The 236137-nt window shown below is 39.0% G+C and overlaps 17 protein-coding genes across 44 annotated transcripts in view; 13 read left to right on the top strand and 4 right to left on the bottom strand.

Annotated features, from left to right (window-relative positions):
• The window catches only part of LOC127450469 (nitric oxide synthase-interacting protein-like), an 11443-nt gene extending 3739 nt beyond the window's left edge, over window positions 1–7704 (top strand). For 2 of the 3 annotated variants that reach the window (XM_051714597.1, XM_051714596.1), the window contains exons 6-10: window positions 6099–6238; window positions 6464–6580; window positions 7027–7097; window positions 7228–7336; window positions 7430–7704. In XM_051714597.1, the coding sequence (XP_051570557.1) occupies window positions 6099–6238; window positions 6464–6580; window positions 7027–7097; window positions 7228–7336; window positions 7430–7501 (509 nt within the window). In that variant the 3' untranslated portion in view covers window positions 7502–7704. Of the gene's footprint in view, window positions 1–6098; window positions 6239–6463; window positions 6581–7026; window positions 7098–7195; window positions 7337–7429 lie in introns of those variants that run through there. The other variant, XM_051714598.1, reaches the window with a different exon arrangement.
• A 35-nt stretch (window positions 7705–7739) lies between these two features.
• Window positions 7740–12487, bottom strand: LOC127450467 (reticulocalbin-1-like). Of its 2 annotated transcripts, none has more exons than XM_051714594.1 (8): window positions 12105–12209; window positions 11473–11694; window positions 11180–11373; window positions 10729–10907; window positions 9466–9526; window positions 9267–9358; window positions 9065–9172; window positions 7740–7903 (listed from the first exon to the last, which is right to left on the bottom strand). In XM_051714594.1, exons 2-8 carry the CDS (start codon window positions 11685–11687, stop codon window positions 7796–7798), a joined length of 957 nt encoding a protein of 318 aa, XP_051570554.1. In that variant the 5' UTR covers window positions 11688–11694; window positions 12105–12209; the 3' UTR covers window positions 7740–7795. The 2 variants fall into 2 exon arrangements, with proteins under 2 accessions (XP_051570554.1, XP_051570555.1); XM_051714595.1 differs by lacking the exon at window positions 7740–7903 and adding an exon at window positions 7923–8876 and having other exon boundaries at window positions 12105–12487.
• Window positions 12488–25942: 13455 nt separating this feature from the next.
• On the top strand, window positions 25943–36362 carry LOC127450470 (paired box protein Pax-6-like). The gene is made up of 8 exons (XM_051714600.1): window positions 25943–26181; window positions 27932–28097; window positions 28893–29045; window positions 30782–30864; window positions 31003–31153; window positions 31407–31477; window positions 33489–33630; window positions 33753–36362. The coding sequence occupies exons 2-8, from the start codon at window positions 27992–27994 to the stop codon at window positions 33851–33853; spliced, it is 807 nt and encodes a 268-aa protein (XP_051570560.1). The 5' UTR covers window positions 25943–26181; window positions 27932–27991; the 3' UTR covers window positions 33854–36362.
• A 3813-nt stretch (window positions 36363–40175) lies between these two features.
• On the top strand, window positions 40176–50602 carry LOC127450464 (bcl-2-like protein 12). Of its 5 annotated transcripts, none has more exons than XM_051714589.1 (8): window positions 40176–40335; window positions 46336–46510; window positions 47511–47775; window positions 48006–48219; window positions 48442–48558; window positions 49646–49719; window positions 49977–50234; window positions 50401–50602. In XM_051714589.1, exons 2-8 carry the CDS (start codon window positions 46338–46340, stop codon window positions 50440–50442), a joined length of 1143 nt encoding a protein of 380 aa, XP_051570549.1. In that variant the 5' UTR covers window positions 40176–40335; window positions 46336–46337; the 3' UTR covers window positions 50443–50602. The 5 variants fall into 5 exon arrangements, with proteins under 5 accessions (XP_051570549.1, XP_051570551.1, XP_051570548.1 ...); XM_051714591.1 differs by lacking the exon at window positions 40176–40335 and adding an exon at window positions 40356–40626; XM_051714588.1 differs by lacking the exon at window positions 40176–40335 and adding an exon at window positions 41382–41743 and having other exon boundaries at window positions 46317–46510.
• Window positions 50603–50738: 136 nt separating this feature from the next.
• On the bottom strand, window positions 50739–60322 carry LOC127450461 (tetraspanin-4-like). 4 transcript variants are annotated; one of them, XM_051714576.1, is made up of 9 exons: window positions 60174–60322; window positions 59579–59690; window positions 55404–55473; window positions 54459–54650; window positions 53881–53955; window positions 53667–53762; window positions 53473–53586; window positions 51251–51334; window positions 50739–51151 (listed from the first exon to the last, which is right to left on the bottom strand). In XM_051714576.1, the coding sequence occupies exons 1-9, from the start codon at window positions 60253–60255 to the stop codon at window positions 51083–51085; spliced, it is 894 nt and encodes a 297-aa protein (XP_051570536.1). In that variant the 5' UTR covers window positions 60256–60322; the 3' UTR covers window positions 50739–51082. The 4 variants fall into 4 exon arrangements, with proteins under 4 accessions (XP_051570536.1, XP_051570538.1, XP_051570537.1 ...); XM_051714578.1 differs by lacking the exon at window positions 59579–59690 and having other exon boundaries at window positions 60174–60310; XM_051714577.1 differs by lacking the exons at window positions 59579–59690; window positions 60174–60322 and adding an exon at window positions 56399–56982.
• An 8221-nt stretch (window positions 60323–68543) lies between these two features.
• On the bottom strand, window positions 68544–72573 carry si:ch73-248e21.5 (mucin-4). Its single transcript, XM_051714567.1, has 2 exons — window positions 72420–72573; window positions 68544–70683 (listed from the first exon to the last, which is right to left on the bottom strand). The coding sequence occupies exon 2, from the start codon at window positions 70673–70675 to the stop codon at window positions 69023–69025; it is 1653 nt and encodes a 550-aa protein (XP_051570527.1). The 5' UTR covers window positions 70676–70683; window positions 72420–72573; the 3' UTR covers window positions 68544–69022.
• Window positions 72574–76130: 3557 nt separating this feature from the next.
• unc119.2 (unc-119 lipid binding chaperone B homolog 2) lies at window positions 76131–81017 on the top strand. Its single transcript, XM_051714601.1, has 5 exons — window positions 76131–76716; window positions 76977–77090; window positions 78834–78924; window positions 79469–79641; window positions 80728–81017. The coding sequence occupies exons 1-5, from the start codon at window positions 76428–76430 to the stop codon at window positions 80859–80861; spliced, it is 801 nt and encodes a 266-aa protein (XP_051570561.1). The 5' UTR covers window positions 76131–76427; the 3' UTR covers window positions 80862–81017.
• A 140-nt stretch (window positions 81018–81157) lies between these two features.
• mmp25a (matrix metallopeptidase 25a) lies at window positions 81158–88653 on the top strand. The gene is given in 8 exon segments (XM_051715451.1): window positions 81158–83623; window positions 83843–83960; window positions 83963–84140; window positions 84250–84403; window positions 84405–84427; window positions 86626–86880; window positions 87442–87720; window positions 87792–88653. Coding segments are annotated over 8 exon segments (1545 nt in total). The 5' UTR covers window positions 81158–83342; the 3' UTR covers window positions 88049–88653.
• Window positions 88654–90288: 1635 nt separating this feature from the next.
• On the top strand, window positions 90289–114906 carry srrm2 (serine/arginine repetitive matrix 2). 4 transcript variants are annotated; one of them, XM_051714560.1, is made up of 15 exons: window positions 90289–90470; window positions 95383–95441; window positions 101024–101273; window positions 101395–101490; window positions 101600–101788; window positions 103296–103382; window positions 103485–103547; window positions 103683–103712; window positions 103797–103910; window positions 104189–104318; window positions 107020–109145; window positions 110200–110850; window positions 110942–111043; window positions 114158–114268; window positions 114364–114906. In XM_051714560.1, exons 3-15 carry the CDS (start codon window positions 101026–101028, stop codon window positions 114416–114418), a joined length of 4002 nt encoding a protein of 1333 aa, XP_051570520.1. In that variant the 5' UTR covers window positions 90289–90470; window positions 95383–95441; window positions 101024–101025; the 3' UTR covers window positions 114419–114906. The 4 variants fall into 4 exon arrangements, with proteins under 4 accessions (XP_051570520.1, XP_051570519.1, XP_051570517.1 ...); XM_051714559.1 differs by lacking the exon at window positions 95383–95441; XM_051714557.1 differs by lacking the exons at window positions 90289–90470; window positions 95383–95441 and adding an exon at window positions 90503–93031.
• A 173-nt stretch (window positions 114907–115079) lies between these two features.
• On the bottom strand, window positions 115080–116960 carry LOC127450465 (protein SGT1 homolog). Its single transcript, XM_051714592.1, has one exon. The coding sequence runs from the start codon at window positions 116820–116822 to the stop codon at window positions 115848–115850; it is 975 nt and encodes a 324-aa protein (XP_051570552.1). The 5' UTR covers window positions 116823–116960; the 3' UTR covers window positions 115080–115847.
• An 83-nt stretch (window positions 116961–117043) lies between these two features.
• On the top strand, window positions 117044–124388 carry thoc6 (THO complex 6). Its single transcript, XM_051714593.1, has 13 exons — window positions 117044–117272; window positions 117492–117583; window positions 118376–118440; window positions 118658–118761; window positions 119874–119911; window positions 120466–120514; window positions 120652–120723; window positions 121014–121116; window positions 121235–121284; window positions 121413–121475; window positions 121719–121829; window positions 121967–122095; window positions 124189–124388. The coding sequence occupies exons 1-13, from the start codon at window positions 117258–117260 to the stop codon at window positions 124267–124269; spliced, it is 972 nt and encodes a 323-aa protein (XP_051570553.1). The 5' UTR covers window positions 117044–117257; the 3' UTR covers window positions 124270–124388.
• Window positions 124389–124515: 127 nt separating this feature from the next.
• Window positions 124516–130073, top strand: si:dkey-16l2.16 (ras-related protein Rab-35). Of its 4 annotated transcripts, none has more exons than XM_051714603.1 (7): window positions 124516–124924; window positions 125967–126816; window positions 128171–128221; window positions 128399–128522; window positions 128645–128769; window positions 128986–129110; window positions 129377–130073. In XM_051714603.1, exons 2-7 carry the CDS (start codon window positions 126753–126755, stop codon window positions 129524–129526), a joined length of 639 nt encoding a protein of 212 aa, XP_051570563.1. In that variant the 5' UTR covers window positions 124516–124924; window positions 125967–126752; the 3' UTR covers window positions 129527–130073. The 4 variants fall into 4 exon arrangements, with proteins under 4 accessions (XP_051570563.1, XP_051570565.1, XP_051570564.1 ...); XM_051714605.1 differs by lacking the exon at window positions 124516–124924 and adding an exon at window positions 124967–125115; XM_051714604.1 differs by lacking the exon at window positions 124516–124924 and adding an exon at window positions 124988–125133.
• Window positions 130074–131129: 1056 nt separating this feature from the next.
• On the top strand, window positions 131130–138327 carry rnf25 (ring finger protein 25). Of its 2 annotated transcripts, none has more exons than XM_051714571.1 (10): window positions 131130–131189; window positions 131659–131730; window positions 131831–131927; window positions 132129–132196; window positions 132307–132376; window positions 132485–132556; window positions 132737–132883; window positions 134377–134466; window positions 134790–134924; window positions 137435–138327. In XM_051714571.1, exons 1-10 carry the CDS (start codon window positions 131170–131172, stop codon window positions 138182–138184), a joined length of 1521 nt encoding a protein of 506 aa, XP_051570531.1. In that variant the 5' UTR covers window positions 131130–131169; the 3' UTR covers window positions 138185–138327. The 2 variants fall into 2 exon arrangements, with proteins under 2 accessions (XP_051570531.1, XP_051570530.1); XM_051714570.1 differs by having other exon boundaries at window positions 131131–131189; window positions 134787–134924.
• Window positions 138328–138927: 600 nt separating this feature from the next.
• Window positions 138928–144314, top strand: kat8 (K(lysine) acetyltransferase 8). The gene is made up of 11 exons (XM_051714572.1): window positions 138928–139411; window positions 139637–139711; window positions 139854–140032; window positions 140260–140313; window positions 141542–141706; window positions 142007–142096; window positions 142258–142398; window positions 143159–143252; window positions 143361–143511; window positions 143738–143892; window positions 144071–144314. Exons 1-11 carry the CDS (start codon window positions 139072–139074, stop codon window positions 144133–144135), a joined length of 1509 nt encoding a protein of 502 aa, XP_051570532.1. The 5' UTR covers window positions 138928–139071; the 3' UTR covers window positions 144136–144314.
• Window positions 144315–151312: 6998 nt separating this feature from the next.
• On the top strand, window positions 151313–175522 carry fus (FUS RNA binding protein). 2 transcript variants are annotated; one of them, XM_051714569.1, is made up of 15 exons: window positions 151313–151453; window positions 162802–162826; window positions 162912–163075; window positions 163255–163417; window positions 163614–163852; window positions 164061–164247; window positions 167399–167433; window positions 171114–171146; window positions 171263–171372; window positions 171452–171581; window positions 172060–172161; window positions 172257–172371; window positions 173841–173929; window positions 174030–174162; window positions 175133–175522. In XM_051714569.1, the coding sequence occupies exons 1-15, from the start codon at window positions 151441–151443 to the stop codon at window positions 175170–175172; spliced, it is 1578 nt and encodes a 525-aa protein (XP_051570529.1). In that variant the 5' UTR covers window positions 151313–151440; the 3' UTR covers window positions 175173–175522. The 2 variants fall into 2 exon arrangements, with proteins under 2 accessions (XP_051570529.1, XP_051570528.1); XM_051714568.1 differs by having other exon boundaries at window positions 171452–171632.
• Window positions 175523–176044: 522 nt separating this feature from the next.
• Window positions 176045–207042, top strand: setd1a (SET domain containing 1A, histone lysine methyltransferase). 4 transcript variants are annotated; one of them, XM_051714554.1, is made up of 21 exons: window positions 176045–176059; window positions 178870–179014; window positions 179191–179289; window positions 182227–182497; window positions 182625–182749; window positions 184309–184559; window positions 185634–187347; window positions 189293–190285; window positions 190745–190915; window positions 191040–191127; window positions 191303–191466; window positions 196662–196701; window positions 196871–197066; window positions 197154–197206; window positions 197316–198637; window positions 200419–200809; window positions 201040–201218; window positions 201758–201868; window positions 204249–204368; window positions 204830–204967; window positions 205981–207042. In XM_051714554.1, exons 2-21 carry the CDS (start codon window positions 178877–178879, stop codon window positions 206152–206154), a joined length of 6738 nt encoding a protein of 2245 aa, XP_051570514.1. In that variant the 5' UTR covers window positions 176045–176059; window positions 178870–178876; the 3' UTR covers window positions 206155–207042. The 4 variants fall into 4 exon arrangements, with proteins under 4 accessions (XP_051570514.1, XP_051570512.1, XP_051570515.1 ...); XM_051714552.1 differs by lacking the exon at window positions 176045–176059 and adding an exon at window positions 177786–177886; XM_051714553.1 differs by lacking the exon at window positions 176045–176059 and adding an exon at window positions 177914–178146.
• Window positions 207043–211129: 4087 nt separating this feature from the next.
• Window positions 211130–230829, top strand: LOC127450462 (3 beta-hydroxysteroid dehydrogenase type 7-like). 7 transcript variants are annotated; one of them, XM_051714579.1, is made up of 9 exons: window positions 211136–211257; window positions 211430–211742; window positions 215055–215314; window positions 220871–220936; window positions 224404–224559; window positions 226342–226450; window positions 227760–227859; window positions 229371–229533; window positions 229779–230829. In XM_051714579.1, exons 3-9 carry the CDS (start codon window positions 215155–215157, stop codon window positions 230192–230194), a joined length of 1170 nt encoding a protein of 389 aa, XP_051570539.1. In that variant the 5' UTR covers window positions 211136–211257; window positions 211430–211742; window positions 215055–215154; the 3' UTR covers window positions 230195–230829. The 7 variants fall into 7 exon arrangements, with proteins under 7 accessions (XP_051570540.1, XP_051570539.1, XP_051570541.1 ...); XM_051714580.1 differs by lacking the exon at window positions 211430–211742 and having other exon boundaries at window positions 211130–211257; XM_051714581.1 differs by lacking the exons at window positions 211136–211257; window positions 211430–211742 and adding an exon at window positions 213592–213606.
• The last annotated feature ends 5308 nt before the right edge of the window (window positions 230830–236137 follow it).

Genomic DNA, 236137 nt, shown 5'->3' with positions numbered 1-236137 from the left:
CAAAGAGCTGATCAGACAGTCTGAACTGGTGGGTGTGCTCAACGAATGCATGTAGCGCCCGCACAGGGCATAACAAATGCATGGATTGTTGCCACATAAACTGAGCATTGATGGAGTGAGTTCTGCAAGATTGCTCTTGAAGAAATATTAGAATTTCATGTATGAGGCAGTTTACTTTGCCATGTGAAAGACACCAATCAATGAACACATTCCATTTTAGCGTGTAGAAGTGTCTCGTGGACGGTGCTCTGGCCTGTAAAATGGTGTTCATGACTGAATGCGTCAGTTCTGGTGTGTTTAGCGTGCTCTGTTCAAAGGCCACACATGTAGGCTTTGCAACTCTGGCTGGGGATTCCAAACCGTGCTTTGTGTCTGAGAGAGAAGATCTTTCTTCAGTGGTATTTCCCATGGAGGCCCATCCAGTTTCCCATGGAGGCCCATCCATCTGGACCATCTCCAGAAACCAGGACTGATTGGGCCATTTCGGCACAATTAACAGAACTGTTTCTATGTCCACTCAGACTTTGCTGATGACAGAATGAAGGAGGCACACTGGGGGAAGCGCATACTTGCGTTTCGCCAGCCATAAGTGGGCCAGAGCAACATGTCGATATATATATATGCCACTACTGTTGTGTTGTCGTAACGAATCAGAATGTGGTGATTCACAATATCAGAATAAAAAAAGCTCTCAAAGCTAGAAAGACAGCCTGTAGCTCTAGGCGGTTGACATGTCACTGCTGTTTTGCACTTGTTTCCATGTGTCGAAAGTCAGGTGTCTATTACACACTGTGCCCCAACCTGTGTTGGATGCATTTGTGGTCAGCACTTTCTTTCTGAAACTTGACCCAACATAATACCGTGTTGGTAGAAGAATAGCGCTGTCCATGGTGCTAGATCAGCCAGACAGTGGCGTGTTATTGCGATTACACATGAAAATGAAATGACTTCAGTGGTAATGTTTTTTCAGTTTGAACTGAAACAGACACCGAAGAATAGTCTGTACACGCTCGTTCATGAGGTGTGCATGCATGAACTCCTAAAAAGGAGATTTACTGGCTGGGGAAAAGTGTGCTTTTCACCCAGTTGACATTAGACCAGATTTCCCATATGGCAAAGCAGCAAGTCTCTGTGTTCGCTCAGTAGTACCTCTGATTGGCTAGTAATAACCAATCGCTGAGGTAATTCAAAACACACACACACAACGATAATTTTCAATGGGGCGAGCACCACATCGATACATTTCTTGAACGTGCGGGGAGCCAGAGACAGACTGAAATGAAGGACTTTAAATTGATACGCAGTTCCCTCAAACGCGAATCTAAAAAGCCACCTGTAATGCAGTGCAATTGGTACATGAAGTACGCGTCTTTCAGATCTATTGATGCAAATCAGTCCCGAGGACGGATGTGCAATAAGATCCGTTTCTGAGTTAACATTTTGAATGGGCGCGTCACGAGCACGCGATTCAAGCGTCTCGGAACTAGAATGGGCCAAAGCCCGCCGTCCTTCTCCAGAATGAAGAAATAACGGCTGTAAATCTCGCTGTGTGTGTCGCAGTCTATGCACGCAACACCAGCATATCGTGTGGTCGGATCACAGATTGTGCTCGATCGTTGTAAACACCAGCTCTGACACATATTTGCGCTGCGGGACAGCAGGCTTATTAATTCATATGAAACAACCTCTATCGCATTCTTTGTGAGAAGATTGTGTACTCACCATTGGGAAGTGGTTGCGCATAATGTGAGGCTTTGAAGAGAGAAAGCTCTTTATTGAAAAGGTGTGAGCATCTCGTGCATGTGCAACGAGCACTGTAATCTTTTTGCAATCTTTGTAATCCATTACAAGCTATAATGTGCCGCCCACCATTGGGAAGCGGTTGTGCTAAATATTTGGATGAGGGAAAGTCCTTTATTGAAAAAATGTGACGTCTCGTGCGAGCGCTGTACTCTTTTTACAATCTTTGTATGTTCATACATGATATAATGCATCGCTCACGGGAAGCAGTTGTGCATAATGTGCAAACTTGCGCTGAGGTGGCTGACTTTGTTTGGGCCACGGCTTGCATGGCTTTACTAGCAGCTCGGCAGCGAAATTTGGCGGTGCTGAGGCAGCTGATGTGGGGTTTTTAGCCGGGCACTGGACCGAGACAGAGCAGGAGCGAGCCGGTTATGAAGTACTGCTCCGTTTTGGCATAAAATGTGTCATAGCCTGTGAGTGTTGCTGAGTCGTGACGTAACGCTCAGCAATTCTATTCACAGAGCCTCCGAAAAGGCTGGCTGGAGACACCGGAGCATCAAATAGAGTGGCTTTTCCTGCGTCACGCATTTCCATGAGGGTCAGCCAGGTTTCTCATTGACTTGCCAATGGCTTGTGAGGTGACTTTTGTGGCTTGCAGCGCTAAGTCAGTAGCGGTGCGGAGCTCTTTGAACTTCTCTGGATCGTAGCCTTGCTCATCCATTTGTTTGAGGAGCTTAGCTTGGAAAACTTGGAGCACTGTCATCGCGTGGAGTGCTGAAACAGTATGGTCCGCCGCTGAGTGTGCTCTTCCAGCCAGTGCAGATGTTAGTCGGCACGGCTTAGAAAGATGAATGGGGTGTGAATTCCACACCCTGCTACTCGCCGGGCAGAGATGTGCCGCTACCGCCTCTTTCAGGGGGGGTGGTTGGGCATAACTGTTTTCTTTCCCGTTATCTACATTAGAGAGGATGTAATCGCTTCGCCGGTGAGCTAAATAGGGCGCGCACCAGGATTTTGACAGTTCGTTATGAACTTCAGGGAAGAACGGGGCAGATCTACGGGACGTGGTCGCTTGACGGCGTCTGGACTGCAGGAACCATTCATCAAGGCGAGATTGTGTAGGTTCCTCTGAAGGAGACCACTCTATATTGAGCTCTTCGACCACCCTTGAAAGGACTTGAAGCATCTCCTTGTCAGTGGCACGTACACGCTCCTTGCTCTCGCTGGGGGAAGGGGTTGTAGCGTCATCCACTGACCACTCGCCTGATGCAGCAAGAGACATAGCATCGTCATCATCCCCAGCGTCAGAACCGCCGAACGAGACAAGGCCGTGCGGGGCATGCGCCAGTACGAGGACCACCTCAAATTCATTCTGCTCGACCTCGTGGCCCCGCCGTGCCTTCTCGTGTGATCCCTTGGGTGGAAGGGCGTGGGAGGCTGAATAGTCCCTCAGAACGAAGGCGATTCACGAGCGAAGCATCTTGAGACTCATGCCCTCACAGTGAGGGCAGTCTGTCTCCATGAGAGCTGACTCTGCGTGGGCGCGGCCCAGACAGTGAATGCAGCTCTCATGCTGATCTGACGGCGGGATGTGCCTCTCGCACAAGGAACATTTACGGAACATGTAAGCAACTCTTATATATATATATATATATATATATATATATACACTATATTGCCAAAAGTATTCGCTCATCTGCCTTTAGACGCATATGAACTTAAGTGACATCCCATTCCTAATCCATAGGGTTTAATATGACGTCGGCCCACCCTTTGCAGCTATAACAGCTTCAACTCTTCTGGGAAGGCTTTCCACAAGGTTTAGGAGTGTGTTTATGGGAATGTTTGACCATTCTTCCAGAAGCGCATTTGTGAGGTCAGACACTGATGTTGGACGAGAAGGCCTGGCTCGCAGTCTTCGCTCTAATTCATCCCAAAGGTGCTCTATCGGGTTGAGGTTAGGACTCTGTGCAGGCCAGTCAAGTTCTTCCACACCAAACTCGCTCATCCATGTCTTTATGGACCTTGCTTTGTGCACTGGTGCGCAGTCATGTTGGAACAGGAAGGGGCCATCCCCAAACTGTTCCCACAAAGTTGGGAGCATGGAATTGTCCAAAATCTCTTGGTATGCTGAAGCATTCAGAAAACAACCCCACACCATAATCCCCCCTCCACCAAACTTCACAGTTGGCACAATGCAGTCAGACAAGTACCGTTCTCCTGGCAACCGCCAAACCCAGACTCGTCCATCAGATTGCCAGATGGAGAAGCGTGATTCGTCACTCCAGAGAACATGTCTCCACTGCTCTTGAATCCAGTGGCGGCGTGCTTTACACCATTGCATCCGACGCTTTGCATTGCACTTGGTGATGTATGGCTTGGATGCAGCTGCTCGGCCATGGAAACCCATTCCATGAAGCTCTCTACGCACTGTTCTTGAGCTAATCTGAAGGCCACATGAACTTTGGAGGTCTGTAGCGATTGACTCTGCAGAAAGTTGGCGACCTCTGCGCACTATGCGCCTCAGCATCCGCTGACCCCGCTCTGTCATTTTACGTGGCCTACCACTTCATGGCTGAGTTGCTGTCATTCCCAATCGCTTCCACTTTGTTATAATACCACTGACAGTTGACTGTGGAATATTTATTAGCGAGGAAATTTCACGACTGGACTTGTTGCACAGGTGGCATCCTATCACAGTACCACGCTGGAATTCACTGAGCTCCTGAGAGCGGCCCATTCTTTCACAAATGTTTGTAGAAGCAGTTTGCATGCCTAGGTGCTTCATTTTATAGACCTGTGGCCATGGAAGTGATTGGAACACCTGAATTCAATTATTTGGATGGGTGAGCGAATACTTTTGGCAATATAGTGTATATATAGTACAGTTGTGCTCAAAAGTTTGCATACCCTGGCAGAAATTGTGAAATTTTGGCATTGATCAGATAATATGACTGATCATGCAAAAAAACTATATGAAGCCATTTATTATCACATAGATGTTTGGCTCCTTTTTAAATCATAATGATAACAGAAATCACCCAAATGGCCCTGATCAAAAGTTTACATACCCTTGAATGTTTGGCCTTGTTACAGACACACAAGGTGACACACACAGGTTTAAATGGCAATAAAAGGTTAATTTCCCACATCTGTGGCTTTTTAAATTGCAATTAGTGTCTGTGTATAAATAGTCAATGAGTTTGTTAGCTCTCACGTGGATGCACTGAGCAGGCTAGATACTTAGCCATGGGGAGCAGAAAAGAACTGTCAAAAGACCTGCGTAACAAGGTAATGGAACTTTATAAAGATGGAAAAGGATATAAAAAGATATCCAAAGCCTTGAAAATGCCAGTCAGTACTGTTCAATCACTTATTAAGAAGTGGAAAATTTGGGGATTTCTTTATACCAAGCCAAGGTCAGGTAGACCAAGAAAGATTTCAGCCAAAACTGCCAGAAGAATTGTTCGGGATACAAAGAAAAACCCACAGGTAACCTCAGGACAAATACAGGCTGCTCTGGAAAAAGACGGTGTGGTTGTTTCAAGGAGCAGTTTTTTTTTTGCATGATCAGTCATATTTTCAAAATCATTGCCAAAATTTCACAATTTCTGCCAGGGTATGCAAACTTTTGAGCACAACTGTATGTGTGTATATATATATATATATATATATATGTATGTGTGTGTGTGTGTGTGTGTGTGTGTGTGTACTTGCTTATAAGGATACACAACTCCTGCTGAAGCGCTACAGAGAATCAGGATGCTGAAGTGGCCCGTTCACCAGCGAAGTGTCAAGCGGCAAGGCGGAGTGATGTTCCCCGGAACACTGCAGGGGAGCGGAGAGTCTTGTTGCCGTGAAGATCCCGCCCGCTGACTCGTGTTGTTGACGGCGAAGCAGTAAAGGGCTTCTCGAGGAGAGATTAATCGCTGTCTTGAAGGAAGAAAATTTTCGCACCTGCTTTTATAGCTTTTAACAGCTTGCCTAAAAGGGTGGGGCTCAAACACCATAGCTAATATTAGAATATTGCCGTTATTGTAGAGAGGTTTCAGCTAGGTCGTGTGGAAGGACACTCCCCATATGCATTAGCAAACGAAAGGTCAAGTGTACTGAGTTGTAAGGGAACTTTGTTTGTGTTCCGCAGAAGAAAAAGTCATACGACTTTGAGACTGAATTAGGGTGAGCAAATGATGAGAGAATTATCTAATACTGGCAGATGAGAACTCAATAAATTTTAAACCAAATCACAATAATGTGACATTATGGACATGATTCATGACTTATACTGGGAATGTATTGTAATGAATGCCCATGGTTAAGTGTATTACCTGATGTCTTTGTTTGTAAACTTAAAGACGATGGAACCCCAAAGAGCTCAGCCAGTTCCTTCACTTCTGAGGCTTCAGCGGGGGAGTCCAGTTCTTCTTCATCACTGCCCAGCTTCTGGATCCCCAGCCTCACACCAGAGGCCAAGCCCACCTTGCTTAAAAAACCTGTAAGTCTCTTATTTATCCCACTTCCCTCTCTCTCTGCCAGCCACATGTCCCTAAAATGTGGCTCTTTTGTAGTCTCTCGTCACTCATAGAAGAGTATTACACAATAGATTTTGCTTACTCTGAAATCAGTTTTCACACTACTGCCAAGTGTTCTTTTGGTCGGTCATAATGCCCTTGATAGGTTTGTTTGTCCAACTGTTTGTCCTCCTCTTCTGTTTTCTCAGTCAAAGACAGTGTTATGCCCCATGTCAGGGCGTCCTTTGAAGATGAGTGATTTGATTTCTGTGCACTTCACTCCTCTGGACCCCAGTCTGGACAGAGTAGCCCTCCTCACACGGCAGGTAAGTAGTGGACCAAGTCCTCGGCCACCTTTACTTTCTGATCTTTTGACTTCTACGTTGTTTTCATAACCTGCACTCCCCATTTAGAAATAACAGGGATACAAACTACTCACCTTTTGGCTAAAGTCAAATTTTTTTAAGATAATTTGCACAATTTGTTTAGGGAAAATGTTCTTTAAGCTTAAAAACTTTAAAAAAAAAAAAAGCTTTAAATATAAAAAACAAAACAACTAAATAATACAACCCTGGAACACATGCTATGACTTGCTCACCTTTTTCACTTCTCAAGACATGAGTTTGCATTTCTGATATAAGGAAATATAATACTGCATAAGGCCAAGTTTTATTGAGATTATTTTTCACCTTTGTAATCAATGTCATCAATGAGCAACTAAATGCAATGTTGTTTTTTGAATTGTTCATAAAGTATTTGATGTTGTTTTCAGGACAGATATGTGTGTGCAGTAACCAAAGACACTCTTGGGAACTCTGTGCCCTGTGCGGTTCTCAGGCCCTCGTGAGTTTGACTTTTTTTACACCGCCTTTTCAACAAGAATTAATTTTACAACTTACTCGTAGTGACATTATACTCATAGTCCTTCCTCTCACTTTTAGTTTTGTTTGTTTCTTACTGTCATTCCCTCAAGTGGAGCGGTAGTCACTATGGAATGTGTAGAGAAGCTCATAAGAAAAGACATGACTGATCCAGTGACAGGAGACAAACTGAAAGAGAAGGACATCATACCATTTCAAAGGGTACGTAAAAGAGAAAGAGTGCTATCACAATATTCTACAAATATATGAAGTCATAATAAAATGGTTAAATATAAATAACTCTCTTTATGCCAGGGTGGGACTGGCTTTGCAGGCTCAGGTGTGGATCTCAAAGCTAAAGAGGCCAGACCCGTCATGCAAGCATAAAGGAGAGGATTGCAGAAAGGAATGGACATCGCTCGGACCCTGTAAATATATTGACATTAATTCTGTTGGGCTTTTAGTCACTCTTTTGGCGAAAGGAAACTGAATGAATCTTGAAGTTATTTAGGTTTTTCTTGCCCCTAAAAATACTGTCATGTTTACATATTAATACACAGATGTTATCTTTTTTTTGTTGTTGTTTTTTTTTTTTTTTTTTTAATAAAGCAGTCAATATACACACTTCAAGAATAATTTGTCTTTTTAATATTTTTGTGAGATTTTGTGACTATTATGGTGTTAAAGCTCATCATGATCTGCCACTACCATGGTCCCAAAGTCAGTTATGGTGCTGACCTTAATGAAATCCATTTTATCCATGATCTCACTGATAGAGAGACGGCCATCCTGAGAATGATAGCAAGGACACAGACACAGTTTAGGAAATGCAGAGAGCAATGGTTGATTTAGTTTTCAATGAGATAGTGATGGTTGAGAATAGGTTTTAAGTAGGCATTTTGCTTAAAATGTGATTTGAAAAGTTTGTAATTCTAACTTATCTTAAAAAAAGAGATGCATTAGTCATTGAAATGAAATCCCACTCCAAAATTAATTAAAAAAACCAACATGGCTTTATTTAGAATTCACAGAGAGAAAAATGTTCCACCAATACAGTGTCAATCACTTCTGTCTCCTTTTTTCTCCCAGCTTACCCTGGCTTAATTTCTCCTTTGTCCCCATCTATGCTTATAATCATAAGCGTGGTACATTAAATGAGAAATCACAGACCACTGGTGTAATATCAAGTTGTTTGTAACAGTCAAAACAGGCCTGTTACAGTAACTCTATCTGCAACTGGCCCTGTAGTCAGTGCGGTATTCCTGAGCATCTCTGAGCTCTAACAAGTGAAGACTATGTCTATTGCCTCATGCAACTTGAGTGAGGTGGAGTGTCTATTCACACGGAATCTGAGTGTTCTTGATTCTTACGTATTTTGTTTGTTTCCCCTGGAAACTGCAATGGATGAAATGTCTGACAATAAATTAAATTATATGTCTCGGTAAGATTCTTACCTTCATGCACCCAGAAACCCAAATCCTGTAACCGTAAAGCCTTACCCCTGACCTTTGACTTTGGAAATGTAAACCTACCCAACAGGTTAAGGAGAATTTACTGTAATTTTCTTATTAAATGTCCTCCTCAATATCTCACAAACACCAAAAATGTATTCCCTGCCTTTTCGTCCCATAAACCCATACAGTATATGATTGCATTAAAGCTCATCATGTCTTTTGGTGAGATCCTCTCCGTAATTTGTCACCTGGCTCCCAACAAACATGTTCCAGTTTGCCAGAATCTCCTTCTTGGTGATTTTGTCGTCCTGGTTAGTCAATTACACAAAGCAGTTGCAAGTCCATTGTGATTCATTGGAAGTGAATTAAAGGGAAGAGGACAGACAGAGAAAAATTAAGATTGATGCAGTTAACTAAAATTAATTATCATTTATGAATGCTTGTAAATTAATGTGAATGACAGCACCCAAGCACAGCTACAGTGAATGTCACTTACGTTATCTTGATCAGTTTCATGAATGAGATGCCTGGCCTCATTATCAGCTTGGTCAACCTCTCCTGGGAGAATCCACTGAGCTACTTCACTGGCATCAATGAAACCGTCCTATCAAAATTTTAAAACAAAACATGAACCATAAAATAATGGCAGAAGGGGATTGCATTTCTCTCCCATTGCTTGATTTGTTCCTGTTGCATACCTTGTTAATGTCTCTGATCTCTGAAAAGTGTTTCTTTTCCGTTGTGACCCAGTCTGGTTCACTCTCTCCATCTTCAGGGGTGAACATGTCCCCTAGGGGTAGAAGGAACAGAAGCAAAAATTGATCAATTATGTGACCATGAAGTATCAGTTCTGATTAAGTTTTCTTTCCCTCCCAGGAAGAGAGTGTAGACACTTACCAATGTATTCCTGCAGATTAATTTGACCATCACCATCCTTGTCAATGTCCTCAATTGTTTCCTTTAAAAATGAAGCAAAAAGCAGAGAAGGGTTTTAATATACAGTCATCAGAGTTTACAGTGATCTATTCTATGAAAATGATCTTTCCATCCTATAAAATTGTCTGCCTGACTGCTGTTGATTGGACAAAGGGAAAACTCATGCCATTGGTTGAGCTAATGTTGCTATGTCAGGCTGGTCGGGATGCTCAAACAACCAGAGTAATGTTTCGATAGCGCCACAGAGCCATAGTGTTTGTTTTTTGGGGTAATCAACTTTCAAATGGCTCTGCATATTAAGCTGGGAAGTATTTTAAAAGGATAATTCACCCAAAATGAAAATTCTTAATTTTTAATTTTCTCACCATCATGCCATCCCAGATGTGTCTTAATTTTGTTTTGCTGAACACAAACAAAGATTTTTAGAAGAATATTTCAGCTCTGTTGGTCCATTCAGTGCACATGAATGGTGACCAGAACTGTGAAGCTCCAAAAACCACATAAAGGCAGCATTAAAGTAATCCATATGACTCCAGTGGCTAAATCCATATCTTCAGAAGTGATGTGATAGGTTTGGGTGTGAAACAGATCAATATTTAAGTACTTTTTTTTTTTTTTTACTATAAATCTACTTTTAAACAGCCCTCCTATGCATGTTCAGGAGAGTTCTTCTGTTTTTTTTTTTTTTTTTTTTTTTTGCGATTCACATTCTTCGTGCAAGTCACCACCTACTGGGAAGGGAGAAGAAAGAAAAAAGGGAGGAATAAAGCAAAGGAAAAGAATAAATAAATCATATTTTCACAACAGCCCATTAGGAGGCAAAAAAAGAACTCTTGTGAACGTGCTTAGGAGGGCTGTTGAAAAGTAGATTTATAGTAAAAAGAAAACGGACTTAAATATTCATCTTTTTTTAAATTTTTCTAATGATATATTGATCTATTATATTGCTTCTGAAGACATGGATTAAACCACTGGAGGTGTATGGATTACTTTTATGCTGCCTTTGTGTGCTTTTTGGAGCTTCAAACTTCTGTCCACCATTCACTTGCATTGAATGGACCAACAGAACAAATATTCTTCTATAAATCTTTGTTTGTGTTCTGCAGAAGAAAGTAAGTCATAAACATCTTAGATTTTCATTTTTGGGTTACACACTTCAGCTTTAAACCTGTCCCTCTCTCTTATCTTTCTATGATTATATTTATCCCCCCATCACCACCTTACCTGTATGACAATGCCTTTCATATGGTCGAACTCCTCTGGATGGAGGAAGGCTGTAAACTCTTCCCTTGTAGCAATACCATCCCCGTCCCGGTCTGCTGACTTAAACCGCCTCTCATCTCTAGTGAGCATGGCTTTGTAACTCACTTTATCATCAACATCAACATCATCAAACTCTTCAGCTGGAATTCAGAAACAAGTCACTGATTAATGTTTTTTTTAGTTCTGCAGTATGTGTTGGAGTTTAAGGGCTAAAATTATTAATAATGTTTTCTATTTTTATTGGTTGTTTCATATTGTACCTGAAATTCTGATTTATCTGTATGTACTTTTTGCACAGATGGTGGCACTGTTATTGTGAACAAAAAAGATATACAACCCCAGAACAGCTGTCTCCTATTAACCATAAAATAATTAGGTACCATGCCCAAATTCAAATGCATGCCTCAATTACCTATGTAATAACCATAGGTAGTGTTCTTGTACTCGGTCCATGCAATCTTCCCATCCTTGTTCTGGTCGTATTCTTTCCAGTGCTTGTCCACATTTTCCTCGATGTACTTCCTCTGCCTGTGTTTAATCCAGTTCTGTAGCTCTGCGTGGCTGATGAAGCCATCCTTATCTGTGTCTATCCGATCAACAATCTTTCTGCATGGAGAATACACAAACAACAGAAAAGCTAAACCACAGAGTTTAAGAGATGTGATATGATTATTTCTCTCAGCATTCTGGCTTTTTTATTTTTACCCAAGTCTCTCTTTGCTCTCCTCTGGGCTTAGCTGGTCAAAGGTCTTGGCTTCCTCTTTGCCCAGGAAGGCCTCGTGGTCATACTGGTAACCATGGGCATCATCGTGAACATGGTCACTGAGGTCAGGCTGCCGATGCACACGCTTCTCCTGTGCGGGCACAGCAAATGTGACCCTGACAAGCAGGGCAAGCATCCCCAAAAAGAGCAGCTGCATGTTTTCTCTTGTGTGTGTGTGATAGAGTGTGTGTGTGAGAGAGAGAGACATATTAGAGAAATTCTAGACTCAGTGTTTGATATTAAAGATTAACCTGGAAAGTATGCTGCAACCTAACACAAAAATTAATTGTGATTGACAATGAAAAATACATATTTTTCAATAGTCTCATTCAAATTTAAATAAAATGTAAGAGAATAGACATTTTCATTAATAATTATTCATCTCTAAAAAATAAGCATCAAATACTGTATCTAAAAGCATGTGATTTACAGCAGGCAATAATAACTATTGAATGCATGCCTCCAACTTTCCCAATTGATTAACAGTTCACATTTATAACAATATAATGTGCAGTTTAAGTTCTGGTGCAAATATTTCAAATCTTAAACTGTAAACAAAAAAAAAAATGCTTACCAAGCCCGCAGTGATTTCTGTTTGAATACACCCGTTTATCCTAAATTGAGCAGTACGCGTTGGCACTGTTCTTCTTTAAAGTGCACGCAAAAGTGGGCGGAGGGATCAGCGTTACATGCGCTCAAAAATGTTATACTGACATGGAAAGCAGCCAATCACACAACGAAGCTGGGCGGAACCGGGCAAAATTCTCAAATCTACTGGCTATGAAACGCCACGTTGACACGCGAACGCGCAACGACCAGCCAGGCGCCTCTTGGCAAACTTGGAAAACGTTTTGACAATATTAATCTTTGACAGAAATGTTACGTAGAATATGCATGGACTGATACATTTATTATACTAAGTCATGTCTGCATGTCAAATTAAACTTAATCTAACATGAATGCTGAGTTTTATGTAGCCTTTTAAGAGTTTCTTATTTTGGGCAATGGTCATTTAAATGACTTCATATAAATTAATATAAATAAAAATATTCATATTATTTTAAAATGGGCATTTGAATGAAGGCATTCAGAAGTGATCATCCCTGTGCTCTATTCCCTTCGAGACTTTACCATCCACTGTGAGAGCTTTGGGAAGCTAAAAATGTGTGGGACTCAAAAATAGGGTCATTCTCTTTTTAAGTTATTTTTATTGGAAATGTTTTATTAGTAATCTATTTGAAGCGAGTTAACAGCATGACCAACGCCGTTGAAAAGAGTTGCGACACTATCTGAACACGCCACCACGCGGTCACGTGGTTCACGTAGCTCTCAATAGTTCCAAACAAATCCGCGCTGTCAAAATGTTTGAATGGGTTTAAGCGGGACAGACAGCATCAGCGACTATATTTGTAGCAATTTTCGTTAAATATTAACGTATAATGTGCAATGATTACTACATTGACTTCATTTATAGTAGCATGTTTTCTGGGGAGCGATGGAGAGGCAGCATCAATCAGTTTTTCTGTGTTTAATTTTGGAGGGAAGGGGGATTGCTCCCATAACGTAAATACATGTATGTATTAATATTTTTCTCGTGTTTTCTCGTGTTTCTGTGGTCATAATTACTCACATCCTAATGTTATCTTATGTAAAGACATTCACATAAGCATGCACATCGAGTGATTATCAATGAATGCAAGCAACTGCTCAATTTAACCCAAAAAAGAAGTTTGGTCAATAGTGCAAAATAAACAAGGCAACCAAATGCATTCAACAAAACATTTTATTATATAATATATCCAGGGAGAGGGTACATACGTTTTTCCTTGAATGGGCAGTCTTCATAGAAACTTATTCGACCTATATATATGGTGCAATGCTCAAATATTTAGTAGTTCGTAAATTGTGACTTAGTGCCCATTTATGCCACAACTAGGCTAAGTTTTAACTTTTCTGCTGGTGCAACAGGCCCTGGGTCTTAAGTCAAGTCAAGCCTGTTGCTGCTGGAGAGAACTGGGAGTAGTAAAGAAAGATGAAACTGTGTTAAGGTTAATACATTGAAGGACATAGATTAAATACACATCGAAAGCCAATGTTTCCCAAAGCTTTTAATGAGGTAGAGATTACAAAAGTGAGAGTACACACCTACAGTTAGGTCCATATGTATTTGGACATTGGCATGATTTCTGTCCAGTACATTGAATCTGAAATAATATAATGACTATGGACATCAAGTGCAAACTCTCAGCTTAAACTTGTGGGTATTTTCAGATGCATCAAGTGAACCATGTAGTAATTATAGCCATTTGACAGACTGACAATTTTAGAGGACCAAAAGTTATTGCACACATTCCTATAAACCTAAATAAAATGATCATATTTAGTACTTGGTTGCAGATTATTTTAATTTGATGACCAAAAATACCCTCATACTAGAGCTGGAAGTCTGCATTTTAAACTCCTAATCATCATTTAATTTCAAATCCAATGTGCTGAAGGACAGAGCCAAAATAACCAAAAATTGTGTCTTTGTCCAAATACATTGACCAATCTGTATAAATCCCAAACCAACCTTACAACTGTAGGCTAGCCCAACACCTAAACTTCTTCCTACAATTACAAGGGTTCGGACATTGTGGACATGGGGTGTGATCCTCACCATCAGGAATCAGGGGTTAATCCCTGGCAACATTTCAGCAGTTCCCTCTACTCGTGACCACTGCTAGGCAACACCATGCGGATGTGCCTGGTGACAAGCAATCTACCTAATAACAAAAGTAACAACACAGAAACAATTCATTATCAGGGTGCAAACTCATCAGGGGTCTGGGGGCATGCCCCCGGGAAGAAACTTTTTTAAATATCAGCTTTAAAATGTTTTACAGACAAATTTAACATGAGGATATAGGGAAAAACTCACCCTAGAATTAGGCAGGGAGGGGTTAACTGGCACCACTTATCTGGAAACTGAAGTAGTATTCATAACATCTAACTTTTATAGATCAATCTGCCTTGCTTTGGAGAAATTAACCTATGTGGTCAGAGGGAAATTAAATAAATTCAGTCAAATATGGGACACTTTTATGCAATTCTTGGAGGTGATTAGGCTGAAAATAATGAGTGAAATTGATAAATAAAACAACAGCACCTATTAAAAAAATACTTTACCTCTTACTATTATATATTATTATTTATTTATTTATTTCCCCCTGAATGTTCAATGTTGAGGGTGGGGTGGGGGAGAGGAGTGTTTATAAATGTTATTGTATGTATGACTATGTTCTATTTGCACTCCACTACTCTTACAATATACAATTTTGGTATTTCTGTGTAGCCTAAGCATATAAACAGCTGCCAGTTTATTAGGTACACCAAGCTAAAGCTAATAGAGTCTAACATTCCTGAAATAAATCCTACCTGCAGTTAGAATCTAAATAGCTACTGTCTAACGATAAACATTAACTAGAGCTGGCTTCATAAAATACCATAATTGACTAGATTCATGAGGAGTCAGCTAATGCGTTAATGTAAAAAAAAACAAAAAAAAAAACAAAAAAAAAATGCAGTCATTTCATCAAGTTACTGACGAGTTTGCTTGAGAAACACTGAAATAAATGGGGTTCAGTGCTGGAACTATTCAGTGTTTGGAACTATGGGGTGCCCCACGACACGCGTCACTTACGCATTCTCCAGTTACAACAGAAGTCTATGGCAGTGTCGCAACTCTCTGTTTCAACGGCGCTGAGCATGACTATCATGATTGTTGTCTCTTCAAAGTGCCCTTCAGAGGGTGATTTATCCCGTTTGGAACGCAGGTCAGATTTCAGCAGAATGGACCTTGTTCACAGCAGTGCCATACAGTATTTGATTCTTGACAGAAATGAAAACGAGGCTGTGAGGCATAGATTTGCTCCGTCTCTTCAATGAGTTACATTTGTTTACACTTTAAAGTGTTTTGAATCATTCCATGAACCGATTAAGAAACGGTAGATAAAAAAAACTACAGAAAACATGAGTTGTGCAAAGTTAGATGTGATTTAGGAGATTTTTACAGTGCATTCCATTGAAGAGACTGTAAGCCTATTACTAACAGCCTCGTTTTTATACCTGTCAAAACTCAAATATGGTACTGCTGTGAACCAGGTCTATGGCAATTAAGTACTTTGGCTGATATGACGATGGTTTCAGCTACCAATAAGAGTATAAAACTCTCCGCTCCATTTAAAACATGTACCATTACACAGATTTTCAGCACAGAAAATGTGAAAAAAGTCAGAAGATTCCACCTGGGCCTGCACACTACTTTTCACCATGATTGTTATCCAGAAAAGTAATTTGTTTGTGGTCGGTTGGAATTCAACAATAACACATTATTGAAAAATACAAAAGGATATCCCAACAAAACAAATGAAAAAGAGTAACTGGCAAGAATAAACTGCTACAGTGTGTACACAAATCATCTGCCAGCGGGAGGTCGTTAATCACTTAACCGTTGGGACTCCCTGCTGAGTTAATGGCTTCAAAAACTGAAAAAGCACATCAGGCTTACTTGAAAAAATTGTTCTGTCGCTGTCAAGACGTCAAGCTGATCTGAACATTTTCATCGCACTCAGCTGCATATCATCATAAACGCTGATTGTAATTCAAAGTTTTTCTGTCACCAAGTGTTTTTTCTGTCCTTTTCTCCTACACTAAAATGACTAAAGAAATCAGAAAGTGGAGGCATTACAGTTTGTTTTAATTAAACATAATTATTTTACTCACTTGATTGCTGCATATGGATATACGTGTTCTACGGCAAGCCTCCAGGTGATAAATACACAATCACACACTTTCACAAGGTAAAATTACTTCATGAATTGCTTCCTAAATCACACTATTACAATGACAAAAATCAGAGTTCATGGCAAATTTACCGCAAACTTGCCGATAATTTGCTACTCATTATTTTCACATGCAAAGCTTGTGATTTACCACAAATGTTTGACAGAAGTTTGCAGCTCTTCACCGGTAGTGGTGAACCTGCAGGAAACCTTTGGCAAAAATGTATAATTTGCCGCAATATTGCCACAAAGCTCCTTTGCATGTGAAAATAATCAGTGGCGAAACTGCAGCAAGTTTGCAGCAAATTTGCCATGAACTCTCGATTTTTGTAAGGGTGTTTATGCTCACGCGGTACTCCTGTTGTTACTTCGGCAAGCTCCACATGACAGGGAATCAGAGAGAGAGAGAGAGAGAGAAAATTGCAGTGAGTTGGTATGTTTGTTACCACTCCACCATTTTGTATCTGCAAGTTTATCATACCTCTGACTGAAGAGAGCAAGATCTCAGCAAAAAAGTCTGCATGTGTGACATTCTCAGCCAAAATCAAGTTGTTTGGAGTCAGTTAGTGTGGCGCCAGGTAACCTAATAACTTGATAAAGAGACACTGAAATATTTGCACCTATTGGTGCATCAGTTTTTCCATCATCTATCAGCGCTTCTATTGTTTTGTTATTTTTGTTTGTTTGTCATGTGTTTAGTAATCTTTTTTCAGTCAGTTTCACCAGAGACGAACTGCTGAACATTCGACAGCATATACCAGTCAATCTTTTACCGGATTTTGAATATTCAGACGTTTTGTTTGACATTTTAGTCGGAGGCGCAGCTGTGTTGTTTAAACGCGCTATGAGACGCAGGCGAGGGAGACGAGCCGGTGCGCTAGTCAAGCTCCATCGGTGGGGCTTGCGAACAACACTGCCGAGCATTCATCTTGCGAATCTCCACTCTCTCCTAAGAAAACGGACGAACTACATCTCCTCACCCGCACAAACAAGGACTTTTCAACCTCTGCTGCCTTGTGCTTCACAGAAACCTGGCTGAGTGAAGCCATTCCGGACAGCGCGTTACATCTGCCGGGCTTTCAGCTGTTCAGAGTGGATTGCATTGCGGAGTTAACTGGGAAAACGAGAGGCGGTGGAACATGCTTTTACATCAATGAAAGTTGGTGTACAGATGTAACAACGTTAAGGAGGATGTGCTGTCCTAATTTGGAAGTGCTCTTTATTAACTGTAAGCCTTTCTACTTGCCACAGGAGTTTTCCTCGTTTATTTTGGTGAGTGTGTATATCGTGCCAAACGCGTGTTTGAACACAGTGCTGCAACAGCTGGCTGATCAAATCACAGACATGGAACAACAATACCCGTACTAAGTTATTATTATTCTTGGGGATTTTAACAAAGCAAATCTCACACGTGAACTGCCCAAATACAAACAGCACATCACATGCCCCACCAGAGATAGGAACATACTGGATCATTGTTACAGAACAATAAAGGATGCATATCACTCTGTCCCTAGAGCAACGCTGGGACTCTCTGATCACTGTCTGGTTCATCTTCTTCCAACCTACAGACAGAAATTAAAATCTGCTAAGCCTGTATTAAGGACTGTTAAGAGATGGACCAACGAAGCAGAGCTGGAACTACAAATCTGCTTTGACTGCACTGATTGGAGTGTTTTTGAGGCTGCAGACACCAATCTGGACGAGCTCACAGATGCTGTTACATCATATATCAGTTTCTGTGAGGATATGTGCATTCCTACTAGGATTTATTTAACATTTAACAACGACAAACCATGGTTTACAGTAGAACGTCAGGCCAAAGAGGATGCTTACAGAGTTGGGGATAAAGTCTTGTACAATCCAGCCAGGAACACACTGAATAAGGGAATCAGAGTGGCTAAAAGAAGATACTCTGAGAAGCTGAAAAACAAGTTTTCAGCTAACGACCCTGCATCAGTGTGGGGTGGCATGAAACAACTTACGAATTACAGGACTCCAACCCCCAACCCTGTAGGGAACCAACAACTGGCTGACGACCTGAATGTGTTCTACTGCAGATTTGAAAGGCCCAATCTCACACCCCACACCTGCTCTGACCTTCACTTCACACAAACACCAACATCTCCTGCATCCCCCCTCCTCCCCCCTCCCGCTACTCAACCTGCACTTAAAATCCTTTTTGTGGACTTCAGTTCGGCTTTCAACACCATCATCCCAGCTATTCTCCGGACAAAATTACACCAACTCTCTGTTCCCACGTCTATCTGTCAGTGGATTACCAGCTTTCTGACAGACAGGCAGCAGCTTGTGATACAGGGGAAATTCACTTCCAGCACCTGTACAATCAGCACTGTGCCCCCCAGGGATGTGTGCTCTCCCCACTACTCTTCTCCCTTTACACCAATGACTGCATTGCCAAGGACCCCTCTGTCAAGCTCCTGAAGTTTGCAGATGACACCACTGTCATTGGCCTCATCCGAGATGACGATGAGTCTGCATACAGAAGGGAGGTTAAACAGCTGGCTGTCTGGTGCAGTCAAAACAACCTGGAGCTGAACACGCTCAAAACAGTGGAGATGATTGTGGACTTTAGGAGGAACACCCCAACACTGACCCCCCTCACCATTCTAAACAGCACTGTGGCAGCAGTGGAGTCATTCAGGTTCATGGGCACTACCATCTCACAGGACCTGAAGTGGGAGACCCACACTGACTCCATTGCGAAAAAGGCCCAGCAGAGGTTGTACTTCCTTCACCAGTTGAGGAAGTTCAACCTGCCACAGGCGCTGCTGATACAGTTCTACTCAGCGTTCATTGAGTCTGTCTTCTGGACTTCAATAACTGTCTGGTTTGGTTCAGCTACGAAATCAGACATCAGAAGACTACAAAGGACAGTTCGGACTGCTGAGAGGATTATTGGTTGCCCCCTACCCCCCTTCAAGAACTATACACTTCCAGAGTGAGGAAAAAGAATGGAAAAATCACTCTTGACCCCACTCACCCTGCCCACTACCTTTTTGAACTGTTGCCTTCTGGCCGACGCTTCAGAGCTCTGAGCACCAGAACCGTTAGGCACAGGAACAGTTTTTTCCGCCAGGCTATCCATCTCATGAACAGTTAAAACTGCCCCTTTGAGCAATAATTTATGTGCAATACACAGCTTAGTCTTTTTATATTATCCAACACATCCTACCTCTTCTGCCATTATGTTCCCTTACACTCTACATAACCGATTTGTATTTAGATTTGCACTACGTATGTGTATGTGTGTGTGTATGTATGTATGTATATGTATGTATATACTGTATATATATATATATATATATATATATATATATATATATATATATATATATATATATATATCATATATGTGTATATGTATATGTGTGTGTGTGTATGTGTGTGTGTATGTATATGTATGTATGCGTGTATGTATGTATGTATATATATATATATATATATATATATATATATATATATATATATATGTATGTGTATGTGTATATGTATGTATATGTGTATGTGTATGTATGTGTGTATGTGTGTGTGTGTATGTATGTATGTATGTGTATGTAGGGCTTTACTGTTTGTTTAGATCAGTGTTACTATCAGAAATAATTAATAATTATTTCTGTAGTTATTAATTAATATTTAAATTAATTAATTGCATCTAACTCATTAAAACCTCATATGGGGCTCCAGTAAATGTAGTGTGCTACGTTTAGGAGCAAGTTTGGTTATTAGCAATAATTAATAATTATCAAAGATAATTACTAATTATTAAAATCAATAGAACATTGATGAGAATCTATGTTAGCTTTTTTAATCCTTTAAAATCAACAATTATCAAAGATAATTGTTAATTGTTAACATCAATAAAACATTAATTAAAATTAACACTAGCTTATTGATCATTCAAATTCAACAATCATCAAAGATAATTATCAATTATCAAAAATCAATAGAATATTAATAAGGATTAACATTGATGGGGCACCACCCTGGAATCAGGGACTAATAACCAAATAGTAAAACAGTCTCAATATTAGATTGTTTTCTTAGGAAAATCGACATCTGAAGAATATTGATTTTCGGGAAAAAAAACAATGAATGAAGGTTTGAATCCGAGCACTGACATCCCATCAGCATGACACAGGTGTATGCAAAACAAACCAAAACACTTCTCTTTGTAATATAAACAAAGTTTATTTATGCAGTAATATCAATTAATAATTAATACAATGCAGTCAATAAACTTCCGACTTACAACTACAGACTAAACAGTGATATGATTAGATATGGAAATAAAAATAATTCTATAACACATAGGGTGTGTGTGTGTGACAGTGTGTGTGTGACAGTGTGTGTGTAAGGAGGGACGCGCACAAAATAGCGGACGTGACTCTCGTGGAGAGTATGTCACACGAGACTTCCGGCCAGGGAATACGACCGCGAATGGGGTGGAGATGGCGTCTACCAGTTACCGCGCATATCTGCTTGTACGATAGCTTAGGGACAAAGCTGGGCTTTCTATGAGCCAAAATGTGTGCCAGAAAGTTTGTGAGGGGTTGCGTGCCTGCGTGTGTGTGTGTGTGTGTGTAATTAGTACGAGAGAGAGAGAAGTGACGGCCCTAAAGCTGATTTCGCGATCGTGGGAGAGAAAGCAGCTGTTTAGTTCATCGCTCAGAGACGCAGTGGACAGCTCGTAAACAGTCCCGCGTTATTTGACTCTTTAATGGATGAACTCAGTTGCAGTGTCACCCGCGATGGTGAAATTGCACAACAATCCAATTTGGTTGGACCACAATACAGCAAAACAAAATCGTGATAATTACTACCCTGAGTATTAATAATGAGTGGACATGGCGATCCATAAACTGTACAAGCAAAAACCTTGAAACACAAGAATAACACACTATAATATTCTATCTCTGCCCAGACGTAAACCTCTTACTTGAATCGCATGAGGACACAGGTAGAATGTGTTTTCCTCCGTCCTTTAACTCTGACCCGGTTCCTTGAGGCTCGGGTGATGACGGGAGGCCGTTTCCTCGCTCTGTCGGCGGGCGGTACGGCTGTTGATTGTTGGCTGGCGGTACGGCTGTTGATTCTCGGCGGGCTGGCGGAGAACTCAGAAATGTCGACTTGATTGAAGATGGAAGAGAAATCTTTAATCTCTTCACTTCTGTAGGCAAACGGATGAAGATGTGAATTGCTCGGCGGTCTCCTTCGGATCCGTTAGAGTGTTCGGTTGAACAGAGTAATCTCAACTCATCCAGCGAGATGGAGATTGTATGGCTACAGTTTCAAGTCGGACATTACTTCCTTGTGCTACAAGGTTGCATCTGAGAGCAGCAAAAAAAGCTACGTCTATATTCGGTGAACAAAGTCGCTGGAAGCAAATTCTGGAAGCATTTCAGAGGTATTTCAACTCCTGATGATGTCATGTTTGAGGGACGTTCTGTTGTGTGCCTCATCCAATAGGAGTTGAGAGTTCGATCCTTTAGTGAGCAAGGCTTCATGGGATTTGTAGTCTGTTTTGGACTCCCTTTGTTTGATTTTGGCGCGATTTTTATCAGGAAGATTTACGACTTGGTGTGTGGGGCTGAGTTAGGTTTTACGACTTGTGTTAGGCCTGCCTTTGTCTTCTATCTGAATACATGAGGCCCAACATGTATGTGTATGTATGTATTTATATAGTCTATTGCGTATTCTATATATACTTTTTTCTTTTCAATATTTATCTATTTTTATTCAATTTTAATTATTTTTTAAATGTCTTGTTGCTGTTTTTGTATTGTTGTGTACTGGAATCTCCTGTCACCAAGACAAATTCCTTGTATGTGTAAGCATACTTGGCAATAAAGCTCATTCTGATTCTGATTCTGATTCTGATCCTGATCAGTTGTCTCTCTAGACCTCCTTCAACTTTCTCTCCTCGTTAACCTCTCCTCTGTATTCCTTGCGCCTTCATCCTCCTCACATCTTTCCGCACAACTTTTCACACCTGCCCTCTTTCTTTACCTCTTTGTCTCCAAACATATACAGCGCTTCCTCCCTCAGTCATCACCCCTCTTTCTCTCTCTCTGGTGTATGTGTGTGTCCCCTCTCTTCTCTCTCTTTGCCTGTGGCTGTGTGTCTAGTACCATGGAGCAATTGAAGGTGACAGGGCCAGAGAGAGAGGAAGGGAGAGGGAGGAATGGAGAGAGGACGTGGCACTCTGTAGCCTGGGGGCACACAACAACACACAGGGACAGAAAGAGAGAGAGATGGTAAAGGAAATAGGAGGGCAGGAACGACAAAATAAGGAGGAAGACAAGTGCTCAGGACCCAAACAAATGACACAGAGTGATGGAGAGACTGCGGGCCTAATGAATTATTTGTAATTGGTGCATTAACATCAATGCCTCTGCTGGATTTGGTGTCACGAACATGATGAGAAGAACAATGCTTATACCTTCAGCACATATACATGCACTCTCATACATGTACACATATTTTTTTAAGGACTTGATGTTAATTTGTTCCGGCATTGTTGCTATGGTGACCTCTCTTCCCCCTCCCCCCCAGCAGAGAGAGCGAGGGTGACAGGGATGAACTAACAAGACACTGAAAAATGTGCCCTGAAGGAGCATACACTCACACACCAGCACACATAATAAACACGCACACAACGTCACATGTGTGGAACACACTAAAACTAAATATTAACAACATTTAATTAAGATCTTGTTTCTTGTTTTTGTCGTTGTTCTCATTTTGTAACATTTTAAAATGGTAATCCCGAATCACGCAGTTACACAAAGAAAGATGCTCTTCATCTTCCATTGTTTCTCTGTTTAAATCTTCATTCTATTTTCTATGCCATTATCTTTTTCCTTAAATTCCCTGAACAAGTGACAAAGAGAGAGACGTAGGTATGGGGGGAGGCGGGGATCGGATGAGAGAGTAAGCAAGTGGAGGGGTTTTGTCAACCGGAAATAAATAAAGCTGGCACCCTCCTTCTCCTCCGCCTCCTCTGTCTCCCTTTCTTGTGCCCTCCATGTCCCCCTACCTTCGCTTTTTTCTACAAAGATACATCCATGGCCTTGTTATGTCTTCCTTTTTTCTCTTTCTGTTTCAGTTCCTTCCCTATCATGTGTTACCATATGGAACACCTTACATTTTCGTCTGTGCCATAAAAGTTTCTGTAAATCTGATGTAACTTGACACATTAAGATGAGTGTAAGTCGATTCTTCAAATGGGCCCCCATCAGTAAATTAAATTTACTGGGCACAATACGCTTTAATATTCTTTGTATAATGTTCATACTAGAATCAATAGCAAAAATTTAATACATAATAAAGTTAATCACTTTATTGCTACTCCAACATATACACAAATGCCATTGTAATTGTATACATACAGAAGATTGTTGTATATATATATAAAAAAATGTATAACATAGCATATAATGTAAAGTACAATTAACAGTTTGCATATATGCAAAGGATACAACATATAATACACAATATACATGATATACACAAAATACACAGATTTACAAAATGTTAAAAGTACACATAATACAATATGGGCAAACTACTTGAATACAGTTATGGCAGTTTTACAAATATGCAATGTACTTAAAGGAATATTCCGGGTTCTATACAAGTTAAGCTCAATTGACAGCATTTGTAGCATAATGTTGATTCCCCCCCAAAAATTATTTTGACTCGTCCCTTCTTTATTAAAAAAAAAGCTGAGCCCACAATAAAAGTTGGTTACAGTCTGTAAACATTATAAATGCACTCTGTTTCAAAAAGTATAGTCACAAGACGTAAGCATTATCCATGTTGACATGATTTTCGTGTGATAAAATCAGTTACATTTTCTGTGTAAAGTATATCCATTGCTACATCTAATATTAAAATTTAAAACAATCTGCAATCCCTGTAATCCCGGTACTGAATGTAATTTTACACAGATAAGGTTAGCATGCAATTTTATCACACTAAAATTATGTTAAGCTGTATAATGTTTAGTGGTTATACTTCTGAAACAGTGAAAATTTTAAGGATTATTGATTGGCCCCATTCACTTCCATTGTGTGTGTCTTCCTATAACTATAGCTTTTTTCTTCTTCTTCTTCTTCTTCTTCTTCTTCTTCTTCTTCTTCTTCTTCTTCTTTCTTTCTTTAAATAAAGGAGGGATGAGTCGAAATGATTTTTTGGGTAATCAACATTATACCACAAATGCTGTCAACTGATCTTAACTTGTAGTGATCCCGGAACATTCCTTTTAAAAGTTACGTTTTTAAGTCCGGAGATGTTTAGAAAATGTCTGAACATTAAATGCATGATATCAGAAAGCATATCAATTGACAACAAAATGGTTAATGATCACACATTCACTGTCTTACACCATAAAGAAGAAACAAAAAAATCCCTTTGGTCCTTCTTCCTACTTCATTAGAAGTATCATTCATATTCATATTTATATGACTTTTGCCCAAACTGAACCTTGTATTTTGCCTAGCTTTAAAGTTTTTATACTTATATGTATTGTTGGCTGAGTCTCCTTTATAAGAATCCTCTCTCTCTTGATAATTCTCTCTCTCCCCCCTTTCCGTTTTTCTCTCGTATTTTAACATGTCACAAGCTCTTTGGTTTTTAAAGTTAATCCAATAAAATATGCAAATATTGCATTGGGATTGTGACAAAGTGCAGTGGAGGGTAAACATGTTGTATACACTGTGACGTGGGTGTTTGGAGCAGAAGAGAGACCCTTACACGCAAGTCTGCGAGTATCTACTCAAATGTTCACATGTGAAATCGTACTTGTGAGTAGCGTAGAGAGCTGAGTAATGTGTAAAGTTTTTCTTCTCATGAGAACTCCACCGACTGTTTTTATGTACAGGTATATTAAAGGCCTGTTACTGTAATTGAAGTATGTTTTACTGAAATATTTATATCAGTTCCTCCTCCTCCATAGCCACTTTTAGAGGCCCATTTTTATTCCTTTTATTCTGCGATGCTGCTTGAGATATACTGAATGTTTCTATTTTAAGATGATGGTCATTCTTTTTCTTATCTATTTTACTATTATTTAGTATTTTACATACTAAAATATATCATAATTGTCATAATAATTATTGTGTTGTATATGTTTTATTAAAAAAAAAATAATATGGTTTTTAAATTGCTTTCTGAACTGTACAGCACTTTAGCTCAACTTCTGTTATTTTTTTAAGTGTGCTTTACAAATAAACATGACTTGACTCGATTCAAGCTACAGTATCGCTGACCGCCATCGGTGCATTATTTGTAGCTCTCTGACACAGCACTTGGTTAGTCATTTTTGGAAATGAGTGTCTACAAAAAGCAAATTATTTCCTTGTGAGTCTTTAGAAATAGCTTTATGTCTCTTTTTTCCTGTCTTTTTTATGCCTCCACCTCTCTCTCTCTCTCTCTCTCTCTCTCTCTCTCTCTCTCTCACTTCATCACCCCCTTTCCTGGCATTAAGTCCAGACCTGACACTGACACTGACTCTGTGTGTCATCCCTCTCTCTCTCTGTCTCTCTCTCCCTCATTGCTTCAAGGACCAGAGTGCCTGCAGATGCATTTCTCTCTAGCCCACTACCCCTCCCTCTCCTCCTCTCTTTCGCCCTGTCTAACTCTCTCCATCTTTCTTTCCCTTTCCTCTCCTCCCTTGCGCACTCTCTCAAACACAGTCTAACATTAACAAAGCAAGAGAGCAGAGAAAAGAAGAGAGGGATGAACAGAAAGTGATAGAGCCACTGGGCAAGTGTGGACCACTTTTACGATTCATTCATCCACCTGGTGAGTTTTCATACCTTAAGTGCAGTGAGAACAAGTATGAGAATAACAGATTGATAACACTTTTATTGGAAAAACTGATTAAGGAAAATGAATCAGAAATGGTTGTGTAGCTAAATGTGGAAAGCTTCCTATAGTGCTCACTACAATGTTTTGCAGACTTGACCTTTGACATTGTCTACAGCATTTAATGTGATACCATTATCGGCAGGATTTAAAGAAGTTAAATATGTGCTTTGTGTTCATTTTGGAATGAGAGTTCTAAAAAGTCATTTTTTAGTGAATATGCACCAAACTTTTTCTATAATTCTGCATGCATGACAGCATTATTTTAGTATGCAATTGTGCCTTGATCATGGACAAATAAGTCATTGAATATTTCTTCCTATTTCATAAGTATGTCTTCTACATGTTGTATGAAAAGGTACCTCTATGCATAGATAATATAAATATTAACTTGACTGGGCATGTTTGAGTAATATTCTTACTGGGTGCATTTGTCATTTGTTGTGCAGGAAGTCATTTTGGAATCATTAATTTAAAATGTATATGCAATTTAAGTATAGTGTAAAGCACTATTCTCTTGCATCCTCTGCTGTGTTCACCCTGTTTCCCAAAATGTCAGTGTTTCTCCATCTGTATATTTCTATATTTTTCCTTCTGTTTACCAGTTCTGAACATCTATCATCCTCTGCTGTTGAGGGCCATATCTTACTCTCAAAGCACATGCAAATATAATCATATAGCCTCTCTGCCTCTTTATGTCATCTTTAATGAATAGATCTATAGTATCTTTACTTCATTTATTATTTTTTGCAAGCAGACCTGTGATTGTCAAAATCAGAAAGTCCATCCATATCAAAAAGTACTTCAAATAGTTGTCATATAACACTTAGTTATTATATTAGTTATAATATAGAGGATAATCTATATTATTCATAATAACAACATCCTTTCTATGTCTGTTAGTAGTTTTACATTCAAAACTACCTACCTAAGTGGATTTCTTTTTAATTAGACTCAAAAATAATTATTTATTTAGCTGAACTGTGCTCTATAAATGATGTGTAGGTGCTGGGTATTTTTGTGACGTGAATACACTTGCATTTCAGTTGGCGCCTCCATTTTCATATTGTGTTTTGCTTCTTAGTCAGAATTTGCGGTTGAAAACATAGATTGTGTGCCATATCTCTCTTGTTGTGCAGTGCATCTATAATTATCTCTTTGTTTTGTAGGAGTGTGATCCGCTCTGTGTTGTGTAGTGTGTGTGAGTCTCTCTGTTTGTATTATTGTTAACATTAGTTGACAGTATTACTCTCTCCAGTCATGCATGCAGTGTGTACAACGATGTCAGACTAGATGTTCTGTACTTCTTAATCACTCGCTGTGTGTGTTTGTGTGTCTGTGGGGGGTTAATGTGTGTGTGTACATGTGAAAGAGATACAAAGAGATAGAGTGGAATATTAAAATACAAAAGTCATCAATACTTTAAAGACATCAGAGACTGTTTCCCTTGTAGCCAATAAATTCTCATCAACACAATCAGATTAACAATAGTTTGGTAAAACTGTCTTCTTACTAAGCTTTATTAAGCTCTGTTATACATCATACAGTCATGATAATGCATCACTGAGTAGGAGACACAAAATAAGCCAAAAGAATGTGAGATCCATTTAAATAAATAGGCTGCTGAACTTAAATTTTTGGCACACTTCGTCCTTTTTGTAATCTCTAGTTCTTTTCCTTCATTCAGGGTTGTAGACGTCTGGATGATAGAAGGAGAGGGTCAGTGTCTTCTCACAGGTGATATTTGATGTATGAGAATCTGACCATGCTTAATCTACAAAACAGCTCCAACTGGACTGGCCCAAACAACTGGTATCATCCACCTGACACCATCACCCCACAACATGGAACAGGTGTGTGAGTGTGTGTGAATTCTCTCTATATCTGTTGGACATGACTTGGAAGTGATCATTTTTTAAGCATGTTATAATTCATTGAAAACTATTTTAACCAACCTTTCTCCAACTCTTCTATAATTATTATACATGCATTAATTATGACCTCATATAATTTGAGAGACTATATGGAATATTTGTACTTTCAATATGTAATTTGTCACACTGCAGAACTATGGTGACCAGTCACAGGACCTAAAATTTAAAAACAATTAAATTCCTCCATACATTCACATAATTTTGAACTTAAAATGTTGATGTTGAAAAAAGTTAATAGACATGTTATCAAAAAACTACCCACATGCACCCCTGTGTTTACTCTTTGTGTGTGTATATGTGTGTTCTTGTGCTTAAGTTGTGAAATCAGCTTTGGGGTGAACCAGCAATTCTTATAGTCAAATGAGCACAAGCAGAGGGTGCCATTAGCTACACCAACAGCCACACGTGGACACCCACCTACAAACAGCAGTTTCTGGCCTTTACATCCTCCATTTCATTACAGGAAGGCAGAGCTAAAATGAGTAGACATTAGATGCAGAATTACACAGTTGCTGCTTATTCACACATACACAAATAAGGTCAAACTGTCAAACAGAAGATGCTGCAGTACACTAGACAAATACAGTCTTCAAAGAGACAGCTCTGTCTATGTAATAATTCACACATATGCACACATGAATGCAGACACTTGCAAGTGCCTGTAAAGTTTATTTGTGTTTTTCTTTCTTTGCCTCTCAAATGGGTGTGTGGAAGATCTGAACGTGCAGATGGCCAGGGCAGGGGAAGGAGTGGTGCAGGGAGAGAGGGATGAGGTGGATGAGTCTCAGCTACACCTGCAGCTGAAGAGGAAACTGCAAAGGAACCGCACCAGCTTCACCCAGGAGCAGATAGATGCCCTGGAGAAAGGTGTGACACAGAGCTCTGGCTCAAACGGAGGTTTAATTCAAAATGGTCACATCAAGAGAGCCAGTAATGTTGTAATGGTAACACTCTACAATAAGGTTCTATTTTTGAGTTCACTCATATAATCCTGGAGCGCATTAAGATAAACAGATCTGGCGTGCTGTCCATAATGGAGGGGCTCGAGCACAGGACTGGGCTTGAGCTCTTATATCCCCCCTGGACAATTTGACTAAAGGGGCGGTCACACTACACTTCGTGCTCCATTCACTCCCATTCAAATGCATCCGAATGCGGGTGGCCAGAAACACAACCAAATGTGAAGAAATTTTGTACTATGTAAATTTAGTAAGTTTGGTGAATTGTGAATCCATATGACGTGAGGATGCATAACCAATAGATGATCAAAACATCACACACTGACCTCTCAGCTCAATACGAAAAATACATACTTCAAAGTTGTGTTTTATTGTTGCAGGAAAGTGAATAGACAAAATATTTTACAATTATTATTAAATATGTAACATAATATATTTGTTATTTGTGATGAGTAATTAACTTACACCGAAGCACTCCTGCGTGACGACATATCCTGGTCGGTTGCATTGCCTGGAAAAATGTGCATGCTCAAAGGGTAGTATGACCACACCCAAAGCAAGAAATAGAGACAATTTTGAAAGAATAATTGGCATAGGTGTAATGAAATGTAAAGTTGGGGATGAACAAGCTCCTCCCAAACTTACGTTTGGGACTTGATGTGTTAAAATTAGTTAATGCATTAAGTATCAGGAACAAATAATGAACAATATTTTTTACAGCATTTATTCATCTTGGCTAATGTTAATTTATATATATAAATCATTGTTAGATGATATTTCACCCAGAAATAAAACTTCTGTCATCGTTTACTCACCCCCAAGACTGTCTTTCTTCTGTGGAACAGAAAAGGAGATGTTAGGCAGACAGCTAGGGAGGAACAGCCTCAGTCAACATTCACTTTCATTATATGGAAGAAAAAACAGCATTCTTCAGAATATCTCCTCTTGTTCTCCACGTAAGAAAGAACATCATACAGGTTTAGAACAACATGAGGTTGAGTAAATGACTCCTGCATTTGTATTTTTGGGTGTTGTATTTAAATTATTGCTATTGATTAACTAATGTGAATACATATACAATGTTATCGTAATTATTTGTATATGTATTATTATTAATTTTTTTTATTGAATGCAATTGTTTCTGCCTTTTTTTTAATTTATTTTTATGCCAGGTCTTTCTCATTAATGTGCAACTGCATCCCACACCATCCATATTTTATCCTCTTTTCCTTTAAATTGTCCTTAATTTTTGTCCACTTTAAAATGTGTAACTTAAAAAAAAATAATATTTCAGCCTGTTATTAAGATTTGCGCATTTCAGTTGTCAATTTCCATCAAATTGAATTAAGTAATCTGTACGAAGTGGTGTACATACAAATTAAGATTAAATGTGAAGTATTTGATAAACATTAATCAGGAGTGTGCACTTTTAAAACGTAATAACATAATTAATCAGTTTTAAACAATATGTCAATGGCAGAACAACTACATTTGCTTTGGCATTAATTGAACTAATTTGATTGGCAATTAAAGCATATTTAAATAAATCAAACTTAAACTTTTTGTTTAAATCTCACTTTTGCCAGGCATCATTTTTTAGTGTAAATGTTTGGTCTTCTAACAAGTCCCTCATCTATTTTCCAGAGTTTGAAAGGACACATTACCCAGATGTCTTTGCTAGAGAGAGACTTGCAGCAAAGATTGACCTTCCAGAGGCTAGAATTCAGGTAATGGTTTGCTTGTGAAGGATTGTAATTCTTTTCTTTTAGATTTTGAATGTGTTAAAGTTGCAGTGCCTTTAAACAATAAATTAAGAGACTGTCCATTATGCACTGACCCATAATGCAACGCTGGGTGATTGACAGGTATGGTTCTCCAATCGGAGAGCTAAGTGGAGGAGGGAGGAAAAGCTGAGGAACCAGAAGAGATCAGGGGCCACGAGCTCCTGTCCTCAGACACACACTCCCCTGAGTACATCCTTTAACTCCCCTGTATATCATCATAGCAACAGCTCAGGTACATTTCTGATAATTTACTTCAAACTCTTAAAACAGTTGCTTTACTCAACAAAAAAAAAAAAAAAAAGAAAAAAAAAGAAAAGAGAATTTTTTTTTTTTTTTTTTGAATTCAGTAAAATTCAGAATTTACTGAAACCACTGCAGAATTCCAATAGTGTGGTGTAAAATGCTGTTTGTTTGACCTTGTACTGTCACCTCTCTTTCTTCACATACCTCTTTTTCTATCCTATTTTGTTCTCTCTTGATGAAAGGCTCAATGCACAGTCGGAGTGATTCCTCTCTCTCAGGCTATGGCTCTCTGTCTGTCTTCTCCAGTATGCAGGTAAATCACACCAACCACCTTGCTTTGTCTTAATATATCAAAAACTACAGCAATAGAAAAGATATATGACTCAATCCAAATGTTTGTAATCTTACATCTGTGCTTAATACATGCAAAGCTCAATATGGCGAGGAGCAATGTGTGAGTGGTTGGCTTGGGATCAATGCCTTTTTCATGCATGGATAATCAGAAATTTTTTCAGATGATTATCGAGCTATATCAGCATGTTTTCCATATATAAATATGGCTGCTCGTTGCACAATAGTCTGTCTTTTCATACATATTTTTCAACACAACTTTGAAAAAGTGTGAGTGGCAGGGAAACAGTTATATCACCCATTTGTGGTCTCCTAAAGCTATTAACCAGACTCCATTAAACGGAAGGCCAACTGACTGTGAATTGGAAAGCACACAAATGAGGCTTCTAATTTAAATGTGGGCTAATAATGTTAATATGTCGAGTCATCAAAAATTACTAATCAATGTATCAATATTTTATGACATTCCTAGTGATTGGGGAAAATTTTTGTGAAAAATATAAAAAAGGGGTCCCTGCAAATACTGAGGTCATGTGACTTTTTACTAAAATCCAGTATCAACTTGCAATTTTTATCTAAAAGTAACACATAAAAATTTTTTTTTAAAAAGTACGGTTATTTTTAAGATTTACGCATTTCCTTTTCATAACAAAATTCCATCAAATTCAACGGTGAAATGTTTAACAAAATTATATTAATTAAATTATATTAATTATTTTTTAATTTAATTAAATATTACTCAATTGAATTTGATGGAATCTTGTTATGAAATTGAAATGCATAAATCTTAAAATTATTTTTTTAGTGCATTTTTTGGCAGCTGACCTTGAGTCACATCTTTTCAATGTCATTGTCTCAATTTATACAAGCTGGAAAATAAAAGGCAGTATTTTGAAGAAAAACATGAAAAAACATTATTGGGGCCCTAAAGTGTTTGAAAATAGCAATGAATTCTTTTTTTCTGAGGTTTATTTATGCTCTTGACCTTTAAGGGGTAAGTACAGTCAAAGTCTTTTTAGCAATTAGCAACTGTGCCTTAAATGCACAAAATATCATCCGTCTATTATAATTAGCCTATAGTTCTTTTTCATGATAAGAATCTGCACATGACAATGTTTCTATGTTCATTAAAAAGTAATGCTTTTAAACAGAACAGCACTTGCATTTTTGTTTCTTTAAACATTGAAAAACAGAGTGCCTTAAAAATTATAAATAATGCAGACAAAAATGCAAGCAGCACACGCACTAACTGAATGGAAAAACAGTGCAATGTTTCGAGGCCCTCAGACATTCTCTGACGAGCTAAATTCTTCTTCTTTTGGCTGCTCCCATCAGGGATCGCCACAGCAGACCATCTGTGATACGCATATATGACTTTTAAAAAATCCAGTTTTATGCTGGATGCCCTTCCTGATGCAACCCCCAGTGGCACATCTATGGGGCAATTTACAGTCTCCAATTCACTTAACCTGCATGTTTTTGAACTAGTGGGGGAAACTGGAGTACTTGGAGGAAACCCACACAAACATGCAAACTCCACACAGAAAGGCCCAGAATTCAAATCTGGGACCTTCTTGCTATGAGGCAACAGTGCTAACCACTGAGTCACTGTGCTGCCTCCTTTAAAGAGCTGAATTATAATAGCTTAATAGCTTCCTCTAGTGGCTGTTGTTGGAACAGATTCCAATTGCTGATGAGCTAATGCCCTCTTATCTGTGACGTCTTTAAGACTCAATAACTGTAAGTGTGAGTTGGTGAGATTGGACTGTGGCACATTGCTCTGAGACAACATCATAAAAACCACAGAGTAATCTTTTACACTTGTGTAGTGTTATTTGTGCCTTATAAGGGAACTGAAAGAAACAAAGACAAAAGCTGACAGTTCATGAAGTTTTTTAAGTTTGATACTATATGTAATGAAGTTAATCATTTATCATTATTTTTCCCCTTTCTGCTCTACTCCTCTCCTCTAGTCTTTGCCCTCTCAGTCTACTCCAACTTACTCCTGCATGTTGCCTCCTTCTCCCTCTGCCCTGCCCCCTCTTTCTCGTAAATTTGACTCATCCTACACCTCTCCCCATCTCCCGCCACCTCCCACAGCCAGCGCAAACACAGGTGAGTGCAGTTACATCACATACTCCACCCTCACACCGCTCATCAATAATGTTAGGCCCAAAAACAGTTGTGGTTTCCTTTTGTGTTACAAGTTTTTTGTGGTTTGTTTGTGTGCCTTTCAGGATTCTTTCCTGGTGTGTCTGCAGCGGGGCAGACTGCAGTCCAGGGCAGCGATCAGGAGTTGGGGCAAGGTCTGAGTCAGTACTGGACGAGACTGCAGTAAACAGTACATCTTATAATTATCAGAAAACCAGCAGAGCTTCTAACAGCACAATTCAACCATCAATCAGCAACTGGCCAACACACCAAACAACCATATTTTATTTAGACAATTTACACATCACGGAAGTAGTCTATGTAAGCCATAATCCTGTATATAAAAAAAGACAGCTGTGGACCTCACAAACCTGCACAAAAGGAAGAGAAAATGACAGAAGACCATTAGAATTTTTAAAGAATATTATATTATATATTATATTATAATATAATATATTATATTATATTATAATATTATAAAGAACACTTTATAATAACTACACGTTATAAAGTATTTGTAAAGCATTAGTTTATAGTCAGTTGATCATTTATAAACTATTGTTCCAACATTAATAAGCTACATACAAATAGTTTGTTATTTGTTTATATTCACTGCAGCAAACGATTTATTATTGTTTAAAAAGTTAATTTATAGCCAGTTTGATCATGTTTTTTAACATGAACAAGGCATGAATTTTTTTACATTTACATGTAAACGTAATTAATGTATTTGTTACTGTTTTAGTAACACTTACTATTAAAGTAATTATTACTTCATATATAGGTTGTAATAAAGCATTTGCGTGACCTAATCTAAAGTGAGAACTGTATATGCCTAAATAAACATTTATTAATGATCCATTACTCTGGAAATAACCATCTCCACAGCATCTCAATCACAAAGGCTCAAAACAGACATTAAAAAAACAAAATAAAAAACAAAACACAGACAACACAAAGGAACAGGAATAATAGTGAGAGAGGAAAATCCACAGTTTATTAAAAGAGATCCTCTAATTGCTCAAATGCCACTTTAGAATCTTCCATTCTATTCAACTTTATGAGCAGACTTGTGCTCATTATTGACCATTAAAATTACTGTTTAATTCAGTTTCACCAGTGGACTTGCTATAAATATTTCATTAAATTTAATCCGATTCCAGAAAGAAAGTCCAAAAATCCTGCTACAGCCGTCACCACGGTCACATGGCAGTGATTAAATGGCAAAAAATAAATAAAAACAGAAACAGGAAAGAGCATGTAACGTTATATTATTGACTTTAATTTATATTTTGCCAATTCAGTGCCTATTAAACTTCATTAGTGAAAATGTCTTTACTATGCTGCGTTTGAAGGCTGCAGTATACGGAATGCGCAACCTCTTAAATGAGACACAGCCAGTTTGTGGTTACTGAATAGGGCATTTTATGTAAAATAGTATTTTATGTACAAATGTCCTATGATTTGAATGCTGATCAACGAAGAATTCCGCTTTCAGGATTCAGGCCGGGAGGTGCCCCCTTCAGGAAGACACATTTGTCTCTCATAGAAAACCATTTTTAGCCAAATCACCACTTTGATGACAAGTTTCAATGAGCAAAATTAGATATTCAATACATCAACAACTTTTATTACTTCAAAGAAAATGTAAATGTTTAAGTTTGCAAGGTATTAAAAAATAGGACCCGATGAAATATTTTTTCCATGTTTAAAAGATTACTTTTTTAAATCATAAATATGACTAATCAAATGAATTCATAAAGAGTTCATCAAATGAAATTATTTGATCAAATAAAGTGCTTCAATAGACCTTTTCACAGACTGTGATGATTTAGCAGCGTAAACCTTGCAAACATTTTTATATGATAATTTCTTATAAATACTGAGTGTATATTTCTAACATTATGCTTTGTATTATATTACCCTGGAATTAGTTTTAAAAAATGAATTACCACAGCTGCGAGGGGGTTTCTATTACTGAGAGGGTGACCGTAAATTTAAGTCTTAATCCACTGCTCTCTGTTTTTTCCTCTTCTGGAAAGTCATTCAAACGAAATAGTAGATTTTTTTTTCTTTTGCTCTTGGAGCAAATGGGTAAGTAAAAATAATATTTGCTGTGATCTCCCATTCACTCCCATTCACCGCTGTTGAAGTTGACCCTGCAAACTCTTACATCCGTGCTCCAAAACTGAGTGTGAAGAAGGTGGATAACATCTTCACAGCTGAATCTGAAACCGTGGTTTAATAATCAGGCTAGGACACATGTACAACACATTTACAAGATCAAAGGAAGATTTAGTGACAACGCAGTACTGGCCCTGGGCCAGCTGGCCATCACTTACTGTTGAACCATGTTAATAAATGTTTAATTAGGCATATATAGTTCTCACTTTAGATTAGGTCACACAATATGCTTAGCTAGTCATTAGTAAGTGCTTTATTACGACCTTTATTAAGCATAAATTGATTAATAGTAAGTGTTCCTAAAACATTAATATACACATTAATTAAGCAGAAATGTGTATCCAGTTCATTACATATTTTATATATTTATTACCTATGAATTTATGCTTTCTTAATGTTCTCATAAACACTTCTTTACCACTGATTTGCATCAACTAAAATACATCAGTTAGGTATGATTAACAAGTTGTTTACTAAGGATAAAAAATAAAAAAACATTATCAAACTGCCTATATAAGAACTTATTAAACAATAATATATAATTTGCTAAAGTGAATAGAAACAAATAACATACTATTTATATGTAGCTTATTAATCTATTAATAATATAGGAACATTAATTTATAAATGATCAATTAACTACAAACTAATGCTTTTCAAATACTTTATACCATGTAGTTATTATAAAGTGTTACCGAATTTTGCCCTGCACATTTAAAGAGGCATAGTCAGCAGCACCATGCCTGAGGACAGCACAAACTTGTCTGGTTATCTTTCTCAGCTATTGGTGGTGAAAGAGTGCTTTAGGTTTGTGCAGAGTTTGTTAAAGGGATAGTTCACCCCAAAATGAAAATTCTCTCACCCTTTAATAATAATAATAATAATAATAATAATAATAACAATAATAATTTACTCACCCTCATGCCATTCCAAATGTGTATATTTTTCTTTCTTTAGCAGAACACAAACAAAGATTTTTAGAAGAATATCTTAACAATATTGTGAAAAGAACAATATTTAAGTCATTTTTTACTCTTATTCTCCACTTTAACTTTCACTTTCAGATGTGAAATTGAAACTAAACATGCACCACATTTGACTTTCAGATGTAAAAGTGAAAGTAGAGATTTAGAGTTAAAAAAAAATACTTTTTGAATTTTTATCTGTTTCTCACCCATACTTATTATATATTCTATGAAGATATGGATTTAACCACTGGAGTCATATGGATTACTTTTATGTTTCCTTTATGTGACTTATGGAGCTACAAAGTTCTGATCACCATTCACTTGTATTCAGTGGATCTACAGAGCTGGAATATTCTCCTAAAAATCTTTGTCTGTGTTCTGCTGAAGAAAGAAAGTCATACACATCTGGGATTGCATGAGGGTGAGTAAATGATGAGAGAATTGTGAACTATCCCTTTAAAGTAAAGGCCAACACCCTCCCCCATGTAGCTAAAAAGTAGTTGTATAATTGATGTGCAGCTAAAATCAGTGTGGATATCTACATGTGACCAGCATGAGGGTGTTTTAAAACTACATATATAGATATTGGACAGTGATGGCATGGAACATTTTGGGTGTCTAGTATGAATATATTTCAATTGTTCAAGGACATAAACAGTGATAATATAGCACTGACATGGAACAAACAGAGACAATCAAGCTTAAACTTGAGCAAAGCAGCGACAATCAATCAAGTGCACAACATAGCTAATAATGATCAAACTGAACATTAATTTAATTTTAGCCATGGACAATCAAACTATGTTATTGAAAAAGGCTGCTAAGACAATCAAACATACGACCAATCAAGTGTAATATACTGATGTTAAGCTACTGTAAATTGTTAAATGGACATACTGTGATTTTGATTATGGCTTTATTTCACCACTGTAACATTCTTAGTTTTTTTCTTTTTCTTTCTGTCAGATCCCATGACCCTGAATTTTACAGTAGTTGTGTTTGAATGTGTGTGTGTGTGTGTGTGTGTGTGCATATGAAAGAGTTATGAATGTTATTGTATTTATCATTAGAATTGTGAACATTTTAGTGCAAACCCTTTTGTGGAATAACTCAACATTGAAATAAAAATATTACGGTGAAAAGGAACAACATGCATCAGCATGTGTGTGTGTATGTGTGTGTGTGTGTTTTCCCTCCTCACTCAGTCATGCATAGTTGGTATTTATTCCCAATCTTACCTTCACTGTAAAAGTGGAAACCTGCCACTTTAAGGAGCTATTTACAGTATACCTGATATTTCCCTTAAAACTATTTTTGTTGGTGTAACCTAATGTATTCAGGTTGATTCAGACATGTTAAATCTTATTTTTGACTTGAATCAAACTAATTAATTTACCAGTATATTACAACATGAAACACATTCTTAGGTTGACTTTTTTTTTTTTTGCAGTGTTAGAGCACCTCCCAAAGCCTACTTCTATCATTCTCTGTATCTCTACTTCCCAGTATCATATATTATTTTTTTCTTGAGTAATGGTGGATTGGTTCACTAGCTGCCGTTTGGGCCGTGTTTACTTATTACTGTCACTGAACAGTGGCATTTCCTGCCTGTGTGCTGGTGGATTTCCTGTTTTTGTTAGTCACATTACCACACCCATTGAAAAGAATCCTCTGACACAGTTATAATCACAGGGGCTCAAATACAGACAGAGTACAGGAGTTACACAGCACAGGAGCTAAAAATAACATCTCTCATATATCAGAAGACACAAATAAGAAATATACTGTATACATTAGGTCTACATAGTGCAGTGTCAGAAACTGACTTTTCTTTTAAGGAGCAACAGTTGCCCTCCATGCATTTTTTTAACCTTTATTGGGAAATAATTTTCATAAATCATCATAAAAAATATGTCATGCTTTTATGTCAAGTTTAATCAATTCATTAACATACATTCTCAATCTGCATATTTAGATGTCACATTTTATGCAACAGTATATCTACACTGTTTTTTTTACCTTGAGGATATAGTGTTTATAACTGACCTAACCTTTAAAAATGTGTTTTGTTGGAGTTTCCTAATGTATTCAGATTGATTCAATGATGTTGAATCATATTTTTGTCTTGAATCAAATCAGTTAAATTAGTTGCATATGTAGCATATTTTTTGGGTTGACTTTCTTTTTCAGTGTAGGTCCCAAATAAAATATTAAGAAATATATCCACTGTAACAAATGAAACACAGAGGAATTTATTACGGGGGCAGATTTTTGGTGTGACTTTCAATGTCATTTTTGCCCCCGCATCCCCTTTAATTTCTGACCTTAATATGGCCATCCATTTGAATGATAACCAAGAACGGGATTAATCAGACCTTGTGGAACACCACCAAATTTGTTTGTCCCTGCATTGTTTGTCCTTGAAACTGGAACGGATACACTGAAAGGCCCGAGTGAGTTAGGTCTGCCCATATGTGGGATTTCTGGAGCAGTACACTTGATGAGTTTGATTAAGGCCGTTGTTAACGAGCTGTGAAGACAGAGAGGGCACAAGCACGCAATATGATCTGTTATGAACAGAGGTCACTGTAATAGTCACGTCTCCCCTATTCCCACAGGCCTCCAGTCCCTAATCACAGCATGCTTTATCTAGTCTCTGTGAATATGGGGTCCCCTCCCTCAGACTCATCGCTCCATCTCTACCCCTCCCTCTATCTGTTCATCTCTTGCCCTTTTTCCACACAGTCTTGGCCTCTGGATCTCAAGTGGATAAACACATACTAAGTTTCTCATGCAATGTTCCTTGGAACAATGTGTAACAGACACAAATTCCCATATGTTTTTATTATTGTTGATACATTAGCAACTTCAAATTTTATTCAGAAATTTGTAAGGTTGAGCAGAACAATACAAGTACACGTGTCTGGATCCAATTTTACCACAAAGATAAAGTCACAGGGGGTCTTATCCACTGTGTTTTAAAAAAAAATTTAATGACAATAATGCAGAGAAAATAAACTATAGTTTATCCTATAACTCAGTATACCCAATGTCATCCTTACATTTAGAACAATTCACAGCCATTTAATTAAAAAATACCAGCTTATTGACCACCAGATTTGTCATACAAGTTTCAGAGAATGGTGGCTCTGCATTTTGAACTCTGCACAACATTTAGAGTCCACCAAACCTCTGTATGTGTGTGTGTTTGTAAGTGTGCGTCTCTCTGAGAGTTGTTTGCTGGTTTCCTGTCACAGAGGAAGTGCCTCACCCAGCTGTGTTGCTCCCCATTGGCTCACGGTCAGGAGAACAGTGATTTCAGGCAGATAGGGTGGCCGAGCGAGGGATAGATAGAGGGAGTGCAGAGTGAGGAGAGGGACATGCAGTCAGGACAGGTCAGAGGGTACCAGGCAGTAAGAAGAGAGCGCACAGCTAAATAAAGACTGACAAGATGAAGAGAGCAAGTGAAGGAGGGTGCAGAGCATATCATCTCTGCTAAAGAGGAAATAACTCTGAGGTAAGACATGAGAGAGCAGAAGGAGCTTCACAGAAGAACAAAAGATAGCTACTTGCACTGTCAGAAGTGCAATCGCAGGACTATAAAGTGAGGGCTTGAGAGTTTGCCAACATCGGATTACATGGATGTTGTTGCTGCTTTTTTTTTTTTTTTTTTGGTAACTACAGGTTTCATTTAAATTTCTTTCTGTAAGAGAGATAATTCTGACATTCTGTATACCTACAATTTCTTAATGTTGCAAAAACATCATTATATTTGGAAACTGCGTGAAGAAGTGAAGAACTTCCACTGGTACGTCATGCAGAATACGAATTGATATGCTCTGCAATCTCTCATTGTATTTTCTGTTCTAGGCTCTCTCATTAATTCCTCAGTTGTCTGTCTTCTCACTTGGTCTCTATTATTTTAATAACAAATATTAAGCCCATGTCAGCTTTCTTTTCAGCATACTTTGAATTATTTTATTTTTTTTTTTTAGGTTTTGTCTAATGACATACCTAACTACCAATGTTCATTCAAACTACTCCAACACACACTTTTGATTTCAGAATATGTTCCTATTCTATGCTTCCTTGTGTCCCAGACTGTCTCTCTCTGTCTCTCCCAATCCTTGTACCAGTGTTTGATTTACAGATGACGCTGGACGGGGTTTGGGGGTGGCTGAGTGGGGACAAATGTTTTCCACGTGAAGAACCTTTCTCTCTACATCAGTATTGACATTATTATTTTTTATACTATTATTAAAAGTAGCAACCATTACCAGTATGACTTATAAATGTTGTATTGTTATTTATTTCTGTAAATAAACCTTCTTTGGTGAAATACATATTTTGGGTGATTTTTTATTTTTATTTTTATTTTTTTTTATTATTTTTTTTAGTATTTATCTGTCTCGTATAATGTACAGAAATGCAAAACACTCCACTGATTTGCATTTAAGTCACACAATAATATATTTAATGCGCTGTAACTAGTTTGTTATATCTCCCATTAGGGCATATTGGGACACTCGATACTTTCCTTAAGAAAATGGCTTCGTGTTTGACTCCTCAGTGACATGCGCACAACGTCATTCGATCATTCCACAGGTTGGACTATTTTGAAGTAGTGAAACCGGTACTAGGGAAGCTTTATCGGTATCGAGAGTTGTAGTATCTACTCCACCGCTATGAATGATCTCTATAGAGTCAGACTTGATTTGATTCGCTGCCAACTTCGGTGGTCTGACGCTGTTGAGCGAGTGAAGTTCGGCACAGACTAGTCGCTTGTGGAGGTATCCGCTGTTTTGTTCGTGTTTGTTTTTGAATAAGTGTGACTTTGTCGATGCGTTTTTGTTGCGTTTTGTTTACACGTATCGCGACGATCAGCTGCTGATTTATTGGACGGACGTCGAGGTGACGCTGAACAGGTATGAAAAAGTACTTTGCGAGAGAAAATTTTTAAGACAGATGTTGTCAAAGTAAATAATAGTGATGTTTTATTTAATCAAAGATCCCAGGCTGTAGTTTATTTGGGAATATTACCTTCATGTCTGAACTTTATTCTTCAATGAATGGAGGGAGAGAGTGATGCTGGAAATTCAGGTGTTGTTCTTGAACCGAACCTTGTATCAAAGCTCAATCAAAAGTATTTGTGGCATAATGTTGATTACTACAGAAAATAATTAATAATAAATCTTTATTTAAAAAAAAAAAAAAAAAAAAAAAAAAGCAAATATTACACTGTTACTGTAGCAGCTTGCAATTGAAGTCAATGGGGCCAGGCCATAAACGTTTAATACACACTTGCAAAAGTGTAGCCACAAGATGTAAACATTATATATGTTAACATGATTTTAGTTTGATAAATTAACCCAGGATTACAGGGTTACAGGTTATGTTGTCATGACAACGAAGTTGTAGGCATTTTATTTTCTTACACATATATGGTTGGGTAAGCATTTTATCACACTAAATTTATGTTAACACGTTTTGTTTACGCCTTCTGGCTATACTTTTAAAACAGTGTGTATTTTATGAACTGGCCCCATTTACTTCCACTTCCAAGTGATTATTGTAACCACAGTTTTTGCTTATATATAGACAGGGTTGGGATGGTTACTTTTGAAATGTATTCCACTACAGATTACAGAATACATGCTGTAAAATGTAATTTGTAACATATTCCGTTAAATTACTCAAGGTCAGTAATGTATTCTAAATACTTTGGATTACTTCTTCAGCACTGGTAGATTTTGTTTCACTTGTTTTGACTATAAAAACTCTGCCAGTACAGTAAGACAAAATACACATGTTAAAAATACATTCTCTGAAAAACCTAAATATCTTATGCAGTGTTGTTTCTAAAACAAGATAAATCTAATTGATCTTGTTTTAAGGATTTTTAGATATTTTTACAGGAAAACAATAAAAAAATTATTATCAAGAATATGATTTTTGCCCTAATATCAAAGGTCTTACTAGAAAAGAAGAAATTATGATCCGACATGAATTTTCCTGATAAAAAATATGATCGTGTCTGGTAACGTGCATGTAAAATGGCTAGAAATAGCATTTTAGCTTAGTCTAAAGCTGACAATTTACACAAGGTTTATTTCTATTTCTTCTGCTCCAAACTTACTTCAAACTTACTTCTCTGTCTGCTCGTATGAATATAACACATCATAAGAAAGTGTTTCACTGCTGTTCAAAATGCACTTTGGATCAAATCAGATGTTTTCCATCTGAAAGGACTAAATATTAAATGAAACAAATGACAATAAAATCCAAAGTAATCTCTTCAGTAATTAAAATACTTTTTGAATGCAACTGTATTCTAAATACCAATGATTTAAATTGTAACTGTAGTGGAATACAGTTACTTATATGTAATCCCGCTACATGTATTCATTACTCCCCAAACCTGTATGTATATATGTGTATGTATATATGTGTGTATATATATATATATATATATATATATATATATATATATATATATATATATGCAGTAGGCTATATATACTGTATATAAAAGGGAGTGACGAGCTGAAATGTTTTTGGTAATCAACCTTTTACCACAAATGCTTTTGACTGAGCTTAACTTGTATTGAGCCTTTAAAGCTAGTTTGCCTACATGTTTCTGATCAAAAATACTTTTTTCAGTTTACACAATGGTGTGTCCATGGGCACCCATATAGCATAATTCTCTAACCATACCATGGCCTGTTTAGCTTAGTTCTGTAAAGTTACTTAAATCTAGAAACCCACAGACAAGCTAGATTAACCACAAAGATCTGGACAGAGGAACAATATAAGAGTTGCATCCATGTGTGGTTAGTGATTCAAAACAGAACTGGGTGCCACAGTCTCCTGATAGTGTAAAATATAGTTTCTCCTTGTATGACTGTGCAAAATGAAAAGAAAAATAAGCATAGCATAGAATAAAATGTAATCTCATATTACATAATCATACACAGAAATATGCCAAGATTTGTCATCTAAATCCCAGTCAAATCTGGACAAAAATCTGTCATAAATCTGACATGATTTTGAAATGCAGAAAATTCCTCTCTTGTACTGGACTAGTGTAAGTCAAGCATGCCACAATGAACAGAAGCGGAGTGAGGGTGATTTTACACTTGTGAAATCCAGGCTTAAATGTCGCTGTTGGAGGCAGTTTGGAATTTTATTTGAGTCTTATAACGTCTTAACATAAGGGATTGGATAACTGTGTACTTTTGGACCAGTAATGGGTGGCAATGGAGTAATTAAAATGGCAGCGCCCAATTTAAGTATGGATTCCCCCGAAGAACAAGCTGCAGCTTAAAAAAACTCGCCTACGGTCATCTAAAGCGTGGGAGTATTTTAGCCAGAGACCCAACAATGTGGTGCTGTGTAAGCTATGCAAATTGGAAATGGCTTATCACAGCAGTACAACTGCCATGAACGAACACTTGAAGCAAAAGCATCCCAGAGCACTTTGTCAAGACGGCATCAAGGCAGCACCGTAAGTCCTGTTTACTTTTTGTCCCCACCCAAGCATGACATATTAGTATTACAACACGTGTTTCTGTAAGTAGTAGTCACTTTAAATTGATTTTCTAAATGTTTCCTCATCGCCCCCATGTTAAAAGTAATTTCTGCACCGCTGCTAACATAGGGTGACCATACGTCCTCTTTTTCGGACCTTAAAAAAGGGTCTGGCAGGGATTTCTAAATTTGCGAAAATGTCCAGGATTCGGCTATAGTTACATTATGATGTGCATCATATTTGCATTGCTTTAACCCCTCTTTGTAAGTCAATTATAAGACGTTTGCAGCAACTATTGGCCAAACTCCTGCCTGTCAATCTCTCCGCGAACGCATGAAGCACTGTTGTGTTCGGCATCAAACAGTTGCTTGACAGTAGCAGCAAATGACAGCTGAGTGGAAACAATGCCCAAACGAAAGTGCAAATTTATAGATTTGCACATAAAATTCCCATGCTTTTGTTCCGGTCGAGATCCGTGGGAAGCAGAATGTATGACATGTAAAGCTGGCACTTATGTGTCAGTTGCTAATAAAGGTGCAAGTGATTTAGAAGCACACATTAGAAGAAGCATAAAGGGTCAGCAGCAGATGAAAGTTCATCAGGTAAATTAACAGACTACTTTTTGCGACCAGGTAAAATTGTTATCACATTGCTTCATTTTCCATGGCCATTCAAAATAATAGTAATAGTAAATGAAGGTACACTCATGGCATCAAATATTTTATTTTAGTACATGGACATTCAAAAGAATGTTATAAATAAATAAAAATGTCAACAAATGTCTGTTATGCTAATAGAGTGTCTCTTTCACTGTATTAAAGTTTGCATTCATAGTTGCTGTTTTGAACCCTATTATATATATATATATATATTAAATATGATGGATTGTTTGTTTTTATATAAATAAGATTGTTCAAAAGCTGAGCTTGTAATCATTTTTGAGATGTCTGCTTTTGTGTTATTTCTTTATTCATGACTTTTGTAAAAGTACTAAGATGTCAACTGACTGGAACTTCCACCTCTTAATTTGTGTCTGTGTGTGTGTATGAGAGAGAAATGGCTTGTCTGCGTCACTGTAGATAAACTTTCATTTCCTTGCAAAACTCAATTACCTCTGTTAAAATTACCCTTTTTTCTGGATGGATAGATTTGATTTTTATGGCTGACTTTTCCACTGAAGACCAAACATAAGAAGTGCACCTTGAACTGCAATTAATCATCTGTACTGATAAAGATTTAAAGGAATATTTCATCCAAATATAAAAATCTTTATCATTTACTTACCCTCTTGCCATCCCAGATATGAATGAATTTTTTTCTTCTGCAGAACAAAAACGAAGATTTTTAGAAACATTTTTCAGCTCTGTTGGTCCTCACAATGCAAGTGAATGGTGACCAGAACTTTGAAGCTCCAAAAAGCACAAGACAGCATAAAAGTAACCCATACGACTCATGGAACCATCTAGCACTCTGCTCATGTGTCAAGCAATAGGAAGTGTAATCGAGCTTGAAATCATGATTGTCAAGGAGTCTGTTGATGTCAAGGTCTATAATGAAAAAGGAGTTACATTTTGGTCTGTTTTCACCCAATCGCCGATTAGATAGCTTCAGAAGACATGGACTAAACCACTGGAGTCGGTATGGATTACTTTTATGCTACCTTGTGCTTTTTGGAGCTTTAAAGTGCTGATCACCATTCACTTTCATTATATGGACTACAGAGCTGAGATAATCTTCTAAAAATCTTGATTTGTGTTCAGCAAAAGAAAGAAAGTCATACACATCTGGGATAGCATGACGGTTGGTAAATGATGAAAGCATTTTCATTTTGGGGTGAACTATTCCTTTAAGACCCTACTGGTTAGCTGATTAAACTGTGGAATTTGTAAAAGCAGAACAATGGAATTGTGGAGTGGTATTTTGTAGTGTTGTGTAATATGGAGCTCTCCGCACATTTTGAAAAGTTTTAGTTCTCTCTCTCTGTCTTAGCGATGGCAAACGTGGGGGTGAGGCCTGCTTCCCCCACTCCCTCCATCTCTCTCCTAGAAATAAAAACAGAGACACGGTTGGTACTGAAGTCTTTCCTGCGTCACTCTCTCTCTATACCTCCTGGAGAACGGCCTGGAAGGATAGGAGGAGAATACAAGGACCCAAACAAATACAGGTGACACAAATAATTAACTGATGCTGATAGAATAAAACACTTGTATGAGATGACAATACTAAAATGATGCCATATCAAAGTAATCATGCAAATATTACAGAACCTCAAAAGCATAAACAAGACAGCACCTAAACAAAGAGACAAGTGTTAAAGCAAGTGCATGTTTTAGATGTTGATTAACAACCTAAACCAGAGATGTTGGTTTAAAGCAGTTTAAAAATTTGATCTAGACCAGTGGTTCTCATCTGGTTTTGCTTCAGGACCCAGATATTACATTGGACCTCACGTGGTGACCCAACACATTACCAAAATAAATTTTTGGTATCCATTTTCTCAAAATGTATCGCAACAATAGTATACAAAAATGTCCACCCAAGGAAAAATCCACTAAAAAATGAAAATTTTGTCACAATTTACTCACCCTCACGTCGCTCCAAACAAGTATGACTTTCTTTCTCTTGCGAAACACAAAAGAAAACAAATAGATTAATATACATCCTATCTTTTAATACATTGACAGTTGATGTTGCCACATTGCAAAGCTTAAAAGAGCACCCAAAAGTATCAGAAAGTGTTCCATTTGACTTGTGCATCATATTCCAAGTCGTCTGAAGGCATACATTTTTGCTGAGAAACTACCCGAAAATGAAGTAATATTTTCAGTCATATTCATGACAGCGTTCATGACGCTCAAGCCACATGGACTACTTTTATGATCTTTTTGGGTGCTTTTTTAAGCTTTGTAGATAGTGAATATCAGCTGTAACTGTAATGAAAATATGGACTTAGATATTCATTGAAATGTTTCTTTTGTGTTCCACATAAGAAAAAAAAAGTCATATGGGTTCGGAACAACATGAGGATGAGTAAATTATGACAGAATTTTCATTTGGAGTTAACTACAGTATTCCTTTAAAATAATGGCTTTCTCGCAAGCTTTATATGTTTTCTGCCTCTCATAAATTTCTATGTCATCCTCAAACACATTTTCTTTTATTAGTGCTGCTCAAAAGAAGTTGAAGAAAGATGTAACTGATGCATGGGACTCTTTGGATGAGGAGATTAGTGCCGTAGAGGAGAAGAAACATGGAATTAAAAATCTAATAAAAAGAAGACTGAGGCCGCGTTCATCCATGATCCGCCATGCTAAGAATGACACCAGCGGTGACCAGACTCAGAACAACACCCTGGAGAAACAGAGTCAGTCAGGCCGCTCGGACAAAGTGTCCAGAAATGGAGCAAGTAGTTTACCCAGGAAATCTGAGGTAAAAACACAAATCTGAATCTGTTGACTAGAGATTAAACTACCTGTAGAGAGTGAAAACTGCTCCTGCTCCAGAACATTTGCATAGACATCAAAGCTCATTTAAAAATTAATAGTGTTAAAAAAATTTCATGGAGCCCAAAAATGCCTGTATGTTACTTCTCTCATGACAGTTTGTGTTTTGTACTGCTGTTGAGAATTTGTTAATGTAGTTGAATCATTTTCTTTTAGGAAGAGAGATTATCTCCATCTTCTGCATCTGAAGAGGAGGGCAAAAGAAAGCCAGTGGACAAAAATAAGAAAAAGAAGAAAAAACTTAAAATATCTGATATACTCAAAAAAGTGTCATTTAAAAAAGAAGAGCCTCGTCCTCAGCGTCCAGCCACGCTGCCTTTAAGAGATGATGCAAGTTTTCCAGAACCTGCCAAACCGGCTGTTTCACCTTGTAAGTTTCAGATACAAAGGGGTTTGCGACTGATTCAGTGCAATGCAAAGGTAAACCAAGAGGCCCCAGGAGGCACTGTCACAAGTGTGTTCTGGACTGTCTTTATTGAGTTGAGCCTTTGTTGTGCCTCAAATTTTGTTATTCTACCTATAATTAAATATGGATATGATGTGACTTAATATTGTATCAATAATATTATTGTTATCTTTAATTATCTTCCAGCACATCCTCCTGAATTCTATGATGGTGTGGCAGAAACTCTGGACAGAATCGCACAGAAACACAGTGTGAAAAAGAAATCTCCCATTAAACCAGATCCTGTGCCATGTGCATCCAAAGGTAAATGTAAATTGTTGTACTCCAGAAAAACACTGGTTTCTGTCCTACAGATTATTTCAGTAAAGATGTGTGCAGTAGATACCAACTCCATTGTTTCACATAATGGAGTAAACATTTTCAGTGAAATATTAAAGCAAGAGCAGTGCAATATGTGGCAGTTAAATACTAAACACTATAAACACTGTTATATTAAACACTGCAACACTAATACTAGCACAGTCACATTATGCTATGTGAATTTCACAAAACCTGTCAAAAATATGTCTTATTTAAGTCATATTTCACCCCAAAAATCAAAGGAAAAGACAGAAAGAGACATTCTAATTTGCTTGGAGAAAATGAGGCCTACTTTAGAACCATTATTACTATTTGAATAATGATATTTAAAATAAAAATTAACCAGTCAGGCTTCCAAAGCAACCAGTTGACCCGGTTGCGAGGGTGGGTAGAGTCACGTTAGTGCCATAATGTGGCTCTCGCTTTCGGTGGGGCGCATGGTGAGTTGTGCGTGGATGCCACGGAGAATAGCGTGAAGCCTCCACCCTCACTATGTCTCCACGGTAACGTGCTCAACAAGCCACGTGATAAGACGTGTGGATTGACGGTCTCAGATGCGGAGGCTACTGAGATTCGTCCTCCTCCACCCGGATTGAGGCGAGTCACTATGCCACCACGAGGACTTAGAGCACATTAGGAATTGGGCATGCCAAATTGGGGAGAAAAAAATAAAACAAAAGCAAAATTTCTTTTGAAATCCTCATTGACGTAATGCAAAAAATTAATTAATTAATTAAATGCAGAAAAAAATACTATTATAGTAAGGAGAATCTAATGAAAATCACCATTGAAAATAGTGGAAAAATGTAAGCGTCAAAATTAAAATGCCTTGATGCATTACAGTTATGTACATTTTGGGGAAATTAGGCTTAATTTTCATAAAAATAATCTTTTTTTTTTTTTTTTTTTTTCAGTGCTTTAACAATAGCTTATCATTATACGGAGCCCAAAATTCATTTACCATTCAACTGTTGTGAAGGTTTTTTTCACTTGTGTGTTGTAAGTTAACACCTCTTCCCTTTGTTCACAGACAATCACAAAGAGGCTGTGGTTCAGCAGCTAGTTCAGATATTGACTGCAGAGGGGGATGCTATAAATGAAAAGGTAATGATCCCTGATCTTTCTAGAAGTATGCTGCTGAGGTTTATTTGTCTTTGGTGAAAATCTTTTTTAGAACACTTCCTATTATGATATGGAGTAAGCTTGATTCTAAAAGCAAGCAGAAACTAATTTCCTTGCATAAAAATTATTAATCATGTGTCACTTGAAATTGATTTTGAGTGTTTATTATGAGCAAAAAAAAGTGCTTATTTTAATTATATAAAAAAATAAATAATAATAATTGTTGTTTATTGGTTCAGATAAATACCAACTCTTTCCTTCGGTCCACCCTTAACCGCATTTCCTACCCATCCTTTGCCAAACTCCTCGACACATATGCCAGTCAGAGTGAAGAACCTCCCCTTCCTGCACCGGTTAGCCCTACACTGCGCCGCCTTGCCATCACTATGGATGTGTCTCGGCGAGTCGTCACAGCAACTGGAGTTCAGCGTTTGACAGGGTATGCTGAACGCTACATGGAGAGCTTTGCCCCATGGGTGAGGAGTCATGGAGGATGGGTGAGCAGTTGTTTTAAATTTTTTTTATTCTGTCTCTCTGAGATTGATATGCTGTGTGTTAGCACCAATGAATATCAATACAGTGTGTTGTAATCCTTGTAAAGTCCTGCTATTGTCTTCCAGCAGGTGGCAGAATTCTCAAGTAAACTGTTCCTTTCCTTTACAGGGTAACATTGCACAGTTTGATGATGTCCTGGAGTGTGACTGACCTCAGTCATTGACCTTATAACTTTTCAATATAAATTTTGGATCATGTAGCTTGACTTCTGTGAGGAAAAGAAAACCAAAGGAAATGACACTACTGATAATGAAGTTTCTCTGCAGATGGATTTCTTTTTTATACTTTCATGTTTTTTTGTTGTTGTAGTTGTTGTTATTTATGTGCCGTTTTATACCAAAATACATGATGCCAAACATCTGATGCTATTGTTGTATTCTTATTCAGTTGTAATTACCTTAGAATATATTGATAGAGTAGAACAAATCGTTTAAAAAAATCACCAATTTGGCAGTGGAATCTCTTGAACATTTATAAACACCTAATTCCTGTTATAGGAAAATCACCTTGATCACAAGTTAAAGCAGTTATAAGGGTATTTAACAAAGTGTGCAATAATACTAACATTTACATTCTCCACCTACAGTATACATTCACTGTATAATCATTGATTCCTTCATCTTCTTTTTCTAAATACACATTAATTATTTCGATTTTACCCAGGTAAAAGTGCACCATTGTAATTTATGTGCACATGCATATCATGTCCAGTTTCTCTTCGGTTAAACATACATTACATATTCATAATTGTGTTACAAAGAGCCCCTGGAAAAATGGGGCAAAGGAAGGGTCAGTCCATGTATTTTTCTGCTCGTAAGATTTGGCAGTACATCAGCATGGAGAACACCAAAGCAAGAATCTGGTGGGAGAAAATGGCTTTACATTTCAAAAAACACAATGTTCACACTCATTTAATAATCAGTCTCATTTCTACACATGCTTATCAGTTTGAAAGTACCTGAACGATTCCAATGCAGATACCAAACCCCAGCACTGAGGTGATGTTGGCAAGGAGCCAGTTCTTGGCCTTCTCATAGCATGGCTATAATACGATAAAACGGAAATATATAAATGAATAAATAAAAAGTGGCAATATTAAGTATTACAAGAACCAAACAAGTAAGGGATAACGAACAGTCTGCCAGCCAGTCACTATCACAATATAAACCTTGACAGGTGATCAAGGTCTTGTATCACTCTGATGTGGTTTATTTTGTGAGAATGACCAGCTGACTCAGAGATATTTACCAAATATATAAATAAATATAGGGTACAATGGGGTTAAAGGCACACCTTAAGGAAAATTAGCTCTTTTATGGTTACAAATTGTATCAATATTCGAGAAATTCATTTATTTTTATTGAATTTTGATGGAGCAACATAATTTGTGTTAAAAGAAAGCCTTGCCTATAGGGCACAGTGTGTCAACTTATGCAAATGCTTTTGATACAGCAAGATGCCTTTTTTTTTTTTTTTTAATTAAGATAATGCTTATTCAAAATAACCACATCACATTTGATATTTCATTACATCTCAAATATTCTATAAACAAATGAATCTCCATTGTGATTGGATTAGTCAATGTGAGCCCACTTTGAAAATTTTTCATAACAAATCTATTCACTCCCATAGGGTCATTTTGCCCCTACAACAGGGGGGCTTTTTACCCCAAATACTATCCTTTCACTTATTGGACAGCTATTTCAATTTTTTTATAGACAGTATATAATCACAAAATTGAAAATGACAAATAAGTATTTTGTCTCAAAATATATGTGATTATTTCCAGGATATTCATTAGCTGTGTAAATTTGTAATATTTAAAAAACATTAAATATTATATCAAATTGCCTCAAAATCAACCTTTAGACATTTCACGCAATGATTTCATGGATCAGGAAAATTTGGCATTCTATAGTGACAAACAGGCATTTAGGAAGTCCTGTGGTAGTTTTTGTTGCTATTTAGTGTTTTGGAAGAAAATAAAATCAAAGGAGCCTTTTACTCTGAGGAGCCTTTAGCCCCATTGTACCCTACACGAAATGTTCAGTTGAGTTTGGAATGTTTTTTCATTTTTTTATTATTATTATTATTATTATTTATGTGATAACAAAGAGACCACAAACTGACACAAAACTAGCCCTGCTATATCGAAAATTGTTTGCGGACAACATTAAATTATAAAGTTTACCAATCATTACCAGTGTTGCGTAAGTTAATCAATAAAAATACTAATATTTCACTACAAATTACTAATTATTTCTATAAAATTGTCACCAGGTTGCTGAATTTATTGAAAAAGTTATCACAGTACTTTTAATTAACTTTCTAAAAACACTATGCACAGAAGTTCTTTTTTCCACTCAATGAATTAAAAATAATGTCTGTATTTCCTAATTCATACACTCAGCACTACTACATAAATTGATGTAGAATAATGTTTTGTTTTAGAAATACATTATTTTTTAAATATATGTAACTCAAGAAATGTCCTTAAAAGTATTTAACTTAATTGAAATTCAGTAACTGTAATCTGATTACAAGTATTTGAAATGTAATGTGTCACACTACTTTTGTACTTAAAAGTAATACAGTAATTAATTACTTTGTAATTACATTACACCCAGCACTGGATATTATATAAAAATATCTGACCAGTCACAGTAGACCTTATTCACAGCAGCACCATCTTTGATTTTTATTAGGAATGACAATAAAGCTGTGAGGGAAAGATGTACAGTCTCTTCAATGGGCTGTACTGCAGTTTAAAGTGTTTTTGGATCATTCTGCAGACAAAACTTTGAAAAAAATATCTTTCTAAGAACATTCAGTAGACAAAAAACTCCAGACAACATGAGTTGTGAAAAATCGGATGTGATCTAGGAGCTTTTTACAGTTTTATACCGTTCGTGCCATTGAAGAGATGTAAGTCCATCCATCACAGCCTCATTGTCATTCCCATTAAAAATGCCACTAGTGTGAATAAGGTCTATCAAGTATTCTAGAGAGACATGCAAAAAATCCATTAACATATGTTAGAAGTTAAAAGGGTCATAAGGGATGTTAGAAGGGTTTGTTATGGCCTTTGTGTTTCATAAGCCTGTGGTAACAATCATGAATAGTTGGTGGAAACTAGGAATGTGTGCTACTTGGTTGAACACATTACTCCAGTTATCTGACCTCTTCCCATCGATGGCAGGGTCCAGTACTATCCCTGCAGCACGAATGAGGAGGTTCATCATTGAACGTCTTGTTGTGCCAGTCAGTATGGTTGCTCACACCACAGCACTTGAACTGAAAGAGACAGAAACCATGATTTACATTCAAGAGTCTTAGCCTTCACATAGTTTGTGACTACTACAAGTCTAACTCACAATTCTCTGCATGTTGTCCCACGATTTTTTTAGCCCTTCATTTGAATTGTAGTCTTTCATTCCCTCTCTTAGGTCATCCTTTGCTATCATGTCCAACTAGATGGATATAACATGAGAGAAAGGGAGGCTGATAAACAGGAAGTAGAAGGCAAAGTGTTGTCCTGAAACGAAAGGCTAAAATATTTGCATCATGGCTCAGATGTTAGACTCTCACCTCTTTATGATAGACACTCAAAATCACAATCAGAGTCACTTCGGTCAGGACTAGGAACAAGAGGATCACAAAAAACTGCACAAGAAAGAACTTTTAGAGCACAATCTACATACTGTATATCATGGCAAGAGTATATAATATAAGGTCAACATGAAACCCTATTCACAACAAGTTTCACTTCTGAAATGTAACATATTTATGTGTAAAACAGGATATTCAACAAGAAAAAATGTAGGAGGGCTCCTCGTATTGTCCATCGGGAATTGATATGAAGAACAAAGCCAGAACTGAATGCTTAATGTGAGTTTACTCTTTGACTATTGGTTAACATAATCCAATAGCCCATGCTGCCCAAGTGATGTCAGCGTAAAAGAAAATTATTTTCAGAAGAAGAGCAAGTAATTACATTTCTTTTTATTTATTTGATTTTTTTTTCTTCAATATTGTGCAACAATGAAATATTCACAATAAGAACAGGCACATTAAGCATTTTTTCATGTTAACTTTAAAAAAATAGATGGTGTATTTTGACAGCCTAGCTTGTACACATGGAATCTATAAAGATTCAAGTACCTTACCGTCATCAATAGACATCTCTGCTCTTTCAGAGCACCAAGGCATCCAAGAAACCCTGTCACCATGGTGACACCTCCAGCTACAAGCAACAGGTTGGCAGCAGAGAGTGAAGGGAAGGACAGTGGAAGAGATGAAAACTCTGATTGTGTGAAGGCGAGCCACACCCCCACACCAAATAAGCCACAACCTCCCAACTGCACAAACAAACACAGGTAAAAACACCAGCATGCTCATTTAAGTGACTTCACAGCAGTGTTGAGTAATTTAAGTGATTCTGAGGGTCAAGTGTAGGCCCACATGGCTTAAATGAAACTATAATAGTTTGTGTTACTATATTAAAGTATATACGTACATATTCAAACATATTTTGGACATATTTAAATACCCATATTACATCTTTAGGCATTCTACTAAGAGATCAAAATGGCATCCAAACAAAATTACAATTTGAAGGTTTTTTGCTCTAAAATTAAAATTGTATTCCACTGACAGTAAGATTTAGGACTGAGGGTTGGGTTAGGGGGTAGGGTTAAGAAAATATGCATTCCTGTTGACTGTATTCAGTCATTTACAATTGAACAACACTTCCAGCTTCAGCCACTGGGAGCAGTGATTTGAATTTTGGGAAACAGATGATTTCAACCTCCTTTTATCTGGTTTCAAAATGTGATTTGTTCAAATCTCTTTCAAGCTTGTGCACATTCAAACCACCCCCCTGGACTACTTTTATTATGTGGAAAAGAGCAGCATAGACATTCTACAATATATTTACTTTTATACTCCACTGAAGAAAGTCAGTCAGACAGGATGTAAGGTGAGTAAATGATGACACATTTTTATGTTTGGATGAACTATCCCTTTAAAGCTGGATATGGTGACACTGGATCAGCAATCTGACTAATTGATATTTGACAGAACCCTAAAACAGTAAAGGAATTCGTACAAACCCAAAAGATGAGGTTGAAGATAAACATGAGGTACTTCACACAGCAGAGGCAACCTCGTGACACAGACATTCTGCATTCAACAAAAAAGACAGGAACAGGGTCAACAAATGGCAATATAAAATGTAAAGCCTATGTGTTCCTGTGTGTGCTTTTAACATGTGCAAACTTTCACATTCTCCCCTGAACCCTTGCATGGAGAGGAAGTACTGTTTCCAAACAGGAAGAAACCACCCTTGTTTTGTACTGCTGATAGCATTAACTCTACAGCCATTATTTTCCAAGTCTACTAAGAGCCTTCTTTTATACTTTAAACTCACAGAATATAGTGGAAGTCTAATAATATGTCCCATTTCATTATAAACATCTGTAAATGGAAGATACTGTATCATAATCATGTTGGTGGTTATTTTACCCATAAAAATGCCCATTGTGTTCCACTGAATGTGGTCCTCATGTGACTGCAGAATATATTATGAGGCAAAAATTGAAACATATAAACTACCTCAAAGTAGCACATATACAGTATTATTATCTGATTTAATCTGAATGCCAGTAATGGTTCTGTAAAGTGGGACCACATGTATGTGTGAGTTAAAATGGAGTTCTTCAGACATGAGATCACACAGAAACCTAATCCTACCTTCACTACTGAAATGAAAGCACAGTCTCACTTTTCTTGTGTCTTCTCCATGATGAAGCTCCAGAATGAACCCCTGACATTTAAATATTGTTTGTATTCTAGTAATAAAATTTTTTTAAAAACACTTCTCTGACCTAAATGTCTAATACCAATGAACTGTTATTGAGATATTTATTGATGATAAAGAATCGATTGCTCATTGTTTTCTCTGGTTCTCTGGTCTGCTTCAACATCAGGTATTTAAACTGTCTGAATGAGAGATGTGATTTCAGTTCATAAACAGTATAGCAATCTTTGTCTTTAGTATCTCCATGATTTACATCAAGTAAGAAGTAAAGAAACTTTGTTGCGTTACCTTTAATTAGATGGAGACCAAAAAGAGACTGACAGGTAATAGCTTCCAGGAACAGATTTCAGTTTTCACTTTGTCCCAAATCCAAAGGTTCTTGTACTGTCTTTTTGTTGTTTCGTACTGATAAAGTTCCTGAGCTCTTACTTTATTTATTCATAGGCTGTTCTCCGCTCTATAATTCCTCCAGTTTTTCTGATTGTTGATCGCTCTTCATAAGGTGCAACAAAATCACAAAGACTTATGTGAACTTTAAATATTGGTCTTGCAGTTTTGTGGGATACACAATTTTTCACATGCTGCTTCCCTTTCTTTTTTCTTTCTTTTCTATTCCTTCAGACTCCTTTCATTTCTCTCCAGGATTCCTCTTGTTGTTCCTTTTCTTTTTTTAGGGAACACAAAGGATGTAAAAGTATTTGTTTTCTTGTTAGTGCTTTTCTGTCAACCTCAATCTTCACGACTAATTTTTCTATTTGGCCCTATATCTTTTCAGCTATTTTCCTCCCTTTCTCTTGTTCCAAATAACTTCCAGATGTAATTATCAGCCCTCCCCTCTCTCTCTTTCCCTCTCTCCTCCTCTTCCCGCTAGTCTCCAGAGAATCCATTCTTTTCCAAGACCCTCCTCCCCTTGCTGATTCTCCCTCCCTCTTTCCCTGCTTGTGACTAAACAATTCTGATGGATGTGTTAAAAATATAAGCTGGGCAGCAGACACACAGAGGTTTTGCAGTCCTCTGTGTGTGTCTTTCTATTTATTCTTTAAATTTTCAGTCTATTAAACACACATATACCATTTAGAGATCTATCACAAACACACCTTTTGATAATTAAAATATGTAACTGTATTTATTGAAGTGAATGAAAGACTTTTGAGATTTATGAATTTAAGTTACTTTTAACCAGTGTAATATGACAATGTAATTTCTTTCTTTCTTTCTTTCTTTTTTGTAATACCTGAAATTACCAAGCAGATCTGAAAATCTGTTGTTTTGAAATTACTCTTTTAAGTGGAAAAGAGTGGCTCTGAATTATGTGGTTGTTTGGTTCAAATACATATAGCAATGGCAAAAAAAAAAAAAAAAAAAAAAAAGCTTTGCAGTTTCTTTCAAATAATACATAATTTCTTCCAAAATATGTTAAAATTAAGAAAATGCAAATATGTTGGTGTCCACATACCAAAAGATGCTGAAAGACACAAAAATACTAAAACATTGGTGGCTTGAGGAAGTGCCAATATTGTCCAGGCCTTTTCATTTCTTTGTGTAATCATTATTTCTTTTTTTTAATATTATTATTATTATTATTATTATTATTATTATTTCAATAATTTTGGCCACTGTAGAAAACGTTAATTTGTTTTTATATAAAAAAAAAATTAAAAAAAATTCTTTAGATTAATTTGATTGCGAGTGTGAATAATCTGGTAGCAATGGAAAGTCAATATTTTGATTAAGGAAAGTAGACAAGTGTAAAACAGCAGTTTCACATTGCACCATTATTTTGTTGCATTATAGTCCTTCTTTATGACACAAAGTAATAAAGACATGACATGAAGTAATCAAAATCGTCCATCCTATTAAACCCATATTTAAAAGTGAGTTCTGTGAACAAAGTATTTTAAACAGCTGTGGTGAGACAGAATGCTTCTCCTCCATTCAACTCCTTAATTTCTCTCACAGCCAGTTTTCCATTGTTCTCATCTCCTTTCTGTTTCTGCTTCTCTGCCACTGCTTTTTCCTTGTTGTCTTCCTCCACATTCTCATCTATGTAAAGCAGAGGCTCCTGCTCCTCCCATTTCTTTACCTCTTTGGTTCCTTCCCCACCCACTCCACCGTTAGGTGTGTCACCTGATTCAAGGGCAGCAAACGTGCTGAGCACCAGATCATCTCCATCCTCTCTCCCCTCATCAGACAGCAGACCCCCCTGTACTACTCCATCACATTCCACTTTATCTCCAGCCTCCAGATTCACAGGCCCTGCCCACGCATCATCCTCCGCCCCTTTCTTCTTCTTGGACCGTTTACTTTGTCCATTCATGTACCCTGGGCCAAACTTACGTGAGGCAATTTTCTTTCGCCGTTGGACAAATATAAGCAAGGTCACTAACACCACACAAAGAAGGATTACACACACTATTAGAATTAATAACCAGTTGATCTGTGTGGGCAAAATGCTGTGTTTGACATTTCCACCAGTGGTGGCAGGTGTTAAATGGGTGGAGACTGAATCATCTTCTAACTGCAAGTGATGAAGATCAGGAATGTCACGAGAGAACTTTGAGGTGGAGATTTTAGTAGAGGTTTTTGTGGTAATGGTAAGGAATGTGGTGTCCTCTGGGCTGGACATGATGGGCGGGGGCTCAGTCCCTTCTGCAGGTGGTTGTAAAGTGGTGGGTGTGGAGCTCAGTGCCATTGAAGCTGGAGTCAAGGCAACCATTGCTGTGGTGAGATCATCTCTGTGTTTCGTAGCACTGCTCAACTCAGAAGTAGTAAAGCCAACAGTTGTTTCATACCGACCTGTGCTTGGCAGGTATTCTGAAGTTATTGGTGCAGTCCCACCTTTTTCTGTCTTAACAGGCACAGTAGTGGCATTTGCTTCCATTGGCTCCAAGGCCGTTGTGGTTTGTTGTCCTTGAGCAGTTATTCCTTCAGAAACAGATCTTGGTGTTGATTGAGTTGTTGTTTGTTCAGTGTCAGTAATGAGTGGTGTAGAAGCCTCAACTGTTGATTTCTCTTCATGAATGGTGGTCATTTGATGGTCAAGTGTGGAGACTGTATGATCAGGATCTGGTGTCGTAGGTAATTCAGTGACAATATTTTCAGGTTTTACTTCAATGGTGTCTTCAGGACTTAAGGTTGTATCCACATTCTCTTTATTCAGTAATGTAGTGGTGGCATTTGTGTCTGTCTCATTTTGCTCTTGTGCGTAAATGAACATGAAACAGAGTCCAAGAGCAAGAGACAGCAGCAAATTGCTAAAGGTTAGCCTCATGATGTACACATTGGCTGAAATGTGACTGAAGGAAAACTCTTGGAGCTTTCTATTGCGATCTCAATCTTAGAACAAGATAATGAAAGCAGATATTGTATTGTCCACTTTTGTGGCTCTACAGCGGGAAATGATATGAAAGCTGTTGGCTGAAGCTTTTATAAATTCATCTTCAGGTACTTATGCTCTTGCATAGTTACCGTCGTTCTGCTGGGGTAATCTTGCATGAATCTAGGCCGGAAAGTTTTACACAGCCCTGTTCTTCCCCTTTCTCTCTCTCTCTCTCTTTCAATGTAGCATGAGAGATTTCAGCTTCATTGACATTAGCATGTGGCACAGTAAAAGTAGAAAAAAGATAGTTAGTCACCCAATTAGCACTATTAATTATTTTTATACTTTTATTCAGCTTTAAGTTTCTTAGAGTCTTGTGCAACTTGATAAAACTGCATAAGGCACATAAATGATTCAACACTTGTCGCCAACTTATCATAGCACAGACTTTTTTTCACATCACTTGCTTGCATTTAGAATTACTTTCCAATTAGGGCAGATGTAGGCTACGTCATCTCTACATTCATGCATGAATCTTATTTCTGTTCAAATTTCAGTTTGCAAAATTGCTAGAATATGATTCGAGTGGCAGTGTGGCATTAATGTCACTCTAAACTGTTTATAATCTTTACTCTTTCTTTCTATGTGATCTACCAGTCCTTTAAACATCGCAGCCACATACTACCTTGGTTACGAGTTTTGCCCAGTTTGGACTCTTGATGAATATGTGAGGTTGCCACTTACCTTCATATCTCTGTGTAAACTCACTGCAAACTCCGACCACGAAGACTAAACTGCACATGTGAAACACTACACACTCGCACATGTAGTTAACACCTATATCCTGTTAATTTCTCTTACTCTCTCTCACACATTCCTGTATACCCTCTTTCAGAGCCTAACAGAGGCTACAGTTGAAAGATTAGTAGCTGCAATAAATCAAAGAGCTTTGTGATACTCTAAATTATTTTCTGCATTCTGAGGCTGAGAAAAAGAGAAGCTAGACTCTAATGGGAAGCTCTGCTGACACTGTGTGTTGATAGGTTTGTGGGTTTTAACTCTGCTTATGTCTGCACAACTTAACTGTTAAGCATCTATGTGCAAGTGTGTGTTTGAGTGTGTACATGCATGCGTGCGTGATACAGTATATGTAGGGTGGAGGTAATTGTATTGCCAACTTAAAGAAGTGTGAACATTTTTGTCTAAAGTGAAGCTTGCTTAAAAGGATCTGATATTCAGCCTAGATATACATTTTGTGTTCTCATACTTCACCCTATCTGAACATCTAAATATATAAAATAAGCACTGTGTGTAACAGCATTTTCTAATTGTGCTCTTAATTGCAACTTTAAATAGAAAAGTTTCTTCTTAACACAGTGCATTTTTATACAGTACATAATATCGAAGTTTTTTTTTCCTTTGTGAAGTCCCTTTGTTGGACTTTTGCTTCAGCAGAAAACAAGACTTATCAGTATCATTTCCTCTTTCTGAACATAAAACACCTTATTTCTGACTTGTTTGTCTCAAATCAAATCATACCAAATCACTTTTATTGTCACACAGCAATATACACAAGTGCAATGGTGTGTGAAATTCTTGGGTGCAGTTCCGATCAACATAGCAGTCGTGACAGTGATGAGACATATACCAGTTTACAATAAACATAAAATTTACGCAACACAATTTAAAGTCTAATATACACATATTTACACACAACACAATATACAGATAATAACATACACTGTACAGTATACAATACACTCCCTCTTTCCCCCGAAATAGGTGTACATTGAGTAAACAACAACAGAAAACGTCCTGGTTACTTGCGTAACCTCCATTCCCTGATGGAGGGAACGAGAGGTTGTGTCGATGTAGTGACACTAGGGGTCACTCTTGGGAGCCCGAAACACCTCTGGTCTTTGATAAAAGGCCAATGAAAATTGCCAAGTGGTATTTGCATGCCACTCCCCCGGACATACAGGTATAAAAGGAGCTGGTATGCAACCACTCATTCAGGTTTTATGCTGAGGAGCCGAGACAAGGTCCGGCCATTTCAGCGGGTAGTTCAGCGTTGTGGCAGGAGGGACACAACGTCTCGTTCCCTCCATCAGGGAACGGAGGTTACACAAGTAACCAGGACGTTCCCTATCTGTCACTCACTTGACGTTGTGTCATGTAGTGACACTAGGGGTCCCTATACAAAACGCCGCAACTGGCTGAACTGTGTTACGTGAACTGGCGGTGTGTGACGGGCAGACCACTGTGTGCCTCGTAGCCAGCGCACCAGGCCGACACGTAACCCCCCCCAACATATTTATGAGTGTCGAATGGCCCTTTGGGGAAAAGTCGACTACCCAAAAGATAGAGACAGGCTAACAGTCATGGCCTCTTTTCCCCTTCTTTTTTTCCACTCCCTAAAAAAGAAGGGGGATTATCCAACTGGGCCGCCAGGTCTCGTCGGGGGGTGTCCCTCCCAAGGGGAGGACACCGCGGAGACCACACCTAGCCCAAAGAGATGGGGGGATATTTAAGTGGAAAATACGTCACATGGTCTTGCCGACCATGTGGAGAGTCTCATGGCAGATCCTACCCAACGGGGGAGGAGTTGCTACAAACATGGAGACTGTGGCAGAGGGGGATCTGCCCAAGGAAGATGCAGTTTGCCAACAGGGAAACGAATTAGCGGAAGATATATATCGCATGGGGTTACCTTACAGGGAACTGCCACATGCGGAGCACATACCCCAGAACAGGGCTCATAGTTAGCACGCGTACTGGGCTGGCAGTGAGTCTCTCTGAACACTCAACTGCCACAGGGCTTGGAGGAAGTCAACCAGGGAAGATAGTTTGTGAACACTACTGGGAATTAATGGCCCACATCTTCAGCTCAGAGGAGGTGAAAGGTGCTATGTGCAAGCGATACACCCGGCCGGCTATCCCGGGCTTATCCACTTGTATTGCATGCCACTACCTGGGATGAAACCGGTCCACCCGGAGGTTGTAGAACCTTGCAAAGGTGTTGGGTGTTGCCCAACCTGCTGCTCTGCAAATGTCTGTTAGAGAGGCACCCCTGGCCAGGGTCCAGGAGGCCGCTACACCCCTGGTAGAATGGGCTCATAGCCCTACCGGGGGCGGCACGTCCTGGGCATGATATGCCATAGCTATGGCGTCAATGAGCCAGTGGGCGATCCTCTGCTTGGAGACAGCGCTTCCTTTCCACTGTGCACCAAAGCAGACAAAGAGCTGCTCAGAGATCCTAAAGCTCTGCGTGCTGTCCAAATAGATGCGTAAAGCGCACATCGGACACAGCAATGACAGGGATGGGTCTGCCTCCTCCTGGGGCAGCGCTCGCAGATTCACCACCTGGTCCCTAAAAGGGGTCATGGGAACCTTGGTCACACAGCCCGGTCGGGGTCTCAGGATCACGTGAGAGTAGCCCAGACTGAACTCCAGGCACGTTTCACAGACAGAGAACGCTTGCAGTTCTCCTACCCTCTTGATGGAAGTGAGCGCAGTCAGGAGGGCAGTCTTCAAGGAGAGTTCCTTATGCTCAGCTGACTGCAAAGGCTCAAAGGGGGCTCAAAAAATGTCCCATGAGGGAACGAGGTGTGGTCTGGAGGGATTCAGCCTCCTGGTGCCTCTCAGGAACCTGATGATCAGGTCGTGCTTGCCTAAGGACTTACTGTCCACTGTGTCGTGGTGTGCTGCTATAGCAGCTACGTACACCTTCAAGGTGGAAGGGGACAGCCACCCTTCCAACCTCTCCTGCAGGAAGGAAAGCACTGATCCGACTGCACATCTCTGGGGGTCTTCCCGTCGGGAATACACCACTTAGCGAACAGATGCCACTTAAAGGCATACAGGTGCCTCGTAGAAGGGGCCCTCGCCTGATTGATCGTGTCTACCACCATGGGTGGTAGACCGCTTAGGTCTTCCACGTCCCATCCAGGGGCCAGAGGGGTGCCTCGGTCAGGGCATACCAGTGCGGGGAGGTCGGTCCAAGGGCTGAAAAGACGGTGACAGACCGGCATGATGACCACGTGATGTGTCCCACGGTGCCATGCCCATCTCGGGACTCGAGTCTGAAGCCAGTGCTGAAGTGGTCTCATATGCATCAACCCGAGAGGGGTGGCCACCACTGAGGATGCCATATGCCCCAGGAGCCTCTGAAAGAATTTCAGTGGAATTGCTGTTTTCTGTTTGAACGCCTTCAAACAGGCCAGCACCGACTGTGCGTGCTCGTTCATGAGGTGCGCTGTCAAAGAGATTGAGTCCAACTCCAAACCAAGGAAAGAGATGCTCTGAACCGGGAGGAGCTTGCTCTTTTTCCAGTTGACCTGAAGCCCTAATCGGCTGAGGTGCGAGAGCACCAAGTCCCTGTGTGCACACAACATGTCCCGAGAGTGAGCTAGGATTAGACAATCATCGAGATAGTTGAGAATGCGAATGCCCACTTCCCTTAACGGGGCAAGGGCTGCCTCTGCGACCTTCGTGAAGACGCGAGGGGACAAGGACAGGCCGATAGGTAGGACCTTGTACTGATATGCCTGACCCTCGAATGCAAACCGCAGGAAGGGTCTGTGTCGAGGTAGAATCGAGACGTGAAAGTACGCGTCCTTCAGGTCTACCGCTGCGAACCAATCTTGATGCCGGACGCTCGCCAGAATGCGTTTTTGCATCAGCATCTTGAACAGGAGTCTGTGTAAAGCCCGGTTCAGTACTCGCAGGTCCAAGATTGGCCGCAACCTACCGCCTTTTTTCGGTACGATGAAGTAGGGGCTGTAAAACGGTCAGAGGAACAGGTTCTATCGCACCCTTCCGAAGGAGGGTAGTGATCTCCGCGCGCAAGGTAGCAGTGTTTCCGTCCTTCACCAAGGTGAAGTGGATACCGCTGAACCTGGGTGGATGCCTGGCAAACTGAATCGCGTAGACGAGTCGGACGATCCGGACCAGCCATCGCGATGGATTGGAAAGCGCAAGCCACACATCCAAGTTCCACACAAGGGGGACTAAAGGGACAACATCATCGGACATACCGGCGGGCGGAGCTCGAGGTGCCACACCATGTCGTGGCCGTGCTGAGTCTAGGGATATCAAAGCACTTACCTGGCTCCTTGTGACCACCCCCGGAACAGCCTGGGACGGGGAGGAAGAGGCCTGTCCTCGTAACCCGTGGAGACTGTCACATCGGGGGTGAATGTGTGCCACAGCTGGGCACGCAGGGGCGGGGAGACCGCCGCTGGAGCGCCAATCCTGCAAGGAAAGACCTGTGGACGGTGGTCGTGATGACGACCGTGCACACTGGGTATGTGACCCAGGGAAGGAGGAAACCGCTCTTTTGCTGAACTGTTGGGTACCGCAGCCACTTGAGCATGCGGCGAAATCAAATAAAAAGGCAACAAAAGATTCTCCACCCGGCCCTGCACCGGGGGATGGAGTGGTCTTACTACCAGCTCCAATGCAGTGGGTTTCGTTGACCCTGAGTCGCCCGTCTCAGCGGCGCTATGACGACCTTCGTGGGTTCTTAGCGGCCGGCCGTGAGACGGGTGGTGTCTGCTCCCTGCAGTGGGCTCCACGCCAGGGCCGGGCCGAAGGGGCGGGCTGCGGCGGAGCCGGTGCAGTCACCGCAGGGGGACGCACTTGGCAATGAGCAGACGGGGTGCGGGATCTTGAGCCACACCGGGGCAGGATATGCCGGATAGCCTCCGTCTGCTGCTTCACCATCGAAAACTGCTGGGCAAAGTCCTTGATGTGTCGCCGAATAGGCCAGCCTGGGAGATGGGAGCTCGAGAGCTCGAGAGCTCATCAGATTCACGGGCTCCGAACAAGAGGTCGAACTCGCTGTGAGACGATCCGGCGGACTCATCCGGAAACCCGATCCGGGCAGATGAGCGTGCTGGGGAATGGGAGGTCCACGGGGGGATACCCGGCGGAGGCGATCCCATTGGTACTTTAATTCACCAAAGTGACAAAGTATAGTCAGGACATTATTGATGTAAAAAACAGCACCATCACTATTTGAAAAAAATAATTTTTGATCAAATCTAGACAGGCCCCATTTTCAGCAACCATCACTCCAACACCTTATCGTTGTGTAATCATGCTAAATTGCAAGTCTGGTACAAGAAAAACACTTGCCATTATATCAAACACTGCTGAAAGCTATTTGGTTTGTTAAATGAAGCTAAACATTGTCTTTGTGTTTGTACTTGAGTTGCCACAGTATAGAATAGACTGGCATGTCTTAAGGACAATATTAGGTCAAAAATGGCAAAAAAGAAACAGCTTTCTCTAGAAACTCATCAGTCAATCATTGTTTTGAGGATTGAAGGCTATACAATGCTTGAAATTGCCAAAAAACTGAAGATTTCATACAAAGGTGTGCACTACAGTCTTCAAAGACAAAGGACAACTGGCTCTAACAAAGACAGAAAGAGATGTGGAAGGCCCAGATGTACAACTAAACAAGAGGATAAGTACATCAGAGTATCTAGTTTGAGAAATAGACACCTCACATGTCCTCAGCTGACAGCTTCATTACCTGCTCAACACCAGTTTCATGTACAACAGTAAAGAGAAGACTCAGGGGTGCAGGCCTTATGGAAAGAATTGCAAAGAAAAAGCCACTTTTGAAACAGAAAATCAAAAATAAAAGGTTAGAGAAGGCAAAGAAACACAGACATCGGACAACAGATAATGGGAAAAGGGTGTTATGGATCTTAACCCCACTGAGCTTTTGTAGGATCAGCTAGACTGTAAGGTGCGTGAAAAGTGCCCGACAAGACATCTATCCACATCTATGGCAAGTGCTACAGGAAGCATGGGGTGAAATGTCACCTGAGTATCTGGACAAACTGACAGCTAGAATGCCAAGGGTCTGCAAAGCTGTCATTGCTGCACATGGAGGATTTGTTTTATGAGAAATCTTTGAAGTATTTTATAAAAAAATCAAATTGTAATAGTAATTTTTCACGTTATTAATGTCCTGACTATACATTGTGATCAGCTGAATGCCACTTTGGTGAATAAAAGTACCAATTTCTTTCCATAAGAGAAAAATCTGCACATTATTCCAAACTTTTGGCCGCCAGTGTAATTACTTCCTCACAGAAAGTATCCATCAAAGCGCCCTTTTGTTTTAGGCAGAAGATTGGAGGTAGAACTGTCTAAACCATTGGCTCTCAACTGGTTTTGCTTAACAACCCAGAATTTATATTTAACATCAAATGGCAGCCCAACACAGAACCAAAACAGTATTTATATATTTATTAATTTATTAATATTACCATGATTAATGATTACCATCCTGATTACAATGAAAACCTAAAAAAAACTTTATAGTTGGAGTATTTGGTTTCCGAATTGCACTTTTGATGGTTTCAAGCTCTCAGCAGCGACAACATTCTCTGCACACGTTGTGTTTCTCACAAACCACATGTATCCTTGTTTTAACACATATAAAATTTTCTCTGGGTTCATAATGATTTTTTTTTTCATGGTTTGCGAGGATTAATGGCACGTCTCATAACCTGTCCAAATTGGCATCTGTCTAACTTGGCTTGCTTTTACTGACTTTTAGTGCCTGATGAATTTGCGCCAAAATAACATCTTTTGATTTTTTGACATAAACAACTATGCACAATCCTAACATGCACAATTATCAAGCATAGCGTCAGTTCAGACAGGTGACGTTGTCAAGCTGCAACCAGCTGACACTCAGCTGATCATGACATCTACCAAGACAATGCAGACGCTTATTAGAGCAGTTCTGTTTAAGAACCCTATTTATTAATTCTCTCTGCTGCCTTTCCATTGCATGAATGCAAGCTCACTTAACACCCTCCTCCATCCCCAGCTCCACTTCTTTTAAGTTTTCTCTTAATCTGTTGTTCTGCGCTCTAAGACTACAATTGATGGCCAGTTTGAAATTCCTATCTTCAATGTGTTATTACACCTTGTTCTTGATTTACTAACTTGATTTTCAGTATTTGTTAAGTTCTATTAAAGGTGCACTCAGTAACTTTTTGTTTGTGTCATCTTGGACTTACAGTGACACCTAATGGTGTGGATGCAGCATCATTCAAAATCAGTGGTGTAACAAGGTTAAGGTTGGGAATGGAGGAGGTGGGAACCGGCTGAACGTCAAATTAATATTTAATTTAAACAAAAAGACACACAACAAAAACACCCATCATGCCGGGGAACCCCTTGTGGCCCCGCCTGCCGGCAGGCTTTTCCCTGCCTCTATAGGGCTGGGGAGGGGGACTAGGGGAGAGAAGAAAAAAAAAGAGGAGAGGGAAAGGGAAAAGCGGAGCGACAGTAAGAGAGAGAGAGAGGAGAGAGAGGAATAACCTGGTTCGCAGACGGCCACGCTCCTCCCCCTCTTTTCTCTTTTTTCTTTTTTTCTCTATTTTTTTTTGGGGGGGGGGGGGGGGGAACGGCAGCGTGCCTCAGATCCTCAGCGGCCGGCAGTGACGTCTCCGTTCCCGGGCAGATGATCGTGGCTGCTCCTCAGTTGGCTGTTAGTGGCGAGGACTCAACGACAGCGCATCCCTCTTCCTTCCCAGGCTTCGGCACTAATGTAACAAACGTTGACATGGGAAAGGAGGAGGTGGGAACCAGCTGAACAGTCAAAATAATATTTAATTTAAACAAAAAATACAAACACAAACACACACATGGCAGCTGAGTGTGGCTCTCTCTCTCCCGAACTGCTGCATTCCGCCGCACTTATCCCTCTCCTTGGCAGATTAGCCCGACTGGGGGCCGGGCCGTGACTCGCCCTCCTCCTCGTCAAATATTTTTCAGTTACAGATGCTATTGTAGAAATTCACTACTCACAATCAGCCGATAATTTAGAGTGAAAGTGTCCAATAACAATATTAAGCGAAGGTTAAGCGAGTTGCATTTAGCTGGTCATGTGATTCCAAAATGGCAGCCCCCATGAGGGCACCCTTGCACCATGTAGAATAAAACAGCATTTATAAAGTTGCTGATATGACTAGAGTCCTCATCTCATGTGAGCGGTAATAATTTTATACATAAGTTTCAAAATTACAATTAATTTCTTTAAGAGTAAAACTTTTTTAATGGGGAAAAAAAATTGAGTGCACCTTTAAGTGTCCATTTAATTTATTATGCAATAAAGGATTGTACCATGTTGCACTGTCAGAATATATAAAAAAATTGTACAATGTTGTTATAATTCTGCTGGATCTGTTCTGTTACTCCATGGGGGTTTATTCGCTGCTCTTCCTGCTTTTTCCATGCGTGACTACATGGATGGGCAGAGAGTTTGCCCAGAACAGAACCATACCTCCAACACCAACAGATTACTTTAATTGTCTATAAGTGAATAAAAGTATTTATTCAAGTATTCAAGTCAAATATTCATTTTACGGAAATGGTCCTGACTGAAATATGGTTAGTTGCATTTTATTATTTGCATTCAGCATTGTTTTGTCCCTATCAGAACAGACCAGCAACCAATTTTTGGGTCTCAACCCACTAGTTGAGAAGACCTCGTCTAAACTCCTTTCTAAAGGTCGACATTGTTCACAGCTCTACCAGCATGCTGTCTTTCAACATTGTCTTTATAATGACATGTCCGTTCTCCTCTCCTCCTTTATTCTTCTATTTGCGTACCAAAACTCTGCTAAGTCATCCATAGTCACTCTAGGCTGGATCCACAGTTCATTCTCATCCTTGTTCTGCTCCTGCTTTTTCCTCTTGAATCTCTCCTCTCTCTTTCTTTGCTTCTCCTTCCTGTCTTCCTTCAGTGTAGATCCATTGACGTACCAGAACTCCACTCTTTCCTGCACCGATGCTTTGGGGTTGGCCCAGAGGCTTTCCTTCTCCCACTTCTGTCCTCCCTTCTCTTCTTGTCCTCTTCCCCTGTGCTTCATCCTTTTCTTGACAATTGACAGACGCACCCACAGGAAAACAGATATCCCAAGGAAAACTGATGCAGTCATTGCCAGAGCCCACACTGTAATGAAGCAGACCAGCCTTGATTGCCGAAATTGAGATTGTGAGTTAAAACAGTTGGGCCACAGTGTGTTTTCTGTGCTAGTATTGTTCATTTTGTCAGTTGTGGCATTTGTGCTGTTGTCCGCTATAACATTAGCTATGATAGTGCTATTGTTGCTGGTGATGCCACTGGGTGTGTCTGTTTCAGTCCTGTTTTCTCTTTCAGTGTGTGTTGTAGAGTTTAAGAGTCTGTATGTACTCTGTGTTGTAGAGTCTGTAATGTACTCTCTGCTGGGCTGCCCTGTCCAGTATCCACCACTTTTTGTTACAAGGACAGGAATAGAGGTGTGATATTCAGTTGTATCTGTAACAGTAAGGTCATGTTCTGTTTTGTAAGCAGACATACTGGTCATTGGTGTGTTTGTGTTGTATGGAGTTATCCAGTTGTTTCTTGTTGTCGGTGTTGCAGTACTCACTTCTGTTGTACTTGTTGTTGTGTTGTATTGTTCCTCGTTGTGCACTGGAACTCTGTGTTCACTTGTTAGGCTGTAACTTCCCTCTGTTACTTGTGTTCCTCTTGTCTCCTTGTTCAAATTAGCAGATGTTGCCTGGTTAGAGTTCATTTCATAATTTCCTTCATCAGGTTTTGTTCTCTCATACCCTTCCCCTGACCAGTCTCTCCAGGGAACTGTTGTGACAGTTTTTAAAGTGTCTAATAAGGCCATTGTGACTGGTCTGGTAGTCTGTGTGTTCAGAACTTTGTCTAAACTGGTGTGTCTGTTGCTGTCGTAACTCGTGATATGTGCACTTGACTTTGTTCCTATTTCATTATTATCGTCCTTTTTTATTGTAAGACTTCCAGGGTTTGAAGAAACTGTGGTATCCATTAGACTTGTAATTGTATGGATCATGACATTACTAGCATTGCTAACACTCCACCCATCTGGTCCTTTTGTGAAATGCACAATGTCATTCTGAGATTCATTACGGCTGTTCGGTTGATGCATGGATGCTATTTCTTCTGTGGATGTCATGTGCAAAGCTGTAGCAACTGTGCTGTCCAGTGATTCTGTGGTCTGAGGTGAGGAAGCTGTTGAATTTATCAGTATCCTTGGTTCTTGGTTTGATTCTGTTGTTGTCCCAGTAATTTGTGTGGTTTCAGTGTAGTCGCTCAGGGTGTTTTTTGACAGTTGTGTTGTTGTTGTGTTGAAATACAGAGCCGATGCAAAGAGGAAGTGAGTGAGCCACACTGTGATGGACAGTAAAGTCATCTCCATTATAACTTCTGTGAAAGACAGGGCAAGAGATTAGATAATCTAACACCTTTTTAGAGAAAAAGAGTACTTTGTAATTACTGTAAAAACAATTGATTGATTGATTAAGATTCATTTTCGAATTGATTAGATTAATTTAAGAATATAGTGTTACAATAAATATACTGCCCTGTGGATGTCTAATACTTAGAGATAATTTAGCAAAACTGTTCTACTCCTTATTAGCACTGCCATGCATGCCCAATTGCATGATTTTGAAGCCACATCCACTCTAACCTTATCTAACCACTCTAGACCTTATTCACGCTAGCGCCATCTTTGATTTTTAACGGGAATGACAATGAGGCTGTGAGGGATAGACTTACCATCTCTTCAGTGGGCTGTACTGCAGTTTAAAGTGTTTTTGGATCGTTCCGTGGACAAAACATTGAAAAAATATCTGTCCAAGAACATTCAGTATACAAAGAACTCCAGACAACATGAGTTGTGGAAAATCAGATGTGATATAGGAGCTTTATACAGCTTTATACCATTCGTGCCATTGAAGAGATGGTTTTTGTTGTCATTCCCATTAAAAATCAAAGATGCCACTAGTGTGAATAAAGTCTATTAATTTTAGTTTGAGAACTCCATTTTCAGTTTCCTTGTGTCAACATTTTACATGCAGTACTGGAGAGTGTTTTCTAAATGCTCCATTTTCGGTGGAGGAAAATGACATTCCAGTGTGGATTAGAGATGTAAATAGGGCTGTCACGATTATGTAATTTGACTGATGATTAATTGTCAAACAAATAATTATGACAATTAATGGTCTCTTTTAGGATTTTCATGATTAATTGTCATATAAATTGTCATATTTCTTAAGGTACATGTGTGCATCATACACATTTAGAAGTCATTTTTACATATTTAACTTCCAATATATAAATCAAATAATAAATTAGGGATATTTGATTTGATATTATTAAAATTCCCTTATTTAGGCATTAAAATGTGATTGGAATTTGAAGAGCCTAATAATTATCTCAAATTACCATGGCTAGATCAAATAACCATGATTACACAATTATTTAATAATTGCGACAGGTCTAGGTGTAAACATAGAAAACTCAATGCGTTTCCAATCAAAAATGTATTAGGATGTGGCCTGAGTGTGATATTGTTTTTATACTGCAACACGAAGTTAATAATAAATAACGTACATTTTAGACATATATATATATATATATATATATATATATATATATATACCAGACACATATGTATTACATATATGTATATAATATATTACATATGTTACATATATTAAATATATTAATTTGGCCATTTGTTTTGCTCTGTTAACAAAAGTAGTTCCCAATGAAGCTAAAACATCAAGTTTTGCATGTCGCCTGTCTGGACAGCAAAAAATAAAAATAAGTGGAGAGATACGAACAGTGAAGCATCCCAGTGCTGTTATACTTAATATCAACACTCTTGGAAAAGCACTTGTCCAATTAAATTAGAGGACCATAACCAAATGTTCTTTCATTAAGAATATAGTGTTAGACTACAAAGTACAGCCATGTGGATTTCTAACCTAACACAACCAAAGCTGTATACAACACAACACAACCACAAAGCAGCCAAAAATCCACAATGCACATTTGTGTTTTGCTAAGATCAAATTGGATCTTTTAAATTAGCTACCGATATGTTACTCCACTTTTATTTTAAATCTAATTAAAAAAGTACATATACATTGTACCTGATGTTCAGAGCTCATCACCCTGTCTCTTCCTGATGCTCTGTGATTTCTTCGTTTGCACAATGGTGCCTTCTGGGATACTTCTCTCCACTATCTGAAGCTTTGAACTGACAAGAGGAAATGACAGTTTGATCACCATGCCAACAGTGGGATGAGGTGAGAGTTTGGGGTAAAGCAGGACGTGGTTTGATGGCTCCGCCTCTTCCCTTCATCAGTGCCACTGTGGAACAAAAAAGGAACATAAATGTCATCACATCCTGTTGACTCATAAAACATCCAGACTTATAATGAGGAAACCAATCATATTCACCACAGTCTGTTTTGCTTACTGCTTTTTTATAGATGATGCAAATGTCACTTAAAATCTTACATACATATGGAAGCCATGAATATTCTGTTGACCACTGGTTCTCAACCAGTTTTGCTTTGGGACCTAACCCTAACCCATCAAGTGGCGACCCAACACAGAAACAAATTTGATTATCAGACAAGTAAAGAAAAATGTCCTTAAAACCAAACATTGTCATTTATTAAAGGTGCACACAGTGATATAATACTGCTAAATATTTAAACAGAAAGAAATAGTAATAGTAGAACAGTACTTTTTCCAAATATGTATAAAATAATGTACACTCACATGAGATGATATATATATATATATATATATATATATATATATATATATATATATATATATATATATATATATATATATACAGGTGCATCTCAATAAATTAGAATGTCGTGGAAAAGTTCATTTATTTCAGTAATTCAACTCAAATTGTGAAACTCGTGTATTAAATAAATTCAGTGCACACAGACTGAAGTAGTTTAAGTCTTTGGTTCTTTTAATTGTGATGATTTTGGCTCACATTTAACAAAAACCCACCAATTCACTATCTCAAAAAATTAGAATATGGTGACATGCCAATCAGCTAATCAACTCAAAACACCTGCAAAGGTTTCCTGAGCCTTCAAAATGGTCTCTCAGTTTGGTTCACTAGGCTACACAATCATGGGGAAGACTGCTGATCTGACAGTTGTCCAGAAGACAATCATTGACACCCTTCACAAGGAGGGTAAGCCACAAACATTCATTGCCAAAGAAGCTGGCTGTTCACAGAGTGCTGTATCCAAGCATGTTAACAGAAAGTTGAGTGGAAGGAAAAAGTGTGGAAGAAAAAGATGCACAACCAACCGAGAGAACCGCAGCCTTATGAGGATTGTCAAGCAAAATCGATTCAAGAATTTGGGTGAACTTCACAAGGAATGGACTGAGGCTGGGGTCAAGGCATCAAGAGCCACCACACACAGACGTGTCAAGGAATTTGGCTACAGTTGTCGTATTCCTCTTGCTAAGCCACTCCTGAACCACAGACAATGTCAGAGGCGTCTTACCTGGGCTAAGGAGAAGAAGAACTGGTCTGTTGCCCAGTGGTCCAAAGTCCTCTTTTCATAGCCCAAGTTGCTTGAAGTCCAGTGTTAAGTTTCCACAGTCTGTGATGATTTGGGGTGCAATGTCATCTGCTGGTGTTGGCCCATTGTGTTTTTTGAAAACCAAAGTCACTGCACCCATTTACCAAGACATTTTGGAGCACTTCATGCTTCCTTCTGCTGACCAGCTTTTTAAAGATGCTGATTTCATTTTCCAGCAGGATTTGGCACCTGCCCACACTGCCAAAAGCACCAAAAGTTGGTTAAATGACCATGGTGTTGGTGTGCTTGACTGGCCAGCAAACTCACCAGACCTGAACCCCATAGAGAATCTATGGGGTATTGTCAAGAGGAAAATGAGAAACAAGAGACCAAAAAAATGCAGATGAGCTGAAGGCCACTGTCAAAGAAACCTGGGCTTCCATACCACCTCAGCCGTGCCACAAACTGAACACCTCCATGCCACGCCGAATTGAGGCAGTAATTAAAGCAAAAGGAGCCCCTACCAAGTATTGAGTACATATACAGTACATGAACATACTTTCCAGAAGGCCAACAATTCACTAAAAATGTTTTTTTTATTGGTCTTATGATGTATTCTAATTTTTTGAGATAGTGAATTGGTGGGTTTTTATTAAATGTGAGCCAAAATCATCACAATTAAAAGAACCAGAGACTTAAACTACTTCAGTCTGTGTGCATTGAATTTATTTAATACACGAGTTTCACAATTTGAGTTGAATTACTGAAATAAATGAACTTTTCCATGACATTCTAATTTATTGAGATGCACCTGTATATACGAAAAATCAAAGTAGCAGGTAAAAAATCAAAGTGGCTGGTAAAATTGGGTATTCACTCACCACTGTGGCTGGTGGGCAAAAAAGTCAATTTCATACTTTATTTAGACGCTTTAACTTGCGGAATAAATTAATCATGTCTGACTGTGAATAACACATGTTTGCAATTGACATCTGTAACTGAAAACTAATTTTTTTGCTTGATGCTGTTTCAGTAGCTGTTTCCATCCATGCATTTTTAGTGAATTTTGGGATATCGCATAATTATTTTTTATTCAATAAGAAGACATGCACATAAAATATAATGGAAACACATTTACTGAATATATTCCTATAGAATTTATATAGGGATATAGATTTGCATCAAAAAATTATGTGACTTTGCCTCAACAAGCCATGTGAAATGAATGCATAATTCGCTCAGAGAATAACTTCAGTATCATTGCATAGCATTTAAAATGTTGCTCTGGTTCTTCTGAAATGCCGGACACTAAGCCTGTCATCAAAATGATTGGATACTATTACCTTCCATGGTCCCACTTCATATTAGGTGTCTTTAAATACTATGTACTTAAGCATGTTGTTGCATTGTACTTACATTTAAAGTACCTGCATTTAATTACATTTGTAGTTACACTGTTAACTTTACCCCTAATTCTAAACCTAACCATTATACAACCCATATCTTAAAACATAACTCTAACCCCTAACCCTAAACCTACCCCTACTCCTAAACTTACCCGTACCTCAACCTCAGTAGCAGCAAATGTGAATCTTGTAAGAATTTTGCAGAACAACATGTAGTTACACAGTAAATACACTGTACTGGATGTATTTTTATGTTTGTATATAGAAGTTAAAGACACCTATTATTATAAAGTGTGACCCTTTCGAGAACTGTTTGATAGGCTTTCACTCCCAGACTTAAGGCATCTGCCGTTGAATTCTAGCAAACATGAAGTTCGGGAAAGCGTTTTGTCTGCGCAATCTAAAACCTCCAATTAATACATTACATTTTCAAAAGATCTACAGTGGTTTCAACTTTCATTTTCATTTCTATTTAGCATAAATTTCCCCAGAAGTAAAGATTTCACTCTCTGAAACACATGATATGGAAAAAAAATTTTCCATACCCCTAACCCTAACCCTGATTTTTTTTCACAAATAATTTTTGCGATATTCTGATTTTGCTCATAAATTAAATGTAATGCTTTAATGTTACCATGAACTACATGAAGCCACTAATTCACCTAAAAAAAAAAAAAACACACACATACATTGTGGGCAGCACAAACCATGTTTACCATGTTTTACGAACTGAGCCTTGAACTTGTATTTAATGTAGTTTCAGAACAGACCTGCAACACATTTTTGGGTCACTACTCAGAACTACTGCTGTATATATGTAGCTGTGAAATCATTTATAGCTATCTGTGAATTTCATGTCATGAAATCTCTATTCTTCCTTATTTAATAGCTGAATATCTCTTCCTCCTTCGCCACCCACTATATAGTTCATCTACCCATCTCATATTCCTCTTTGTCACCTCAACTGTGCCATAGTTGCTGTGTCTGTGTTTAACTGAGGATTGGCTTGGATTAGCTGTGTGAGTTAGCCTTAATCTGTTTGAGTCACTGAGACACAGTATATGAGAGAAGTGCTGAGGGTAATCACACAGTGTGCCAGACTACAGATGGACCTTATGTGTGAGCTAGAAAGAGTGTGAGAGAGAAACATTAGAAAATAAATCCTTCTCAGACTAAAGAATTAAAAATGGACAGTGAGGGTGTTAAAGAACTGCAAATTGAGGATGATATGAAGCAGGAATTGTCTTCTGAGAGAGAAGAGGAGAGTGAACAAGAGCAGGAAGAAAAGGCTGAAGAGTTTGAGGAAGAAATGGCAGAAATGCAGGGTGAGCAGGACAGATGGGAGCTGAGAGATGTAGAGGACTGGAATGGGTTTATTACAGAATGTGCAGGTGAAGAAGAGGTGGTGCTGGACTGGAAACCAGGTGACCCTGTGACCTCTCAATATGTCCTCAGGCTACCAGGATACACAGATGGTGAGAACACTGATGCCACAGAAACCTTGCATAGACAAATATAGTGCCCTTGGTGCTGTTTATAGTAGTCAATAAATGGTAGTAGTCTCTGTAAGTTGTGTTATCAACGTTAAGGATTACGGTACATATACACTGAATTATTTAAATGTATTCTACCAACTCACACATGGGTAAGGGTATCTCACATCATATTTTTAAAGACTGACATAGGCCTATTATATTTCTATTTTCATAATTACTATTATTAATCATGTGTACAGACTACCTGTGCTCCCCAGAAGACAACATCTACAATATTAATTTCTCACGCTTCAAAATTAGAGACTTGGAAGGTGGATCAGTCATTCTGGACCTGAAAAGACACTGTCCAACAGGTGTGTGTGAGTACACTGTATTTTCAGGTTTGCATTTAAATATTTACTTGTGTGGCATGGACCGAAAACATTCCAAGAAACAAAAAATAAAACTGAAAATATATATATATATATATATATATATATATATATATATATATATATATATATATATATATATATATATATATATATGTATTTTTTTTTTTTTTTTTTTTTTTTTGCAGAACATACCAAAAACGGGAACATTTACGTTACATTTTACATTTATGCATTTGGCAGATGCTTTTACCCAAAGCGACTTACAGTGCACTTATTACAGGGGCAATCCCCCTGGAGCAACCTGGAGTTAAGTGCCTTGCTCAAGGACACAATTGTGATGCTGTGGGGATTGAACCGGCAACCTTCTGATTACCAGGAACAAAGTCCCTTTTTAATTGTTCCAGAGTGAAAATGTTATTTTTAATTGTTGGTAACTGGTTAATTTCATTCTGATAAAAAAAAAAAAAAAAAAATATGAAACCAAAGCCTAAATGATTTAACAGTAAATTTTCAAAATTGCACCACTTCCTGATGCCCAAAAAATGAGGCCTTCTGTGACATGCTGAAGACCTTTTAGACAACTATATAATTACTACATAAACATGCACGGTTAATCCAGAATAATGCTGCCAGGTTCTGACTGAGAAGCAGATCTGTAATTAAAACAAATAATTAAATATAATTATTAAATAAATTAAATCAAATAATTTCAGCCAGCATAAGTCCAAACAAGTCCAAACAGTGTTTGCATGCATGCAGGAGAGAGAGAGAGAGAGAGAGAGAGATTTTGGCTATTAGTTGATTTTAGTTTAAATATTTTTGGGGATATATTTAATATTAAGAATACATTTACTGGAAAGATGTTATTTTAAATAGGCTATTGTATACTTTACCTGTAATGATTTCTATGCTGACAATTTCCCCACATGGGACAAAAACTGAATTGCTTATTTTCACTCATTTTGGTTGGTGCAAGTCCCTTATTTTGAGCTTGTTTTTCCAGTCCAGGTCCCTTTTTTCCTTGAGAAATCTAGTAACACTGCAACTGGTATATCACCCACCCTTAGCACACAGTACTGTTATTTAAAAAAATAACAATTCCGTTCTTTATTTTCGGCAGCGGAACACCAGAACAAAAAAAATACAGTTTCTGCTCAGAACAAACCAAAGTGAAGAACATTTCATTTTTAGTCGCTGGTGTGGTGGGTGATTTAACGCTATTTTTCTACAGAGCAGTGTTAAGTTTCAAATTGTGAAAATGGGGGGGGCCTGGGTAGCTCATCCAGTAAAAACACTGACTACCACCCCTGGAGTTGGGGCACGGGGTGAGTTGTGCGTGGATTCCGCGGAGAAGTGTGAAGACACCACACGCGCTATGTCTCCGTGGCTCAACAAGCCACGTGATAAGATGTGCGGTTGATGGTCTCAGATGCGGAGGCAACTGAGATTTATCCTCCACCACCCGGATTGAGGCGAGTCACTACGCCACCACGAGGACTTAGAGTGTATTGGGAATTGGGCATTCCAAATTGGGGAGAAAAGTGGAGAAAATGTTTTTGTGAAACTGTGCTTATGCTAATGAGGTAGTAAATGTGCACCATGTCGTTTGCCCTCTAATGGACATTATGTGCAATTCGTTTTCTAGAACATGTATGTGTTTCCTTGTATTTCATCTTATTCCTAAATATGAATACATTTAGGATTTCTTTTTCTCTCTCACAGAAATAAAAGATGTCATAGAGCTGGATGCAGGGCGCTTCATTCAGTATCATTTCAAACCCGCCTTTCTAAATCTCAAGGAGATTGGAGCCACGTATGTGATGTCTTTAAAATGAGTCTTGGGCTAGTTTATGTGTGGGGGAGAGAACTGATCTAAAGTAAACTAGAATAGATTTACATTTTTAAAGTCACCATGAACTCAAAATTGACCCTATTTACTTTCTTAAAACACGTCACTGGTCTTATTGTGCTCAATACATTGATGCACATTATTCCAAATGCAAATAAATGTTTCTCTTCCTAATCTTTCATCAAAATATAATAACTTGCCCTGCTTCTGAAAATACTTTATTTTTCAGTAGATGCCACTTAAATTTCAGCACCTCCGGTCCAACCACCTGTCATATAGAGACCACTTTTCACGATCCAATCAATTCCCAATGGATATAATCAAGTCTCTCTCATGTCTTGTTTCACTTGGAAATGCGTCTCGTTATGGAAGTAAAATGGGTTGCGAAAGCTATTTCATGTTGACTTCATTCAAAAACTGTAATGTAACTCTTAACTGTAATATTGGTGAGTATCTGTCAGCAAAATGTAGGACACCTTTCTCTCATTTTTATCTCTCTTCTGAGTAGGCTGGAGTTTACAGTGGGCGGTAAGGCAGTGAACAGGTTTCGGCTGATTGAGAGGCATTACTTCAGGGATCTGCTGCTGAAGACTTTTGACTTTGAGATTGGTTTCTGTATTCCACACAGCAGAAACACATGTGAACACATCTACCGCTTGCCAGACCTGGATTCACACACCAGTGAGTTATACCAAAGTCTTTCTAGCCAGTCTGTCCACTGTTGGCCATCTTTGGAATGCTCTCGGGATTCTATTTCCAGTCATGCCAGTGCAGCTCCTGTTTTCTTGAATGGGGAAATACAGAAATCTCAAAAATAGTTGGTCAAGGTTATGATCAAAGAACATATTTAAAATCAGTAATAACATTTGACAATACTGGAATCATAAATTGTGCTTCTTTACCTCATATTACGCTAAAAAACACAATTTTCCCCGGTTTGTATATCTAAAGAGCATGCGCATTCTCAAGTTGATTGACAGGTGATGTCTGTATCTAAAAGGAGATTGGCTCTTTTAACTGTAAGGCGGTACTTCCTTTCTACATCCATTGACCATTGGCACTTAGAGCTCCTTGGTTGGGGGTTCCAAATTCTTGCATTAATTTAAATAGAAGTGGCCCATCTCTGTTAAATACACTCTGGTTATACCAAAGTCTATTTTAGCAAGACAGTCCACTCGGCGGCCATCTTTGGAATGCTCCCAGGCAGCTGTTTTTCTATGTAAATAAGCGGCATAAAATTGCAGCTCCTATCTACTTGAATGGGGAAAGACCGAAATCTCCAAAACGGTTGGTCAAGATTACGATCAAAGTGCATATTTAGTAATAAAATCTGTCAACACTGGTATCATAAATGGTGCTTCTTTCCCTCAGATTATGCTAAAAAAACATAATTTTTCCAGTTTGTATAGCTAATGCTCATGCATGTTCTCGAGTTGATTGATAGGTGATGTCTGTATCTAAAAGGTGATTGGCTCTTTTAACTGTATGGCGGGACTTTCTTTCTACAACCGTTAAGTGGGCCAATTTCTCCCATGCATTTTTATAGAAGTGGCCCATCTCTGCTAAATAGTCTCTGGTTATACACACATGGATATACAGTACATACATGTATAACACATCTCATTCTCCAGTCACAGTCTTAGCACATGTCTAGATAAATAATGTCTATATAAATATTCTACAAAGGCATAATAAATATCAGTGTTAAAGCAGCCTGTGTACTGTATGAACGTAAATGTACAATGCCCGCTCTCTTCTGTTTTTCAGTTGAGGAGATGATCACCCACCCTTTCGAGACACGGTCAGACAGCTTTTACTTCGCTAACAACACACTGATCATGCATCATAAGGCAGAGTACTCCTTCAGGCAGGGGTTGGAGCTCAATGAGAACCAAAGCTAAACATTTCAGCAGAGTACTGACTATCCAAAGATTAGTGCTGTATATTTGGTTTCATAAACCATAAACTATATAAATAAAATAGGCAATGTAATTACTTTGCTGTTACTTTACTAATATTTGTGTTGCTTGTACAGTAATAAACAGCCTTTATCAGAACACATGTTGGTGATTCCATGATTTGGTGAACTTAGCATGAATACTGTATATAGGGAAAAGGGAATTCTTGGGAATGATCCAGAGAATGCACATCTTGAGGATCTATAACATGCCTGCATAATTAATATAATACAATAAACGTTGCCCTTTTTTCATGCCCTCACACTGAGTCTCATAAAGACATCCTGTCTATTTTTGTCATGACACAATGCTATAGACCCTTTCCTCTTATCAGGGGGTCTTCCAAAGCCCCAAACACAAAGTGGAAAATCATACCACTCTTTTATATTGTGATGAGGAGGAGGACGGGCCGTGCCGTGACTATGCATGGCTGGTCCCCAATCGGGCTAATCAGCCGAGGAGAGGGATAAGTGCAGCGGAATGCGGCAGTTCGAGAGAGAGAGTGAGAGCCACATGCAGCTGCCATGTGAGCGTTTATGATTTTGGTCCTTTTAAGTTCCTATTAAAATATTATTTTGATTGTTCAGCCAATTCCCGCCTCCTCTTTTTCCATTTCAACCTTGTTACATATGTTTTTCCCTAATAGCTCTTCCTTCCTGTCTTCATACTGATGACTCTTCCACTGTTCTCTCAAGCCGAGAGCTCCATAGATATTTAGCAGTCTATATTTCAGTCTTGCCTCACAATCTAGAAGGCAGTCAAATATGCTTTTAACTTATGTGTGTGTTGGAGTGTGCATTGATTAAAAAGGAATATTTTGAATTGTTGCCATTGTGTGTTCGCACTATTTGACTTTTTCTTGACCTGCTTTCAGTGTCATAGTTTATTCAGAAAGTAAACAGTGACAAAGGGGTCACACATGCATTCATGGAGATCACACATGTAGACGGATGTTTAATGCTCCCACTGAAGGGAAGAGAGAGAGAGAGAGAGAGAGAGCAAGAGAGAGAGAGAGAGAGAGAGAGAGAGAGAGAGAAATCAAAACAACTCCCAGGCTCTCTGGAAGTAATATGTAACGGAGGACAAACATGACCATGGCTGAATGGATGAATATGTAAAATATTCTCAGTTCCTTTTCCATTCTAGATGTACAATATTTATGTAACTGATCATTTTATGTTTAAGCCTAATGTGGGTGTTTTAAGAGTAAGGAGAAGCCGTGGATGTCATATTGAATGACCATGACTGCAGTTTTGACCAGCTGGACAGTTCTTACAATATTTGGCTTTGTGAGCGCACAACCTGTGCAGATGCCAGACCAATATGCACAAGGAGTGGTAAGAATAGTTCAAATCTCGATAGAAATGAAACTCCAGTAATTTAATGTGCAATGTTCATATTTAACTAAAAAAAGTAAAGTATTTATATGTGTCTTAAAAACAGATTAGCATTCAATGTTGACGAGATGCAACAAACTACACTTAGGTGTAGAGTTTCAGCCTTCAAATTCTCATGCAGTATTGCTTTGATTGAACCAATGGTCACTATTTGTAACAAAATATGTGTGTGTGTGTGTGTGTGTGTGTGTGTGCGTGTGTGCGTGTGTGCGTGTTCATGTGTGCATGTGCGTGTGTGTGTGTGTGTGTAGGACTGGTTGATTCGGCAGCCTGATCTCACATAAAATTCGGCAGGGGTGTGCCGATTTTTCTTTAGCTGAAATCAGTATACGTTGAACAAATTTGAAAACACTGCCTCCAGAAGCTAAAGCGGTAAGTGTTTCAGAGCATATAAACAAGAGCGACATCCATTTATATCCAGGAGAGGTCGCCAGAAGCCAGTTGTAAAAATAATTGTTTTCAGCTGAACAGGGTGTAAAACAGTGAAGAGAAATACTTATTTTATTTAATCTACCCCCCAACCAAAACCCAAATCTAACCCTAACCATTAGTAGAGACAAAATGCAATGTTAGCGATAAAAATGCAACCTCCTTATCACACTCATGATTGTTTATACAAATGTGATTACTTCCTCGTTTGAATGGGGATTGAACTGTTGTCTCCCATGCAACTGACACAACACGCTAAAAGTCGTGCCACGAGGGAAAATAATTGTTGTTGAGCTGTTCCAAATATGTCTGATGGCAGATAGGGCATGTCAGTGAATCGGCATACTGTTGCCGATCCTAGGCTACCGGACCTTTCGGAAAGAGCATGCCGACATCACGTGTGATCATGTTGGATTCGGTATGGGTATTTGCCATCTGCAGACTCTCTAATTGGTCAACTTCAGACCAGAGAGTGCACTGAAGAAGCTGAGCATAAAATGCAGCGCTTTGCTGGGATTGAAGAGACTGGGCAACTAGGTGATTGATTGACACTGATTACAAACTCACCAATTTAACGTGTTTCTCTGGTTTACCCAAAATGGAAGCATATGTCCACGCCTCTGAGTTTCTGTTTCTGGGAGTTTCTGAGAGTCTATTCCACATGGTCTTTGTGCATGTCCAGTCTTCGTTTTCGATATTCCACTATTTTTTAACTTTAGACCACACCATTCTAGAACTGACGGCCAGACCTCGCTGTTCTCTCCCAGACATTGTCAGTTCTGAGAATCTGTTGAAAGCAAAGAGAAGAGTTGGAGGGAAGCTGAAGAGATGATACACTCTGTCAGGGTTGAGCTGGGATAAGACTGACATCACGTGGAGGTGAGCTCTTTAAATCTCTATCAATACATTCTGTGGGTCATTATGGCACTGTGAGAACATCACAGATGGGGAAAGAAACACAGTGTTGCTCAGTATAAAGTGACAATTTAGTGACAAATGTATGCTATATCATAACTGTACAGCATTTTCACTTCCCTTATATTGGCATAACCAGAATATTAATATTAAAGAATTCCATATCTCTCTCCTCATCCTCAGCGTGCAAGATTTTCCCTCTTCCTCCATGTCTCCCACTCTTCAGCCAGGACTGGTGAAGCTCATTTTGAACTATGCCCTCCGAGTATGGAGTGATGTCACGCTTATGTGTTTCCACACCCCTCTTCATATGACCCATCACCACAGGTAGACACCAAAGTTACCTTTGCCAGTGGCTACCATGATGATGGTTATCCTTTTTATGGCAAGCGTGGCGCTCTGGTTCATGCATTTTTCCCAGGATAGGGAGACCTTGCTGGTGACACCCACTTTGATGATGGAGAGAGCAAGAGCCATGGAGGTAAATTAATGCTGTATGCATGTATGTTGATCCTATATGCCCACATGTTCATAAAGATTTAATAGATGAAAGAAATGGTTTTCATCTATTCTGCTGTCCTTTTTCACAGATTGAAGCAGCGAGACAGATTTATTTACAGTTGCAGTGCATGAGTTTGGTCATGTCTTGGGCCTCTTTCACTCCTCTTTAAATGACTCCATCATGAAGCCTTACTACTATGGTCCTGTGGGGGACATGAACAGCTATACCTTATCCGCTAATGACAGTGGGCGTACAGGCACTCCATGGTACTCTCTAAATCTGGTGTACACAAACATGTGTCAGCATGTAATGTATTCCATCTGAAACTTTATCACATGCCAGGGTTATATGCTGTACATACACATTAATTTTTGATGTCATAGATGTGTGGCATTTAGTTCTCATGACTGTGTTTTTACCACATAGGAAAAAGACTTGATTTTAGTACTTCTCCATCAGTTGCTGCACCCACAACCCATCTGCTCCACCTCTGACCACATCCCACCCATCAGTGAGTATCATTTGTGATCATGGCAGCTTTGATAATGATCATGACATTTTTTAAATGCTTGACTCTTGCTAGCCCCCAGGGAGTCAGGGAGGTTATGATGCTATCGCCAATATAAGATCAAAGATTTTCTTCTTCAGGGGTATGACATTAATTACATTTGTTACATTTTTTTGAACTACTTGCACTAAGTAACTTTTTTGTTTGTGTCATCTTGGACTTACAGTGACACCTAACGGTGCAGATACAGCATCATTTAAAATCAATAGTTTTCAGTTACAGATGCCTTTGTAGAAATTCACTATCCACTGTCAGACATGATTAATTTAATCCAGTGTGAAAGTGTCCAATAACAGAGTGGTTACTGAGACCCCGTTTACACCTGGTATTAAGATGCGTTTCGGGTGATTCGATCACATGTGGTCAGGGTCAAAATACAGGTCTAAACAGGGTCTAAAATATTTTGTGTTCTTGTTATAGAGTCTTAACTAGTCTTTGTGAGAGTGCATGGCTCGTCCTTTTGGCGCTGTCATGCATTCACTTGTCTTGTTGGTTTTTGGCAGGAGTGCATTGCTCTTATGTCATTCTTGCAGCATGCACTCATGTCAATAGTTTTGTGTTTGTCTCTCGCGACCTCAGGCGCGCTGCGCGTTCAGGTCTCGATCCATTGTCATGTTGTGCTGGGGTTCAGCCGCTTCAGTCTTGGTTACCTGTTTATATGTGGCTGAACCCCCATACAAATGTCCCGTCTTGTCTGTCGTTTGGCATGAACACGTTACGTTGTCTCTGGCGTTATGCACTCGTGTCATTCGTTTGTTTGTGTCTGTGAGAGTGCGTGGCTTTGATTTGTTTCCATATTGCCACGTGTCTCTCAGCCTTGCATCATGTTCCACCTTATGTCTCTCTCTTTCTTTTGTTTTGCAAGTGTTGCAGTGATTTCAGGCCTCCTCCTCTAAACAATGCAAGTGAATGTCCTCCATTTTTTGACGGTCCAAAATGCATAATTAGTGTGCATCAAAATAATCCACACGACTCCAGCTGACAAATAAAGGTCTTCTGAACCCAAACAATTGATTATTTTTAGAAACAAAACAATACTTATATACTTTTTAACTACAAATGTTCACTTCCGTACATCTCTGTGACATGCGCTCACGAGAGGGATGACGTAAGCTCATTGGTAAGGTCACGTGTCACGTGGAGGAGTCAGGAAGCGCATCATTGTTTGTATTGTTTTTTTTTTATTATTATTATTTGGAAATTATTTTTTATTTTATTTTATATTGTTTTGGACAGTTTTAGTTTGTGAACGGCACAAGTTTCTCTTGTAAACTATGACGCACTTCCTGACTCCTCCTCCGCGTGACGTTACCAAGGAGTTTACATCATCCCTCTCATGAGCGCACATCACAGAGATGTACGGAAGTGAACATTTGTAGTTAAAAAGTATATAAGTATTGTTTTGTTTCTAAAAATAATCAATCGTTTGCGTTCAGAAGAACTTTATTTGTTGACTGGAGTCGTGTGGATTATTTTGATGCACCCTAAATAAAAAATGGAGGACATTCGCTTGCATTGTTTAGAGGATGAGGCCTGAAATGAAATCCTAAAAGTCTTACATTCTGTTTTGATGAAGAAAGAAACTCAGATACATCTTGGATGGCCTGAGGGTGAGTACATTATCAGCAAATTTTCATTTTTGGGTGAACTATTCTTTTAATAGCAGGTGGAAACGGGATCTGAGATTAAGCAAGTATTATTCAGCTGGTCATGTGATTCTAACATGGCCGCCTCCATGAGGGGACCCTCTCCGTGAACAATAAAACAGCTTTTATAAGGTTACTGATATGACTGGAGTCTTCATCTCATGTAAGCAGTCATGATTTTATGCATACAGTATGTTTCAAAATTACAATTAATTTCTTAACTCCTAAAGTTTTTTTATGAAGTGACAATTATTGCGTGCACCTTCAAAGTACGAGAGGGAGTTCACTTTAGGATGCCGCCACATAATACCTAAAATAATGTTTTGTTTCTTTTCCATGCTCTCCTTCACCTGCTCAGGTCCACACTTTTGGAAGGTTCCTCAAGGCTCATTAATGTCTTTAACTCCAGCTCTGATCCACAACTTCTGGATCGGGTTGCCCCCAGAAACAGCCAGAGTTGATGCAATATATGAGAGAAGAGATGGATATATTGTATTCTTTATTGGTAAGACATAAAAAGAGATCCAAAATCCAGTCTATTGAATCGTAAAGGACTCAAATACAAAAACTGACAAGGAATATCTTTAGTAGTCTTTTGCTGTTCTTTTCTTTTGTTAAAGGAATGGAGATGTGTCTCGAACATCAGCAAAAATCAAGAGCACTAAATTAGAGTTTCCCCATACAGATATAATCTAAGGAAAAAAAACCTTCAATCCATTAACATACTGTTGTTTTAGTTACATTCGTTCATTCGTAAAGAGGCCATTGCCTGTTAGGATTTATATACATTAGATGTTTATATGTAAAGTATACTGTACTGTAGGCTATAGGGGACTAATTGCTGGGATGGATTGTAAACCGTTAGACTGAGAAATTGTTGCACATTTTTAGAAATTCCTCAGTGACTGAAAAATATGACTTTTAGACTGTACACTTGGTTTTCAGATCGCAACTGCTAAAACATTAGCCTCATTGGCTATTGATAATTCAATACAGGGGCAATAGGTCTTAAATGTTAATAAAAATGTTTCTTGCAATAAAATTGACATAATTCATTCTCTTTCAGGTAATCAGTACTGGTTATTTAAAAACACAATGTCCCTTCCTCGGTACCCTCGACCACTTGCAGAATGGGGTTTACACAGTTCTACTGGAGAGGTCCCAGAGAGAGTCGATGCAATATTTGTGTGGCCACACAATGGGAGGACCTACCTGTTCAGTGGTGGGGAATACTGGAGGTTTGATAAGGCAGGAACAGAGAGGAAGTTGGAGGAAGGGCACCCTAAACTAGCATCCGTGTGGGGTATGCCCTCTCATCCTGATGACATCATTGGATTTCAAGATGGTAAGTGTCTTTTATCATCTCTATTTTTCCCAAAAACCAAACTTGAACCATTTTCTTTACATTTCCCATAGGAGATACTTACTACTTCAAAGACACAAACTACTGGATATTAAAAAGAGGAGGACTGGACCAGGAATCTGCTTCTCCAAAGTCCATTGCTGTTGACTGGATGAAATGTGACGTTCACATTTCAACTCACTCACCTGAGATGCCTAGAAGAGACAAATATTGTAGCTGTTCCCACAATACAGCGGCTATGATTTGTCCTTTGTCAACTATTATATATTCAGTTGTCATAGTTTATATTGTGGTTCTTTCATTGCACTGATTAGGGTTCAATGGTTCTAAAGTATCACAATGTTTTTGTTCATGTTTTTAGGTTTTGATTTCATGTCTTTTATTTTTGTAGTTTAGATTCTCTTCCTTGTTCCTTGTTTATTTACTAAATGAATAACCAACATAAACTAGAACGAAGAGACTTGACTAGATTAGACTTGACTAAAACGGATTACCACAAACAAAAACAATGTTACACAATCGCTGGCTCGTGGACCGTGGACGCTGGCTCGTGTATTGTTTGTGTAACATTGTTCTTTGTGGTAATCTGTTTTAGTCAAGTTAAGTATCTCTTGTAATAAATACTGCACTTGGGTTCTCATATCATCTTCATTCGTTATCATCATGTTCATTAGTTTTACCCTGTCATTGGTTCATGATTTATAGTCTTGTTATCTTGTTTATTAGTATTGTAAATAAACACTGCACTTGGTTTCTCACATCATCATTGTCTTCGTTTGTTCCTGTCTTCAGCCTGTCTCTGCGTTACAGAAAGCCACACCTTACTTTTGTTTATTTTTTACATTTATTTTTATTGAATATTGATGGAGCAACATAATTTGTGCGAAAAAGAATAATAACAGAAGGCTCATTAAAAAAAGGAAAAAGGTTGAGGTAAATATAGGGACAATACAGTAGTTATAGGACAAAATTAGTCAACTAAGGCAATAACTTTTGAGACAGCAAAAGTTTATTTTATTTATTTTTTTTTTTTTTTGTAACAAATTAAGATAATGCTTATTCAAAATAACCACTACAGAAAAGGGAGTATCATATATATATATAACTGGATTGCTCATGACGTCATATCAGTGAAGCCACTGCGCCGCCAAATTGCTATGCCCAAACGTTCCAATGTCCCTATTGACTTAATAGGAAATCATCTAATTTCAGCGAGTAAACATTAGTCATTCAATCTGCGTGTACATCCCTACAACGCAAATGTCCTACACATGTAATAAGTTGGCAAATTTTCCTGTTTCTTGAAAGCCCGAGCAAGTCGTGTATCTATATCAAACAGTATCCATCTCTATCAAACTTCATCGGTGAACAGATCAGTTGAATGTAAACAAGTTCACTGAAATTGAGGTAAGATACAAACAGACTTATTTATTGTAATAATTGTTTGTTCAGTTACTTGTTTTATGTTTTTATCAAAAAGTGCCTTGTTCTTGCTGTCACTTGAATAAGAGCACACACTCTCTCTTCCTCTATCACACGTGCAGTGGGCACTGAGATTGAGGGAGACAAACAAAGCAAAGCTGATTTAAATTAAACTGATACGGGTTCGACTGGAGGACAATGAATTAAACTGACTACAGAGAGCAAATCTCTGGCATTTAAGGCGATTTAGAAATCCCGGTCTGAATTTTTTAAAGTCCCTTTTCGGGAGTCAGGATATATTGTCACCCTAAACAAGCAGATATTACAGCTTTTCCTACTCACACAACTTGTGGACAGTTTTCCCGCTTCCTTTGGTGATCGTTGTGCTGCACTGATAGGTTGAACACCGGGGAAGATGAATGCTCTGACATCGCGATCCGCATATAACGAATAACGAATAACGAATATTATCCATGACAAGCAAATTAAACATTAAACATGATTGTCACTAGAGGGCGAAATGCGTGTTCCAGGTACACTCAAAAAACTGAAATGCATCTTTTCCGGAGGTCGGAGATGGTGAAATGGGTGCATTTTTGCCAGTCAGTCATTGATGCTCTATGACAGTTTGGGCATATCAAGATGGCCGCTCGAACACTTCCGGTTGCTTCACCTCCTGCTGACAGTTTACCATTGCGTCAGCGATCCAGTTCTATATATATATATATGCATATATATATATATATATATATATATATATATATCTCAGTGGTTGTACCCTACATATTATTTGTACATATTATTAGTGTTGTGCTGATTTTTTTTCTATAATTTTGATTGATTTTTATTACGAATTTCTGCCATTCTCTTTCTCAGCGTAAAATTAAATTTTCCATAATACTTGAACATCTTATGAAGTAAAATGTATTTTAAAAAAGAATATTTATTCATTGTTGATATATTACAAATTTTTGCAATATACTTTGTGTGTGTATATATTACACTAGAATGAGTAGAATCGATTAAAACATCAAATAAAACAGTCTTACATTTGGGTGAACAGAGTTCAAGGGAATTGTGGGAAATGTAGTGCTCAGTCAATCCCCGAATCCTATCGCGTGCGTGGTCGTGACGATGACGTCAAAATGAGCGATACCTGCTCATTCTAGCAACGTTGCGCACCTCGTTTTTATTTTTGAAGAATTGCTTGATATATCCGCCGTGATTTCTCTCTTGGTTTGCCACAGTTGCTTGGTCTTCGGCCTGTGACGGTTCTCTTTTTGTTCTCTCCCTGAACGGGGATCAGAGAGGTACGTAAGCACACGTTACAACAACTGAAAGACTAGTTAGCATGCTGGACTGTGGGATGATCCCGTACTTGTTGGCGTCCAAGCTGAAATCAGCGCACTTAAATATTCATAATATCTTTAAGTGGACAAGTTTCTAGCTGCGCTCTTGATCAATGTGTTTATTGTACATTACACTGAAGTAAAAGATAACGGACAATGGTGTGAATGTAGCAGTAGCATTAGCAGTAGCGAAGGCCTCGGCCTGTTGCTTGTTTTATATTTCACAGTGCTCGGATCCTGTGGGCCCGATGTAGTGGCTGTTCCGCAAGACCCAGTGAGATGACTATCTAGATAGTATTTTTGGGCAGCATAGAAATAGGAATTTTTGAGCCAAAGCCAATAATGACATGGTGTGATTCATTGTGTACGTAAGTGCATACGAGCATTTAAGCAAACATCTAAACATTAGTTTGACTCCTTTTGACACATTCGCATATTTTACCAACAGTCCCTTTAAAGTGTCTGTAAATTTGGCTTCATTAAGTAGCTCCACGTTAATGGTGAATAAAAAAGGCGATGTGTCTTTATCATTTATTAAACCATGATGCTTTAGTCTCCAGATACAAGTAGTCTCATGGGCAAGAGAGAAAGCAGGGGCTTTTTATTCTTTTCTTCCATGTCAGTGCTGAAACTGTCCTTTCCTGAACTAATGAGTTACCGACTCTCAGCAGCACAGTAAATTGATTCATCACTACAAAACCAGGCGTTCTTGCATGGCTAAAACGATATCAAGTATATTCTGTTCCTGGTCTTACAAGACATATGACTGTTCTGTTGAATGTTTTTATTGTAGCATTGTGAGAGTTGAGTACAGAAACTAAAATGACTACTACTACAGTTTTAATTCTATGTGTGTTCCTTCTCAAAATGTTCACAAGTTTTAGCTATGTGGTTGTGTTTGACAACCCAGTTATTGTTATTTATTTAAGGAACAAAACCATAAAAGCGAAAATAGCTTCTCAAGGAGGGACAGCAAACGTGTTTGTGTAGTTTTCGTATCACAAATGCAGAAGAAACTGTGACTCACTTGCATTTATTAATTTAGCAGATGCTTTAATCCAAAGCAAAACTGTAAATGATTAATGTGAAATGCAAACATAAGTGAGTCATCCTAAGGAGAAAATAACATGCAGGTTTCTCATGGCCATGGAAAAACCTGTAAATGTCAGGGAATTTTATAATTGTGTTTTCCAGGCCTGGAAAAGTCATGGAAATGTGTGTTAGATCCAGTATCCCATTAGACCTCTCTGTCAGAAGATATCCAAATATCACCGTTCTTATCCAAATCCAGTCAACATCAACAGGTTGTGTTGTGTTAGCCCAAGAGGCAGCGGGGGAAAGGACCCTTTTCACACTTCAGGGTTTTGGAACGCGGAAGTAAATGATTGCAGGGTGAACTGTAATAGCAGTGAATGGGAGACCATGCCAAATATACATTTTTGCTCTCTCATTTGGTGCATCAAAAGAAAAACGCCGCTAGTACATTTCCAAAACTTTCCAAATGAAGAAAAAAACAGAGTGCTGAATTACGACAGTCAGAAGAGAGAAGATGGCAAATTTACTGTCACTCTCTCAGCAGCTGTATTAGAAACCTCTGTGGTAACTTGTTTTAAAACTAATTCCAGGGTAATATAATACAAAGTATAATGATATAAATTTACATGAAATAATAAAACAATTTTGGGGCAGTGGTTGCTTGGAAAAGGGTCCATATTGGAGAAGGCAGGAGACAGAAGTGCTGGTACTAAACGTGCAGAATTTATTGAATAATCTTTGGGAATATTTACACTTGGTCACTTCATGCGTTTTTACTGATCCGATTGCTATCCGATTGAATAAGCACAATCCATTTACACTTGTCCGCATCAATGTGTCTCTGCCAAATAGATATAAATCCAATCTTGAATTCCTGCGCTATATGCAAATAAAACAGAGTTCATTGAATCCGTGATTATGCTAATACTGTTTTTAGTTATTATTTTAGTATTTACTGGGATATGAAATGCAACAAAGGGGTAGCAAAATAATCACTTTATAAACGCCACGTTCATGCCGTGATGGAATTACTGTTATTACGAGATGGCAACTAGGAGGTTCTACTCGGAGCCATTCACGTCCTGGGAACTCTAAAGTGATCCTTTTGTATGACAACACTCATAACACCAAAAAGGCTTTGTTGTTGATAACAGCAACATCACTACATTAATTCACCCTAATATTTTGTTGCAAAATGTTTAAGAACAGAAAAAACGTTCCAGGTACACTCAAAAAACTGAAACATGGCTATTGTTTGATAAAAAGAAATTAAAATTAAAAATAATTTAATTTATCAGATGAACACAGTTATTTTAAATCAGTCAGAACTAAATTTACAGTAACTTAAAAGAACACAATTGAGGTGTGTTGAAACAACAAAAACGTTATGGTTTCAATCAGTCACGTCTTTTGTGCATGCTCCGATGGATTCCCTTTCCAATTTGTGCCAAAGACAGCAAGAGAGCAGATGAAATACTCTGGAATTGGTAAGTCAAAAATCTTTTACCACCCTTGTCTTTATAGTGACAATAAATTGTAAGTCTTGTTAAAACCATTACAAATCATCTTTAAGCAGATTTTTGACGTTATATTTTAAATTTGTCATTTAATATTGCCATTTTTGAAGTAGTCACATGGTAAGCAGCATATTCGGGAAGGGGAATTAAATGCAGGAAAATTTTTGCTCTTATTTATATAATTCAACATTTCCGCGATCATTTGTTTCTAGCAGTCTTATGTGTTATTTTGGGATATTTTGTTTTCAGCAGGTCATTAGATATTGTTGTTCGGGCGAGCGCGAAGAACATTAACATGTATGATGGTGGGTTTGTATTAGTGGTCGACTGATATTATCGCAGAGGCCGATAAATTGGCCGATATTCTGATTTATTTTTATTTTTTTTTAATTATCGGCATCGGCCGATATTTTTTTTTTTATTTTTTATTGAGGGCGCCGAAAATCACCTGCTTGCATTGTGATGTGACTGAGACATGTAAATGACCAGTCATGGTTCGTTTTGTTGTTACATGCCATCGTGCATCATTTAAAGGGTCCGCATATCAGAGCCGTGGCAGACGCGTTTGAGCTTATAATGTTAAAGTGCCCGCCTGTTTCATTCTCCCCCTCTCGCCTCAACAGTTCCCTGTAATTTTAAACTGTCTTGTCTAAAGATAAAAAGGCAAATATCAATAAAACTAATATACCGTCTGCTAATATGCACATACCTCATTTAAACCGATGTAATAAACCAACCTCACAGAACTTCAGCAGATCCAGCATCCTCTGGAGCGCTCATAAATCCTCTGAAGCACGTATTCTAACTGTCTCTCCTCAACAGTTCCCTGTCACCTTTAACTTTATTTTCTAATGATAAAAGGACAATATCAATAAAACTTGTATTATATACTGTTTGCAAATATGCAGATACCTTATTTAAACAGATGTTATTCATATGAAAATCCAGCGTTTTCTTCCCGTCGAGCACTCCATATAATATATTCCTCTGAAGCGTGTATTCTATCAACCAGAATCAAAAACTTCAGGATCAAAATTTCCTCTCATTCACAAATCATGACGGTCTGACCTGTGACGTTCCAAGCAGGCAATCCAGGCCATTTAAACTGTCACGAGATTGCTGCTGCTCGCACTGGATTCGCACGAACGCGTAGGTGCAACTTCAAGGCTGCGTCCGAAACCAGGAAAATGCTGCCTCCGGAGGCTGTATACGGAGGTAGGATGAAAATAAGGTGCTTTTCAAACTGTTTGGAGACCAGTTTCTTTAAGAGTTCCATTCATTCAAAACAGCTGTCAGTTAAACCATTAACTGATTAGGCAGCTAGGTAGCAAGTCAGCTGCCTATGTTTTCAGATGCAGCCCAAGGAAAAAGAGCTTCACGTGCATTAAACAAATGTCTTATTCACTATGCACTGTATGTACAATTGGTTTGATTCTGTATTTTTTGAGTAAATGCGATTGCTAATGTGGACATGCCATCCATGGTTGCTGGACTACTGTGTGTACTGTTATTTCCTACTTTATATATAATTTTTTTTTTCATGTGCAAATAAATTAAAAAGATTTGGTGACTAAACAGAAATCTGTAGAAACTGCTATCTACCATTTAAAATACTAATATATATATATATATATATATATATATATATATATATATATATATGAAATTGAGTTAATATAAATAAGAGTTTTTTTTTTTTTTTTTTTTTTTTTTTGCGATTTTGTTTATTTACTGTATTAAATTGTGTGATATATCGGCATTGAATCTGCCTAACGGCCACCCTGCTCTCTGGATACCAGCATCGGCCATTAAAAAAACCCATGCCGGTCGACCACTAGTTTGTTTCTGGCAGGTTTAACTGTAATTATACTTTAGTTAGGGATGTGACTGCACCAGCTAGTCGACTATTAAAAACAGTACTCTAATATCGCAAATTAATTTGAATTTGCGCATTTGCCTGACGTAAGCAGGGCTGAATTACACTGTTTTCGCCCTCACATCTTTCACTAAATCTCGCAGTTACAATCGAGTCCATTGGGGGGCGCGTTTTTGTGTGTTTTTGTGTGTTCAAGGTGTTGGATGAGAGAAGATATAGCATCTGTGCTTTTTAAAAATGTGTATTATTGTGATTCTTATTGAATTCTGCTCTTAGTATGCGGTTCTTGCGGCGGTCAAGGTGTTAACCATTACATAGCAATAATGTGGGAGAACCACCAAAATGTCTCTTTTTAAATGTTGAAAAATGCTTTATATTTTGGTCAATATTGTGTGTCTTTCATGTCCAGACAATCCCATGATGATTACTTTGATTCTTTTGGCAGGTTATAAAAGAACATAAAGGACAGCTATTACCTGCTTTGCTTAGTACACTTCTCATATGGTATGTTGTATTGTGGTCTTAAAAAGCTTAAGAATAATGTTTGTAGTAAGTATTAGAAAAATAGTTTTTAGAAGTTTATGTATTTTATTACTACAATGTTTAAAACTACGTACTAGAAACTTTCATGTGATGTACTCCTAATTTATTTTAACTAAAAATCTGACTTAATTAAAACAGTCTTATTATATAGAGATCTGTGTTGATCATCTGTGAATTGACTGTCAGTTTTTTTTTTTGGGTAATTTGAATGTGGCCTTATAAAGAGTGGAACATCAGAACCTAGCAGGTACAGATTGTTAAAACATTAAGAGCAATTATGACACTACTTTGAAAATTTAAAACTTAAATACCCAATTTACTATTGACTTTTGTTGCCTTTTCTCTTTTTAACAGATCAATGCTGAGTTCTTGTGAATAGCAAAAATCCCCCTAGAGTTAAAGTTTCTTGCAATTCTTGATCAATATTCTGAGTAGTTGAAGTTGTTTCACAATAAGGGTGTAGTTCCCGGTAAAACCATAAGACACATCATGCAATGCATTTCCCATGTTGGTACATAAGAATTTATTATTTATGTACATGATTATTAATTTTCTTTAACGGGCTGGTTTGAGTATTTCTGTAACTGCTGATCTCCTGGGATTTTCACACATAACTGTATCTAGAATTTAGTCCGAATGTTGTCAAAAACATAAAACATCCAGTGAGCGGCAGTTCTGTGGATGGAAACTCCTTGTTCATGAGAGAGGTCAACAGAGAATGGCCAGACAATGTCTGTGGTAACTCAGATAAGAATATCATCTCAGAATGCTGTTCTGAGATGCAGGTTGGCGCTGTTTTGGCGGCACGAGGGAGACCTACACCATATTAGGCAGGTGGTTTTAATGTTGTGGCTGATCGGTGTATATTACATCGATTATAATCCATTTAGTCAGTTCATAATTTGGTCAGTTTATTTTTGATATTTATGTATTTATTTTTTTAGTCTTTTATTTTGGCATTTTATTTTTATACTTTTTTTTTTTTTTGCTGAGTTTGCCACATGTAAATTGGGTGGCAAAGTATTGCCTTATTTGTAAATAAAAGAAAAGTTGGTTTGAAGTAAATTAAGTTGTTCAGTTAACTCAAAAGCAATAATTTAAATCTATATATCACTGAAGCAGTTAAAATTAGTTGGATCAACTAGAGTAAATAGCTTTCAGTAAAAATGCACAGAATAAATTGAATCAAAATGATGCAATCTCATTGGATCAAGATGAAATTTCCTTGATTCCATTATCCCAGATTAATTTCAGACAAATCTATTCAATTGTGTGGAAATGTGTCATAATTAAATTAGGTTAGACCAACTATTTTTTGAGTGTAACGATGGCATAGTAAGATGGCATATCAAACAGAAATGTGTGTTCACTACCTTTAAGTGTTGTGGACGCTGCCATATTAGTTCTTTTCTCATAACGTCACTACTGTCAAGTCGGAGCTTTCATAGAATTCCGAGATTACAGCTTGTAATTATGAGTTCTACAAAGCAGTGAAAAGATGTGATACAACACATAATATGTAGGCTAATGTCTTATTTCCTTCTTCGTAATTACAAAACACTTAGGGGTGAATTCACTAAACAGTAGCGCCACTTTAGCACATGTTATTTCAACGCAAAAACCTGAGTCTTAGTCACAAACCACCCGCAATCTATTTAAACAGGTGCAATTAGCGCTGAGATTTCACAGTGTCTGAGTTTTTAAATGAAGTAATTGTCGTATCTTTCCAAAAAAAATGCCTTATTAAAGTTTGTGCTTCATTCACAAAAATTGCCTGGCACAATTTAAATTGCTCTAACGGCCAGATGAAAGTAGGCAGTAAAAATACATTTTATTTAAAGAAATGTTTGTGTAGGCTAGATTTCTATCGATCATATTAGCAGTAATTCATCAGTAATGATGAAATGATAGAGAAGAGCGTTATAATCTGGCATATATCCAGATGCACAGTTTAGTCAAGTGCACTTTCTGCATGTTAAAGAGATGATTCAGGTGTCGGGATCACAGTGCTCTGCGATATTGTTCAGTCCTGCCAAAGTGTCAGATAATGGTAGTCTGCTGCAGCCCTCAGAATGAGGCCCACAAGATCAGAATTGCGGGTGCCATTTGCATTAAGCAGCATATTATTGGGCACGTTTGAGTTGTTGCCTGATTGCATCATTTCTCATCACAGGCCACAGAAAAATGATGAAAGTTACAGCCTCGTTCGGTCACTTGTCTTTTGATATCCGATGATATTTCTTCAATTCTCCGTGCAGTAGTATTGCGTGCAAGGCAAACATTTGCAAACTCTTGCCTCTTATCTGGGCAGATGTTTTCAGCAATCTTCATTACACATTCTTGAACAAACTAGCCCTCAGAGAAAGGCTTTCCATGTTTGGCAATTAGGATTGCCACCTCATAGCTTGTTCAGGTAATGTTTTTATTTGACTTTTTTTTTTTTTTTTTTATCTGATGAATAATCGCTGCTGGGAAACTAGGGACAATTCCAGTTGTTTAACTTTATCCTCTCGTTTGCTGCTGGAGAACATCTGATAGGAGCTTGCATGCTTTGTCTCGTAATGCATCTACACATTATATTCTTTCATAATGGAGACTGTATCTTGGCAAATGAGATGCAATTATGACTCTCTGTGAAAAAAAATTCAGATTTCCAACGCTCATTAAAGCGACGGCCCTCATGAGCTATTTTTCGTTTCTTTGATGTGACCATGGTGGCATCCCGATAATAAGCCTTGTCCTGATGTAAAGGTCACTCACTCACCATTTACTGCTACACTTGGCCTTAATTCTAGTGCTGGCACTATGTGTTGACAATGTAAAATTGCATGATTTGTGAATTGTGTGGCAGGCCACATAATTTATTTTACTAGACAAGCTGCGGGCCATTTGAAATCCATCCTTGGGCCGGACTTTGAACACCCCTGACTTAGAGTTTATTAGAGGAACGCATCCCACTGTGGTGTTCTGAATCTCTAAAAATGGCTGAATCCAGAGTTTGAGTCAAAAGCTCACCACACTTAAAACTCGTCCTCTTGAAGTCAAGAATCTAGATATTCCCAAACTTTAGTGCAAAAAGAAATATATCGCATTAAGTAATTCCGCTCTCAGTGTCTGCCGGTATCATTTTTGTGTGCTGTACATAAAATTGTGGTTTGTGGATCTTAAGTGTGGCCGCACGACTGCAGCGCGCAGCACAGAGGGAACATTACCTCGACCATGAAAGCCATGTGCTAAAGTTTGAGTACTCGATATTTCGTGATTAGTAAATGGGCAGAAATAAATAAGACTCATTGTTCTTTGTTGCAGTGCTCTTAATATTCATCTTTTGTGGATTTTACAAGCGCCAGAGTTTAAAACTAAACGATCATGACTGTCACTGTGCAGCTTTCATTTTGCTGTCCATCTGATCATTTAGTGGGCAGTGCCCCCCTGTAGCCGCCCCTGTATGGAATGCATCTCGTACTACCTCCAGGTGCCCTGATCACTGAACTAGGAAGCTGATTTAGGAGTTACCCTCTAGCTATGTTTCCATCCAAGTTGCGAATTAAATTTATGCAAAAAATTCATAATATCGCACAATGTAAAGCCGCATTTCCATCCCATGTGTTCAAAACAACAGAATCATCCCTTCCAGATAAATTGTAGCCACTGTGACTCTTTTATTAATGAAATACTTGCAGTTTAGAACATGCAGACAAAACACTACAGAACTTTGTCTCATGTCTGGGAATGACAGCACGTCACACTGTTCGGGGAGCATTATAGGCCCTTTCCCACTGCAGGAACTAAAGCCTGTTTAGATACTTTTACCCAGAACTAGTACTTTTTTTGTTTTTGCACGAGGAACTATAGTTCCTCTTAGCCGTAAAGAGTGACTTAAGACTGACTTTTTAGCTCCTATACTGGGGTAGATACTTCTACCCTCAGAAGATGGACTGTGGGAGGTGCTGATGCCTGTATGACGCACAAAGCAGCCGCTTTCCCAGCAATTTTCCTCTAGTAACTTTCTAGATGAGACCTCTAAAGAGGAACAGCAAACCCAACAAGACTTTTCCCTCTTGCGTTCATGCACGAAAGTAACCCCCATTGTGATGTCATATAGTGTTGACCATTTTTCTTCTGATGTTGTTTGCATGCGTGATTAAATAGCAACAACAACAGCAAGATCAACAACATTGGCGTAGGACGCCAGTACCAGAGCTACACTTTAGTTAGGGCTGTTTTATGCAAATTGTGGCTGTGTCCGAAAAACTTGGTCTCAGAACAGTTTGAAAATCACCTTATTTTCATCCTACCTCCTTATTTAGCCTCCGAAGGCAGCATTTTTTTGTTTAAGCAGCCTGTGACTTTTCACTGGGCGAGTTAGCAGTGTGTGCGGTGTCTCAGTGTAATATGAACAACCATCATGAAATCTAGTTTACATGAAGTGTTTCGTGCCTGTTGCTGCTTTGTTAACTTGCATCAAGACATTTTTTTTGTCAAATGAGTCAATGTCAATGAGCGAGCGAGTAGTTCAGTATAGTATTTAATGTTGAGTGACTGTTGAGTGACTTGAGTCATAAAGCCTATATTGTAAAAGATTGTGTTGATAAATAGATTTATAGTGCATTTTTAACATGTTTTACACCTAGTTCAGCATGTGATGCATGGTTTAAAATGAGCGCCTCATCGCTCTTCTCACTGCAACTTCAGAGACACCGCATGCACGGCTATTGAATCGCACCTGCAATCATCTTCAGAAGAAAAATGGTCGACAATACGGGGGTTACTTTTGTGCATGTGAATGCAAGAGGGAAAAGTCTCATTGGGTTTGCTGGTCCTCTTTAAGTGTTTTTATCTAGAAAGTTACTAAAGGAAAGTACCAGGACTATGTGTGGGAAAGTGGCTTATGTGTGTGCGTTCCTCCTCATGTCTTTACCGTGCCGATTTATAATATAGTGTACAAAAGTGTCAATGAACCTGCTCTTCAGCACAGTTCAAGTTTGTATTCGACTGATTTGCTCTGCAAACTCTGTGCAGGCTGCATTTTCTTGACAAATTTATTTCAGGATGACCATAGCAACATTTAAGATGTGATGATTGGTCTGCTGGTTAGTCCAGTTTTGATTGTTATTCAGTCACATGATTTTTTTTTTATGTGCATTTTGTATTCTTAATACCGTTTATTTGGTAAATGTGTTTCCATCATAGTTTATGCGCATCTTATTGAATAAAAAAATGTGTCCACCTCAAGCGAGTGTATACGTTTTTGATGCACATTTTGGAGATTTATTCGCATCTTAGTGTTTCCATCTAGCAGTTTTTATGCGATATCCCAAAATGCACACAAAAATAAGTGGATAGAAACCCAGCTAATACCACTCTGAACATGAGAAATGTTTTAATACAAACTTCCAAACAATTGCTCAGAAAAGTACAACCTAGGAGAGAGATGAAAACGAGAAACTGTGGCAAAACGAGTTTTGAGAGTTAGTGCTTTGCAGTTGCGAGTCAAGTACTCGTGGATGAGTTCACCTGTTCCTTCTACCCTCTCGGAGCAGATATGTATAACGGTATCGGGCTGACCACACCACGAGGCAGTGGTACCAATGGCTACGTTCAACGAAACCTGTCCAGCATTCGTGTAAAGAAGAACAGAGATGAGCGTGGTGGAGAGAGGGATGAGAAGGACCGAGAGAGGCTGGAGAGCCAGCTGAACAGACAGCCTAATGCTGATATCCTGGAGCACCAGAGGAAGAGGCAGCTGGAGGTCAAATGTGCTGAGCTGCAAGACATGATGGAGGAGCAGGGGTAACAGAGAAATGATAGGAAATATTCACTGCAGATCAGAGAGTGATAATGGACTTAAATTAATAATTATGCTTAAGCACTGAGGAGATCTTAATAATGACTAGTTAATCCTGTGTGGCAGGTACTCAGCAGAGGAGATTGAAGAGAAGGTCAACACCTTTCGTATGATGTTGCAAGAGAAACAAGAACCGCCACCTCCTCCAACAGAGAGGCCAGCGTGAGTATTGCTTTAGTTCAAGTCAAAAAGCTCAAGTTCAGCCAGACGCTTTAGCTTTCCTGTGTCATGCTAAAAGTTTAATTCCCTCCGTCTTTCCATTCTGAAACAGTGTGACCGAAACTCATGCTCTGGCAGCTGCTAACCAGCAAAAGAATGACCGTCTGAGAGAGGCGTTCGGTATCAGCTCTGACTATGTTGATGGCTCGTCCTTTCATCCTGAACGCAAGGAGCGAGAGAAAGAGAAAAGGGAGCAGGAGAGGCTGGAAAGAGAAAAGCAGCAGCAGCAGCAGAAGTACCAGTGAGTAGAGTTGTGTCATGACAGATCAAATTTTCCTTGGTCTTTAAAAGAGATAAAGAGTTCATTGTACTATGAATACATCCCCAGTCCAAAAAGACCATTTATTTGAAACCATTTATACAGAAATGGCTTATTCTTACGTCCTGCTTATGCCCACTAAAGCCAAGCAGGGTTGAGCCTGGCCAATACCTGGATGGGAGACCTCCTGGTGAAAACTAAGGTTGCTGCTGGAAGAGGTGTTTGTGAGGCTAGCATGGGGTGCTCACCCTGCAGTCTGTGTGGGTCCTAACACCCCAGTGTAGTGATGTGGACACTATATTGTAAAAAGGCACCATCCTTCGGATGAGACGTTAAACCAAGGTCCTGACTCTGTGGTCATTTAAAAATCTCAGGGCACTTCTCATAAGGAGTAGGGGTGTAACCCCGGTGTCCTGGCCAAATTCCCCCCATTGACCCTTATCAATCATGGCCTCCTAATAATCCCCATTCCTGAAATGGCTACATAACTACACTCTCCTCTCCACCAATATCTGGTGTGTGGTGTGCATTCTGGTGCACAATGGCTGCCGTCCATCATCCAAGTGGAAACTGCACACTGGTGGTGGTTGAGGAGAGTCCCCCGCTACTATATAAAGTGCTTTGAGTGCCTAGAAAAGTGCTATATAAATGTAAGGAATTATTAAGAATGAATTATTATTATGATGTCAGGACCCCAAAACACATTTACATGCCATCAGCCCTTCAGAGGCAAATAAGCCCCCTTTAAGAAACAAAGACATTGAATGAATGAATGAACATTACATTTATATAGCGCTTTTCTGACACTACACTCAAAGCACTTTACACAGTGAACCAAGGGCTCTCCACCACCAGCACATTCATTCAAATCAAGTGATTTTCTAAAATGATCAAGTTTGTGAGGGTATGTAGATTAAATATTTATTGTTTGTGATATGCCTACCTCTTACCTGTGAGACCTTTATAATACCATTTTGAGAAAGTACAATGTTTTTTTTATTGTTTTTTTATTGGGGTTAACCCAATTGAAAAAGTTATTTCTGTCCACACCAATTTTGCAAAGTTGCTCAGATAAATGTGAATTTATTAGCTGTATGTTTATTGTAAAGTTTGTCGGAGTGATTCTTGTGCCTGGTAAAAAAAAATTATAATTTTTGTAGTGATTGCGTAAAGTGATTGAGTATTGCGTTGCTGTTACAGGAAAAAGACGTTTTGTGAAGCTTTGTTGACCCATGCTATACTTTTGGCACAGTAAAACCACTCATGATTTAATGGATTTCTTATTGATTGCTCTAACCTGTGGTTAAAATCATGCTGTCTGACTTTGATAACACAGTAATTTATTACCCCAAAATAAAACTTACCCTAGAATCCTAATCTTAGACCAGTAAAAATCTTTTTTTAAATCCTTTTCTGTGTTGTACTTTATCTCTTTCTGGTGCTAAGCACTGACTGTCTGTTCTGTCTGTTTCTCATCATTTCTATTCAGGATGATTGAGTCTGAAGCCTCTGATTCCTCTCCTGATCAAAAAAAGAGCCAGAAGAAGAAAAGAAAGAAAAATAAAAGCAGAGAGAGGTAAACTGAAAAGTGTAAAGGAGAGATTTTATTTTGTTTTTTTTTTACCATGGATTTTAAGAGAACAATATAGCTGAATCAGTTTTTCCTCCCACCACATAGCTCTGAGAGCCCCTCACCCTCCCCTAAACGAGAGAAGAACAGAAACAAGAAGAAAAAGAAAAGGTTTCATTTTCTTAATAAACAGACTGCTGTTGTTAATACATAAGAATTTAAAGTTGATTTGACCACTATAAAATGTCATTATGAATTCATTTTTGGACAACTCATTAACAAACAATTTTTTTTTATTTTACTTAGGGAGGAGTCAGTGAAGAGTGACACTGAGAGGTAAGTTTTCCCCTTCGTTTTACTGTACATTGACAATATGTTTGCATTTTGTTATATTCAAATTTTATAATTTCTGTCCTATAGCAGTTCATCAGACAAAGAAACATCCAGGAGAAAGAGGGAAAGGAGTGAAAATGTTACTCCACCTCCTAGTAAGACTCGCAAGCGGCAGAGTACATCCTCCAGCCCAGCCCTCAGGTATTAGCAAGCAGGCCACTCATTGACGTGCTTGAATGAAGGAAAAAAAAAAAAAAAACTGTTTACATTGATAATAGAAAAAGACCAAGCTAGCGAGGACTTAATCATTTGCAGTATCTTGAAAGAAAAAAAAAAACTCCCCCCTTGTAAAGATATAGAAATGTTATAAATGAGAGAAATATGTTCCACTTTTGGGATGATATAGTTTTTCAAAAGTGGCCATAATTTGTGAAGATTAAAGTTTTTTGTAAATAAATATGCATGCTTTTCTTTTTCAGCCAGTCCCCTCTGAGAGAGAAACAACAGAATAAATCAGACTTGCGCACAGAGGCGAGGAAAGGAAGATCTCCTGACAGGAGGTGGCATTTCCACAGTGAGGAAAGCCCAAAGCGGATGGAAACCGGAGAGGTAAGGTGCTTGTTTGGAGGCAGTAATGCGTCTTTTGCATTTGCACACTAAAAATCTTGGAATATGAGTAATTTTTATCACAATATATACCACAATATGGTTATTTCGACTGGAAATTCAACCCATCATTTTTTTGTATATTACATAACCATGTAATAATTATTTGTTGATAATCCAGTCAAGACTGAAGTCAAAAATGAAAAACAGCATTACATTATACAGTTGAATCAGAAGTTTACATACACCTTAGCTAAATACATTTAAACTCAATTTTTCACAATTCCTGACATTTAGTCATAGAAAACATTCCCTGTCTCAGGTCAGTTAGGATCACTATTTTAAGAATGTGAAACATCAGAATAATAGTAGAGAGAGTGATTTATTTCAGCTTTTATTGCTTTCATCACATTCCCAGTGGGTCAGAAGTGTACATACACTTTGTTAGTATTTGGTAGTATTGCCTTTAAAATATTTAACTTGGGTCAAACATTTTGGGTAGCCTTCCACAAGCTTCTCACAATATGTTGCTGGAATTTTGGCCATTCCTCCAGACAGAACTAGTGTAACTGAGTCAGGTTTTTAGGCCTCCTTGCTCGCACATGCTTTTTCTGTTCTGCCAACAAATTTTTTATCGGCTTGAGGTCAGGGCTTTGTGATGGCCACTCCAATACCTTGACTTTGTTGTCCTTCAGCCATTTTTGCCACAACTTTGGAGGTATGCTTGGGTTCATTGTCCAATTGCAAGACCCATTTGCGACCGAGCTTTAACTTCCTGGCTGATGTTTTGAGATGTTGTTTCAATATATCCACATAATTTTCCTTCCTCATGATGCCATCTATTTTGTGAAGTACACCAGTCCATCCTGCAACAAAGCACCCCCACAACATGATGCTGCCACCCCCATGCTTCACGGTTGGGATGGTGTTCTTCGGCTTGCAAGCCTCACCATTTTTCCTCCAAACATAACAATGGTCATTATGGCTGAACAGTTCAATATTTGTTTCATCACAACAGAGGGCATTTCTCCAAAAAGTAAGACCTTTGTCCCCATGTGCACTTGCAAACTGTAGTCTGGCTGTTCTATGGCGGTTTTGGAGCAGTGGCTTCTTCCTTGTCGAGGAGCCGTTCAGGTTATGTCGATGTAGGACTCGTTTTACTGTGGATATAGATACTTGTCTACCTGTTTCCTCCAGCATCTTCACAAGGTCATTTGTTCTGGGATTGATTTGACCTTTTTGCACCAAACTACACATCTCTAGGAGACAGAATGCATCTCCTTCCTGAGCAGTAGGATGGCTGCGTGGTCCCATGGTGTTTATACTTGCGTACTATTGTTTGTACAGATGAACGTGGTACATTCAGGCATTTGGAAATTGCTCCCAAGGATGAACCAGACTTGTTGAGGTCCACAATTTTTTTTCTGAGGTCTTGGCTGATTTCTTTTTTCTCATGATGTCAAGCAAAGAGGCACTGAGTTTGAAGATAGGCCTTAAAATACATCCACAGGTACACCTCCAATTGACTCCAATTAGCCAAGTAGCCTATATGATGCTAATTGCCAAAAGGCTTGACATAATTTTCTGGAATTTTCCAAACTGTTTAAAGGCACAGTTAACTTGGTGTATGTAAAGATCTGACTCACTGGAATTGTGATTTATAGTCTGTTAAAAGTGAAACAATCTGCCTGTAAACAATTGTTGGAAAAATTATTTGTCATGCACAAAGTAGATGTCCTAAACGACTTGCCAAAACTATAGTTTGCTAATATGAAATCTGTGGAGTGGTTAAAAAATGAGATTTAATGACTTCAGCCTAAGTGTATGTAAACTTCTGACTTCAACTGTATATGTGATTGGCTGAGGCACATGTGAAGCCATTGTTTCATAGCTGATATATGCACACCAGTTACTCTATATTATTGCACCAAGTTGTGACATTGCTTGGTAACTGTAAACAAATTTACATATGTCTACAGTGGATGCAAGCGGCTCAACAAAACAAACTATATATACGTCAGACTGCCCAGCTCTAATGCATACTATATTTACACTGCCTGGCCCCCAAAAAGTCTTCGTTTGGATTTAAGGCAGTGTTATGATCTGGGATTGCTTCAGTTGGTCAGGTCTAGACTCAGCAACGTCATGTGGCAATAAAATGAAGTCAGCTGACTACCTGAATGTACTGAATGACCTGGTTATCCCATCAATAGATTTTTTTCTTCCCTGATGGCACAGGCATATTCCAGGACAACAATGCCAAGTTTCATCGGGCTCAAATTGTTTCTTTCAGATTGAAAGAGTGGTTCAGGGAGCATGAGGAATAATTTTCACACATGAATTGGTCACCACAGAGTCCTGAACTTAACCCCATTGAAAGTTTTTGGGATGTGCTGGAGAAGACTTTACAGAGTGGTTCGACCCTCCCGTCTTCAATACAAGATCTCGGACAAAAATGAATGCAACTTTGGATGGAAATAAATGTTGTGATGTTGCATAAGGCTTTCAAAACAATGCCACGATGAATGTGCGCCGTAATCAAAGCTAAAGGTGGTCCAACGAAATATTAGAGTATGCGACTTTTTTTTGACCAGGCAGTGTACATCAACATTAATTACATTATAAATACATTATCTATACAATACATTGCAATGCATATACATAACAAATGCATTATTGTATTCTTTGTCTCTCCCACTCTTAGAGGTCACCAAGACGCTCAAGATCCCCTGAGCAAAACAGAAGAGGCAAAGACAGAGAATGTGAGAGAGAACAAGTACAAGAAAAATCTCAGAGAAGACGACATGACTCCTCATCACCATCTCCCCTACGACAGCAGCAGAGCGACAGACGACAACGGAGTGAAAAGAGGGAGAGAGACAAAGAGAGAGAGAAACCCCCTCAATCAAGAAGACACAATACCTCATCTCCATCTCCACCACGGAAGCAGCAGAGAGACAGGCGACAACGGAGTGAGGAGAGAGAGAAATCATCTCAAAGGAGACATCACTCTTCATCTTCATCTCCATCACCTAAGCAGCTGAAGGATAGGACACAGCAGATCGTAGACAAGAACCGAGGGGATGATGGCAAAAAGGACAAAGGTCTGAAAAGACATGACTCCTCCACATCCCCTTCTCCCTCTCCACGTAAAGACAGAACAAGAAGAGGTCACAGTGGAGAGAAAGAGAGAGCAGCTTCCCCAAGAGCTGCTTCAGACCGAGAAAAGGAGAGACTTGGTGACAGAGTGAGAGACAGGCAGAGGAATAGTGATAGAGACACCGTCCCATCTTGTAGAAATGATGGTCGAGGATGGGAGAGTGATAAAGGAAAGGAGAGAGGGAGAAATCAATCTAGTGACACCATCTCTCCCGCCAAGCGTTCACCTTACTCTAATGGAAGACAAAAAGTAAGAGATCAGGAACAGGAGAAGGAAAGAGAAGAACAGAGAGAAAAGGAGAGGAGAGAGGAAGAGATGAAAGAAGTGGCTAGAAGACAACAGGAGAAGAGAAAATGCAGAGAGAGTGACAGAGAAAATGATAGAAACCGTCATGGTGACACCAGGAGAGAGGAGATGTCCAAATCAGACTGGCAGTCATCTAGCAGTCAGCCAGAAGACAGACAAGGTGCCAGAGGAAGTGAGACAGAGCGGGACATACAGGAAAGAAAAGACAGGAGAATGGAGGAGGACAAGAGGCAGGAAAGAACTCAAGATAGGAGTTCTCAGGCCAGGGACAAAGAACGAAATGAGAAAAAAATGGAAAAGGAAAAGCTGGGGCAGAAAGACAAGTCCAAAACTGCTAGCGGTAGTAGTAGTAGTAGTAGTAGTAGTAGCAGCAGCAGCAGTAATAGTAGTAGTAGTAGTAGTAGTAGTAGCAGCAGCGGCAGCAGCGAGAGTGACAGTGACAGCTCCTCATCATCATCATCATCCTCCTCCTCCTCTTCGTCGTCATCATCCTCTGATGATGAAAAGAAACAGAAGAGTTCAAAACAGAACAGCAGCACTGGTAAATTAGTTCCTCACGCTGTCATTGCTCAGGCTGTTGCTCGCCGAGAGAAAGAGAACAGAGGAAGGGATGGAGAAAGTGATGAGGGTAGAAAGGCCCAAAGACAGAGTTCACCTTCTGAGGCCCAGAGAAAAGACGAAGACATAGATAGGAGAACAAGGGATATGGAGAGAGACAGGAGGTCTGTCCACTCCTCATCGCCCTCAACAGGAACTCTAAGGAACAGTCATCCTGAGAAAGATAGGAATCGGGGGAAAGAGAGGTACACTCCCACTGAAATTTCTAGCCCTCCTCCTTCTCCCCCTCAGAGAGGCAGAGAGAGAGCAACCCTGGGTGGGGGCAGGCACATGCCTTCAGAAGAGACAAAATGTCAGAGTAGAGAACCAGAGAGGCCCAGAGATAGAGGGAGAGAGCGATACACCTCTTCAGAACTGGAACGAGAATCCTCACGCCGTTCGCCTGGCAGAGGAAGGGATCAACAGAATAACCGAAAGGATGCGTCATCTTTGTCTCTGAAGGGAAAAGGAAGGGATGAAGGCTCACAGGTCAAGCAGACAGCATCACGACCTTCACCAAAACGCACTCCACCACGACAGTACCAGGATCCGCAACGATCGTGTTCCCCCAGTCCGAGACGAGGGGTGAGGAGACCCTCACCACCACGCAACTCATCCCCTTACCGACGGGATCGTAGCCGGGAACGCCTCAGAGAAAGAGAGAGGGACAGACTTAGAGCAAGGCCAGGAGAGAGAGAGCGTTCCAGGGAAAGGAGAACAAGGAGCAGCAGATCCAGGAGTCCTCGTAGACAAAGTCCTCTCTATAGGTTAGAAAATAATCCGTTTATATGCATCGTTTTCAAACTTGCCTCGCCAACTAAACTTTAAAAGTATTACTTGCTGCAAACTGAGGAACAGCTATGACCATATATTTGTTGGTTGAATCCATTGTTTGTTTTTGGAAATGCAATATTTATTAACCAGGAAGAGGTTTTGTCAGTTATAGATTGTTGTTGCGTCCGAAATCGCGTACTTTCAGAGAATGTGCTGCATTTGATGAAGTAAGTTCTTTAGGTATGCAGGTGAGTAGAATGAATAGATTCTGCCTTGTTGCATGTAAACGCTTTTATTGATGTTTTTACCGGCTTAAGACTCACATATACTTTTGTTTTTCCATGTTCTGGGTCACCTTGCACAGAGTAGAGTGCTCAGCCTTTCAAAAGTATAATCTTTTATTTTTTTATTTATTTATTTTTTTTTGGGTGTTCAACGCATGCGCACTACGTCTGCTTTGTGATATTCTTTTAGTACAGTCAGCGGCAGACGCATGATCCGATGATGCGCACAGATGAGGACCGTCTGCGTGTTCGAGAAAATTTGGGCCCCACGTGGACCATCATTGTGACTTTTCAATATGCGCATGCCTGTTTACGGTTTGACCTCAAAAGCAGAGAATAATCTGGTGATTTCCAATCTCTTGTTCTTGCGTTGTTTTTTGTTTTTGTTTTATTTGCTGATTTTTGGTAGTCATCAGCATATTGGTGTGCATGTAAACACACTCATTAACATATGGCTTCATATATGGTGTGCCAAACGTACACACATATGAGACAGTAATGCCCTGTACCCTTCAAAGTACTAACTTCAAGTGTTCTGCCCTCCAGAGTGAGTAGGGCATAGTGATGCTCACTTTCAGGAAAAAAGTGGTTACCAATTTAAAAATGTCATATTGTAATTTGTAGTTTGAAGTTTAGTGACTGTATTCAAAAACTTACCAACATTCCAATAGTTGTAAATTGTGTGCAAAAATAGCCATACAGTGGACTTTTTTGTGGCTTTCATGTGAAAGTTCCATATTTTAACACATCTGTCTCTATCCAGGTTTCGTCGTACACCCTCGCTGATACGTCGACGCAGAAGTAGCCGATCTCTATCAAGAGAAAGGGAGCAGGAAAGGAGGAGGAATCGAGAGCGAGAGAGGCAGCGTGAACAGGACAAAGAAAGAGAGCGAGAACAAAGAACAAGGGCACCACCTAAAGATCCCTCTCCTCCACACCGCTCTTTATCCTCTTCCTCCCATTCCTCCTCATCATCCTCACCCTCTCCTCAAAGAGAGACGAAGGTTGTGAAATCTACAAACGCAGATAAAGACAGATCAAAGCAATCAGAAAGGAAAAATACGTCCCCTTCCCCTCCTCTGCAGACTCCTCGTCTCCTTTCCAACCAGTCACATCATCACTCTCATTCACGTGAACATCCTGCGCATTCTAGATCACCAACCACCAACCAATCACAAAGCAGGGATCCACCAGGTGACCAGTTAAGCGGCCAGTCTCCATCACCAACACAAAAAAATGAGCTGTATATAAGAGGAAAGACTGCAGTGAATGGCAAACCAGATAAGGAGAGCTCTGGGCAACAGCAGAAGAGCAGGAGAAGCAGCTCAAGTTCTTCATCCTCATCTTCATCGTCCTCTTTGTCGTCATCTTCATCTTCAGACAGCTCTTACTCTGAAGCAGAGAAAGGAAAAGGGTTAGTGCTAGTCGAGGGAGGGCATGATCATAATATATTAGATCTACATATAAAACTCTTTTTAAATAACCCTTTTGTCTTGTTTTTTTAGGGGTGATAAAGCGGGTAAAAATAGAGATTCTGGTAAGATGACGAAAAGCAGAGCTGCTCCATCATCGTCCTCATCAGAAAGTGAGCCAGAAGAAAAGAAAAGGTAGAATGTTTTTGCCTTTTTCTTTTTTTAAATGTTGTTTTTCCTGCTTCTAAAGAAATTGTGAATTTCCTACTGCATTAAATTTAACATTAAATATATTTAATTCTTAATTCCTTCATCGCTTGTCTTTGTCATTTTCATCACAACATAAATTCCTCTGACTCTATTTAGGCATTGTTTAGACTGCTGTTGTAGGCAAAGCTATTTTTTTTACATTTGCCAATAGTTAATCCAGTAATTTAATGCCTGTTAATATAATAAAGGTTACAGCAATTATGGCTAACAATTGATTTAAAAAAGCATTACCATTGAGATATGTTGAGATGCTCTCAAGTAGGGCTGAACAATTTGGGGGAAAAAAAATGTAATTGCGATTTATTTTGATTATTTTAGTCCCCTTTATGATAGGGGGCGACTTCCAAATGGCATTTTTGCGCCTTGAAGGGCACTGCGGGAAGGGGACGCCACATGAAGGGGTGTTACAAACAAAAGTGAGCAGCTCAACCCCTCCACAAAGAGACCTTCCACAAGGCCATTAGCGAAGGGTACATGCGATGGGCACATCAAGGAAGTAATTTGACCATATGTGATCATGTGACCCTGGATTGCATGTCCTCGGGATATATTTTGACGCCAGTTTGATGTCAGTTAAAAACATGTTCAAGCGCTATAGCTCTTTTGTAGTAGATATGTCTCCCCCCTCTGCAGTTTACGTCCGTCCTTGTACATAAGATAGTAGACTGCCATTTTTCATCTAGTCTAAACCCTGTGGTAACCTAATTATTAAGACCTCTTTTGCACCAAATAACTTTCAGCAGGAAATGTTCATTCTTGTGTTTTATATATTTATGTTGTACAGCTATATTATTATTATTATTATTATTATTATTATTATAAAAACAGCCTGCGGGAAGAGGGTAAGCAATTTCAAATAAGACAAAAGGCAATGTTTGGGGAAAAAAAAATAAAATAAAAAAATATTACAAAAAGTATATTTATTTGCAACAACAAGTGAACAGCAATAAATAAGAGATTCCTGTAGTAAGAACAGCTAATGAGGTGATGGACACTGTGCAGCGTTGTTATGGTAGCATTTCAGGTGAAGATAGAGGAAGAGACGTATGTCTTTCATTACTCCCTTAATCAAAGGTGTTCCAAACAGCCATAAATATGAGACGCGAGTGACCTGCTCCCTCCAAAGTTCCCACTTCAAGGGCTCTGCCCTTCGGAGTGAGAAGGGTATAGGAATGCTCACTTCCGATTGGAAATCGCCCAGGGTCTCAGCCTACTTTTCTTCATCATTTTTTTTTGTTTTTTTTTTTTTAGAACCTTATTATAAACTCAAAATACAATACTGTGCTTTTTATTTTTCACAATAACATTTGTCATAAAACTGTTATACACCAATCAGCCACAACATTAAAACCACCTGCCTAATATTGTGTAGGTTCCCCTCATGCCTCCAAAACAGCGCCAACCCGCATCTCAGAACAGCATTCTGAGATGCTATTCTTCACACAATTGTACAGAGCGGTTATCTGAGTTACTTTAGACTTTGTCAGTTCAAACCAGTCTGGCCATTCTCTGTTGACCTCTCTCATCAAGGCATTTCTGTCCACAGAACTGCTGCACATTGGATGTTTTTTGTTTTTGACACCATTCAGAGTAAATTCTAGAGACTTGTTGTGTGTGAAAATCCCAGGAGATCAGCAGTTACAGAAATACTCAAACCAGCCCATCTGGCACCAAAAATCATGCCACGTTCCAAATCACTGAGATTGCATTTTTTTCCCCATTCTAATGGTTGATGTGAAAATTAACTGAAGCTCCTGACCTGTATCTGCATGATTTTACGCACTGCACTACTGCCACACGATTGGCTGATTAGATAATCGCATGGATGATTGTTGGTGCCAGACGGACTGGTTTGAGGATTTCTGTAACTGATGATCTCCTGGGATTTTCACACATAAGGGTCTCTAAAATTTACTCAGAATGGTGCCAAAAACAAAAAGCATCTAGTGAGCGGCAGTTCAGTGAATGGAAATGCCTTGTTGATGAGAGAGGTCAACAGAGAATAACCAGACTGGTTCGAACTGACAAAGTCTATGGTAACACGGATAACCGCTCTGTACAATTGTGGTGAGAAGAATAGCATCTCAATGTTATTCTGAGATGCGTTTTGGCGGCACAAGGGGGACTTACACAATATTAGGCCGGTGATTTTAATGTTGTGGCTGATCGGTGTATATTCTACTTCCAGAATATCAGTAGGAAATATCACTTTCAGATTTCAGCATTCCCTTTGCAAACTGAATTGTATAGATGAAAAACAAGGAGCCCTGCAACAGATGGTAAGGCCCCCACAGAGCCTGGATCTCAACATCACTGAGTCAGTCTGGGATTACATGAAGAGAAGCAATTGAGATGGCCTAAATTGATAGAAGAACTGTGGCAAGTTCTCCAAGAAGCTGCATGTTTATGGCATTATTTTTGAAAACATCAGCGTGCAACATTTTTCACAAGTGCCTAAAACTTTTGTGCACTTTTGCGGCATGGCTATGGCTTTTATTTTGCCAGAAGACGTTTCTGTTTTTAGTAAAGTTGACAATGCCCACTCTTCTGTCCTCAAAAACCTGGTGTAATGACTTGGACTGTAAATACTTTAGATTTGGACAGTAACTGAGCGACCAAGCAAATGTGGAATTACGTATATGTGCAGTTAGTGAATCTTGAGCCTCATGCGTGCTTTGTGTATATGTAACACTCCAGAGAACAGAGCTGCGCACATACAGTAAGCGCGGACTATTTATTTAAATCAGAGTCTTTGTAGTTTAATAATCACACTTAGTCATTGCGATTTTGATTTCGTCCTCGTCAAAAAGCTTCCTCAAAAGTGGGTGCCGGCAGTGTTTCTAGAGGACAGTAGTCCTCCACAGTCAATTGGAAACTCTCATTTAGGTCTGGCTCCATTGCGGTATGGAATGCCCGCTTTTCACAATCCAATATATTCCTAATGTATAAAATTAAGTCACTGCCTTTTTTACCCGTTGAATATCCTGTTTCACCCACTATATTACCACAGACACAACTTTTGTTTTTTTATTTCCACAGTCCACCACACCCCAAGAGAGTGCCAGCAGACTCACTGAGAGACTCCAGGTCACTCAGTTACTCGCCTCCAGTGAGACAACGAAGATTTGCACACTCTCCACCCACTCGACGGTAAGTTACAAACAGATTTTATTTATTTAACCCAGATCATTGTAATCTCCCCACCATTTCTAACACTGATCCTGTCTCTGTTTGTTTCCTACAAGCAGTGCAAGCAGGAAGTCAAGAAGCAGATCTCCAGACAGTCGACGGAGGAAATAAGTACATAATTGTTCACTTTTTAATTTTCTGGACTCTTTTATCTGACCCTGACTGGACTGTATCATCTCAATATCACATGGATGAGACTGCATTAGGAGAGGCTGAAAAATGTGACTAGTTGCAATGGTGACCCCTTCACCATTAGTAGAAAACGAAGGTCTCACAAAACCTGGTTCTTTAGAACTCATCCTAAAGGGGAGGATTTATTTTTTCTTTTGTTATGGTGTAATTAATGTTCAAGGAGAGGCAAGCTGAGACACTGACATTCTCTAAAGCTCTGTGCCAACAGATGCTGGACGCTGTTTGTATACATACACAAACAAAATCACAAATATGTCCAGTGCTCTTCTATCTGCTACATTGTTCTGAATGTAGACGAACATCTGTTATTTTGTGATTGGAATGGTGTTCTGTTCCTATGTATGTGGACAGCGTCTGTTCCTTTTTGTTTCTTTGTGGAATAAAGAATTATGAATAATACAATGGCAGTAGATTTGTCTTGTCTGAACTCTGTCATGCTGTTAATAAAGGAGTGCAATGATATGAAATGCATGGCACTCTGAGAACTGTATATTCAACTAGATATATATATTCAAGTAAAACTACAAGGTTACCATGGTAACCATAATTTCTGCCAAAATACCGGTTACAACGTTATGATAACACTGAGGAAACTTAAGCCACCACATTAAAAAGGAAATTAAATGGCATCCTCTTACACTGTTTGAAGGGGAGACCATACCATGTTTTTACCGCTGTGATAACTGTAGGAACTATGGTAACCATGTTCAGGGGTTTTCAAACTGATCACATTTAGCGGTCCTTGGCATCAAAAAGTTTGAAAATCCCTGACCATGTTTACTCTTTAGCAGTCTGCCTTTTTATTTTTGAGAGAGACCCAGAGACATTTATTTACACCAATATCATATACAGGAAAGCATGTCCCCTCAAGAACATCAAAACAGAACAGCACATCAGAACAGTTTGTCGAAATTAATTTTGAGGCACAGACATTTCAAAGGTGGAGACCTAACATACTCTAGCTCACAAAAGTAAAGAACATTCATCAGTGAGGCCAAAGAGATTTTATAGTAAAGATGCTCAACAGTTGTTTTGTTTAAATGAGATGCTAATTTACAGAGAATGCAACTTGAAGACTGCTGAAACATGCATGAAGAAAAAGAAATATGGGAAGATGCTTTTAAAATGTAATTGGCTAGTTTCGTGAATCCAGACTAAGACTAATCTTAGACTCGAGAACTCTTAAAAATAGAAAAGTCTAGAGTTGAACTATGCTGTAGTCCAAGAATAATTCTGAGTCTGTAAAAGTGGCGTAATGTGAAGGAGGCAGAATGGACCAAATGAAGAGGAGTATTAGGACTTAAATCTGATCATGGTAGTGTGCACAATGTCATCATCTTTCTTCCCCTCAATACTTCTTCCACTCTACATCATCAGGTGGGTTCATATCCACTTTCCTTTTGCCAACATCTGTCCAATTAGTGCTGAGGACAGTGCCTCCTGATTCCATAAAGGACTTGTTCATTGCCCGCTTGACCTCGTCCGAGCCATCTGAGTAGATCTGCTGGAACAGCTTGTTGAGTGCAGCATCTCCCTCCAGATTCTCACTTTTTTCCTCCTCCTTGATTTCACCCACCACCTTGTCCCAATTGCGTGTGTAGTGGGAAGATGATGGGTATTGGTTGGGAGTGAAGTGCTTGATGTTGGGCAGTGTGCCGCCTCCTTCCAGTTTTTCCCACCGAATGGCTTCAGTCTTCTTCATCTTTATCTCTATCTTGGTTGAAAGAATCTTGTAAGAGCTCTGTCCTGGGACCACAGGATGCAGAAGATGGACCTTTAGGTTGTAATCTTCTCCTGATGGAAGCTTCACCACAGCTGTAAGCTCCCTCTCACCAAAAGTAACAGCCACATCTTCCTCCTTGGTGTTTTTCACCATTATGGTCACTGCGACTTGCGATTCTGTCTGGTACCAGTCATGTTTGACATGCAGGCTGGTTGTTTCCTGCAAATTTGAGGTTCCACTTTGACAGTGTGTTGCCACTTTCTCCTCACAGTGCTGGATCCATGTTTGCAAGATTTCACTGGAACCACCCAGCTCTTTTCCAGCTGTGAAGGCCTGATGTGCAGCAATGAAGTTATTTAGGTGATACTCTGCAACTCCTGTTCTTAAGAAGGCCAGTGCCAGACCTGGCTGCAGCTGCTGGGCTTTCTTGGCATCATCAATTGCTCTGTTGTAGTCTTTCAGTTGTATATAGGCGTAAGCTCGCTGGCAGAGCCATTTCGCATTATCAGATCTCTCTTTCAAAGCTTCATTTAGCTCCTCAAGAGCTCTCTGTGGATCCTCGTCGATGAAACTGTCACTGAAACTCCTGCTGGAAGCCATGGCTCCTCTCTCAGTACTTTCACTTTGAAGCTCTAGAGAGTTCGGAAACAGATTGAGACGCTAACGCTCCTAGCGGAAGTTGTGCATTGCGTCATATTTACGCGACGGCGTTTGAATAAGCGGCATTCGAGGAGTCGTGTCTAGAAGGTAACCGCCTGGTTGCCTAAAGTCTCGCGAGAGCCGCATGCGACGTTCACACACTGTTTATTTTGAGTCCTACACAAACCCTATACCTACCAATAACCTAACCACTACCGCTTTATCTTACCCTAAACCTAACATTAGTAACAGCGAATGAGACTCTCGCGAGAATTACGTTGCCGCGGTGTTACCTTCAAGACACGACCCAGCATTGGTAACAACAACACGAGAAGCTTTTGTATGAAAACTCGTTTTCCAGTTTAGATTGATCAGCGTATCATCAACTCCTGGGAGATGGGTCCCGTCGAGGTAATTGATATATTCAGTCTAATTTTCCTCCTGTGTAACTGCTGGAGTGCTGGCACAAATTAGGTAGTATAATCATGCCTTGCTTTACTGCATAATATTCTGACCAATTTTCAGAACTGGCTCATGCATTTTTGGTGTCCCTGCAACGAGTGCATATTTGCACTTGAATTCGCAACATTTTGTCAGCAGTGTTCTTGACACGTGGTTATTTCTCCCCAGCTCCTGCATATGTCCGTGTTCTCTCAGAGTTTCTCTCCCTGTGGCCGTTTCCTTGCAGCGGGTAATAACTATGGAGAGATCGCATTGTTCAGGTGAGATAGCAGATTAAATGCTTTCTAACAACAGAGAGTACTTTGGGTGGTGTGAGCCTTTAGACCGCTTCTTGTTTGTTGTATGCTGACATACCTATGTAAGCAGCTTCTTAAAGGGATAGTTCACCCATAAATGAAAATTCTCTCATGATTTTACTCATCCTGATGCCATCCCAGATGTGTATGACTTTCTTTCTTCTGCACAACACAAACGAAGATTTTTAGAAGAATATCTTAGCTCTTTTGGTTCACTCAATGCAAGTGAATGGTGGCCAAAACATTGAAGTTCCAAAAAGCACATAAAGGCAACATAAAAGTAATCTATATGACTCAAGTTTAAATTTTTGGGTGAACTATTCGGTAACACTTTACAATAAGGTTCCATTTGTAAACAATATTAGTCAACATGAAATAACAATGAGCAATACTTTTACAGCATTTATTAATCTTTATTAATCATATACTAATACATTTTTAAAAGTTGTATTTATTAACATTAGTTAATGCATGAACTAACAATGAACAGTTGTATGTTTATTAACTAAAATTAACAAAGATTAATAAATGCTGTAAAAAATATATTGTTAATAGTTTGTTCATGATACCAAATGATACCCATGGTCCATAATTCATTAACTCAATGTTAACAAATGGAACCTCACTGTTAAGTGTTACCAACTATTCCAACAAGTCATCTGTGAAGACCCTGCGATATGCAACCCCTTTTGTGGGTGTTGAAGTTGTTTGGCTGGTGTAAAAGTGTTGTTTTAGGAATTGCTCCTCCTCTTGCAGTCTTTCAGCAGCACTGAGCCCAGATGCATCAGAGGAGGGTCAGAAGCCTATCCTTAACTTCACTGGTTAGACTCCGAATTTATTGATCACAAATAATAATTGTTTTAGCTTTACAAAATATTGCCTGTATTATCTAGTCTAACATCTCACAAACAATATCTGGAGAGATTAAGTTCAAAGAACACTATCTTTTGTTTTCTTTCCTTATTTGAAACATCAATATTACATTGATGACAACTGAAAGGGGTTTTCACTGTACTTTTATTTTTTGTCCCACATCAGCTCATGGTGGTTCAGTATTCTCTCTTCTTTCCACGGACACTCATCTTCTGAGTACTGGGAATGGAGAGATCAGTGCCTGGTGTTGGGAAGAGCTCATCAAAAAAGTATGTTGTCCAGTAAATGTTCATGGATGTGTATTGGTTTGGTTAAGCTATTTAATGGCATGTAAATTTTTACTTGGTCTATGAACTTAAAGAATTTAAAATTGCTCTGCATGTACAGTTGTGCTCAAAAGTTAGTATACCCTGGCAGAAATTGTGAAATTTTGGTATAGATTTTGAAAATATGACGGTGTGGTTGTTTCAAGAAGCACAATACGATGATACTTGAACAAAAATGAGCTGCATGGTCGAGTTGCCAGAAAGAAGCCAATGCCACAAAAAGCCCGGTTACAATATGCCCGACAACACCTTGACATGCCTCACAGCTTCTGGCACACTGTAGTGTGGAGTGACGAGACCAAAATAGAGCTTTATGGTCACAACCATAAGCGCTATGTTTGGAGAGGGGTCAACAAGTATTGTGCTCCTTGAAACAACCACACAGTCTTTTTCCAGAGCAGCCTGTATTTCTCCTGAGGTTACCTGTATGTTTTTCTTTGTATCCCGAACAATTCTTCTGACAGTTGTGGCTGAAATCTTTCTTGGTCTACCTGACCTTGGCTTGGTATCAAGAGATCCCCGAATTTTCCACTTCTTAATAAATGATTGAACAGTACTGACTGGCATTTTCAAGGCTTTGGATATCTTTTTATATCCTTTTCAATCTTTATAAAGTTCCATTACCTTGTTACGCAGGTCTTTTGACAGTTCTTTTCTGCTCCCCATGGCTCAGTATCTAGCCTGCTCAGTGCATCCACAACTATTTATACACAGACACTAATTGCAATTTAAAAAGCTACAGGTGTGGGAAATTAACCTTTAATTGCCATTTAAACCAGTGTGTGTGTCACCTTGTGTGTCTGTAACAAGGCCAAACATTCAAGGGTATGTAAACTTTTGATCAGGGCCATTTGGGTGATTTCTGTTATCATTATGATTTAAAAGGAGCCAAACAACTATGTGACAATAAATGGCTTCATATGATCACTAACCTTAAATAAAAGACAGTTTTTTTTGCATGATCAGTCATATTTTCAAAATCAATGCCAAAATTTCACAATTTCTGCCAGGGTATGCAAACTTTTTAGCACAACTGTATATCTATGTCCCCACAGAATACCAAAGCTGCATGGACAAGGAAACCCAATTACGAGTGAGAGACTGTCCATAATTTTATCTTTCTGACTGACATATAGCGTGTACATTCTGATGATAACAATGTACCCTTTTCACAGACTGTGGTGACGCTTTTCTGCCTTATTTAGCTGTGTAAATCTTGCTAACTTTTTTATATTTGCAATATTTCAATTATTTCATGTAAATGCATAACATAATACTTTGTATAATAGTACCCTGGAATTAGTTTTAAAAAACGAATTACTACAGATGTGATGAGGTTTCTAAATCAGCTGCTGAGAGAGTGTCAGAAAATTTGTCATTTCTCTTCTGACTGTAGTAATCCATCTATTTTTTTTCTTAATTTGGAAAGTTGTGAAAATGTAATAGTGGCCTTTTTCTTTTGATGTTGGAGCAAATGGGTATGCAAACATTATATTTGGCAGTTTACCCTTGCAATCATTTACTTCTGTGTTTGAAAACCCAGAAGTGTGAAAAGGGTCCATATAGTGATTGCTCACATTATGGTCTTCAACATTGTGTTGTAACTAAATGCGACCTCAAATGTTTTTGAAATGTCATTCCATGCAGGACTAGTCTTGAAATTCCAGAGATCAATGCAATGATCATTAATCCAAAGGTTTGTAGTTGATAAACATTCATCCATCCATCCTATACTTATATGTGTTATATTATTGTGTGTGTGTGTGTGTGTGTGTGTGTGTGTGTGTGTCTATATATCTCTGTCTATCAATTTGATGCCTGTTGTTTCCCCAGGACAACAGCTTGATAGTTGGAGGGGGTGACAATAACATTCACATCATGGACATGGAGAGCGGTATCTTCAAGGTCGGAACAAACTCAAGTAATCATTTACATTGACCTGCATTACAGACAGCTATGACCATGTTTCACTTTTTTGGTATTCGTAATGCAATGAAGAGATGATCCGCACTCCGATGATAAACTACTGTTGTTTTTATTACATTACTTTTTAGGGGAATGGACTTTTTTGGTATAAAATATCAAAAATAAATTACATATAAATAAATAAATAAATAAATAATAAACATAAAATAAATTACAACACATTAGAATGGCACTAATGTTGCTCCCTTGTGTTTTGTTTTGCTCTGCAGTCTGTACTGAAGGGCCACACGGACTATATACACTGTCTGTCCTTTAGAGAGAGGGAAGGAGAGATACTCTCTGGTGGGGAGGATGGTGCTGTGAGGATATGGGGTCAGTGAATTGCACACAAGTGTTTCTACCATGTTTCTGTTCTCTTCACTGATCTTTAGAGAGAATGAAACAAAGAACAGATTTTTTTTTTTTAATGATTATATTCTCCTTCCCCCAGACTGTCGGACAAAACAGCCAGTTCACTGTATTGAAGTTTTCAAATATATGGTAAGACCAGAATAGACACTCATCTTAAAAAGCTAAACAAAGTAATGTTAGCAGAAAATACAACACTGAAAATCCCACTCTCTCTTGCTTTCACTTATTCTGGAATGCTTATATTTATTCTGGGTTAGGAATGTGCACGCCCCCAGTTTGGAAAGTGGATTAGCTGTCTTGCTACAGACTGTGATTGGATGGTAAGTTGGCATTGTTGTTTGATTGGTCGGCAGAGACAGTGGAACTATGCTTTTTATTTATTCTTGTTTATTTTGTATCTAACGTCTCTGCATTTTTTTCTGTGTTGTAAAATTCTTGTTTTGAAATACCTCAGTTACAATCTGCCTGGTTTGAATGGTCAACTGCTCCTCTGGAATGCCCCTCTATGTATGTAATGGCATAATACTCCTATTGTTATGAAATGTTATCTGTTTCCTCTTTAGCTCTGTGGTGGAGGCCCATCGCTGTCTTTATGGCACCTTCGTTCCATGTCCCCCACCTCTGTCTTCCCTCTGTCTGGCTGTCAAAGGGAAGCTGTCTTTTACCAGGACCTGGTGAGAGGAACTTTTTAAATGTAATATGTGGTTATAAAGGAGTAGTTTATCTATTGAAAGTAGAGCGTATTGAATGACTATAATATTTTTGTTTGCATGTGTGTGGCTATTTATTAGGTCATTTTGTTTGTTTTTAGATCTTGTCGGTAGGTGAGGGTCCATATGTGTCCCATTGTTTGCATGGAGGGACATTGAAAGCTCAGATTCCCTGCACTCCTCCTTCACTCAACACACTGGCTCTCAATCTCAAAAACACTGAACACAGGGTGGGTGCATCTAGTAGGTTCTCGTTAATAACCTTAATACATGAACCATTAATGGAATATTCCTGGTTCAATACAAGTTAAGCTCAATCGACAGCATTTGTGGCATAATGTTGATTACCACAAAAAAAAAAAAAGAACGATTTTGAATCCTATCTCCTTAAAAAAAAAAAAAAAAAAAAAAAAAAATCAAGGTTCCAGTGAGGCATTTACAATGGAAGTAAATGGGGCCAATTGTTGGATGGTTTAAAGGCAGAAATGTGAAGCTTATAATTTTATAAAAGCACTTACATTAATTCTTCTGTTAAACTTGTGTATTATTTGAGCTGTAAAGTTGTTGAAATTGTAGTTTATATGGTCATTTTAGGGTTTGTGATGTTACATATACATTGGCAATTAAGTTGTAAAATTGCATATAACTTTACACAGAAAAGGTTAATAAGCTATTTTTATCACACTAAAATCATGTTAACATGCATATATTTTACATCTCGTGGCTATACTGTTGAAACAGAGTGTTTTAACATTTATTCACTGGCCCCATTCACTTCCATTGTAAGTGCCTCACTGTAACCAGAGACTATTTAGCAGAGACGGGCCACTTCTATTAAAATTAATGGGAGAAATTGGAACATCCAACCAAGGAGCTCTAAGCGCCAATGATCAACGGATGTAGAAAGGAAGTCCTGCCTTACAGGTAAAAAAGCCAATCACCTTTTAGATACAGACGTAGCCTGTCAATCAACTCAAGAAAGCGCATGCACATTAGCTATACAAACTGGGAAAATTGCGTTTTTTAGTGTAATATGAGGTAAAGCACAATTTATGATACCAGTTTTGTCCGATTTTACTAACCAACCATTTTTTAGATTTCGATGTTCCCCCACTCAAGTAGATTGGAGCTGCACTGGCATGACTGGAAATAGCCTCCTGAGAGCATTTCAAAGATGGCCGACAGTGGACTGTCTTATAATTATAATTATAATTTTCTTTATTTATCACACATTATACATTTGCACATATACGGTGAAATTCTTCTTTTTCACGTATCCCAGCTAGGCTGGGGTCAGAGTGCAGGGTCAGCCATGATACGGCGCCCCTGGAGCAGATAGGGTTAAGGGCCTTGCTCAAGGGCCCAACAGTGGCATCTTGGCGGTGCTGGGGCTTGACCTTCTGATCAGTAACCCAGAGCCTTAACCGCTGAGCTACCACTGCCACTGCCATTACCACATCACTTGCTAGAAAGACTTTGCTGTTACTCACTGTAAACTTTTTTTTTTTAAAGAAAATTAATTTTTGTTGTAATCAACATTGTTACAAATGCTGTCGATTGAGCTTAACTTGTACTGAACCCAGAATATTCCTTTAATAGCAGGTACTGTCAATCACAACAATGGCAACAGAACTAATGCACCCAGTTAAAGGAATATTCTGGGTTCAATACAAATTTAGCTCAGTTGACAGCAATTTTGGCATAACATTGATTACTACAAAAAGTAATTTCGACTCGTCCCTCCATTTCTTTAAGAAATCAAAAATCGAGGTTCCAGTGAGGCACTTACAATGGAAATAAATGTGTCCAATTTTTGGAGGGTTTCAAGGCAGAAATGTGAAGCTTATAATTTTGTAAAAGCACTTGCATTAATTCTTCTGTTAAAACTCATGTATTATTTGAGCTGTAAAGTTGCTTTAATAGTCATTTTTACAGTCGTTTTAGGGTTTGTTGACATTACATCATCATGGTAACAAAGTTGTAAGATAGGTTATAACTTTACACAGAAAAGGTTAGGAAGTAATTTTATCACACTTAAATCATGTTTACACACATATCCTTTATGCCTTGTGGCTAAACGTTTGAAAAAGTATTTTAATGTACATAAATTGGCCCCCATTCACTTCCATTGTAAGTGCCTCACTACAGCCTTGATTTTTGCTTTTTTAAAGAAAACGATAACCGAGTTGAAATAAAATGTTTGTGTTAATCAACATTATGCCACAAATGCTGTCGATTGAGCTTAACTTGTACTGAACCCGGAATATTCTTTGAAGTTTTGTAAATGCAGTAATTGTAACTTTAATCCATATTCATCTTCCAGGTTATGACAGTAGGGGGCAGCAGTCACCATATTGATGTGTTCACCAACTTCAGTTACAGAGCCTTTTCTCTGTCATTCTAAACACGCACACCAACGCAACTGTGTTTCCCAGTGAATTTAAATGAGAATAGTAGAAGGCAGTTAAACCATGTATTTTTATTTTTTTTATTTTTGTTTAATAAACTGTTTTGATTTTTCAATTGTTTTGAATATGTCTCTTTTGCCTGTGTGAACACTGAATCATGCATTGTAACTTGGAAAGGCCTTTAGGGTTATTTTTACTATTCAGTTTGAAATAAAAGCTGTGTATCAAAAGTGAGCTGCCTTCCTAGGCAGCATGTTTACAGGCTTCTAATTCGAGAAGACTCGGACCTATGCACCAGCTGCTATGCATCAGCAGGCAGCTTACTAGGTTAAGAGACACGGTCACAAATGTGTGTGAGAGGAGATGAAAATCTCAGCAGCAACAGGAGTGGCATGAGGGAAGAGGAGGAGACACGGAGCGCCTCAGACACATGATGAGGATGAGAGTGACTCAACATTCAGGTGCGACGGCCTTAGATGGGCGGATCTGATCCCTGCGGCTGCTTGGACACTGTTCGAACTTCTCCTAACAACACTGGATTCCAGGATCCTGCTGTAGGATAGACCGGCACCGACTAACCAGCCCGGAGGGAACTTGAGCCAAGTCTTCCGTATTTTTCCCACCGAGTGCTCGGGAGATATGTGGTTTAATGTGAGCTTCCTCTTTACTCCGAGTTTGATCTTATTATCTCATGAGCATGTGGCAAGAGCATCTGCGGCTAGTTAAGTAGCTAGCCTAGCTGCGTTTCAAAACAACAAAATGTTGGCTGCGGAATGAGTTGAGTAATGGACAGAAGGGGTCGGGAACTGAAGATACAAATTAAGGCGATAGTTCAACTCGAGGTTTGCATGTTTTTACAGGTGTGCCCTGTTTGATCTTTTCACGTGACTGTAGGAGAGTTTCTAGGGGAAAGTGTGCTTGGACATTTGATTATTACTATAAAGTCACAAGCTAGTTTATCCAAAATGTAGTCAGTTTATAATCACCCTTAAACACAGCGAGGATTTTCGTTTTATTATTATTTTCTCTTGTTTTGAGTGGTGCTTCTAGATTGGTGAGTAAACTAAGACTTAATTAAACTGCGGTCGAGAGCTCAGAATAGTTTCCATTTTATTTCTCACGCAGTTAGCCTATATTAAGGACTTTAGCTTAAAATTGTATTTCTCTTCGAAGCAGACCTGAGGCTAGGTGTGTCATTCACTTCAACCTTGTTTTGTGCTATAATGGTCACATGGGCTTAGATGTCAATAGTGCTTAACCTACTGCCTTCATTTAACACGAAAACTACGTTTTAATGTTAGTTTTTGAGAAACGCATATGCCCTTTTCGCGACAGTACTGTAGTTCAGGAAAAACACGTCCCTTCCTGTTTTCGTGGAAAATGTTGGCCGTTTACTGTGTGTGCAGCTTTGTCTTGACTCAGAATTGGTCCAGTTTCTTTTTAATATTCTGTCCTTTGTTGTTGCTTCAAATGAAAAGGGCAAGGTGTGTGTACATATTTCCCGACCTCCTTCCTTAAACCCACGCGCAAAGACGATACATGTGGTCTCTAGTTGGACAGGGAGAGAGTGGGGTTGGTATTTCAGAGGGAAGCTATATTTAGTGCCACAGCTGTTGATGCTGGTAATGGGTTGTCTGACGAAATTAGAACAAAATGCATAAGTAATAATACCTGTCTATTCCGCTTTTTACAGGATTAAGGCTTAAATCAAGAACCAGAGGACTGACAGTGATATATATATCTCACTTTGCTGTGAACCTACATTCCATCAGTTACATGGAGTAACACTTTTCTCCAAAGTGAGGGAAACTACCAGTCCATGCATGCACGCATTGCATAGCTGTCAGAATGGGATTATTGTGACCGAGATGCCATCCACATATCTGAGAAATCAAGATTTGGACACAACAACTTGTATCTCCAACAAACCACATGACTCAGCATTACTAAATAACTTAAGTGCTCTCTTTATAATCTCAGTCATTTAATACTACACCACAACAATGTGGTAATCTGTTTACACTAGAGGGCCAATCGATGAAGAGTACGTTTCAAATAGATTTTAACCATAGATTCCTATTGTGGGCAAAAGCAATGGAAATACAGCTGGAAATGAACATAGGGTTTTAAGATGAACTAGTAATTATTGCACTATTGAGAGTGTAAATGCAGCACAGGCAATGCCATGTCTATGGAACGCAGAATTCAACTGTGATTAATAAAGGGGAATGCACTGGAATCAGCTGGCAGCAGTAAGCTGGCTGTGAGGAACATCGTTGGTGCTGATGCTTCAGTTCAAGCTTGATTCTGAGGAAAACTGGAAAGACAATAATGTGATGCTTGCAGTATTTCACCCAAAACACTCAGCACTGAATCTCCTGGCACTTTAAGACATTTTACAAGTGATACTGAGGAGCTGAAAGCTGTTAAACTTGTTTCATGAGGACACATTTTCATAGACAATTTGAACAGACGGGAAATGACAGGAATGGCGGGAAAAGACTACCATCATCTCTTCAAGCTGCTCATCATTGGTGACTCCAGTCAGTACTTTTTGTGGTTTTCATACATTTGCTCACAAATTATGCTCGTTCAAGTTCTACCATGTGACCTCATCAATAGAAATCTAATGCCTGCTTCCCTAATCTGCCAGAATACTCTGAACAGAATCCCCTTTATTTTCTCAACAATAAGTATAACCATGTGAATCTTTAGCACCATGGCCAATGCTAGGAATGTTTTAGAATTAATTTTGGTGCAGTTACTGGAGCATTGTTGTGCAACTGCGCATTAACCACGAAGTGGAAAGCTGAAATGAAACTATTATGTGTAAAGGCAGTCCGGATCCCCTTATGAATTAGTCATTTTAGTGAGTTCAGGAGTACTCACTTGGGTAAGATTGATTGTGGAAGATTGATGAACCTTATCAGAAGTTTGGGTTAGTATTTTGTTATGTGAGATTTCTTGCTATGTTGTTTTGGATGGTGAAAGATAGTTTGCCCCTTGCCAACCTTTATACCTAACTCGATGTAAATTTAATGTAAACCTTTCTCCATCCTCAGGGGATGGGGTCTTTTATGTTGTATATTTAGTTAATATTTAATTGCCCCTGTATCTTATGGTTATGGTGCAGATGGACAATATAAGATATTTATTAGTGCTGTTGTATCCACACTGTTATCAAAGTTCTTTAATGTCTATCTTTAAAGGAATGTTCTGGGTTCAATAAAAGTTAAGCTCAATTGACAGTATTGGTGGCATAATGTTGATAACAAAAAAATCAACTCATCCCTCATTTATTAACAAAATCAAATAAAGCACAAATCGTGGTTACAGTAAGGGGCTTACAGTGGAAGTGAAATGTTCAAATTCACATTGTTTGAAAATTATAGCCACAAGAAGTAAACATTGTACAAGTTAATATGACTTTAGTGTGATAAAATCACACACTTACCTTATTTGTATACAGTTCTATCCGAAATTAAAACTTTGGTATCATAACAATGTAACATTGGTAATTACATTTATACATTTTTTTTATGATTTTAAAAATTTTACTGTGCTAAAATTATGTTAACGTGTATAATGTTTACGGCTTGTGACTAAACTTAAAACAGTGTGTATTTTAATGTTGGAAGGGCTCTATTCACTTATATTGTGCCTTCCTGTAACTGCGATTTTTGCTTTTTTTAAATCAACGAGGGACAAGTTGAGCAACATTATGCTACATATGCTATTCCTTTAATATTTGCATTGCTTTGTTATTGTGTTTAGCCGAATGGTCAGCAAAGAGAATAAGAAGAATAACCATCATGTTTAATTAGAAATTATAAACTGAGATTGTAAACACATTACAGCTCACAGTTAAACAAATGCTACACCGACTCTCTGTTGCAGATGTAGGGAAAAGCAGTTTGCTTCTACGATTTGCAGACAATTCATTCTCTGGTGAGTCTGCTTGACACAGACTGTGTCTCTGTGTGTTTGTGCATGTGAGAGAAAATGTGGCAAGCTGTAAATACACAACCTAATTCACTGTGCTCTCGTGTGCAAGACAGAAAGATGCACGAGTGTAGGTTTGTGTTCATGAAGATGATAACTGTGTAACTTTCATGATCTTTATAGGCAGTTATATAACCACTATTGGAGTTGACTTTAAGATCCGGACAGTGGAGATTGATGGAGAAAGAGTGAAACTCCAGATCTGGGACACTGCAGGGCAGGAAAGGTTCAGAACCATCACTTCTACGTAAGACTAACACATGTCAAACATACTGTTCATTAATGATTGTATCAACCGTCAACATGTGTTTTTTCTGTCTTGCTATCTTTTCCTCACTTGTTCACTGTCATCTCTGTTGGGCTTTCTAGGTATTACAGAAACACACATGGTGTCATCATTGTTTACGATGTCACAAACCCTGAATCCTTCGTCAATGTGAAACGATGGTTAAATGAAATCTCACAGAACTGTGACAATGTCTGCAAAATCTTAGGTAGGTTTGCCTTTGAATTTGTACTTTTTGCGATAAAAGGAAAGGATATGAAACCATCCCAGTAACCAAACTTGTTTCAGTTCTATCTGCATCAGCTCTTTGTATTATGCATTGTGATATGAAAAGAGAGATTTTGATTGTATATTCTGAATTTAGTTGTAGTATTGAAGGTTTACATGTAATTTCCCTCTGACACTATCCCTTGATTGTTTCCAGTGGGAAACAAGAATGATGACCCTTCTAAAAAGCTTGTGGACAGCCAAGATGCTCAGCGCTTTGGAGAGTCAGTTGGTGTAAGGTTATATGAGACAAGTGCTAAAGAGAATATCAACGTAGAGGAGGTGAGATTTGTTTTCTGTACTGTGACATCTAAAAATATATATATATTGTGCATCTGTGAGCTTAACAATATTGGGAATTTCAGTACAACGAATTGGTGTAATTGCTTATTATTATTATTATTATTATTATTATTATTGAATTAATATAGAAATAAGGTTAAGTCAACCAGAAGATACATTTTATCTTTCAATGCACTTTGATATGTTTTTTACATATAGAATTTCTATGGTCATATATTATTTTGTAAATTCCATTTTCTTTGCAGATGTTCATGGCCTTCACCCACATGGTCCTTCGGGCGAAGAAACACAGCCAGAGTCGAGCGGAAAGAGAGAGGGAGAGAGAAAAGGACACTGTTCATATCAATTCCCACAGGGACAGAGAGAGGAGGAAGAAAGGGAAGAAATGCTGCTAGAGATGCAGATGGAAAGAGGGACAAATAAAACACCTTTGCAACTTCGCTCACAGTTTGCAGCTCAGAAGGATGAAACAAAGTTTTTTTATGTTAACATTGCAGTTAGATAAAGACAAGAGGATAGAAACTAATCCGCTATTAAGTGCCGAACATTACTTCAGCGTCTGGTTTACACAGGTGTTTATTAATGTGATTTTTTTTAAAAGGGGAATTTACTGGCATAGTATTACACTGGCATCAGCAGTCTGGTCAAGGAAAGACACTGTTCACAATACTGGTGTAATGTGTTCCACTGTTATTAGTGAGACAAAATGTTTCTTGTTGGATTAAAATGGAGTCGGTATATATAAGAATGTATGCAAATAATAAATTAGCAATAAAACATGACTTTGCCACAACAATATTCATTTCTAACATCTTGCAATTGTGAAAGTGGCATGGCATGCTTTCTCCTACTTACACTCTGTAGTAAACCTGTGATAAAATATGTTTCTCAGTCAGTTATTTTTGGATTTGCCTAACTAAATAAATGGTTTCTTTAAATTGTTTCATGACCACTGTTCTCAAGCTGAATCATGTTTTTTTTTAGCCCAAATTAATGTCCATTCTTAAAGAGAGAATAAAAATTTTCTCATCATTTACACACCCTTATGTCATCCAAGAGGTGTATGACTTTATTCTGCAGAACACAAATGAAGATTTGTAGAAGAATATTTCAGCTCTGTAGGTCTTCACAAAGAAAGTGAATGGGTACCAACATTTTTAAGCTCCAAAAGCACACAAGACAGCATAGAGGAAGTACTTTCTTTGCCAGCTGAGGAAGTTCAACCTGCCACAGGGGCTGCTGACACCGTTCTACTCGGCCGTCATTGAGTCTATCCTGTGTACATCTATAACTGTCTGGTTTGGTTCAGCCACCAAATCAGACAGAAGGAAACTACAACGGACGGTCAGGACTGCTGAGAGGATTATTGGTGCCCCCCTGCCCACCCTCCAAGTTCTGTACGTCTCCAGATTAATCACCAAAAAAAATAATTCTTGTGTACGTGAGAACACTTGGCAATAAATCTCATTCTGATTCTGATAAAAGTAATCCATAAAACTCAAGAATCCACACTCCATGTCTTCAGAAGCGATCTGATAAGTGCAGGTGAGAAACGGATCAATATTTAAGCCCTTTTGTACCATCAATCTTCACTTTCACATTCTTTTTTTTTTTTTGCTGATTCACATTATTCATGCATGTCGCCACCTACTGGGCAGGGAGGAGAATTGATAGTAAAAAATGACTAAAAGATTGTTCTGTTTCTTACCCACACTTACATGCTTCAGAAGATATCTTATGGAGTCATATGGATTACTTTTATGCTGCCTTAATGTGCTTTTTGGGCGCCAGAGATTGGTCAACATCCACTTGCAATGTGAGAACCAACAGAGCTGAGATATTCTTCTAAAAATCTTCATTTGTGTTCTGCAGAAGAAAGTCACACACGTCTGGGATGGCATGAGAGTGAGTAAATGATGAGAGGATTTTTCATTTTTGGGTGAATTATATTTGCAGTCATTCCCTGAAATTGGCGTTTGTTTGGCAGTCATCTCTGTTGTGTCAGCGGTCTGTTGACTCAGATGACGTCACCGCGAACATGGCCGCCGCCGAAAGCGAGTAAGTGTTGGACTGCAGTTAACAGTGACAAATATATTCTTTACTAATCCGTATGTAAGTCAAAGGTTGTTTGACATATAATATGAAATATGTATATGTTTTTAATTATAAGTCTGAAGTTAGTTGAATTAAAGTATACTTATTAACAATTCGGGAGACATGTCATAGGTGGCTAAATCAGTTAGCATGACTACCGTGTTATATTATGTAATACAACTGATAACTGATTTCGTTGGAAGATTATGTACATTTCTCCGTAGTTAAGGTTCTCGGACTAAACTGATATCCATGGGTGTTAAAATTGTGTCAGTAAGTAAACCGCTGCGCGTATGTGTGTTACTGCAGTTGTATTTGTAGTATTTAAAGTTGTATTGGCGCAGGTTTGCTATACTGTCGTACTCATGTCAAGGTTTTTTAAACCAGTTCTACATTAAATTTGAGTCCTAATCACACCTTTTTGGCCCCACAGTGTCCTGTCTGAAATTGAAGTGCTGCAGTCCATCTACTTAGATGAACTTAGAGTTACTCAGAAAGATGAGGGGTAAATGTTTGATTTAGACTTTCATAAATGAATTAGATTAATAACCGTCCCTCTGATCTTATTGTTGTGCAACTTGCGTTGTCAAATCTCTCTCAATTAGAGGGTGGACAGTCAGTGTGGTGCTCTATCCCTCCACTGCAGAGGACTGTCTCTCTCAGTTTGTCCGCCTCACACTGACAATGGATCTGGACTCGGAGGTTTGTTCGTCAAATAGCTATAATATGTCACAATTGTTTGACATTTATTTGATTATTCCAGTAGTGAATCTAGTATATCTCTTATTTACTTGCCACTTTTTTTTTTTTTTTTTTTACAAGTAGCTACCTGTCTTATGTGCTGCTCGGGTTGAGCTTTGTGTAGCAGTTTGTTTTCTTACTTTATCTTTAATTCACTTCCAGTATCCATATTCATCTCCTTGCATCTCCATTAACAATCCACGTGGACTCTCAGATGATAAACTGCTCAGGTGAAGGATCATTATTAAGCGTTATGTTTTAAACTTTGAAATGTCCTTTTTTAACTTAAAAATGTCTTTTTTTTCTTTTTTTTTTCTACTTTTCCCTCCTTTTACCTCAGTTTACAGATGAGTTTGCAGATGGAGGCAGAGTTGTGTCTAGGAACTCCTGCACTGTACCAGCTCATAGAGGTTTGAATCCTCCTATAGCTATATATCTACAGTCTTTTTGTAGTTAAGTGCCTACTAACATCTGTCTGTCTGTCTGTCAAACAATTTCCCTATTTTCCATCCCCATAGAGAGCCAAAGAGATCCTGACTGAGAGCAATATTCCCCATGGGAACTGTGTTATCTGTCTCTATGGCTTTAAGGTTTGGGTTTTAAATTGTGAGAATACCATAAAAGTATGCATTTACTGTGCGCTGTATAGTAAATACTAACTGTGAAGCTAAGACTACGGGCTTAGACTGAATATATTTGACATAACATGCACAAAACTATTAATATTGTTTGGCTACATTTCTCTTCCTCTGCTTTGGCCTTCCCACTAGGAAGGGGAAGTGTTTACTAAGACCAGCTGCTATCACTATTTCCACTCACATTGCCTTGGTCGCTACATCACCCATTCTGAGATGGAACTGAAGGACCGTGAGAAGGAGCTGGAGGAGGACAAGACCAGAGACAGAACAGAAGAAGAGGTGGGGCGGATTATCACAGCAAAAGAGATGCTTACATCTCTATATTTTAATACTTAAATACAGTTTCACAACCTTTTTCCTTTGAGCAAAATGCTACAAATCTCCCATTATATAAATTGATTCCAGTCAGAGGTCTTGTTGTGTGTTATGCAAATTATTACATAATGTTCTCCTTTGATGTTGCTGTTGTCATATAACTAGTCGCAACACATACAGTGGGCCCTAAAACATGGACACTAAAGGCACACTTTCATATGCATGCATTTCCTTGCATTAGATAACAAAATATCAAACCAGGTGGCATTTTTATATATATATATATATATATATATATATATATATATATATAAAAGATGGCACAAAGATTTTTTAAACAAGACCTTCTACAAAAAAATACAAAAATGTTGTTTTGTTGTTTTAAAATGATTTAACAATAGAGATACTTTTAAAAATGTAGATGAAAAAGTTTTTGAACACTTTTTGGTTGTTCCACATTAGTGAAACATGTCTATAGTTAAAGGGATAGTTCACCCAAAAATGAAAGTTCTCTCATAGTTTACTCACCCACATGCAATCCCAGATGTTTATGACTTTCTTCTGCTGAACACAAATGAAGATTTTTAGAAGAATATCTTAGCTCTGTAGGTCCATTCAATGCAAGTGAATCTGCAAAAATTCAGAGTCAGCACAAAAGTAATCCATACGACTCCAGTGGTTAAATCCATGTGTTATGAAGCGATATGGTAGGTGTGGGTGAAAAAAAGATAAATATGTAATCCCTTTTGTCCCTGTAAATGTCCACTTTCACTTCCACATTCCTCTTTTGTTTTTTGACCATTAGCATTCTTCATGCATATCGCCACCTACTGGTCAAATGTAGAGATTTATAGTATAAAAAAAAAAAAAAGGACTTAACTATTGATTTGTTTCTCACCTACACTTATCATATCTAAATCATGGATTTAACCACTGGAGTCATAAGAATTATTTTTATGCAGACTTTGTGATTTTGGGAGATTCAGAGTTCTGGTCACCATTCACTTGCATTGTATGGACCTACAGACCTACATTTTTGCTCTGCAGAAGAAAGAAAGTCATACACATCCAGGATGGCATGAGGGTGAGTAAAAGATGAGAAATTTCATTTTTGGGAGAACTATCCTTTTAATGTAATGAGCTAAACCTGTAGTTACTCTGCTAGGACAACTGTGATAGACACTGACCATATACACTTAAAATGACCTTGGTACAAGTTTGTTAAAAGTAATTCCAAAAAATAACAGTGAAGTTAATTCCAAGCATCATTTGGTCCAGCATTATTTGTTTGCAGATGCAGCCTTGTTTGATATTTCTTCTAATGCAGTGAAATTCATGCGTATTAAAGTCTGGCTTAAGTGTCCTAACGCATTTTGAGGCCACTGTAAAAGGGGAATGAGATGTGATGTGAAGAAGAATCTTTGATAGAAATTAGTTTTATTTCATTTCATTAACAGGTGTTGTCTGTTGTTTGCCCTGTGTGTCGAGAGCCTCTGACCTATGATGTGGATGCCCTCCTTTCCTCCCCGGCTCCTAGTTTCACCCAGGTAAGAAATGCAGAGATACAATATCATTTTCTGTGGACAGTGTTGGCACTAAGGTCAGACTAAACTGGCCTGTGCATGACTTTTATCATCGTTGGAAATGTCAAGTGTACAAAGTCACTCTTGTGTTCAGTGCCAAGCAGTAGATTTTTTTGAACAGTGCGACATTGTCCTTTGTGCAATCTCTCTTGTTGTGTAGCCTGTTGTTAGCTGACCAGGATGCCTGGACGTCTAGATGGAAAGCCTAACACTCCTATGTATGCTCACTGGTCACATGCTGTGGATATGAATGAACATTGTGTTTATCATTTCATCACACTCAGCAGGAGGATGCAGTCATTGGTGGGGAATTTAAAAAGAAATGGGCAGAGCTCCAAAAGGTTCTGGAACGGCAGAAGGAGAAGGGTGGGGTTATTGACCAAGAAGCAGAGTCTAAACGGTTCCTCATTCACATTAATGAGGTAAATCCTGGATGGAACATTTTGTATTTACTAGGGCTGTTATGTAAGGGATAATGTACAGTCAGTAAGTTATTACACAGAACAAACCCTGAAAGGGTGATCAGGACCCCAACACAAAGCAGAGGGGCCTTGTATCATCCTGAAGGGGTTAATTTTGCGATAACAACCATCTGACTGTACATTACATCACTTATTACACAAATATTAACCAAATAAATAAATAAATGGACATTTGGGGGGGGGGGGCGTAATCAGCCGGGAGAGGGATAAGGTGGAGCCGGAGCTGCAGTTCAAGAGAGAGAGATGCATGAAGCCTGTCTGTGTGCGTGTCTCTTTATGTTTATATGTAGCTGGCTGAAAAGCAGTGTGTGTTTTGTTTTGTTATACACTGAAAAGTGTTTATTAAATGTCTGACATGGATTGTTCACCTGGTCCCCACTTCCTCCGTCTCCTGGCGGACCGCTCCAGAACCATCGAACCACTCCTTTCCTCGCCGTTGCGATCCTCCGTCAGCGGCAAGGGGTCTCTGATGACGCATCTTCCTCCAGTCCAGGGTTTCGGCACCAGTGTGGCAGACAAGCCTCTCGTTCATCGGGAAAGGAGGAAGCAGGAATCGGGTTAACAATCAAAAAGACTTTAATTCAACATAAAACACTGAACTGAAACATAACAAAAGCACACACACAAAACACTGCTGCATGCGTCTCTCTCTCTCCCTCCTTTTATCTCTTTCCCACTGATTGGGCAACTCAGCGCTGGGCGTGAATGCTCTCAGCCCAGCCACACCCTCCTCCTCATCACAACATAAAATATTGATTTGCAATGAATTATGTAATTATGTGAGAAGAAATAAATCGCTAAACAGCTGAAATCAACCTCTGGTTTGCGTCAAGACTTCTTATTATCCAGCTTATTACAAGACTACTTGCCAAACAAGTAAATAAATGGAAATGAAACATTAATTTGAGTTTAAATTATTTTATTAGCTTACTTGTAGGGATTGCACAGTGAACTGAGATGCAGAAAAGATTACTTGCAATACCCAGATGACTGATCTGATACGTCTTAATCCCTGGATGTGCAGTTGTTACTCAGAGATATCAGACCGCTAGATGGCGCCATTGACCAATCAGAATTGAGTATTCCAGAGTATGGTGTAATTTTGTACAATTCATTGTTTAAAGAATTCACACATTGATTTAATCATGGCACCTGACCCATATGTAAATTCTGTACTAAGGGATTTTCCTACCATTTGAGGAATTCATGCTTGAAGTATCATCTTCATGTTTTTGAGTCCGCAGTAAGCCCAGCTACAGCTACTACTACAAAGCTGGCACGTGACCGGAAAAAAAAAAGCAGCAAGACAAAATTGCATTATTGTATGTATAAAACATTGCATCCAAATGCATTAAGCACATCGGCACCTTAACTATAAAACAGTCATGACATTTGAATTCGTGAATGAAACTGTTTACTTAAGGTTATGTATCGGGTCCAGTAGAGTTTTTAGCTGCCCCATCTTTAATAATGCTCATTGAATAACAATTCTTTTGCAACGCTTGAATCACGTACTGACTGGTTCACAAGCAATCCTAACTGATCTGAGCCGAAAACACATACAATCCACACTGAAATGTTCTGAATACACAAACGTAATTCAATCGATGGTGATGTTCACGGGTGCTTCAAGAGGCTAAAGCAGAGATGCTGGTCTTCATCTCACATCTTCCATGTTTGTTTACAGACAGAACGGCATGTTTCTCCCAAACAGTCACAGCAGAAGAATGAGATGCGTTTTTAAAAGTTGCACTTGTACAGCTCTTAAAACATGGCACACATAGCCAGAAATGCATCGAAACTATCATAGATGTCCATCTAGTGCATGTTTACAAAAGACCAACATTTAAAAATAGCACAGATGGGTGCAAAAACGGTCCAGGTTGCCTTCAAAACAGCAAGAAACAGCCCAACTGTTCTAACTTGACATTGCGTCTTTTAAAAGCGGTGTGATATGCATGATAACAGTCAAAGCCCTTTGTCTAATGCTTGTTTATGTCGAAAAACATCTAAATCCAGGTAGCCACATGAAGGTGTTCTCTGTAATTCCCCTTAAAAGTGTAGATGAATCTCCCATGACAGGCCCTCTCTCCTCTTCACCTGTGACTGACTGTCTGAGCTCCAGTGAGCATTGATGTCTTGCTGAAGAGGCAGTCATATGCAATTATATTTGGTCCTTGTGACATCACAAATTCCAAACAAACCGTTTCTGGAGCTTGGATTAATAAATGCTCTTTTTCTATTAAGGAGGATGTTTTCAGTTCTGAAACTAGCAGTAAGTTTTTATAGTACAATGACCTCTTATATGTCAAAAGATCAAGGAAAATTTTATTTCTCATGTCATGACCCCTTTAATTGACAGCCCTGGTATTTACATGTTTGTGTTCGCAAAGTCAATATTTGAATAAGTGAATTAAGATTTTGGCTTTTTTTTTTTTTTTTTTCTCTAGGCTCCAGCTAATCTTTCTGACACCCCTGGCACAGATGCTTCAGGTGCTAAATCTAGTCCTTCACTCCCTTCCTCGTCCCTAAATTCCACCAATGCAACCCTAGCCTCTCAGAGTCATCACACTGCAGGCCATTCACAGCGTCAGTCCAGTCATGATAGAAAGCAACAAGGTGACTTCAAGAGAGGTCGTAGAGGAAGAGGAGGTGGAAAAGGTGGATCAGCACGCCACACGATAACTACACCAGGGGTGGCACGCTTCGACAAGTTCTCACAATCTTCAGAAAAGATCAGTTATGTCAACTCTGCCCCACTGAACAACACTTCACAAGTAGAAAGTGCAGCACAAGGAGAGGCATGTGAACTCAATGATAATGCAGCACACCTCAGGCAGCCTTTGACCAATGAAGAAAAACCTGTTTCTACAGACTATGGACATGATGAGAGCCAACAAAAAGTGGATATTTCTAAAGAGGTTACTCAGACAATCTTACAGGAAAGGGAACATATGAGTAGAGGATGGAAGCGTGGTAGTCGTGGCTCAGGACGACATTATGGACACTGGCAGGAGAGGAACTTTAAGGGAAACAATCACTGGGATATTTCTGGGGGAGTCGGCCACCGTGGAGGAGGACATAGAGCCAGAGAGGGAGGAGCTGGTCATCATCACAGAGGGGGAGGGTCTCATAGAGGAGGCGGGAGGGGTTTGCATCAGAGAGTGGAAAAAGAGTTTAGAAAGGAGGGATTGCTCTGACAGTGGGAGAGGGGAGGTACAGGCAGAGAAACAAGAATACCTCCCATTTTCACCAGCTGTATTTTTATCACTTCAGTGTCCATAATAAAATTCTGCACAAGCATTTAATTGACTTAGGCCTATGTTTTTCATCTGTTCTCAGGCGCAATGATGTTCCTGTAGCTCAACTTGTAGCACTAGCATTGCCAAGATCTTGGGTTTGATTCCCAGGAAACTGATAAAATGTATACCTTGAATAAGTCACTTTGGATAAAAGCGTCTGCTAAATGCATAAATGTAAATATGGTAATGTTTTTAGAATGAAAATTCCCTTATCAATTACTCACCCACATGCCATTCCAGATGTGTATGACTTTCATCTGCTGAACTCAAATGAAGATTTTTAGAAGAATATTTCAGCTCTGTAGGTCCTCACAATGTGTCATCTGGATTACTTTTATGCTCCCTTTATGTGGATTTTGGACACCATTCACTTGCATTGTGAGAACCTACAGAGCTGACATGTTCTTCTAAAAGTGTTAATTTTTGTGCTGCAGAAGAAAGTAAGTCATACACATCCTGTATGCCAGGAGGGTGAGTAAATCACGAGAGAATTTTCATTTTTGGGTGAAATATCCTTTAAGTCTCCTAACAGTCCTCTCTCATGAAAAACATCTTTCTGCATATTAATATGAAATATGTAGGCCCCATTGCTTTAATGTCTTCCATTTGGTGGTATTTTATAAGTAGAATTTGGTTTAAAATTAAATAAATAATCTGTTAACAGCGTTTGTCCATTTCAATAATGAAACCAGACAGTGATCGTTCTAGACCCAACGTGGAGGCGCCAAAATCGCACTGCGCATGCTCGAGGAATCGTAGTGCGCAATGTTTTGAAATCGTCAAAGATGTCTGGCGAAGCGATGACAATGACCAACAGTCGTCACCCAAACATGAACAATTCATACGATAACTGCGCTTCAGAAGAGCGAATGGACGTTGAAATAGACGCTGGTCACGCTGGAACAGACCGAGGAAACTCGGAGACGGGAACACGAGCAATCTGTTCATCAAACGGTAGCGGCGGGGAAGAGGATGAGACGGAGGCCGCGTATCAGGAAAGAGAAGCATCGGGCTCGAGTACGCCGTGCTGCGGTGATGGAGTGGTGCATGGCTGCGGAAGAGAACAGGAGGTGTCGGTGGAAATCGGAGAGACTTACTTGTGTCAGCGGGCGGACAAAACATGGCGTAAGCTCGTAGTGGAAATACCTGTTTACATTTTATTTAAGAAACAGTTAATTTGACACTTGTATTTTATACCAGCTTCAAGATTAACTATAACATTATTATCACAGATATTATTGTGATAAAAACTGCGCTGTATGATAAACGCAATTTAACGTAAAAGCACGAAAGAAATAGTATGCGACCTCATAGTGCACATTTATTTAACTTTGTCATTTTTTCCTTCAGATTCAGCAGAGGTTATTCAGTCCAGGCTAAATGAGCAGGAGGGCAGAGAGGAGTTTTATGTCCACTATGTTGGATGTGAGTGGAATATTTACAGTATATTGCGTTTAATCAATTTCCAGTCGCAGCACAAGCTGCTTCAGTGTCTGCTACAGTTCATGACTTAGTACGGGTTTGTGTAACCTTTACAGATATACTGAGCACACTCTTTCATTTTCAGTCAACAGGCGTTTGGATGAATGGGTTGGAAAGGCTCGTTTGGCACTGACAAAGACTGTAAAAGACGCAGTAAGAAAGAGTGTTGAGGAAGGTGGTGGAGGGGAGCTTGGGGACCAGCCGGAGAGGAAAATCACCCGGAACCAAAAACGTAAACATGATGAGATCAATCACGTTCAGAAGGTTAATGTCAAACCTTTAATCATCACTCTTCTGCAAGCTTTCTGCAAGTTATAGCAAATTTACACTTACACTGTCATCAATAATGTATTATGTGACTGAGGATCGTGTTTTGTTCTCCTTTGTTTTTGTATCTATATATATGGGTTCTTAAAAAGTCTGAATGTGTCCATATCAGTCCTATAGTTAAGTTTGTCTTTGTTTGTCCTCTTATTTTTATTTTCCTCCAGACTTACGCAGAGATGGACCCCACCACGGCAGCCCTGGAGAAGGAGCATGAAGCTGTAAGAGGGGGCATCATCCTCTAATACTCACTGAAACCTCAAGAACATAATTGTAATAGAGTGCAACAGTGCCCGCCCACGTTTTTAGCCATCTGGGTTTTGGAAGTGGTTTTCCCATGAAATTTTTGTATAGGGATTTAATAAAATATGAGTTGTAATCCTTGAACCAGACCAACCAGCTCTGAGGTGAATGACAACATTACAGACTTTGTCTTGAGGCAAAAAGTAGTTGAAAATCAGACAAAAAGACATAGGTACATGACTGTCTTTCAAGAGGGCATGAACTACAATCCCATGAAGCATAGCAAATTATGTAATTGAATAAAAAATGATGGAAATATAATAAACAACCTAAAATCAATAGTTTCATTTAAGTATAGACCTTATTCACGCTAGTGCCATTTTTAATGGGAATGACAACGAGGCTGTGAGAGAGAGATTTGCTGTCTCTTCAATGGGCTTTACTGCAGTTTAAAGTGTTTTTGGATCATTCCACGGACAAAACATTGAAAAAATATCTGTCCAAGAACATGCAGTATACAAAGAACTCCAGACAACATAAGTTGTGGAAAATCGGATGTGATCTAGGAGCTTTATACAGCTTTACACCGTTCGTGCCATTGAAAAAATGGTAAGTTTATCAGTCACAGCTTCGTTGTCATTACCATTAAAAATCAAAGATGGCACTTGCATGAATCTATAGAAACAATATATTTTATGTTTATTGCTAAATATTTTGATATATAAATAAGAAATGTAAGGGTGAAGGAAGGCTGACGTCACTCACAGTGCGTCATGGGAGTAGGCAGTTGCTCCGAGTCATGTTTCGCCGGCTTTGTCAGCCGTGATTCTCTTGTTGGCGAAGCTTTCTCTGGACCATGGGTAATGTAGTTGTTTAGCAGGAATTCTGCTATCAAACACAATTTTAAACAAAAACAAAAAGTATTGTTTTTAAGTTGGTATAACACAAACTAAAGGCTTCAACAGAATCATATACTGTCGATGAACAACCTCCGAGCTCATGGTACTGTTGAAAATCAGTGTGTCTATGGAAAAAATTAATGGTAGTTTTTACTTCGGAACCAGACTGTTGTGCTCTATTACACTGAGCATACCCTCCTGTACAGTTTTTACAGTGATAAAGTTCTATCCATTTATATGGCATTTAAGGATAAAACATCAGTCTGTTTCTTCATTCTAATGTCTCTTTTGATTTTTCCATTTTCAGATCACAAAAGTAAAATATGTGGACAAGATCCAGATTGGTAACTTTGAGATTGATGCGTGGTACTTCTCTCCCTTCCCTGAGGACTACGGAAAACAGCCTAAGCTTTGGATCTGTGAATACTGCCTGAAGTACATGAAGTATGAGAAGACTTTCAGATACCACCTGGTCAGTCCACATTATGGTTTTGTTGTTGATGCTGCATATGGTTGAATTTCTGCTATTAAACTGTAGGGGGTGCTATACATTTTGGTCACTTAATTCAATTCCTGATATTTTACAAGCATTTGTTCTGAGATAGGTATTGTGTATTTGTTCTGTCAATCAGCTGACTTTATATGATTTTGGTAGTGTTTTAGAACATCCAGCATTTCTGCTATTACCAAAAAAAGGTTTACAATCTTTAATTTCTCATTACATTTCTCTCTCTTGTTTTGCATCTCTTGTTACTCAATGTCTCTGTTATAGTCGCAGTGTCAGTGGCGTCAGCCACCAGGCAAAGAGATTTATCGCAGAAACAATATCTCAGTGTATGAGGTGGATGGAAAGGACCATAAGGTAAGTCAAATCACATCCACCACAAGAATGTATGATTTGAAAACAAACATTTTTCAAACTTGAATGAGAATTAAATGTATTGTTTGAAAATACACCCATATCTTTGTGTTTGTCAATTTTCCCAGTTCTTTCTCTCATTGCAATTGTCCTTCTTATTGTAGATCTACTGTCAGAATCTTTGTCTACTGGCGAAGCTCTTTTTGGATCATAAAACACTTTACTTTGACGTGGAGCCATTCATCTTCTACATCCTGACTGAAGTCAACAAACAGGGAGCACATATTGTTGGTTATTTCTCCAAGGTAAAGTGTATCTACTCTGCTGTTTGTGTTTTGACATTTTATCTATATTTTGAGCAGTTCAAGGTACAAATTTATTAAAGGAAAAGTTCACCCAAAAATGACAATTCTCTCATCATTTACTCACCCTCATACCATCCCAGATGTGTATGACTTTCTTTCATCTGCTGAACTCAAATGTAGATTTTTAGAAGAATTTCTCAGCTCTTTTGATCCATACAATGCAAGTGAATGGGTGACAAAGTTTTGAAGCTCCAAAAATCACATAAGTCAGCATAAAAGTAATCCATTAGAATCCACTGGTTAAATCCATATCTTCTGAAGCAGATCAAAATCTTGCGTTTTTTGTGATTCACATTCACGCATATCGCCCCCTACTGGGCAGGGAGAATAATTTCAAGGACAAAATTACTTAAATATTGATCTGTTTCTCACCCACACCTATCATGTCACTTCTTCAATATGGATTAAAACATTGGTGTCGTATGGATTACTTTTATGGTGCATTTATGTGCTTTTTTAGCTTCAAAATTTTGGCACCCATTCACTTGCACTTGGCACCTGAAGAGCTGAAATATTTTTCTACAAATCATAATTTGTGTTCTGCAGAAGAAAGAAAGTCGTACACATCTGGGATGGCATGAGGGTGAGTAAATGTTGAGAGAATTTTCATTTTTGGGTTAACTATCCCTTTCAGTCTTATTTGTTATTTTTTGTCTTCTTAATTTACCTGATTGATCTATTTTGCATTTTTCATTTGTAGGAGAAAGAGTCTCCTGATGGGAACAATGTTGCTTGTATTCTCACTCTTCCTCCATACCAGAGAAGAGGATACGGAAAATTTCTAATTGCATTCAGTAAGTTTCATCCCTGTTTCACTGATCACCAGTTGCTCACTTCTGATATAAGCGCTTGCAAATACTTCTATAGATGGCTAATAGTTATTTCTCTCTTGTGCTTGTCAGGTTATGAATTATCTAAATTGGAGAGTATGGTGGGGTCTCCAGAGAAGCCTCTGTCAGACTTGGGGAAGCTGAGTTATAGGAGTTACTGGTCATGGGTACTGCTAGAGATTCTACGAGACTTTAGAGGGACATTGTCTATAAAAGACCTCAGGTACAATTCTCCAATTCAAGTATACACTTGCATGCAAGCAATTGCATGAGATTCTGAGACACACTTAAATAGAGTTGTACACCTTTACAATTCTGGCAAACATTAAAAGAAAGAAAAATACAGAAAGTACTGAGATTTGAAAATATTAACATGCTCAACTGCTTGGTATTTATTGCAGAGGCTTTCATAAATAGAACTGACTAATGCATACTGTTTATGCCCACAGTCAAATGACAAGTATCACACAGAGTGACATCATCAGTACACTACAGTCTCTGAACATGGTCAAGTACTGGAAAGGTCAGCATGTCATCTGTGTCACACCCAAACTTGTAGAGGAACATCTCAAAAGTGCCCAGTACAAGAAACCACCAATAACTGGTAAAAGAGGTGTCCTTATTTGAATGATTTGTTGCTAAAAACAACTATACATTTTTTTAGGATTCATTTGGAAATTAATAAATGTGCTTTTTCTTTTCCTTACTACTGTTAGCTTTGTTGATATTGGTGTATTTAAGGGTTTAATTAAAACAGTAAAAATGTCATTGTGTTTTTTTAGTGGACACACATTGTCTGAAATGGGCACCTCCTAAGCACAGGCAAGCTAAGTTCTCCAAAAAATGAAGTGATATGAAGGTCAAAACAATGAAGAGAACGAGACTGTTGCTTCATCCCAAACTTTGATGGACATCCAACAGCTTACCTAAATGTCATGTAGAAATACTTTCTCTAAGAGAGAAGATTGTACATTTTCCCTGTTAAAACTATTATCTTTTTTTAAATAAATGAAAATAGTAATATCAGTTGTTTTTGTTCGTGAGCCTTCTTTATTTAAAGACAACATTTTATTGCATCATTGTAGTACTTTAATTGATCTGTGTTCTGTGAAGTGGTTAAATATTTAATTACAGACTCCCCTTGAAGTTCACATGGCTTTGTTTAAACAAATTCTTGATGAAAAATTGCTGTGAAGTCAAGCAACAGTTAGGCTGATTTATACATTAGGCAGTATAGAATTACCTACTGCACATCCAGCACCTGTCTGGCTTTTAGCTGAAAGTTGATAGGTTACCTATAGACGCTAGTGAGAATCATATGTTAAGTATAAGGCAATATAAGGTGGAGGGTCAAATGACTTATCCAATAGAATCTCCAACATTTATAAGTTAATACTAACTGAAATGTCTTAGTACTTGTATGCTATTTCTTAAGAGCTATATACAATCCCAGTGACAAAAAAGTAGGGACAGTCAAATGTTTATCACTGTGTAACCACCATTATTTCTAAAAACACTTAAGCATTTGAGTACTGAGACACAAATTTGTTAAGTTCAGCCAGAAGAAGTTTTTCCGCATTCATCCAGTATGCAGGTCTTCAGCTGCGCAGTTGTATGGGGCCTTTGTTGCCGTGTTGTGCACTTAATTCATAATGTGCAACATTCTCAGTTGGAGACAGGTCAACACTGCAGGCAGTCCAATATAGGCAGTATGTGGTTTGACATTGTCCTGCTGGAAAATGCAGGGATGTCCCTGAAAAAAGATGGTGTCTGGATGGCATATGTTGCTCCAACATTTTTTCATATCATTCTGCATTAATGGTGCCCTCACAGATGTGAAAATTACCCATGCCATGGGCACTACATACTGCCCAGATTACAACAGTATGGCTGCATAAGCAGAGAGTTCGGGTGCTAGATTGGCCTGCCTGCAGTCCTGATCTGTTTCCAATCGAGAATGTGTGCTGCATTATGAAGTGCAAAATACGGCAGTGAATACCCCGTATAGGTTGCGCAGCTGAAAACCCACATAATGCATGAATGAGGAAAATTCTGCTTGCTAAACTTAACAAACTTGTGTCTTCAGTGCCCAAATGCTTAAAGTGTTATTAGAAAAAAAAGGGGATGTAACACAGTTGTTATTGCACAACTGTCCCAACTTTAATGATTTAAATTATTTAAAATGAGTGTAGCCTATATTTAAAAGGTAAAACATAAAATAATGGGTTGTTGTAGTGCTCTCAATATAGCACTGGGTGAAAATAATTTACAAATCATTCCTTTTGTTTTATTAGCATTTTCCATACTGTCCCAACATTTTCAGAACTGGGGTTGTGCTATTGTCTAACCTTAAAAGGATTGAATGGAGAGAGACCAGAATTTGGTATTCTGTAATCTCTCTTTGAGATTGAACTAGCACTATTTATGTGTGTTCCTAAAAAAAAGTTTTAATATATCCAGTGAGAATCCCTAATAATAATGTAGTTAGTGAAATTAGCTAAGTAGCTTATTAGATTTAATTCATACAGTATATAAAGTTGAAGTCAGAAGTTTACATACACCTTAGCCAAATACATTTGAACTTTCACAATTCCTGACATTTAATCATAGAAAACATTCCCTGTCTTAGGTCAGTTAGGATCACTACTTCATTTTAACAATGTGAAATGTCAGAATAATAGTAGAGAGAATTATTTATTTCTTTCATCACATTCCCAGTGGGTCAGAAGTTTACACACACTTTGTTAGTGTTTGGTATCATTGCCTTTAAATGGTTTAACTTGGGTCAGACATTTTGGGTAGCCTTCCACAAGCTTCTCACAATAAGTTTCTGGAATTTTTACCCATTCCTCCAGAAAGAACTGGTGTAACTGAGTCAGGTTTGTTGGCCTCCTTGCTCGCACACGCTTTTTCAGTTCTGCCCACAAATTTTCTATTAGATTGAGGTCAGGGCTTTGTGATGGCCACTCCAATACCTTGACTTTGTTGTCCTTAAGCCATTTTGCCACAACTTCGGAGGTATGCTTGGGGTTATTGTCCATTTGGAAGACCCATTTGCGACCAAGCTTTGACTTCCTGGCTGATGTCTGGAGATGTTGCTTCAATATATGCACATAATTTTCCTTCCTCGTGATGCCATTTATTTTGTGAAGTGCACCAGTCCATCCTGCAGCAAAGCACACCCACAACATGAGGCTGCCACCCCCATACTTCACGGTTGGGATGGTGTTCTTTGGCTTGCAAGCCTCACCCTTTTTCCTCCAAACATAACGATGGTCATTATGGCCAAAAAGTTCCATTTTTGTTTAATCACACCAGAGGACATTTCTCCACAAAGTTAGATCTTTGTCCCCATGTGCACTTGCAAACTGTAATCTGGTTTTTTATGGTGGTTTTGGAGCATTGGCTTCCTTGCTGAGCAGCCTTTCAGGTTATGTCGATACAGGACTCGTTTTACTGTGGATATAGGTACTTGTCTACCTGTTTCCTCCAGCATCTTCACAAGGTCATTTGCTGTTGTTCTGGGATTGATTTGCACTTTTCGCACCAAACCACATTCATCTCTAGGAGACCTGTGTGGTCCCATGGTGTTGATACTTGCGTACTACTGTTTGTTCAGATAAACGTGGTACCTTCAGGCTTTTGGAAATTGCTCCCAAGGATGAATCAGACTGGTGGAGGTCCACAATGTTTATTTCTGAGATCTTTGCTGAATTCTTTTGATTTTCCCAAGATGTCAAGCCAAGAGGCACTGAGTTTGAAGGTAGGCCTTAAAATACATCCACAGGTAAACCTCCAATTCAGTACACCTCCTATCAGAAGCTAATTGTCTAAAGGCTTGAAATCATTTTCTGGAATTTTCCTAGCTGCTTAAAGGCACAGTTAACTTTGTGAATGTAAACTTCTGACCCACTGGAATTGTGATATAGTCAACTAAATGTGAAACAATCTATCTGTAAACAACTGGTGGAAAAATTTATGGTATCATACACGAAGTAGATGTCCTAAACGACAATATTAAATATGTGGAGTGGTTAAAAAATTAGTTTTAATGACTTCAACCTAGTGTATGTAAACTTCTGACTTTAGCCTTACATATATATAGTGCCTTAAGAGAATTATCACCTGTTGATTTTCCTGAAGAAGAATGTCTCTTGGCTAATGTAAAAATTAGGTAAAGGTTTGGATTTTAAAGTATTAAAAAAATTACATATGTTATTTAATTATTGACCCTTTTTGTTGAAACAAATGGTAAGGGTATTCAATTACAGGGTATGCATAGTAATTACATGGTACAACTCATACACTACTTTGAGCCGGCCATCCAGTCACATTCAACAGAAGATATATTTTGATGAAGCCAAACAGGTCACAGGTAAATTCAACAAGTAGTAGTCAGCCTTTATGTTGCACTAGCACAATGAGTAAGTGCCTAACAAACTATGAAGGAGTGGCTTGAGATTCTGGGTGACCCAAAATTTTATCCAACTGAAAACTGCTGGCCGGCAGGAATTCTACATCCCTCCTGTGGAAACTCGTCTGTGTGAATCATCTCATGCTGAGAATAACGGGCTCATTATTCGGGAGGAGATTAAAACCTTGGATTGTGATTGGATGCTGCCAGCAGGTAGAAACACACAGTTACTTTCTCTGGCATCCGATTTTTTTTTTTTTTTTTTCTCCTGCGTTTTTGTTAAGTTGTCGTTACTTGCTTCTCGCTCACATTCACACCTTTTGCTACAACTCTCAAAGCAGGTGTATTTTGATGTGGGAAAGATACATAGCCTTTGTACCAATTTTCACCTTGCACGATCAAAGTCTTCGGGGATTCGAGGATTAAATAGTTTTTGTACATTAAAAAATAAAATGCTCGTCAGACGGACACAGCTCGTTTTATTATTTTGTTGGGTTACTTCTGTCCTGAAATGTTTTCTCTTTGGATATAGAAATTCCTGCATTCTAGGTAAGTGTTTGAAGAACCCAACTGATGGTTATTTGTTTCATTATAGAGCCCAAGGATCACAAGGAGGGGAGTTTACATAATACTTTGTTCTTCGAAACAGTCACATAATTATTTACAGGATACTCTGCCTTCAAACTCAGAATGACTGATTCAAGGATATCGCTGCTCATTCTCTTGGTTTTAACAGGTAAGCCATTAGGGTTAGCATTTGATTCTCTCCATTAATTAAATCATCACACTGAATTAACCATCTCTTAAAAATTTCTGCTTTACAGGTGTTTCAACATGTGAGGCACAAGGTCCACGAATCCACGTCTCCACCTCCATTAACGGTCAGCGGTCTTGGACGTGACTCGGCTTCCTGCCACTCTGACAGTCCGGCCCAGGCTTCCCGGCTGCACCTGTGGCAGCGAAGACATCAACCTGGGAAGGATGACGGAGAAGGGTAGGGGAGGGGGCCAGCGTATCGTACAGCCTGCAAAGGTGGGGCGCTGGTTTGGATGGCACCACTCCCCGTTTCCGAGGAGCGGGTATAGGGTGAAAGGGAGGAGAGGGAGGGGCAAGAGGAGGGGGAGGAGAAGCAAGAGAGAGAGAGAGGAAGGGAGAGAGAGATCTGGACTGCGGCTCGCCGGCTTGCGGGTAGGACACCATGTGGGCTTCGGCCAGCTGGACGGCGTCATCCACTGACATGGGGCGATGGCACTGGACCCATTCCGCTGTTCCTTGGGACAGGTGAATGGTTAGCTGCTCCAGCACCATCAGGTCGATAAGATCCTCCACGCCGCGCCCTTCCTTGGCCAGCACCCATCTGTGGCAGGCATCACGGAGCTGTTGAGCAAACACGAACGGGCAGCCGGCGTCGCTCAAGGTGAGGGAGTGGAATCGCTGATGGTGTTGTTCGGGGCTCCGGCCAACCTGTTGCAGGACAGCGGTCTTCAGCTTGGCATAGTCCAGGCGGTCCTTAGCTGGTAGTTGCTGCGCCGTGGGCTGGGCCTCCCCGGAAAGCAGCGGCAGCAGGTGGAGGGCCTATTGGGTTCGTGGCCAGCCGGAGGCGGTGGCCGACTGCTCAAAGAAACTCAGGTACGCCTCCGGATCGTCCTGGGGGCCCATCTTTTGGAGCAACAGCTGTGGCTTCGTCACTGCTTCCAGGGAACCGCCTGGAGCTAATCAGCTCTGCCGATCCTTGGCTTGGGCTTGGAGGAGCTCCTGGAGGCACCGTTCTTGTGCGAGGGGGGCTTGGTGGTGGGACTCCTGGATGCTGGCCAGGGAACGGATGACTTCGTCCAGTGGTGAGGTGTCCATGGTGACCAGTCTTCTTCCGTATTCCCGGGTTTCGGCACCAGTGTAGAAGATTCAACAATAAGGAAGCGGGAAGCGGGGTGGCAGTCCAGGTAAATTAGGCTTTAATGGTTTTCCCCAGTCTAACAAACAGTCTTTGGCTTTTCAGCTTCACAGCCGTGTATTTACTCTTCAGCTTCACAACAAGGTATCTACTTTAGCTTTAGTCATAAGAGACAACATAAACTCATAAATAATTAAGGTTAACGGCTTTGTAGCGTTTAGCTTCACGATCTGGCAGGTCTGTGTGACTGGGACTCTCTCTCTCTCTCACTGGCGTTCTCGGTGGCCTTTTCAAGCCCATCTCCGTCGTCACTGTAATGAGACACAGGTGTTACGTATCATTAATCACCAGGTGATGGCCCTTACCGCTTCCTCTCTCCCCAGTGACAGACACATGACCACATCCCGCTCCACAGTGATATTTTAGTGTTTAAACTTTTTATGGAATTTAGTGTGCTAAGACTTTCTGCAATTACATTTATTTGCATTTTGTAATTTGCTTTCTCTCTCTTTCCCCCAAACAGTCCCCCTAACTGGAGCTGGGGCCCTACAGAAAGTGCAAGTGCCCCTTATCGACCAGTCGTCCTGCCAATCAATGTACCACATTCAGTCATCTGATTCAGAAACAGTAGACATACTATCAGACATGATCTGTGCTGGATATATGGAGGGAGGCAAAGATTCCTGTCAGGTATTACAGCCTTTAAGACTTGTTGTCTGAAATCTTACACATTGTACAGTGACAAGAGAGCACTAAACCGTCAGCAGCCCTGATTTATTTGAAAGAACATGACATCCTTTTTTGCTCTCAGGGAGACTCTGGAGGCCCTCTGGTTTGTTCTACTGGCAATGGGACATGGATTCAGGCAGGAGTTGTAAGTTTTGGACTTGGATGCGCTTAGAGGAACTGACCAGGTGTCTATTCTAAAGTCTCAAGCTTTGCTGGCCTCATCCGCTCCACAGTACCAGAAGCTCAGTTGCTGGGTCACGCTTGGAGGATTGAAAGTCAAAGAGCTCTCATTCTAGGTCTCTCGTTTGCATTAGTGGTCATTTGCAGATAGTAGAATAGTTATGTACTGTGTACCAATGAAACACAACCTACTGTGTGGCATTGACTGCCAAGTTTTGTTTTGAATGTAGTCACTGCAAAGCCTCAGAAGTGCAAATGTAATGATGTTTGCTGAAAGCAAACAAAATTAGTGCAAGTGTAATTTTTTTTTTTAAATTTTGTAACATGAAGCATGTTTATAATGCCGATTGGCTATCTGATCCTGCCTAAGCAGGAATCTAATTGCTACACTGTGATTGTGTATACCGATAGAACGCTTATGGGCATTTTTAAATACGGTAAAACATTGTCACCAAGACCTCAAAACATGTTAAAATGCCAATATCTTTATTCATTTTGTATTTTCTACTATTTGTTATGAAAAATGTATATCAGTTGTAATACATAAGGCATATTATTGCATCTCGGTGTGTTGTAATGATTTAACTCATGCATTCAACATAAGTGTTTTAATATCTTTTACTTGGAATTTATCTTCTAATAGATTAGTATGTACCCTCTATTTTGCACTCTTTTTAACAAGGTTATGTTAGCGTGGTTGTTAACTCTTATAAAATGTAAGAAATTATATTTTGCATTGAGAAAATTACAAGTACATCGTATCCATCCGTGACATCACTGGTGCAGAGATTGTGCCGCCCACAGGCTCCAACAGGCAAAACAGATCCAGTCTCCGCAAAATTGCGCAGTTGATTTTGTACCCCAAAGGCGACTGTACAGGAGGTCATATTATTCATCTGCATTTGTATCAGTGCCTAAATAGGACTTAAAGCGCATTCATGGCGACAAATGGTAAGGTGATAAATGTGACATTATTATTATTATTATTATTATTATTATTATATGCGCTAGTATTTGCATAGCCATGATGACACTGTGATGCAAAACGAAGCTTCTGTCAAACGTATCTGTCAATCGCACGCGACGAAAACAATTAGCGATGTAATGTGAAATTTACTAAAGCGATATCCATATCCGATGCATTTATGTTTTATTATTGGAAATGCAAAAACGAAGAACATGTCGACTTCCGCCATTTTGTTTTCCGTGTTTTCAGATGAGCTGATTTGTGCTACTGACCTACATTTGCCGGCGTTATTGATCAACTGGGTATCGTGTTATCTGGGGATGTGCGCGTTCAAGTGAATCATTTTACTTGCCTTTTCAGCATATTTGTTCAATGTGAATTGTCAATGAGTAAAGAAAAGACGTTTTTGCACATTATAAAAAATGTTGGTATCATTATTAAACCGAGTTGTTTCATCGATGTCTGTTCTATTGAATTTGACAGTTTAAGAGCGATTTTAATGGTTTCACAGGGTAACATCTGGTTCCCCATGCTAATGTGGGACATTGGTTTGAATAGGAACTGGCGATTACACTTGTCAAGAGCAGTAAATCGCAAGTGGAACTCTTTAATTTGCAACATTAAGCATCATAGGCTGATGTGTGTCAATTATATACTTTCAATTGCTTTTTTTCCCCCCTTTATAATGAATAATGACTTAATTTACCACAACAGTTTGAGTAACTTTCTCCTACCATTAAAATGAACAAAGTGATCCATTAGTTGGATTTGGGACGCCGGTTCAGTGGTGTATTACGCTGGTATCACTCAACGACCCAGGTTCAAATCCTGGTTCATCAAGATGCAGCTGTATCTTTGCTGCAGATTACGATGTACTTTTATTAGGTCAATTGAAAAATATTTTGTAAAACACAGACACAATTTATTATATTGGTTTAAAAAAATATATCAAATGCAACAGAATCTGATTGCCAGCAATCACAGTATAACCTACTGAATTATCTGAGAATGGATGAATTACTGAGAAGAAAATTATTAACTACGTTGTCTATAGTTTACTGGCTTTTTTTTTTTTTTTAATTGTCAAACAATTTTAAGATAAAAGATCTTAAGATTTTGCCAAACAAACGAAATCACTGTTTCTGAAGAACTTTCTCAGTATCATTTATCATTGATCAGTTTGGCCTTTGGAAATGCTCTCCAGTCTCCACACAAAAACAAAATTGCACTTCTGAAATATCATCTTTTGGCAGTGTCATGGGTAATTAAAATATAAGACATTGTCACGCACAGAGCCTTTTAAAAGTAAAGGATATATCAATTTAATTAAATTGACAGCTGTTTACTGGGGAATTGAATCCGGGTCTTTTCATATGTTTACGATCACGCTGCCACTAGACCAGGGGTTTTCAAATTGGGTGAAAGTGAGCCTCCCCTTAGAGAACTTGAAGACAGCCGCATAAGTAAGTGGAGGTGAAGGGAATCTGCCTCCTCTCCTGTAGTCTTTTGTATTGTAGACACTACAAAGCGATCCATTTTGCAACACGCATATGCATAACACACACTTTATCACACAAGCTAGCAGGACAGATGTGTACAGACGTGAACCGTTATGTTTTTTTTCCCCCGCGCCTCACCAGTTGAAACCTCTGCACTAGACCAACCGGCCTTACTATCATTTGCAAACAATCATTTCCTTAAAGGTGCAGTATGTAAGATTCAGAAACCCTTGTTATTAATGGCACCTGTGGCCGTTAAGTGAACTGCAGCCAGCTACCTGTTGCTCGTGCTCGTGCTCACACTTCACAGGGACGCGAGCGAGCATCGGCCAAATCAATGACGTAATGTACAAAGAGACTGAACGTGATTCACTGGCATCATGCTGACAGATGAGGTAGCATAATTAAAATTTCACAGTTATGATTGTTTTACTACAAACTTTGAGACTAAACTAAAACTAATTATCAGCTAACATAGCATACTGATACACACATACAGCTACATACTACTGAACTATAGCAGACAGTTTACTGTTGCACTGCACTGTTATGTTGCACTATTGTATGTTTTCTATGTCATATGTTGTACTACAAAAAACAGCATATTTGTTTAAATTTATCCTATATACCTGACTTTTAGTATAAAGTGAAGATCGTTGAAATTATTTGAAAGTTACGAAGTAAGGTATCTTGCAATTCGTCAGCGTTAGCAGGCAAGATCAAGTTAGCTAAAATTACACATCAATCCTTATGGCACTATATTTCACATGCTTTGCAGTTATGTAAGCTTACCTGTCCAATAGAAAAACGCCAATTCAGGGTTGGTTTTGATCCCCAAAACCGAACGAAGGTCCCTCCAGGAATCAAATGCCCTGCCAATGTTCACTCTAGTTTTTGCTCGACCACGATCACGTTCCCGCTTAGCCAGACGGGATTCAGTAGAAGGCTCTCGGGAGAGCACATAAACGTTACATCCTTCGGATTTTCCCGGCAAAACCGACCCGCTCCCTTCGCATGAATATCAGTCTACAGGCTTTAATAGGCAACCTAGGAAGTCCAGGAAGGGCTCATTTTTTAAGTTGCATTACAAGCCGTTCACACATTGGCAAAAAAAGGCGACTATTACATGAAAGTTGTTACATACTGCACCTTTAAACTTATAAAACTATAATTATAGTAATTAAGTAATTTAAAGAGGCCCTATTATGCTTTTGGTATTTTACCTTTACTTTAGTGTGTAATATAGCTGTTTGTGCATGTAAAAGGTCTGCAAATTTACAAAGCACAAAGTCCACACAAAAGGGAGTTACTCTCTCCCACAGAAAACACTGCTCCTGAACTGCCTGAAATGCCTGGTTTGCAGTCCAGCCATTACTTCTGTGACATAGTTACGTCACATGTAAGACATTTGTATAATGCCTGCCTCAGGAATGAGCTGCTCAGGAAGACTTGGCAGCTGAAACTCGGTTATGGTAAGGGGCATTACATTTCCGACACGCTGTAAGCGGTTGACCAGTCATAACAGACTGGGCCAGCTGACCAATCAGAGCAGACCGGGCTTTTCGGAAAGGGGAGCTTTAAAGAGACAAGAGCTAAAACAGAGTGTTTCAGACAGAGGGTGAAAAGAGGTGCTGCAGCAATGTACAATATGAGAAAAATAATGTGTTTTTTGAACATTAAAGCATGTAAACCTATTCTAGTAGACTCCCAAAATAAAATTATGAACCTGTAAATGAGCATAATATGGGCTCTTTAGAGTATATGCCTATTATTGACACATTTCAGCCTATGATGCTTTAGTGTTGTAAATTAAAGAATTCCACTTGCAATTTACTGCTCTTGACAAGTGTAATTGTCAGTTTCCATTCAAACCAGATGTTACCCTGTGAAATGTCTTCGGTTACTTATGTAACCTCGGTTACATGAGATGAAGGGAACGAGACAATGCAATGAATGCTATGGGGAAATTCCTTTCACTGTTGCCAACTACTTTCAATGGAAAGTAGCTAAAGCCTGCTCGAAAAGTTGCTAGATGATGCCATGCGCTAATTAGCATATTCAGGACGTCATCGTATTTGCATTCTGCCTAATATCAGCTGGTGTCAGCCCTTTACATCTGTTTGCTTCTCTCTTACTCTCTGTGCTCACATACTGTATTTTAATACAGCCGAATTCCCAATAAAGCTGTTCTCATTTACATTTTTTTCTGTTTCTGTTGTCAGAAAACAGAACGAGTATGAAATAGTGACTGAAACGCGGCCCATTAAGGCTACATGTTAACCAGCAGTCACTTCCAAGCCATTTCCAAGCTGCTGCTCTGCACTGCTAAAATCCTGATTTTATAACTGCAACATTGTCTGACAAAATCACCATACACATAAGTTAAAGACAACGGCTGTGCTGTGATTTCGAATATATTTACATGTAAAACGATCACTCCGAGAGAAAGTTAGAAACGACAGAATGTCTTTCTTATTTTTTCTCTCACACAGCGTCAGCCTCCTTTTAGCTATTTTTTGGAATGTGTGTGTAATGTCCAAGGCTGTGTGTATTTGTATTTATATTTGTATTATGTGCATATAAGTTTAATAAAGTTTAAAGTTTATTATTATGTGGTTGAATAAAGTACAATGTACAGACTTGTCTGAATAAATGATCTGAATTCAGAGAGTTCAGAAACGGGAATGAACTAAACACCTGTGATAGGGAGTTTTCCAAACAGCATTTATGGGGACGCCACTTGAAAGGTTGTTCCAAACAAAAGTAAGAAAGTTAATTATTTCACAAAGGGCCCTTTCACAAGACTTTTAGTGAAGGCTACATTTAAACTGTGATACCATGCTCCCTTCAGAGTGCCCATATCAAGAGCTCTGTCTTTCGTAGTGAGTAGGGCATAGGGATGATCACTTTCGACTGGAATTCGCACATAGTGAGTGTTAAGACAGAGATAAGCACATGAAAAGAATAAAAATAAATTAAACAGCCAAATTGAATTGTTTAAATTAAAACAAAGGAGGAGCAAACAATACAGATTAGTGACTGGTCCTTGGCAACAATTTTTGCACATGCGCAGCTCATTCACCTGTATGTCAGCTGCCGTGCGGTCAACTGAATATGCTGCTCCCCTTTACCACTCACTGAACAGGGTAGATGCAGAGAGAGGTGTGCCTGTACTGGCGACTCTCTTCTATGGAAAGTTGGTTTGTCCAAAAAATCGCTAGATTTGTAGCTAGGTGTTTATTTTTTTTTTTTTAAAGAAGTCGCTAAATCTAGTGACAGAGTTGCTAAGTTGGCAACACTGATTCCTTTTCCACAACCTAGTTGAAGCCCTTGTATCATAACACCAATCTTATGATTGGGAATGATATTTGAGCCTGCCCCTTTAGGCACGCATTTGCCCTATATAAGCAGGTGCTGAAACATAATTTCTTCAGAATTTTTGTGACAACAACACATCGCTCCATCCTTGAAACTCTAGTAGTAGTGCGGCCAAGTTTTGCAATTTCTCATTCCCTTCATCTCAGAGAACCGAGGTTACATGAGTAACCGGAGATGTTCCCTATCGATTCAGTTCACTTGACATTGCAATGAACGCTATGGGGAACAGAGTCCCATCACGCCACACTACATAGCGTCATACCCTAAAGATGTACCAGGGTAGAAACACTTAAGAAGAATATGTATATGAGGTCGCGGGCCCTTCGGATGGTGACTTATATGTCTTCAAGTGTGTATGAAAATGAATAACCCCACATGTTGAAAACCAGATGAAAAGTTAATCTTAATCTGAGGATCTGTGTGAGTCATATAATACACACAGAATAATTAACCCCTTCATAACCAGAGGTAGGGAGTGAGGTTTTATTCTGTTGGAAGTGCTTGTGACTTCTAGTGGGTGTAAATTGGATAGCGGCCTACAGAGGTGGCTGTATTAAAATTATAACAGACAACCTGCCCGTAATAAGGAGCTCGGGCTCACCAGCTGGGTGATGGAATAGTAAGCTCTCTAGACAGAGAGAATTTGCGATGGATACCACGTTTAGGCTATAAAACTTCACGAACATGTTCTGTGAAGACCATCCTGCTGCAAAGCATATATCCTGTAAGGATATACCGTTTGTCCATGCCCATAAGGAACCATGCCTCTAGTTGAATGCGCCTTTACGCCAATAGGGCATCTAAAGGCCTATGACTCATAATCGAGGGCGATCGCATCAGCGATCCAGTGAGAGAGCCTTTGATTGCAGACAGACATGCCTTTTGTGCGTCCTCCATAACAAACGAAGAGCTGATCTGGCAGTCTAAACTGGCGATTGTAGGTGCTTGTAGGTGCACTATCTGAGCCCTGAAGGGTGTGGAAAGCACCTTATGCACATAGCCTTTTTTGGGTTTAATGGTGGCTTTTGAAAGCCCCAGACCGAATTCCAGACATGAACTGTCAACCGACAGCGCCTGTATATCTCCAACCCGTTTTACTGAGGCCAGAGCCAACAGCAGTGCAGTCTTTTAAGGAGAGCACACGCAACTCAACGGATTCCAGTGGTTCGAATGGGGGGCTCATGAGCACCCTCAGCACCAGATTTATGTCCCATGTTGGAACCAAAGCAGGGCGAGGGGGGTTTAAGTGCCTGGCTCCCCTGAGGATCTTTGTGATCAGATCATGTCTGCCTATAGAGAAACCAGCCTCTGGGGCGTAAAATGCCGATATGGTCGCTACATAGACCTTAAGCGTTGATGGAGTAAGACCTGTGTCCAACCACTCTTAAAGGAATGTAAGAATCTCTGTTATGGAGCAATTCACTGGGTCTTTGTTGCATGAAGAGCACCAATCTGCAAACGCATGCCATTTTAGTGCATAGAGGCCAGGCTTATCATTTGTAGCGATCGAGTGCCTCTCTGGCGATTTATGTACGCTACCACTGACATATTGTCTGACTGAATCAGAACGTGATGATTCACTATGTCAGAATGGAAAGTTTTCACCGCTAAGAAGACGGCTAGAATTTCCAAACAGTTGATGTGCCACACCTGTTTTGCACTCGTCCATCACACAGCGCACCAACCCATGTTGGACGCATCCGTGGTCACCACTTTCCACCTGAAAACCTGACTCAGGATCACACCATGCTGATAAAGGTTTGGAGCTGCCAGTGGTGAGTCACGGTGACGTGCATGCGCCCCCGATGCCAGGCGTGACTCAGTACATGGTGTTTGAGCCAGCACTGGAGAGGTCTCATGTGTAAAAGACCTAACGGTATGATGGCGGATGCTGCCGCCATTAAACCCAGCATTTTCTGAAAAGACTTCAGTGGAAATGCTTTCCCCAGTTTGAACTGAGACAGACACTGGTGAATGGTCTAGATGCGCTCGCTTGTGAGGTGCGCACGCATGCTCATGGAGTCGAGTTGAACCCCCAAAAAGTAGATTTGTTGGCTGGGAGAACGTGTGTTCTTCGCCCAGTTGACATTGAGACCCAGGCTGTTCAAATGGTGAAGTATCAAGTCCCTGTGCTCGCATAGCTGAGCCTCTGATCAGACCAGTAATAGCCAATCGTCGAGGTAATTCAGAATGCGCATGGCGTTCATCTTCAAAGGGCGAGCGACGCATCAACACATTTCGTGAACGTGCGCAGGGCCAGAGACAATCCAAAAGGAAGGACTTTGAATTGACATGTCATCCCCTTGAACGCGAATCTCAAGAACATCCTGTGGTGTGGTACAATTCGGATATGAAAGTACACATCCTTTAGATCTATTGACACAAACCAGTCCTGTGGGCGGATGTGCGATAAGATCTGTTTCTGAGTTAACATTTTGATTGGGTGTTTTGCCAACGCACGATTCAAGTGTCTCAGATCTAGGATCGGCCAAAGCCTGCCGTCTTTTTTTCGGAACGAGAAAATAGCGGCTGTAAAACCCTTTGTGAGTTTGGCAGTCTGGAACAATTTCTATCACGTCTTTCGTTAGGAGATTGTGAATCTCTGCCCGTAACAACAGTGCGTCTCGTGACGGAACGTTATAACAGGGCTCCAGACTGCGACTAAAATGATCGCAAATGCGACCAAAAATAATTGATTGCGACAATAATTTAAAATCTAATCACCACTGGCGACAGTTGGGTTGTGTGTGTTCATATGCGGTTTTGTCAGATATCATCTTTTGAGTTATTTAGATATTTTTAGAACGTGCACAACCAGTGTGTCTCGTGCTCTTTTTCACCCGTTCTGTTGACAAGCTCGCTGCACCGCACGCAACAACAAACCCAGCACGAGAGAGTCGTGAACAAATGACTCGTTTGAACCGGATCTTTTTCATGAATCACCCGAAAAGAACTGAGGGTTTGAACTCAGGGGCTCAGGTTAGCAGTTTGAATCAGATTCACTTTCTCAGCAAATCACCCATCAGTGAGCTCACAACTGGGAGCACAGACATTTCAAAATAAGAGTCTCATGTGTATTTTGGGCTTCTTTATAATTAAAAGTCCTGTATTGTGTACCACTTTTTTTTCCCTGGTAATTATTGGTTGGGATTGGAGTAGCACAATAAACTGCATCTGGGATTTCATTCAATTTGCACTCTTGTAGTCTCTGTTTCTGGGGCCATCTGGTAAAAGTAAAGCAAGACTAAGGCAATATTTTAAAACAATTACAATTTTATGTATATATATATACAGTTGAAGTCAGAGGATTACATACACGTAGGTTGAAGTCATTAAAAATAATTTGTTTAGGACATCTATTAATGGACGCTCTACTAAGTAATTTTTCCAACAATTGTTTACAGACAGATTGTTTAACTTTTAATTGACTATATCACAATTCCAGTTGGTCAGAAGATTACATTAAGTTAACTGTGCCTTTAAGCAACTTGGAAAATTCCATAAAATGATGTCAAGCCTTTAGACAATTAGCCAATTAGCTTCTGATAGGAGGTGTACTGAATTGGAGGTGTACCTGTGGATCTATTTTAAGGCCTACCTTCTAACACAGTGCCTCTTTGCTTGACCTCATGGGAAAATAAAAAGAAATCAGCCAAGACCTCAGAAATAAAATTGTGGACCTCCACAAGTCTGGTTCATCCTTAGGAGCAATTTCCAAAAGGTACCACATTCATCTGTACAAACATTAGTACGCAAGTATAAACACCATGGGACCACACAGACATCATACCACTCAGGAAGGAGAAGCATTCTGTCTCCTAAGATGAACATAGTTTAGTGCGAAAAGTGCAATTAAATCCCAGAACAACAGCAAAGGACCTTGTGAAGATGCTGGAGGAAACAGGTAGACAAGTATCTATATCCGCAGTAAAACGAGTCCTATATTGACATAACCTGAAAGGCTGCTCAGCAAGGAAGAAGCCAATGCTCCAAAACTGCCATAAAAAAGCCAGACTACAGTCTGCAAGTGCACATGGGGACAAAGATCTTACTTTTTGGAGAAATATCCTCTGGTCTGATGAAACAAAATGTAACTTTTTGGCCAAAATGACCATCATTATGTTTGGAGGAAAAAGGGTGAGGCTTACAAGTCAAAGAACACCATCCCAACCATGAAGCATGGGGGTGGCAGCATCATGTTATGTGGGTGCTTTGCTGCAGGAGGGACTAGTGCACTTAGATGTCATCATGAGGAAGGAAAATTATGTGGATATATTGAAGCAACATCTAGAGACATCAGCCAGGAAGTCAAAGCTTGGTCGCAAATGGGTCTTCCAAATGGACAATAACCCCAAGCATACCTCCAAAGTTGTGGCAAGATGGCTTAAGGACCACAAAGTCAGGGTATTGGAGTGGCCATCACAAAGCCCTGACCTCAATCTGAACATTTGTGGGTAGAAATGAAAAAGCATGTGTGAGCAAGGAGGCCAACAAACCTGACTCAGTTACACCAGTTCTGTGTGGAAGAATTGGCCAGAAATCCAGCAAATTATTGTGAGAAGCTTGTAGAAGGCTACCCAGAACGTTTGACCAAAGTTAAGCAATTTAAAGGCAATGCTACCAAATACTAACATATTGTATGTAAACTTCTGACCCACTGGGAATGTGATGAAAGTAATAAAAGCTGAAATAAATAATTCTCTCTACTATTATTCTGGCATTTCACATTCTTAAAATAAAGAAGTGATCCTAACTGACCTAAGACGGGGAATGTTTTCTATGATTAAATGTCAGGAATTGTGAAAGTTTAAATGTATTTGGCTGAGCTGTATGTAAACTTCTGACTTCAACTGTATATATATATATATATATATATATATATATATATATATATAAATCAAACTTTTGACACTTAGGACAATTGAGGGACTTATACACAACTATTACACAAGGTGCAAACATTCTTTGATGCTCAAGAAGACAACACACTACGATATGCATGTTATACTTGATGTAAATATCTGTAATGTAGATTCTGAAGAGCAGTACTAAATAAAAAAAAAAATTTTTGCGAACATTTTGTGAACAAATGTTCAACATTGGGTGTGAACATTTATGAGACAAAAGGGAATGCAAATTTATCTTCTCAACTTTAAATACTGTTTATTAAACCTTCGATGAATGGGTTTATCAGCTGACTTCCTTTTATTTGGCCTTCTATCTTGTTCCTGAACAGCAATCTTAAATCGAGAAAATCTGTGATTTGGCTACTAAAAACAGCCATTTGGCTCCTTAATGTTTCAGTTTAGGAGCCAATGGCTCCTAAGTAATTTTTTTAGTCTGGAGCCCTGTACAATGCTGTTGAATCAAGGTGGCCAGCATGCAAATTGGAGCGTATAGCCGTGCTCGATTGTTTTTTGCACCCAGTCTGACTCCCGTGAGAGCTCGCCACGCGTTTGTGAGATAGCGGGTGCATCAGTTCGCTCTTTATAAGAGACAGAACTCCGCTCGCCATAGAGAAGCGGTTGATCATTGTGCGTGGGGTGTGAGAAATGTGAAGAGAAATTAAGCCGTTTGGGCCACAGTGTGCGTGGTCCCACCGATGGCTCAGCAGCAGCTTTTGGCGGTGCTGAGGTGGCGGGAGTGGGGTGTTTTGCCGGGCGCTGGCTCGAAGCAGAGCATGAGTTGGGCGGATAAAATGAATAGTTCAGAAAAGCCTTCCACGGCGTTTCCGAAAAGGCCGTCAGGGGAGACGGGTGTCGAACAGGGCGGCTTTCTCAGCGTCACGCATCTCCGTGAGCGTTAACCAGACATGCCGGTCCAAAACCACCAAATTACCCATCACCTTTCCGATGGCCTGCACAGTAACTTTAGTAGCTTGCAGCACCAGATCTGTGGTGGTGCCAGATATGACAACACCACGCTCATTCACAGAGGGCCGGAGATCGTCACGTGCATACGGCACTGGAGAAGACGCTGCGTGAGAAGTTCGAGGAGCTTGCGCTGGCAAATATTCCTTAAAGATAAACGAATTATAAAATATTATTTATAGAATAATAGTGATAGAATATTTAATATTTAACAATATATATTAAAAAAATCTTATCTGTCTCTTTCTTCTACGCTAGCTTCTATACTCCAGCCACTTTGAGAACCCAGCAGTGCGATACTGCAGATATCGTTGACTCTTGTATGACAAATTGCTTGCTATGTTCCTATTTGTACAGGAAGTCGCTTTGGATAAAAGTGTCTGCTAAATGTTAATGTAGGAGCGCTATGTTCCGTTTGTTATGTTTAGAGCTTGTCTAGCTAATTTAAAAGACTAGTCCCCAGCATTTACCAATTTGAATGCAGCCACTCAATGCAGGCGCTCTTTCTGACCCTGTCAATATTTGTACACACCCAAGATGCCAACATCTATAATGAATATTATTTATTTATGTCTTTCCCTTTAGATTATGCCCAAACTTCAAATCATGGGTAAGTTGTTAAACATCCAAAGTTTCATCATAAGATTGAATTATTGCACACATTTAACCTAAAGAATAATTAATGAATTGCCCAGCTATGGTGGTTATGGAGGACAGTCCAGTCAGAGTTACAGTCAACCTTCTGGCCAGAGCTACAGCCAACAGAGCTACAGAGGATGTTACAACCCGAGCTCAGAGAGCAGCTCTTCTCCTCATAATCAGGGTGGATATGGCTCCAACTATGGACAGTCCCAGTCAGGTATTGAGTTTATTTCTATACGGTAGACAATTTTAATTTATAATCAGGTGTGGCTGTTTTTAATTGATAGTTTATTGATCTTTTATTGTGGCAGTTACACTTCTTATTGTACTGCAAATGCTGTTTGCAGAATAATACATTTTGCTTTAGTTAACTTAAACTTCCTTATCTTCCTTTAGGTGGATATGGGTCTCAGCCCCCCTCTCAGTCCAGTCTGTCCTATAGCTCTGGAGGCTATAGCTCCAGCAGCCAGCCTCCACCAGCTCAAAGTGGAGGATTCAACCAGCAGTCCTCTTACTCTGGCTATAACCAGCAGCAGTTTTCCCCTTCTTCTACCTCTGGGTGAGTATTCGGCTATACATCTGGATTTGAGTGTGTCTAATATCTGTTTTTGATGAACTTACGTTATTCTTCATTTATATTGATTAAGCTCAGTGGGCTTTTTTTTTTTTTTTTTTGCTGATCTGTGGCCAGATTATTAATATGACTGAACCCTACTAGGGTTTTACTATAGATTATAACTCATTTTGTGTTTCAGTAACTACGCCACTAACTCCAAGTCATCTGGCTATGGGCAGCAACAGCAGCAGGGTGGGAGTGGTTATGGAAGTCAGAGTGGTGGTTATGGTGACAGTGGGGGGCAAAGTGTTGGATATGGGGGTAGTGGGGGCCAACACCAGTCCTCTAAGCATGGAGGAGCGCTTTACAACCAGTCCCCTAACTACAGTTCTCCACCACCTCAAAACTATGGGCAACAAAATCAACACGGACAGGGAGGTGAGTTTAAGAGTTATGTTCGGCATAACTGATAACATGATCTTGGTAAAGAAAATACATTTTACACTTTTGTTCAGGGAATACAGGTTCTCAGAAAACCAAGAAGAGCTTAGTTATATTTCAGAGTGCTGATGCAATTGATGTCATGATGTTCAGACATGTAATTTACTGATAAATTGAGAGATTTTAAACTTCATTTAAATTCTAGGTTACAATCAGGATTCCCCACACATGAGTGGTGGTAGTGGAGGAGGAGGCTATGGTGGTCAGGATGGCAGATATGGCCAGGATGGTAGAGGTGGACGTGGCCGTGGAGGTGGTGTCTTTGGAGGTCGAGAGGCGGGTGGGTTTGACAGAGGTGGTCGTGAAAGACCTCGGGGCAGAGGAGGAATGGGGTAAGCAAGCATTATTTTTTTCTGCTCTTGAAAAATCTTATTCAGCACATGCAGTCCACTTGTATACATCAGTGTGTCATTTAGAGAATCAGAGTTACACAATGTTGGATGCAAGCTGAGCATGTTAAGAGGTTTACCTGTTTGTTTTATCTAAAATAGAGACTAAAGGTTTCCACCATATGCACACCTAAACTGGTTGGGCTGAAAATTAATGGTGGCCTAGACCTCGATTAATTAAAGGTAAAATGTCTTGATTTGGGGTGTAAAGTTGTGATCTGCATAAAACAGTAACACTGACAAGAAGTGAAACTGAATACAGAGAATTTTGTACATTTAGGAGCCAGAATGGTCTGATGTACGATTATTGTTGATGTTCATGTTTTCTCAAGTATTTACCGAAAATGATGCATGGCATTAAGTTGGTGCAAGTTTGCTGAATGTAATTTAAATTGTGTGAACTTTGTCTTCATCTTCACCCATTGCAAAATGGAACCAGCAAAAGGTTCACTAAAAATTAAACAAAACTAATCAGAAATCGCAATAATTTACCAGGTCTGGAATCTGTTCTTGGTCAATTTACCTGGACTAAACTGTGAACAAATGAATGAATTACAGGTTTGGATATTTAAGGCTTTGACAATAAGTTGGTCCAAAAATAATTTTTACCTCTTTGCCTTTGGGAATGCATCACATCATATGTTTGCCTTCACATGGCCACATTGCATGAAAGCAGAAGTAGATAGACTTTTCATATTATTAAGACCCAGAATTTTGAAAAATGCAAAAGTGACCACACAAGAGCATGACATGTCATTCACTATGTAGGTGTATTTGCTTTACTAATTTATGACCTAAAATGCCAGATACAACCTTGTAAAACTGAGGTCACTGTTTACAAATGTTTTGTTTGTAGTTTTTAGTGACATTTTGTGCACGTATGATATCTCAAGTTAATGGGTTACATTGTGGTTTCTTATTTTATCAGTAGTGCTTATTTTTGTTAGGCTATACAGTTTTCCTGAGTTGATGAAATACAGATAGTGTATGAATCTTTTTACATTTTTATTTTATTTTAAATAGACATATTGTCTAAAACATTTTCATAAACCAAAAATATATATATTTTTTTTATTTTATTTACTAAATGTATTATTGAGCAGGTCCTTATTAAAATATTTTTATCACTGTTAGTGAAGCAAATTTGTCAAATAATTATTTTGTAAAAAAAAAAAAAAATAACAAATGATTAAAGTTTGCTCATATACAGTATATTACACTATTACATGAGCAGCAGGTGATCTTATGGCACTTTTCCACTACACATTACGGTTCGGTTTGACTCGACTCTGCTTGCTTCACTTTTCTGAGCTTGCTTTTCCACTGCAGTTTAGTGCCGCCTCAACGTGAGTGGGATTATAGGCTGATCGTCATTGTTGCACCGCCTCTACTGCCTTGACATCATCTTAAACATGACACAAACATTACTGACCATAAACAATAACACGACCGCTAGCTGTTAGCTACTAGCTCATTGTGCTGCATAAAGCAGTTGTTGCATGGTGATTTTACACAAGTGTAACAGTTAAATTGGCCTGGTTGTTTTAGAAGCAAGCTTTCCAGTAGCTGGTCAACTAAATAAAGTGAAGCTTTCAAGCAGAATATAGAGTTAACGTACCATCAACAGGGCACTCTCCCTCCCATTGTTCACCAGTCTATTGCCATAGATAGCGTCCATTTGGTTGAACCTCTTCCACTTTCTTCTGTTTGAACCACTCTGGCTGTTGTGGTCCTTGATGGTTCTGTAGTCACTTTTAAGGTTTTTTTAACTTTTCCCTACACTGTTGGTAGGTCCGGTGGTAGCCGTGTGCAGCCAACAGCTGAGACACTTCCTGAAAGACTTTTTCGTTTTGCGTCGTTTCGTTTGTCGCTAACGAGAGGAACGTCTGCACCTCGTTTATTGACCACGGCGTGGTTTTGCGCACAGCCATTTCTTTTTACAATTCGAAAGTTGCGTGAACAAATAATACTGCTATCGCTGTTGCTAACTTTAAAACTAGCGGGTTGATGTCCTGTGTCGCAAATCCAATGATGCTGGTAGTGACGATTCTCTCTGACCAATCAGTGATCTGCAGGGTTTTGATGTCAAATTTAGTATCGGCTCGGCTCGCTTGGAACCTCGACCGAGGTGGTACTAAAAAAGTACCAGGTACTATCCACAGTGGAAAACCCCCAAAAAGCGAGCAGAGTCGAGTCGAGCTGTACCGTGCAGTGGAAAAGCCCCATTAGGCTCATCCGATAAGCTGTAATCACACATTTTGGTCCACTCATTGAGGTGCTGTCAAGTAAGCACTTGTTCTACAGGATTATTGTGTGTTGCTTTAAATGCTTTAATGAATCTTTAAATCTCCTTCTAGGCTGTTTTCTGCAAGGTTCTGCGATTTACGCTTTTCCTTTTGAAGAAGATAAAACAGAGACACCGGGTCTAGAAAATTGTTGAAGAAAGGGACTGGGAAAGCGAGGATTAGTCAAGAGTAAATTTGAGAAATGTATGACTAAAGATTGAAACAAAAACTTCAGTGGAACAAAAATTGTTTTGCTTTAAAGTGTGGTAACTTCAAATGTTACATTTAAAAGCAATATAGAAGGGCTGAATTATTTCAAAAGGGGGAAAGGTGTTCACATCAGTCATTTCTGTATTAAGTCCTGTATGCAGTTTCTGTGCAAAGAATTAAAGCATCGTTACCACTTGCAGCACAATGGGAAAAGGTCCTGGGCTAAAAAGTGCCTTAGATCTAATGAAAGAAAATAATTTATTTGGTAAAAGATTCCACTGATGCGCTGGAAACAATGAAAAGCTGCACGTGTAAAGAGATGTGGTGAGAAATGTTCTTTAGAGCGAAATGGGCCAAATGGAAATTATGATGGGCCTCCATGACTTCAGGAAGGAATATCAAAAGGGTTTCCATAAACCCCAATGGGTAATGATTGAAGATTAATCTAGTGAGAGGGGAAAGGATGGAAAGGGGGCTTATAGAAAGTTTTGTTTAAAGGGTGAAGGAGATAGGTGGGGCCTTTCCAGCCTCAAGAGTGAAATGGGGCACCACCCTCATCAACCTTCAATTCGTCTCGCTTCTCTCTCCTTCTCCATCAGAATGGGCGATCGAGGAGGATTCAATAAGTTTGGTGGTAAGTGACAAACTCTTTAAACAAGGAACTTCAGGGGTTTAAAGAGTGCCTGGTCTAAGAGGGAGGAGTGTGGGTCATTTCACTAAGTAATGGTAATTTACCAATAGCTAGGGCTGTCAATCGATTAAATTTTTTTATTGAATTATACATAATATGAGGATTAATTAATCAGGATGTATCGATCAGACAAAGAAATTTCAATGGATCGAGTGATTTCAGATTGTTCTAAAGGGAACTAACCAGTTAAAAGCTAAATGCCGGTTGGTTAAAGTTACTTCTGATTGGACAATGACACATGTCAGTCGCAAAAGATAAAACACTCTCATGAACATGCTTGTCATGAAAATGTTTTGTGGCCTCTCCCTAATTAATAGGAAACTTGCAGGTATACATACCATGTAAATCTGCCTTTTATATGCTACTAATTTATAGTTTTTAATTCTGTGACCCTGTTTGATTTAAACATGGCCGTTTTCTGTCTGCACATTACATACACATCATATTTCATTTGTTATTATTGGTGCAATAAATGTTAAAGCTACATGATATGCAAACCTATAATGCTTATTCCACGGTTTACATAAGGTCTGTGTGTGTGTATATGTGTATGTTTGCATCAAGTCATAGTGTTGCATTATGTTTTTCTTTATTCATATCAGATCTATAATGCATGTAACATTAGTATTATTTTTCTGTTTATATATGCAGCCATACATATAACCCAAACCTACTTGATCCAAAATGCATCTGTGACTCTTGTGCTCAAGTCTGGTGCATGTCTGTGCTGTCTAAATTAAAAATGTTCCGTAATAATTCTTCTGCATATGTTTAAAAATAATTATGAATAATTCTAAAATAATCGAATCATGACCAAATTTCAGATTTCATTATGCATCGTGATCTTTCAGTAAAAAATTGTAATCGAATCGTTGTCGGTGCAAATATTTACACCCCCTACTTATTACAGTCCGGAGACATGATGAATTGCGTTAATTTTTTTTAATGCAGTGTTTTGTAATATAATTAATCACACTTAAATAACGTTTTAAATCAACAGCCTTAACAAAAACATAACATTTTTAAAGGAACACACTGAAATGAATTTGATAAACACTTCATAGAGATGACGTTTGGTACAAATGAGTGGTAAAGCTATAACAAATAAATCTTAATACATTTAGCAAGAAGAAAGCATAAGTAGGTGGAAGATGAGATAACATTTAAATTTTTCCATGTAGTGTTCCATATAAAATATTACATTGCAGCATATCTTTATTAGTAATTTTTTGTAATTAAATACATTTGTCTTGTCTGCAAACAGTACTTGCTCTCATTCACCTTGTGAGAACTTGCGACACACTAACTTGTCAAACATGCTAAGAAATTTGGAGTAACATTCAATGTTTTTGTTTTGTTTTTATTTTGTTTTTCAGATAATTTTCATGTCTTATCACTAGATACAGAAATTCTACAATCGCAAATTCAGTAGATGCAAATGGAATCTACTCTCAAATATGGTGCAAAATGGTTGTTGGTATGGTATATTGCTGATATGTTTGATATTCCAAAGGACAGATGATGGTTGATGTATTGGTTTAGAAAACTAAACGGAGTGAACAGGTGATGTGTAACACTACTCAACTACAGTGCAACTAGTTGGGGTCTTCATGTTATTAGTTTTGTAGTGGCTGTATAGTCTATCGGCTGAGCTATTCTAACAATGCATGAATTGTCTCCTGAAGGCTTTTGAAGAATATTGAATATTCAGAGAACTTCAAAATAAAAAATTCCTGTACTGACTACTGGGAGTTTTATCTCAAAATCAATTATACCGGTGGACATTACCTTGAAGATTCTACTTATTTCTTTCATGAAATTAAATTTTTCTTTGGTGCACACTACAGCTTTAACTGCTTTCTTGAGGTTGTCTGAATGAATTTGTGCCTGTTGGGCCATCTATACAGTGGTGGTTTTGAGATCGTACCCATCTGATGAAGTTCCTGATAAAAGTCAACACAACACAAAAACTGTACATGTGAAGAACACTATTAAAAAACAAACTGGCCTGGAGATGTCAATATTACACATGTAATAAACATGTGTATTCACTATATGGTATGATTTGTGTGCTACATATGAGTAACATGTTCATAATGGTTTGAACATGTCAACATCTGCCTGAAACCAACTTGCTTGTGTTCGCCATACCATCTCTGGTTACAGTGCAACAAAGTATTGATGCGTATCTGTCTGGCTAGCTCAAGTAAAGTTCATTCAATATAAAGTCAGATCCAATTAAAACTGTCCTGGGTTTAATGTGAAAGCAATTTTTGTTGGACATAATTGGATCTCTATGGTAGATTTTATCTTTATTTAAAAAAATAATAATAAAAAAAAAAAAGAGAGAGAGAAAAAAAGGCTATAAGCCTGCTACACTTTGGTGTTGAGCTCATATTTTCTAAAGTTGAATACTGGAAGTACAACATTTTAAGTCAAACCTATATTCTTACTGTTGTGATTTGAGTAGACATGTAAAACGGAAAGTGAATATTCTGATGTGCGAGAAGGAAATAATTCAGATAATTGTAATCTTTTTTATAAATCGGTGATGTTAGTAAGTGTTATAATGACTTGAAAATGTACTTGCGGTTGTAGAAAAATGGTGACCTTAACCCGGGAATGGTGTTAATCACAAAATGAATGATAATGTTGGAATTACTTCCATACATTTTTGGGTGCATCTTATAACTTGAGCTGTGAGCACTTTGCTTTTCAAAAGGTCAACATTATTTACACAATGTTTAAAAGAATTTGGAAATACCTGAGTACAATATATTATCTCTGAGCTTATGGTTTGATGTGATGTTTCTTTATATTGACTGGTTGCACTGGTGTTTAGTGCTAATGGAGAATGAGCCACCAAAAAAGCCCATTGACTTGTTGAAATGTGGTGTCTGGTTAAAAGCCGTTTTATTTATTCTGCTTGTTTAGAAGTTGACCAAATACCTACAACTAATGAGATGACAAGGAACATACAAAAGCGCAATTGGTGCTCTTTTATTTAAATCAGCCTCATAAATATCAGTATGTGTGGAGGGTTTTTCAGTGGTTTGGATTAGATGACTATCCTGTGCTCAAACCACTAACTACATAAAGGGGCTGTAATATAAAAACGAGTATGAAGTCACGTGACGTACTTCAGATTGCTTATGAGGACAAATCCATTTACAGAGGAAAGACTTTCCTTAGAGTCAAGCTTGTTTATTTGTCATTTGCACAGCGGACAGCATATGCTTGTGTGAAAACATCTCAGACACTGTATACTGTATGTTTACAAGAGTAAATTGTTCTTGGATTTATTAAATGCTGGCCAGTTTTGAATTTCAAACTGGATAAGTTGTCATTTGTTTGCTAAAACACGTTTTTGAAATGGACAGTGTTTTGATCACAAAACAATGTAATAATATTTGTTTGGTTCTTGTATTGCTGTCATTTAGTCAAAAATGTGACTAGTGGTTTGCATAACACCTCCCAGGTCTTGTTTCCTTTATCCTGGTTGATGTAGTATGTGTATGAGCCAAAGAAGGAAAGTCAGATAGGGAATGAGTAGTCTGATCGTTTTTGTGAATTGTGCATTTGTGCTCATGTTCAATATTAATGACTGTTCTTTCACTTCAAAGGGCCCAGAAATCATGGGGCTGGTGGGCCCAGCAGTAAGTAAAACCATCACACACATGCCAAAAATAGCATGATTGTCCATTACACACAATATTTAACAAATGTCATGCCTGTATGTATGTTCTGAATGTTTGTATAATCTTTGTCACAGTGGAGGACCAGGATAACTCTGACAACAACACAATCTTTGTGCAAGGTCTTGGAGACAACTATACTGTGGATTCAGTAGCAGACTTTTTCAAACAGATCGGCATTATCAAGGTACACAATAAAGGAGGGCACAAGAAATATTGTGAAGCAGCTATTTTTGCATTGTTCCCATTTTCATTCTCATTCACAGATCAATAAGAAGACAGGGTTGCCCATGATAAATCTGTATGCAGACAGAGAGACAGGGAAGCTGAAGGGAGAGGCTACTGTTTCCTTTGATGACCCCCCTTCTGCAAAAGCTGCCATTGATTGGTTTGATGGTGCGTTGAAACTGACCATATTAGAGCAGACATCAGCTGCCTTCCTTGACAGTCAGTTCCACTTGAATCCTGCCTTCACCCATATTCCATTCTTTTATTTCTTTGGAGTTTGTGCTGTTAGAGTTACACTACTGTTCAAAAGATTCCACACTGAAAATCTAGGATTCAAAATCTAATTTTAACCTGGAATTAAACAAAATTTTAGGATTTAGAAAAGTTAAAAAACAAATAAATGTTATGTAAATGAATAAGGACATTTTACATTTTTCATGTTAACTCCTTTGTACGAAAGCTTAGATTTTCTGTGTGCATGCTGGCAACTAAAAATTTTCACTCAAATGGTTATGCTGATAATATATACTGTATTTGTTATAAAAAAAAAAAAGCTACATTACATAGAAAATGCAAAATAGTAGCATTTTCACAAGTAGATTCTGATTTTGAACAGCTCTTTATGTTTAACTCCTTTTCTCCATAGGTAAAGATTTCAATGGAAACCCAATCAAGGTGTCATTTGCCACTCGTAGAGCTGATTTTGGGCAAGGAGGTGGAAGCATGAAAGCCAGTTGTGGTCGAGGAGGTAAGATAAATTCTCTATATGGTATTTAAGTGGTATTTTAGGTTGTCCTCTTTTTTGGCATTGTTTTAGCATTGTTTTATTCTTCCTGCTTGCAGTGCCGATGGGCCGTGTGGGATTTGGGGGAGGCCGAGGTGGTAGTGGTGGTTTCCCAGGCAACAATGGAGGTGGTGGTGGCCAGCAGAGAGCAGGGGACTGGAAATGTTCAAACCCGTAAGTGATGGTTTAGATAAATGTCAGCAATACATATTTTGTGTGCTATGTACTAGGGGTGTAAATCGGACGTTTCATCACGATACGGTCTTATATTGATTCTCTTGGCCTGCGATCCGATATTTGCTGATACTTCAAAGCCTGCCGTGATACGATTTCGATTTGATTCGATTCAGGGCCCTGTGATCGATATTCCGATTTATGTGCCTATTTTACACAATCAATACATTTTTTTTTTTGCCCTCAAATGTAACCAAAATATAATTTGTATATTTTATTCAACTCTCTCTTAGTATCCACATTGGGACATCCACAACAAAATAAGGTACTTCAGATGTTGAAAAAAATTATACAGATAATAATATAAAAAATAACGTTGTGGGGGCCTGGGTAGTTCAGCGAGTAAAGATGCTGACTACCACCCCTGGAGTCACGAGTTTGAATCTAGGGTGTGCTGAGTGACTCCAGCCAGGTCTCCTAAGCAACCAAATTGGCCCGGTTGCTAGGGAGGGTAGAGTCACATGGGGTAACCTTCTCATGGTCGCTATAATATGATTCTCGCTCTCGGTGGGGTGCGTGGTGAGTTGTGCGTGGATGCCGCGGAAAATAGCGTGAAGCCTCCACAAGCGCTTTGTCTCCACAGTAATGTGCTCAGCAAGCCACATGATAAAATGCGTGGATTGACGGTCTCAGACATGGAGGCAACTGAGGTTCGTGCTCCGCCACCCGGATTGAGGCAAGTCACTACACCACCACGAGGAATTAGAACGCATTGGGAATTGGGCGTTCCAAATTGGGGAGAAAAAAAAAATAACGTCACACACAAGTGATCATCAATTGTTTGATTACGTCTTATTTTTCAGTTTAATCCAATTCAATGACTTATTTCCAACTATCCGTGCTATCCATGGTTTTCTTGGCTACAACTTCCACAGTTGTAGTGAAAAATTATGTTACAGTTAACTGGAATAAATGTTAGTAAGGGTGTTGATGTGTAGATGTGTAAAGTCTTATTAATTAATCGAGCATGTGAGCCGCTCTGCATTTGTCACGAGAGCTCACATTTTAAGGAATACCCGGTTGATGCACGCACATTGATCCTGTCACTGGTCTGGAGCTCGCGTTTCGCGGGATGCCCGGTTGATGTGCGTGCATGGATATTAGAGCGCAATTTGGCTTCACAGACCCTGCGCACATCCTTGTCCCACATGAAAAGCATATTTAGCGCTCATAAAGTGAAATGAATGTAATAAGTTTGCTTCATAGCCTGAAGGAAATGCGTACGGACAAGGCTGACATGAGAGTATTAAAATAAAGGAACATCTTTAAAAAATGTCTATATTGATATATAGATAACACTGGATCGTTGGTTATTGGATCGATGCATCGATCCAGATCGATGAATTGTTACACCCCTACTATATACAAAATATTTTGTTCATTACATTTTCTCTTTTATATGTGTGCAGATCATGTGGTAATTTTAACTTTTCTTGGAGAAATGAGTGTTATCAGTGCAAAGCTTCCAAACCTGAGGGCAGTGGAGGTGGAATGGGAGGTAAAGATGAACGTCCTGGCCGAAATTAAAATATTAAGGTAACATCTGGCTTTATTTTTTCAGACAGTGGGTTCCTGCTTTAAGGCATTTGTTTTTACAGGTTATGGTGGGGATAGTGGCAGAGGGGGTTTCGATCAAGGTGGCTTCCGTGGTCGCGGTGTTGATCGAGGGGGCTTCAGAGGAGGGAGAGAAAGTGACAGGGGAGGATACGGACCTGGCAAGATGGACTCAAGGTACGTTTATCAGTGATGGGCTTTGTTGGGGGCCTGGGTAGTTCAGCGAGTAAAGAGGCTGACTACCACCCCTGGAGTTGCGAGTTTGAATCCAGGGCATGCTGAGTGACTCCAGCCAGGTCTCCTAAGCAACCAAATTGGCCCAGTTGCTAGGGAGGGTAGAGTCACATGGGATAACCTCCTCGTGGTCGCTATAATGTGGTTCTCACACTTGGTGGGGTGCATGGTGAGTTCTGTCTGGATGCCGCGGAGAATACCGTGAAGCCTCCACACGCGCTACGTCTCCGCGGTAATGCTCTCAACCAGCCATGTGATAAGATGTGTGGATTGACGGTCTCGGACGCGGAGGCAACTGAGATTCGTCCTCTGCCACCTGGATTGAGGCAAGTCACTACGCCACCACGAGGACTTGTGGCATTCCAAATTGGGGAGAAATTTTTTTTTTTTTTTTTTTTTTTTTTATCCCCTTTTCTCCCAATTTGGAATGCCCAATTCCCACTACTTAGTAGGTCCTGGTGGTGGCGCGGTTACTCACATAAATCCGGGTGGCGGAGGACAAGTCTCAGTTGCCTCTGCTTCTCAATCGTCAATCCACGCCTCTTATCACGTGGCACGTCATGCATGACACCGCGGAGACTCTGCATGTGGAGGCTCATGCTACTCTCCGTGATCCACGCACAACTTACCACATGCCCTATTGAGAGCGAGAACCACTAATCGCGACCACGAGGAGGCTACCCCATGTGACTCTACCCTCTCTAGCAACCGGGCCAATTTGGTTGCTTAGGAGACCTGACTGGAGTCACTCAGCACACCCTGGATTCGAACTCGCGAGTCCAGGGGTGGTAGTCAGCGTCAATACTCGCTGAGCCACCCAGGCCCCCCACATTATTCACTTTGATACAAAGGTGTATGCTAATGTTTTATACATGAGGGCAAATTAATATTTAAATGTTTTGCATGTTTTCAGGGGTGAGCACAGACAAGACCACAGAGACAGACCTTACTGATGAGAAATTCTCGTTTGTCCAAATCAGATGATAATTTGATGTGGGACCAGTATGCATTCAATCTCAACACTTTAAAAAGTAATCCTTGTTACTCATGTTTTTTGTTGTAAGTTGTAAAAATAAGTGTTATTGTTTTAGTTCTGGTTAAACAGTTTTTTATTTTATTTTTTTTATAAACCATTCTCTCTCTATTCTGAATATGATATTCTTAAATATAAATGTTTTCTCTCTGATCTTGTTGTTTAGGTCACAGTAGTAGTATGTGTGCTGTTTATTACACGCTTCTTTCTTTGATATTTTTGAAAACATGAAATTGTGGTTTAGAATTAAAAACATTTGAAAAGTAGAAATTGTGATGCATTACTTTATTATATCAACACATATATATTTTCATAATCCACCTTTCAAAGCACTTTGCATTTGTTTAGGAATGAATGTTTTTCAAAAGTGACCACTTATGTATAATAATAATAATAAACCGCTTATCTCTAAGGCGTGAATTATATTTCTTAAAGTGTACTCATGGAAGCAAGTTTTCGCAAAGGTCACAGAATTATGGTGTGACTAACAGGATGGGGTTTGGTTTCAGAGTGTCAGTAGTTTTTAGAAAATGTATTAATTGTTTCATTTATTCATTAGATATGTTTATTAACCCTTCTAATGGATGTGAACCGATGGTCACTGGGCATTTAGATGGGTATTGTGACACCATTAAAAACTGTTCTTACCAACAACCTGTTGTCCTGCAGAAGGTGACTGAAGGTAAGATAACTGTGACAAAACACAACCTGTTTAGGAAGACTCTTGGACATCACACCTGCACCCAGGGAGTCACTCAGGTTGATGTGACATTTGACACAGATACCAGGACGTCAATAAAAGCACAGGTAAGAGAAAGAGATCTCTGTCACTGACTACAAGGGTTGTTTCGGCTTACTTCTTCTTTTGGCTGTGCAGTCTGGCCTGCAGACAAAAGACTCTTTTTACTGTAGAATATTATTCAACAGTATATGGGGCAGGAAGATCCTGATAAATGCTAATAATTATCAGAATTAATTATTCTATAATTATTCAGTATTTAAAAATATATTTTTAGAACTACCACCAATATTTTTAATTTGAGCCCTCAGCCACATCTGACCCAAGGGTGAGTAAAGAATATAATAATATTTTCATAAAACAATGAATATCGTCAATAATGCAGTTTTGTCTACATTACGCTGGAAAACACGTGCACACATTTCAACAGATATGTGAGTTCACATACTTAATGTTTAATATTTTAAAGAAATAGTTCACCCAAAAGTGAAACTTCTCTCATCATTTACTCACAAATCATGCCATCCCAGATGTGTATGTGACTTTCTTCTGCTGAACACAAAGATTTTTAGAAGAATATCGCAGCTGTGTTGGTCCATTCAATGAAAGTAAATGGTGACAAGAACTTTGAAGCTCCAAAAAGCACATAAGCCAGTACTAAAGTAATCTATAAGACTCCAGTGTCTTCGGAAGCTAAATGATAGGTGTGGGTGAGAAACAGATAGATATTTAAGTCCCTTTTTACTATAAATATCTACCTTTGCCAACTCCGCCTCCGACCATTAGGTGGTGATATGCACGAGGAATGTGCATTGCCAAAAAACTAAATTAGAAGAATGTGGAAGTGAAAGTGGAGTTTTATAGTAAAAAAAAAAATGTTTTAAAAAAAAAGGATTTAAATATTAATCTGCTTCTCACCTACACCAATCATTTCACTTCTGAAGATATGGATTTAACCACTAGAGTCATATGGACCACTTTAATGATGCCTTTATGTGATATTTGGAGCTACAAAAATCTGATCATCATTCACTTGCATTGTATGGACCCACAGAGCTGAGATATTCTTCTAAAAATCTTCACTTGTGTTCAGCAAAAGAAAGTAATATACATCTGGGATGGCATGCGAGTGAGTAAATGATGAGAGAATTTTCATTTTTGGGTGAACTATCCCTTTAATATTATGGTGGATGTTGTTTAGTGACAGGTTTGTCCTTCAAGGTTTATGCAGCACCACCTGCTGTTCACTAAAGTGTAGTGGCTTCTGAATTTGAACTTGCAGACAGACAGACAGACAGAATAATGTTACAGCTCTTTGTGCCGCCACAGCTTCTTCAGAAAATTAACAATATATCAAGCATTATATTTTGCAACTCCCGAGTTTATAAATTATATAGCCTAGCAAATTCTCTGCCAAATTCTTGGATTTAGTGAATATATAAAATTTGAGAATATAGATTCATCACTGATCTTCTGCACCCTTCTTATAAATTTGGTATAAACATACTTATTTGAATACATAAACAACTATAATGCATTAAAAAATATATGCTATATTAATTTAATAAAACGAAACCTACACGCGGATACAACAACGTAGAGAGCTTTGTTTTCTCGTGACGTTCAAAGTAACCAAATGGCAGATTCGCCATGAAAAAGTCACGCTTACAGCGATAGAAAAAAAACCCATCTTGAAGAAAAGTGAAGGCAGCATCAACTTCATGTAAACGTACGTTCATATTTTTATTTTTATAATTATGTTCGCAATCTTTTATAACCGTCTTAAATAAATGTTAAACGTAGAGGCAGGTCGCCATGAATTGTGTGGAAAATGCTTGTCCGAATCCAACGGATGTTATTTCTAGTGACTGATGGCGAACAGGCGAGGCTCACAGGTTAGTTACGCGATGGCCGCCCACTGTATTATGTTGTTCTTTTATTTACATTTCGCTTTCTGGTGGAATATAAACACTAATGCCGCAACGACGTTGCACCGGAACACAAGCGACGCTGTTTCAGACTAGATTTAGAGCGATCACTTAAAAAAGGAGCTAGATATTTTCCAGGAATTGTCTGTTTTCCCCGTCCGAAACAGGCCTAGCTGTAGCGAGCTAGCGGCCGTCCGCTGTGACTGTCGAAGCGGGCAAACCGCTATGTGAGTCTTTTGGGACACCGTTGAGGGCTAGTACCTTTAAATTTCTCAAACTGGTCTTAAATTGTTTGTTAGAAGTCACTGATTTTTGTTCTGTACCTTACTGTCACATCAGTTTGAAGTTGGTCTTTAGCTAGCTCGCTGTGAGCAGCTAGCAGCTCCAGTGTTTATTATGTTAGCTTGTTGTTGTTGCTAGTCAGCATGTCAGATAGTGGATAGTTCATTAAAAGTACAATGTTTACTGTTTATTACTCCGTAGTAGTCCCTAGTTAGCTGTGTTTGTCGTTTTCCCGCTATAATTTCTGTGGTATATGTAACATTTTGAGGTGAATATGGTATATTTATTTAACTGTAATATAAGGGATGTTAGATCTGCTTGTCAGGTTGACAGCAAAATATTGATCAGCAAATTAATAAAGAGGTAACACAGATGGGAACAGTTAGCAGCTCCTTAATGTTTTATGTGTGTGTTTTTGAAGAAAGAGGGATTGTCTTGTCATGTGGGTACTTTTAATATGCCATCTTTTCAATTGTTTAGTGTTTTAATTATTACAGTGTAAAGTTACAAAATTATTGTTTGCTACTGTTCTCTGTGTGGACACTGTCAAATTGATTGTCTGGTGAAATAAATGAACCACGTGTTTAAAGCTGTACTCAAAAATTATTCATTCTGTGCCAAGATGGACCATCTGTGTAATGTTCCAGTCTCATCCTCTGTCTCTGCAGTGATAGCATGGATCCGGACAGTGGGGCAGACACTCAGCGAACTCTCAGTCTGCAGTGGAAAAGCTATAAGCTAGTACAAGACCCTGGTCTCCGCAGGGTTACTCAGAAAATCTACAGATATGATGGGATTCATTTTAGTGTGCCGGTATGGACATAACAATTTTAGTTTGTGTAAAATCTTGTGCATGTATTTTCTATAAGAATTAAGCCACCTACATAGAATAAAAATTATTTAAAGTAAATGGTAAGTGATGCACGTCATGCGTTTAGTGCACTTGTCTTGAGATTTAGTATGTAATGTTTGTGTGTTTTTCTTGTTAGGATTCAGGATTTCCACCTGTAGGAGACTTGCGGGATCCAAGACCCCGCAGAATCTGGTCTAGACATACAGAGTTGTCGCTGCCAGTGCCCAAATTTAAGGTATGCCTCCCTTCTTTAGCTCTCTGGACTTTCTCTTCAATTTGTCATACTGAGCCCTTTGTACATATCTCTTTGACCCCATTTACACTAGAGATGGGCACGAGTACTCGAGTACCCAAGTATTCTTGGATCGATCATGAAAATGAAAATGCTTGACGTGACAACTTCCTGACAACAATACACTATGTATCAAAGAGGGGCCTTATTTTTAATTTTGAGATTGATTATGTTGTCATTTTCAGCAGTACCTTGATTGTCAACAGAGACGTCTTATAGCAACCAAACTGATAAACTATGCTGCAATGCTAACGTTTGTTCAACAGGTTTACGATAATCAAAAGAAAGTTTGATCCACTGTGTTTTGAACATCTGTCTCTGCACACGTTTGCTAAACAGGTTTTATTATCATATAATGTAGAAACTTTTACTCATTAATGTATATTATTAAATAAAAGTGAAGGTTTATCATTGACTGTAAATCCCCCTTGGTGCCGACATGTTTGCGTGACATACCTGCATCTCAGCGAATTCAGAGCTGAAGATTTCTGCACGAGATGTAACTCAACATAAAGTAGCATTCCATTGCAGTTTTCCCAGTATGAAGTTTATTAAACGCTTCTTTCTTTGACATTTTTGAAAACATGAAATTGTGGTTTAGAATTAAAAACATTTGAAAAGTAGAAATTATGATGCATTACTTTATTATATCAACACATATTTATTTTCATAATCGCCTTGAAAATCAAAACGCGATGATTATGGTGTCACGGTCAAAATGTATGATAAGGCATGACACCAAAATCATCGCGTTTTTAAAACGTAGTGTTAAGTTGAAAATAGTTTTGAAGACCCTGCATTCTGTTACATTCAGCTGTGCTCCATCTAGATGTTTGAAAAAAAGATTTCGCCTTGTGTGTGTGCACGCTTCTCCAGAGTGTAGAGCGCTGTCTCTACCCCAGACAGAAAGTCACACTGCGCTCTGTTGAAGTTTGTTGCTGTGATGATTCATGCTTCCTCCCATTTAACTTGGAATTTTAAACTTCATACTGGGAAAACTGCAATGGAACGGCACTTTATGTTGGACTAACAACTCGTGCATTATAACAGCCTATGTTAATGAATAGACGTTGGAACATCGAGAAACAATACAGCAGCCAAAGACGTTTGACAAATATGTACATACTGTATTGGTACATGTTTATGTGTGCACCCCCCAAATACTTGACGAGTACTCAAGTAGACAAAATGACCAAAATGCCCATCCCTAGTTTACACCTGGTATTAAGATGCCTCTCGGCTCGAGAATCTGGGGTGATCCAATCACATGTGGTCAGGCGAGACACATCGTTGTTTATACCTGGTTGCTTAAATGTGTCTCCTATGAGCACTTGTGTTCAGATTTCAAGGGAAGTGAATTCATGACAACATACATCAGTCACTGTGTCATTGTGTTACTGCATGATAACTAATTGCGAAAAAGACAAGGAAAGCGTGAGCAAAACAGGTGCAGCTTTTCTCTCAGATGCAGTTTGATTTAATCTAAGCACAAATGCCACACGGAGTACTTGTGTTATGAGCTTCAAATATGTGTGATTCTTATCTGTGTCACTGGATGTTGATATTAGACACACTGAAGAAGATCCGTGAAGTTATTGTGCTTGTATATGTATCCGCTTTTTCAAATTCTCAGATCGGACGGTTATTTCCTTCTAAAGCTGCTCATAAACGTCTACATTTAAACTCTTGTTTTAGCACAGTGGTTGAATGACATGTGAGGGGTGATGCTTCACTGCTGTCTGGGACACATTCAGGATGGATTAGTGTTTACCTGGAATGTGCATGGATAGTCGACATTCGGTTAACCGTTCGACACGGCACTAAAATCACTATTCGGTTATTCTACACGTGCAGTGCAGGTCTGCATATTGACGAGCTCGCCGAGTTCTGAAAAACCATCATGTTTTCTGGACGCGTTTGTGTCAGTTTTTCAAGTATAGGGCGAGATAGAGGCTGTTCAAACGTGCATCTGCACTGTTTTTCTGTTATAGATCAATGATACTGACGTGCTGGATGGACATCTTTGACTGTTGCGCAGCACCTCTCACAGGATCGCCGCATTTTTAGACACTGAGTAAAGTTAAAAAGACTTTAATTTTTATAAGCGAAACACCTGCATTGCATTTCATTTGTTGTGCTGCGTTGTGAAGAAGAGTAGCCAACTTTTAGTGACTGTTGCACCATTATACTTGATTCCAGTTTGTTTATCACAGAGTAAGGTTTCAGTGCTTGATCAATGGTAAGACAGTGTTTTTCCCCTTTTGCTCTGTTGTGCATATTTAGTACAATAATTAGACATGTTCAATGTAATTTGATTTTAAACTATTTAAAAATCAAAGCACCTCTAAGAGGTTATTTAACCGCAGCAGTGTGACTCCATGCACATGACAATATTTGCTTTCACCGCCTCACGGTAATGTCAGCCCAAACGGGCAGAGCGCATATACAGATATTGACAGTTTGATTATTTTTTGTTTGACTTAAATATGAGATTTTATAATTTAAAGATGTATGTAGCTCACTGTGCACATTATTTGCTTCTATTTTGAGTAGTGTTTGAGGAAATTCCATTACAATAAACATTCTTTATTCCCATGTCCCGATAAAAAACCAATTAACTGTTCATGAAACCTCACGGTGAACCGAATGTTAAAAATGATAACTATGCACATTCCTAGCGTTTACACCTCAAATGCGATATGTTTTTGACTACCTCTTTATATGTTTTTTGTGATCCGATCACAAAACGTTTTAGACCCCGTGTAGACCTGTACTCCTGTGATCTCCTGTAGACCTGTGATCACCCGAAATGCATCTTAATACCAGGTTTAAATGGGGTCTCTTATTCTACATGCTAATTTGTTGTTCTCTTCCCCATAGTTGGATGAGTATTATGTAGGCCCTATTCCGCTTAAGGAAGTAACATTTGCAAGGCTAAATGATAACATCAAGGAACCGTTCCTGGCAGAGATGTGTGCCAAGTTTGGTGAGGTTGAAGAAATGGAGATTCTGTTCCATCCCAAGACCCGAAAGCACTTGGGCCTGGCACGCGTCCTATTCACCAGCACTAGAGGGGCCAAAGATACAGTCAAACACCTGCACAATACTTCTGTCATGGGCAATATTGTCCATGTACAGCTGGATATCAAAGGTACATCATCTGAAAATTCTTTAGAATGTGAGAAGCAGTCTGATGGTAGTGCATATTGATTGATTCAATGTAAAATGAATATGAATGCATTCTTCTCTAATTGTATTCATAATTGTGTGTTTCTAAGGCCAACAGAGAATGAGATACTATGACCTGATAGTGGGTGGCTCATACACCCCTCAGACCGTGCCGACTGGAGGCAGGGCTCTCACAGAGAAATTTCAGCCCCCAGCTCCGACCCAGCCGGACACGGTGAGTAGGGTTGCAAAGGGGCGGAAACATTCCAGAAACTTTCGATGGGAAGTTAAGCTGGGGAATTTTGCTAATTTTTTTCTAAATTATTAGAAAAAACTTTGGGCATTTGGCTATATGCTGCTGCATCTTTGTGGCATTCTTAACATAGGTCTTTGCACAGTATTTGCAAATGTACACAGCCTTTCCTTCTACATTGGCTGAGGTGAAATGTATCCACACATCAGATGGTGCACGTGGCATTATTCTGTAGAATAAGATTAGAAAAAAGCTTGTAAAAAACACTAATGCCATGCCATGCACAGATATATAAATAGTTAGCTAAACAATTGGAATATTCTGGAATGGTAAAAATATTTTACAATTGATGCTGGACAAATGAACAGAAACAGGCTAGATGAATAGATGAACACTCCTCAATCAGCATGCTAAATCAAACTATAACCTACATTCTTGTATGATAACAGAAAACTGGTTAGCAGAAGGCAGAAGAAACAGCATCACAGTTGAGCTAGCTAGCACCATGATAGCTAGCCTCTTAAATTGTCAATGAAATGGTGTTAGCTAGCTTACATTTAGCATATCTGATTTACTGGCTAGCTAGCTACTGTATAAACAAATTTTGATTTAGTATTTGCTAGTTAAACTTTAATACCATAGATTAAATATATTTACCGTAGTAATATCATCAAAACGTACTTGACTGGATATAGTCCTTGGGCTCAAATGCAGTAGTGTGGCTTCAATAGTCCTGCTGTAGTAAGTAGCTTGCAGTAAGTAGTGTGCTGTGTGCATGTGATTGAGGAATGTGCAGGGTAGAAATTCAACTGAATTTGCATTAAATCTGGTTGTTTTAACCAAGATTATGCTGCAAGATTTTTTTTTTTTTCAAATACATTTAAGTTCCCTGTTATAGGCTAACTTGCAATTTTGCAAATTTCCAGTTTATTCCCGTTAATTCCCATGGAAAGTTTCCAACTTTGAAAATTCACGAAATTTTGCAACCCTAACAGTGAGTACCATGAGATCAGCTACACTGGAAAGAAGGCTTTGCTTCCCTGTAAGTAATGCTGTTGAGTGGAGCTTTACCTGCCAAAATTCCTTGGCATCCTACCAGAGAGACAGCCCATCTTGCATTGAATTGTCTTGTTTTTATACTACAAATTAGTCACACAAAAACCCTGTGGTGTGATTAAGAGAGTAGACCACAAAATGTCTGAAACATACAGATTCCTCAAGCCTATCTCATTGCATTATTTTGATGTATGGCAAGAAGAGCATAAGATGAATAAGGACTGTTGAGACTTTTGTATTTCAGCCTTCTGTAAATCATTTCGACTTTGTTTGTGATAATGTTTCTTAGTGTTTCAAAATATAAATTTCAACAAGCATATTACACGTTTCCCAAGCTTATCTATAGAGGTCTTGGATTGCTTGAAATAAAAACAGACTTTTTGCCCTGAGAATTGTTACTTTACTTAGCCAAACCCTGGTAAAAAAATCTGTTCCTCATCCTCTTCATTTGTAATGGCTGTGATTTTCTTTTCTTCTATTGTTAGTCATCTGATATCCGGCGGAGGCTCTCCACAGACCAGATGGCTGTGCCTGCTGCTGCCCCTCTCAACTCGGGCAGTACCACTCCTTGTTCTGTGGACACTGGATTTGGAGACCAGCGCCTAGACACCCCTCCATCCTCATTGGGGGGCCCCTATACCCCTGGCTCCTCTGCTTCTTCACAGGGTGGGGGCACTCCTTACACCCCTCGCTCTGGGACCCCTTTCTCCCAGGACTCGGGCTACACTGTGGGCAGGTTGGTTTTTGGATTTACACAAAATCATGATTAGAATGGTTGCACTGTTTTATTTCTTTAACAAGGGTTTCCTGCATTGAAAATGATTCGTCGGCCACCCAAGCCACTGCAGATAGTGTATGGGCCACCAGAGTGCTGCAGAGTGGGATGAAATAGCATAGTGCACAGTGGATCACTTGCACGAGCCACTCGCTATCACAGCACAGACCACAAACCTCTGCGATTTAATTGAATTTTCTTTAACACTGGAGGATGGCAAAAAATAACTGTACACTGTAAAACAAAAAATAACTTTTTTGACAGAAATGTTGTTGATTCATATGGAGTGATCTATCAAGGCAAGAAAGAAGTCTACTTCATATTTTTATTACAACTGTGACTCTTTGATGTTTGGGGAAGAAAAAAAAACTAGCCTTGCGTGCCTTCGGACATTCCTAGAGATTACTTGTATCAATACGATTCTGATGAAAGGAGAACAATATCTGTCAAGGAGTAGGAAAAATATTTTCATTAGAAGCACAGTGCTCAGTAAAGTGGTCAAATTATACATGGGTACAGTTAGAATATTTTAACTAGCCCTTTATAAATAAAATGTTTAGTTAGTTTGACTTCCTGTGGACCGTTTCACAGACTGTGATGACACTTCCGCCGTAATTTAGCAGCATAAATTTAGCAAGCCTTATTTTCACACTATTAAACTTTATACTTGCACTATAAAATGCACGTTTACATAACACTATACTTTGTTACATTACTCAGACATTAATCTTAAAATAGTCAGCACTGCTGCTATGGGGTCTCAAATACAGCTGCTGAGGGAGTGACAGAATATTTGACATTTCTCTTTTCTGACTGCCATAATCTAACTTTTTTTTTTTTTTTTTTCAATTTTCGAAAGTAGTGATAATATAATAGTTAAAACATTTTTTGGGAGCAAATGGGAATGCATTTATTTTGCTATACTTTCGCATTGCAACCCCAGAAATGTGTAAGGAGTCCATAGAACTTTTAAGTAGAAAAATCTGTGTCATACTGAAAAGGCTCCAGAAGGTCACTTCCCTTTTTTCCCCCTAGGCATGGTGGATATAGCGGCGCTTCGCTCAGCAGTAATTATCCCGCACAGGATATGCTTCCATCTTCCTCCTGCTCTTCCTCAGCTGTGTCTTCATCATCAGGATTCAAGCCACCTCGCTATGACGAACTACACGCTCCACCTCCGCAAGAACCCTCCATGTTCCAGAGGGGTCGACCGGGATATCCCCCATCTGCACCTTTCCGACCTAACGAACCTCCCTATCCTAATGTAGGAGGGTCAGGGATACCTATGCCGTTACATTCACCCATGCCACCTCCTCCAGGACCTCAGTATGAGCCTCCTTTGTCTGACAGAGAGAGGGACAGAGAAAGGGGACACAGAGACAGGGATCGTGACAGAGACTCAGCAGGGCGCTACGGAGGTGGGATAAGCTCCCGTCGTTCCTCTTACCATTACCAACAGGATACAAACTCTTCCTCCTCCCCCTCCAAATCCTACCATTCGCACCACTCACACCATACTGAACGCCGGGAGGATAGGGATGGCAGGGGGTATCGGCGGGACAGTTCGGGCTCTCGCTCAGGAGACCACGGAAGGCATCGGAACCACCATCACAACCACCACAGCAGCGGAGGAGGTGGGTCAAACAGGCGGAGGAGCAGCAGAGACCGAGACTGGGATAGAGACAGAGAAGGAGACTTCTCCAACATCTCTGACCCGCGTTATGGAGGCCACTCAAACTCCAGCCACCACTCGTCCAACAGTCTCTCTCCTCCCCCTGCCACCTCCTCGTATGGAGGATACTTGTCATCTAAAGACCTGTCCCCTTATGAAACACCCTCCTCCTCGCGGCTGGAGCCCTCACCAGCCTTTCGTCCTCAGCAGGGTGCAGGAGAGAGGGGCTTTGGTTTGGGAGGGAGTATGGACAATGACTACCGTACTCACTCTCACCACACACCCTTGGCTCCTCCACCTCCACCTCCCCCACTCCCTCCAGCCTCCGTCATTGCAGCCGCTGTGGCCGAAACACTTAGCTCTCTGGATTTTGGCCAGGAGAGCCCTGTCCGAGAAGAACAGTGGACCAAACTTAAACGGCATCCCAGCACCCCACCCCTTCCCCCTTGCACACCGCCAACCTCCTCGCCTCCCCATGCCTCTATCCCATCATCATCTACGTCTCCTTCCTCTACCTCCCTGCCTCATCAACTCCCCTCTTCTACAGCATCCCTCTCGTCACCACCTCCACAACGTGACTCCTCCCCAGAGCCAGACTCCACCAATGAGAGCCTGCCATTCATGCACCACAGCAGCAGCTTGGACTCTCGTATTGAGATGTTGCTAAAGGAACAAAAGTCCAAGTTTTCCTTCCTCGCATCAGATGACGAGGAAGATGAAAAGGAGGAAAAAGAGAGGGGAAAAATAGACAAGAATACAGAAGGAAGGGAGAACAGACTGAGAGGAGAGGATGGAGAAAGGCCTAGGCACAAAAGACAAGGAGAGACAGACTGTGGGCAACAGAGAAGGAGGGGAGAGCGAGAGAAAGATGGGCGACGCAGCAGAGGGAAGAGGCAAGGTGGTGGAGGCGGGGAAAGCAGGAAAATCCCTCCAGAGGTTGCCTCCTCCACTCCTGCCACCCATGGTTTAGTTTCAGAGTCTCTACAGGGCCAAATTCCTCCCTCACAGGATGAGCATACAGCCTCTGACCCACACAAGGGTGCACATACCCCTCCCACCTACAATGGGGAGAGACAGGTGAGCACTCTGATTTACACACTTTTTAGGCTATTTGTAATACAACCTTTCTAAAATCTTGCCAATAGCTAACAGCAATTTCAACACTAATAAAGGTTATGGAAAAAATAGCGAGTGACCGTAGATTAAAAAAATAATTATTGCCTTTTCAGATAAATCAAGATGCTATCCATGATGAACTTGACCTTTAGTCTCCACACCCCAGTCAAAAAACCTCCTCAGAATGGGTGCCAGAGGTGTTTCAGATAATTTAGAATTAAACGATCCCTAGCCTATAACTCTAACCACAACTACTGGTTGCTCATCCAGGTTGGCTACATGAGAGATCTGCTTCTGTGAGAGTGCAGATGCCAGCTTCTCCTTTCCACACCACAGGTGATAGTAAAGTGACACAAATAGCGGGTTTGCTGCTTAAAGTGATAGTTCACCCAAAAATGAAAATTCTCACCCTCATGATATCCCAGGTGTGTATGACTTTTTTCACCAGAACACATTTGAAAAAATAGAAACATTTATTAGCTTAGTAGGTCCATAAAATGCAATTGAATAGTGATTTCTCTTTTTAAGGTCCAAAAATCACAGATAGCCAGCATAAACTTTAACCAATACTACACCAGCTGTTAAATTAATGTCTTCTAAAGCGACATGAAAAGATACATATTTAAGTACTTTTATTAACTCTAAATCATGCTTCCAGTCGGCAGCGCTACACACGCGTGACGTAATCGCATTTGAAACGTGAGCCGGAAGAGCAGCAGCGCTGTTTACAAATGAAAAGGAGGAACACTGGACAGTAGCTTGGTTGGTTTTGGTTTAGATCTGTTTCTATCTGTTTCTTTACTCACAATGGTGTGTTTGTGTGCTTACCCTGGATTTCTCAACCGGGTGGACAACGTGAGATTACGTCTGTATCATGGCAACTCAAACATGTCACACAAGAGACCGCTTGAACTCCACCCTCTCCTGAAGCGATGGTTTATAGTTAAAAAGTATTTAAATAGTGATCTTTTTTTCACACCAAAATTGATCGTATCGCTTTAGAAGACATTAATTTAACAGCTGGAGTTGTATTGATGATGTTTATGCTGACTGTGTGATTTTTGGACCTTCAAAAAAGAAATTACCTTTCTCTTGCATTTTAAGGATCTACTGAGCTAAGATATTTTGCAATTTTTCTTCAAATGTGTTCTGGTGAAGAAAGTAAGTCACCCACACCTGAGATATCATAAGGGTGAGTAAATGAGAGAATTTTCATTTTTGGGTGAACTATCTCTTTAAGAAATCAATCAAGCATCTCGTTTGCACACTCTTCCGATGAGCGAGTTTGAGCAGTGAGCCACAGCCAATGAAATAGAGTGCACAAGAGGAGAGAAAGTCATTGGGAAGCAGGAGGCAAAAAATAATTAACAAATAAAAACATCACCCACGTCTCCCTAACCGCTGTCTCAAAATTATTTTCAGCTGTTTTTTCCCTTTCTGTGCAAATCAGTGCTATAAATGGCACGAATCTGTCTTTCATGTTGTTTGTTGAAGTGTTATCAAGAATAAACTCTCCCATTGCTATGTGCTTGAGTTTGTGAATGAACTTCGAGATCATAGTTTCTGTCGGGACTATGGTCATGTAGTTGATACATCCAGTCTGTGATCAGTTATGTATTGTGTGCTTGGTTTAGTATGTGCGTCTGACCATTTGTTTCTAGCAACTCACTCTATCTCTGGGGCACACATAAGCACAGTTTATATAGACCTCTGAGTCGATTCTGAATTTTTGAGAAACGATTCAGAATCGTTGGAGAAAGAAACGCGATGATCTGGAAATAACGTTTTTATTCCATCCTAATCCACACGGATATGTCACAAAATGGAAGTAAAATGGGTTTCGAAAAGTGTTCTGTCTATTACAAAGTTTTGTTTAACCTTTAATCTTCGTTCTCTCTCTCCTTAGCCATCTCCACATTCCTCTGGGGAAGATATGGAAATTTCAGATGAAGATGACAACACCATCACCACAGCAATGGCCCATCCTGCTGCCTCATCCTCTTCACCAGCAACCTCCACACAATCTGCCCTACCTTCCCAAACCCCAGATCCCTCTACTAGCCCTCCCCCCGACAGCAGCCAACACTTCAGCACCACCATACCACCTCCACCCATCCCGTCGTACCCTCCCCACCTTCCTCCTCCACCTCTTCCTGGCTTCTCCCTGCAACCCCCTCCGCCCCCTGGCATACCCCCTCCACTTCCTCACATGGAGCTGCACCCCGAGTACCCTCCTCCATTGCCACACCACATGTACGACTACGCCAGCTCCATGGAGCTCATGAGCCAGTACTGTGGCGGAGCGCCCATGTCATTCCAGATGCAGACGCACATGCTCAGTCGTCTCTATCAGATGCGAATGGCTTCTGCCAATAGCACTACTGCACCTTCTGGAGAAGTCCCACCCACCTCTGAATATCCTCCCTCATACCACCTCCATTCTATATCCCCCCTTAATCACCCACATCACCCATACATGGACCAAGATGGAACTGTGTCGACCCACTTTGACCAGGATCACCGCTACATCCCTCCGCACTTAACGTACCCCTACCCAGACCCTCATGCCGCACAGCTTCCGCCCCCACACCATCACGCCATCCCACCCCCTCAGAGCCCCTGGCCACACCACTTACTGCCACAGCAGTACCCCTCCCACTACCCTCCACCTGGCTTTGGCACGGTGCCTGCCATGGATGGCGAGCTGTATGGTGCAGCAAGTGACCAGATGGCCATGATGGGGCACAACCCCTATGAGGCCGTAGTGCAGCAGGTACTGGCAGCTTTGATTGAGGAGATGAAGAACATCATGCAGAGGGACCTGAATCGCAAGATTGTGGAGAACGTTGCCTTTGGCACCTTTGACGAGTGGTGGGACCGCAAGGAACAAAAAGCTAAGGTAGATTTCAGAGTTTTTGGAGAATTCACTTTCATATTTACCCTATTTTTATACCTGAAATCAAATTGTGGAACAGTACATTATTGGAGTTATCCCGCTCTGGTGTAACGCGTCAAACACTTAGCTGACGTATCTTATGTGATAATTTGCTGAAGCAAATAAGATGTTGTAAATTCATATTTTTATAGTCACAAGGTTCCAATATCATGGAAAACAATGGAATTACAAAATTGGGATTTCCAGACCTGTAGAAGTCATAGAAATGAAGGAAATCTGAAGTCAGTGTAACTATTTCTAGTCATGCGTTAAGTATTTCATTAGCCAGAAATTGCTCTCTGTGAGTGCAATCTCTGTTATATAATTTTAAGAACTATCATTTAGTAATCAGTGACAACTGAAAAATTATTTGCTGCTCCGGTTATTCAGCAGTTCTTTAACCGCTTTGTCTCGTTTACTCAGCCATTCCAGACATCCATGCGGGGTGTGTCAGTAGTTCGTGAGGAGGAAAAGAAAGACGAGAAGATGAGCAACCGGCCTAGAGAGCCCCTCATGTCTCTTGTAGACTGGGCCAAGAGTGGAGGCATGGAGGGTTTCTCCTTGCGGGGGGCGTTGCGTTTGCCTTCTTTTAAGGTGCTTGGCCTTGTTTTCACACCTCCTGAACTTGCTAGATTCGTACTGGCACGCTTCTTCACCATGATTTTAAGTATTTTATGATGTGAAAAATGCTGTTACTAATGAAGAATATGCAATATAGGTGAAGAGGAAGGAGCCTCAGGAGCTTGTAGAAGGTGATGAGCTGAAAAGAGCCAGGCCTTCCACTCCACCTGATGAGGAAGATGAGGGTATGACCCATATTTTGTGCCTTATGATCAGATAGATAGCATACATTATCTTTGTAATGGTAATATATATTGTACTTTGGTTCTAATCTCTCTATATTCTCTCTATCTCTCTCTCTCTCTCATTTGAATATTATTTTTTCATATATGAATAAACTTTGTATTCTGTCTCTCATAGACTCTTATCAGGGTAAATCTGCAGACAGTGCTGCTGGAAGAACAGAGGAAAGGCGTACAGCAGACAGACAAGCAGCCCGCAGAAGGAACAGAGCCAAACCACGCAAGCCTTATGACCTGGACAGCGAGGGAGAAGAAACATCAGATGGCTCCTCCTCTGAAAAGGTTTGTGTGTGTCTATTAGGGGTTTAAAGGTTGTACCGCAGTTCATCTCAAGTCTAAATTACGCATTTGGAGCACAAGGTTAAGCAAAGAAAACAAAGCGTCAAATATACAGGCACAGTTACAACCTCCACTAATGCACCTGTATGGCTCTGGAGTCTCCACCTGTGTCTCACATGGGTCAACTTTCTAAAGAGCGTTGCTGCCCAATAGGGGTTGGCGATATAACCAAAATCATATATCACGATATGAGTAATTTTATATCACGATAATTGTATACATCACAATATTGTAAAAGTTTTCTGTAAAATCAATAAAAATTTATTTATATATTAAAAAACCTTATTGTAATGCCTATTTTTGGAACTCCAGTCAGTGAATTAAATATTTTATAAATGAATACTACTTCCTCTTTATTTGTAACAAGACAAACAATGTCAGAGTAAATAAATAACAAATAAAATAAAAAAACTTATTTTCAAAAATCAACCTTACCAAAATGCTAAATTTCACAGTATGCCACATTTCAGTTTGAAATGTTGTTGACCATTGTTATTATTATTATTATTATTATTATTATTATAAACTTTCCTCAAGAAACTTAAAGGAATAGTTCACCCAAAAATGAAAATTTGCTGGTAATTTACTCACCCTCAGGCCATCCAAGATGTATCTGAGTTTCTTTCTTCATCAAAACAGAATTTAAGATTTTTAGGATTTCATTTCAGGCCTCCTCCTCTAAACAATGCAAGTGAATGGACTCCATTTTTTGACGCTCCAAAATGCATATTTAGGGTGCGTCAAAATAATCCACATGACTCCAGTCGACAAATAAAGTTCTTCTGAACCCAAACGATTGATTATTTTTAGAAAAAACAATACTTACATACTTTTTAACTACAAATGTTCGCATCTCTGTGACATGCGCTCATGAGAGGGATGACGTAAGCTCATTGGTAAGGACACGCGTCATTTACAATATTACAATAAACAATATAAAATAATTTTCAAATAATAATAATAAAAAAACATTACTGCAGTAAATAACCATCATGTATTTTGGAGCAATGCTGCTGTGTTATCTACTTGTGCATTTTCTTTAGCAGAAATATATAGGCTATATGTCTGTCAGGAATTCAAGCCACACAAGTTGTAGTTAGTGAAACCAAGTGTGAGAGCGTTTACTGAGATTCACAGGATTTACAGGGTGAGATCAATGGTACAGGTGATATCACACAGAAGAGAAGCTTCACAAACTAAAGAAGAGGTAACAGGCAAAACAACAGGATAAGCACTAAACAGATATCGACGAAGATCAAGAGAAAATACAGACAGGTAAATATAGACAGGTAAATAAACACTGCGAGTCCTTTGTGTGAGACTTGACAGTGAAGTGGTGTGAAGGAGTTATTTATGCAGGCAGTGATGAGTGAGTGAATTGAGTGCAGGTGCGTTGAATTAGAAATCGGTAATGACATACCTGAGTTCGCTGGAAAAATAGCACAGGCACAGCCAATGAATTCAGATATCAACCCTTTGTTTCTTTCGATGGTCTGAAATCCTCAGGGGTAAAATGTTCACTGCACACCCTCCAATATTTGAGAGAATGTAGGGGTGTACTGATATCTGTGTTCTGCGCGATAAGCCAGAGCTTCAATCGCTCATGATCATGTATAAGCAATCAATGAAAAGTTAATATTTTTCACGGCATGCATTTTCTTTGGGGTTTCTGAAGGTTGAAGCATCCAGTATACACACACACCAAATGACCGTTTTGAACAATACACTTATACAAATACAAATCTACAGCAAAGACAATTAAACTTTTGTACAGCACCCCTTCTCTCGTAAACAATGACACGCTTCCTGACTCCTCCCACGTGACGTGTGACCTTACCAGCAGGCTGACATCATCCCTCTCATGGGCGCGCGTCACAGAGATGTACGAAAGCGAACATTTGTAGATAAAAAGTATACAGGTATTGGTTTGTTTCTCAAAATAATCAATCGTTTGCGTTCAGAAGAACTTTATTTGTCGACTGGAGTTGTGTGGATTATTTTGATGCACCCTAAATATGCATTTTGGACCGTCAAGGAATGGTGGTCATTCACTTGCATTGTTTAGAGGAGGAGGCCTGAAATGACATCCTGAAAGTCTTAAATTCTGTTTTGAAGAAGAAAGAAACTCCGATACATCTTGGATGGCCTGAGGGTGAGTACATTATTAGCAAATTTTCATTTTTGGGTGAACTATTCTATAAGATCTTCTCAAAGCAGTGTGACAAATTAAATAAAACATAAGTTAAAAAAAATCCAACGAAATAAACACTTCTTGAAGAAAATAAATATCATATCTTGCAAAATAAGTAAATGACAGAATTATTGCGGAGTTCATCTTTTGGCTTTCATAATATTCTTTTGTATGCTTCATTTTGATGTGGTGAAAGAGTGCTTGTATAAAGAGTAATTATATTGTCGTGCGACAGTTTGCAGATTAAATTTTTCTGCTCTGTGCCGGCTTTTGTGAACCCACACCACAAATGTCGCACCTGTTTTAATAACAAGCTCCTTGACCTGTCTGGGAGCCATCCCATTTTGTGGAGATTTCTCCATTTGGGGTTCTCCGGGGTCAATAATGATTTGAGTTGAGCGAGTGATCCCGCTCTGAGTTCTCCTGTTTCTGGAGTGCAAATATTGTACAGCCTGCTGTATTCGCACACACCTCAGAGCTCCAGAGACATTCGTGTGTCAGATGAGAAGAATATTTAGCTTTTTTTGAAGCACCTTCGTCGCCACGATATATACCGATAAGCCAGAACATTAAAACCACCAGCTTAATATCATGTAGGTCCTTCTCCTGTTGCCAAAACAGCCCTGACCCGTCGAGGCATGGACTCCACAAGACCTCTGAAGTTGTCCTGTGGTATCTGGCACCAAGACATTAGCAACAGATCCTTTAAGTCCTGTAAGTTGTGAGGTGGGGCCTCCATGGATCGAACTTGTTGGTCAACCACATCCCATAGAGACTCAATCGGATTGAGATCTAGGGAATTTGGAGGCCAAGTCAACACCTTGAACTCAAACCATCCCCGAACAATTTTTGCAGTGTGGCAGGGTGCATTATCCTGCTGAAAGAGGCCACTGCCATCAGGGAATACCGTTGTCATGAAGGAATGTACGTGGTCTGCAACAACATTTAGGTAGGTGGTACATGTCAAAGTAACATCCACATGAATGCAAGGACCCAAGTTTTCCCAGCAGAACATTGCCCAGAGCATCACACTGCCTCCACTGGTCAGCCTTCTTCCCATGGTGCATTCTGCTGCCATCTTTTCCCCAGGCAAACGATGCACACGCACCTGGCCATCCACATGATCTAAAAGAAAACATGATTCTTCAGAGCAGGCCACCTTCTTCCATTGCTCCATGGTCCAATTCTGATGCTCACATGCCCATTGTAGGCACTTTTGATGCTGGACAGGGGTTAGCATAGGCACTCCGACCGGTCTGCGGCTACGCAGCCCCATACGCAGCAAGCTGCAATGCACTGTGTGTTCTGACACCTTTCTATCATGGCCAGGATTAAGTTTTTCAGCAATTTGTGCTACAGTAGCTCTTCTGTGGGATCGGACCAGACGGGCTAGCCATCACTCCCCATGTGCATCAGTGAGCCTTGGGCGCCCATGACCCTGTCGCCAGTTCACTGGTTGTCCTTCCTTGGACCACTTTTGGTAGGTACTAACCACTGCATACCAGGAACACCCCACAAGACCTGTCGTTTTGGAGATGATCTGACTCAGTCATCTAGCCATCACAATTTGGCCCTTGTCAAAGTTGCTCGGATCCTTACGCTTGCCCATTTTTTCCAAGTTCTAACACATGAAATTTAAGAACTGACTGTTCACTTGCTACCTAATATATACCACCCCTTGACAGGTGCCATTGTAACGAGATAATAAATGTTATTCACTTCACCTGTCAGGGGTTTTAATGTTGTGGCTGATCAGTGTATAGTGTCATATCACCCAGCCCTACTGCCCAGTTAACTGTTAGTACAGTTGAAGTTTACATACTCATTTTTGTTATGGTAAATAGGCTGTATTTTGAGTTGAGTTTGAAATGCACTTTAGGTTGATGCATATAGCATAATAATGCAGGTAGTAAGTTAAAATGTTGATTTAGTAATTAGTGAAAACACTTGTTTTTGAAGTTAAGGACCCTAATGAAATGCATGTAGCATAATAATGCAGGTAGTAAGTTAAAATGTTGATTTAGTAATTAGTGAAAACACTTGTTTTTGAAGTTAAGGACCCTAATGAAAATAACCAATGGTTTTACTATAGTAATATTGTAGTAACCATTACAGAAGTAACTATGGTTTACTAGGCAGAAACTATGGTTTTGATGCTGTTAACCATGGATTTATTATAGTAATACTGTAGTATCCATGTAGTAACCTTGGTTTTACTATAGTAATGTTGTAGGAACCTAGACTGTGGTAACCATGGTTAAGTTTGTGGTTACTGTGGTTCAACTACAAATAACATGGTTAAACTATGGTTACTGTGGTAACCTTCAAACCAAATTCTTACTTTGGATTTGGCAGTATTTTTTTTTTCTTCTGAACATATCAAGTACTGAACCGTACTGAAACTGTGACCCTAAAACCATGATACAAAAAATTGAACCTCGAGAAATTTGAACCGTTACACTCCTAGTGTCTATATGTCTGTTCGTTGTTCTGTATGTCTCTTGTATGTCTGTGTAATAGTGGGCAGTAGGAACAACCTATCCCTCAGTTACGTGTGCTATAATGTCTAAAATTATAGGAATTTATTTTTTCACTGAGCTTGATGCAGTGCATTCTGAGATGCCTATAAAAGCCAAAAAAAGCTATTTAGGTTGATGGCTCTGTAGGGTCTGTGTAATCTGAATGTGATCTGTGTTGTGGAGTTCAGAATGGCATACTACCCATTCTACTCTTACTACTTCTGTAGTAAGAGTAGTATGCCATTCTAAATTCTGCCTGTTTTTTGTTTTTTTCTACTTGGTGCTACACATTAGATGGCAGCATTTCTCTCCTTGTCTTTTACCCCCCCAAAAAACATACTCTTTGGTGATTCACATAACTACCAACAGATGAGATATGTTATTGCTGTTCTATAACAGTTTATAACTATAACTTGTTTTGTGTTTAGGAGGATGAAGATGACAGTGACAAAGTGGATGAGTCAGAAGGTAAGGAGTTGTTTTGTTTTTCTTTCGTGCTGTGTTCAGTTATTTGGGCAATTGTTGCTATTTGCACTTTATTTTGGGGGTTTTAAGTGTTTATCCTGTCTTGTAGATCAGTTTGTATAAAATACGTATATAATCATATTTTCTCTTACTCATGTCCTCTGTTTCAAAGATGAAGCCCTTAGTGCAGACAGTGATGATGAGAGCATTTCTTCATCCTCTTCTGAGAGCTCATCATCATCCTCATTGTCGTCCTCTTCCTCTGAGGATGATGAAGAAGGTGAGCAGGGTGCAGAGAGTGAGTCATTGGACACAATGGATGAGTCTACAATGGACAGCGTGGCTATGGACGCAGACAAAGATGAAAGGTATGTCTCCCTGAGAGAACTGAAACAAAGGAAAATGCATCAGTAGACACATACCTTGACATCACTTATGTCTTGTGTCTCTTTTAGGGACAAAGCAAGCCTGGACCAATCATCAGTGACTACTACAGAGGTCAAAGCAGGTCAGTTAAAAATATACCATTTTGATAAATTATCAGGAATTAGAGGGAAAAATGCGTTCAACGGTCTTGATTTTTTATTTTCAAACTTTATTCTCTCTTCCACAACCAGAAGAAGAATGTACTGCTGCAGTTGTTACTCCATACCCTCGTCCTTCCTCTCCTATTCTTCTCCTCCCCCCTCTCAAGAAAAGGCGCAAGACTGTTTCTTTTTCAATGGAAGAAAATGAGATCAAGCCATCCATTCCGCCATCTTCTACTTCCTCTCCATCTCCCACTCCTGCTTCACAGTCTCCAGCTCCAGACCTTCCCATTTCAGCTTCTCCTGGAAGCACACCCACAACAGCCGCTCCACCTGTCACCTCCAAGCCCCCCCCCATGCTCCTTCCATTTGCTTCTCGTCCCAGCGAGGGTAATGCCCTTGCCTCCCCTGCTTCCCCTTCCACTGTTCTTACCATCCCTCCACCTGTGCGTTCCCTGCACCCTGATGAGCCCAAAAAGAATGCTGCTGCCCCTCCGTCTCCACATACTTCATCTCCCAAAAACTCTTCCAAACGTGGGGTGGGCAAAGACTTGCTCAGAACACCTGCTGCACCTGTCTGTCTCACAGTCCAGAACCTCCCACTGGACCACTCCTCATTGGTCAAAATGGCCTACGAGGACCCCATCCCTGTTTCGCTCACGCAAAAAGGTCGCCAACGTGGCCGACCTCGGACACTCAGCCAGTCCTCCCTCCTGCATCCTGCTCTGCGGGAAGAAGATGAAGAGGATGATGAGGAGTTGGAGCAGCGGCTGAAACTCAGGGAGCAGCTGGGAGTGTCCAGCCTGCTGCAGCTGGCCTCTGCTTCTAAGCCTGACTTATCTGTGCTGGCTGACGTGGCGTTGAAGATGGACCCAGAAATAGATATCGACTCTGAAGAGACTGAGACCTCAGATGAGGCAGAGGAGCACAAGCTAGAGGAGGAAGAGGGAGACTTCTCCCCTCACCCGTGCCAACCACTCCTGGATCCAGAGGGTCTATTCGTTCTGCAGGAACACAACTACTCTAAAACTCCTGCTGCTCCACTCATAACCTCTCCTCAAAAGAGAATGAAACAGGACCCTACCGTCCTGCTCCCCGCAGACCTCAACCAACATGGTGTTCAGGAAGCACCAGAAGAGGTTATCGAAGAAGCTCATGCAAACAGGGGAGAGCCTGCAGACGTGTACAGAGATCTTTCTCTACTGTGCAAAGCTGAGGTTGTGACTGAGACACAGACAAAGACCCTCGGCCCTACACACAAGAGGAAAGGATCAGTTAGGGGGGTGGAGATGGAAGAGCGGGTGAAAGGGAAGAGCAAAAAGAGGAGTAGGAAGGACAAAGAGAACGAGGAACTGCAGACCAAGAAACAGAGTGAGAAACAGATCAAGAAACGGAGGAAACAGAAGTTAGAGGTTTGTGGTCCTGTCTGATTTTTATTATAGAACTCACTGCCTGAGTATTCAGTTGCAATGGATTATAGTTAGGATTGTTCTACACAGATCAAGAGAGATAGATTGACATAATGTAGTTTCAGTTTTGGGGATTTACTCATTAAAAGTAGCAGAACTACTTCCCTAACTACGTTTTTCAGTACTGTGACAGTAGCTCAGATGTTTTCCAAATTTGCTGGGCTGATTTTTTTTTAGTCCCACCCCATCCCAGAAGGATAATTTTACTCCTCTAATGAACAGTGCTTTTCGTTAAGTTTTACAAGTAAAGGAACTGTTTTGCATATGTCTGGAAAATAATTATCATCATAAATTATCATGATTCAGGCCTTGTTCAAAGTTTTGTGAGAGTATAGAATTGTGTACTTAAGTACCGTATATCAAACCAAATCCATACAGCCTTTATAATTTCTGCTTTTTAAAAATCACATTTTAATAAAATACAGGAAATAAAATTTCAATTTTTTTAAATCCGATTAATCGATGAAACAATCGAAGAATAATCGATTAGCAAAATAATAATTAGTTGCAGCCCTAGTGCAATCAGTAAATTGTTTGTTTGCGTCATCTTGGACTTACAGTGACACCTAGCGGTGTGGATGCAGCATCATCCAAAATAATTTGTTTGCAGTTACAGATGCCAATGTAGAATTTCACTATTCACAATCAGCCATGATTAATTTAATCCAAGAGTGAAAGTGTCCAATAACAGGGTGATTATGGAAATGTGTCGATTTCATCGATAAACTGTGGTCATGTGATTCTAACATGGCAGCCCCTGTGAGGGGACCCTCACAGTGTAGAATAAATCCACTTTTATAAAGTTAGTGAAATTGGGGCCTGGGGAATTCAGCAGGTAAAGACGCTGACTACCACACCTGAAGTCGCAAGTTCGAATCCAAGGCATGCTGAGTGACTGCAGTCAGGCTTCCTAAGCAACCAATTGGCCTGATTGCTAGGGTGGGTAGAGTCACGTTGGGTTAACCTCCTCGTGGTCGCTATAATGTTGTTCTTGCTCTCGGTGGGGTGCATGATGAGTTGTGCTTGGATGCCCAACAAGCTCAACAAGCCACGTGATAAGATGCGCGGATTGACTGTCTCAGATGCAGAGGCAACTGTGATTCGTCCTCCGCCACCTGGATTGAGGCGAGTCACTATGCCACCATGAGGACTCTGGGAATTGAGCATTTCAAATTGAGGAGAAAAAAAGTGTTACTGATATGACTGGAGTCCTCATCTCATGTATGTGGTTATAATTTTATACATGCGTTTCAATTAATTTTGTTAGGAGCTAGTAGTGTAGCTAACTATGGTTTTGGGTAGCTTAATGGTAGTTTAACTACTTTAAATTATAAGTAGCTTGAAGTTTGGGAAGCTACAGTTTCAGAGTAATTTCCTCAGCAATAGTCCTTATACAATAAACTTTGCAACATGTTACATGTTTAGTACTTTTTCTCTATTATCTACATCCTAGTTGAATACAGCCAGTCATTGTCAGAATGTAGCACTTGATGCTATTATTTTACCATGTTTGGTTACCTTGTAGAAATTTCAGGCTGTTGCAGCTTAACAGCCTAAAAACCCACAGAACACCACAAACTGCTTTCCATGGTCTTTGTTACAGAATTGCATTGTTGGGTAATATTGAAAGGTTTGCCAATACTGGCAAAAATGTTTGTTTCCCTTTCATATTTAGATGTGTGCAAATAGTTTGTTCTCCCACCTGACATTTTTTCTGTTGTCAGGATTTTGAGGAAGATGTGGATGTGGAGCAACTAGAGTCTGGTGAGCTTTCCAGCTCTGACTCTGGAGACTCTGACTTTGGTCTGGACAGATCTGTGGACTTTGAGAAGGAAGAGGTTAGAAAGAGTGAGCGTCTTTTTCTTCAGGAGGCCGGTGTTACTCCCTCAACCCAGCGGCAGCCCAAACACGCCACCGTGCACACACCAGCTCCCGCACCACGTCCCACGTACAAGAACCGCAGCGAGTTTGAGCAGATGACAATCTTGTATGACATTTGGAACACTGGCCTGGACCAGGAAGATATGAGGCTCCTCATGTGCACATACGAGAAACTGCTGCAAGATGACCGTGGAACTGACTGGCTCAACGACACACACTGGGTCCCTCATACCAATATCCTTACTGCTGCTTATAAAAGAGATTCAGGGCTAAACAAATATTATGTTTTTTTTAGCAATGTATTTTAATATGTGCCAGCAAAATTTTTCATTACATTGCAAGGACAAACAAAGGTTAGAGATAATTTTAACCACAGATATTTAGTATGAGACTGGCTCTGTTTGCAACACTGCTTTCTCAGTTGTTGATTTCTGCATTTTTGATCCTTAACCTCTTGCCTGCACTTACCAACATCCCAAATCCTCGGCGGAAGAAGAAGGCAGCGTCTGGGCAGCTAAGAGAGCATGTTACAGGCTGTGCTCGCAGTGAGGGCTACTATGCTATCAGCCGCAAAGAGAAAGATGTCTACCTTGAACTAGACCAACCAGTGACTGTGCAGGAAGTAGGGGACTATGACACCGCAGTAAGCTTACTTTTAGTTGTGGAAATCCAACTATGCAATTAACTTGCATTTGAAGACTCATTCATAGTTTGTTTGATTGGGAAGATAATGTGTCGGATTTAATGCTGAAGTGTGTAATTTCTGCAGCACTAGCGTTACCCAACGGAATTGTAATTTTCAAACAGGTTTCCCAAACACTTCCCCAGCCTGCCATTGGTAGGACAAACTGATAGTCCCACTCCAAACATACACCATTGGTTCAGCCAATGTTGTTGTGTTGTGCTGGTTGGGATGCTCAAACCAACAGACCAAAGTTTAAGTGTTTATGCTTTTTGGGGAAATCAACCTATGATACTTATGAATCTGGTAATGCTAGGATAGGTAAGAATATTTTAATAATGAAAAAAATGGCACAATTCACCTTTAAATGAATGTTTTTATGTTGGAATTAAGTATTTTTTCAAATAGATTTCTTGACTAAAGAACCTTGCCTAACTCTGTTGAGCATGACTATAGTTTGTATCCATCTAAACATCCCTCCCTATCTTTCTCCATTACAGGGCTCCAATCGTCTGTTGTCTGAACGGCGCTCAGAACAGCGGCGTCTCCTCAGTGCTATCGGCACTCCAGCAGTGATGGACTCAGACCTCTTGAAACTAAACCAGCTGAAGGTAAAGTTCCTCGGTTCATTCACTTGACAGAGACCTTGATCATACTATCAGCCCTGATTACAGTGACCTTGCCATGCCCTCAGTTTTCCCAACACCAATGCAATAATTTGATTTAATGTTTAACATAAGTATGATACCTTTATATTGCCTGGCATTCAGTAACTTGGACAGGCAAATTCAGTGTGCCTTTACCCTGGACCACTTTCTCACGCATTGATATTTTAGCTGAGCAATAGAGTAATTCAAAGCAGGGTTATAAACTCTGCTGACTCCCGTGTCATTGACATTTTAAACCTGAGCCTTATCGGCAGTGCTGGCAGTTGGTTTACTCAGCATGCTCTTTCACATGATGTTGATGAATTAGAAGTAAAGGCTATTTCTCAGTCCCTTCTCTTATAGGCTTCATAATGGCCTGTTTCTTGAGGAATGGTGAAATTAATTTATTCCATGTGTTTGGATAGGGTGAACATATTTTGTTTGGTTTACTTGACAAAGTCATTGTGGTGGTAGTAAATCATATAAATGACACCATAGGGCTTTTACGTTCTGCTCTTTTTCACTGCGAAACAACTTTTGATCTTTCGCACTGGTTATGTGTTGAAAGGCAATCGAGTGTCTGTTTATCTCAACAATTGTTGTCTTCATTGTATGTTTGGGCTGGTTAATGGGAGCATATACTTTTTCTTTTGAATTCCAGTTCTGCTTTATCACACCTACTTGTAAATTTCAACTGAACTCAAACCTGTTTTGGATTATGCAGGTTCATTAGAATTATATCTAAACTACAGAAAGGCATTAATCACCCTTACTTTAGGTAGTAGGGCTGTACAATTGACCATTTAGTATTCTCTCTCACTTATATCTCTACTCTGGCCTGTACTTCTGAGCAATTTTGATACTTTGTATTGCAGCACTTACTATGTTATTGCCTCCTTAGGATGAATCACTTATATTCTTGTATTCCTCATTTGTCCAACTAGCTTTGGATAAAAGTGTCTGCTAAATGATTAAATGAAAATGTTGATTATTTCCTGTTGATATTCTAATGTAATTATGATAAAAAAATAAATCCTTATTTTGTTTAAAGCAACTGCTTGCCATATTCGTATATATACAGATCTAATGACAAGCTGAAAATTGTTTCTGAATTACTTTATTGCTTTTTTATAGATCCGTATTCTAATTTTGGATAAATAATACACAGCAAGCAAGTGACACAACAAACCAATGATGCTGTCTATATTGCATGTTTACACATTTTAAATTGAGTGTTTCATGTTGCTGTTCAGTGTGAGCTCACTGATCCATGCTGCTGGACTGTCAGCAACACTCCAATTATAATAAACTAAGCTGTTTACACTGCAGAATAAATATCTTATTTACCTTCGCTTGCAGTGCAGACAGCATCATTGATTAAAATAGAACGTCCGAGTTTTGTCACATCATCTAGTTAATGTGCACCGTCTAGGAAACTGAATTGCAGACGATGGTTTTCTTTTGCGTTTTAATCATTATACACTATATGGCCAAAAGTTTGTGGACACCCCCTTCTAATTATCAAATTTGGTTAATCCAGTAAAGAAAAATCTTAATGTTTCTTTATGTAATGGCTTGGGCTTTGTGTGCTTCCAAATTTGTGGCAACTGTTTGGCGATAGCCCTTATCTGTCCCAGCATGACAGTGCCCCTGTGAGCAAAGGGAGGTCCATAAAGAAATGGTTTACCGTGTCTGGCGTGGAAGAAACTGACTGGCCTGCACAAAGCCCAGACCTGAGCCCCACTGATCACTTTCGGGGTGAACTGGAACAGCAACTCTAAGTCAGGCCCCATCGACCAACATCAGTTCCTGACCTCACTGATAGCCTTGTGTCTGAATGAGAGCAAATCCCTGCAGCCATGTTACTACATACAGTATAGTGGAAAGCCTTCCCAAAAGAGTGGAAACTGTTATTACAGCAAAGGGGGAAACTGATGCCTAAGGTTTTGCAATCAAAGGTTCATCAAGCACATATGGTGTCCACAAACCTTTGGCCATATAGTGTACTTGCAGTTAATCTTTGAAATGTCTCAGTGTCACAATTTGTCAAAAGTTATACATTTACTGCCTTCATGCGCACTACAGGACTGTGATGAATTACAATGCTCAACTGTTGAGAAAAATATTCTGTAGATTTTTGACAAAGATTTGTAAATGGATAACTTTAATGTCATCAGAATATTTTACAATTATTTAACCCTGGTAGCCGTAATCATAATCTTGATTAATATACTATTAATTATGCAGTCATACTAGGCAACTTGTCTTAACCTGTTAGAGTGAAGCCACAATTATAGAAGTGGTTACAATAAATTTTTCATGCTTTTAATTAATCTCCCTGCAGTTCCGTAAGAAGAAGTTGAGGTTTGGTCGCAGTCGTATCCACGAATGGGGCCTGTTTGCTATGGAACCCATCGCCGCAGATGAGATGGTCATTGAATATGTGGGGCAGAATATCAGACAGGTAAGCCACACAATATAGGGTTAACTTGTCCTTTTGGTACCTTGTGCTTAACTAGAAGTTATGGCTAATAAATTATTTACTCAAGTAAAAATTCAAGTGGCTTGTGGACTGGAATAAAAGGCACAACATGATCGCAATACATGTCACAATTCAAAGCGTCTTAATGCATAATACAATAAGTGGATCATGACTGTTAGAGCTCAAAACAAATTTTGAAATAATGTTACCATTTAACTTCAAAAGGAAAAATATAATTAAAAGAAAGCGTGCCTGTTTCCACTTACTGGACAAAAATAAAGAATATCTACAAAATATTCACACCAAAAAATTGATAAAAGGATCTAAATTATTGATGTAATGTGAGAAATAGTGAGATATGTTAATATATGATTATATTGACAGCCTTAATCACATTACATGCTTGATGTGTTGGTGTTAATAGATTATACGTTTGTTGCTAGATGGTGGCTGATAATCGGGAGAAGCGCTACGCTCAAGAAGGCATTGGAAGCAGCTACTTATTCCGCGTCGACCATGACACCATCATTGACGCCACAAAGTGTGGCAACTTGGCTCGATTTATTAACCACTGCTGCACTGTAAGTACACCCATAGAAATAGATGAACGTCCAAATATCTCTTTGGGTTACACATGTGACCTCTGATAAGCATATTGCTGCAGCTCCCACTGTGAACAGCTGCATGCGTTATGTTGGTCCACTATCAGAGACAACATTGCATTAAAATAAAGGGCTCAAGGAAAGTTGCCATTAAGTTCAGCAGGGTTAATCAAGGTTATCCCTTGTAGTCTGTGTCCCCTACCCATTTGTTCCATGCCAGTTAATCTTTGATGAATGTAAATAGATGTTTATAGACGGTCTGCCCGGTGGATTAGAGCTGTTTACTATAAGTTTGGGTTTCTTAAATTATGCCTAGAATAGACCATTACATTGAAGTTGAAGCTGGTGTGGAATATTTTTGTATTTAAAATCTCATCTCACAACTTAATAGTTAGCTGTGAGACTTCCATAAAAAGTAGTAGTTTTCTTTATATAGCGCCTTTGCCAAGCTCAAGGTCGGTTTACAATAAGCTGGTATCTGTGATACATTTCAGTGCAATATACACAATAAAGTACATACACACACACACACACACACACACACACAAAACAACTAACAAAATGTATAGAGAAGAGATATTACGAAGACTAAGAGGTAGTGAGTTCCATAGTTGGTGGATAATCGAAATCTCGGAACTGACAGAAGTCCATGCTCACAAGATCGAAGGGACTGATCCTGTGAACACATTGATTTCATCTAAAACTGTAATACTGTGGCTTACTTATTGTATTGTTCTCACTCCATCTGTAAATGGAATTTATGATTTCACAGTATGTGATCATCCCCTCCAGCAAGAGTAGCCATACAATGAGCTAATTTCTTTGGGCACATTCCCTACAGAGCTATGTAGGAAAACAATACAAACATTACCTGTCGTTGCAAATGTTTAAGGTTCTAAAAACCTGCTGCAGCATCTCCAAGGAAACATAATTCAATGCATTAAGTCCATATTTATTGTCTTATTTACGGTTTCATTTACTTTTACTTTCAGCCCAACTGCTACGCCAAAGTGATCACCATCGAGTCCCAGAAGAAAATAGTCATATACTCCAAGCAGCCTATTGGTGTGAATGAGGAGATCACATATGATTACAAGTTTCCCATTGAAGAGAACAAAATCCCTTGTCTGTGTGGGACAGAGAACTGCAGAGGAACCCTCAACTAAAGAAAGTGTCTTAGTCTTTTCCTGATAAACGACTTGCCAATCAACTTTGCCGGCCCACAAGCTACTTTTCTCAGAACGCACAGACATAGGTAGTATTATGATCAAACTCTTTTAAAAAAAAAAAGCTTCTTTAACATGCAGACACAGACTGTCTAGCTGATAGAGACACACCCAGTCTCCCATGAAGAGACCTTGGATTGGATGTTCTGTAAACACAGCCCAGGAGTCACTGAGATGTCAGCACTGCCACATCATCTTGAGTTACACCTCTAAAATAGTGTTGTCTTTACCTTTAAAGTAGTGTTTTCTGTTCCTGACCAGGCCCTTGTCTAATTTATTTCTTCCTCATGCAGCTGTTTGGTGATGTCGTTTTGTGAAGGTCTATGCTTCTAAGTACAGCTGATAAGCTGTTTAAGTACTTTTACACACAAATATTCCACTCATGTATGCACAACATTTGACAGTGGCAAACACCCTTAAAGTGCTATTTTTTTTTTTTTTTTTTAAACAGAGGCTTTTTCAAAGGCAGCTTTTAAAGAGCTACAGACATGGATTCAAGATTTTGTAATACAGCACCCCAGTTGCGAGAGAGAGTACTGATTTTGGTTATTGTAGTATCTTTATTATTCCTGTTCTTCTCACATTTCCAGTGAATTTAGGCATTCATGTAAGTCAGAGTGGTCTGCAACACACTATTGCTGTACTCTCTTCAGATGAACTGTGTAGAATCACATTGGCCTATTTTTAATTAATATGGAGCAGTTTTGGCACACTTGCTCTTTTGAAAATGTCTGAATGTTCTTAATATAAGATGTCCCTCTCCCCAGCTTGACTAATTTAAGTGCTAGTATTCTGAAACAATTAAACTTTATTTTATTTACAATTTGTTATATTGTACATGGCTATTTTAATCTATTTTCTTATAGTTGAAATAATCATGTTGACTATCATTTTAATACCTTACATGAATGATAGCCATTTTTCCTTAATTCATCCATAGTTTTTAGCAATATAAAGAGGATAAGTTGGTATTTTAGCAAGAGAACATAAAAAGAATGGATTTTGTTGTTTTCTGCGTTGATATATTTTTTGGACCATTGAAGTTGAGACTTGTCTGTTAGTGAACATTAGAAATGTGGAAGAATAGGGTATATTTTTTTAAATGATGCACTCTACTTCAGAGCTAGTTACTCCCAGCTCCTCTCTCTGGTGAATAGAAATGTAAAATGTATTCCCTCTCATCAAGCCTATAATTTCTAAAGAAAAAGAAAAATGAAATAGCCAGATTTAGAGTTTTGCAAATATCACAGCATTAAGTTCATATTCCAACACATTATGGATTTCCCCATGTCCCCCAAGAGATGAAGCATGTGTGAAGATTGATTGGATCCATCACTCTCTTCTCTGCCAGTAAACGTCAGTTAAAGGAGAAGTTCACCCAAAAATGAAGATTCTCTCATCATTTACTCACCCTCATGCCATCCCAGATGTGTATGTCTTTCTTTCTTCTGCAGAACACAAACAAAGATTTTTAGAAGAATATTTCAGCTCTGTAGGTCCATACAATGCAAGTGAATGGTGGCCAGGCCATTTAAAGCTCCAAAAAGCAGATAAAGGCAACATTTAAGTAATTCATACAACTCCAGAAGTTTTATCAAAGCCTTCTAAAGTGATCCAGCTGGTTTTGGGTGAGAACAGACCAAAATGGAAATTTTCACTGTAAATATTGCCATTGCAGTCTCTAGGCACAATCACGATTTCAAGCCTGATTACACTTCCTTGTGCTTGAAGAGTGTAGAGCACTAGATGGCACTATAGGAAGAGTAATCAAGCTTGAAATCATAATCGTCAAGAAGACTGCTGATGTCAAGATCTGTAGTGAAAAAGATTTTGGTCTATTCTCACCCAAGACCGATTGGATCATTCAGATGATGTTGATTAACCCACTGGAGTTGTATAGATTATTTTTATGCTGCCTTTATGTGCTTTCAGACCTTCAAAGTTCTGGTCACCACTCACTTGCATTGTATGGACCAACAGAGCTGAAATATTCTAAAAATCTTTATTTGTGTTCAGCAGAAGAAATTCAATCACATCTGGAAAATATGAGGGAGAGTAAATGAGAATTTTCATCTTTTGGTGAACTATCCCTTTTCTACTTTGTTAGAGGGCCTTGCCAGCATTCTGTTCCTTTGAGATAAAGACCTGTAAAATATGTAGATTTATTGCAATCTTTCAGTAACAACTGATCCACAGAAGCATAACCATAAAAAAAAAATTTAAAAAAAAAATTTAAAAAAATGAAAGGACACAAAAGTTAAAAGTATAACATGTAAATATTGTAGAGGTGTTTGTTTCTCGTAGAAACACACTGTTCTAGTCTGTAAATATGTTCATCCTTTTCCTACTTCCCATTGCAAGAATATAATTGTACATACCTATCATTCAGTTATCTTGTTTGTTTGTTTTTTCCTTTGATCGAAAGTTTTAATATTATTTGCAATATTTCTCTTGTATTAATGCGTTGGACCCTTTATTAATGGTGCATTAAAATATTTTTAAAAAAAATGTATGTTGCTCAGTTTTTTCAGTTTGTGAAGAGTTAATGGATCTCTATGTTTCATAGTTTTGAACATGACAGGCAATCACCTGCACTCCTTAAATAGATGAGTGCCAGACAACTGGTTCTGTACATTTATAGTATGTGGAATATGACCTAACAATCTTTGTTGGGAGTTGTTCACAGACATGAAAAGATGGGTACTATTGGGGTCCTACTGCAACACTGCAAGGAAATGAAGTACAGAAAAATGTGAGCTTTGGATGGGATCTCTCTTGTAACATACTAAACAATTGCTGAACTTTGCTTTGTGTAACAGGCATTTACACATTGGAGGGCAACCTTGGCAAAATTATCTTCGTATCGCAACATCATATTACATATTCTAGCTGGCAATGTTAATGGGTTTTACAATCAAATTACACCCCGCAGAGTTTCAAAATAACTACTGGAATCAAGGTCAGAAATAAACAATGGCTCAGGGCAAACATGGCCCACACTCTCAGAAAAAAAGGTACTGCTTAATGTACAAGGCCTTGGTTGGGTTGGTATTCGTGGTTTGTGTACAAATTTGTACCCTTAAGGAAACTAATGTAATTTTTATTTATTTGCTCCTAGAGGAACAAAACATGTGCATGTAAAGGCACACAATAGATCATTAGTGTACAATTGTTTCCAAAACTAGTTAGGCTATATACTGTATTTTAACTAAAGGTACAGAAAAGGTCCCCTTGAGGGTACTGCCCGTGACAGCCCTTGAACCTTAAACAGTAGGAATATTTCGGGTTCAATGGAAGTCAAGCTCAATCGACTGCATTTGTGGCATAATGTTGATTAGTATAAAAAAAACTTTTAGACTCGTCCCTCCTTTTCTTTAAACTAAGCAAAAAATCGGGGTTACAGTGAGGCAGTTATAATTGAAGTGAATGGGGGCCAGTCCGTAAACATTAAAATACTCACTGTTTTCGCAGTGGTGAATTCTCAGGGCCAGCAAAGCCTTCTCTGCTGGCCCAACATTCCAAATAAATAAATATTTTTCATTCTCAATCACCTTTTTGCCTATGTATTATTAATCGCTTTCCACTCTTAAATAATCTACAAACAAATGGAGAAAAACAAAGTTTATCCAGTCTGAATTTATTCCTTGATGCTTACAAGAGTAGTGTGACAACTGTTTCACAAATCACATGCCCGAAGCAGCGCATGAGTCTGAGCTCCACCCCGTCAGGCCTTCAGAATTTCTACAGAATCCCTCAACAGTGCAAATGAATAGGCATATAAAGTCAGATTCATCAGCCAATCAGATTGATTTATTTGTTCTTGGTGGGTGTGATCTTTAGGATATGTCCCGGTCGAGGCCTTCTAGCTGGCCTTGAGTGACGCAATCACGCTTTAAGTGATGTATGTAAAAAAGAGCATAAGATCAAGCTGTCTGACGAGTCCGCTGTCACTGCTGTCAAAGGCGTTGAGAAAGAGATCCTTATGGATTTAAAAACATGAGATGTTCTGCATGACCGTGTGATTGCTTAATTTATTAAACAGGAAAGGAGGACTGATTTTCACTTCAAGTAAACCGGTAAGTGCTTTTTGCATCGTTATAGCAACATCAGGAGTTTTCTAAGTGTAAATTAGGCTGCTTGAGCATTCAGTGTCAGATCAAGTTTTGAAAAGTACAGCTGCGTTCCATTCAATTCAGAAAGTCAGATTTTACAACTTCCTACTAGAAAAAGTGCAATGAAATGCATCTTGAAGTCAGAATTACAACTTGTAGGCTCGTGCAGAAATTCTCAACTCCAATTTCGCCGAGATGCAGGTGCATGATGTCACACAAACATGTCGACACTCAGCAGCTGCGGGCCGTGCATTTTAAGTCTAGGCCTTCAGTGTGATTCATGCCATTAAGAAAACACTGTTTCACAATTAATAAGTTGCAGTCAACTAGTAATACCAGTTGACATTTTAAAAACACGTCCATGCACGAAAGCCAGAACTTGAAACGACACTTAATGCTCAAGCAATTTTAACTGCAGCACGACTGTTTTGTGAAATGAACCGAACAGACATTCAAAAATCATAATTTTTCATATGAATCTACCAAAGAGGTCTATAACACCTGGAAAAATCCATCTAATAATATTTGCGATTTAAATGTTGCTTGCAATTAATTTCGTCTTGTCAGGGTACATGGTTATGCAGTGTTCCGTTCAAGTTGGATGTGGGATATTCAGAAGTAAATGTAAGTTGAAAAGACTGTGATATGATTTCAGCCATTGTTAATAATTGGGCTGATTTGACTGATGTTGAATATGGATTGGTTCTTTGTACCTTTTAGTTATGGACATACCACTAAGGAAGTATTAAAAGCCCCTGTCTCTTGCTCTCATTTTCTGTTCCTCTTTCTCTTTATCTCTGATATTTGAGGCGGAAGCTCACAGTTTGTAGAGAGAAAGATGCACACAACCTGCACAAAATCTGTCAAATAGAAACATCAATGTAGAACTCACTGGATGCATTGCAAAATGTGGAAATGCACTGGGGTTGAGGTAAGGAAAAGCTGTTGTTTAATCATATTTATCCTCAATATTTAAAAGACAATAATGAAAGAAAGCAATGAAATAAGAATGCTGCACTGCAGTACTGAAAATGAGAAGAGGGGGTTAGAAGCAAGTATTTCTGTTGAGCTTATAATTAACAATTGCTATTTTTATTTCACAGCATTGTGCTTATCTGGAAAAAGTGTGTGTGTGTCGGTAAACTCTCAACAGATATGAAAAGACGCCACTGTTTGCGTCATATATCTTTGACACGGTTTCTGCACCCTCTTTCTGAGTCTTGATTCTGCGATAAGCGAATGCGTTTATGGGTCATGGACTGGACACAACGGATCCTCACAGAAGTGCTTCGGAAACCCTGAGTGATGTCTATTAAGCAACACGATACCCTTGAACTGAAACAAGTATTCTTTTTCTAAACACAATACCCAGTGTGCAGAGGAAATATGAGACCGGATTCGAGCTAGTCTGCGCAGGTAAACAGTATGACAAAAACTCATTTAAATGCGAGTGTAACGCGAATAAATTGCGACATTTATGTGCGGTAATTTAAACTAGTATTTTCTAAACCACTCTAAATGTGTTTAGATGGTACAGTATGGACACGAAATGCCGATACCAGTGTCGAGAAACGTTCATTCATTCCGCCTTTACAATACCGCGGTAAAGTTAGTTTGACGTTAGATATTCGGTTTCTCTTACCCACGCTCCCTTCAGTGACAATCTTACAAAGATGTCATTAGCACACTTGGTTTAAAGGGAGTACAACTATACTATATGGGCATAAAAATTGGATTCGGAACAGTCAACGCTACGTGTAGCTGCAAAATGATGCCTGAAATGCTCCAATGCGCTTTGACTGCCTAGCAGATGTAAGGGACCGTCTGAAAACTCCACCCACTACGATAAAACATAGGAGATGTCCTCTCATTCATTCAATTGACATGCAAGTTGTACATGGGAAAGAAAATCAATTTTCACATTCAGAATGTTCTAATACCTTCCCAGAGGATATATTGATTTACTATAGGTGAGATTATTACAGTATCATCAATTATATAAGTACAGTAATCAATTATTTTAGAAAACCAAATCACTAAAATTCACCAAAATGATATTTTCTCATTCTAAAGGTTGTAGTATCTTCTTAGAATATTAATTCTACTGGTGTTATTAGGACCATAGTGTTCCTAATAAAGTACTCAGTGAGTGTAGATGAACTGAGGGGAAACATTGTTTCAATAGGCTTCTCTCTCTTCACTTTGGTTGCTAGTCCCATGCTATTTTTCAAAAGTTTAAAAGGATGATCCACCCAAAAATGAAAATTCTCTCATGATTTACTATGCCATCCCAGATGTATATGACTTTTTTTCTTCTTCTGAACACAAATGAAGATTTTTAGAAGAATATTTCAGCTCTGTAGGTCCATAATGGGCAAGTGAATGGTGCCAAAATCTTTAAGCTCCAAAAAGGCATCATACAAGTAATCCATACAAGTCCAGTGGAATAATTAATGTCTTCTGAAGTGAAACACTAGGTGTGTGTAAGAAGTAGATACATTTTTAAAACTTTAATTTACTAAAAATGTATGAATGGTCATGACGGTGGAGTTCAAGCTGCCTCTCACGTGATGTAAGCGCATTGGCATGTCGATATTGTAGGATCCCTCAGCCGGTCTGAAATCGGCAGGGAAAAAATGTTCACTGCAGACCCTCAATATTTTGAGTGACAATGGGTGTATTGAGTGAGCGAGCAGCCATATCTTCTGTCGCTCAGGATCATTGACAGGGAATCTGTGAAAAGTCAGTCTTTCTTCTTGCGATGATACCCGCAGATGAAAACGAAAAATGTTTTTCAGTAGGTTGAGGCATCCAGGATAAGCACACACAAGTACCATCTTGAAAAATAAACAGATACAAATCCATAGCAAAACCAATTCAGCTTCTGTATAACGTTCCTCTGTTGTAAACAACACAGCGCTTTTGTATTTTACGTATTTCACACATCGGTTCTTGTGTGAACTTTCCGATGCACTTACGTCATGCAAGAGGCAATGAGTATTTGACCCTCGTGACAGAAGCGAAATTTTATAGTAAAAATGTTTTACTATTGAACTATTTCTTACACTCACCTAGCGTTTTGCTTCAGAAGACATTATTTAATCCACTGGAGTCTTATGGATAACTTTTATGATGCCTTTATGTGCTTTTTAGAGCTTAAAGATTTTGCAACCCATTCACTTGCCCATTATGGACCTACAGATCTGAAATATTCTTCTAAATATCTTCATTTGTGTTCTGCAGAAGAAAGAGAGTCATAAACATCTGCGATGGCATGAGGGTGAGTAAATCATGAGAGAATTTTCATTTTTGTGTGAACTAATCCTTTAAATCTTTTATGCATACAGTATTTAATATGGGCTAAATGGCTTTGTCCTTGACAGGGGGTTGGGATATTGATAGAGAGATTATTATGTTAATATTTACTTATACACAGACTTTGTGACTAAACATTTCTTAGTCATAAAGGCTTTATCTTATCTGGTCCACATAAGACAAAACAGTCTACAAATATATCTGTCAGCAGCAGTCTAAAAACATAGTCATTTTTTATTTGTCAGCCAAAACAAAAGCTTGTGTCAAACATAGTGTTATGTTCTAGACAATAAACTGACCCCAACATTAGCTCAGAATGAAACACACGAGTTTCATTTTTGTTTGCATGACTTTAAATTCATGTCTTGTTGTGGGCTTGTAAGTTACGAACTGAGATGGCATTTGTGCAGAGAGGGGTATGAGCGAGTAGACACAAGCCATAATGGTACTCGTGGTTGAGTGAGCATTTATAAAAGACACTAATGAAAAAAGTCATATGGAAAGAAATGATGAACACAAGTGTAATGGAGGGCAAATCGGGGAGAGAGGTGCAGGTTTCCCCAGTTCAGTTTATCAGTATAGGTCTGTCTGTCAATTTCTTAGGTCTGTCAAAGGCATATAGTACAGATAGTATGATTTAAAGGTAACACTTTACAATAAGGTTCCATTAGTTAACATTAGTTAATGCATTCGGTATCATGAACAAACAATAAATGAACCATATAGTTTTTCAGCATTTATTCATCTTTGTTAATAAAAATACAATTGTTCATTGTTAGTTCATGTTATTTCATAATGCATTAACTAATGTTAACAAATACAACTTTTGATTGAAAAAATGTATTAGTATATGTTAAATTAACATTAACTAAGATTAATAAATGCTGTAAAAGTATTGTTCATTACCAGTTTATGTTAACAAATGGAACCTAATTGTAAAGTGTTACCGATTTAAGTCTTGTTCATATAGAAATCTAGTCACTTTTCACTTAATATTTAACATTTTGTGTGTTTCTGGTCTTCTGCCAAGACAAAGTTTATGAAATGTCAACTCCCCAAACCAGTGTGAAGAAATGCAGTGTTCTGGACAGTGCCAGTTTGGCCCGTCTCACGTCACTCTCGAGAGACCTTCATCGGCATTATTTCACTGGTGAACTTATGCGAATGGCAGAGTCTGAGCGACTAAAGTATTCTAGAAAATTGAAACATGAAATGTATTTTCATTTTAACCGTTAGATTTGAAAGGTGGGACTTATACGGCCAATGAAATCATGACGAGGAGGAGGGACAGCTGATATTCCTCTCTACAAACAGATGTGAATCGGCTAGCGTCTTGTAATTTGGTTCTTCCACTTTAGCTCTGCATAAATTACGCTGAACTTGTTTTAACCTTGTCCTGTATTGCTCTCGCAGAACTTTAGGTGAACAGCTGACGTGGACGCTGGCATCGCAAGCTACACTGACGGATAAATACTTCAGTCAATAACGGGAGAGGGCTTAACGGAGTACAAATATGTCTGATGAAAAGTCGAAGTTAACCTATGTGATAACTGGAGGGTGCGGGTTTCTTGGACAGCACCTGCTGCGAGTTTTGTTGGAGAAAGAAGAAAATGTTAAGGAGATAAGGCTTTTTGATAAACACATATACCCAAATCTACAACATCAGAGTACAGGTAAGAGTGAAACATTTTCCTGTTGTATGCACCAAAGCATAGTGATTTATACACGACTGTAGAATATTAGACTACGTTTGTGTCTCAAATCCTAGTGAACTGCGCACCTGCGTATGATTTGAGTCCTCATTAGCGTTCATTTCCCTTTTTTTTTTTTTTTTTTTTTTTTGTTCTCTTAAGGTTTTTAATTTTTTACATAATTCTTATATTTTTCGTCACATATTTATTCTACTGGCTCTGTAATTCAACATGTAAATGGATAATTGACAAAGAAACACGTTGTCCGAGGTAAAATTATAATAATAATAAAAAAAAATCTAGTTTAAAACACGTGCGTCACGGTTTAATTTAATATCTGTATGTATTTTTATGTTGGTTCCGTAAGTTTCTAAAAATCGTTTATAGAATAAAAAAAAAAAAAAAGATTTAATAAATTAAAACATGTCAAGTTATATAAACAATAATAAAAGATTACTCCAAACTATATGCCAACTTTTATTTTTCAAGAATTTTTAATGAGACTTTTATTTTTTAATTTTTTACTGACTATGGACTGCTGCACCATTGAGACAATTTTGACCTTAACCCCTAGAAAAAATCCAAATGATTTTGAACCTAGAAATGGAAAACATCTTCAGAGGTGTTTTCAAGTAATGGTTTTGTTTGAATTAAACGTTTGATGTATTTTTGAATAGTAGATTTCAGTAGATCCAGACAAAAAGAGTGTGACGTCATTGACCCATATGCAATCATTTGTGTTAAGGACTTTACAGTGTATAGTTTTGAAAGAATCAAAGGGAAACATCTGTTGTTACCATGACGCAAAGAACAGGAAACATGTATCAAGGTGAATCATTTGCAAAACTCGAGAGTTTGTAGATTTGTATTTGAGAACTTGTACAATAAATATTTGTATTCATAAGTTTGCATTTTCACTCACAGCAATGATGTGAAAACTTGTAAAATAAAAATATGAAGTTGAATGTTGCAATCTGCACTCACAGACAATAATCAAAAACCTGTGTTTTGAATTCAAAGTTGCAGACAAATAGTCACAAATGTGTAAAATGACATTCACATAAATACAACTATGACACAAACACATTAACTTTTGTACTTTTAATTCACTTTCGCAGTACAACCACAAATCGGCGATAAACCTGTAGCAAAACTCACTTGTGCACTTGTAAACCTAGATGCAAGAGGGAATGCTACTGGTGCTCGGTGTGGCGGGGCCAACGAAGTTGTGACCAATCACAAGAGCTGGAACAACTGATGCCGGACCAATCAAAAGGGATCATAGTACTTACTTGATGGCTGAATCTATTCTCCCGCTCATCTGAACTAGAGATTTAGAAATGTGCATTTTCTGGTGTTTTTAGTATTCACTAATTTCCCTCATTTAGATGTCAATATGTGATTTAAATTAAAAGTGCACATGACCACGGTAATCTCAAAGAATCATGATTAAAGTCATCGTGGTCAGGCAATTATATATCTTAAGTTCTAAATTATATATCTTTTTCTTAAGGTGTCAATGTGTACTTTCTTACTGCTTAATTTTAAGGATTGATCAGTGTGGTTGGACAGTTTAAACAGACTTTTAACTAGAACTAAGAAACAAGACAAGACATTTGAAAAATTACCTTAGTTTTATTCTGAATTGATAAATATATGAACAGAGTCTCATTTCAAACAGAATGCACACTGTGTACAATATTATCTTTATTTCACATGTGGGTTTCTTTTTTCTTTTTTTGGGATTTTCTTCCCTTTTTCTCCCCAATTTGGCATGCCCAATTCCCAATGCACTCTAGGTCCTCGTGGTGGCATAGTGACTCGCCTCAATCCGGGTGGCGGAGAACAAATCACAGTTGCCTCCGCATCTGAGACCGTCAATCCATGCATCTTGTCACGTGGCTTGTTGAGCACATTACCGCGGAGACCCAGCACATGTGGAGGCTTGTGCTATTGTCCGCGACATCCACACACAACTCACCACGTGCCCCACCGAGAGCGAGAACCACATTATAGCGACCACGATGAGGTTACTCCAACGTGACTCTACCCACCCTAGCAACCGGGCCAATTGGTTGCTTAGGAAGCCTGACTGGAGTCACTCAGCACACCCTGGATACGATCTTGCGACTCCAGGTGTGGTAGTCAGCGTCTTTACTTGCTGAGCTACCCAGGCCCCCCTACAAGTGGGTTTCTTACAATAATTACAGTACTATTGCAGTTCATCTAAGCAAGTACTGTATGACTTATTTAGATTTAACCTTTGCTTGCTAATTTGCAACTATGCAAAATTACAGCATTGAAGTAGAAATGCGTATAAGAAACGACTAACTGAAATAATAAAGGCATATTTTTTAATCTTTTATAGATAGTCAGCAAGTGTGATTAATATAGTTATTCATTCATGTGAAAATGAATGAATAATTTTTGGGAAAGAATAACACTCAAGTTGTTGTGTTTTACACTTCAAAACAATAAAAAACAATAAAAAACAAAATTCTGTCCAAGCACTTAAGCAAAAACATACCAGACTTTTAGTTTAAAAATTTTAATAAAAACTTAAATAATACAGAAGTAAATAAATGTCAGAAAATGACTGAAATATAGCAGAACGCTGCCATCTGACAATTTAAGGATTTGTCAGCTGTCTCTGTTGTCTTCAATAATTCATCTAATTTTATCTGGAAAAGATAAATTTAGGAACAGTTCTCTGGTGATAATTGAGATTCTTTCTTCACTCATATACCTGTTGGTACCTAACCTCTATTTTGGAAATAGGAAATATGGAACTCGTGGCATATGACAGCTGGCTGGATTGATGCATCCCCTGTAGTTTTACCAAATACAAACATCCCGCAGAAACATTTCTTCAGAGAATTTCTCATTGCCATCCTTAGACATAACGTGCGGTCTGTCGGCGCCAATTTCTGCGTTCATCAACTTGATAAAAACGTCTCATTTGATTTGTTACATGATAAACTCTAAATCATTTAATTGTCAAGTTATTTAACTTATCCTGCCACTGCATCAACCAGCCATCGGACTTGTTTTGCAAAAAATGTTGCTGGTGTGGCGCAGTTGCGTTAAGTCATCACGTTTTAAGATTATCCGTTTTGATTGGTCCAGCATCAGTTGTTCCAGCTCTTGTGATTGGGCACAACTTCGTTGGCCCCGCCCCCACCCAACACCGGTAGCCTTCTCTCTCACATCTAGGTTTACAAGTGCACAAGTGAGTTTTGCTACAGGTTTATCGCAAAAGTAGTTGCAAAAGTCAAGGCGGGAAGATTTGAAGTTGCAGTGGCAGATCTGAGAGGTTGTAACTGCCGATTTGTTGTACTGCGAAAGTGAATTCAAGTACAAAATTAAATACGTAATACAAGTTTGTGTCTGTAGTTGTATTTATGTGAATGTCATTTTACACAGACTATTTGTCTGCAACTTTGAATTCAAAACACAGGTTTTTGATTATTGTGAGTGCAGATTGCAAAATTCAACTTCAAATTTTTATTTTACAAGTATTCACATCGTTGCTGTGAGTGCAAATTTAAACTTACGAATACAAATATTTATTGTACAAGTTCTCAAATACAAATCTACAAGCTCTCAAGTTTTGCAAACGATTCACCTTCATAAAAATATGTGTATAAAAAAGCTAATTGAAAGGACATTGAAAAGACTGAGGAAATGGAAACATGAATTCATGTCACTGTGATGACAGCCTTGGCTTGGCTGAGCATATCTGGGCTTTGGCACGTACATTATTCAATCCAGTCACCTCCTCTCATCTCCCTTTTCACCACCAGGGTCCAGCTCACAAAGGGAGCTTATTCAGTGATTTCACCATCCCCAACTGAGAAGATTCTTTAAATGCTCTATAATTGAGCAACTCATTGTGTTATACAGTATGTGAGAGAGAGGTTTCTCATTCCAATAATAAAAATATTATGTGTTTGTAAGGGGGTTCAGTGGAAAGGAGGAGGCGAGAACCGGCTTGACAACTTAATAATCTAATTAACAACTTAAACAAAAACACACAAACATAATCACACACAGGGCAGCTGCCTGTAATTCTCTCTCTCTCGAACTGTCGTCCCCGGCCACATTTATCCCTCGCGCGCCGCATCAGGCTGATTGGGGACCGGGCGTGCGTCATTCCAGCCCGGCCCCGCCCTCCTCGGCTCTACAGTGGTTTTATACATTAATATGCCTAAATTAAATTGATAAATGAACAGCATAGCTGTGTGTTGAAAACCTGCTCAGCTGGAGCACAAGTCCTTTTTTAACTATTCTGTATTTACTGTAACACCTTCCTGAGAAATAGATAAACAGTTTGGAATTTAGATTTTGAAGTTGCATCTGGCTTCAGTTTGCAGATCAAATGTTCTTTATTAGCTAGAGTTTGTTATACTGCAGGATCCATTGTTCTGCCTTTGTGTATTGTTGTCCTTGCATTTACTCCTGTAGTGAGAATCACACGGCACCAATTGAAATGAACTGGGCCTCTCACAAGACACCAAAGTACGTGGTGATTTTTGATCACACTTCACTTAAGGTGTATGTGTTTGTAATTATTAATATCAGATGGCCCCTCCCTCCATCCCTAGCACCAGCTAAGGAGTCTCACCTTAACAGTATAACATTTATCCAAATGGACCTTTCAGTAAATTAAAAATATTTGGTCATCTGAATAATCTGAAGGATTCAGGAGCAGCCTTACTCTTTAGAGCTGTTCTGTATCAGGAACACACAGTTGCAATAAAATAAGTTTTATTTACAAAAAAATAAACAAGAATAACTAACAAAAACTACAATATGGTACTAATATGCTTAACGATAAAATAAATGAATAGGTAAATAAAGTGCATAGGATGGAAAGATGTAAGTGGTTGAATTGGATGTAGCAATGGTAAAGTATGACTATTATCTTAAGGAAAGATAAATTGCTGTTTCTCTGTTAATTAATAAAGTGAAAACCTTATTTCCATTTAAACAAATAACTTGAATATTATTTGCAAGACATTTTAACACCAGTTATGCAATCTAAATAACATTAGAAAATCAAACTGATAGTATACACTAATGCCAAGGTCTCTGGAAAGAGGTTAAGTAGTGATATTTACATTCTCCTTGATCGATCGATGAGTTCTGTGATGGCGATGAGCCCCAGTGGAAGACAGGACAACGTTACAGTTGGGGAGGAGCTGGATTCCATTTTAACAGCCTTGGACATGAAGGAGCTGAGGAATGCTGACATCTTGGAAGCACAGAGAGGGTTCTTGCAATCTGGAACATGCAGATATACAGCCCTTAGGTCAGCACAGGTTTCTTTATCTGGAACATGCAGATGCACGAAACTTGAAGAGAAGGTTTGCTCACCAGAGCTAAACCTTGTCGCTGTAGATATCACCTTGGTATAGGGATTCCAAACTTGCCATTGCAACAGTCTCTTGTAGCGAGACTTGGTACTTGGTCAATCTTCTACTGTCTCTCGGATGGAGACTAAGAATTTTGGATGATCTATTATCCTCTCTCTCATAGTGAGACCAGAACGGAGAAGTGTTATAGAAGTGTATCCTGTCAACAACCCTCTGGATGGGTGCTCAGGTCAGTGGTGTTTTAGAAGTGTATCCTGTTAATGACCCTCTGTACAGGGACTCAGGACAAAGGTGTGGTCATCCAGAGGATAGTTTTATACCTTCCTGATGAGGAGGACATTTCAGTTTGGCGCTTCTTGTTTCTAGGTTATGATTGGCTGCTGGAGGGGGCCCACACAGTGTGGCTCATTCTCCCTTCTCTGTGTGGAACATTTGCCTATTTTAAAGTATATAGTTAGAACAATGTCTTTAAAGACATATCTATACATTGTACTTTTTTCAAACCTCTTCAGAAATACTCTTGGCGTTTTTCTGAAGCTATAGAGACCAAACATGATATTGAAAGATTAAATATTATGCATGCATTCATATATACCTTAATAGTTCAGATTTTGTAAATTATTGTGTTAATCAAACAACTACAATATACATAAACAGTTCAGTGAACAAACATGGAGTAGATGTTTTGCAGTTGAAGTCCATTTTAGGAGTAAAGTTTGTGTGTAAAGGTTTGTCTTTGTGGCTTCTTTGTTTCAGCCTTTTCTACCACATGGGATGTGAACGCTGCCTCTGGAATGTTTATGACCATCTTAGTCATGAACCAATGAGAAGTCTCTTTCCATGTGTAGGTCCTTACTTCCTTGTGAGGGGTGTCTGACTGTTGTCCAAGCAGCTTATCAGATGTCTGTGCTTGACATTTGTTTATGTGGCACTGCCATAAATTGGCTTATGGAATGTCATCTGGTTCGATTGTTCACCACACTCCACAAAGATGTCTGAAACTTACTTCAGCTTAGCATGTGGTGGGGATAGTCTGAATGACAACAGAAAGAGTTTAGATATCCTTCTCTTATTAGAAGTGAACACTGACCCAATAGCACAACGAACCAGCAAAAATGGCATGTTTATGTATCTCTAAAGGTCCTCAAACATTCAAAACCAGACTGAAGGTTTAAGCTGTTTTACACTGAATGTTTATGTTAACATCTTTGCTGCTATGCTGCTCCCCTGGTGTTTCAGTCACACTAAATGCTGTTTGCTTTTAGGGCAGTTAAACAGGCAGTAATGTTTTTAAGGTTTTGAATGCAGCATAGTTCTTTGCGGACACCAGAGGCTGTATATCTTTGAAGAACAGCTATGAAGATCTTTGTTCATTATTATGGCACATAATTAGTTTACCAGGAAATGAGTGGTTTCGTTTCCACTGTGTGGATTGGGAAAGAGAGACTTTATTGTCTATTTCCTGTGTGCATAACTGAATCATTGTCAAGTTGTCATCAGGAAACATTCTGAGGTAAACAAAAGAGATAAGAGGATGCAGATAACAGTTGGTCTTCACAGCGTCTGTCACAAACATACCCAAACACTTTGTTGTTCTCTGCTTGGCCCTCACAGAATGTTTGCTAAAAAGGAAATGGAAGCTTGTGAGAGGATGTTGGACTTCTGGATCCAGTACCATGGAAATCTTAAAAGTTATAGCTTTCCGACAATGAACCGACGAAAAGCACACATCTTCTCTGGAACAGACACATTGTGACCAGTTCACAGGAAAATATCTTTCAGGCACATATTGAATTTCCATCATGCCTGATTAAGTTTTTTAAAGATCAACTAGTTGAGCCTATTAGTCAAGTCAAGTTCAATTAGCAGTGACGTTATTCCACATATATGCATGCTAATTATATGCATTTACAAAAATATTAACAAAGCTATATGTCAGCAGGCTTTAGATAGCCAGCTAGACTGTGTCTGGGGTCCTATAGGTTGTCATGGAAATGTGTGTTGTAGCTTGACTCCTGAGAGGAAAATAATAACAGATAGTCTGGGCATTGTTTTGTATGTGAACGGTGTTGTGCCAAAATATGACTGCCTGCAGATTCTGACTCCCCGCTACCTGATTTGGCCTTATCTCTAAAGCCCACCTCTGTACCTACCCCTAACCCTAACCTCATTGGTCCCTACCCCTAAAGCTCTTCCCTACAACTACCCCTAAACATAAGGGTACTAGGGAGTAAAAGTTCGTCACTACACCGTCAAGTCATCGGACTCCAGCTTAAAGCGGTTTTCAAACTGTCACCGAGTCATGTTCTTGAAGGAGCAAACAGCATCTAGGTCAGCATAACACTAGTATTTTGGTTATATTTGAAGGCCAATTTGCATATATTGCAGGTTATTGTTGCATTTGTGTCATCTTTTTATCAGTGTAGCCTATAGAATGCTCTCAACATTATTAGTGTTGATACAATGCAACGCTTGTGCAATACAGATGTGTACGATTGTTGTTGATGCTTACGTTGTTGAGCAGAGTGACACAGTAACAAACACTAGTTCTGAATTGCATTCTGCGTGGATGTCTTTTAATGTGAGTCTGACAGAGCATCACTGCCTATATTTGAGCCCTGCACCTTTTTGGTGCAGAGCCACTGGGCTTCACACCTGCTTTATTTCCTACAGATGCATTTTATAAATCATGTGGTGAGCGACTAGTCAACTTCCAGCTGACGTTGTCAACTATGCTAGTTGTAGTCGACTAGTCTGTGCAACCCCTAAGTCCCAGACATACTTCATACGGGAATGTGGGCATGGTCCTCTGACCCGAATATATGACGTAGGATAAAACAGCCATGAAAATAATCTACTCTAATTTTGTTCACAAGGAACAGGTTTCTTGTTGTGTATAGCATTTACAGTTAAAAAGAGCCACCTGACTCGTGGTTCTCCACCGTTTTTTTTTTTTCAGAGTTTTGAATGTGACGTCTTCTCCGCTCCCATGGCATTATGAGTACAGAGTCCAGTGGATGCACACTTCAGAATTTCGGAGGATGTAGTTACTCAGCTGCCCAGCCTGCTCGTAGTGCTCCAAAGATGGCCACCGAGTGGACTGACTCCGAATCCTCAGGATTCATAAAACAGTAGGCGAGAAATTTATACATTGTAGTAGGTCATCTGGGTATTTCTTGTCTACTGTTTTGTGAATCATGAGGATTCTGACCTCTTTTCGCAAGTCAGTCCTCTCGGTGGCCATCTTTTGAATGCTACGGGCAGGCTGGGCAGCTGTTTTTCTATGCAAACAAGCAGAGTACAAGTGCATCTCATATCTACTTAAATTGGGAAAGACTGAAATCTCCAAGCGGTTGGAGAAGATTATGATCAAAGAGCATATTTCAAATCAGCAGTAAAATCTGACAACACTGGTATCATAAATTGTGCTTGATTACCTCAGATTATGTGAAAAAACATAATTTTCCAGGCTTGTCTAGCTAATGCACATGCATGTTTTCGAGTTGATTGACAGGTGATGTATAAAATTAAGTGTTTTTACGCTGTTTCATAATAAAAAATACCTTTTATAGTACAAAAAATCTTATATGCATAAGATACAGTAAGCATTATAGAATGTCTATAAATGTTGCCTGAATATCAGAACTGAAATAATCTTCTTTGGCACTGTGTATCTTATCTCTCTTTATTTCTCAGAGTATGTGAAGGTTGTGTTGACACAGGGAGATATAACAGATTACAGGAGCGTACAGTACGCCTTTAAGGGAGCAGACCTGATCATCCACACAGCTAGTTTGGTTGACGTGTGGTACAGAGTCCCTGAAAAGACCATCAATGCAGTCAATGTACAAGGTAAGTGTAAAAAAAAGAAAAAAAGAATGAGGAACAAAATGGGGGTAATGAAAAGATATGGGTATTCAAAATGTCATTGTTGCAGTCTGAAAGGATTTAAAGTTGAAGTGCTAAAGTTTTTTGATGATAAATTACTTTTTCTTATTCCAGCATAATATGTCAGACACAACAACATAGACTCGGTGGCATTATTATTTTGGGACAGGACAATTTGTTTCTTCGACCAGTGGACAATGGGGGGAGTATTCAGGAGACCTTTTTAAAAATAAAATATTCAATTATTTTTACAATGAATTTCTGTGCACATTTGAGCTTTAAGAGATAGCTAAGGGAAATTATTTAAGAAACTTAAATAATAAATAAAATAAAAAAAACAGGTAGGCTGGAAACTAATACAAATAAAACCAAAAATGAAAGAATTAAACATCTCAAGAATACTGCCTGTCTCAAAAATATGTCACTCTCTCCACCATTTTTGGAGTAAATGTTAGAAGGCGTTTGGTAGCTTGTGGTTTCTCCCACAGTTTTCCTTTGGTGACATTTACAGTAAACGTAAAGCTTTACTGTAAGTTTGGTCCGGAAATGCAATTTACTCCCACACAAGGCGGTACTTCTTTTGCTTGTTGTTTTTGTGGACCTCGTGTTTCATGGAGAGAGTGTAATATCAGAACTTGTGCTTAGCATGTGCATTTTAGCATCAGTCCACTGCTATTTTTAAATAGCCTCCTGCTAGCATGGGCACATCATGTGGCTTTACGAGAAATAGTGTGGGAAGGTGAAAATGCAATGACACTCATCTCAGTAAGATCATTAAAGGGAGTTTACTCTAAGTTTAAAATGAGTCTGACATTTTAAATGTATTTAGCATAACCTGCAACCCTGATGGAAAGAATGTTATCACATAATTTGATTTGTCCTGTTTTACGATCTTTCTCGTCCCTTTCATGGTTTTGCACTTATTCATCAGCCATTTTCAACTCTCAAATATTTGTGACACACCAATTTTGTTTTACTGGTTAGGTGTTCTTAATAGGTATTTTGGCCTAAGTCAGTTGTGCTGATACAAATAAAACACACACAGAGGATACTTATGAAAACAAGACCTGAAAAGCAAGAATGTACTGTCCTGTTGGAATTTTCTTTCAATTTGAATCCTGTCCAGTCATCTCATATCATGGTTTCTATGCTCTCACATCTGCATTGTGTCATATTTTTCCAGAAATTGCTTCTTTAAATGCCACTGAATGGGTCTGGTTAGTTAAAAGCCAGATGCACATTTGTTTACCTTTGTTTTAACGCTAAACACTTGATACAGTAGATACTCCAGAAAACATCTGCTGATTAGATTCTCATTCAGATTATCTGGTACTTCTGGCAGCATTACTTTGAATCTCTCAGGCAATCCGGTTGCAATCTTTCCTTAACAATTCTCATTGACGTTCAGTTTAAGTTATACAAATAGCCTCATTTTAGTTGTTTAAAGGTGCAGTTCACTATATACAACAGTAACAATTATTTTGTGTTAGTAGCAGTAGCAGTTTTCAAATGAATAAAACTGTTTTTCATTCCAAGCATATGTTAACGCCTCAGAAAAGATTCATGAAGTAACCACCACAATACAATTTAACTACAATTTATAGTTTAATTTAAGATTTCCTAATTGGATTTCCCAATGTGAGACCCTCTAAGGGTTTGTCATGTGTTTTAATGCTAATTGGTTAACTGAAGGAAGCTGACTTGATACAGTACATCTTGTTCTTTCTCAATATTGTTCTCCAACAGGAACGGAGAATGTAATAAACGCCTGTGTGGAAAATGGTATTCAGTATCTGATCTATACAAGCTCCATGGAGGTGGTTGGTCCGAATGTAAAAGGAGATACCTTTGTTAGGTATTTATGTAATATTTATGTACAATTTGTGCTTTTTTCTTTATGTAAAGAGTCTCAGCATAGTGATATGTGTGTTCATATACGTAACTGATAATATATCTTAACAATATTTACTAAATTTAAAGACTTAAAAGAGTTTAAAGAATGTAGATTTCATTGAGAGAATGTGTAGGAGATCTTATTGGAATTAAGGGCTTGCAGATGCTGAATGCAGTCCAGAATGACTTGCCAGAATTCTAGGCAGAATTCCAACATTCCATTCACATCTTGAAATATCTGTCATACTGAAAAGATTACAGGCCACAGACATGGTGGACACAGCTTGTGAAAGCTCATTGTACTGACCAGAGATATAGCTGGTATATATCTCTGTCGCTGCCCTTTTCCAACTTGTCACTTTCAAGGCTCAAAGCATGTGTATCCTGTCAGCTGTGTTGTTCTAATCTTGTGTTTTTACATTAGGATTTCTAAAATAACATTTGTCATTGATAATCAGTAGGCTCAGATGGAATCTAAAGACTTTTTTCACATTGTCTGTGGAAATCTGCAGAATTCTGTGGAACAGAGTTGTCTGTGGTGTTCTGTGGCTGTAAATTCCATGTAGGTCTTCTAATCAGACATAATAAAAGAAAACATCTGTCATGCAGTCTTTTAATTTATGATTTGTGGTGGTTGTGTCCAAATTACAGCTTTTGGATGACTTTTACGTGATCACATTTGAATCTGCGAGAAAGGCTTTTAACCAAAGCCGTGCCCGTAATTGTAATTACAAACACACACACACAGAGCAAAACCTTGAAACTGTTCCATTACCGCCACAAACATTTGTGCTACAAACATGAACATTTACCTTGGAGAGTGACTAACACACACACACATTCAGTTTTGACATCTTTTCTACCTCCTACAGGTTAGAAAAATCAAAGTCTTATATAGCTTTGAAATATGCTAAAACATGTACACACATGAAGTTCCTTGATTACAGGAATTTGTTCATTTAGAAGCAACAAGATTATATTTCATCTGCCCCTGCTGTCACTGTAGCACTCTCATCTTTCTTTTTATCGAGTGCCTGTGGTGTTTTGATATTTAATATTGTTCTTAAACATCTGTTGCTTGCTATGAGAATGCCTTTCTAAGTTCATGATAATAATTTTTTTTTATTGCTGGACATGTGCTGCATTAGCCAACTAATCACAAAAAAAAAAAAAAATCTGAGCTTCATTTTAAAGAGATTCATCCAAAAATTAAGATTCTGTTATGTCATATGTTTTTTTTTATTTATTTATTCTTTTTTTTTTTTTTTTAGAGGGGATGAAGATACTCCATATAATGTATTCCATGAGATGGCTTACCCTAAGACCAAAGCTGCAGCTGAAAAAATGGTGCTGGAAGCCAACGGCACAAAGGTACTACACAATCTCTCTTTCACAATCTGGATTCAGTGAAAATGACATAAAAATACAGATATAGAGATTACACAATATTGTTGACCTTTTCTATTTTAGCATGTTCAATCATTTAGCAAACTCACAATCTACATCCACAAACATACAGATCCTGTTGAATATGTGGAAACGGATTTCTCTGTATATTAAGGCATTGTTAAAGCGTCAGTTCCCTTCTTTCATTTACATATTGGTTAATTAGATCATTAAATTACAAAACTCACATTTTATTTTGCACTCATACTAAGTCCAGAAGATACATGATACATTTACCTCTTTTCTTTTGGCTTAAAGGAATAGTCCAGGTTCAATATAGCATTTGTGGCATAATGATGATTACCGAAAAGAAAAAAATGGAGGTTACAGTGAGGAATTTTGGAGGGTTTAAAGGCAGAAATGTGAAGCTTATAATTTTATAAAATGACTTAAATTTACTCTTCTGTTAAAACTCATGTATTATATGAGCTGTAAAGTTGTTTATATCGTCATTTAACAGTTATTTTAGAGTTTGTTGACATTATGTCGTCATGGTAACAAAGTTGTAAAACTTTACACAAAAAATGATTGTGATTTTATCACACTAAAATCATCTTTACACGTATATTGTTGATGTCTTGTGAAAGTGATTATTTTAATGTTCAAAAATGTGCCCCCATTCACTTCCATTGTAAGTGTCTCACAGATGTTTTCTTTTTTTTTTTTTTTAAGAAAAGGGGCAAATAAATATAAAATTTTTATGCCACATGTGGTCGATTGAGCTTAACTTGTATTGAAGCTGGAATATTCCTTTAAAGCATCAATTCCCATCTTTCATTTACATATTGGTTAGTTAGGTCATTAAATTACTATTCTTCTAAACTCACATTTTATTTTGCACTCATACTATGTCCAGAAGATACATTTACCTTTTTTAGTTTGGCATAAGCTGGATCATCTAATAAGCTGCTCCATAAATTACGTTGAATGACAATTTATCATCAAGAGTCATGTGAGAATAGGACACAAACAAACAAAAACATGTAATGGCAGTTTTAATTAAGCGAATCTTCTTTACTCCCTGAAAGTTTGATAGAATTCATTTAAACTTGTTTTTTGCTTACACTGGTGTAGTTCCTGTTTTCCAGATTTTGCACATTACTGCACCCTCCCAAACCCAAAGGAACAAACTTTACACTGCATTGGCTAATGCTGGAATTCCAATAGCGTAATGGATCATTTGTTATAGTCACGCCTTTGCTCTTGGAGTTTCAGAGTGCCATGCATTCACTGGTCTCTCTTAACACCACTGTAAATCTTCACTATACAACAAGCTATATACAACTATACACAAGCATCTAAATCTATAACGCTGTTAATAGGTCTTCTGCACCTTGGTGACTTGTATTCTTATGTAAGGATAAACTATTTGCTTTTCTGCTGCATTAAATTAGTATTTTCTCTCTCTCTTGTTTTCTCCTACTTATTATGTTTAGGTAAAGGGAGGAGCTACTCTCTACACATGTGCTCTGCGACCAACAGGTATCTATGGGGAACAGCATCAGCTCATGAAGGACTTCTACAAAAATGGGGTCCGTACACATGGTTGGGTTATCAGAGGAGTTCCACGGAATACAGAGCATGGACGGGTCTATGCAGGTCAGCCGTCAGATACTTTGTGCTGATTTACTCTGGTCTCATTAAATACAAAATAAATACAAATTCAGCACATAAAACGATATCATGTTTTAGAAATGTTTCTATATTTACTTAATGGCTTTAAAGTTGTTAAAGTTGCTACCATTGTTATTCCTGTTTTTAGATTTTAGGTGGAATTAATTAAGACTCCACATGCTCCACCCTGTAATCTTTTAAATAACATTGATGTGTTTTTGTGCATGCAGGTAACGTGGCTTGGATGCACTTGCTGGCAGCACGTGCTCTGCGAGAGCATCCTGAAAGGCTGGGTGGGGAATTTTATTTTTGCTACGATGACTCGCCATACAAAAGCTACGAAGACTTCAACATGCAATTTCTGTCGGCCTTCAACTTTCGAGCGTTACCGTTGCCGGTGTGGGTGCTATGGTTCATAGCATGGATGAATGACCTGCTGCGCTGGCTCCTTAAGCCATTTTACAACTACACACCACTGCTCAATGGATACACACTCGCAGTGGCCCGCACGTCCTTCACTGTGAGCACAGACAAGGCGTTTCGACACTTTCAATACCAACCACTCTACAGCTGGGAGCAATGCCTGGCACGCACACAGAGCTGGGTGAACACGTTTCCTTTAGAAACCAGCACTAAGAACACTTAACAGCTTCTTGATGTATAATTAACACACCTGTGGTCAAATTTTGCCACATGAGATTTTCTTTCTAGCTCACTGTGTCAAGCAATAGGTTTCTCTTATCCATGGCTTCTTGTATTATGCCACACTGTTCAGAAAAGTATACACTGTTTGAGTCTGAAATACTATAGCAGTGCACAGTATGTTATTTTAAGTTAACATTTAAAACTAGTACAGCTAAACAACATAGAATTGCTGCTGACATGATCTATTATGCATTTAGATAAATAATAAATAAAATTGATTTGATTTAATGATTCAGGTAATGGTAGCAGTTGTAGGCATAAGCTTTACATCACACACAGCATTTTTATGTTTTGTGTGTAACTTCAAAATTCATGACTCAAGCTAGTATCTTGACGGTAATCTGTCAATACAGAAATGTGTCATATTCTTTTGTCTGATAGCTCCAGTTGTAGCAGAATGTTCTTTATCAATATTATACAACAGTGTATACAAACCACCAATTTACTTGTTTATTTATAATATAAATATAATTACCTTAATAGTTTTGCCTTACAAATATTTAGTTTTTTGAATGAAACACTTTATTTTATATGTTAAAATAAGTCTTGAAATGCAAAATAAACCATTTTACTCGAGCACTACATGTTTTACTTCAACTTTTTAGAATCATGCACATAGCATGATAGCAGTAAGGAACACCCTTTCTGCTCCCCAAACCACGAACATAAAGAATTATAGACTACACGTGACTTACCATAACCAACCTCCTCCGCCCAGAAACTCACAAGTTCCAATACTGTGTGGATAAGAAAACATCTTGGTTATGTATGTAACCTTGGTTCCCTGAGACAAAGGGAACGAGATAATGTGTCACTTAGCTGACATTATGGGGAGTGTCCTTCTATACAACCTAGTTGAAACCTTTCTACAATAATGCCAATCCTAAAATTGGCTATGGTGTGTAAGCCTCGCCCTTTTAGGCGTGAAGCTGTCCAGTATAAAAACAGGCGCACAAACACCATTCCTCAGAATTTTGTGACTGAGGTTACATACAGGTGCTGGTCATATAATTAGAATATCATCAAAAAGTTGATTTATTTCACTAATTCCATTCAAAAAGTGAAACTTTATATTATATTCATTCATTACACACAGACTGATATATTTCAAATGTTTATTTCTTTTCATTTTGATGATTATAACTGACAACTAAGGAAAATCCCAAATTCAGTATCTCAGAAAATTAGAATATTACTTAAGACCAATACAAAGAAAGGATTTTTAGAAATCTTGGCCAACTGAAAAGTATGAACATGAAAAGTATGAGCATGTACAGCACTCAATACTTAGTTGGGGCTCCTTTTGCCTGAATTACTGCAGCAATGCGGCGTGGCATGGAGTCGATCAGTCTGTGGCACTGCTCAGGTGTTATGAGAGCCCAGGTTGCTCTGATAGTGGCCTTCAGCTCTTCTGCATTGTTGGGTCTGGCATATCGCATCTTCCTCTTCACAATACCCCATAGATTTTCTATGGGGTTAAGGTCAGGTGAGTTTGCTGGCCAATTAAGAACAGGGATACCATGGTCCTTAAACCAGATACTGGTTGCTTTGGCACTGTGTGCAGGTGCCAAGTCCTGTTGGAAAATGAAATCTGCATCTCCATAAAGTTGGTCAGCAGCAGGAAGCATGAAGTGCTCTAAAACTTCCTGGTATACGGCTGCGTTGACCTTGGACCTCAAAACACAGTGGACCAACACCAGCAGATGACATGGCACCCCAAACCATCACTGACTGTGGAAACTTTACACTGGACCTCAAGCAACGTGGATTGTGTGCCTCTTCTCTCTTCCTCCAGACTCTGAGACCCTGATTTCCAAAGGAAATGCAAAATTTACTTTCATCAGAGAACATAACTTTGGACCACTCAGCAGCAGTCCAGTCCTTTTTGTCTTTAGCCCAGGCGAGACGCTTCAGACGCTGTCTGTTGTTCAAGAGTGGCTTGACACAAGGAATGCGACAGCTGAAACCCATGTCTTGCATACGTCTGTGCGTAGTGGTTCTCCCCCACATCTTTGAATGTGTTTTGTTTCACAATCCTCTCCAGGGTGCGGTTATCCCTATTGCTTGTACACTTTTTCTACCACATCTTTTCCTTCCCTTTGCCTCTTTATTAATGTGCTTGGACACAGAGCTCTGTGAACAGCCAGTCTCTTTTGCAATGACCTTTTGTGTCTTGCCCTCCTTGTGCAACGTGTCAATGGTCATCTTTTGGACAACTGTCAAGTCAGCAGTCTTCCCCATGATTGTGTAGCATACAGAACTAGACTGAGAGAGCATTTAAAGGCCTTTGCAGGTGCTTTGAGTTAATTAGCTGATTAGAGTGTGGCACCAGGTGTCTTCAATATTGAACCTTTTCACAATATTCTAATTTTCTGAGATACTGAATTTGGGATTTTCCTTAGTTGTCAGTTATAATCATCAAAATTAAAAGAAATAAACATTTGAAATATATCAGTCTGTGTGTAATGAATGAATATAATATACAAGTTTCACTTTTTGAATGGAATTAGTGAAATAAATCAACTTTTTGATGATATTCTAATTATATGACCAGCACCTGTATACGTAAACGAGACGCTCCCTACTATGGGAGTGTTTTGTGCCACGATTACCTATCGAAGGAGACAATCGTGTACTTTCACGTGAGAGAAGGATATGTTGCCTCAATAGACGTGTGACTCCAATGTTGTGGATAAGTACGTCGCTGCTATAGAAAGTCATTGATAGTACATCAACCTAATGCAAAGCAAGTGTCAAAGCTTTCTACCAAAGGGTTTAGGTGAGGTTGTAAAAAGAGTGACAAAACTCAAAGTGTAAATTTATTGACAGCTGAATGGGTCATGGACTTTTATTTCATTCAGGAGGCTGGAGTTCCTTTCTTATTTGTAGCCAGAACTTATTTACATTTTATTTTCAGTTTTCAGTCGCAATTTGGTTAGTTTTAGATACTAGACCCTTTCACAATTCAACCATGTGTCAAGTCTTTCTGCTAGAAAGTCCTGAAGGCAAACTGATGTGCTATCATCACATCTGCTACAGTATATATACGGTCACAGGTGACATTGCGAATTATACATCTTCAGCAGAGCTGTAATTTTACTAAGTAATATACAGTAATTAAAATGAACCCACCATTACTAGCAACAACTTTAAAGATTAACACAAATATTCAATAATTATAATCCAGTAATATATAATATTCTGGAATGTGCTATTCTAAACTTTTACTCTTGATGTTTTAAGTATATGATGCCAATCCTTTTGTACTTTTACTTAAAGGGATAGTTCACCCAAACAAGAAGATTCTGTCATCATTTACTCCTCTTCATGTCATTCCAAACCTGTATGACTTTCTTTCTCCTGTGGAACATATATTTTGAGACTTATTATACAAGACTTTTCCATGTCTCTCAAAGATATCATTTTTGGCTTCCTTATGATAAACACAATGGCTAATTTCATAGATTTTTAGGAAACTATCAAAACCATTAATATTTATAATACATCATATATTTAACAATTTTCAACCTCTACCATGTTAAATTTATTCGTTTATCTATTTTATTGTCTCCCCTTCCCCCCCAATTCTAATTTATTCTTGTTGACTCAGTATTTTGCTGTTTTTAATGTCATCACTTGAAGGCACTGTTTGTACTCTTCTTGCTCAATTTCAGGAATAAAGTTAAGAATGATAATGATGAGTGCTTTTTGCTATTTTAACTGTAGAAAGTGGTATATAAACTGCTGTACTTCCACGTTCTGGATCCTTTGAGGGTTTATTCAATGAATAATGCATTCAGTGAACATGAATGAGTAGGTTTAGCATGCATTTAGGGAAAATAGTTTTACAAAATCTTTACTCTGTAAAATACTGCCTTCAGATTTCAAAATCCAAAAGTAATTCTTATTACAAGAGGAAAAAAAAAAAAGTAAAAATAAAAGCATCTTGCCTTAGGTGAAAGGATTTTAAAATACTCATAGGCTTTCTCAAAGTGCAACCTGAAATACTTGTTGGCTGTATTACAGTATATTTGTTTCAAGTATGACCATGTTACCACGTCCTTTAATATTGGTCTTTTTTTGAACAACCGATGCATTGTTAGCTGTTTTTTTCCAATTTAAAGGAGGCAGATTGCAAAAGAAAGGTACTGCTGATTTTTTTTTTCTTCAATTATTTCAAGTTGCACTTAGAGAAAGCCAGAAGTCAATGAGAATACACTTCAAAAGTCCACAAAGAGACCAAGGGTGGTCTTGTGCATAGAGGTTAGGGCTTCATCATGGGAAACATCCTAAAAAAAAGGTCAAATACAAAAAGAAAATTAACAACAGACCAGGGGTGAAAGGGGGAGTTTGTTTTAGGGAAACATACAATTTAAATTTAAATAACTTACCATGTACTCCTTCACGAGTTTTGAGGGGTCATCATTCAGGTAAGCAGCAAGTGTTCTCTAGACGCATTCACATTTTCTTTTCAATGGTGGCATTCTGGAAATGTGACAAATGAGCAGTGTTCAGAAGAATTAACACAAGTTAGCATTTTGATTTTCAGACTTATTCCTGTACCTCTAACACTTTCTTTAAATAACATCACACATCCCACTGGGTTATTTCTACAAGAGTCAAGTTTGTCAGTCTATTCATTGGCTGAAATTAATTCTACAACAGCATCTGTGAGGGCCCCAAAATACCAGGAACCAGTACAAGAAAACGAACAAATCGTCTTAAACCAGAAGGTTTGCTACAGGAAAGCTACAAAATAATCTTAGATGTCACAGTTGTGCCTACTGCATGAATGACAACTCTGATGCTTCTGCGAAATGCGGTAAAGTTACGAACAATCCCTGAAATTAAAACGGTATGAGTCATGTGCATATTAACATTCCAGAGCATATAAACCAAGGTTTAAAGTGAGAGTTCACCCAAAAATGAAAAGTTCAGTCATTATTTACTCAACCTCATGTTGTTCAAACCCCTTATGTTTATTTTCTTTCTGACCTCAAAAGGTTAATTTTGGCCAGTTTGTCCTGCTGGTTTCTGTCCATACAATGACAGTCAGTAATGCCCGTATCTTCTGAAGCTTCAAAAGCATCATCAAATAATTCCACGTGTCTCCTTCTGTATAATCTGAGTGTTATGAAGTCATATGATTGGGTTTGGTGAATCACTCTTTATCTTGCTCAGTAAAGAGTGCTGGTCATCTGTTCTTAAATTCCACAAGGAAAGGCAGACCTCACGCCTCCTGTGTGCAAATGCAGACTAGTAAAATTATGAATGATCTAACCTACAAGTTTAGTAAGCAAGATGCCATCTTATTCAAGAGTCCAATGTATTTATTGCGATATGTGTAGTTAGAGATGCCAAAGTTGGAGTTAACATTTGATATTAAATAAGAATGCTCAACGCCATTATTAGTATGCACTATTGCCACTTGTTGGGAAATAACTAAATAAAAGCAATAGCCTATAACAAATAAATCTACTAATGCAAAATTCACACACACAAAACACACTGATGTAGTTACCTGGAGACGAATTAATTAATTAATTAATTTTTTTAATTTTACCTGGAAAGGACATCTGTGTCAGATGTGTTTTAAGGTGACGTACCTAGAGACGACATACTTAGTACACGTATAATTTTTTTAATATACATTTCTGATATACGCCGCCGTTACTTCGCCGCCGGTAGATGTTCCTTAAGTGCACTCACAGTCCCAATCAATCCCATTCAAAACTCGACACGGTCTGACGGCGACGGAAGGGTAGACTGCACCATCTCCTTCTCCTGGGAAGTCTTTAAAGTGGCACTATCCACTCGCCATACCCTTACAACTCAGTACACTTGACATTGCTTCACTAAGTTGATGCTATGGGTAACAGAATCC

This window comes from Myxocyprinus asiaticus, chromosome 13, assembly GCF_019703515.2.
Source record: "Myxocyprinus asiaticus isolate MX2 ecotype Aquarium Trade chromosome 13, UBuf_Myxa_2, whole genome shotgun sequence".
In the NCBI taxonomy this organism is placed as follows: Eukaryota; Metazoa; Chordata; class Actinopteri; order Cypriniformes; family Catostomidae; genus Myxocyprinus; species Myxocyprinus asiaticus.
This window is presented reverse-complemented; position numbering and strand designations above follow the sequence as displayed.

Excerpts from the sequence above, each read along its gene's own strand:
- kat8 (XM_051714572.1), top strand. The coding sequence starts at position 139,072 with ATGTCTGGCGAAGCGATGACAATGACCAACAGTCGTCACCCAAACATG. Across the intron at positions 140,033-140,259 it reads AGATCAATCACGTTCAGAAG|ACTTACGCAGAGATGGACCC; the intron begins GTTAATGTCAAA and ends ATTTTCCTCCAG. Across the intron at positions 143,893-144,070 it reads CAAGAAACCACCAATAACTG|TGGACACACATTGTCTGAAA; the intron begins GTAAAAGAGGTG and ends GTGTTTTTTTAG.
- thoc6 (XM_051714593.1), top strand. Across the intron at positions 120,724-121,013 it reads TGGAGAGCGGTATCTTCAAG|TCTGTACTGAAGGGCCACAC; the intron begins GTCGGAACAAAC and ends TTTGCTCTGCAG. Across the intron at positions 121,117-121,234 it reads TGGTGCTGTGAGGATATGGG|ACTGTCGGACAAAACAGCCA; the intron begins GTCAGTGAATTG and ends TCCTTCCCCCAG.
- LOC127450464 (XM_051714589.1), top strand. The coding sequence starts at position 46,338 with ATGGCAAACGTGGGGGTGAGGCCTGCTTCCCCCACTCCCTCCATCTCT. Across the intron at positions 48,559-49,645 it reads TGTGCCATGTGCATCCAAAG|ACAATCACAAAGAGGCTGTG; the intron begins GTAAATGTAAAT and ends CTTTGTTCACAG. Across the intron at positions 49,720-49,976 it reads GGGATGCTATAAATGAAAAG|ATAAATACCAACTCTTTCCT; the intron begins GTAATGATCCCT and ends TTATTGGTTCAG.
- rnf25 (XM_051714570.1), top strand. The coding sequence starts at position 131,170 with ATGGCCGCCGCCGAAAGCGA. Across the intron at positions 132,197-132,306 it reads TCAGATGATAAACTGCTCAG|TTTACAGATGAGTTTGCAGA; the intron begins GTGAAGGATCAT and ends CTTTTACCTCAG. Across the intron at positions 134,467-134,786 it reads CGGCTCCTAGTTTCACCCAG|CAGGAGGATGCAGTCATTGG; the intron begins GTAAGAAATGCA and ends CATCACACTCAG.
- fus (XM_051714568.1), top strand. Across the intron at positions 162,827-162,911 it reads GCCCAAACTTCAAATCATGG|CTATGGTGGTTATGGAGGAC; the intron begins GTAAGTTGTTAA and ends TGAATTGCCCAG. Across the intron at positions 163,418-163,613 it reads TCCCCTTCTTCTACCTCTGG|TAACTACGCCACTAACTCCA; the intron begins GTGAGTATTCGG and ends TTTGTGTTTCAG.
- setd1a (XM_051714554.1), top strand. The coding sequence starts at position 178,877 with ATGGATCCGGACAGTGGGGCAGACACTCAGCGAACTCTCAGTCTGCAG. Across the intron at positions 182,750-184,308 it reads CTCCGACCCAGCCGGACACG|TCATCTGATATCCGGCGGAG; the intron begins GTGAGTAGGGTT and ends TTCTATTGTTAG. Across the intron at positions 191,128-191,302 it reads ACCTGATGAGGAAGATGAGG|ACTCTTATCAGGGTAAATCT; the intron begins GTATGACCCATA and ends TGTCTCTCATAG.
- si:dkey-16l2.16 (XM_051714603.1), top strand. The coding sequence starts at position 126,753 with ATGACAGGAATGGCGGGAAAAGACTACCATCATCTCTTCAAGCTGCTC. Across the intron at positions 126,817-128,170 it reads GCTCATCATTGGTGACTCCA|ATGTAGGGAAAAGCAGTTTG; the intron begins GTCAGTACTTTT and ends TCTCTGTTGCAG. Across the intron at positions 129,111-129,376 it reads AGAATATCAACGTAGAGGAG|ATGTTCATGGCCTTCACCCA; the intron begins GTGAGATTTGTT and ends TTTTCTTTGCAG.
- unc119.2 (XM_051714601.1), top strand. The coding sequence starts at position 76,428 with ATGGACAGTGAGGGTGTTAAAGAACTGCAAATTGAGGATGATATGAAG. Across the intron at positions 76,717-76,976 it reads GCTACCAGGATACACAGATG|ACTACCTGTGCTCCCCAGAA; the intron begins GTGAGAACACTG and ends TCATGTGTACAG. Across the intron at positions 79,642-80,727 it reads AGACCTGGATTCACACACCA|TTGAGGAGATGATCACCCAC; the intron begins GTGAGTTATACC and ends TCTGTTTTTCAG.
- LOC127450462 (XM_051714580.1), top strand. The coding sequence starts at position 215,155 with ATGTCTGATGAAAAGTCGAAGTTAACCTATGTGATAACTGGAGGGTGC. Across the intron at positions 215,315-220,870 it reads TCTACAACATCAGAGTACAG|TGAGACCAGAACGGAGAAGT; the intron begins GTAAGAGTGAAA and ends TCTCTCTCATAG. Across the intron at positions 220,937-224,403 it reads CCCTCTGGATGGGTGCTCAG|AGTATGTGAAGGTTGTGTTG; the intron begins GTCAGTGGTGTT and ends TTTATTTCTCAG.
- LOC127450470 (XM_051714600.1), top strand. The coding sequence starts at position 27,992 with ATGTATGAGAATCTGACCATGCTTAATCTACAAAACAGCTCCAACTGG. Across the intron at positions 29,046-30,781 it reads GATAGATGCCCTGGAGAAAG|AGTTTGAAAGGACACATTAC; the intron begins GTGTGACACAGA and ends TCTATTTTCCAG. Across the intron at positions 31,154-31,406 it reads TCATCATAGCAACAGCTCAG|GCTCAATGCACAGTCGGAGT; the intron begins GTACATTTCTGA and ends TCTTGATGAAAG.
- si:ch73-248e21.5 (XM_051714567.1), bottom strand. The coding sequence starts at position 70,675 with ATGGAGATGACTTTACTGTCCATCACAGTGTGGCTCACTCACTTCCTC.
- srrm2 (XM_051714557.1), top strand. The coding sequence starts at position 92,932 with ATGGTTTCAATCAGTCACGTCTTTTGTGCATGCTCCGATGGATTCCCT. Across the intron at positions 109,146-110,199 it reads AGACAAAGTCCTCTCTATAG|GTTTCGTCGTACACCCTCGC; the intron begins GTTAGAAAATAA and ends GTCTCTATCCAG. Across the intron at positions 111,044-114,157 it reads GAGCCAGAAGAAAAGAAAAG|TCCACCACACCCCAAGAGAG; the intron begins GTAGAATGTTTT and ends TTATTTCCACAG.
- LOC127450467 (XM_051714595.1), bottom strand. The coding sequence starts at position 11,687 with ATGCAGCTGCTCTTTTTGGGGATGCTTGCCCTGCTTGTCAGGGTCACA. Across the intron at positions 9,359-9,465 it reads TAATCTGCAGGAATACATTG|GGGACATGTTCACCCCTGAA; the intron begins GTAAGTGTCTAC and ends TTCTACCCCTAG. Across the intron at positions 9,173-9,266 it reads AGATCAGAGACATTAACAAG|GACGGTTTCATTGATGCCAG; the intron begins GTATGCAACAGG and ends AAATTTTGATAG.
- LOC127450465 (XM_051714592.1), bottom strand. The coding sequence starts at position 116,822 with ATGGCTTCCAGCAGGAGTTTCAGTGACAGTTTCATCGACGAGGATCCA.
- LOC127450461 (XM_051714574.1), bottom strand. The coding sequence starts at position 59,381 with ATGAGGCTAACCTTTAGCAATTTGCTGCTGTCTCTTGCTCTTGGACTC.